The 281468-nt window shown below is 42.5% G+C and overlaps 22 protein-coding genes and 2 long non-coding RNA genes across 44 annotated transcripts in view; 19 read left to right on the top strand and 5 right to left on the bottom strand.

The window, feature by feature from the left end:
* nob1 (NIN1 (RPN12) binding protein 1 homolog) overlaps positions 1-3862 on the top strand; it is a 3948-nt gene extending 86 nt beyond the window's left edge. Inside the window, exons 1-9 of the mRNA XM_076992604.1 lie at positions 1-16; positions 377-509; positions 711-844; positions 935-1006; positions 1512-1655; positions 1786-2058; positions 2447-2544; positions 2727-2871; positions 3376-3862. The exon at positions 1-16 is cut by the window's left edge and continues 86 nt beyond it. Coding sequence (XP_076848719.1) covers positions 1-16; positions 377-509; positions 711-844; positions 935-1006; positions 1512-1655; positions 1786-2058; positions 2447-2544; positions 2727-2871; positions 3376-3645 — 1285 coding nt within the window. The 3' untranslated portion in view covers positions 3646-3862. The remainder of the gene's footprint in view (positions 17-376; positions 510-710; positions 845-934; positions 1007-1511; positions 1656-1785; positions 2059-2446; positions 2545-2726; positions 2872-3375) is intronic.
* Positions 3863-3864: 2 nt separating this feature from the next.
* On the bottom strand, positions 3865-6953 carry cog8 (component of oligomeric golgi complex 8). The gene is made up of 5 exons (XM_076992603.1): positions 6609-6953; positions 6308-6515; positions 5359-6177; positions 4859-5027; positions 3865-4770 (listed from the first exon to the last, which is right to left on the bottom strand). The coding sequence occupies exons 1-5, from the start codon at positions 6935-6937 to the stop codon at positions 4406-4408; spliced, it is 1890 nt and encodes a 629-aa protein (XP_076848718.1). The 5' UTR covers positions 6938-6953; the 3' UTR covers positions 3865-4405.
* A 28-nt stretch (positions 6954-6981) lies between these two features.
* Positions 6982-8579, top strand: nip7 (NIP7 nucleolar pre-rRNA processing protein). Of its 2 annotated transcripts, none has more exons than XM_076992624.1 (5): positions 6982-7043; positions 7396-7482; positions 7611-7749; positions 7911-8051; positions 8142-8579. In XM_076992624.1, exons 1-5 carry the CDS (start codon positions 6997-6999, stop codon positions 8259-8261), a joined length of 534 nt encoding a protein of 177 aa, XP_076848739.1. In that variant the 5' UTR covers positions 6982-6996; the 3' UTR covers positions 8262-8579. The 2 variants fall into 2 exon arrangements, with proteins under 2 accessions (XP_076848739.1, XP_076848730.1); XM_076992615.1 differs by having other exon boundaries at positions 6998-7152.
* Positions 8580-11487: 2908 nt separating this feature from the next.
* On the bottom strand, positions 11488-18240 carry zdhhc7 (zDHHC palmitoyltransferase 7). 3 transcript variants are annotated; one of them, XR_013125599.1, is made up of 8 exons: positions 18052-18218; positions 16278-16577; positions 15453-15577; positions 15248-15344; positions 14139-14220; positions 13733-13863; positions 13328-13607; positions 11488-11912 (listed from the first exon to the last, which is right to left on the bottom strand). XR_013125599.1 is itself a non-coding variant. In XM_076992579.1 (8 exons), exons 3-8 carry the CDS (start codon positions 16569-16571, stop codon positions 13428-13430), a joined length of 909 nt encoding a protein of 302 aa, XP_076848694.1. In that variant the 5' UTR covers positions 16572-16577; positions 18052-18101; positions 18194-18240; the 3' UTR covers positions 11488-13427. The 3 variants fall into 3 exon arrangements, 2 of the variants coding, with proteins under 2 accessions (XP_076848694.1, XP_076848693.1); XM_076992579.1 differs by having other exon boundaries at positions 11488-13607; positions 18052-18101; positions 18194-18240; XM_076992578.1 differs by having other exon boundaries at positions 11488-13607.
* Positions 18198-19634, top strand: LOC143496168 (uncharacterized). Its single transcript, XR_013125600.1, has 3 exons — positions 18198-18472; positions 18660-18814; positions 19457-19634. It is a non-coding gene; the product is annotated as an uncharacterized LOC143496168 (long non-coding RNA).
* Positions 19635-25976: 6342 nt separating this feature from the next.
* On the top strand, positions 25977-29429 carry LOC143508826 (regulator of G-protein signaling 9-binding protein). Its single transcript, XM_076997434.1, has one exon. The coding sequence runs from the start codon at positions 26595-26597 to the stop codon at positions 27321-27323; it is 729 nt and encodes a 242-aa protein (XP_076853549.1). The 5' UTR covers positions 25977-26594; the 3' UTR covers positions 27324-29429.
* A 1105-nt stretch (positions 29430-30534) lies between these two features.
* pdpr (pyruvate dehydrogenase phosphatase regulatory subunit) lies at positions 30535-45920 on the top strand. Its single transcript, XM_076992577.1, has 18 exons — positions 30535-30766; positions 31800-32079; positions 32337-32470; positions 32585-32666; positions 34402-34565; positions 34673-34794; positions 35106-35223; positions 35459-35608; positions 36032-36224; positions 36329-36453; positions 36776-36931; positions 37203-37336; positions 39991-40139; positions 40902-41014; positions 41177-41271; positions 41415-41504; positions 41591-41773; positions 42380-45920. Exons 2-18 carry the CDS (start codon positions 31811-31813, stop codon positions 42782-42784), a joined length of 2682 nt encoding a protein of 893 aa, XP_076848692.1. The 5' UTR covers positions 30535-30766; positions 31800-31810; the 3' UTR covers positions 42785-45920.
* Positions 45921-49055: 3135 nt separating this feature from the next.
* LOC143496105 (fibulin-7) lies at positions 49056-56606 on the bottom strand. The gene is made up of 8 exons (XM_076992576.1): positions 56212-56606; positions 53983-54139; positions 53711-53881; positions 52095-52220; positions 50898-51080; positions 50619-50756; positions 50379-50514; positions 49056-50183 (listed from the first exon to the last, which is right to left on the bottom strand). Exons 1-8 carry the CDS (start codon positions 56275-56277, stop codon positions 49823-49825), a joined length of 1338 nt encoding a protein of 445 aa, XP_076848691.1. The 5' UTR covers positions 56278-56606; the 3' UTR covers positions 49056-49822.
* Positions 56607-58665: 2059 nt separating this feature from the next.
* LOC143496069 (C-type lectin domain family 18 member A-like) lies at positions 58666-72161 on the top strand. Of its 4 annotated transcripts, none has more exons than XR_013125598.1 (12): positions 58666-58836; positions 59708-59799; positions 65691-65921; positions 66056-66153; positions 66412-66533; positions 67023-67130; positions 67263-67367; positions 67922-68028; positions 68216-68345; positions 68823-68977; positions 69066-69157; positions 70648-70691. XR_013125598.1 is itself a non-coding variant. In XM_076992574.1 (12 exons), the coding sequence occupies exons 1-12, from the start codon at positions 58713-58715 to the stop codon at positions 70683-70685; spliced, it is 1332 nt and encodes a 443-aa protein (XP_076848689.1). In that variant the 5' UTR covers positions 58666-58712; the 3' UTR covers positions 70686-72161. The 4 variants fall into 4 exon arrangements, 2 of the variants coding, with proteins under 2 accessions (XP_076848689.1, XP_076848688.1); XM_076992574.1 differs by having other exon boundaries at positions 67263-67355; positions 68823-68919; positions 70648-72161; XM_076992573.1 differs by having other exon boundaries at positions 68823-68919; positions 70648-72161.
* A 27947-nt stretch (positions 72162-100108) lies between these two features.
* On the top strand, positions 100109-143166 carry LOC143496053 (heterogeneous nuclear ribonucleoprotein C-like). The gene is made up of 8 exons (XM_076992572.1): positions 100109-100370; positions 107335-107413; positions 129392-129442; positions 136778-136935; positions 137916-138029; positions 138966-139120; positions 141296-141349; positions 141797-143166. Exons 1-7 carry the CDS (start codon positions 100334-100336, stop codon positions 141332-141334), a joined length of 633 nt encoding a protein of 210 aa, XP_076848687.1. The 5' UTR covers positions 100109-100333; the 3' UTR covers positions 141335-141349; positions 141797-143166.
* Positions 143167-144667: 1501 nt separating this feature from the next.
* uraha (urate (5-hydroxyiso-) hydrolase a) lies at positions 144668-147528 on the top strand. 2 transcript variants are annotated; one of them, XM_076992569.1, is made up of 5 exons: positions 144668-144778; positions 146116-146184; positions 146366-146508; positions 146611-146746; positions 146838-147528. In XM_076992569.1, the coding sequence occupies exons 2-5, from the start codon at positions 146134-146136 to the stop codon at positions 146925-146927; spliced, it is 420 nt and encodes a 139-aa protein (XP_076848684.1). In that variant the 5' UTR covers positions 144668-144778; positions 146116-146133; the 3' UTR covers positions 146928-147528. The 2 variants fall into 2 exon arrangements, with proteins under 2 accessions (XP_076848684.1, XP_076848685.1); XM_076992570.1 differs by having other exon boundaries at positions 144750-144778; positions 146110-146184.
* Positions 147529-147644: 116 nt separating this feature from the next.
* pdcd5 (programmed cell death 5) lies at positions 147645-151149 on the top strand. The gene is made up of 6 exons (XM_076992571.1): positions 147645-147838; positions 149829-149872; positions 150090-150151; positions 150264-150355; positions 150464-150535; positions 150688-151149. The coding sequence occupies exons 1-6, from the start codon at positions 147773-147775 to the stop codon at positions 150733-150735; spliced, it is 384 nt and encodes a 127-aa protein (XP_076848686.1). The 5' UTR covers positions 147645-147772; the 3' UTR covers positions 150736-151149.
* Positions 151150-151642: 493 nt separating this feature from the next.
* Positions 151643-155423, top strand: mvda (mevalonate (diphospho) decarboxylase a). The gene is made up of 10 exons (XM_076992567.1): positions 151643-152048; positions 152235-152305; positions 152419-152533; positions 152644-152787; positions 152961-153160; positions 153363-153437; positions 153542-153760; positions 154327-154442; positions 154709-154817; positions 155000-155423. The coding sequence occupies exons 1-10, from the start codon at positions 151973-151975 to the stop codon at positions 155078-155080; spliced, it is 1206 nt and encodes a 401-aa protein (XP_076848682.1). The 5' UTR covers positions 151643-151972; the 3' UTR covers positions 155081-155423.
* A 161-nt stretch (positions 155424-155584) lies between these two features.
* Positions 155585-158498, top strand: cyba (cytochrome b-245, alpha polypeptide). The gene is made up of 6 exons (XM_076992568.1): positions 155585-155777; positions 156114-156183; positions 156415-156489; positions 156673-156756; positions 156972-157053; positions 157652-158498. The coding sequence occupies exons 1-6, from the start codon at positions 155720-155722 to the stop codon at positions 157844-157846; spliced, it is 564 nt and encodes a 187-aa protein (XP_076848683.1). The 5' UTR covers positions 155585-155719; the 3' UTR covers positions 157847-158498.
* Positions 158499-159529: 1031 nt separating this feature from the next.
* On the top strand, positions 159530-175060 carry tcf25 (TCF25 ribosome quality control complex subunit). Of its 2 annotated transcripts, XM_076992565.1 has the most exons (18): positions 159531-159864; positions 159988-160086; positions 160334-160402; positions 160501-160628; positions 160735-160800; positions 161114-161196; positions 161972-162102; positions 162452-162551; positions 163179-163272; positions 163776-163868; positions 164083-164188; positions 164670-164829; positions 165079-165166; positions 165357-165515; positions 169281-169371; positions 169526-169605; positions 170107-170182; positions 171771-175060. In XM_076992565.1, the coding sequence occupies exons 1-18, from the start codon at positions 159646-159648 to the stop codon at positions 171936-171938; spliced, it is 2010 nt and encodes a 669-aa protein (XP_076848680.1). In that variant the 5' UTR covers positions 159531-159645; the 3' UTR covers positions 171939-175060. The 2 variants fall into 2 exon arrangements, with proteins under 2 accessions (XP_076848681.1, XP_076848680.1); XM_076992566.1 differs by lacking the exon at positions 170107-170182 and having other exon boundaries at positions 159530-159864.
* A 2086-nt stretch (positions 175061-177146) lies between these two features.
* On the top strand, positions 177147-179721 carry mc1r (melanocortin 1 receptor). The gene is made up of 2 exons (XM_076997433.1): positions 177147-177546; positions 178382-179721. Exon 2 carries the CDS (start codon positions 178402-178404, stop codon positions 179413-179415), a length of 1014 nt encoding a protein of 337 aa, XP_076853548.1. The 5' UTR covers positions 177147-177546; positions 178382-178401; the 3' UTR covers positions 179416-179721.
* A 6967-nt stretch (positions 179722-186688) lies between these two features.
* Positions 186689-192471, top strand: LOC143495936 (tubulin beta-3 chain). The gene is made up of 4 exons (XM_076992564.1): positions 186689-186875; positions 190262-190370; positions 190654-190764; positions 191142-192471. Exons 1-4 carry the CDS (start codon positions 186819-186821, stop codon positions 192215-192217), a joined length of 1353 nt encoding a protein of 450 aa, XP_076848679.1. The 5' UTR covers positions 186689-186818; the 3' UTR covers positions 192218-192471.
* Positions 192472-193754: 1283 nt separating this feature from the next.
* Positions 193755-204541, top strand: def8 (differentially expressed in FDCP 8 homolog). Of its 4 annotated transcripts, none has more exons than XM_076992558.1 (13): positions 193755-193928; positions 195428-195547; positions 195914-195992; positions 198689-198786; positions 199229-199378; positions 199739-199880; positions 200590-200754; positions 201002-201129; positions 201419-201532; positions 201684-201764; positions 202373-202513; positions 202910-203019; positions 203381-204541. In XM_076992558.1, exons 2-13 carry the CDS (start codon positions 195452-195454, stop codon positions 203460-203462), a joined length of 1386 nt encoding a protein of 461 aa, XP_076848673.1. In that variant the 5' UTR covers positions 193755-193928; positions 195428-195451; the 3' UTR covers positions 203463-204541. The 4 variants fall into 4 exon arrangements, with proteins under 4 accessions (XP_076848673.1, XP_076848672.1, XP_076848674.1 ...); XM_076992557.1 differs by having other exon boundaries at positions 195911-195992; XM_076992559.1 differs by lacking the exon at positions 195914-195992.
* A 267-nt stretch (positions 204542-204808) lies between these two features.
* Positions 204809-214503, top strand: LOC143495810 (mitochondrial inner membrane m-AAA protease component AFG3L1-like). 2 transcript variants are annotated; one of them, XM_076992554.1, is made up of 16 exons: positions 204809-205190; positions 205590-205680; positions 206942-207010; positions 207088-207194; positions 208091-208240; positions 208491-208565; positions 208759-208883; positions 209200-209470; positions 209680-209817; positions 209996-210149; positions 210329-210436; positions 210894-211019; positions 211474-211700; positions 212145-212345; positions 212475-212669; positions 212861-214503. In XM_076992554.1, exons 1-16 carry the CDS (start codon positions 205068-205070, stop codon positions 213089-213091), a joined length of 2391 nt encoding a protein of 796 aa, XP_076848669.1. In that variant the 5' UTR covers positions 204809-205067; the 3' UTR covers positions 213092-214503. The 2 variants fall into 2 exon arrangements, with proteins under 2 accessions (XP_076848669.1, XP_076848670.1); XM_076992555.1 differs by lacking the exon at positions 206942-207010.
* A 54-nt stretch (positions 214504-214557) lies between these two features.
* LOC143495899 (dysbindin domain-containing protein 1-like) lies at positions 214558-232351 on the bottom strand. Of its 2 annotated transcripts, none has more exons than XM_076992562.1 (4): positions 231876-232351; positions 229065-229208; positions 223609-223746; positions 214558-216289 (listed from the first exon to the last, which is right to left on the bottom strand). In XM_076992562.1, the coding sequence occupies exons 1-4, from the start codon at positions 232348-232350 to the stop codon at positions 216141-216143; spliced, it is 906 nt and encodes a 301-aa protein (XP_076848677.1). In that variant the 5' UTR covers position 232351; the 3' UTR covers positions 214558-216140. The 2 variants fall into 2 exon arrangements, with proteins under 2 accessions (XP_076848677.1, XP_076848676.1); XM_076992561.1 differs by having other exon boundaries at positions 229065-229211; positions 231876-232337.
* A 1004-nt stretch (positions 232352-233355) lies between these two features.
* On the top strand, positions 233356-234935 carry LOC143495925 (uncharacterized). The gene is made up of 3 exons (XR_013125596.1): positions 233356-233817; positions 234401-234585; positions 234804-234935. It is a non-coding gene; the product is annotated as an uncharacterized LOC143495925 (long non-coding RNA).
* Positions 234936-235959: 1024 nt separating this feature from the next.
* Positions 235960-239707, top strand: drc4 (dynein regulatory complex subunit 4). The gene is made up of 11 exons (XM_076992556.1): positions 235960-236098; positions 236251-236340; positions 236471-236668; positions 236771-236977; positions 237102-237156; positions 237361-237566; positions 237717-237884; positions 238136-238222; positions 238403-238612; positions 238920-238985; positions 239419-239707. The coding sequence occupies exons 1-11, from the start codon at positions 236096-236098 to the stop codon at positions 239566-239568; spliced, it is 1440 nt and encodes a 479-aa protein (XP_076848671.1). The 5' UTR covers positions 235960-236095; the 3' UTR covers positions 239569-239707.
* A 799-nt stretch (positions 239708-240506) lies between these two features.
* On the top strand, positions 240507-260053 carry mthfsd (methenyltetrahydrofolate synthetase domain containing). Of its 8 annotated transcripts, none has more exons than XR_013125595.1 (10): positions 240509-240671; positions 240764-240867; positions 241135-241248; positions 241440-241553; positions 241692-241782; positions 241871-241983; positions 242379-242504; positions 243744-250971; positions 259551-259634; positions 259773-260053. XR_013125595.1 is itself a non-coding variant. In XM_076992552.1 (10 exons), exons 1-10 carry the CDS (start codon positions 240644-240646, stop codon positions 259799-259801), a joined length of 1014 nt encoding a protein of 337 aa, XP_076848667.1. In that variant the 5' UTR covers positions 240509-240643; the 3' UTR covers positions 259802-260053. The 8 variants fall into 8 exon arrangements, 6 of the variants coding, with proteins under 6 accessions (XP_076848663.1, XP_076848667.1, XP_076848662.1 ...); XM_076992552.1 differs by having other exon boundaries at positions 243744-243954; XM_076992547.1 differs by having other exon boundaries at positions 243744-244261.
* Positions 247765-249848, bottom strand: foxf1 (forkhead box F1). Its single transcript, XM_076992553.1, has 2 exons — positions 248867-249848; positions 247765-247928 (listed from the first exon to the last, which is right to left on the bottom strand). Exons 1-2 carry the CDS (start codon positions 249846-249848, stop codon positions 247765-247767), a joined length of 1146 nt encoding a protein of 381 aa, XP_076848668.1.
* Positions 260054-281468: the final 21415 nt, after the last annotated feature.

The following is a 281468-nucleotide window of genomic DNA, read 5'->3' as shown; positions in this document are numbered from 1 at the left end:
AAAAGCTCCTTTACATGTAAGTTTCAAAGGTGATACCGATAATAGTAGGTTGGATTAAACTGTGACATGCTAAACTAACTGCTCACGGTCAAATGGCGATTCCATTTTAGCGTGAAAGGTACTTTTTGGTATCAGCGATGACGTTATGCTGTGATGTACTACCGCTAGTTAATGCTAGCTCTACTAGCTTTTCATTATGATGTAAAAATCAGCCAGCGAGTATTTTGACATTATTATCCCAAAATATAATTTGGGATTTATGTCACTTTGTTTTAAATTAGCATATGCAATGAACGTTAACGTCCCTCTTAACAAAAACATGTTGAAGAATATACGTACGTGCTTGTACTCTTGACTTATTATTGTGTCTGTTTAGGAAATTGGGGAAAATATCTATTCTCTCAACGATGTCGTGAATGAAATTCGGGATAAACAAACAAAAAAGAACCTGGCCTTCTTACCGTACAAACTCAATTTCAAAGAACCCTTTCCAGAACACGTACGATTCGGTGAGTGCCCATCTCAACGCAAACAAACTGGCCTACTGTGGCATTTTCCACTTTCCAGGTTTGCGTGTGCGTTATTCCTCTCCTTTGTACTGTAAATTAACTGGTTACTGTAAATGCCTGTGCAGGATCGTACGTATATATGATCTATCTGATCATACTTATGTATACACTATAACACTGTCTTTGTTTACTAATTTGCAGTTACCGAGTTTTCGAAAAAGACAGGAGACTACCCCAGTCTTTCAGCAACAGACATTAAGGTCTTGGCTTTAACCTACCAACTGGAATTGGAGAATGTTGGAGCTGCTCACCTGAAAAAAGAGCCTGCTGTACAGGTGTTGTTGCATTAGGTTTAGTTTAAAGTAATACTTGCATAAAAAATGTGTTGTTTGACTTATTGGAGAATGTCTTAACATAAACTTTAGGTTGAAGTACGCAGCACACAGAGACATCCAGAATCTCCACTTGACATTGCTGGTTTCCACCTTCCCTCTAAAGTGAGTAATCAACTCACCAGCTGCCTGTTCTGTCATCAGTTTTTGTATTTTCATACTTCAATGGCCATATGTACACATACTGTCTCAGACATAGGTCATATGCATTTTGTATGAAACATTTGTTGATTTGGAACAGATTTTGCTGAGTCGTTTTTCTTGAAAGCAAAACAAAGGGTAAATAATTGGGCGCACTTACTGAATATGCTGGCTCATGACGGGACCAGCATGCCCACATGATAATACAGAATATGTTTGCATTTCTTCAGAAGGGTGCATCTGCATCTCAAACACTTATTCAGCTTAACAGGGCCCAGTCTTTCAAAAGCTTTTAGTGTTAAGATCATCTTAAAGTGAGGGAGAATGAATTCAGAATGTAACACTCTACCATTCAGTGATGATTCTCTGTGTTTCATTGCTTTTTGGGAAATACAGTATGCATGTGGTTACATATGGAGAGCATATTTACTGAGTAACACATTAATTCCTTTCTTTAACCCAACACCAGAAATCCTCAAAATGTCCAGATGCTGATGTTCAGAATCCTAGAGTGTCACCTGAACCTCAGACTGCTGAGAGCTCAGAGTTCAACAGCTTCCAGTTCTGGAGGACGCCTCTGCCCAGCGTTGAGGCTGATCTACTGGAACTGCTGGTGAGGACATCTTGTGGATCCTGACTGCTGTCAATGTCACTTTGCTCTCACTTTATTAACAACTTTGTAAACCTTTTGGTCATGGTGAAAATGAACAGTTTTAAACACTGAATCTATTTATCTACTATAGGGTGCAGACACAGTTGTGGTTACCGATAAACTGCAGTCTGTTGACCTGTCAGGTGATAGTCAGAAAACAGTATCTCAAACTGTATTAGAAGAGGGGGGAGAAAATTATGGTGTGGAGAAGGAGGTGGAAGACGAAGAGGAGAATGACGAAGAGGATGATGGTGGAGGTTGGATCACTCCTGGTAATATCAAACAAGTCCAGATGGAAGTTGGAAATTGCCAGCAGTCAGCAGATGTCAAAGTGGGCTGTGTTACCACAGACTTTGCCATGCAGGTATGTCATGTAAACAATCCCTTTAGAATTATCTTTAATTTTTTTTTCTCGGTACAATCGCTAATAGCACGCAGATGTTAGTACTAGATAGTACTAATCACAGGAATAATTTTCCAACCAGACGTAAACGGGGCTTCACACAACTTGAAATAATCATTTATACATCCTATGTATGAATCATCCAAGTCTACTTCGGAGAGTGTGTGAAGTGCAGATGACCTAGAGTTATGGGGAAACTGTAATGACTGGATCCCGAGAGCACTATTGTTCTATTGGCATAATATATAGACAAATAATTATAAATAGAACTGGTTAACCATGAAAAGAATGATTACCTTTGCGTTTTTGCTTCCTCTTCTGAGCAAACATTTGCTGTTGTTCCCAACAGAACGTTCTTATTCAGATTGGTCTTAATGTCCTCTCAGTGAATGGAATGTTAATCAAACAGACAAGAAACTATATCCTACGCTGTCATGCCTGTTTCAAGTGAGTGGTATAAAAATGATTACCAAATATATGCAACATTCATAAGGCATATGTCATTTCCAGTGAAAGCTGTGGATCTGATAAGATGGTGACAGTATGTTTATAGCTTTCTTGTACCATTATTTGCATGAATTAGTACATTCATTTATTAAATTATAAACTATTCTATTTCCCCCTCTCAGGACCACAACAAATATGAATAAAACCTTTTGTCCAAACTGTGGCAACAGTACACTAAGGAAGATTGCTGTGAGTCTCAGGGAAGATGGCAGTATGCAAATGCACTTTTCCAGGAACCCCAAAGTGCTCAATCCTAAAGGCAAAAGGGTATGTAGTGTTCTTTAGCCTTTTCTTTTATACCGGAGAGACGGGTCCATCAGTCACCAAAGCGAATCCCACAGTAGTTGGTGAAACCTTAGGGCTTTTACTTTGCCAGTATGTGACACTATTCATTATGGTGCCCATATTTTACCTGATCTGATTTTATTCAATTACAGTTCCTTGTTTAAAAAAAGGTGCATCATCTCAGATTTCACTTTTATTTATTTTCATATGAATTGTTTGAATAGCTAACATTAACAAGAATCACATACTTCTCACCTCCAGTTGGCTCTTATGTTGCTGTCAACAAGCAGATGTCCTTTAAGTTGTTGAATATAGGGGATTTTTAGTTTTAAAATTGTAAGCTGAACTATTTATTACAATAAATTTTAGAAGTATTATGGAAATACTTTTGATTATAATAAATTGATAATCCCAAATTCATTGATTTTTGTACCTCTACTGTTCAAGTGGAGATACTGAAGGGTTTCTTCACCATTTCCTCTGCAGTACTCCTTACCTTTACCACAAGGGGGCAAACATGCTAACAATCCCCAGCTGGTCGAGGATCAGCCTTTCCCACAGCAGAGACTGTCTAGGAAGGCACGTCAGAAGACTGATGTATTTGACCCAGACTACCTAGCAGGCACCTCGCCGTTCATGGAGCACGACGTCTACAGCAGATCAGCCAACCTGCACCTGCGTGATGGCCAGAGCGGAGGAGGGAGACGCCGCACCAATCCCAACGCTTCACACAAGAAGTTTGTGAAGAAAAAGTGAATGTTTCCTGACTATATTCTGGTCATGGAAAGATGCTGCGTTTGGAAAATAAAGTTTTTTTTTTCTTACATAAATATTTCAGCATGTTTTTCAAATGATTATATTATTAAGACCCAAAAAAGAAAGGCCTTTTAGGGGAAGGATGTAGGTTAACTTTTAAATGTATGTTTACATTATAACATGTGTTGCCCTTTCTAAATAAAAGGCAAATGTGCAATATTGTGTCAATGTTTTTATGGTAAGTAATCATTGAAGAACCAGTAGTATTTAGCATACTAGAATAAATAAATGGATCATTTGACAGGTAAATGCAGGAATACAGAATGTTTGATTTGAAATTTTTAAATTATGAATATCACATCTTGTTACCAGTATGTGCATATATTTTCCCAAGTAAAAAATCTAATCTCTGCCCATCATAAAATACAAGCAAAAAATATTTCTGTGTACAGTTATCCCTATTAAACAATATATTAATCAAAAATATACAACATATTCCAAAGAAAGCATAACTGGCGTTGACTTTTAGCAAAGAATGGAAGGACAAAGCAGGAGAAGGGCTTATTCAATTTCTGTGAATGTAGGTCTGGTTTCCCAGAAGTGGATTAAGCCTAGTCTTGGACAAAACTGCAGTGCTAATGATAAACCACCACTGGAATTTGTTTAAGTACAGAGGCCTAATCTAGGTCTGAGAAACTTGACCAATAGTGTTCCATCTAAGTTAATTTTGGAGAAGCCACACCAATGATTCACTTTCATGTTATTCCAACAGTTTGTCAACATTGGTGCTCATCAAAGACGCCTCTTCCTCAAAGTCTTCCTCTCCATCAGACATTTGTTCTGCTGGGGTTAAGGTAGGTGTCGTGAACTCTGACCCTGCTGCATCCTGCACATGGGGAGCTGGTGCAGGTTCTACAGCTCCATCTTCTTTCTCAGAGGATGGAGGATCGGTCGGAGGTAGAGATGCTTCTTCAGTTGTAGACAACATAGTCATGGCAACAGATAGGTCCACCACCGGGGGGTCGTTCTCCCGCTTGGGCAAAACAAACTCCAACGGCTCCAGTACGTTGTCCACGTTGATGCATCCAATGTTTTCATATTTATGAACTTGGGGTGCTGGCATACCTAAAAATATCACAAATCCCCAGTTACATTCTTCAATCAAAAGTACCATTTTAGAGTAAATATACTTTGCAGCTTTACAGATATTTACCCAGAATCTGTGCAAGCTGAGCTGGTGGGAAGAGAACCTGTAGGCATCGGTTCAGGAACGGCACCATGTCCTCGGCAAACGCACAGCAGAACTGAATGAATAACTCTTGCTCACGACTACTGAAGGCGGATTCTTCAGCTCTGTGGAACACTAGGATCAGTTTGGTCACCTGTTGAATGCAAAAATAAAACCACTTCACAAATATCCATAGACACCAACAACTCCTGCAAACCAAAATGGGTACGCATACATGTTACTAATCTGAAGAAATGTCATTAAAGAGCATGGTCATCAGACCAGACATCTGAGGTTAAGGCCCAAAGAAAGTTAGAGGTAAAGCAATGGTAATGGAAGTCAATGGAAAATAAAGCACATGACCTGATATGAGCGTAAGGATATTGTCTACCAAGCTCATATACGTTGTTATTAAATGCCAACAAGCATAAGATGCGTACCAAAAATAAGACTAATAAATGCAAATGTAACACTAAGTTCTGTACCTTCAGGAGGGCATCTTCAAGACATTTGGTAACTTCCTCAGCTAAGCCGATGGGGCAACATAGTCGCAGGTCATTGAAGGCTGTTAAAACATTGTTCAGAAAGCAGGCCAGGGGTGGGAAGTCCAGCAGAGCCATCGGGGGCTGCAGAGTCCCAGGTTGAGTACTTGGAGCCAAAGGTGGTATCGTGCTGCCAAGCATTGATGGGAGAGAAATGAGAGTGTATAAATTCATATCCTCTTGAAACTTATCCACGGCCTCTTTAACAGCTTTGCGGAACGTGTCCATGGCAACCCTCTGAAACATCGGTGCAAGCTGCCCACGGAAGTCTGCCCCTACACGGCTGAAGGATAAACCAAAATACATGCACTGACCCAACAGGGAGTCTAAACGGCTTCCCACCCCACGCTGAAGATCCTTATCCAAGGTCTCCAGGAACTCTGCGACCTGTTGTACCACCCAGCCGTGAAAGATAGCGCTCTCATTCACAGTCTGCCCCCCTGGTGGCAACAGGGGGTCGTCGTCGGAGAAAATAGCGCGGTACTGAGTAATGATGTCGAACAGATGGACTCGGCAGGCTTCAATGGTTTTGGTAATGTGGAAATATGGATCCTCCTCAGGGACAGCTACTAGGATGGAGCGCATCCAACTCCCCCGAGCTTGCAAGAACTTCACACGCAACTCTGCCTCTGTAAAAACATCCATTCTGCGCAGGTATCCGATCACGCGCAGACACACGGGGAGCTGAGAGTTACTGCGCAGCTGCTGCAGGAGCTGGTTCAGCATGAGCTGTGCCGACTGCCGAACTTCATGCACGATTCCCTTTGAAGACATGAAATGGTACAAAAACAGATTTACAATCGCCAGACAAAACTTGAAGCTGAAAGCGATCTTTAGGTAAATGATTGAGGTGGTGAATTGTTTGAGAATGTAACTTATCCGACAGCAGTACCTGGATGACAGGAAGCGCAGAGTGTTTCTTCTCCATCCTCCTGACGTACGCCGCCAGCTCCAGCGCCTCCTCGTAGTAGCCGTTACGGACGCAGGTGTCCATGAGCTGCGGGATCTCAAGGATCTCCAAGATCTCGGTGTGTCGATTTAATGTCAGACTGTTCATTCGCCGGCTGACTCCAATCTCTTCCGCTTCCTTTATGAAACATCTTTTAAGAGAAATACGTGTAGGTTAACTAACTCGTGATGAATAATTAGATAAATAAAAGGCGAAGTAAAAATCGAACTTCCTTTAGACAAACCTGCATTTTTCACCAAAGCTCGGCAGCTTGTCGAGGAGTTTAGATAAACTGCTTTCTACACGTCCAAAGTCTTGATAAATCTCCTTCGTGCAGTCAGCTGTGCGGATGAAGGTCTTGTAGTTGGAGAAGGCCAGCTCTCGGGTCTGCTGCAGGATCTGCGCCCTGTCCTCGGACAGGCGTTCTGGCTCTCGGTTCAATTTTTCGACTCCGTATGAACTTAATTCTGACAAATACGTCGCAAAGTCTGGATTGTCTCTCCAGTTCTCAGGGAAGCTATCCTTAAAGATAGATACTAAAATGCTCTCATCCTCCACGTCTACGGCCGCCATCTTTCCTCTGCGTCGGGGGGGGGGGGGGGGGGGGACTGAACACGTCATGATCCTGCAACATGCGTCATAATCCCGCGACAGGCGTGTCGCGTTACTGCGTTCCCACGTGGGTTCACCAGTTTTCTGTTTTTGGCTTGTAGCTAGTGATTATTATTTATAATGCGTCCGTTAACAGACGAGGAGACAAAAACGATGTTTGAGAAGCTTTCCAAGTAGTGGGTATCCTCATGTCAGCACCATAGATCCATGAAGTCTATATTTATCCATATAGGTAGCTAGATCAGTTCGCTAGCTACGTGGCTCTAGGCGTTAGAGCTAGTAAGCAAATTGCTAACAAAGCGTAAATTCTACATAGCAGTTTCATAGGTTTAAAAGCGGCTGTCATGCTTTTACTTAGATCTTTTTACGTGATTCGCCTTGCTGTTGTGTGAGTTTCAGTGTGCCTTTCATTCTTTTAGCATCGGCGAGAACATCAAACTCCTCGTTGACAGACCCGATGGGACGTACTGTTTCAGACTTCATCATGATCGTGTGTACTATATTAGGTAAACGTGTATCTTTCTGACCATATAGACGTCCGTATTTCTCGAGTTTGTTATAGCTTTTAGGAAAGACATTTAAGGATTTCGGTGTTGGTGCTGACTATGCATTCTTCTCATGTTTGTCAAACTAGTGAGAAGATGCTGAAATTGGCTACAAATATATCTCGAGACAAGTTGGTATCGATTGGTACGTGTTTCGGGAAGTTCACGAAGACCCAGAAGTTCCGTCTACATATCACAGCCTTAGACTTCCTCGCTCCATACGCAAAGGTATTTCATTGTATTATTGCACTTTCATTGTATTATTGCAAAAATCGTCTAATAATTCTAGCAATTACACGAACATTGATTTGTCTAATGTAAAGATGTACGGAGTACAATGAAACACTGTTGGATCATAGCTTCCAGGTGTGACGTGTGTTTTCCAACAGTACAAAGTCTGGGTGAAGCCCGGTGCAGAACAGTCTTTCCTATATGGCAACCACGTCATGAAGTCAGGCCTTGGTAGAATAACAGAAAACACAGCACAGTACCAAGGAGTTGTGATTTATTCAATGGCAGATGTGCCACTGGTAAGAGGCATAATTCATATATTACCGATTATACAGTATAGCAGTGTTTGTTTTGGTATGCATGAAACATTTTAATCTGATCTGTTTCAGGGCTTTGGAGTCGCAGCAAAAACCACACAGGAATGCCGTAAAGTTGATCCAATGTCTATAGTGGTGTTTCACCAAGCTGACATTGGAGAATATATCAGGAGTGAGGATACACTGACCTAAGTAAATGCATCTTCGGGTGGACTGATGGTCACTGTACTGCAGCTGGACTACAAATCTTTTTCTGTCAAGTGAATGAGACCAAAAACAAACAGCATGGACATTTCTCCAGTTCTCCTGGATTTATGTGTTTTTTGGGGTGGACAGATTCATCCTAATTTAGTCGTCACTGATAGCCAGTGTTGTATACACACCTTAGCCATAATAAACTAAAACTTAAAAATAGTATTCTGTAACGTAAATACAACAATGACATCATTTGAGTTTGTGTGGTTGATCAGATATATATTTTAATAAATGTCCAGTTTATTAATTATGCTACAGCATGGCATTTTATTTGAAATCTTATAAACTGCATTTCATAATGCAAGAATCCCAGAAATTATAAATGAGTAAAAAGTGGACTTGCAGAGTTGAGATTCTGTGGCTGAGGTTTAACATATTTTCTGTAACAGATATTCCTGAGTTCTTCTAGTTTACAAAATATGGTTATTTATTGTATCAGTGAATAAGGAGTGAGACCAGCCTTTGCTTCAGTCTTTCTTCAACCCCTGGCAAAAAGTATGGAATCACCAGTCTGGGATGAGCACTCAGACATTTTATTCTGTAGAACAAACTTGGATCAAAAACATGATGCAATAATAAGGTCATTACAAAGTGAAATTTGTTGGCTTTCAGAAACTAAAAGAAATAAAAAAAAACATTGTGGAAACAAAGTGAATGTTACTTTTATTGAGTAAGCACAGGGAAAAAAAATATGGAATCACTGAAATTGGAGGTAAAAAATAAGGACACACCCAGCAAATTTCCTTTCCCTATATGGACACCTGCCTCAGATTAGATCTGCTCGTTAGTCTACAGTTAAAAACACCTTCAATCATGACACCTTGGAGGGCTGCTGGACGAAGTGGTGTGGCAAGAACCATGACTCCAACAAGAGAAATGTCTCTTGAAACAAAAGAGAGGGTTGTGAAACTTCTTGAAGAAGGTAACACTTCATGTATAGTTGCTAAAGATGTGGACTGTTCACAGTCAGCTGTATCCAAGATATGGACTAAATACAAACAGCATGGAATGGTTGTTAAAGCCAAATGTACTGGTAGACCAAGAAAGACCTCAAAACATCGACAAAGAACTTAAGGTCATTTGTCTTGGAAAACCAAAAAAGTACAACTAAACAGATGAAGCATAAATGGGAGGAAGCTGGAGCCAATGTATGTGACCGAACCGTAAGAAATCGCCTGAAGGAAATGAGATTTCAATACAGGAAAGCTAATTGAAAACAATCATTGGCACCTAAACAGAAAAGAACAACACTGCAGTGGGCTAAGGAGAGGCAACTATGGACTGTGGATGACTGGATGAAAGTTATCTTCAGTGATGAGTCAAGAATCTGCATTGGACAATGTGATGATGCTGGAACTTTTGTTGGTGCCATTCCAATGACCTTTATAAAGAGGACTGCCTGAAGAAAACAACCAAATTTCCACAGTCCTTGATATGGGGCTGCATGTCAGGCAAAGGCACTGGGGAGATGATTGTGGTAAATTCTTCTATCAATACACAAGTTTACATTGACATTTGACAGTTTTCTCATCTCTTCAATTGAACAGATGTTTTGAGATGATGAAATAATTTTCCAAAATGACTGCATTGTGCCATAGGGCAAAACAGTGAAGGCATTCCTTGGAGAAGGACACATTCAGTCGACGTCATGGCCTGCAAATAGTCCAGATCTCAACCCAATTGGAAACCTGTGGTGGAAATTGAGAAAAATGGTCCACAAGAAGGCTCTGACCTGCAAAGGTGATCTGGCAACTGCTACCAAAGAGAGTTGGCACCAAACTGATGAAGAATACGGTTTGTCAAAGTCCATACTGCAGACTGTAATCCGTTATAAGTCAAAGGTGGTGCAACTAAATAATAGTTTGGTTTTTTTTTTTCTTCTTCTTAAGTGTTTTTGAAAGCCAACAAGTTGCACTTTGTAATGACCTTATTATTGCATCATGTTTTTGATCTGAGTTTGTTCTACAGAATAAAATGTCTGAGTGCTTATCCCAGATCGGTGATTCCATACTTTTTGCCAGGGGTTGTAGGTGTGCTGAATTATGGGTATGTAAAAACTGGGCCATAGAAGCAAAAAAAAAAGTATATTTGCTCTTTCTCTATTTCCTCAAATGATATATAGTGCTAGAAGCTGCAGAGCCATAATCAATTCATTGAATAAATTCATAATCAAAAATAACAGGACATGTGACCATGCTAAAAGAAAACACCACATACCTGTGAAAGGTCTGTGTACATGACTTAAAGGCCAACCATCATCACACCAATTGATGGAGAAAAGGCTATGCTGTACATTTACCTATTTTATTACTATACTTGGTTGTGAAGGAAAGTACTGAAAGTAAATGAACTAAAACCTAGAAGCAACTAGGTTCCCCAAGGGCTAGCCATTAGGCCAAAAAACATGCAGAACCCCCAGCCCCCACTCAAAAACAGACCCAAAAGTTCTTGGTTTTTTATAGTTCTGAACCTAACTTTATTATGCAAAAGAGCTTTACATATGAAAGAACAATTATTTTGACACAATTGAAAATATCTTAATATTCACAATGTATTTGACATAACCTGCTTTTGATTTCCAGTTGTAAAGAACGCTTTGAAAATTCTTTGCATCATAATTCTAGACAATCTTCAGTTATTACACTTGTCATTGGGATTTTAATTAGATTTTTGACTAATCCTATACATCTATAAAGCTGTTATTCTACTATTTGCATCTACAATCAATATCTTTATGCAGGACATTCATGTGCAAAAATCATTTCCCTTGCTTCTCATCTGTACTCTACAAGTTAATAAGCACTCCTGCAGAAAATGGTACAGGTCTGTCAGACACTAGGCAATGATGGTCAAGCCATATTTTGAAAGAATTGATGCATTTAGGCAGTACTTTTTGTAGTGAGGAAAGTATCAAATATGTGGTCTCATTTATCAATTGAGAATTGTAGATGGAAACAGCTGTTTTTCCCCCAGACAACATTGTACATTTGTGTTAAAGGAAAGAGTGGCAGAAACATTCTCTTATAAACAAAAAAATTGCTGTGCCATGTTTCACAAAGACTATTTAATAAACAACGGAAAGCACCTGGGTTGGCTAGATTTTACCATATTTTCCCTTTCCACACAGACATGTAAACAATACCAAAATAATACATCAGTTACATAAGGTTAAGAATTTTAATTGGGATATATATTTGAAACAACTACAATCTTAGTCTCTAGCTCATCATTTCCCAGTCCCTCTCAGTGGTGTCCGTAGCTTATTTTGCATGCTATGACGGGTTCTCAACTTCAGCTCTTGTGCACAGTTTTGGCACAAGTTGAAAAGCTCTAATCTAACTGTGCATCCTGAGGCAGGTCACAAGGGCCTTGTGGGGTACAGCAGGCGAGTGTATCCAGGTGCCTCAGATCAGGTGCATCACCAGTTCCCGCAGACTGACCATCTTGTCTTTACGTAGGAGTTATGCCGGTGGCCTGTCAGCTGAACCAGTGTCCAGTGATCATAAGATGGACCAGGCTTGGATTCAAAGGCCAGCAGTGAGCAATACAGAGTGTTGGGGTGTAGGCAAGAACAGCCCTGGGAAATCGCTGGAAATAGGAACAGAATGAACCAATACAAATCAATACTGTCGACAATCATGAACTGAACAATAGCTTAGTTAGATGGAGCACCATCAGCAGGTGACAGGATGACTGTTGGTTCACAGATGCCTTCCAGACTGTAGACTGCAAATACTTAGACATTCTATATACTTTGGGGACATTTACTGATCTGTCGTTAAGATTCTACTACCAGTTCACCAGTTCCTGAAACATTTGTTAGGAAACGGTGAAAATACCCAGATTGTCAGTTAAGTCAAATTCAACACCGTCTGAAATATTCCGCACTTACTGCATAAACTATTACAAGATACAGTTCATATATTTGTTATTTAAAAATCCATCAGCTGTTGAGGTAAAATCTCTCTTATAGAGAAGTGAAAATATGAAGTGAACGGAGTGAAAGCTTGTCACAGAACTGCAATCAGAAAGGGATTCCTGAAGTAAGGACTCGCATGCAGTATGTGTTCTGACTAAACCAGTACTCAGAAATGATTCCGTTCAAGAACTCATGATGCTTGGCGATTTTCAAAACACGTTAAAAATAAAATCTGGATGTGCTCAGACAAAAGCCACCCCGTGGGAAAGGGGGGCAACAGAGCTCTCAGACAGGTCTGTCTGGACTCAAGTGGCCAAAAAGAAACAGGTCATGCTTTATTTATATATACACCCCAATGTGGTATGTCTAGGCCCATGCCAAACAACTGCAGGGTTGGTCTCAGATGTAGCTTTCACTTAGATAAACAGTTTAAATATAGGAGTTTAAATATTCAGTGCCATTTATAATTTAAAAAATTTGTAATTGAGGCTTGAGATGTCATGTCTTTACAACATAAGGATCTAAAATATAGCCATTTACGTCTCATGAATTAAATTCTGTTGTAAAACAACAGAATAACCAGATGTTTATTACACACTAGAGCAAAGGACTTAACGTACGAAAGATGCGAGAACTTTCTTGGCAAATAAGGTATTCAAATTTCAATTTGGCCAGTGAATTTTTCTGAGTTGACCAAGATCTGATGCTTGGAAAGGGCATGACCTTTTGAACACTAAACACTAGTGCTCTGAATCAGTGACCTTTTGAACACTAACACTAGTGCTCTGAATCAATACCCTTAGATCACAGCCATTATAGATGACCTCTGTACCTTTTATGTGTCAATTTAGTTTTGCTTTTTATATTAAACATAGCAAACATAAAAGTGTCCCTTTAAAAAAAAAAAAAAAAAAAAAAAACCCATAGAATTCATGAAGACAGATATAGTCAACACAGGTGAAAGTAAAAGTGATCCTTCTGGCGAGGTGCAGTGGTCTACCAGACAGACTGTCCTGGTGTGTCTCCTTGCTCCACAGGGCCACCCTCAGTTCTGTTGTAGGCCGTCTTCACCGTGTCCTCCTACCTGTGCCACTATTATGAGTGTTGTGCCTGGTCCTCTTCTCTTGTCGCAGTGCTGGCATGGCGGCACGCGGACATGCTGAAACAGACACGTCTCCACACGCTCACACAGAGAATTCGGAGCCTTCCTTCCGGCTGTGCACCATGAGGAGGCGGCGAAGGCGGAGTCCAGCGAAAGGGTTGAACCACAGGAGAGAGGGCGGGCCCCCGAACACGGCCTTCATGCCATCCCAGCGCACCCTCCGCTCCCACGTGGGCTTCTCGTTCTTCAGCCTCTCGATTTCCTGCAAGCAGGGTGGGGCCAGAAGGGGGCGGGGCATGGAATAGATGGGCATTAGCAGTGAATGCAGCCCTTGGGCTTAGTCTGCGACCAGCAAGTGTCCCCTGTGGGCTGTTTCGTTTGACTTACAGTTTCATCGTTGCAGATGGAGTGAATCTGTGTGCCAAACATGACTGCAGTGAAGGTGAGGAAGAGGAGGGCCTCCAGACAGAGGAAGATTAGGAGCATGACAGCCACAGGAGGGGAGAAGTCGCTGCATTCTGTAAAAGACAGAATCAAGAAGTATGATAGACTGGACATGACACAGTATAAATGCTCTATGCGCCTCCATACACGCATGGACTTCAGCTTCAGAGTTAAAAATGTTTAAATGGAAGGAGACAGCAAATATGCATATGGATTACAGAAGAACGATCATAAAGTGTCACAGTGTCTCCTCGCAAGACACTGTATCTGCCAGTATAGCTTTCTGGGTCTTGTGGCCCCGAAATAGAAACGTTGAGCATTTTAAACCCACCATGTGCCTATGACTCACCACTCCACTGGACTTTGACACAGGTGAAGAAGTGGAATCCACTGAGGCAGAGGGCATGCAAAGAAATGGAAGCTATATACATCTGCAGAGAAAAGAGGAGGACAGAGATGCAGTACTCAACACAGCAGTAACCAGCACTACACACTGCTGCTGCATGTAATGCATGAATCTGCTTCTGCAAACGTGCACGTGTCCCTTTGTTTTCACCATTCATCATTTGTCTTTACTTAATGTCTAAAGCAGGGGTCTCCAACACGTCGCTCGCGAGCTACCAGTAGCTCGCCACCCCTTTCCGAGTAGCTCGCCAAAGGGCCAATGAATTACATATAAATTTGTAAACCTAATTGGTCCCATCGAGAAATCTACTTAAATTTATGTCCAATCAAAATTCACAGTTGTCCCTCCCCTTCTAACACTAAATGATTATTCGCCAATTATACAACAGTTAGTTCACAATCCGACTGGTTGAGAAGTGTTCTAACCCTGCAGATATGTGTGATAACAGCACGGTATTCTCATTCTCTGTATCACTCCGCGGACGCGTTGTCAAGTAACGGCATGTACATATATTCATGATAACACACTCCCTCTCGTGTTCTATTGCTCAATTAGCTGTCAATCAAAAAGTTAGGCTGCCGTCAATATTGAATAAATCAGGGGTCACCCACGTCATGAGTCGCCCGCGGGCTTGTTTTAAAAATAGCTCACTATAGCGCCATGCACCAAAGCGCTGCATCGTTTATGTTTTTGCTACTATTATAGATTGTCCGTGGTTGCTAGCGGTCTTCCCGCTTAGCAATTGACACTCGCACACGCAACTTTTGTTCGTTCACACCCCCCCCCCCCCCCCCCCCCCCGGTAGCCCTCCGCAATAACTGGTATCCAAGAAGTAGCTCCCAATTCCAAAAAGGTTGGAGACCCCTGGTCTAAAGGCATTTGGGGGATCATAAAGTTTAACGCATCACATTCTCACAGCACTAACTCATGTATTCAAATGTCAGCTAATGTTTAAGCAAGACTACCAGAGTCTGCACTGCAGGAAGACTTCACAACACAGCCTGGTGTCATAACACAAGCCAGTTTAAGCCCCCCGCCCACCCCTTGCTTACAGTGAACAGGACAAAGAATCTCTGGTTGTTTTCTCCCACACAGTTGTTCACCCAGGGACAGTGATGATCCATTTTCCGTATGCATCTCTTGCAGATACTGAAACAAAAGAACAAAGTGATTTGTTTACTCCAGTCATGCATGAAAACCACAACCAAATGTTTGTGCGCCCCAGCCAGCCTGGACCGTGCGGACTCTGGGTCTGACCTGCAGTGGTGTGCTCTCTCTGGCTTGATGCTGCAGCATTTAGGGCACTTGTAGATGACTTCTCCAGGTTTTAGCTGGAGACTGTCCATGTAGTCCTTAGTGGCATTACCCTTAGGAACGGCACCCTGACAAACACAAACACTTCCCTGATCAGCAAGAGGCAAAGTGCACGTTCAAACCACGGTGCAGAGGTAGAGGCATCGTCTCCCCACCTCAAACCGAAAATGACTAAATACGGTATGATCTCTACAGAAGTGCTGAGATGCCCTGATGTTCTGACAACAGAGAGGAAGGATAAAGATCCACTCTATGTAATGGAGTGTTTGGAATAAGGTCATCAACCGTGTTCACTTTAGAATAGCAGAGAATTATCCAAATTCTTTTAGACCACAGGATTAATGTACATGTGAGTGTGAGACGAGGTGAAATACCCAATGTAATGTGTTCTGCATTCTCTTAAAAGATGCTCAGAACAGATTGAGTTTAACTACAGAATGGCCCTTAATCACTGGCTGTAGCTTTTTTACTGAGAGCATCTGATAAAGAATGTGGTTCCAGCATGACCACTGTGTCACCTGAACGTGTGTGGAAAAAGGTTTCATAACATCACATTGCATTGTGTCCAGTGCCTGATAAAGACGGATTAGAGAGCTGCAGAGGTCGGATTGAGATCACGCTTAAGCTCCTGCAGCACTTTTGAATTGCAAATGTGGTCGAGGAGTCGTGGCTGGGCTGAGCCCCACACACGGTGCGTGTCAACAGATGACCTTCCCAGCGAGCACGCCACATACGCGCACCCCCCCCACCAACTCCCCCACATCTCACCGGGTCGGTCAGCATGGTGCGCAGGTGTGCTGCCAGGGCCAAGACCGCCAAGAAGTTGAACACCACGCCGTTGAGGAGCATGTACCAGAAGCTTTTGGAGGGCAGCAGCATGACGAAGTTCACCACAAACTCAGCATACATCACCAAGAACCAGGTCATGGAGGCGCAAACCATGCCGCAGCCATCTTGGATGAACCAGACACGGGCGACGCCCACCTGCTCCTCCCCCTCCGCGCCGGGCAGCAAGGGGTGGTGCTGCTCCACATCCCGTAGCCGGTGCCCAGAAGACTGCATATCTACCTGCAGATGAGGAGAAACACGTCAGCCAACAGGGCCACAAAACTCCAGATGAGATTCAGGAGAAAGCATTTTTAAACACTTCGTTCAGTCAAAGAAACATGATCACCTGTTACGAACTAATCACTCAGAGATCATCCAGTACAAGTTGGCCATTCTGAGAGTGCAAACCACAACATGGTGGCAGATTCACATTTCAGTACGAGCAGGTGTAAAATATTTCAGTATATGATTTCAAAACAGTACTCAGTCCTTTCCTGCTTTGTCCTACTGTCTATTGCCTCCATTAGTGGCAAATTTTAAATACTGTACAATGTTCAGTTATGTTTAAAGCATAGTAAACATTTGATAATAGTTTAGTAGTCAGTTTTAGTATAGCCTGCTGCCAAGTTGCTGGTTACTAGGTGGAAATGATATTTCATTATAAAACCAAATGTTTAAAGCAAATCCTAGCCCAACATCAGCTCTGCATTATACATTAAACAAATGATCACATCTGAAAATGCAAATAAACAAATGCTATTTATTTAGTACTGCAACATTCACCGACATCACTGGAACTCTGGTGCCAATCAAAGACACTTTAGCAGCTCCTGCTTCTTAAAGTTTCTAGTTTTTACAGCGATTTATGCATTTAACCTGATTCCCACGCACCACAAGTAGGTCAGTGCCTAACGTTTCCAGTTGACCTAAGGCAGTGTTCACACGAGTCTTAGCACAGTTCATGCATATCTCTGAGCACTGAGGCTTAGCTTTGCTGACCTCCCAGACTGGACCTCACGCTGACATGACATCTAACAGTATCCCGCTCACCGGACAGCAGTGCCACAGACAACGTTCAATCCAGCGCACGCGCGCGCGCACACACACACTAACTACAGAAATTAATTATACATACGTAAGATTGTCTAAGAAGTCTAAACTTCTTAAACTAGATGGATACACGCTTTATAATGACAGAACAGTGGAGCTCTATAGGGTCTAATTCTCATTCAGGCTTCCCTTCTGCGGTTGCTTAACACAATTAACTCGTTCCCTAACCCTAGTGCCTTGATTAGGACCCCAGGGTGAAATGCACTGGTTGGCTAGCTATTTGCAATCAAATCCTGCTAGAATAGGTTAGCCACTACAAGATAAATGTATTTTGGCAGTAACAGCAGAGAAGAGGAGGTAACTGTGCAACATGAGGCCAGTAAGTCCAACTAGATCTCGGTAGACCCGGGAATAAATCACGGCCACACCAGTCCTCACCCCCAACTAAGAGCTCGGCGGCTAGATAACGCACCACTGCATGGTCGGAGACACCGCTCTTACTCAGCGGGGTGACACGAGGTGGATGTGGGACCGGTACCGGGTGGGTTCTGTGGTGGGGTGGCGGGTTGTTACTGCACCAGCTCGCCAGCCACGTTAGCATATCCCGACAATACACAGGACACATGATTCTCGCCACAATATCTGAATAGCAACGTGTTCTTACCAAAGCCAAACGTCTCGCAGCGGATCCCCCCACGTCCTAAGTTACTGACACTGAAATGAACAGATGTGATTTCATTATTCGCGGTTGGGGAAGCGCCAACTTCAGTAGGTTTTGGAAAAGGAACAGAATGGGTCGCACATACTTCCGGGATCCTCTTCGCCCGGTCCTCTTCTTCTGTGGTTAAAGAGTTCACTCCCACAGCCTACTTCTGCCCTCCACTGGTCATTTAAATACGAGCCCCACTTTAGGAATATGCAGCGCTTTTAGATCGAGGCCTCTTACTACTTTCCTTCGATGTAATCTGTAACAACAACAAAATCTAAATTATTTTTCATTTAAATCTGTAATGCTCTACTTTGGAAAAGAGATGCCCTTCAAGTCATGCATTCCTATCTATCTATATGGTTTCATTACAGTTCAGGTTAGTGACGTGCATGACTGCTACACAGTAGGTTTTACAGTAGGGCAGAATTTACTGTTGTGAAAGGATTTTTTCTTGTTAGAGTGTGTTTGCTAAAGAGTATGTTAAATATCCAACCACAGTAAAGATAAAATTTGGATTTATTATAAAGCTCTGCAGATCAAACCATAAACATTTTATCTTGCAGCAAACCTTTCCATGATGGTCAGGATATATGTACTGGAATTCCTAAACATGCAGTGAAGATAGAAAACATCAGGTTTGCACATGAGTGCTGGGCCACTTGCACTCACTGTTTGTTTTCAACGGTTGTGCAAAGGGTTGGGATCAGAGACCGTGTATGTAAGTCACTGGTTGGGATGGGTTTGGACATTTTAAAGGCAAATGTTTCGTTTTGCAAAACAAAATATTGCATGTGTAAGCCTGGGAACGAGGTAAACTCTTCCTGTGGAGAACTCAGGTTGGGCAGTTAGCAAAAACTGCAAATATAGGTGAAAAATAGTAGGTGTAAAATAGCAGGATATTCTTTTTAATGGGGTTACCATGACAAATACAATTATCTCCTATTGTAATGCCATGAGTGATACATGGAAATTGATTACCCCCCCCCCCCCAGAACTACTCTAAAATAGTTTTTAGGGTGGATTTTGGGCAAATGTAGCAGAATGGAATTGTGGGGTATTAGGATTATACAGTCTCAGCACTCAGTCTTTTTAATTACTAAGGAAGCTCATGACAGGAATAAATATGTAACAAAGGTGCATAAAACATTATTTTACTAACTTAATTAGCTGTTAAGTATCTTTACATTTTACAATTGCTGAAATGGTCGAAAGATCAAGTTAGTAAAAATGCATTTTCCTATTCTCAGTTTAATTACTGTAGAACATTTTAGTTTTTTTCTATTTATTTTCAAATAAATGAATCATGGCAAGGGTTAGAAAAAGCTGCTAAAAATATATTTACCCGTTTTATGTCATTCAGGAACAGGGGTATGAATGCTATGCAGTGATGAGCTTCGAAGACTGTTGTGATGAGCTTTGAGGATTTACCCAGGATACACTATGGCTTGACAGTTGCTCACTATTTTCTCCAGATGAGTCTCTGACCAGGTTCATCTGTGTGCCTGTATTCCATGTGTTAGCAATCCCTTAAAGCAGATTAAAAGCTGAAGCATCTGAGCCAGTGTTCTGTCTGTTTCCTAGACTACTCACTCTCAGTTCATGTGGAATGGGTAATCCATGCTAGCACTACTGCATGCTCAAAAACATTCCGTTAGGAAACATATTAAAGGTCATGGAGTCATTCTCCACAATGTATATTTAATTCAATAGGGTTCCTGTTCTATCTACTTTACCCACTCAAGTGTACCACTGATGTAAAGATCTAAGCTGGTGGTAAATCAATTAAGAGTATTATCTAAAAGATTTTCAGAACATACTCTTGAACACATTTTTGAAATGTCTTCATGACATAAAGGTTTATTACATGAAGTGTGTCTGGAGCTGGTAACTAATGACCTTTACTTTTGGTGGACAGGTAGTTTTATTTAATTTTACCCTCTTATCATGTAATAAATGAGTGTGTGTCTTTTGCTTATGAATAATTTGTGTGCCACCACATGGGTAAAGAGATGCTCCACCTCATGGTGCTTTCTGGATCAATTTCTCTTGGTTGCAACTGTATACTTGCTGCTGTAAAAACAATATTCACATTTTTAAATTGTACTAGCAAGATGAATAATTTAAATGTGCTTTCTTGAAATTCCATAAGATATTTGCAAGATTATTATGGTATCATGGGGTATGTGAAGCAATGATGCATAATTAAAAGAAAGACAAGAAAGCTACTGTCAAGTGTCACTCAGCTTGTAAACGAAATCCTACTGTGTGGATTAATCAAAAATCCAGCCATCTTTGCTCAGCTCCTTTTCAAACCTCCAGCAAATCAAAAGATAACCTGGGATCTGCCAAGAAAGCCTTGCTGATAGGTGTCTTGGCATTGTGTGGAAGCACTGAGACTCACTACTTCAAATTTAGTGTCCACATACTTCCACAATTTCTTTGCACAACTGATTTATGTGCAGATAGAGTTGTTTACCTAGTCCACATTAGGACAAAACTAGAGGAGAAAGGTTTTTTTTATTGCTCTCTTGTTGCTGTTGTGCAAAGCGTAGTTGTAGTTGCACTTCTAGTATGTGAATTAGTATGTGAATTAAAATCACAGTCTAAAACCACATTTTGGAAAAGGAGAGTTGGATGGTGTGAGCTGCTGTGGGGGAAGATGTGAGGGGATTAGGGCTAAAAGCAGGACCGGCAGCTGCCGTCACCCACTCAGGATGATCTGTGTTTAGCAGGGAAGCTCCTAATCCAGAAGAGGAAGCTTATTTAAAGAAAAAGGGACATGGATAGCTATGACATCAGCAGTGGAAAGTGGGGGTGTTCGCACAAGTCTTTGTAGATTAAGACATTTATAGAGCAGAAATACAGAGATTACTGGGAAACCTCCTGCAGAGGAAATAGGGACACTTGCATCAGCAGTTGTAAGCAGGGCTGTCTTTTGCAGGGACTTTTCATGTAGGGCCTGCCTCAATCAAGGAACCAGTGTGAAGCCATGACGTAGTGCTCAGTTCAGCTCTGCTCCTGTGTGTAGACCTGACAGGAGCTGCTGTGGATCTCCTGAGTGGTGGGAGTGCATAAATAATTCAGAAGAGAAGATCTTCTTGAGCTTTACCATCAAGTGGTACAGATAGCATCATCTTTTCTCCATATCTCTAAGTAACCAGTTCACACATTATTTTATACGTTATTTTATTTGTTAATTCACTGTGAAATTAACAAATTGTTTCAAATGTGTTTCATTCAAAGCTTACCACCAATGAAATCACAAAAAAACATTACTATAATATAATATAAATATAATATTTTTTTATTATAAAAATATAATAAAAAAGCAACACTGAATAAAATTATATATATTTTGTCTGAATGTATATATATTTCTGGCGATGTATCTGGATGAAATCTCTTGTCTACAGAAACATAAAGTGACCATGCTTGTATGAACAGAATGGACTCATGAAATTTTAATGTGTGACTGTATCTCAACTCTTGTGTTCAAAGAGAATGAAATTACAAATTTTGTAGGTGGGTACAGCTAAATCATTCATCCCATTTTAAATTGGAAGATGGAGGCTGTGTTGCTACCTTTAAAAGGGCCTTTGGGGCACTGTAATACTAATCACAAATCCCTGAGTAATTTGGTAATCTGGATTATGGTCAATTCATCCTGTGGAACTGAACGAATGTCCCTTTATACTTCATTAGCTTTGACACTACATGCACTTCTGCCATCTTACTGTTGACTTTCTCTTCCCAACCCAGTGACCCAGCCCTTCAGTGTAGGAGCCAGAGCAAACACTCTGAACAGCAGGCCTTCTCCTGAGCTGCACTCATTAATATGTCAGCATGTGCAAATGTTTAGGTGTCCCAAGGAGCCAATCAACAAACTCCGCCCCATTTCCTCCCAGTTCCTGGGCATGAAAAGGGAGTCAGATCAGTGGCTGGAATTTCAAATGTAGTAGACAGCCCATACATTCTGTATGGAAATTATATTTGTCTTGCATAATATTGGTCTCTCCTGAAATACAGCAGAAAACCTAAAAAAGCATGGGATGAATGAACCCAGAAACAGGCATGAACTGCAATAGCAGTTCAGAATGGAAGTCTTTTGTGCTACACTGAAGGATTTGAAAGATAAACGTTGTAAAGCAGAGACATTAAATATAAGATAATGCTGAGATTGATTCATGTGCTTTAGCTAATACATTTGCAATTACACAGGAGACTAAATTGACATGGTGATTTGTAATGTAAGGTCTCACTTTAAGGGTAGCTGTTTTAGACATGCATGTGAATGTACTGTGTGTAATGTGATTTTGCAATTTTATGTAATGATAATTTTGTAAACAAAAGCCCTACATTGACTTTTCAGTGAAAATGAAACTTCTGCACATATCATATCACAGAACTACAAATTGACTACACACTACACTACATTTTGTCTTAGTCAGACAGAGATTGAGTGCAGACCTGTAAGATACTCTAGTTAAATCTTTTAGGTGTATGGACGGCTTAGGTGGGGGGCACAACAGGGCAATGACGATGGCTCAGGCAGACACCTGCAGACGCCTGCTGTTTCCCTCCCCATGTGGCAATAGTTCGGCCTGCACACAGTAGGTTAATGTGGGCCAGTTTCCCCTGTGCACAGAAAACCTTCAGGGCTTCCCGGGAGCGTCTGGCTCTGAGTCAGCATGACTTTAATTGTATACCAGAGTTCCATGTACCATTTGGCTCATTAAGGTTAGAAGTGTAGCACTGTTTTTTTCCCATAACCCAACATAATTAAAAATACACATCCATGAAAACGCAGAGATGATTTTGTGTTTAAACTGAGCAGGAAACGGAGGGTTGTGAGCTGGCGTTGTCCTGTCTAGTTTCTGTCATACTCACACTATTGTTTTCCCTTTTCTCTTTAAATTCATTTTATTATTTCATTATTTAAGATGCATTTTTAAATAGTTCTACTTAATAGTATGGTGTTTCAAAGTTTGCATATATTTTCTGTTTGAATCTACATAATTTTTTTCATGTAACTTTATTTCTATCAGGTGAGAGATTATTATTGAATACTTTAATACTAATACAGCACTTTGCATTGCTGTTGTGTATTAAAAGTGCTGTAAAACTAGCCTTGCTTTGTCTTTCCTGTCAAGCCTTCAGTAGCTAGTGTGACAGTGTTTCTGACCTGGTGTTGTTTACCATGTTTCTGACCTGGTGTGATTTACCATGTTTCTGACCTGGTGTGATTTACCATGTTTCTGACCTGGTGTGATTTACCATGTTTCTGACCTGGTGTGATTTACCATGTTTCTGACCTGGTGTGATTGACCATGTTTCTGACCTGGCCTCAGCTGAATTACAATGGGGTTAAAGGGCAAAATGGGGAGTTTGATTTTGGGGGTAATTCCATCTGTCAAACATTACTATAATGAGAAGAATATAGCAACGCATTCTTAGCATGTTTACAATTAGGTGACAACTACTGTCAAAAACAGAAAGGCTATACAGCTGTTACAGCTATTTGAATTTGATAAGTAGATGTGAAAGTGAGTTTTAAATTGTGTGTGATGAGAGAGAGAGAGAGAGAGAGAGAGAGAGGGAGAGAGAGAGGGAGAGAGAGAGAGAGAGAGAGAGAGAGAGAGAGAGAGAGGGAGAGAGAGAGAGAGAGAGAGAGAAAGAGAGAGAGATGCTCATGTGTCCAACTCCCACCATGTTATTTGTGAAATACATAATGGGCATGTGGTTGCCAGTGGGCTCATGGGCTCATGTGTCAGAGGTGGGACCAAGTCAGTGTTTTGCAAGTCTCAAGTAAGTCCAAGTCTTTATCCTCAAGTCCCGAGTCAAGTCTCAAGCAAAGACAGTCAACTCAAGTCAAGTCTCGAGTCAAGACAGGCAACCGTCAAGTCAAGTCCCAAGTCTGAAACTTGGAATTTCAAGTCCTTTCGAGTCTTTTTTTTTTTACAGGCACCAGCGCTTTACGAATGCTACGCTGATGCGTTTCTTTACTCGTTTTGTTGGTGTCCGCCAGCCAAAAGATGACAGATCATTTATATTTTATCTTCTCTTAATTACATAAATGTACTTAAACAAGAATGTTTCGTTACATCATTTTACACGAAAATAGCAAGCTTCATCGTAAGCAAGATGCTGTCATTACGAATGGTTATTCTAAACATTTGGATAAAATGTTTAAATATAGACTAATAAAAGGTTAGGGTTATTTTTTCATTGTTTTCTGTTATTGTGGAGTCACGGTGTAGGCTACTATTGTTACCTGGAGATTCAGTGGGGTCACATATTCTGATGGCTGCCGTCAGAATTGGTGAGCCCAGTTAAAAAGGCTCACCTGTACATCCCATTCATGATTTCTTTGTTGGCTGCAATGGTGAGGGGATGGTAAATCTTGTTTAAGTACATTTATGTAATTAAGAGACGATAACATGTAAATATAAACATCTGTCATATTTTGGCTCGTGGACACCAACAAAACGAGTAAAGAAAGTGCATCAGCGTAGTTTACGTAGCATTCTTAAAGCGTTTGTGACTCTGAACAGAAACTGTGAAATAGCGCCCCCTGTGGTCACAAAACTCGACGGTCACAGAATCTGGTGTAACACCGGTCTGCGTCAGAAGGACGGAAATGAAGTTAATGGGGCGGACTTTATAAATATTAATATGCATTTTTAAATTTAGATTTGGGGTAAAAAAAATCAAGTCTTTGCAAGTAAACAGGTTCAAGTCCAATTCAAGTCCCAAGTTATTGGTGTAAAAGTCCAAGTCAAGTCTAAGTCTCTGAATATTTTTTCAAGTCAAGTCAAAAGTCTTAATATTAATGACTCGAGTCTGACTCGAGTCCAAGTCATGTGACTCGAGTCCCCACCTCTGTCATGTGTTTTTATGATGTCACTTCTGATGGCAGCATTAAGCTTGTCGATGTGCAGAAACTTCTTCACTGCTCTGATCCAAACATGTGGCTCAGAACTCAGAAGGTAGTGCTTCTCTTCGCAACAGGGCAATGTCCTGAATTATAATAGTATAAGTAGTCTGGTGTCTTCATGAACAAATGCATGAAACATGAACTGAAAATGGCTGCATTACAGTCCTGTAATTGCAACTGAGCAACTGCACTGTACTATAGTTTCCTTCATCAGCTGTGTGAGCAAAATGCTTCTGAATTTGAAGTACTTTGCTTCCATAGCTGATGCTACATATGGCCCCCCCCATCTCTCTCTATCTCTCTCTCTCTCTCTCTCTCTCTCTCTCTCTCTCTCTCTCTATTTTTCTTGCACACCTGATATGAAGGACCTCTATCTGGAATGTTCTGTCCTGGAAACTTTTTGTACTTCACTACAATTTTTAATCTCTCTCTCCCTATCTATATATATATATGTGTGTGTGTGTGTGTGTGTGTGTGTGTGTGTGTGTGTGTGTGCTTGTGCACAACTGATGAGGGACCTCTATCCGAAATATCCAATATATGCAACTGTATATCCAGAGTCATGGAACCGGTGAACCATTCAGACAACACCCGCCTTTTGAACCAAACGGCATCATTCAAGAGTGAGAGAAATAAATTGACAATGCAGACGAATGTAGGATCGCAGTCAACGGTCGATCAATCATGGTGCCATGGATTTACAATCGACTGCAACATTTTACAATATACTAACACGAAGTTCTGAAGTGTTGCTTAAACCGTGTTATTTTCAGAAATATGAACACGCACTTAAATAATTGATTTTATCTTGAATGATGGATGCATGGAACCAACTGCTCCATATATTCAAATACAATTGTGCCAACCAACCAATCGTGTTAACGTATTTTGCGGGGCTTTTTGGTAGCCCTGTTCATTCCAGCGAGTGGTGGATGCTGACTGGTTCTCTAAGCGATGCGTGTCCATGTGACCGCACTAAGCTACTAGTGGTATTTAAAAGACAACGAATCTGATGTGGACGGCTCCCAACGTAGCGGTTTTAGTACATACATGAGATGACGGCGTAAAACATATGCTACTTCTGGATACTTCAATTTAATTCTAAAGAAAGGATTTTTTGTACAACACCTTTCAATCAGTAACGAGCGAGTTTTACTGCTGGACAAATTGCGTCTCGTGTGAAAGGATTATCGATGTGTATCTACCTATTTGTGAGTTTGGAGAAACATTTGACTCCTGTCATGTACCTTCGTTCCACGCATTAATATTATATATGAAACGAAAACATGTTTTTAAAAGATGGTTGATCCGCCTACTGTTCCGATTGCCTCTGACTAATCTCTGAGGGCAAAAGTAAAGCTGTTTACAGTGCCATTTATTGTGATGCCCGACAGCTGTGCCAGCACAGGGAACATGGCTGGATAGGAATGTGTTATGGCGAGAGTGCAGAGTGGATCTGTGGACACTAGAAGACGACAGGGCATTCATACCTGGAGCACAGCACACCATTTTACCACTTAGGTATAACTACTTTTTTCATTGCAAGATATATTCTTGGACAAACATGGGAAAAGACGAATGCAAAACAATGCTGGACGCCCTAAATAAAGTGACTGCTTGCTACAGACACCTGGTATCCACTCTTGGCAGCACATCGGATTCCCAGAATCTACGCGAGGAGCTTAAGAAGACTCGCAAAAAAGCCCAAGAGCTGGCCGCCGCTAATAGGACTAAACTAACAGCATTACTGAAAGACAAGACCATTAGCAGTGACGACCGTGCGGAGTACGAGCGATTATGGGTGCTTTTTACCAGTAGTATGGAAATCTTAGAGGTTGATATGAGAAGGTCCCTGGAGATCGGTCAGGACTTCCCACTGAAAGTGCCCACGCGGCACTTCATCCAGACGGGCATGACAGGCAGCACGACGACGGTAGCATCCCGAGCTATGAGTGTGCAGAATATGAAATATGAAGCAGACGCCAGTATCGATTTATCAGATCTGAAAGATCTGGAGGCTGAGATTGCTCAGGTTGACCAGATGATGGAAGAGATGGAGATGAAGGTTCAAGTCGCACCTTGGGCAGTAGAAGCTAAGCAGGAAGCGGGTGCTGAGCTAAAATCAACCACTAGCGTTGGGAACTCGTCTGTGGGTGTCATCTCACTGTGTGAGGAGGAAGCTAAGGAAGGAGGTGACAGCGAAGCCGGATTGATGAGGGTTTTCGCGGGAGTTATTTTCACCGTAGTTTTACTCATTGCTGGGATTCTAGGATACTTAGTTATTAATCTTTGAATTAGTGTCATGCTAAATGGAAGACCTGTTTCAGCAGGTCTACATGTATCTTAGCCTGCCAGGGTGTATTGAGGCTGGCACTAAAACGCATCCAGGGTTAGATTGCTCCAGTGTGGGCTGCGCTGTAACATTGTGCGGGGAAGGACGGCTCGGTTCGCGCTGAACCCAGTTCCTTTGTGGGTGTGACGAGCGCGCGTCCTCACACTGGCAATATTATAACGCAGTATTAATAAGGGAACGGTAACATTTGTGTGAGGAAAGGGCGCATCGGCCGAGCGCTATGCCACGCTGACAGCGTCGTGTAGTGGTTGAAATAATATCAAAACGGGTTAAGCAGAACAAATCGTCTCCGTCAAACATCGTGTCCGTCTCACTGAGAAATAATACGGGCCTCATCAGGGCTCTGCGAAATTATCGCATTGGGTTCCTGTACTGTGATAATCAGGACATTGAGAAAACACTGTAAAAAAAACACTGTAAACTGTAGACTGTCAACACCTAACGAAATTCCCTCAGTGGCCTTCGGCCTCATGGGCATCACAGGATCAGGTTAGCATAGTAATTTAATAGAATTATACCTGTAACTCATCTCACTAGATGGAGCTAGATTTTATTTATTGAAGAGTGGAGAATAAACCATTAAATTAAGTACATCCAAAATCAACGTTTTAACTAAACTCAGTAAACTTGCTGTAACACACTTTTAACACGAAAGCAGTTTAACCTTTATCACTGGAGACAGTATTTCATTTGAAGCTGTATCTTAGACCAGCTTTTTAAAATGCCATTTAGACGTGCGGGCCCATAGTTTCTGCAGATACACTGCAAGGGTTATATAGCGAATAGGCCTACAACAAATTCATTATCAAAGTGTACATACAGTTTAAGATCTTTATTACAATAAATAATGTGAACAATAGTTATATCTGGTTTGAGATGTGGTATTTACAAGAAGAAATGTGGTATTTACCTGAAGAAATGTGGTATTTACCTGTTCTGCACACATTTAATCACTGTTATGCTGGAAACTGTCCTCTTATTCCCTTATGAGATTTTTGAGAAAGTTATGTAGCTGTATGTAACTGCCTATACAAACAAAACACTTTTATTAATTTGATCAGTTGACAAAATGGTTACATAAGCTTGTTTATTTGAAAACTGCACTTACCTGATAAGGTAGGTAAGTTATTGAATGGACCCAGACTTCCAACACTGCATAATGACAATATTCAAGCCAAATGGTATAATACAATGTTATATCTAACTACAACCAATATTTTGCAGGAAATAAAAGATACTCTAGCAACAATGTATGTGTGGAACACTAGAGAAAAGAGCCTATAGGAGATTTTGACAATAGCAATTCTTCTCCTTAATGGTTGGAGATTGGGATGGACAACCTACATTTTCAAAAACTAGACTACTGTGTGGGTGCACAATGGAAAATAATTATTGACCTGATGTCTAGATCTGATTACAGATATGCAGTGATTAGAATGAACACAAAACTATAGGATATACTCAAGAAAAAAGTTGATAAAACATCATCTACTTAACCTTTAGCAAAGTGAGATCCGAATAGTGTTTTATCTGTGTTTGCTCATTTTTACAAGAAACACAAGATCTTGCTTATTTGTTTATGCCTGTCATTCATACGTCTCACAGTCTTCTCACACTACGCTTTGCTTTGTTGAGAGCACTTTAGTAGCTGACAAGAGTGAGTTTGCCAAGTGCACCTAGAGTAACTGATTGATCACCATGGTTACAGTGTCAAGCATGTATCTTTCCCCCAGCTTCAAAGACTAATTAGAATTCTCACCAAGTAAAACTTGGAGGGCCCCGGAGTACTTCCTCATTACTGGGACTGAATACAACAACAACACAGGAAAACAAACAAACCAACAGAACCACGTCATCAATGATTCTGCAGATGCATGGTCTGAATGTCTGTGGTGAATAATGCTGCTGTTAAATCCTTCAAATACTTTGCATTCATCCTCATTAAAAAGGTGTTTTCACTGGCAATTCTATATGCTGGCCCTTTGACATATTCTAATTCCTGCTAGATTTGAGTTTAACATGTGCTCACAATTTGGGGTAATATGATTTGAGCTGTTATGAACAAAGTTTATAATACTTAAGATGCCCTATTGACTTTTTTACCACAGAAGGCAGATTCTTCAAATCACACCTTCCTCCCCAAATCAGGACCAGGCAGAACTTATTTGTATCCCAACAGACATATAATACAAGCACCCCATCCAGCACCCCACCTCCAGATACTATCTCAGAATATCAGTGCACAGTAAATGCTGTGGTTTAAAAGATTGGTGCATTTTTATTTGAAGCATTTGTTACTGAAGTTGTAAGAAAATTGTAATAGCAGTTGCAGTGATTTTGGATTGGAGCTTAAAGTTGATTTAATTGGTCTTCCTGCTGTGACCTGTGACTCATGAGTTGATCATTACTGCAGTGAGTGTTTGTTAAGTGGCACCCTAGAACAGGGGATGGGGTAAGAAAATCAATGACATTTAAAGGCCAAGGTACACACCCACTAAGTAAGTAGTATTTACTATGATACAGTATGAACTGTGAATGTGTTTTAATGACACCCGTTTTGGGTGTTGAATATGTTGAAATACATTTCCAATCACAACCCATCAAACAAATCAAATCAAAAACGATTTAGAAAAGATTACAAAATAATAAAAAAAAAAACTTTGATATTAAAATGAGAAAACGAATAATTCTGAAATCTCCCGCTTTTCGTTTTCGTTTTATTTTTTCACATGCAATCCCACGGACATTTAGCGCTCCTTACTGGTCGGAAGTAGATTCAACAGTTTACATTTTAAAAGGTAACACGTCAATACTAATACTAAATCCTGCTTGTGACTTCCTCCTAACTTAACCTATAGCATGAAGTGATCTACATTATATTAGAATAACACGGATGAATCTGTACTATGTGTTGTTAAAGACAACGGTTCCGTCCCCCCCTGCACATTTTGTTGCTGATTAATAAATAACTTCCTCACCCATTTTTCCCCAAATAATCCATAATAACAATAACAACAACAATAATAATAGTGGTTATTATTGATGTTGAAACATTTTGTCAAACAAAAAGAGTCGTACTGACACAAAATCATCGCCGCTGTCTATCCAGCGAGTAACGTCAGAGCAACGTTACCCTGACGACGCCAAGATAGTCACGCCAGGACCGAGGGGGTTCACTCCAGCTAACAGGCTAAGCTAGCTTGCTAACACTATGTAGCCAGCCTCCGCTCGCCGAGCTAAGCTAGGACAACATCGTCTAAAGAGTTTGGCTCCACCTCGTAGTGGGGGGACGCGGGTCTGTCGTCTGGCTAGCTGGGTAGTTTTAGGTTTGGCAGTCGAAGCTGCCTGGCTGACCCCAGGAGTACGTTGGCCTAACCGACCAGGTGAGTTCAGCGGCCGTTGGCCCGAGTTGAAGTTAGAAACACCACCGATATCCCAACGGTGTAAAGTAACGTCACGCTCGCGAGCTGGCTAACCGGGCTTAGTAACCTTGAGGGAAACGACGCTAACGCACCGCAGCTAGCCATGTTACCAAACACAAACACACGTAGTTGGGCGAGTTACGCGGGTAACCTTCAATCTGATAGTTTTATGAAACGGAACTGAAGCTAACCAGGTCTCCAAAAGGCAGCTGGGTTAGCTAACGAACCGAGCTAGCGCTGAAACGATGGTTTAAACGCACGCAGTCCGTTTTAAGTCAGTGCTTGTGTAACGCTATCTCACTCCTGTCTCGGAGTGAGAACTCGGGAGTTATTAAGACTGAGAGTGAAACCCGGACCCTGCTGTGCCATGCGCCTCTCCCCCCTCTCAACCGCACAGCACCCGTCTGGTTAGGGTATCGTCCGGCCTACTGTCATAGGCGCGTCCTGGGAGTCTCAGCCGTGCAACATTTAAGTTGGAAAAACTCAACTTTTCACAGTAGACACCTCCTTCCTGCTTTAATCACTTGTCTCATTAGGAGTTTCGTGGGACCTGAAAATGAGAGGGCAGGTTGTTAAAAGAAAACTGGTGTTGTCCTGTTTTTATAGGACAGATCCAATCTATGGTCTATGAACGGGACTAAACCTTGGGGTCAGGGCTAATTGTGCATTTGAAGTATTAGAGCCCAGTCGTTTTTTTTGTTTTCAGGGACAAATGTAGTTGCAAATTTAGTGGTTTGTTGTAAAGATGAATGTTAAAAATGATAACATTCATTTATCATCTTTATAAAGGTCAATTTCTACCGTAAATCTTAGTCTGGTTTGACAGTGTATCTGTCTTTTAATCAAATGGTTGAATGACTGATTTTTCTTTTTCCTCTCTTCATTGTTTTTTTCACAAAATGTTTGTCAGCCTTTAAAAATATCTGACACAAACATTTTTACTGTCTGCTTTTTATGTTTATTTTGATACAACTTCACATGGGTCTATTTAAAGGTGCAAGAGCCATGCGTGGCTGTGTGTGGAGCTCCAGATGCCTGTCCCCTGGTCTGCTCCTTCGGCTTCTCACAGATGCTAGAAGCTGTGGACCCAGGCCGGGCCGTCAGGGCCACTGGGGTTCGGCCCGGTTGTTAACCACGGCTCAGGAGGTGCAGCCTGTACCCCTCCCTAGCCAAGCCCGAGTAGTGATCTGTGGTGGAGGCATTGTTGGAACATCAGTGGCCTATCATCTTGCAAAGTTGGGGTGGACAGAGATAGTACTGCTGGAGCAGGGCAGGTGAGTATTCATGTGCTATGTACTGCTCAATGGCATGCAAAATGTTTACTCAGAATATTCCTACTACTAGCTATCTGGTCTAATGTTTCCTAATGTTGGAATGGTTCGAGTTTTTCAAGTATACATACTGAGTTATACTAAGTTAGTATACTTGTTAAATCTGAAATCTTATCGTGACCTTGCTATCTTGAACCTTTACCATGACCCACAGGCTAGCAGTTGTATTTTTATATGTGGCATGGCTCTGTCTTTTACAGGCTTGGAGCTGGCACAACACGCCTGTGTGCTGGAATAGTGAGTGTTGCCAAACCTATTTCTATTGAGAGCCAAATGGCTGACTACTCTAATGCACTCTATGAGCGTTTGGAAGAGGAGACTGGAGTCAAAACAGGTGTGACAACTGCATGCTTACAAGTTATGAATAATTACAAAGAAAAAAATTCTTAGCTGCTGGAGAATGCAGCTCACAACAGTGACTTTGGGTCTGGGTATCTGGGTTCTCTAGGTTTTATTAGGACTGGTTCACTGTGTTTGGCTCAGAATCAGGACAGATTCCTTTCTCTGAAGCGCTTGGCATCCAGGCTTAGGTAAGATGGCTTGATTTTCTTAAGAATCTTGGTCTGGCCATATACTGCTGCATGGCTGCTTTAACACTCTAGCTCCAGTGTATTGCTTTGTGACATCAGTTGCACTTTTACATGTGTATGCATTCAGTTTACTGCCCTGTTGCTTTAGATAAGAACAACACTCTAAAACTGTGCATGCTATGTTAATCATGTATCAGTGCCATATAAATATATTAAATTGAATCTTCAACACTGCCTTTATCGAGAGAGAGAGAGAGAGAGAGAGAGAGAGAGAGAGGTATTAAAGATTGCAGTGAAGTTCAGTTTCCAGAGAAACAAAATGTTTCAGACAGAGGTCCTTCATCAGCTGTGCAAGCACTTTGAATCACTTCACTTTGTGAAGCACTCTGATTGCACAGCTGATGAAGGACCTCTGTCTGAAACACACTGTTGCTGCTATTTTAGTAAGTGGTTGAGATGTTAGTACTGTGTGGACCATGGATACACCACTGAGTTTAACTTAATAATAATATTTGTCACCCACAATGCGATTACACATTTTCCCCCAAATCATTTGGCCTGACAGGGTGTCTGTGTAAAGTGTTGGCCCTATTGATGTGGTGATCAGAAATGTCAGCCACAACATTGAAACCAAAGATACTGGCACCTCTCAAGGTGTCTGATGTATTAGGCAGCAAGCAATCAGCTCTTGTGGGAGTTAATGTGGAAAACATGGGCAGATCTGAACACTGTTATGAAATGCCCAGTTGTGATGTCTCTAACATGGCAGGTTTTTGTCGTGTGTGCACTGGTTATTATGCATTGGTTAATGCCTACCACAAGAGCTCCAAAGAAGAACAAATAGAGTACCAAAGATAGGATCATGAGCACATGACACTCCCTGATGTGCACCGGTAATGACACCCATCAAGTCCCTTCCCATAGAAGAGCTGCTGTAACATAAATTGCCGAAAAAAGTTATTGCTGGCTGTTATGGGAAGATGTTGGAAGAAATGCTGTGGATTGTGAAACCACTGACTGGCCCATTCTGACCCTTGTCCAATGATGAAGATACCTACAATGGCCACATGAGCATCTGGACCACAGAGCAGTGGAAGAAGTTTGCGTGCTCTGATGACTCATATTTTCGTTCATTATACGGATGTCTGGCTGTGTTTGCATTGCTTTTCTGGGGAATAAAAGACACCAGGTTGCATTTTGGGGAGAAAGCAAGATGTCAAGTGTCACGCTGTGGGCATGTGTTCTGTTGGGATACCTTGGGTCCTGGCATTCATATGGACGTTACTCCGACATGCACTCTACCTAAAAATCATTGCAGACCAAGTACATCCTTTCATGGAAATGGTAGTTCCTCATGGTTGTTGCCTTTTCCGTCACTGACAATGGCTCCTTTCATTGCCAAACACCACAAGTCATTGAGGAACATGGAAAAAGACTTCAAGGGGTTAGCTTTGTTTCCAAATTGCCCAGATCTCAATTTCATTGATATCCTGGAAAACCAAATTTAATTAATTGCACAGGAGTTAAAGCATAAGCCACAAATGTGTAGGGGTCACAGTACACCTTCAGAGGTCTTGTGGAATCCATGCTTCAACAGGTTTTAGCTGTTCTGGTGGCGAAGGGTGACGTACTTCATATTAGGCAGTCGGTTTTAATGTTATGGCTGATCAGTTGACCACTTTTTGAGAAATGCTCCATCGCAATATTTCCCTCCAACTTCTTCATTGTGTTACAGGGTCTTAGGAATCACCTGTAATGTAATTAAACCCAAAGAGGTTGTAAAACTTCATCCCTTGGTGAACATTCATGACTTGGTGGGTGGTCTCCACCTGCCAGGAGATGCTGTGGCTTCACCTCCAGACATCAATCATGCTCTTGCGGTGGCAGCTGCGAGGCATGGTGAGATTACCAAGCTTTGGCCTTGGCATCATCGCTACATCTAAATCCGTCACTCTAGAGTGTCGTTTTTCATGACGTCTTCCCTTGTACATCTTGATTCTTCACAGGAGTCCAGATTCATGAAAGGACCAGCGTGAACCATGTACTCATGGAGAAGGGACACGTGACTGGTGTGGAGACCGACCGAGGTCTCATTGAGTGCGAGTACTTTGTCAACTGCGCTGGACAGGTTGGTTGGAGAGAACCTGGAGCACATGGTGCCATTCCACAGTGCTGAGTTAAAAGTTTTTTTAAGCAAGGAGAACCACATGAAGAAAATTCATTAATTTACAAAACAATGTAAATGGTTTCGTGTAAATATAGCCTTTTATGATTTTTGTTTCAATTAAAACAAGTTTAAAACAATGGATATACAAAAAAAAAAGATTTAGACTTTCTAAATGAATTTTAAACATCACATAAGAAATACATGCCTAAGGAAGCCTCTGGGGGGATACTCCCTCAGCCAGTGGTGGTGAGTCTGGTTTGTGTGTCTGGCAGTGGGCGTATGAACTTGGCCAGAGCAGTGAAGTGAAAGTATCTGTGCCTCTGCATGGCTGTGAGCACTTCTACCTCCTCACCAAAGCTCTGCAGGAACCTCTTCAACCTAGCACACCAGGTGACGGCCTAAACACCCTACTGTCCCCAAAAAGCATGGCAGAAGTACCAAAAACAAAAATAAAAATGTGATTATTCATCATATAATCTTTGCAGGTATTGTGTTCAGGTAGGCTTAAAAGTTCAAGCGTAGTTGTTGTTGTCAGTTCCAGTGTCAGTTGTACTATGAGGTTGCTTTAGTCTGACACTGGACAATCAGGAGGCTGGACTGAATGCAGAACTGTGACTGTACTCAGTGGTGATGGATATGGATGGGAGGATCTATGTACGGGCTTGGCAGGGCGGCATACTGTCAGGAGGTTTTGAAAAGAACCCGAAGCCCATCTTCACCGAGGGCCGTAACCAGCTGGAGATCCAGAACATGCAGGAGGACTGGGACCATTTTGGTGAGTGCAGCTACACTAAGTTTTTTTTAAATACCGGTATATTAAGCATTTCAGGGTCTTTTTCTAAATTCTCTTTTGGGCTAAAGAGAGTATACATTACTAAACATGGGATCAGATCTGAGTCATCTGGGATCGTTTGGGACAGCCTGGCACGCATCCTTACATTGCAGTTTTGGAGGCTGTTTGCTCTCACCTTTGTACTGTAGCAGTACTTAGTGATGATATGTGCACGTATAAGGATTAAAATTTGTGAGATATTGTTAGCTCTCACAGCATTAGTTATATACTGTATATTGTAATTCAAAAGATTCTTGAGGCTACTTGGGAAATATTGTATTATTAGCAAGAAATTGTTCTTCTCCATAACCTTTTGCTATTTAATACTACACTTCACCCCCTGTCTCGCCTGGCTGTGTGCTTCAGAGCCCATGTTGAGCGCTCTGCTCAGAAGGATGCCGACCCTGGAATCCTGTGAGATCCAGCAGCTGGTGAACTGTCCTGAGTCCTTCACGCCGGACATGCGCTGTCTCATGGGCGAGACCCCAGGTGTGCACGGCTACTTTGTCCTGGCGGGCATGAACTCCTCTGGCCTGTCCTTTGCTGGGGGAGCAGGCAGGTAAGGAAGAGGCAGAGTTGCTTTGAGGGTTCGGTGTATTTTTCTGGTGTCTCTTCTGGTTTTTTGATTTGCTACTTTCCCTTTCCCACCCCGGTTGTGTGCAGGTACTTGGCTGAATGGATGACATACGGATATCCCACCGCTAACGTTTGGCCTCTGGACATCAAACGCTTTGGCAATCTGCAGAGCAGCCGCACCTTTTTACGCCATCGGGTCATGGAGGTCATGCGTAAGTGCTGAACAAGCTAGAATGTGTTTGTATAGGATTTCATAGAGAAAAAGAAAAGCTATTGATGGCAGAAGCTGATTCCTTTAGTCGCTCATGCAAAACGTCCTAAAGTCGCTCAAATTTGTTCTCATGTTTTTATGCAGCCTTTTGTATTTATTATGCATGAACTGTGTGTGTGTGTGTGTGTGTGTGTGTGTGTGTGTGTGTGTGTGTGTGTGTTTCATGGCAGCATCAATTCACACTTTATCTAATCCCACTCTTGTGTGTACTAAGCATTTTCTTTCTTACCCTGTTTCCCCTGCCCGTTTGGTGCTGGGAGTAGCTCTCCTGTATGAGCTAAAAGTTCCCAGATGGGACTTCCAGACAGGCAGGCAGCTGCGCACCAGTCCCCTCTACGACCGGCTGGACACTCAAGGGGCTCGCTGGATGGAGAAGCACGGCTTTGAGCGCGCTAAATATTTTGTCCCAGCTGGAAAGGGTGAGAGGTTGTTCTAACCTGATTCTAACAGGTCATGCTTTGATTTGTTGAGTTTTTACTTGTCATCTTATTGAGTTGTTAGTTTAAGAGAAAAGTGTAATTTTTCACATCGATTCAGTGTCTGTGTTGGTTTTGTCCAAATATAATCATCCTAACTGGTGGATTTGAATGATAATTGTTGTATTCTTCATCGATTTGAGTTCTCTTTTGGAGATGATGCTTCTACTCAACATAAAATACTCAAAACCTTCAAAACATTCCTGTGATACAGACTTGCTGGCCTTGGACCAGAGTAAAACCTTCTACAAGCCAGACTGGTTTGACATTGTTGGGGCGGAAGTGAAGTGCTGTAAGGAGGCGGTGTGTGTGATCGACATGTCCTCCTTCACCAAGTTTGAGCTCACAGTGAGTGTTCCTCTAGGACTGCTTCCCTCCTCCATTTAAAAAATGTATATATATTTTTTTTAATTGATTATTTTGAATTTGTCATCCATCTTCATTTTGAGCTTGCCATTCATCTCATCAACTTCACTGGAAAATGCACTACCTAACATTACTTGTTACGTGTTACACAATTGGAATAGTGTTCATAAAATTTAATGAACTTAAATTTATGTATTACAGATTTCCTTGTGGGGTACATTTTGTCAGGAATATTAAATCCATTTACAAAAATCTGCAAACAAATTATTAAGCATTAGAATCTTTGAATGATCTTGTAAATACAACTAGTAAGGATGAAGTGAGACGTTTACAGAGATTCGCCTCCTGCTCCTCCTACTTCTCCCGCTCCTCCTACTTCTCCTCCTGCTCCTCCTACTCCTCTCGCTCCTCCTACTCCTCCTGCTCCTCCCGCTCCTCCCGCTCCTCCCGCTCCTCCTGCTCCTCCCGCTCCTCCCCTTGCTGCTTTTTCCAGTCAGGTGTTTCTCCTTTTCTTTCCTTTTGTTTTTGAAAGTCTTCTCAGGTTTAAATCAAGTTGATTAGAGGGTTTTGGAAGAAGGCAATAAGAATAAAACAGGTTATAGTTTACACCAGTTACAGCAGCAGTTTGTGATGAATAGTCCAGTCTTAATTCTTAATATGATTCATGATTAAATTGGTCCAATTACATTTTTTTTTTTATATTACAACCGATTGACAAATAAAGAGCTTGACCCACAAGTATGCGCAATCATGATTATAATACAGAATCACTCAAGTTGTAATTTGAATTTACTTGGAATACTTTAATACATTTTAGCAGCTTTAAAATTTAATTGTAGGATATCCATCAAACCTACAATATGCTATAGAAATTAAAGTTTGTTGAAGAAAGGCAATGAAAATGTTGCACAAATTATTACATTAGTTTCTCCACTGTCCAGTATCCGTTTAATCATGTTCTTTATAAAAATGTCAGAATCGAGTATCTGAATGATGACGCCATTTGTATCTTGGCATGAATACTGCAATTGTTAATGATAGTCAGGTGGCTTTGTATGTGTATGTCACATAAAGTGTGAGTGCACTTCCTTCACACAAACGGTTACCCATGGATCACAGATTGATATTCATGTGAGTTAGGATGATGATGGGGACGATGGCACCAGTAATGGTTCTGTCATTAAAAGCCTGAGATGGGGCCTTTGATCTGGTTTGGCAACTCTAGAATCTAGATGAGATTGAAGATTGTAAGTAGAAATGTAAACAGGCATGATGTAGCACTGCCCATGACTAGGGTTGCCACCTACGTCTGACAAAAAACAAGGACACTGTCATACGTGAACGTAAATTGTTGGGGGGGGGGGTGTGTAAAATGAACACAGCGAGGAAAAAAAAGACCCAAAGATTTTAAGTGTGCAGAGGCTGCCTAAATAGTCGTTTGAACTAACCTAGTGAAAACCGGGACATTAACTATTAACCGAATATTAAAAAGAAAGAAAACCGGGACAGCCCGGGAAAACCGGGACAGGTGGCAATCCTACCCATGACTGAGCACTGTTAATACAGTGCATGTAGACGGATTCCTCAATGTCTTGCCTCTCTCTTGGACTGGCACTATGGCCTGAATGCAGGCAATAGCAAATTAAAACCCAAAACATCACCAGTCCTCATTTAAACAGTGTGTGTAAGATCTAAATCTTTACTGGGATTGTAGCCCAATGTCCTGAGCAAATGGTAAAATCCATCAGTTCTACAGAACGTAGTAGGATTAATAATCATGGCTGAGCATTTAAAAAACTTATTGGTATTGCCATTTCATATTTACTACATCTACTTATAGATTTTGATACTAAATAATTTTATTTTTTTTAACAATTAGTTTACTAAGAAAAGTTGTTTTTCAACATGCTCCTTTATACTGCGTGTGTCATATCAAGGATTACCAGAGAGCAGAATTTTTTTTGCTCTACATACTGATTAAATATAAAAAGAAATCCTTATGAAAGTTGTTGGAGCAGTTGATAAATATTTATGCAAAACATATATTTGCTGAATGCTTTAAGGTGTTTATGAATTAAGATTTGTATAATTAACTTTTCCAGAAGGAGGATTTAGCGCTAATGCCTTACTGCTAGTCTCTGTAAACATTAGCTCTGCCTGAATGCAAATGGAACCTACAAAACTGGAGAAAGTGGAAAATAATGCAGGGCTTTTATTGTGGAGCTGCAGTGCTGGGATGTTTCCAGACCGCATGAGAAGCTTTGATGAGGCAAATACCACCCATACCTGCCACAGTTTATTCTTAGTGTTGAAGTTGTTACATCACCAGTCCTTCAAACTTTTAAACATGTATTAAGGGTTTTTAAGCTTCTATTATAGGTTTTATCATGTGGTGATCAACTGTGTGGTGCAAATTGGCAGGCATAGATTACATTTGAAAATATTTCCTTTAAAGATGAAAGTTGTGTGCAAGTGTGTGAAGTTTTGGGTCCCTGTTAACTTGTTAGTTACATTAGCCATGTAGCTTCATTAAATGTCAACATTTGAGTAAAATAGTGAGAATTTCTTTTCTTTTTTTTGTCAAAGAAATTGAAGGTGTGTTGTACTCCTGTCCTTTTGCTGCCCGTGTCTGTAAGTCAACTGGGGACCAGGCCCTAGAGCTGCTCCAAAGGCTGTGTGCCAACGACCTGGATGTTCCTGTAGGGCACATCGTCCACACGGGCATGTTGAATGAGCGCGGTGGCTACGAGAACGACTGCAGTGTGGTGCGGCTCAGCAAAAACAGGTTAGTCCACAAGTGGACGTCCTCCACCGCACCTCCACCTCCACCACACCTCCACCACGCCTCCATCACACCTCCACCTCCACACGGGAACATGCTGCTTCTGTCATAGTGGAAGCCAGCATGCTGCCCGTGCAGATGGGACCCAAGCAGTTCTGTACAGCAGGAGGTCATCCAGCTCTGAATGTGTTTGGCAGTTACACTGGATCAGTGAAAGCTTAAGCTGTTTCTCCTGTTTCCGATAGTCTAAATCAGGGCTAATCAACTATATTTATTTTTCTGCGGGCCAAATTCGGCAGATAGCTCTGACCTGTGGTCCGGGGGAGACATTTGGGTCCGTATCCGGACCGAGGTCCGTTGGTTGCGGACCACGGAAATAGAAATTTGCAGAGTTAATCAGGAATGAGACTGGACAGGACTGCGTTCGGGTCCGGATCCGGACCGCGGTCCGCCTGTTAGTGACCTCTGATCTAAATTAATCTAAAATGTGTTTGATTTCGTCTCACTGTGTTTAGTTTTGTGGAGTTACTGTTTCAGTCATAGTAATCTGTGCTTCATTTAATCACGTCAAAATGAGATCTCTTTCCATTACATAATTTCCTAATTAGAAGCATGTACAGTCTCTCTCTTAAATCATCATTAATGACATTGTTTGAGTCACTGAGTATGTGACCAATATGCTGCATTTGATGCATACATGTTTATAATGTATTTATGTGGTGAATGATGTGTGTGTGTGTGGATTTTTGTTGGGTGAACTTCTAGTTTCTTTATCATCTCACCTACGGATCAGCAAGTGCACTGCTGGGCTTGGTTAAGGAGGTACATGCCCAATGACCCACAGCTCCATCTAGAGGATGTCAGCTGGAAGTACACTGGTGAGAGGCTCCCACACATGAAAGAAATTTGTTTAGTGGCATAAAAAATGTCTAGACGTTCAGGAAATGTGAAGCTTTGATGTTTTAAGTTTTAATTCATTTCTTTGTACTTATGCAAGAATGTATTTAGACATTTTCCCCTTGATACCTCGCACTTTGCAGCTCTTAATCTGATTGGTCCTCGGGCAACGGATGTGCTGTCGGAGCTCTCCTATGTGTCCATGACTCCTGAACACTTCCCCTCTCTGTTCTGTAAGGTCAGCGGCACATACTGTGTTTGTACATTTGTCTACTGCTGATATAAGATCAAATATGCACATTTCCAGGGTCGTGACGGGGACGCTGTGTGGGAGGCAATGCTGGCATTGTATCTTTGTGAAAGGTTTTGTGGTCACTACAGGAAATGAGCGTGGGTTACGCCAACGGGATCAGGGTGATGAGTATGACCCACACGGGGGAGCCGGGCTTCATGCTCTACATCCCCATAGAGGTGAGCTGCCCTTCCTGGTGCTACATTAACATGTCCTGTTGATTCTGCCCAGTCTAATATTTTGTCATCAACTCTGCTTTTCCCAGTATGCACTGCACGTATACAACGAGGTGATGTCTGTGGGCCAGAAGTATGGCGTCCGTAATGCAGGCTACTACGCCCTGCGCAGTCTCCGCATTGAGAAGTTCTTCGCCTTCTGGGGCCAGGACCTGGACTCCTTCACCACGCCGCTTGAATGTGGCCGCGAGTTCCGTGTTAAATTTGACAAGGTGATTATCAAAAAATCAGCTCTGAAATAGACACACTTAGTATGTTTCAGAATTACATGAGTGAACAAAAATGTTTTCTTAAACCACACTGATAAATGAATGATGATTCGTTTAACCTCTGCCCTGCCCATGGTCATACCCCCCCCCCTCTCTCCCTCTCTCTCTCTCTCTCTCTCTCTCTCCCTCTCTCCCGCTCTCTCTCTCTCTCCCTCTCTCTCTCTCTCCCTCTCTCTCTCCCTCTCTCTCTCCCTCTCTCTCTCTCTCCCTCTCTCTCTCCCTCTCTCTCTCTCTCCCTCTCTCTCTCTCTCTCTCTCTCTCTCTCTCTCTCTCTCTCTCTCTCTCCCCCTCTCTCTCCCGCTCTCTCTCTCTCTCCCTCTCTCTCCCTCTCTCCCTCTCTCTCTCCCTCTCTCCCTCTCTCTCTCCCTCTCTCCCGCTCTCTCCCTCTCTCTCTCTCTCTCTCTCTCTCTCCCCCTCTCTCTCCCCCTCTCTCTCCCCCTCTCTCTCTCTCTCCCTCTCTCTCCCTCTCTCCCTCTCTCCCTCTCTCTCTCTCTCTCTCTCCCCCTCTCTCTCCCTCTCTCTCTCTCTCTCTCTCTCTCTCTCTCTCAGGACACAGATTTCCTGGGCAGAGAAGCCCTGCTGCGCCAGCGTCAGGAGGGTGTCACACGCCGCTTCGTCATGCTGGTCCTGGAGGATCACGATGCTGAGCTGGACCTGTGGCCCTGGTGGGGGGAGCCCATCTATCGCAACGGCCAGCTCGTGGGCGTCACCACCAGCAGCGCCTACAGTTACACCCTGGAGCGCCACGTGTGCCTGGGCTTCGTCAGCCCGCCCGCCACGGGACCCGGTCCCACCGTGGTCACGCCCGATTTCATCAACCGCGGAGACTATGAGGTCGACATCGCCGGCCAGAGATACCCGGCCAAAGCCAAGCTGTACCCGTTCAGTTCACTCTTTGCCCAGCAGAGACGCCGTAAGGACGACATGGAGCTTAGCAACTTCCAGGGCAAGTAAGATGGGAAGACTGCCCCTAAGGGGGAGGGGCCAGGACCAGTGGGAGGGTCTAGATTGTGGATGGGGATCAGTAGCGTTGCTCTTTACACTTGCACCTCCTGTCACTCCACCTGTTTCTCACCCACAGTGTCGGCCTGTCCGCCTGTTCTTTAGCTCCTGTGTGCAGTATCCGTTTCACACCACAAGGTCTGAAAGCCCTGCTGTCCTCTCCTACTCCTGCTCATACTCTAGGGATGTTTTTCTCATTCGACAATGTTGTTTGTTTTCTGTTTGGAGATTCTTAGCTGTATATGAAGGGAAAACTACTCTGGTTTTGAACTGTTAGACTCCAGTCCTTGCTGAGAGTCTGTCTGGTGTGGTCCTCTTACCTTAATGCACAAATGGAACAGAAGCAGGATATTTTTTATTATTAATATTTTTAAATCTTGTGGATTTAAAGATTGAATGATTGATCCTCTTCAGACAGTGGGTCCTGTCTCTCTTCTGAACCAGTATACAGGCTGCAGTCCAATTAACTGGTCATGCTGTGGAGAGAGGATGACAACTATTACAAGTGTACAATCAAATCTTTTTGAATCAAGCGGCCCCTGAAAATCAGATTGTGTTGACTTATCAGGGCCCGAAGGCGTGAGTGGTATCTGGGCGTCTTCTGCAGCTTCCCACAGAGAGATGGAGTAAGAGCAGAGAATGACAATGAAATAACGTCATAGACTGGTCAAAGTCCTCATCAATGCAGATAGTTGGGAGTGAGGAATTATGGGTATTATGTGTAAGATTTGGTCTTGGTTTGTGTTTTCATTCTAGATCTCAAACCACAAACCAAGCCATTTTGGATATATTTCAGAAGAAGGGGTGTATTTTTATATGGACATGCACAACTTATAGTTTTTTTCATATATCAGATCTGCACAAACAGGAATGTGTGTAATGTCTCTACAAAGCCAGCTTTTTATCATTTCAGTTGTAATACATGCAGGAAAATGCATTTTCCTGCAATTTAAATGATGCATTTTAACTCTCACTTTAACCTGACTGAAACACCATTTGAAGTTGTCATGCTTTATTGCAGTAAGTTATATGCTGAAGTGGACTGAGTATTGCACAACAGAACACAAATCATTATACTTAAGATATGTAAATTTTTTTACAAACATTGAAATAAATTTATTTTTGTTTCTTGGGTTTTTGTTTTTTGACTGTGCAATGCTAGGTAACTGAATCTTACATTGCACAGCACCACTCCTGCCTGAAGTGGATCTTCACTGCTGTGGCTAAAGTGGCCCTAACTTTGCTAATTATTTGGCAAGGTACTGCATAGAACTTTGGATGTAGATTTTGATCAGATGACACACATTTTTAACAGTGGAGGTCTTTGGTGTGTGTGTGTGTGTGTGTGTGTGTGTGTGTGTGGGGGTGTGGGTGTGTGTGTGTGGGTGGGTGGTGGTGGTGATTTCATCATCAGTGAGAGCCGCTAACACAGTTCCTACTTTTGTTGACTTTTCCATTTGGTTCCTGAGAAGGTGGTGTCATCTTAAAATCATCTTAAACACAGTGGTTGTTTGTTAATGGTGGATCAGAATTATATTTAGCATGATGATCTTCTGTAAATATGTTTTAAAATAACACTTTATGTCTCCACATGGGTGCACAGAAACTTCAGACTCTGTGTAACGTCTAAACTACATAGTGACTCCTCTCCGGAGGTGCCTCTCCATAGGTTGTTCAGCCTGGCCTGTATACAGAGCTCTTGTTATAAACCAACCACATCCCTCCTCCTGCAGGTCTGACACAATGCCTTCTTTTACATCAACCTTTTCAGCCATTTTATACACTTCTCTAAGATTCTTGCACCTTTTTTGCTTTATTAACATGAAGTGGATTTTGCACTTTTGTATTGTGTTTTATCAGTGGAAGATTGTGCACCTTAAAGCCTTAGTTTGACAAACAATAAACATTTTCAGTGTTTTCTTCTTAGTCAACAAATGATTGATTAGCCTTACCATTGTTTTCTTGTTTGGTTTTCCTTTGAAGCTTTGGGCTTATATAGGTTAATATAGCTAATGAGCCACAGCAGCATGCCTACCCATTAGATTCATGCATACTGTACACACGGGCCTCAAACCGCACTGATAAATGACCTTAAACGGACTTTCCTAAGGGGGCATGTACGACATATAGTTCTCTATTTAAATTGATTTTATCACAGATTCTGCATATGTTCCTTTTATTATGGAAAACTGAACTTCATACCAAATCATTTGGTACCATTTTAGGATTGGGTTAATTACTGTTAAGCCCAAAGTGTGACCACCCGGCGCTTGACGATAAATGATCACATACGGATAAAGCTGGATGTCATACCAGAACAGAAAACCACCCGCCAAGCACCTGACTTGCAGATGAGGAAGATGTGTTTGCTCCTTCTGAATGGGTTTGATATCCCAGCTTGCTCTCTGGAGAAGCCCAGACACACAAACATTGACTGTTTGGTCAGTGCCTGCCTGAAACCATGGAGAGGAATGAAAATGAAAATTCATAATGTTTTGGCCACCAGGCTAAACAAAAAAAAAAAATATATATATATGTATATATATATATATATATATATATATATATATATATATATAAAACCAGTTCTGTAGTAGCATGTGCTTTCATTTCAGTATGATTCATAAATCTGAAACTCCTTTCTGGTTCTCGTGAATTTTGCCAAATGGTGAACCAGACCTGGATGAGCGGTTGTGCTCTGCCCGTGTGCACTAGAGGAATAGAGGAATATTGGGGCATGTACAGTATGAAGACAGAAAGTACATTACTGATCTAGCTGATTTGCTTGTAGAAGGTTTTGGAGTAAACTCATTTGAAGATTACTAGTTGGACAAACGCATTGAACCTGATGTGTTGGTGCGGTTAGAGGATGTGTTGGTGCGGTTATGCTGTGGTGCAGCTTTGCTGTGGTGTGGCGTTTACTCTCTCGTTTCTGGCTGCTGTAACTTGCATTTCAATGTGAAATGTTTTCCTTGTTGCTGTTACCTGAAAGAGGCTTTTATTTAGACTGCCTTTTACCCCACAGAAATATATGGGTGTCTGATTGTATCTGTTCTATTATTAAAACTAAATAAAGTAAATCACTTTATATTCACTGTTTATTTCTTAATGCACTTTTAACACTGAATGTAATGTACTAATCTATTACTTGTATTCTCCACAAGGGGGCAGTATTAGACCTCAGGGATTAGTTGAACTTCTAAAGCCTCCTGCTTTGTGTATACTAACATGCGTGAAACACACTATATATATCTTGTATATTTTAAGGAGAAATTTTCATGTCAGTAGTTTGTCCTGGTTGTATATCTGCGTTGTCCTGGTTATCATTCATCATTGGTTCATAAGATATTCTAGGACTTGAAATAACTATTACTATATTATTAATTACTATGACTATATTAAATATCCCTTGTGTGGTTATCTTCATCATTCTTAATTCAGGCACTCAAGGTTTGCATTAAAATTATGCTCTATTTTTAGATGATGGACCCATAGATGAGTAGTTACAGGACCTTTTGAAGCATTATAAATTCGATTCTATAAATAAAGTTAGTATTCATATGTACTGTTAAAGCTCTCTGCGTGGACACTGCCAGAAATACATAAGCTGGCTACACTCTAGGTTGTGACAGCCAGGCATCTTGGGATTTAATTAATGAATGTGTGGTTGACAAAGACATAGACAGTCTCAGCATGTAGAGACTGACCAAGCTTAGCCCTCTTGAAAGTCTTTATTCTGGTCTTATTTTTAGTTACATTTGCAGGAATTGTAGGAGTCTCAACATTTGAGGCTGTTACTGATTAGCAATTCTGAGTCCAGTTTAGCAATGTAGGACACAGTTTAATATGTCATCACACTGAGACTATGCTGTGCGTATTTTAAGCATCTGCCAAAACGTCTCTGGCATCCACCCAGTGGCTGTTAAGAGAGGTAGATGGACACGGGACCTAATCACAGCTCAGTCGGACTTCCATTACCACCCCCCTCCCCTGCCATGGTGACATAATGGCCTGCCCCATGCTCGCTGCTGGAAACGTGGCAATGCCGCCCCCCCCCCCCCCCATGCACAGGCGAAGGACGTGACCGTGACAGCCCAGCTAGAGTGAAGCACATGGTTTCTGTGCCTCGTGGACCACATGCAAGTTCAGTTTCTGCCTTGGACCCGAAATGCCAATGAATAATTCACATTTGTTAAGAAGAAGCTTGAAGATGCTGTGTGTGCCGCTACCAGCAGACCTGCCCTTTGTGTTCGTAACCCTACAGCTGGGAGGGAAAAAAAAGATCTGGATGTGTCATCAAGGCCGAGCTCAAAAGTGTCATTTTTCATCATACTTTGAAACCACCGGATACTGTGCTTACAACACAAGCTTCTTCAGTTCTTCTGCCATATTGAATTTGCCATGCCACTGCAGGAATGTTAAAAATGGTGGTGGATTGGTAGTTCGTTCATGCAGTGCTGCGTTTGGAAGCCCTTACCCGCCACCCCCTCGGTGCTGATTTACAGCCAGGCAGAGACAGGCCCTCCACACCGGCAGAGTGGCTCATCCACCCTTTAAATCGGATACAAGAGTATCTGATTGGATCAGATCGTGGGTTTTGAGGTTGGCGCTGTGTGGCGGGGGAAGTGCGGCCGTGCCAGGTTTCCCTTCACGCTGTGGGAAGGCCAGTGTTGGATTACTATCGCATCCAGGTTAGTGGGACAGGGCAGGTGCTCTGGGACTCTTTCCTTTACTCTGGGGTCGCTGTTGTGTTGGGCTGGCCAGCCCAGAGAGAGAGGCCTATGGAAGAGGAACATGCAGTGGAAGCTCTCTGTTCTGATTAAACCAAGGCAGACGGATCTACTTTACCCTCCATGGTTGTTTTGACCACTGTGATATATATATATATATATATATAATCACGTATCAGCCTGTAGTACTGACACACGGTTCTCCACACACACATTGTCACTACTTGTTTCTTTCCTTTTTTGATTGACATCTTAGGGAAGGGCGTGGGGACCAGCCGCCAGTGAGAGTGTGTTGCGTTCTCGCCACAGACGCTGGTCCCTCGTCCTCTCCTGCACATCAGGACAGGAGTGAATGCAGGGGGTGGGACCCTTTCAGAGCTGAAAGGCAACTCTGATGGCAGAAAAATAGGAGGCCCTCTGCAGAAACAACAAAAAAAGAGAGATGGTGTCTCTCTCTCTCTATTCTGTCTCGAGCTTGAGCCATCAGTTCACATGCTGTCCCTCTGTCCTTTTCAGTGATCTTTCTCCTGCTATGATTTAGTGCCATCCAGTCACACACACATAAACACACACACCCACACACTCCATCATGCAACACTCCATAAAGATCTCTGTCACACAGCTACATGCACACGGGCCACGCTGCCTGCTGCAATCTGCTCCCGCCAGGTTTCTAGGGTGAGCAGTTTGTGCTTCATCTTCATGTGCTTTCTATCGTCCATTTGGTTAATTTCATTTCATCTTATGTTCTGTCTTTCCATCTCAGCTTGTCTGCTATGGGTCAGAGGTCAGAGGTCAGATGCTTTGGTAGATGGTTATATTATGCGATGCTATGTGACATTGGGGTGAAACATTTTTACCTTCACCCGCAGACATCTTGCTATTTTGGGTGGAGACGTCTCCCTGGTGTACATGCACATGCAGCTTTACTGCGAGAGGGCAGTGGAAGAGCAGCTCCACACACCGCTGCCATTTATCACATCTCACTTGATATCTAAATATACCAGAGAGCGCCGCTGTCCCAGCCCGGCCCCTGTATAAATACACAGTAAGTGGCAGGACACACAGTGCCTCTTTGACGGAGGCTCCGCATGCTGCCTCTCGGCTGCAAGAGCAACACTGTGTGCGCTGCCTGATGTCTCAACCCCCCCCCCCCCCACCCCCCCAGCTAAGAGGAACGCAAGCAGCGTGAATGTCTGTTTAAAAAAAAAAAAAGACACTGATGTAGATTTTAAGTAGGTTTTTACACAAGTCGTGCTGAAACACTTTAAGGTCACTGAAAATGTCATTATGTCATCTTTATTAGGGTGATTATTATTGTAAATCTGAAGAATCATACACAGAAGATAATTATGCTTTAAAATAAATAGCAGCATTGAAAAGCCTAATGCAACGGAGTAATACAATAGTGACTGACATAGAACAACCAAGTGCTCAGTTAGTTCTGATGACGAGTGTAATTACCTCTGAGACTGACCTTTTGTTTAAAAACGTGCCTGTAATGTAAGAAAGCACAACTCTCCCCAAAAGTGGCCAAATGTTTTTTTTTTTTTTTTACTTTTTTACTTTTAAGTTAAATACAATTTTATGTATGTTTGCACAGAGTTCTTGTTTTTCATTACAGTTCTGGCAGCAGTGAATACCTCCATGAATCTAATGCAGCTACAGCCAATCAGAAGGTCCAGCCCAGCCACACCAGTGCTCTTCCAAGCTCTGTGCTTTCAGGGTCAGGCTTCCTCTCACATTATATTATTTCTGCAGAGAGCTGCACATACTGCTCCTACTGCCCACATCCCACGTGTACCACATCCCACGTGTTGCCATCTGTTCCTGTGATGGACCGGGCTGCTTGGATCTGCGGTTGAGGCCGAGGGTCAAGGGTCGAGGGTCATCCATAGCTGGGTGGCATTGGATAAACACCCACTGGACTCGCTCTCCTTACAAAGCAATGTCATTTCCGTTGGATGCATTCACAGCATATGAAAGGCAAACTTGGACCAGAGACCTACCACACTGGCAAAAGTCTCATTTGGAGAACGACATTGATAAATAAATGTTGAGAAAATTTGGTATAGCATTTGTAAATATGCATGCTTGACATATATGACAGAAATACAACTGCATTTGGCACAAAATGGTTTCCATTTTACATGCAAGAACAGAAGAATCATCTCGTCTTCTGAAAACTCCTCTTCTCATTGGTACAGGAAGCATTAACGCTCCTTCCTCACCCCTCCTGTCTGGGCAATCGTGGCTGTGGCTAGAACTCGTACTGCGAGACGAAGAACGTGATCTTAGTGATGTAGCGTGCCAGCAGCTCCCTCCTCTCCAGCTCGCTCATCTCCACCTCCACGTCCAGAACGGCGGGACCCTGCACGGGGTTCACCAGCAGGAGTTCGCCCGTCTGCCTGTCCGAACGCTGCACCGTGAAGTGGCGGCGGGCACGGCCGCCCAGCAGTGCGAAACGCAGAGCGTCTCCCGTCACCCGCACGGCCGACACCCGGAACATGACCCGCGGTGCCGCCAGGCCGGACACCACCGACATGTGATGGTGCGAGACGGAGTTGGGGGCCTGAGTGCACGCCTTGTTGTCCACGGGGCACGGGTTCCGCTCACAGCGCCTGGCTCCACGCAGACAGGCAGCACAGAAAGCCGTTACCCGTGAACGCACGGATCTGTCCAAACCTTCATTATCACCACATTTTATGCTAATCAGCTACGCAGTGTTTGACATGCCAACACATTTAAAGTCTTTTTAAACAGGGTCCCAGCAACCAGAGAGTCCTTCTCTGACATATGTGACAACGTGTACTTACGTGGGGGAGGTCTTGACGTAAGTTGCGTCTCGGAAGCGTGGGCACTCAACTTTAACGCACTGAAAGCCTCCGTAAGTGTTAACACACAGCTGATCACGAGTGCAGTTGTTCTGCCTCGTGCCGCATTCATCAATGTCTATGAGTAAGAACAGGGCGGGCAGAGGCAGGATGGAGGATTTATCCCACTCCACAGAACCTGGCACAGAAATGCTAACAGCAGCACGCTAGTCCGAGACTCACCTTTACATCCCCGGCCATCACGGGTCAGGTTGTAGCCGGCGGGGCACGCACAGCGATAGCCACCAGGGGTGTTAACACAAGTGTGCAAACACAAGCGGCCCGCCTGTCCATTATGGAACACTTCACACTCATCAATGTCTGAGGAGCACAAGAGCAACACACACACTGCGTTAAGAGAATCTTGGAGGCTCTGCTGCTGAGCTAATACAACACCATCTACCCAAACCCATGACAGCCTGTGTTTTGTTATGATTTGCGACAGTTACTGTAAGCCCTCACCCACACAGATGCTGGTGTCGCGGCCTGAGATGGTGTATCCTGCCTCGCAGGTGCAGTGGGTGGTGCTCTGTACCAGGCTACACCTGGATGGCCGCACGGCCAGAGACGGGCTTGCAGCAGGAAACGAGGTGGCGGCCGCGTCTCCGGCCGTGGCAGTGGAGGTGTTGGTCATGGTGATAAAGACTGGAGGAGGAGAGTGAGGCGTTCGGGAGGGGAGCTCACACACACACACACACACACACACACACACACACACATACACACACAAACACACACACACGCTATGCGCACATTTGTATTCCGTGGGCTTGCAGTGACACACACGGCATCCGTATATGAACATATGGTGCATGTGAAGATTGGATATAACTGAAAGAGGAACAGCTTAGCTGGGTGTAAGGCCAGAGGTGGAGATAATCCACAGAGGTGTGAACTGCAGACTACAGATCATCAGTTGATTTAAATTCAGGTCTCATCAAAACTTTTTGACCCAGTACAGTAGGTTAGTATGTGCAGACCTGTGTATATCCCAGTGGCATCATGATTTTGAGGTCTATCTGTGTGTTAGTCACGTTATTTGTGAAGAAGAGACAAATGAGATCTGAAGACGTTTTAGAAGAGAAAGGTCAAAATGTAGACTCTCTCTCTCTTTCTTTGTGCACGTGTGTGTGTTTGTCACTTGTGACTTACTTGCACTGCAGTTTACTTCAAAACAAAAAACTGATTTATTTACTGCTGTTGTCTCTGCGCTTCTGAATATACGTACAGAACCTCAAGCTTGGCTCGACTCGAAACTCCATGCTTAAAGTCTCATGGAAGACAAAGCTCCAGACTATTCTCCGTCCTGGCTCCAAGATGGTGGAGCCATTAGCTGCTAGGACTGCAGAGTCTATTGCTATCTTCAAGCGTAGACTGAAGACCCACCTGTTTGTTAAGTTCTTACCAGAGCACTAGCTCGGCTGATACCACTTGCTGTTATTCTTAAATTGTCTGTCTATGGTTATTTGTGCTTCTTGGCAAACGTCTAACTTGCAAAATACTAGGTAATGACATTGACTCCTGTAGTTTAGTAGTAGTCTGATTCAATGGTATCTTGAATTCTGGCCTATCCGTACTATTACCTATCAGATGCAAAGCACTTTGTAAGTCGCTCTGGATAAGTCTTCTGCTAAATGTCGTAAATGTAAATGTACGTACACGTAGGTGTTGGAGACTGACAGGTAGGCCCCGCCCAGCCTTTGGCACACAAACATGTGAATCCGTTTGCCTCATCTGTACACGTACCCGCATTAGCGCAGGGGGAAGAAGCACACTGATTTACTTCTGGAAAAAAGAGAGGGATTCAGACATTAATCCAAGACCAACGAGATGCTTAAATGCATACTGAGTTCTGAAAAAACAGCATTTGTGAATTCCAGAGCGAAAAGGTCTGTGTAACACTATACTTCTGATGCAAAGATTAAGTATGCTCAATGCTCTGTGATTTCAGAGAAAGCTTTCTCTGCTGCTGATGGAGCGTTTGTCAAGCCTAATCAAAATGTTGGCTCGCTGTCTGGAATTAAATGGTCTGTAAAACAATGTAAGGGGCCAAAGTGAAACATTCTATTGAGACAGGCCCTGAAATACAAAAGCCAAGCACAACTCAGTCGTGCTGAAATGCATGTGAAATTGAAAACTCATTTTCCTGAAGGAGAAATGGGGGTGTAAAAGAGTAGATGGGAGATGTGGGAAAGTAGGAAAACAATGACCATGCAGAGTGGGAAGGATAAGGGGTAAAGCAGATTGAAAATAACAGTCAGAGAGGAGGGTGACAGGGTGAGAGAGGAGGGAAGGAAGGTGATCGAGTGAGAGAGGAGGGGGAGGAGGGTGATAGAGTGAGAGAGGAGGGGGAGGAGGGTGATAGAGTGAGAGAGGAGGGGAGGAGGGTGATAGAGTGAGAGAGGAGGGGGAGGAGGGTGATAGTGAGACAGGAGGGGAGGAGGGTGATAGAGTGAGAGAGGAGGGGGAGGAGGGTGATAGAGTGAGAGAGGAGGGGGAGGAGGGTGATAGTGAGACAGGAGGGGAGGAGGGTAATAGAGTGAGAGAGGAGGAAAGGAAGGTGATCGAGTGAGAGAGGAGGGGAGGAGGGTGATAGTGAGACAGGAGGGGAGGAGGGTGATAAAGTGAGAGAGGAGGGGAGGAGGGTGATAGAGTGAGAGAGGAGGGGAGGAAGGTGATAGATTGAGACAGGAGGGGAGGAGGGTGATAGAGTGAGACAGGAGGGGAGGAGGGTGATAAAGTGAGAGGAGGGGGAGGAAGGTGATAGAGTGAGAGAGGAGGGGAAGAGGGTGATGGAGTGAAAGAGGAGGAGGAGGGTGACGGTGAGAGAGGAGGGGAGGAGGGTGATAGCGTGAGAGAGGAGGGGAAGAGGGTTATAAAGTGAGAGGAGGGGTAGGAGGGTGATAGAGTGAGAGAGGAGGGGAGGAGGGTGACAGAGTGAGAGAGGAAGGGGAGGAGGGTGATAGAGTGAGAGAGGAGGGGGAGGAGGGTGATAGAGTGAGAGGAGGGGGAGGAGGGTGATAGAGTGAGAGAGGAGGGGGAGGAGGGTGATAGAGTGAGAGAGGAGGGGAGGAGGGTAATAGAGAGAAAGGAGGGGAGGAGGGTGAAGGGGGGTGAGGTGAGTATACTCAGACAGCTTGAGTGCGTATAGTGCCTTGCATTTTAGATTATATAATAACATCTGGATATATGAATGTAAAGGGAGGTTTAGGTTGCATTACTCTGCCTACATGTGACATGTAATGTATGCTGTATTATTGTGTATTACCACACACCCTTGCAGACTGGCTGCTGGCCGCTCCAACTCAGAGAGTCCTTACACTGTCGAGTCTCCGAGCCCACAAGCTCATAGCCCACATCACACAGGAAGTGAACCTCGTGACCAGGAAGCAGAACCTTCCCTAGCTTTCTACCGTTGAGGGGAGCCTCCAGTTTTGGACAGGTAGCTGTTCGAAAGCAAAGACTGTTTGCGCAGAGCAAGTGTACACGCAGTGTATGACGATGCTCGCTCTGTGTCGGCCCCGCAGACCTTGCGGGGGGCCCCTACCGTTGCTGGGTCTGGCCGGGCCGTGGGCGACGCTGCTGATTGAGTTCAGCTTCTTCCTCAGAGAGCGCAGACCCTGCAGGTACGAAGCCTCGTGCGCTGACAGCAGCTTGTGAGCTTGACGGAGGGAACTCTGAAGGTCCTGCATACCAGGACATTCCTGTAAAAACAGACACTTTAGAATAACGCAGAGAATGGACCACAGGGCACCATGCTTCCAAAGTCCCAAAACCATTTCCTCATTTACATTCTAATGTTATTTTATATCATGGCTTTGTCAAGTTGGATAAGATCAAAACAACTTCTTCATACCATTCACAATTCCACCCATAATTCCAGAGCAGCATGTCCGATGTCACCTAGATTTTTTTTTACTTGCACTTGATGTGTACAAAACGTGTGTGTTTCGTTCTATGGAAATTGCCCAGTTGTGAAAGACACAGTGTTTTGCCTGGCTGACATGCATGACGTCACCTGTAAGAGGTGCTGCTCTGTAAATGGAGGTAGAAACTCAAAGCTGTGAAAGGTTGAATTGTACTCTAGGGTGAATGAACAGAGAGCATGCGGGCTTTAACATGCTTGGAGAAAACTAGGAAATCTCAAAGCTTAAGGAGATGTGGGTAGTCCTGATTCTGGAAAGTAGTCTTTTTCCTAATTATGCTTTAAATCCTCCCTGGATTAGGTTTGTAACTATGAAGTCTGGTCATCTGAATGTGACATTCTATAAATGTTTTGTTGGGAAGCTGGAACCAGTCAGGACCATGTTAAACTGCAAGTATTTAGAAAACTACAGAGTAAGGTAAGGAGGATTGGTAGCAGTCTGGACCGGCAGTGATTTAGCTGAGCGCAATTAAAGTCCAGAATACTTTCAAGATTGTCTTTAATATTTCCACATTAAATAACATAATGTAAGAAGCAGAAAGTGAGGTGTTGAGGAGGTGTGTAGAAACAATAGAGATGATGTCGCCTTCAACTTTTCTCTGGAACTACACTCTTGGAATTATAATTAAAACAGTTGCAGCAATAACTTACCAGCTGCTTATTTCCCTGATAATTGTAATTTAAGGTAGATCAGGCCATCTTGACCTCTTCATGAAACATTCAAACCAAGCAAACATAAAAGGTTCATTGCCTCTCATTGGCTGACACCAAGTGGAAGAACCCCCACCTTTTTTTTCTTTCATGTTAAAAAAAAGCCCAAACCCAATTAGTGTTTTCATCTTACAGGCCTTATGTAAGCAAGATAAATATTTGATCATCTTGTGAAAACAGCTAGTTAGTTGATTGCGATGCCGTGAGAACACTCCTGCCAGTAGCCAGGAGCAGTGTGAGAGAGTTCTTGTTTCACCATGCTCCCATCTTCAGAGCTTCAGAGTAACACCGTGTTTACACTTTCTTGGTCCTGATGCATTTGTAACACAGCAGAAAAGATTACCATAACAACTGTAGTAGGGATTTGTGTAAAAGCATAACTACCTTTATACATTTGTTAACTGGTTGGAATATCATGTGCCTAGTTGGAAAGCAAAAAACTACAAGATTTCACAACCCCTTGTGAATGTAAGGGCACATTCTTTACATCGGTGTTGCTGAAGCTCATCTTTTACAGAAAACAGTTCAGAAAAATATGAAGCCACATAAAACTTTCTAAACTTAGTACATGATTGTAATCTGAGGCCAGTGGACATCATAATGCATTCAGCATGTGCCGCATTTCTGTATAAAATAACAGGTATTAGCTGACTGCATATTTCTTTTCACTTGCCTTCTCTCTCTCTCTCTCTTTCACACACACACACACACACACACACACACACACACACACACACACACACACACACACACACACACACACACACACACACACACACACACACACACACACACACAAACAAACTCACATACATTAGGTACATGGCTTTGACCCCTAACCACCTAATCTGTGCAAACATTTTATCTGCCCAAACATCAATGAATCTTTATGAAATACATTTCTGTGCAATTGCATCTTTGATCAGTCTTCACAAGTAACTTCATAGTTTTATGCCTTTTTCAAAGTCTTCTGGAACAATCTTTTTCACAACAAAGATAAATAAAAGTACTTTTATACCATATAAACTTTTATATATTTGCTGTAAACTTCGGCCTTCTTTCAGTCTCGACATACACATGAAATCTAAAATGCGAATCTTTCCTTTTTTCAGGTTATTAAACCTCACCAGGTCTACTCACCTGACCATGGTTATTGCGAGCTTGACAGATGCATATTATCAGCACCGCAATGTAAGGCCGACTCATTTTCCTAATACAAAATGTCACGAATCTGAGAACTATCCACCAAAATCATAACCTGGTAGACCATAGAATGTGGAATCCCGTTACACGTCGACGGCTTTTCAGAACTATTTAAAAACTCCAGAAAGCGTGAAACTCCACAAATATAGCGCGATACAGTGACCTCGGCCTGCTTTAAGAGCGATCAGAATGAGTTGGTCTTCTGGAGGGTACATTTTTATAACCCAGCAACGCTGCCTCATGTTTTTTTTCTTTTCCTTTTTTTTGGAAAGCACACGCCAGATTCTCTCCCCATAAAAGCCACTCAGTTCTGGAGCCTATTTGTTAACTTGGAGAAATATAAAATTCGTTTGTCAACATCTCAGCATGTATCAGTATAATGGATCTCTTTCAATGGGTAAAAAAACATGTCACCTCTTTGCAGAACCCGTTCGGTAAGCAGACGGTTCACAATATGAGACGTTTCCTTGAGACGTGAGATCATCCTCGCTTCTTTCTGTAGGCCTGGTACAACCTGCTACTATTATGTAAGAACACAACGGTGCGATCCTTCAAAGTAATATACTGCACAGAAAACACAATTAGATTCTGGCATACAACTCTCATTGTTATTTGTGAAACTATAATTTTATATATAAAAATTATATCGATGTATAACAATGTACAGTAGGGTTCCTGGCATAGTTTTGTGTGTTTTACATTTTGGCCTTCAGAAACAAGCCAGTCAGATCAACAGAGCTGTTTAAGCCCTCTCTGCAAACAGTGTGCTCCAACTGACTTCACTGATTTGATATTGGAAAAAAGGTTGGGGCTTAACAGTGCTTCGCTCAACGAACATAAAATACCTCATAATCATGGGACGTGATGTTACTGTGCCAGACATCAGGCAAAAAGGTGAAAATTATGTAGTTATCAGTGCTTCTCCATTCATTAGTATGGAGATACAAGATTGCATCATGGGTGATCCATTCCATGTATCAAGCTGCATTTAGCATAACTGACAACAGTAATACATTTGTTTAGAAACGCACCATAAAAACAGTAATACAATTTGATGTTTGGTTCCTGCTGTAATAATATCCAGAGCAGAGCTGTTAGCAGAAGATTCTCCTGAATCCTTTCCTGCTCAGGAGCTGAAACTTGTTCTGAAAGCCTTGAGAACTCAAAGATGCTTTTGTCCCTTCATACAAACCGTGGATCCGTGAAGAGGAGTGTGTCCAAACTGATTATTGGGAAGAGCTATGTAAGTTCATCTTAAAAGCATGATTTAAGCTACGAATCTAAAAGAAGAACTTCCTTTGACGTCAGTGAGAGCTTCTTTGTATTTGGTTTCAGAGTACGAGCGTTGGCTCTCACTACACTGTACCAATCTGGCCCGCTCTAAAATGTTCTGTGGAGATGCTCAGACAGCCATAGCTGCTTGCTGTTTCTGAGAGCATTTTATAGGTTTGATGTGCATGTCTCCGAAACTCCTTTTGTCATCTGTCCAGACGAATTGCTATCATTCAGCGTCATGGAACTTTTTGCTGAACAACTTATTGGAGTGGTGCATGTTTTGAGGATGTTCAATTAATATTTTCTTAAATGAACACTGGGACACTGGGCGCTGAGATACTGGTTATGTAAATGAACAATAAAAACAAAGAACGAGTAGGTCAGATATTTCCAATATCCATCAAACATTTAACCCTCATTGTAAATGGACCTGAACATTCTTGGGAACTAAGACATCTCCAGCTCAACAAATATAATAATCATCCATCACTGTGACTGGACTGAGCTCTAGTTTCCCAATATCACTTTTTCCTCCAGACACATAATTTTCACTCATAGCAGGCAAATAGTTTCTGTGTAAGCTTCCTCTATGGGATTAATATTATCGAAGTGTTCTCACTGTCGTTTTGACACACATTTATGAAAATAATATATTTTTGAGGAGCATTATATTAATAGTTGTCAGATATGCCTAATGAAGCTGTCAGTCTTGGCAAGAAAGATTCATTCTTTTTCTGCTGCACTTCACGATCTCAACTCGAGCGATTTAATGGTCTTCTACCGTACTAAATCTCTTGTTTGAATCTTATTACATATTTCTTCGTAAGTGAGAAAAATCTTCCTTTGTCTTTATAGCAAATTAAGTCGAAGGTCACCACTGAGCTTTAGTTAAAAGACTAGCTTCACACCCTTCACAGATGAGGAGACACTGTTTCTAATTTGTTTAGATGTTACTCGTCTTACTATCGCGCCATCGCATTGAAGAAGTCTACAGCTGGGAAATGTGCGCTCTGTGAAAATGAGCTGTTAAAAGCGAGGGGGCAGAGGAAGGAGGGAGGGAGAGAGGGAGAGGGGGAGGGAGAGAGTGAGGGAGAGAGGGAGATAACTGTGGTCACACTTTGTGTTGTTGTGCTGCTTCTTTGCAACGGTTAAGTTCTATAGCCATGAGCTCTTCCAAAGTTGTTCGGTGTTTAACCTCGACACTGATCGTTATTCTCTCAGTTCCGAACGCCAGTACAGGGCGGACGCTGGACGCGCAGCGGCCGAACATGGACCCACCTGCAAGGGGTAAGCGCCTATTAATCAGAGCAGAGAGGAATGAGCGTGTCTTCAGTGAACCTGCGGTACAGATGGTTGTGTCATGACTGATAGCTTAGTTCCCTGAACTAAGTTATCATCTTAATCACTCAGAATCAAAAATTGTTTAAGAAATGAAACCTAGTTAAAAAACCTAGGTCGAGATTAGCCTGGTTATAAATACAGCCGTTCTTTTTCAGATGGCTGAACGTTGTCAATTACTGACGCAATTAAATATGATTACTTTCATGTAGAGAGAAAACCTTAATCAGTGAAAATAAATATGGCCTCTGTTTCCATCCGACAGAAGCTCAAGTTCACCAGGCCAGCCATAGATTGGGTGTAATATTTTGCCAGTATGTTTTACATGCCAATGGATTTCCTCTTGATAAAGTCTACAAAGCCATTCGTAAACCGATCAGTTTTATTAAAATATGTAGGCTACTACTGCATTTTCTATTCCCTAATTAATTGAAGTCAGTTCTGGTCGATTATTTATTTATTTAAATTATTTATTAAGAGAACTTAGGTCGACAGGTCTTTTCTTGTTCCATCTATATATTTCATTTTTTCTCACATCACTCAACTTTTTAGCTTTGTATGGGCTTATATTTTATACTTGAGTGCATATTACAAATGAAAATTATTCATATCTAACTATTTAAGTATAATTAATGTAGCAGTGAAATGAATCAATAGGTTCGCCAGTTTCACTTAAGCAGTTTTGCATTGATTACAGGCTGCAGTGCATTATCAAAACGGTCATCACAAACTATTTGACCCCGATCCTGCACACCTCCGATGTGTATTTGGTCACCATGGAGATCTTTCCTAGAGTAACTGGCTTTCTTTTATTCTGCAGGGTTTGGCCCTAAGGAGCATTTTCAGATTGTTACACAACACAATAGACTCCGCAGTGGGGTCAGCCCTGTGGCTGCAAACATGCAGAAAATGGTAAGTTTGCTTTTGTTGGGGTTTTGTTCATGTACTGTTACATTATCACACTTTGCCAAGCTAGTATGAAGGATTCAAGGATGCACCACTGAATGAGAAGTGTATCCATTTCCCTCCATAATTGTTTTGAATCTACACTAGGGCACAAATAAACCTCCCAGGATCTGATCTACTGAAATGTTGCTTTAACACAATAGATTTCAGGATTTTTTCAGTCTAATAATTTTAATGGGGATGTATAATATTTATTTTTTGCTGGTTAACTTTTGTTATTTTTGGCTGTTTTGCCTCCGATGTTTTCCCTAATGATAGCAGAAAAAGATGTAAACACATTTTTGTAATGTGTACATGGTAGACAAAAGGTAAATACGAGCTTGAAAACTCATGGTCACAAGGTGAAAATTAGCTTTAAAACTCATGATCAAAAGGTAAGACTAGCTCTAAGACTCATGGTCAGAAGATGAAGACTAGCTTTTAATGTCATGGTCAGAAGGTAAAGACTAGCTTTTAATCTCATGGTCAGAAGGTGAAGACTAGCTTTTAATCTCATTGTCAGAAGGTGAAGACTAGCTTTTAATCTCATGGTCAGAAGGTGAAGACTAGCTTTCAAACACACTGAAGCTCCTTTTTGGTGTACTGCCTATCAAAGGTAGATTTATCATTGCGGCACTATACGGAACTGTTCAACATAGAGCCCACCGGAACCAGAGCTGAACCAGAACTGATCCAGAGCTGATCCAGAGCTCACACAGACATACTGCTCCTACCTCTTTCCCAGGATCTCATTTTCTCTGCCTCCGTTTTTGGGCTCCTGCCAAACCTTGTCATTAGGGCAGTGGGTTAATGAATCCTGCCAAAGACCCTTAAAGTGGTTACTGCCTACCCATCCTAGCCCTCCACCAACCTACCAGAGCAGGATGCACTTTGTAAAATAATAATCTGTTTAAACAACACAATTAGTTAAAAAAGAACGACCTTGAATGCTTATTCTTGCTACAGGTTTCTCACAGTTAGTCCTGAGAGAAGCAGATAGTTTTAGAAACATCTTGTCGCATTTGTAATGTGACACCAAAGGCAGCTGGGGCCTTTTAGAGGGTATTATTATTATTCCAAAATGCATTTGATCCAAACAGCAGTTCTCCTTTTCTGATGGATATGTCATGTTATAACAATGATATCCTAAGCAGCTGAATGTCACACAGTGGGTGGCTCTGAGCACCATCACAGAGGAATCACAGGCACATGTGTTGTAGCAGGTGGACCAAGGAGGTAATCCTGCAGACCCTGTTTGGAGTTGATCTGCTTTTATAGACATTTGCAGGATTAAAGGGCTTGCAGGAGATAATGCAAACGACCAGCCCCATGACTGCATGATTGTGGCCAGCTCATATGAATGGACTGAGCACAGTGTTTGAGCCAAACACGCTCCCCCATTCAATAGGAAGCACTGTTGCACTTTCATCCACGTGTCTGACTGCCAGGCTCTGTGGTGGACTCAGTGGACCATTCATTCCTAATGTGTTGTGGTGCCAAAATGATAATAGCTGTACCTTTTTTGCACAGTCACATTGGTGATGTCTTAAATCAGCTTGATTTAATTACATTAGGTACAGTTAACAAAATGTCACCTTTCAAGAACACACTCACAGTTATTGGTCAATAGATCACTGTCAAATATAGATGGATAATGTTTCTCTTGCAGTTGTCTTCTTTAATAAAGACAATGTCATATACAGGAGGAACCTTCCATAAAGTCAAATGTATAGATGCACCATACATTAGCTAGAATGATATCATCACATGCACATTGTTTCACTTGGTGTTTCATGTTTGAGTCTTTGCACGGATCATAACGCATAATGAGATGGTGAGTGTGTCGTCATCAGTCTCCATTTTGTATTCAAGCCTGCAGCATTTCAGGTAATTTCTTCGAAAGCCTCACATACGAGTTTCCGTGGAGTTGAAGAGGGATATTAAAGTGGTTTAGTGATAAATTTGAAAAGGCTTTGGGCTGAGCTGGCTTTGTGATTATCGTTCGGGAATATTTGTGCAGGAATCCATAAGCGCAGTCTGATTGTCTGTGGCTGTAAAGAGATTAGAGCCTCACGCTGGAGCTCTAAGCCTTCCTTTCAGAGGGAGATAAGATTCCCTAATTTCATAAAGTTTCTCAAATGATGGTCCTTTTTTTCCAGTGACCCCTCTTATGGTGCTTGAAGTGAATGGAGACTGAGAGCATTTGGAATGATGGAGTGTGTAACAGGAAAAGAAGAGTTGGATGAAGTGTGTGTGTGTGTGTGTGGGAGAGGGAGGGAGAGAGAATGAGGATGTTTGTTGGGAGGAAGATTGCTCTTTCAAACTTCAGCAGAGAAATAATGAAAACGAGGCCATTTCTTCACATGGAAGTGGGAACTGGAGTGGGAACTATTGAATACTGAGAGAGAGAGAAGGGACTTCTGTCTCCCTTGTGTGTCCCTGTCTGTGCTCCTCTCCTCTCTTTTAGCAGAAATGCTGTTTTTAGGAATGTTTGCAAATGTATTAAAAAACCCCTGAAATATCTCATTTACATATCTAATTTACATTTGGACCATTTAGTATGACCTACCAATCTAAGCTCATTTGCATCCTGTTTCCTTTAATCATCCTTGAGATGTCCCCGGATCTTGACTGCAATCCATCTGTGGCAAATTCGATTAATTAGACCTGATTTAGAAAGGCAGAGACCTGCCTAAATAAGGTCTCACCATTCACGGTATATCTCAGACCAAAAACCAAGCCATGAAATGCAAACAATTTACTGATGACTCCTGATGAAGAGTTGTGTAAAGGTACATAGATCAAGAGAAAATTCTTAATTATTTTTTTTTGAAGCATTGAAAGTTATCAGAACCTCCTTAAAAAGACACGGAGTAGTCCATCGATCATATGGTAGCTGGTAATCATTCATGAGGCACATGGCAAATCGTGGTGGTGGTCACATCACACTGTGGTTCTCAGTGGTAGGGACTGGAAGGTCAAATACACAGAGGTCCTTTGAACAATATTCCAGAGTGCAGACGACCTCAGAATGGCGGTTTGCATATCTTCCTGACACTGTCCTGAAGCACGTAGCCAAGCAATTTCTGCACAACTCAAGTCCTTAGAGGTCAGGTCCTTGAGTGGCTCAGGGAAAGGGACTCTAATCCCTTTGAAAATCTTTAAATCTGAAGGTTTTGACAGGACCTTGACAGCATCTGTGATGAAGAATGGGAGAGAATAGCCAAATCCACTTAAGTAGTAAAGGGAAACCCAATAAGCATCAAAGCTGTAATCATTGTAAAAGCACTACTACAAAGCAAAAGGTTATAGTAAGTAAAAGACTCGAATACTTGTAAACAAAACTTTTATTACATTTGCAAAAATCCTATTACAAAAAGAGTCTACAGTAGTCTGTATTCAGCTCAACTTAATTTGGCTTTATAACCTTTTAACTTTAGGTTCTGGTAGATTTTGAGATTTTGATGTGAAGTAGTATTGTAGCTAATATTTTCCAAAGGGGATATCAGACTAAGCTCAGGGGGACCAATCACTGGGCACACATGACAGAAATGTGTTACCTTCTACCAAGCAATGTATTTCTACGCTATAATAACGAAGGAATGGTTTATCTGGCAATATGCTGAATTTGCAAATGAGATGTATCTTAGACAGCCAGTGGCTGTGTAGGAAGGAGAGACGGGGGCAGGACTGGGCCTGCAATTAGCATTTCTTACAGAACCACAAACACAAAACAAAACAGACAAAAAGATATAAACTGCGACACTGTCGTATATAACTACTCAGAGTGTGCCTCGTTTGTCAGCGATAGTAAGCTCACTTATTGCCCAGGGAGCTCTGGAATCAGGTAGTCTACCAAAAGAGAAAACAGCATTTAGGCAGGCTGCACATCATTAGACACAGGTGCACCCAATGACAATTAGCCACCAAATTGCTCCGACTGTCACTCTGTCCTGCAGACGACACTCTCTCTGCCACAGACAGGCTCTCCTGTTTATTCTGTAGGACTCCTCAAATGGGCTTTTATGGAAACACAACAAAGAATATGTTTAGAATTTAGAACAATTTTGAGTTATCTACTAGTCCATTTAGGGAAAAAACCATCCACGTGCCTATTCATCCATTATCACCTACAGTAGAAATTGGATGTGTTTGGCTGGTTTCAGTTGCTTTGAGTAGGAAACACATGGGCAGGTGTTTTCTGCTACTGTGAGCAGAGCTAAATGCACACAATCAGTCTGTAAGGAGCTCTGTCTCTGCACAGGATGCCCGTGGGGTGACCGAGAGCTGGCAGTGTCTCGGCGCCCTCCAGAGACGGAGTGTGGAGAGACGGGGCAGGATGGGGCAGGATGGGGCAGGCTGCCACTAAAGGAGGCCTGCTGGTGGCCTGTTTAAGTTTCATCTCTCTCTATAGCTCTCTCTGTAGTGTGAGTGGGATGAGGATGGCTCAGGTGACTTGGCTGCTGACTACAGTGGCTGCCGACTGTATCTCCCATCCCCCTCCCTTCCCTTCTGCAGTCTGTATCTTGGCTTGGCTTTCTTGGTGGTGGGGGGTGGGGGGGTGTTGCTGTGAACCCACATCTGCGGAAGCAGCCCGCCTTGATGTCACGCTAGGTTTTGGAGTGGTGACGGCCATTACCATGAGAACGGAGTGCTGCCCAACCGTAGCTGCCACTTCTCAACCTTGTAACACTCGTGGCCACATAGACACTCTGCTGTCACACAGGGGTCAGAGGGTGATTACTTAAGAAGGCTTTACTGGAATAAGGTAAGGAAGTAAAGAAGAAAGAAAACGGGTTAGAATTCATATACCAATGAGCATAAATAACGTGACCCTTTGAGAATAAGAGGCCTGTGAAAGCAAACGCTTCCTGACCTTCAAGGTACTGACTACTGATCTGACTGCAGTTCGTGGGACTGGCCCACTGCTGTCCCAGCCAAGTTCAGTGTTCATCACCTGTTCTTCCTGAGCTGTTCGATCTTGGGTTTCTTGTTGGAATACAGTTCCCAGTAAGCTCATCTTGGCCCCCGTCATTCTTGACAGGTCTTTACCACAAGCATCTCCAGTTTCACCACTTCCCTTCTTGTGATCTGCTCAGTTCAGGAAGAAGAATCCCTCACTTCTCAGCCTCTAACTGTCCTCCTCAGTTTACAGTTCAGTGCTGTTCATCCTGGAGCACAGATCACTATCTGAGAGTTCATTTAAGAAGCGTCGAATGTTTGATTTGTCTAAGGGAATCTACAGTACTGAACCGATCTCAAGGAGGCTAGACACATACAATATCATTTTTTTGACAATAAAATGTACTTTTAAAGCACAGCTGTTATGCCTTATCTTCGCTTGGCTGCCGATCTCTGGTGTGGTTAATCTAGGCATTGCAGAGTTGATGAAAACTTGTCTTATTAGTCAGCAGCTGTCACCTTGCAGCCTTGTATGTGTTTTGACAAAGCCCGGTGTTAGATTTGTTTAAGCTTTCCAGAAGTCTCTGGAGAGCAATCTGCACATGTCGCTGCATACTGTAGCAGATGAAATGAGTTCTTTCCTTCCTCATAAGGGGAAGTTAGATGAGATGTGGCCGTTTCAGATTCTTGTCTACACACCAGTTATTTAGACTGTCCCAAAGGCCACTACCCTCTGGGAAAATGTTTGAACCGCCTAATAACCTCCTAAATAACATTTAGAGATCCCCTTTCATCAAAGCTAAGCTTTTTGGGGATTCATTAATTAATTGCAGACATCCTGCAAATACTGAGTAACATAAAGTCTCCATGCTTGCCTTTCTTTATAAAGATGATTCACGTTGGTCTGTTGGGTATGTCCGTTGTTTTTATTTCTTGTTTCTCTTTCATTATTTCAGGAGTGGAGTGAGACTTTAGCTGTGATGGCTCAGCAAAGAGCAGAGTTCTGCTTTAAGGACAGTGTTGGATCAGTAGAAGGGATGGAGCATGTTGGATGGAACATCCATCAGTGTCCACATGGTACAACCTCCTACACTGACCTCATCAACTCTTGGTTCCTAGAGGGTCAGGACTATAGCTACCGGAGTGGTCAGTGCAGGAGCAATCGCACCTGCGATCATTACACGCAGGTAATGTTGTCTGTTTTGGACACTGGAAGAAACCACACAGCAGCTGTTCTTAACACATGGAACTGATTGTCTAAGAGAGTCTGGCTGAGTGATGATAGCATAATCCTAAGTGCTTATGTCTTGCTGTGCATCAGCTGGTGTGGGCCACCTCCAGTCACGTGGGCTGTGCCCTGCACGTGTGCAGCAGGGGAGCAGGACTCTGGGACGTGTTTGTCTGTGCGTATTCCCCAGGGTAAGGTGGTGTGCTCCGTGTCACGTGTGCTTCTGTCTGCACGTACTGCTTCTCCTTTCATCTGTCACCGTGTTTTCACAGTTAAATCATCTGTATCTTGAACCTTTGCGTTTCATCACGATCTTGGCATCTGACCTTTCGTTTTCTCAAATGATGGCATCTGTCTGGAAGCAGCTCAGGATGCACTCTGGGACTCGGGCTGCTGGCTGGTCTTTGGAAACATGTTGCTGGCTCAGACCTCTTGCTCTCCGTCTGCAGGGGGAACTGGGAGGTGAACGGCAGGCATGTGAAGCCCTACAGAGCGGGAGCTTCCTGTTCCCTCTGCACTTCCTCCATGTCTGGCTGCGTACGCCTGTGGGATCACGTCAGCGGCCTGTGTGGTGAGAGCATTGTGGATCCCTCTGCAGGCGCCCGAGCAGCGTGTGGTCGGCTCTACCTGAAAACGCTTAGTCAGAAATTCAGTTTGTTCCAAATATTCAGTGCTACACTCAGCAAAATGGAAGAAAAATGTACATCGGAGACATTTTATCCTGAATTATCCTCCTTGAGCTATTATTCATAAGCACTATTATACAGGTATAAGCTGATGTTTTTAGTCAATATGATCTTGTTCTTTATTGAACCTTTATTCATTTTGAGATAAGTTGTCTTGGGTCCATGGACTATTTGTGGTATTTGTAGTTCATGTTCATGCTTCATTTTAAACAAGAATAATTATTCAGTTATATCGTCATAACTTGTATTTCAGATAACTTTTTTAGAATGTATTTTTTGTTTAGTAAACAAGCCTGTTGGCATCTAAGTACCTCATTTTTGTGTGTTCTTGTGTTTCCCCTGTCGTCCCTGTTGTGTGTGTGGTGGTGTTTTAGAGACGCCCCGTAACCCGTGTCGCGTGAGCTGTGGTGAACACGGGTGGCTGAACGTGTCCTCGTGTCAGTGTCACTGTGCGCCCGATTTCACCGGCCGCTTCTGCCAAGGTGAATACCACCACCCTCGTATGCTCGTCTCTGCCAGTGTGCCGCCCCCCCCACACACACGCACACACACACACACACACACACACTCCCTCCCCCATCAGGTGATGCGTCTGGCCTGTGTTTATGTTGCAGTGCGCTGTGGCGTGCAGTGCGTGCACGGGCGGTACCGGCGTGAGGAGTGTTCCTGCCTGTGCCTGCAGGGCTACGGAGGGGCTCAGTGTGCAGGTGAGTGTGCAGGTGAGTGTGCAGGTGAGTGTGCAGGTGAGTGTGCAGGTGAGTGTGCAGGTGAGCATGCAGGTGAGTGCGCAGGTGAGCGCACAGGTGAGCGCACAGGTGAGTGTGCAGGTGAGTGTGCAGGTGAGTGTGCAGGTGAGTGTGCAGGTGAGCGCGCAGGTGAGTGTGCAGGTGAGTGTGCAGGTGAGCGCGCAGGTGAGTGAGCAGGTGAGCGCGCAGGTGAGCGCACAGGTGAGTATGCAGGTGAGCGTGCAGGTGAGCGCGCAGGTGAGTGTGCAAGTCAGTATGCAGGTGAGCTCGCAGGTGAGCGCGCAGGTGAGCGTGCAGGTGAGTGTGCAGGTGAGCGTGCAGGTGAGCGCTCCAACAGCGACGCAGTCTTTCCGTAACTTCTCCCGCTTTGCTGTTGACCATCATCTCGGCTGAAACTGTATTGTAATGGGCCCTGTTCACTGATCCCTGCTGTGCGACCAGAAGCATCTCCAGTTTAACTCTGAGCCAGACTGAATCCTTGTCTGCGACGAGCGTTTGCTTACCCCTCATCCTCCGCTGTTGTGCAGAGAAGCTAAGCTTCCCCTACCATAGCTGTGACATGCAGATAGACGGCCAGTGCTTCATGGTGTCCTCTCAAGCTGAGACGTACTATACAGCCAAGCTGCGCTGTCAGGTGAGAAATATTACACACAGATAGATCTTATCGTCCATATTGCCTGTACACTTACATGCCGTGTGTGTGTGTGTGTGTGTGTGTGTGTGTGTGTGTCAGTACACTTAGTTTATGTCAGCCCTCTCAAATAGGTATTAGATGCTCTCTCCTAAACATATGAAGTCTAGAAGTATGTTTTTGTGTGCAGGATAAAGGAGGCGTTCTTGCTCAGGTGTCCAATCAGAAGGTCCAGGACATCATGGCCTTTTACCTCAGTCAGCTGGAGAACTCTAACGAGATCACTGACCCTGACTTTGACACTCGCAATTTTTGGATAGGTGAGGATACTTCAACCAAACTTAGAGCTGCAAAGTGTTTAAGGTTTTGTGTGACGCTACCCAAAAAAATTTTATTTCTCCACTGGACTAAAGTGCTAATCATCTGGGTGTTGAGCTGCTTAAGGTTATGTGAGAAAAATACATGAATCCCTTGGCTGTAGCGCTCCTATTCTGGCATGTCTCGCATTCCTTTGCAAAAAACATTTATGTTTCTTTGCAGAAGTGAGGCGTTCTCAGGTGAATAGTTTGAATTGAATTGCAAGGAAACATAATTTTCTTTCAGGTCTTTTTAATAAAGCCACCAGCAAGGGAGTTTCAGAGCAATGTGTGAGAATGTAAAATCACAATTCAATACAACAGCATTCTATACTTTATTTGGTCACTTTTCCCAGGCTCCGGAAAATACGTTTGTCCTTCCCAAACATTTTTACTCATGAACCCCAGATAACCACACTTTCTTGTTTTTTCATTAAACAGGTCTGACTTATAAGTTAGTGAAAGACTCGTTCCGCTGGGACACAGGAGAGACTCTTTCATTCACAAGCTTTGCTTTTGGACAGCCGGACAATCATGGGTGAGAGGCTGCATTACGATGACATTTGGAGATATGTCCTAATTGACTAAGGTGAAAGGTAAGACACTGGGTGATAATAGTGACAATGCCAAGGAGCTGCAGTGTTTGTGTGTGACCATTGGGTGTCCCTCTTCTCTCTCTCTGAGCTTTGGGAATTGTGTAGAGCTGCAAGCGTCCAGCGCTTTCAACTGGAATGACCAACGCTGCAAGACTCGCAACAGATACATCTGTCAATTTGGTGAGTCCTGAATTGTCCACAGTGTGTTTCCCATGTATGTCTTTGAAGGTAAGGGGTAAGGAGTTTGCCATGTTTAAACCACTGTTGTATTATTTGACAATACATTTAACACTTGTTGACAGACCACCATAAAAACTTTAAATGTTCAAAGCAGCAAGAGTCCTGAAGCATCACAGGCATCGAATCAGCACAGGGGTCAGTCATAGCAGCATGGGCGCTGAAGAGATGTGGGCGTCAAAGTGCCGTAGGGGTCCCAGCAGGTGCTACGGCAACTCTTCAGTGACTGGTTCACGGGTGCTAAAGTGGTGTGTTTAAGCCCAAAGACAGCACATAAACCCAAGCATCATTTTAGCTGTCTCCTGCCCTCACCCTTTATGGGTCCGCAAGTTTACGAGGGCAGGCATTTCAGCTGTGGCAGTACCATCACACTCAGCAGGAATCTCTGGCATTCATCATAAAGCGCTTTTTCAAGATCGATGCACACCACTCCTACAGAGGCCACACAGGAGCCCACACTTTCTGTGCACTGTGATTAGAACTTCTGTGTTTTATCTTGTTTACTTTTGATCTATTTTGCTTTGCTTTGTTTTATGCAGTGGTTATTGATTATGGGATATGGGTGTGACTTAATGCAGCCATTGTTGCCACAGTGACACTTTAACAACATACTGGTTGAAAGCTCTTAATCTTAAGAGAGCTGATTGGTGGGAAATGATTTTCTGGAATGAGCAGTCTTGGAGACGCATGCTTTGCTGGTAAATACACACACACACACACACACACACACACACATGTGCGCGCACACACACACACACACACACACACACACACATACACAGATGAAGCAGAATCAGACATTACGAGGGAATTCAGTGGAGCAACAAATTGTGTTAAGAAAAAAGTCTGACTGGGATTAATTGCTTTTGGTCTGTCTGTATCCAGCCCCTGCTAAGCAAACAGGGGCCCTGCATTCACACTCACTGTTAATTGCCGTTGAAGCGATAAGTGGAAAACAAGCAGCATGAGGAGGTCATCTGGAGGTCACAGAGAGTAGCAGAGTATCGGGGGGACTGCATCAGAACCCACATCTCTCCACATCGTTGTGTTTTATTAGGGCCGCACGTGGCCCAGTGTGTTGTGTTGAGTTGAGGTGATGCCCATTACAGAGCCAAGTGTTACTAAGAACAACTGGTCATGGTTTTATGTTGGAGATCTCTCGCTGTGTGAAATATTTAGAGGATTTATGAAGAAGGAATTGCTTATCTTATTCTTACAATTTCCAAAAAAAAAAATTTCCTGTAAATCACACACAAATAGAACCCAGTGGATTAAAGAGATTGGTTACAGAAGCCTCATTGTGCTCAAGTAAATCTAAACTTGGTTCCTTTTCGCCAATATGCTTTCTGTTACTGATTGCCTCTGTCATTTTAAGATCACACTTGTCTCTATTCATTGTGTGTGTGTGTGTGTGTGTGTGTGTTCACATGCAGGGCCAGAGCATGTTGCAGTCTGGGACGTTGGCAGATGAGAGCTGTGAGTGGTTCCTGACAGCAGCAGAAAGCCACTGCTCCAGGGCTGCTGTTTCACATAGACTGCATTAGGTGTTTGGAGCACAGGTGGAGAACTTCTCATCTCTACAGCCACAACTCTGTCGGCTTTTCCTGTCACCTGCCCCTGTCTCCTGGTGGAAGCGTGTGCTCCGCGGACCCTGGACTGCGAATGAGGAGCTTTTGTTAGGAGGCATCGCACTGTCACCGGCATTGATTCTGTCAGTAAGACCTTAGTAAAGTCTAATCTTGTAGTTCAGAGTGCCTGTGCATTCCACAACATGTGCAATAGATCAGTGTGCGCTCTTCTCCACAACATGTGCACTAGATCAGTGTGTGCTCTTCTCCACAACATGTGCACTAGATCAGTGTGTGCTCTTCTCCACAACATGTGCACTAGATCAGTGTGTGCTCTTCTCCACAACATGTGCACTAGATCAGTGTGTGCTCTTCTCCACAACATGTGCACTAGATCAGTGTGCGCTCTTCTCCACAACATGTGCACTAGATCAGTGTGCGCTCTTCTCCACAACATGTGCACTAGATAAGTGTGCGCTCTTCTCCACAACATGTGCACTAGATCAGTGTGTGCTCTTCTCCACAACATGTGCACTAGATCAGTGTGCGCTCTTCTCCACAACATGTGCACTAGATCAGTGTGCGCTCTTCTCCACAACATGTGCACTAGATCAGTGTGCGCTCTTCCTCACACATCTTCATGGGCTGCTAGCACACGGATGAATGCAGAACATCTATCAGCCATGTTCCAACTCTACATATTAATGTACTGAAAAACACATGATCAGCCAAATACTCTTTCTCTCTCTTTTTGACTCTCTCTCTCTTTGACACTCTCTCTCTCTCTTTGACTCTCTCTCTTCCTCTGCCTTTCTCCACTGTCTTCCCACCCTGTATCTACCTCATGCCCTGTCTCCTCCACATCATCATATCCCACACTATTATATATACATGTCTAGCTCAGCCAAACTGGCTCGCTCACTGTTGCTGATGCTACTAGTTGTAGAAAACGAACCGCCTGCAGTTGTTTGTGATTGTGCATTTACATCCCATAATTCCCGCTAGACCGTGTACTTTCTTTTTTTCTTTTTAATAAAAAAATCCCATGATCGATCAATTCTCTCCATGTGCTGCTGCCTGGGGCACGTGATCGAGCGCAGGCCGTCTTTATGTGCTGTAGCCGGCTACACACACACACACACACACACACCACAGTTTTGTGTGTCCCCAAACATGTATGTTGCAGATTAGAGATGTTGAAGAGCTTTAGTATGTTGTTATTTGTATGAACGATATCTTTTCACTGTTTATGATAGTGTTTATTTGCTTTGAGCATTGCAGTTCACTCTAAAACTGCAAAATGACTACTGCTTTTTATACTTCTGGACTGCTGAACTACAAATGATGCTGGTCTATTAAAAGGAAACATTTCCATTTTATTTTTGTCTCTGTGTTTGGTACGTGTGCATTATATTTTATGACTGGAAATCTATCTAACATTTATCTGGGTCTGAAAATGTTGTGTTTAGTGTAAAATTTTGTGTCTGTGTGCACTTATTTTAATATAGCCTTTGAGAGGCCAGTACAAGGTTCTCTTCTATATTAGTTATATAAATATAAATATAATATAAATAATATGTCTATTAAGATATAGCCATACACTCAGGTGATCTGACACAGAACTGTGGGAGGATTAAACCCACCTACTGCTGAAACGGCATGTGGTGGAACACAGGACAACCTCCACAGCATCATTGAGCTAATGTCCATTTGTGTTTGATAAAGGTTAGATTAAATTATGCATGTTTGGTATATGTTATTGTTGTGTATGCATGGTATATGGTATATGCATATGATTTGTTGCAGTCTTGGTGTGTGTGTGTGTGTGTGTGTGTGCGTGTGTGTGTGTGTGTGTGTGTGTGTGTGTGCTCATGTCCCACCTGAGCACATGCTGAAGATCTTAATCAGCTGGGTGGGAGTGTGAACGAGGGTTCATAAATCACCACTCTCATTACTTCGGGCATTCCATATGGGCTTAAACCTTCACTGTAATCTTGCTGCCAATCACACCAAAGCTCTGGGTGTGCATCTGAAGACATGAGATCACTAAATTTAAACTTATAAAGAGCTGATCAGTGTGTCTGTATGCATTGCAGTTTATTTTGTGTGTCTCAGTATATTACATAGAGCAGTTAAGGAGACTGGTCTGCCCCTGAAAATCACCATCATAATTTATGCAGTTATATTCCAACAAGTTTTTCCCCCTCTATGTTGATTCTGTGCAGCACAGATAATAAAAACAAATTCACTTGACATGATTCTACTCCTCTCTGTCTCTCTCCAACTCCAGTCCAAAATCAATTACACTCCACAGGCCAATAATCTAGTGCACCCCCCCCCCCCCCCCAGTGCACCCTTATCTTCCCCTCAATGCCAGATAGAAAATAACAAATTACTGCAGATCATTCGGCTGCTAGTACTGCTACGCTAACGGAGCGGCGGCTTTGGGGCGTGTGGCTCAGTTTGGCGGGATTCATCTCTCCAGCTTTCCTCGCTCACCCGCACAAGGCGCTACTCCTCTTCCTCTCTCTCTCTCTCCCTCTCTCCTTCTGTCTCTCTCACCCAATTTCTCTTTCCTTCTATTCTCTGTCTCTCATCTACACTCTCTCCCTCTCCTCTCTGTCGCTCTCATCCCCTCTCTCTCTCCCTCTGTCCTTTCTCTCCTTTTACTTCACTCTTCTTCTCTGTAGTGTTTTCTGTCCATTATAGCCACCACACGGTTCTTTTCACTTTTTTGAGTGCCTTGTCTATTGTGGCGATCTGCAGTAGATTAGGATGGCTTGGAAAAACTTGACTAGCAAGTCGTGCTGTGCCTTCATGTTTATAGTACTGTAATGGCATAGCGCATGTGCTTCTGTATTTCATAACCGAGGTCTCCCATTCAGTGGTTTATTTGTCAAATAACAGTATTAGACACGCTATGAACCTATGTGGGCTTCAGGTGCCAATTTTGTTTTATCTTAGAGACATGGAAAGAATGGAATAAGGATTATTCACACTGCCGAGCGCAGAATGCCACAGTGATATGGTTCACTGCTCTGCTGGGAAGACTTGCTCCTGTATGCATGTATTAATTGACCTGAATCTGCTTGTATACTGACTTTGGACATTTCAGGTTCTAGATATATTGAGGAAATCTGATTCATGGGGTGATGCATATTAAGCTAGTGTACTTTTTCCTTAAGCATATGTATGTGTGTGTGTGTGTGTGTGTGTGTGTGTGTGTGTGTGTGTGTGTGTGTGTGTGTGTGTGTGTGTGTGTGTGTTTGTTTACTGCGCATGTGGATCCGTATGTGTGCACTGCAATCGGTGCTGCATGTGCAGACACACACCCTGTGCATCAGCGGAGCAGGCGAGGGTGGAAGCAGGAGGCCCGTGTGACAGTGGCCCGGTGCCGGGGCTGTGCTGGCCTCCTGATAAGGTGCAGAAAAGATGGTTTCAGAATGAAAGGCACTGGAGGCAGGGACATTGGAATTAGCTCCTATTGTCATGGTAATGACTGTGATATTTTTCACCTCCAGCAGACATGGACCCCGCATTGTGTGGCAAACAGGAATGCAATTTCTCAGCCAGCAGCGATCAGAAAAGGGAATGACAATTACAATCCTCTTTGAGAAAGAAGGTCTCTAAATGACTTTTCATTCAGGCGAGGCGAGGGGGCTGTGAACCAATTAAAGCATGTGTGGAGCCCCAGGGAAAGTGCCACAGTTTCTGTGACCTCATGCTGTTATTTAACCCACATAAGGAATATTCTCTCATTCACACTCATGAACACACACACATGCACTCACACACATGCATGTCTGGACACCGAGACTGCTCTTACACTCTCACAGTTACATTTTTATGGATATTTAAGAATTACATGAATGGACACATGTGAAAATATGTCATTCAGTTCCACATTCTTTTTAGCCATATTTTGCTGAATTACTGTTGATATGCCCAATTACTTCCCATAATCAGCCCACGTAATGAGTAATTTCAACTGGCTTCAGTCCATCATGGTTATGGAGTCGCCAGTAGGCTAATGAAGTGTGTATCCATGGAGAGCCCCCTGGCTCAGAGTTTGGAAACTTGATAAAGAAACAGAATTATTTCTGCTCAGTGTGATCCATCATGATTAAAGGTTGCAGACAGGTTTATGCTCAAAGACAAGATTTAGATAACGTTCCGGTCTTTTTCCTTAAACAATTTATCTATTTGGTGGAAGTTTAAATTTAAATAGAAAGGAAAAATGCACAACTGCAGTACAATTTCTCAAAGGTGGAGGGGGTGGTGGGTGGGGTCCATGCAGAATTAAATATTTGGAGATGGAGAGCAGAGAGGGATTCAGATTGGGTTGGTAAAACCAGCAGCAGATAACGACTGACAACAATAGAGGCAATTACTCAAGGAATGGGAGATAAGTGCGGCCTCGTTGAGATGAAGGTTTCCCCCGTAATGGTTCATTTATTCAGGAGCTTCTCGTCCTCTGCGCTGCAGCGTCTTGAGGAAGAGTGCACGAAAGGCTGCAATCAGCACTCAATTAGAGTGTTTTACATTTCAATGGTAATGAGGATGCAGGAGTGAAAAAAGAGAGAGGAGGCAGAAAATAGGGAAGATAGAGAAGAAAACATGCAAAGAGAGAAAGAGAGAGAGAGAGAGAGATGAGGAGATTATAGAGGTGATTATAATGGTCAGAAAGACAGGAAATTGGCTAGAGTGATATTTATGTTTTCTTAAAGAGGAATAGAGGAATGAAAAACATTGAAGTTATTACGATTTAAATATTTTGTCCAAAATTAAATGGACATGGTTGGACTTTGTGATCAGAAAGAAATAAGAGATTAATTAAAATCTATTCAGGGTGCTTTCCAGTTCCCTATAACTTTAATGAATAACATTAAGTTGCTTCAAGAGCATGGATTTTGCATACAAAATTGAATTTAAAGCAAATGCAGGGGCTTAAACACTGATTTGACAAGGGTTGGATTCTAAACAACAATCATTTTATAGGAATTTAATTTATTCCCGTGCACCAATACCCAGAGTGACCAGGCACAGACGTTCAAACTTCATGGTTATAGTGGGAGCTGTGAAATATATCAAGCCCACATCTTCAACATTAAATGAAATGAATAATTGCCAAAACCAATAATTGGATGTATTCAGTGGGAGACGTGAACAGACAGGACACAGTGGTATCTTTAAACCAATCTTTCTGCACCCTTGCTGCATTATGGTCTCTGTACACTCTATCTCCCTCTCTCTCTCTCTCTCCCATCCGCCCCACTCCGCACTGCTCAACATATTTGGATGCAAGATGAACTTTGATAAGAGTTAATGAGAAAACGCTATTGTGTCGAGGAGGGAGAATGGAGAGTGGAAGAGAATGCCTGTCTCGCCAGCCAAACACTAGAGCTTCCTCTTCAGGAAATATGAAAGAGGGAAGAGATCCAGAGAAAGTGAGTCAAGAGAGCCAGTGAGGACGAGAAAGACAAAAGGAAGGAGACATTTCAGAGCGGCTATGGATGAGGAAAGCAGAGGAGAGAACGTGGAAAATGAACAGGCTTATCTTCCCTGATGAATATTCACCTCCCACTCCGTCTGAGGGGTGTACTTGAGTATGAAAGTTTGATCGCCCCTGTGAACAAGACACTAATTACACCTATACCAGATTCCAAGTGCACCTTAATGAGTGCTGTGGATTTAACGTGCATTTATGTTCAATGAGGTCTCTTCAGATGTCAGCTGGAGCTTTTCTAGATTACAGGTAGGGCATTCCTTTGGCTTTGATTGGAATTGCTTTGGAATGAGCACAGGTGATACAAGGAGAGACTGAAATACATGAAAAGGCAAATCATTCTTGATGCGTCACATATTTGGCCGGATCTAGGGCATTTAATGGATCATATTTTGGTTATAAAACTGGTTATAAAACTGGGCTGAGACAGAGTTAGGACCGATTCTGGACAGAGGGTGGATGCAGCAGTGGACTAACGAGAAGGCAGAGGAGAACACAGGACTTCTCAAGGACATGGTATCTTAATTGAAAACGACAGCTTCAATTAAAAATGTAATCATTTCACCAGTTTTCTAATTAAAATGGAGACAGCTGATAGTTTTGTCTCATTAACTTCAAAGAGCACCACTGCACAATGGCTGGATGGGCTTCTTACTTGTGTTTCTTTTTATTTTATTTTATTTTTTATTCTTGTTCCATGGTGTGGTTCACTTAGCTGAATGGGGAGGAAGAAAAGAGAATCACACCCCAAAAGAACTAGGCAACATCTCACTGATGTGCTCTCTCAAAGCTGCACCAAAAATGTGTTTGTGTGTGTGTGTGTGTGTGTGTGTGTGTGTGTGTGTGTGTGTGTGTGTGTGTGTGTGTGTGTGTGTGTGTGTGTGTGAGTGTGTGTTAGTTACCAAAAGCCTCAGGGAGATGATGAAGGGAAGGGAAAGGGACAAATAGAACACCTTTGTTCATACAGTGATCAAACTCTCCTGTGCAGCGCGGGAGGGAGGTGTAATTGGTGCACGAGACTGGAGTGCTTTGATTCTGCAGGCCCATGTGCTGGAAGCAGAGATATGTACTCTTAGATTAATCGCCACTGAGAAAAACATAAAGGGTTTGTCCAAGCACATGTATTTTTTTTTGCCATTACAGCATCATTCAGTTGAATGCCTTTGAAAAGCATTTGAATTCATAACAAGGAGCTTGAGTCAAGCTGTCATTTTCTCACATTTTCAGTTTTTCTGATTCACTTACAGTAATGGGGGGAAGGGGGCTTATTTCATAAAGCACACTGAAGAGGGTTTATAGTTGAAACAAGTCCTGTACTGCTAGTCCACTGCTAGTCCAGTCCTAGCATTTAGTTTTCAAATTCTTGTCTTCCTATAGTCATTCTCCTAATCATGCAACCAAAAAAGGAGCTTTGTGCTATCTAGTATAGCTTATTATTGCTTTTCCATTGATTTCCAGTTCTAAGATTTCTAAGACTTTTTCATGTATTTCTTCCAACTGTTCTTTAAAATAAAAACGCTCATAGAATGTTAATGTTAGAACCATTAAGCTTACAGTTATGCTAATTTAAGGAATAAAAGGCTTTGAAACAAAACAAAGACACACTTTTGTTTATGATAATACAGTAAATAGAAACATCACAGGATGACTGAAAATTAAAATGTATCCAGCACTTGGGATTTGCCATCTTTGCAATCAATAAAACAAGAACTATGGTATAAATGGTCCAGTCAGTATGCTTTCACTTTCCATCAGTGCCAGTAGGCTATAGTAGTGTGTTAAGGACATGTCTTTGTCTTTGGAATTTGTAATATTAGTTAGCTTGCTAGCTTGTGCCATTGGCTCATTTTCATTTTCAAAGTTGATTAATTTGAGTTAAATAAAAAATGCTGATGCCATTTTATGTGGTTATTATCAAATATTTGTTTTAATGTTAACCTATGACTAGTAACATTTATTATACCGTGCCTTGCTAAATGACATTAGATCTAAATGGCTAACTAGAATAGCTAACTAGTTATGTAGCTATTAGCTATAGCTAGATAACTAGTCTTTTTGTTTATTGGTAGCTGAGTGAAAGAAGATTCTAGCTAGCGTATTTATGTCTATTGCACTCCATAAACTAAAGCACGAGTGCTTAGGTAGCTAATGCCTCGCTCATTAACACTGTGTGAATGATATATGGACTTGCTAACAGTTTCCAAAACTTTCTATGTAAAATCTATTAATTTACAAGTTATAAGAATGAATCACTGAATCAGAGACATAATGCCTATTTACTGATCCAGGAACATAATTCTTATTACTGATACAAGAACCCTATTACTGATCAAGAAACATTATGCATGTATCCAGGATCATTCCTATTTAAAACTCAAGAGGAGACATGTGTGAGATCACCAAGGTAATAATCATAATAATAATAATAATAATATTAATAATAATAATTTCCACTTATCTAGCACCTTTCAAAGTAACCAAGGACGCTTTACAGAGAAAAACAAAAAAGAACAAAGACAAGGTCTTTATCTCAGGAGACACATTTTAGACTTATGCTCATTTTTGTCTCACCATTAGATCTCATTGTTGTCTAGGAGAAACTACAAAGACATTAAGGAGATCTCCTGTTTGATTTTTCTTTCCTCTGGTAATTGTTGTTTTGCCTGAAGATTCAGCTGCTCCAAGTTTTGTTTTCACCGTTGTCTGATTCTCATTTTCAGTATTAGACAAACGCAGGTATTCCAGTCAAACATGAATGAATCCAGGCTGTTCCTCTGTTCTTGATTCAATAATAATCATGATATTCCTGGATCAGTAATAAGAATTATGTTCTTGGTTTCACATAGCCAAACATGCTAGCTAGCTAAAAGATTCAACATATTGTTAGCGTGTTCCTATAATGTTCATATTTGTAAAACATGGCACTCAGGTTTTTGCACTACCCAAGCATTCAGACTTTATGGGTTCATGAGATCACATAAATATACCACCTAGCTTAAGTATATCTTGTTTAAATAAAAAACATTTTCTTTTAATTCTCTTTAACTTTCTTACTATTAGTTACACAGCAACAAACTAGCTAACTACAGACACATTAGCTAACTGTGGTTTGGATATTCACACTTCTTGCTCACTGTTGCCCTCATGATGGTTTTGCAATGAGATGTTAAATTTGATTGGATAATATTATTGTCAGTCCTGAATCAACATGAAGTTGTTCCAGGAAGAAAAGCAACCCATGGAAATCAGACCATGTGTGCACATTCCCTTCTCCAAGGTTAGCTGATTATATTCAAAAGCAATGTTCTAGGCTCTCTCCCAAGAAATATAAGCAGTGCAGATATCAGCAGATGCTTCTGCAGAGGGAATTTGTTTTGTGTATATTGTGTATGTCGTGTGCAACTGGTACAAGTGGTGTTGTTCCCATCACACATTGCAGCATGCACAGACATTTTGGGAGGGAGGGATGTGGTGGGGATGGGCTGTTAGAACATGTACCACACCAACACACATACTGAAAATCACATAAAATTGCAAATGGTTTTCTTGTGAGTACAGAATGTTCTCATGCGGAGAGCAAAAATCAATGGACTACAAACAGGATTACTGGAGTGGGGCTTGGGTGTGATTAGAAGAGTTTAAGGATGACATCTCCGCTGTCTCTGTGTGACACACGAATACACACATGTGCACAAGCACACGCGCACAGTCCACAAAGCAAAGACACCTCAGACAACACAGGGGCGTGAGACAGGACATGCACTTAACTCTCAGATCATTCAAGAGCTCTATCTTCAGTACCTCAATAATCTAACCATTCTCTCCCCTCCTCTGCTCAGATGTCTGTACCACTTGGATGTTCTAATTTCTCTAACCCCCCCATTCTCATTCAATTTCTCCCCCCCCCTCTCTTCTCTCTCTCTCTCTTCTCCCTCTCTCTCTCTCTCTCTATCTCTCTGTCAGATGCAGGTTCTGCCAGTCGTAGCGAAGACACGCAGCGACCGCCCTTGACTTTGCCCGGTTTGGGAGGGCAGTGTGAGCGGATCGTTAGCCTGTGACAAGTGTTGCATTAAAAACGGGGAGGCTGTATAAAAAATGAACCTTTTCTATAAAACTGGGCAAGTGGAAAGGCTTGGTTCCCCTGTATTAGGCTGACCTTCAGGGAGCAATTCGCAAAGAGAACCCTGGCTCTCCTCTGCTTGAAAAAGGTTATATATCTCAGTTACATTTTCATTCAATTGTTCAGAAACAATATCCACTTGTTAGGTAAAGGATATGTTAATAGGTTGGAAGTGATTTGAAATTAAATCAAATTGCACATTATTGAATGAGTTCCAGTAACCATGATTCTCTTTTTTGTAAAGGTCCCATATTGTAGAAAAAAGAAAAAAAATATTTGCCCTAACGAAATGTAAACAATGAGGAAAAACCAAAATGTACACTTCAGACTGTCATGCCTGGCCCCACCCCCACCTGTCAGTCATGTCTTTGTCTTCATGCTCCATGTACTTGTGTTGTCATTTCAGCTGTTCACACCTGTTCATTTGTAACTCCGCCCCTATCTATTCAAAATACATACATTTACATACAACCATTTGCATATGACTCTCTAAAGCAGGGGTGGCCAACCTGTCAGAGACCAAGAGCCACTTTTTTTTACTGTGTTACAGCAAGGAGCCACATCATACACATGGGCACACTTGAACATCACCCATCCCTTCCTCTCTCTCTCTCTCACACACACACACACGCACACAGAGAGACCTCAGCTCAGATTTATTGTAAATGTCACACACAAATAGTGTGGGATCAGTCATGGTCTGGTGTTTAGGGAACCCGTCTTGTGACCAGAGGGTCCTGGGTTCGATTCCCAGGCCTGAGGCCATGACTGAGGTGCCCTTAAGCAAGGCACCCAACCCCAACCACTCACCGGAGCTAGGGCTGCCTACTCTGTTAAAAACATCCTCTGTTCATATTCTTTTTTTCTTTTTTTTTTGCTGTGCATTTTTCCCTGCCATTTTGAGAGCAAACATGACACAAATTGAAATGATCTTGTCCTGACTGGGAAGCGGTGTTTTCATCTCACGCACATAATAATAATAATAATAATAATAATAATCTTTATTTGTATAGCACCTTTCATACATACATGTAAATCAAAGTGCTTTACAGTATAAATAAAAGAAACATTAAAAGGAGATAAGACAAAGACAAAAAGACAAAAAGAAAATGTTAAAAGAAATTAAAGATAAAAATATTAAAATAACATAAAAGTTAAAAGTGAAGTAAGATAATAAAAAGTAAAGTAAATAAGATAAAACTATTAAGATAGTTTCTTAACTAAAAGCGGATCTAAACAGGAATGTTTTGAGACTGCTCTTAAAACTATGCAGGGATGAAATGCCTCTGAGCTCTTCAGGAAGAGAATTCCTGAGCTTTGGGCCATAGTGGCTAAAAGCACCCTCGCCAATCTTTAATCGGCTTTTAGGAATCACCAGTAGATTACTGTTTGAAGACCTGAGAGACCTGACTGGAACATATCTAACAATCATTTCACTTAGGTAAAGAGGGGCAAGACCATGAAGACATTTAAAAACCATGACTAGAACCTTAAAATCTATTCTAAAGCTGACAGGTAACCAGTGCAGTGAGTGGAGTGCAGGTGTAATATGATCTCTCTTTCTCCTGCGGGTCAGAACCCTTGCAGCCGCGTTCTGAACTCGCTGTAGGTGCGAAATAGAGCTCTTTGGAAGAGCAGATAGAACAGCGTTACAATAATCTAGCCTTGATGTGATAAATGCATGGACAAGTTTTTCACTGTCAGCAGGAGAGAGCATATCTCGGACCTTAGCGATGTTTTGAAGATGAAAGTAAGCTGTCTTGCATGTAGTCATGATGTGTGATTTGAAGCTGAGCTCATTATCAAAGGTGACGCCCAGGTTCTTAACACATTGTCTGGCTTTCAGATTCATTTGATTTAAATAAGTCTGGACATCATTCCTTTGTGAATCACTGCCAAGAACAAGAACCTGTCTTCTGTTTATTTAATTGCAGAAAATTGTCAGACATCCATGTCTGTATATCATCTATGCAGTCAAACAGTGAGCAAATTGATTTTAGGGCTTTAGGTTCTAGCGAAATATAAAGTTGAGTGTCATCTGCATATTGATGATAACTAAACACACCATGTTTATTAATGATGTGTGGTAACGGAAGCATATATAGGTTGAATAGTAACGGGCCAAGAATTGATCCTTGGGGGACGCCACAAGTTATTTTTTGACGTGTGGAGGAAGAGGTACCTAATGCTACATAGTAATCACGCCCAGTTAGGTACGATCTAAACCAGTCTAAGACTAAGCCACTAAGGCCTACCCAGCTCTGTAGTCGATCAAGAAGTATTTCATGATCAACGGTGTCAAAAGCGGCGCTTAAATCTAGCAGAAAAAGGACTAAGAGTTTGCCTGCATCCTTATTCAATCTCAAGTCATTTACTACCTTAACTAGGGCTGTTTCAGTGCTGTGGAGAGCTCTGAAACCAGATTGAAAAGTGTCATTTATTTGATTTACTTTGACATAGTCATTCAACTGGATTGACACTACTTTTTCAATGATTTTGCTAAGAAAGGAAAGGTTAGATATAGGTCGATAATTATTAAGAATTGTGGGATCAAGATTTCTGTTCTTTAATAGTGGTTTAACCATTGCAGTTTTAAAAATTTTAGGGAATTCACCCAATTGCAGAGACTGATTAACAATCGTTAGAACTTCATTTGCTAATGAGCTCAGAACCTGCTTGAAAAAGCTTGTTGGTAAAGGGTCCAGTTCACAAGTAGAGGATTTTAGTGATGAAATCACATCAAGTAGTGTTACCATGTCAACTTCTTGGAAATAAGACATATTAAAGTTAGGCTGAGTAACTGATATAAGGGTTGATGGTCTATTAGTGCTTGTTGCTATGTTCTGCCTTATACTAGTAATCTTGTCCCTAAAAATATAGCAAACTCCTCACATTTTTCAACTGAAACAGTCTCAGGGAAGCCACAGGAGGTGGGGTTTACTAGCTGATCTATGCTTCTGAACAAGACAGCTGAGTTATTATTGGATGAATTGATTAAGGTAGAGAAATAGTTTTTCCTTGCTGATTTCACTTCACTGTTGTAATTCTGCAATGTTTTATAAATATCAAAATGTACATGCGCGTTTGACGAAAATACCGGGGTGAACAGCACATTAAAAAAGCATAAACTTCGATATAAACATAAGGCGTGATATGCTTCAGGACTTTGGCACGGTTGGAGGAGGTGGGCCACGGCACGGCGAGGTTGCTCACGTATGCGCGCACGCACACTACGAGCTGTTATGTACGCAACTGTTGTTTTCTAGGTGGATAAAGGCGCTCACCTTTAGGAAGAAGAGAACAGACAGTGGCAGTAGTTTTGAAGCTCTCTCAGTCGTCGGCGGTGCCTTTGCTGCACCTCGTATGTGGTTTATTCCAAAACGTGTGAGAGAAGTCTCACCAACGAGACTCAAAGCAGAGTCACTTCATGCCGCTAGTCTCCCGTTTTTCACTACGCCGGTTTTAAAAGTATTAGCGGCTCGCTAGGCTTGTAAACAAACCGCGCACCATGAAGATGTAGCAGTGTGTCGCCCTCAGAGCTGATGAGGTAACCGGGCCACGGCACAGACCGTTATTGCAGGTGAGAGCGGACCGGCTGGGGAGCCGCATGAAACCAGACAAAGAGCCTCAGGTTGGCCACTCCTGCTCTACAGCAACATGGTCCACCCAGCCAGTGAGTGGCAAAGTAACAAATATAAGAGCCTTGAAGAACATCTAGGGCCATGAAGACAAGTGTAAAAATGTGCTGTTGGAAAAATATTATATATAATATAGATATAGCATATATGCCAAACATGTTTTATTTGCAAAGACCACTCTCTCATACACAGGCAGTAACAAATGACTTTAATGTTAATATTTTACAGCTAATTAAACTTAATGCAAATATAATTTGGCAAATACAAGAATCTACAGTCTGAGTTACTTTTTATAGTAGTGGAACAGTAAACAAGGGCATAACTGGCATACTGGCAAAATTTTGTGGTAAGTTAAAGGGGCATTTGCAAGAAATTCTATTGTGATTTGTGCTAGAAATAAATGATAGCACTGAATTACATGGTGCATTTCATCTTGATCAGGCGTATCTAAGAGCACCAGAATGACACTGGTGTCACAAAGATGAATGCAGCCCAGTTTTTACAATATATCAGCATCTTAACAGCAACTGAATTTCAGGAGGTTTTTCTAAGAGTTAAACAGCCTTATCTAATTTTCTTTTGTAGTTGCTGAACAAACCCACATACATCTAGTTCCAGAAGTCTCCCTAAGGAAATACATTTACATGTTTCTCTTATTGTCAAGAGTTATGATAATTAGTTTGTAATAATGAGAGCAAATTGGACTTACTCTACAAGTCGCCAAAGTTTTAGTCTTAGAAGAAAAAACCCAAACAATTTCTCTGCTTATTATATTACTCTCCTCCGATATCCCTTCTCTCATTATCAAGATTCTGCCCTAGAGTGAGAGAACTATCTACACAGAAAAGAATAAGATAATTATGGTTTCTGCATGGTTTAAAATATTTTTGCTTATCCAAGCCCTACTGCACTGCCCAAGGTGTGTAGGAACTCATGTTCCAGTTTCAGTCCTGCACTTTTGTATTTAATCACCTAGTAATGACAGGCTGGATGGTCTCTCACTCTCCATGATGTCCTTCGTAAGGATCTTCAAGAAGTTGGGTGTGGACTGCCAAACCCAACTGCACCACCACCTGCACCATCTAGCTTATCTTCACGCATACACAACCCTGCCCTGATTCAGGACCTTGGATAAGGACGCCTAGATCACTCGCACTATTCATCTCCACTACCTACGCTGTCCTGTTTCAACACCTTGACCTTCCAAGGTGGTGTAGCATTCTACCGAAGGACAGCAGCACACCAAAACAATCCGACAGGTACACGTAAGGACACCAGTGCCTCCAGTTGAGCCACACTTCCTCAGCTCCTCTTTCTCTAGTCAAGCTCACCTTCTCCAGCCCCAGCTGGATGGAATATGAACATACTGGAGTGAGTTTGAGATCTTCTGGGATTTTCAAACGTTACACTCAAGTTGTCATTTGACTCCTTGCAGGTTTCCAGGATGAAATTGCAACCCTGGTGTTTTTGCCTGAATCGGCCGTGGCATGTGTGGCCAGAATTTACAGTCCTCCGATCTTCATGCTGTTGTGAACCACACTCTGCTCACACCCTCCTCACCTTCCTCTACCTCCCGTGAGCACTTTGACTGTAAATAAACAGTGCTGTGGGACCTCTGTGGACATCATGTCTGGTTGTTTGTGTTCATGGTGCGGTAGCAGCCCAAGCCTGTCAGCTTGTGTTTGGGTAGCCTCTGCTCCTGTGAGATCTGGGTCTCTCGGGGAAATGGATGGGAGGCAATGTTATTATTGTTTTAACCTACAGGAGGAACTAGGTCTTTGGGTGAGGTGGGAGAGAATGAGATGATTAATGACTGTTTTTCAATGGTGTGCGAACGCAGTTCCAAAGTCACTCACTTAGTATTCATGCACGCTCATTATGCGCAGGGGCACCTCTGATCTGAAGAACCTGAGATAAAGCAAGAAAGCAGGGTGTTATCTATTAGACATGCTGAAATATGATGACATCTTGCACCTGACCCATGAAGTTAAGTCTCTGTTGTCTTCTGGGATTTAAACAACGTGAAGCCTTCTGTCTCATGCTGTTCCATGAATTTAGAGTTGAGTGATGAGACTACTTTTAATGTACGTGGTCTTTCATCTACAATAAAAGCTGCACATCACCATACCTTTAAGTGTAAGTGCTTGTGGCTGTTTTGTGGATGTATATTTATGTGCTGGAGCTTGATGTGTTTACGATTCATAGACACATGATTTACAAACAGCTTTTTTAAACTGCTGTTGCCCCTGGCGGCGCTGGGGTCATGTCCTGCAGTGCCACAGTTAGATGATGCTCAGGTAGTGGAAAAACCTCTCCATCTGGACACCAGGCACTCTAACCAAGCGGCATCCCTTTCACCCATGCCAACTCAGACAGATGGCCGCCTGTGGCTCAGCCCCAGCTAGAGATTTGGTGTCCACTCGAATTTGCAGTGCTGCTTGGGACATAATTGGGCTCTTTTGCTCAAGTAAGCCAGCCAAAAGGGAGGGAGGATGTGTGAGAGAGAATCAGGAGCAGAGGAGTGGGCTGAGAGAAAATTAAATTAAAGGGAAGGGTGGCCTGTGATAATATATTTGCTGTGTTTTTGGTCCAAAGCATGCACTATGTTTGGATGCAGTGGTGCATTTAAAGGGGAGATGAATGTGTCAGGATAAGGTAATAGATTTGTGTGGGTGAGTGGTGTGTTTCTCTGGTTGTTGGCTGTGGAGGGTTCGTACATGCGGCTGCATACAGAGCCCTTTGGCTGAAGGCTGACAGCCTCCCAGCATGAAGTTGAAATCCCTGCAGATGAGAATGGATGTTTCCAGACCAAACAGCCCACACGCCTCCTCCTGTTTTTGGGTTGTTGTTTTTTTTTTGCTTTCCACACACCTCTTTCACTTGCTTTTTGCCATCGTTTCACTCTCCTCCCTACTATTTCACTCGTTCCATCTCTCTCCCCCTCAGACTCCCCTCCTCCCATCTCCCCACCCCTCCCTCCTTTTGTTCCTTATCTGTACTGTGTACCGTTCACGTCGTGTCTCCTCCGTCTCGAGTCCCTCTCGGCTGTCTTGGTTATTCTTGGATCTGCCCCTTCTCTTGACCTCACATTCTGCCTCCCTCATGCTCTATGATCTTCATCCGCCTGTAGGTACCATGCCTCCACAGACAAAGGAAGGGGGGTGCTCCCCCTAGGCGCATGGCCCACGTCAGGACGGATGTGGAACTACGTCATCAGACGAATCCCCTTTAAAAGGGGGGATCCCCCTTTGTTCGTTCTCTCTACCTGGCTGCATCAAAGTAGCTACCTAGAGACGAAGAGCGCGCACACCTTCGGGAACAAAGCGATATTGGTTCTGCACTCGGACCCTGTGCAGCACGCGACGCAAGAAGTAACTAGTTCGCTACTTTTATTTCTTTTGCGGAGTTCGCTAAAACCAATCGCTTCAGCTAGCCGACGATTAAGAACGGTTTGAACATTCGCGCGACGGCCGGACCTCCGCGAGTTCATCTTAACGTCGACAGCGACCACTTCCCCGGGACACCACGCAACGGACCATCGAGGGACCGCCGATTGAACGGCCACCACAGCTTCCCCTGGACGGAGCAACGCGATCCAGCGGAACCTTCTTCACGAAAGCGCACGAAGGAGTCCTCCTCAAGAGGCTACCTGGCCTACTGCGCGGGCCGCGGACTGAACAACTCAAAGTAAGACTGTGCATCTGGGCAGACTTAGAACAATATCTTGTTTTACTGCTTTCTGTGTGCTTAGATCGATGCTTTGTGAACGCTTGTTTGCAGTGGTGTTTATAATCACGTTCATGTTAAACCGTACTCTGTTTAAGGCTTAAAGAGATATTCTGTTCAAAGCTTAAATAGGTATTCTGTTTAAACTTGTTCGATTATTCCCACTGATTCTTTTATTTCGTATAACTGTTAAACGTGTGTCCCACTATACGCTCGTTGGGGCTGTATAGTGACCGACGATACCGTGTCTTAGTTGGAGGAAATTTGCGTTGTTTGTGGCTGTAGTGAGAACTCGGTTTAAGTTTCGCGCCATCGAGTTTCCCTTTGTCTCAAAGATCTCCTCCCCCATACGCACGTACACACGCACGCGCATCCGCGCGCACTCGAATACACGCACGCGCATCCGCGCGCACTCGAATACACGCACGCGCCTCCGCGCGCACTCGAATACACATCCACACACACACACCCGCATACCTACACACACACACACACACACACTAGCCAACCCTCCTGTCCCCTTTGTTTGCTATGCTTTTATTATTATGCTTTGTGATCAATAAATGTTTTTATGTTTAAATACTGTCGTTTGAGTCGTTGTTTCTCTGTTACAACCTGAAGCCAGAACTATTATTTGAACTGTAACCTTCAGATTTATAGTTTGTTAATCAAACAATTTGGGCTACGGGAGTTGACCACAATTAGTGGCGACCTTAGTTAAATGAGTTTATATAAAATTTGGGTAAATTTAACACGGTCTGAACTCCCACCATTTCATAGGTAATTTTATGAGACTGATTACTAAATAAATTTGGCCAGCACCTACATAATTGGTGCCCCGTGTGAGGGATAGTTGCTTGGCTTCAGTTGTAACCGCGACAACGACTGCGCAGTAACAACCGCATAGTTAAAGGTATATACACCCATCCCGCCACTAGGTGGCGCCAAAATCTAAAAACAAAGGTTTTGTTTCATATGCACTCATCCATACCGGATAACACTAGATGTAATTTCAACACATAAATACATCACATTTTCCCTAAGAATAACAACTAACCATACTTCTCTAATTTGATCAGTGCTAATTAATGAGCAACCACCTTTTACTGTCGAATCTTATTAATTAGGACTTTTGTTGATCACATCTGGGGTGTTGTTATTCAGTAACCATTGACTGGTAATGAATTAACTAAGTTATATTGATAAGCATTGATGTTTTGATATACTGATGTTGATTGAATTCAGAGTAGCCTTTTCACCTAACTGAAAGTTCGGTTGCTTGCTCCTGTTGAATAGAATTTAATGCTGGTACACATCACTGGAGGTAGCTAGCGCGTGTGCTAACTGTAGTCCACCCTTGCCGCAACTAGAATAGATCCCTTAGCCGCTCCAGTACATTGGGTTTGCAGAAGTTGCTGCTCCTCGCTTGTTGCCCTATTTGATATAGTCAAGGCTTGGTGCTAGCTTCATATTCCCTTTTAATACACTGCTTGTGGTTTCTATTTGAGACATTCAAGGCTTGGTGCTAACGTCCTACACCGTTTGAGTACATTGCTGGTCCCCATCTGATAGATTCAAGGTTTGCTGCTAGCTTCAGATTCCTTTTGAGTACATGCTTGTTGTCGTTTGACCTAGTCAAGGCTTAGTGCTGGTCCTATACACATTGAGTACAGTGCATAGCCTGCTTGCCCCTAGGAGAACTGAGCCCTAGTCATAGGCCTGAGAATGAGCACAGCATCAGCATCCCGACGCAACTCTGGGGAGCAACCCCAGCAACCCCCTCACATCTCCCTTCCCAACCTGATCAGCCAACTCATCCGGCTGCCTGAAGAAGAGGAGAACAGCATCCAGCAATATTCCAGGGAGGACTGTGAGAGAAGGATAGGTGAAATGGTGGCTTTTATCCAGCAAGCTTCTGAGGTCAACATTCAGGAGGCCATTGGTCGAATATTCCTGCTCTTCCACAAGAAAACCAGGATGGAGCTAGATGCCCTGCAGGAGGAGGTGGATGACCTGACCAGTGCGCGACAGAGGCAGGAGGATGCCGGCTCGGGAGGTGAGAGCGACCTGGAAGTGAGGTCCATAGTGGAGGCAGTCAGCAGGATGTCCCTTCGCTCCCAGAACCCCAGAGATGGCCATGTCGTGCCTCCCCTGGAGCCAATACCATCTCGCTGGGACTCACGAGGTACCAGACAACCCAGCCTACGCCTCAGTCCGCCACGGCCAGCAGTATCAAGGACTGCTCCACGCCACCACACTTCAGGTTATGACTCAGAGGAGGAACACCTTGAAGAGCTCCGCCCAATACGGGCTCCCCGAACCCCCTCCAGGGTTCTCGCGTCCCGCCACGCGCCTGAGAGACCCCGAACTACGCATCAGCACTACTCCTCCTCCATGTCCCCCTTTTTCTTCTCACTCCCACGACGAGAGTCAACTCGCTGCTCCTACCGCTCTGACGCTCAGCACCAGGAACAAGTTCGCTTTGCTGACCAACAGCGGAAGGGCCTCCTAGATGCGCGGAGAGCTGCACACTCCAGACCTCCCTACCAGGACTTCAGAGACTACGGTCCTGATGACTACTCCCCGGAAAGAGAAGAGCCCCTGCACCACGGCAGATATGACGGACGCATCCTCCAGTCTCCTCAGCGTGGCAGGTACGAGCCACATCACTATAGCTTCGCCCGAGAACCAAGACCTAGTGATGCCCCACGCCTTAAGCAGCTGGACGCCCTCGCCAAAGACATTGAGCGCTTTGATCCAGAGAAGCGTGACCACAACATTGAAGACTACCTCAGAGAGATAAGGCACTGTCTTTTCGACCTACCTCACTCCACCCACAGAGAGAGAGTCAAGTTAATCTGGAAGACGACTTCCAGATCAGTCCACGCATTCATAGAGGCCCAGCCAGCGGACACCCGTGACGACTTTGACCTGCTCTGTGAAGCCCTAGCAGAGGAATACTCCCCTTTTGCAGATGAAACCTCTGCGACCATTTCAGCCATCCAAATTAAGCATGGCCGCCACGAACATCCCCGCGACTTCTACACTCGCCTGAGACACGCCTACTTCCAAGGAAGAAATGGCCCAGGACTGGAAGAAGACAGAGCCTTCAAGTCACTCTTCCTGCACAACCTGCATCCATGCGTGCGCACCCACGTGACTCTCCTCACCCGGCAAGGTGACCCATCCATGCGTGACATTCGGAAGATGGCACAGATGGCCTGGGAGACAATCGTCCGATCGGTGGATAAGAGAGAAGAGAATCCCCAAGTACTCGCCGTGCAGAACTCCGCGAGCGAACCCATAGAATTGGAGGGCGCGGAAGTACCAAATGGTAACCGTGTCCACCATGGGGCTAGCCTGTCTCACCGCTCCCACTTGGAGAAAAAGCCAAGGGATTGGAGAGACGGACACAAACAGTCCAAGGGGGGTGATCTACACCAGTCAAGGGCACCCCAGAAGAGCCGTGGCAACCACTACTCCTCCCATGAGCCTAAGCGATCACCTAGAGAGAACAGATGGGAAAACCAGGATCGGACCTCTCGACGCCAAGAACACAGAGACCGAGGCAGAGGTCTAGAGACCGAGTCACAAGCCACTGCTGAATTAAGGACAGAGCTTCAGCTTCTCAAGGATACGATCACAAAGATGTCTCAAGAGAAGGACATGAACACCATCCGACCGACCAAGGACCGTGAGAAACGCTCTTGTGAGGATGGAGGCCCCTCGGTCGCATGACTAGGCCGAGAACCCTCCTCACCGCTATCCTGGATCCATCTCATTGGCTGGGGAAAGGGACCATCAAGCGAGAACGCACGGTCACCAACTGCGGAACAACCTTCACCCATTCTTTCTGCTTCTTCCTCCCCACTCCTGCAGTTCCTGGGAGACCTGGTCCAGAAAGGCAGCGCCCAACACATCTATACCAGTGTCCTCCTAGAAGATCACCCAAGTGTCAACACGCTACTGGGTACCGGATCGGAGATCAGCCTCATCTGCACAGTCACATTCTCCACCATGAGACAGGCCTCACTCGCCATGGGGAGATGCCTCAACATTGAGTCCCGTCAGCTTAGCACCACCTGCTATAAGCAAGACCATGCCCCAACCAACCAGAGAGCTTGGTTTGAGTTCACACTCCCAGAGATGAAGCACGTGGACCCAGTCAACACCTCTAAATTTGGCGCGGAACAGCTGCTCAGCGGTCAAGACCTGCTCGATAGGCTGGCTCCTCTGATCAGGTGGTCATGGACCCAAGTCACAGTCTGTAAGCCTGTCAGTGACAGGACTAAGACATACAACTGTGACTGGAGAACAATTCCCCAAGCATGTCAGGTGGTAAACGGGTTGAACTTGACTGTCCCAACTAGGTCGGCTAGCGTTCCGTTTCGACTCATGGTCTTGAGAAGACAGAAGTTTGACTGCCCAGGGGGTTTCTTTCATCCCGCACCGTGGTTCCAACCTGTTGCGAATGAGATGAACACTGACCTTCCCAAAGAACCTTACCCAGGGTTTGAGGAGGAGATCCGGCAGCAACCCTCTGAAGAAGCTGATATCCTGACAACAGACCTTAATCAACAAAAGCTGCGAGGACCGGGAAAAGCACTGCAGGGCATGATCATCTTACTCAACGCTACCGCCCAGACCTTTAATCATCTATACCATGTAGTTGAGTCAGAACTTGTAGAGCTCAGTAGGGTTAAACAGTTCCTACAGGATGCACTGAATGAGGTTAGTTCCTCGATAACTAGCCTGAGCAAGGGTAGGATACCTCCTTACTCTGTCCCCATTGAAATAGTCGGAGGCATAAAGTCAGCAACTGTCACCACAGATGGAAAGTGCAAGGCCCTTATGTCAAGTAAGGGTGATGTCACCGAAACTAGAGTAGAAACGGCAGGTGACGGGTGTCTTGTTAACACACCCCAGCATGAGGGTGTAATGACGTATGAACGCCATGACACGGCTATGAGGATGAGGCTCCCAAACCAGACTGTACTCATTAGGGTCCCACCAGGGGCCACTATACACTTAGATGACGCTGTCCTGTACCACCTCAGTTCTAAAAGATACGAAACAGAAATTGAGTTAGTTGATGTCTTTAGAGGCCATAGTTTGCACCTAGGAGATGCCCTTCAACAGCAGCTTCTGCTGGAAGGGACTAAAACAGTGCAGGTCAGCCTGGACGAATCAGGGATCCAGACAACCTGGCTGAGCCCCATAGCAAGGAGGCCTGTGGGTCAGTGGAACCTGGTTAACACAGCTGTCCTTGGCCTTGTCTTCACCGGTTGGGTCATAACTGCAGGCGTCTGCCTGATGCTCCTGAGGTACACCCAAGCTCTAAACACTCTAATTGACTCACTCACTAACACTCCTCAACACCTTCGCCTTCAACCACTTGAGGCACCTCTTCCTTCCCCTCTAAAGGTAACTACCCTGACAAGGCAGTAAACCCTGACCGTTCCTCTCCACATTTGTATAGATATAAAAACCATACCCTTATCTCAATGATAGGAGGCCACACCGACACTACCTAGTGTAGTTAGTTGCTTATAGTTTGTTGTAGATTTTGATTGCCTTTTACTTTCTTTTTCCCTCTTTATGTGTTTTTCCCCAATATTGCATGTGATCTGCACAGATGTTAGAGTAGATATTCTGCCCAGATGATACAGTCTAAATGTTCTGCCCAGATGTCAGTCATCACTTCCTGCTCAGTGTCATGTTTCATGATCTGTCCAGATGCTGTCAGTTTTGAATTATGTAGGTCAGCCGACCCAGGAGTGAAAAGGACACTGCATGGACATTGACAAGGCGCTGGGGACCAAGGTGGACGCTCACTAATCGGCGCCTGCTGTGGATGACAGGTGAACAGCGTGCTCTGAGGGCTCTACAACTTCACCATCAGACCAAGGGGGGAATGTAGGTACCATGCCTCCACAGACAAAGGAAGGGGGGTGCTCCCCCTAGGCGCATGGCCCACGTCAGGACGGATGTGGAACTACGTCATCAGACGAATCCCCTTTAAAAGGGGGGATCCCCCTTTGTTCGTTCTCTCTACCTGGCTGCATCAAAGTAGCTACCTAGAGACGAAGAGCGCGCACACCTTCGGGAACAAAGCGATATTGGTTCTGCACTCGGACCCTGTGCAGCACGCGACGCAAGAAGTAACTAGTTCGCTACTTTTATTTCTTTTGCGGAGTTCGCTAAAACCAATCGCTTCAGCTAGCCGACGATTAAGAACGGTTTGAACATTCGCGCGACGGCCGGACCTCCGCGAGTTCATCTTAACGTCGACAGCGACCACTTCCCCGGGACACCACGCAACGGACCATCGAGGGACCGCCGATTGAACGGCCACCACAGCTTCCCCTGGACGGAGCAACGCGATCCAGCGGAACCTTCTTCACGAAAGCGCACGAAGGAGTCCTCCTCAAGAGGCTACCTGGCCTACTGCGCGGGCCGCGGACTGAACAACTCAAAGTAAGACTGTGCATCTGGGCAGACTTAGAACAATATCTTGTTTTACTGCTTTCTGTGTGCTTAGATCGATGCTTTGTGAACGCTTGTTTGCAGTGGTGTTTATAATCACGTTCATGTTAAACCGTACTCTGTTTAAGGCTTAAAGAGATATTCTGTTCAAAGCTTAAATAGGTATTCTGTTTAAACTTGTTCGATTATTCCCACTGATTCTTTTATTTCGTATAACTGTTAAACGTGTGTCCCACTATACGCTCGTTGGGGCTGTATAGTGACCGACGATACCGTGTCTTAGTTGGAGGAAATTTGCGTTGTTTGTGGCTGTAGTGAGAACTCGGTTTAAGTTTCGCGCCATCGAGTTTCCCTTTGTCTCAAAGATCTCCTCCCCCATACGCACGTACACACGCACGCGCATCCGCGCGCACTCGAATACACGCACGCGCATCCGCGCGCACTCGAATACACGCACGCGCCTCCGCGCGCACTCGAATACACATCCACACACACACACCCGCATACCTACACACACACACACACACACACTAGCCAACCCTCCTGTCCCCTTTGTTTGCTATGCTTTTATTATTATGCTTTGTGATCAATAAATGTTTTTATGTTTAAATACTGTCGTTTGAGTCGTTGTTTCTCTGTTACAACCTGAAGCCAGAACTATTATTTGAACTGTAACCTTCAGATTTATAGTTTGTTAATCAAACAATTTGGGCTACGGGAGTTGACCACAATTAGTGGCGACCTTAGTTAAATGAGTTTATATAAAATTTGGGTAAATTTAACACGGTCTGAACTCCCACCATTTCATAGGTAATTTTATGAGACTGATTACTAAATAAATTTGGCCAGCACCTACATGCCGTTCTGTCCGATCACCTCACAGGCAGCCCTTACTTTCCCCCTGCCTGCCTCCATCTGCAGCCTCCAACCAAATTACCCCCCCACCTCACCCCCCAGCTCCATACTCCTCTCTCCCCCCTTAATAACAGGGGGGGGGGGTCAGAGCAGGCAGATTTATTAGGAAAAGTTCCAGCCGAGTGCCCTTGCTCCCCTCCCATTTAATTCTGCTGTCAGGTGCATTAGGATCATTGTCAGAAGTTGGGAAATGCGCGTAACGATGTTCCAAGTGGATGTCATGGACCGGGAGGTACTCATTCCAAGGTCTTAGAGCAGTAATTACCATTTCTGTTGCCGGGCATGCTACGAAGACAGCTTGGCTTTGGTACTGCACTGAATTTGCAGTTTGTCTAACATGGCCAAGAGAACCAACCGGTGGTGGTGGTGGTGGTGGGGGGTGAATCAGAGAACTTGTTTATCGATTACGCTCGGATGGAAGAATATTTATAGCTCAGTGTCGGGTGTCCGGCCGGCTGATTGCCTGATAAAGGATGTGATTGGTGGGTTGGTGAGAGATCCTCCTCCCACATTGGTAAAGCTCTAATGAGTTTTGGGCTGTTTGTCTCTCTTGCTCGTGAGAATAGTTTGTATGTTACACAATTTGTTTTCTGCTTAATTAAGATGCCAAACAGATGTGTAAAACGCACACACACCTTTGCTTGTTTGTATGGCTTCTCAGTATGTTTTCACAGGTGTACGGGCTGATTACATTTCCACATTATTTTTTACTTATCACTCATTCAGGCTGTTTTCTGTGTAATAAAGGCTGCCTGTTTTTATCATGTTTGAAAATGGATGAGGACCAGTGCTTTGGTGAGGGGATCACTTGCCTGTTGATTACTGCCTGTTGATTTGTTGAGGCTCTCTGTTTGAAAGGGGCCACTCTAGTTCATGCTGGGTAATTACATACATCAAGATGGCTCTTTCAGAGTCAGAGGTGGGATTTTATTTACACTTACATTCACATAATTGATTTCATATCCATACGGTCCATCATAAGCAGAAGAGCAATGACCTTGTTTCCACTGTCCGAACTGAACTGAACTTAATGGCATATTGCCCAGAACAAGATTTGTGTGGGCGGGGTGATGTGTGCCTCCCTCCATCCTAACTGCCTTAATGGGGAATCTGAGCATCGGAGACCTTTTAAATGCATTGGAAATTGACTAGAACTAAACTGGTAAGGTCGAGTAGTGAAAAATGAAATATCATTCAAGGGCTGTGGAAAAAATGTAACTTGTATTGGAACTTGATAAGTGTTCAAAATAATGTGCTCCCCACAAAATATGAGTGTGACTTTTAAAGGACATCTGTGTTCAAACTAGAATTTCTAATGCTTGCATCACTTTTAAACCTTGGGCTCATTTCACCCAAAAGCGTCTTTGTTTTGGTTCCACCCCTAGTTTGCTTTTCCCAAACTTCCCTAAGGTTCACCTGTTCCTTGTTTTCCTTCATTTAATTGTATATTTAAGCCCTGCCTTTGCCTTTGCCCAGTATCATGACTAGTCATTGGTTGCCTCAGCCTTGGTCGATTATCTAGTCCACGCTGTGTTTGTATCCAGCCTGCATTCGCTTGTTCGTACCTTCTGTCATCTTGGTTATTTCATGTGTATTACTTGTTTGTTTATTTCTTGGTTTGCGTGTTTGCTTTCTGTTCATTATTACACTTCCAGGATTTGTATTTGTTCCCTGATTGTCTTAATGACCCTGATTCTGTTTTTACCCTCAAAAAATCTCGCTCTTCTACCTCGCCAATGTTCCATGTTACACTCACCTACAACCTACACTGTCTTCATCACTGTTCATATCAGTCGGCACATTGTACTCTGGAAAGTGGGATTGCAACATTTTAAATTGAGCGGATCTTGAAGTTAAAGGTGCAGTCAGTTTTACCACCAAAAAGTAGTAAACAATATTTATGAAAGTGGTTATTTTTGACTTTTTTTTTTCTATAAAATGCAGTGAAGATTTAAATTGCTTTGTAGTCCTCAAATGAACCAGTTTATGCTCCATAGAGAAGGGTTCCTGCAACACGGAGGCTACTGTCTTTAAAATAGATTTAGTATGAAGTCTCTGAAACATCCAGGCCCTAAGTGTCAGTATAATGGCTGTTTCATAATGTGAGGAAGAATCATTGGAGGATTGACTTACTGCTCCTTCAACTCCCTAATCAAAATATCTGGTCTTCTCTGTACTTGAAGACTCATAGACTTAAACTGCATATTTCCAAATAAAGTTCATATGGCTTTAAGGTTGCTTAATTCTGCTACCTATATAGTCCATAAGGGAGAATTCCAGAGTCCACTTGGGATACAGATTTCAGCAGACTGTGGATTTACCCAAATATTGATTGGTTATCGTAAATGTAAGAGGAATTTTGATCCAACTTTTTTCGTTTAAATTTAATTTGCATGTTACATATGGTGTGTTGAATTGTAACATTTTAAATTAAATAATTTATGATTAAAGTTAACAGTTGGTCCACTGACTATGACACAGCAATTTATTCTTGAATCTTTATTAAAATAAATTAACCGGTCCAGAAGAGTAAGAGCCAAAGCTATAGGATCCAGTAATAAAATCCTCTCAGAGTTATCAAATGACCATTTACCCAAAGGCAGAATTCAGACCAGTATATATTGCTGGGATCTTTCCTCACATGAACTGTCCAGTATTTAGTCGATGTTTTATCACTGCCTACAAATTAATCATATATAAACATTTCTGTTCACATACACAAATTATTCACACTTACTGTTCCGTCTATGGATCTTTCCACAAGGACAGTGTTCGGATTTGTCAAAGGTTCTTGGTGACGTTGAAGTGTACATATAGCCAACTCATTTTTTCTCCCTAAAGAACTGAGGAATTGAGCTGCCTTGACTGAAACAGACTTCCTTTACAGAGTATGCTTCAAAATCTATGATCTAATCTTGTTTACATCAAAAACTCTGCTCAACGGTCCAATTTGGCTAATCTCAGTAATCCACATACTAAGAAGAGGGCCATGGTTACATTACTCTATGTTCTTGCTCATGTTTTCTATGTCTGCTCATGTGTCAGTCTCTCAGATATCTTCCCGTGATGTCGTTTAGATTAACCCTAATAACACTCATTAGCATATTCCTTCCAATGCCTCAGATTCCCTTCTGTTACACTTTGCAGTTTTAATTTCAGTACACTCTAACACCTTTGCTAAAAGTGAAACACAGACTTAATGAGATTATATTGTGTTTCAATGAAAGCTAATTTAAGGGAAAACAGTTATTGAGTGTATCTGAAAGTTTTATTGTAAGCCACATTTAGGTAATCTTAGACGTTTCTTTGTTGATTATATGCTGCAGCCTGATGCAGGCCCAGCACTTCCCTGTCCCAGAGCGGCACTGACTACACTGTGTGCATGGCAATATACAATGCAATCGAAAAGATTAATGACTGTCCACAGGGACCCTGATAACAAACCCACAACAGGGTTTAGAGTCTGTTTGTTATTGACGGTGTTGATCAGATGGTAATGAGTATAAATTTGTAATCACAATGATTTAGATTTTTCCTGATGAGCTGATCTATAAGCATTCTGAAGTGATTATTAAGTGTCGATGTTGCTTACAGATTAGTAGTTCTTTGGTTTAAACTGCACGAGGCCTGCTCTAGAAAGATGTTCTCTTAATTCACATCTACAAAGCCGCATGAACTGTACAACATCAATACCTTTTTCTCAAACCTATGACAACTGCTGTCCTCTGAGAATACTATGCCTTGCATTCTCCTTGTTTCTTAAAAAAAGAATATTTTCTTTGGTAAACAGGATATTTTACAATCAACATGTTTCTGACCACTTACTCCTTGAACATTCTGGTTCACGTGTGAGTTTCATTCAGACATACTTCAGCAGAGGTGTCAATTCCAGATTCAGAAAGTAAAAGTCCTCACCAGGATTTTGCTCAAGCTTGCTAGATTTTCTAATTAGTGCAATCCAGGTAAAATTAGTGGAATCAACACAATCCAGGAAGCCTGAGCAAAATACTGGTGAGGACTTTTACTTTCTGAACCTGGAATTGACACCTCTGTACTTCAGAGAGGATGTGTTATTTTACCAAAGAGTAATTATAGTGGCTGCTGTAATGGTCCGTGTGATGTTGGCATCGTGCCATATGATCAAAGTAACATCAAAGTCGTGGGTTTGATTCCCAAAGAAGACATGTGCTGTCATACGGATACATATGTAAGCAGCTCATGATAATAATGTCCCCAGGGTGTGTATTTTTTCCACCATTGGTTTTGCAAATACAGTGTTGTTTTGTTTTTTTACAGCACCCATAGTTGCATAGATTTGAAAACTGCATCAGTAAATGATAATGTCCTTCCTTCTCTCGTCTTTTTCTCTCTTTATTTATCTCTCATTTATTATATCTCATCTCATTTCTTCTCCTTCTCATTTTGTCTTCTTTGTCCTGGCACTGTTGCTATGCAGACCTGCTGTGGTCTCTGGCTATGGCTCTACTCTTAGATTTTTGCCTCATAGGTTCCATCATCTTAATACCCCCGCACACACACATACCACACATGTATATACACTCTCTCTCTCTCTCTCTCTCTCTCTCTCTCTCTCTCTCTCTCTCTCTCTCTCTCTCTCTCTCTCTCTCTCTCTCTCTCTCTCTCTCTCGCCCTCTCTCTCCCCCCTCTTTCTCTCTCTGTTCAGGGATAGAGTTTCACTGCTAGGCAATCTTGTGCATCTCTGGGCAAAATTCCTAAGACATGAGACTCAAATGTCCACCAGCTTTCAGAAAGCTGTACATGCTCTTTTTCTCTCCCTCTGTCTGTCTATCTAGCTCTCTTTCTTTCTCTGTTTTCTTCCTTTCTTGCACCCCTGATGCCTTGAAGTCCATGGTATGGCCCACCTCTGATGGTGTCCCTCCCCACTGCAGTGGGTGAGTTGGTACATCCCACCGGTAAAGCTGAGGCAGTGTTGTCATTGATTCAAGTAGTAACAGACCAGACTGCTGAGCGGAAAGGCTGCCAAACAGACGCGGAGAGAAAACAGTGTCTGCATGAACTAAAGCAGGACTCAGAGTAGATCGAGCTAAAGATTAAAACGGGGGTGAAAAACAGATCATCATCTCCCTATTAGCAGTCTGCTGGCAAAAAGTGAGGCGTCTTTGTTCAGCCATCCCTGATATGACCCTGTTCAAGAGTGAACATCGCAGCCCTCAATGTGAGTATAGCGCTGGAGTGTCTGCGTTCCACATCTCTGTCGTGCCTCTCTCCTTTCCAGTGCACTTCCTGCCTCCCGCTGTGAGGGCTGGTGTTGTGAAGGAGCGCTGTGGCAGGAGCAGACCTGGATCCCACGTTAGTTTGGTGTATTGTGCTGTAAGGGGCACGAGTGGCTGTGACAGGAATGGTGAAGCTGTCATGTATTGCACTGGGGGTGTTTCTAGAGTCACACAGCGACTGAGTCGACTTTAGGGAGAGATTTTCAAAGGGTGGCATGATCTCCTGTTGTTGTGTACAACATGCAGCCAGGTCCTCATGGGACACATATACCCAAGAGAGAAAGACTGTGTGTTTCTCTGTGTGTTTGTATGAATACTGTATATATGTGCGTGCACATGTGCTTGAACTAGTTTGCATGTATATGTGTTGACTCATTGGTCTCTTTAGCCTCTCTTATTTTTAGTATGAGCAATAGGGATGGACAGGAGATAGAGAGAAACAGCATGTGGAATTAGAGTCACACAGTCATGTCTGTTCAGGGAAGACACTGTCTTCCCTCTCCAGGAGACAGCAGCCTGAGCTCCCCTCTGCGTCTCCCTGAGCCTCTCTCATATGTCAGCTTAAGATGACAGTGCCCAGCAGTTTACACGCTGCCGATGAGGGTAGTTCTCAAGACCAGCGCGCTGAAAATAGTCTAATAGGTTAAACCTAACCTTCCACAAACGTCTGATGACCACAAACGTCTGAGCACCTCTCATCACATTGCTCCTTTGGTGCTACTTATCCTCACTGGGAGTAAGTTGGTGCCTGGAGTGGAGGCACAGATGTGTGCTACCTGAGTCCCTGCAGAGTGGGACACGGCCGCGTTGCTGTGGAAGCAAGTGCCACGGAGAGCTTGAGGTGCAGTGGCATGTGCAGGGAGAGCTGTGAGGTAAAGAAGTGGAACGGGGCCCGCAGGCGGCTCAGAGACAGACCAAGTGGGATGTTTGCATTTGAGATCACCTGCGATTCAGTACAAGCTGGGGGAGGTCGGGGGACAGTGAGACAAGAAACGCAAGAGAGGGAGACAGGGAGAGGGAGAGAGAGAGGGAGGGAGGGAGGGAGAGAGAGAGAGAGAGAGAGAGAGAGAGAGAGAGGAGAGAGAGGAGAGAGAGAGAGAGAGAGAGAGAGAGAGAGAGAGAGAGAGAGAGAGAAAGAGAGAGAGAGAGAGAGAGAGAGAGAGAGAGAGAGAGAGAAAGAGAGAGAGAAAGAGAGAGAGAGAGAGAGAGAGAGAGAGAGAGAGAGAGAGAGAGAGAGAGAAAGAGAGAGAGAGAGAGAGAGAGAGAGAGAGAGAGAGTGAGAGAGAGAGAGAGAGAGAGATGAGCGATGGATCAGGGAACCATGTTCCTGATGATCTTAGGCCTTAGCCACATCTGCTGTTAAAAAGGCTCCGGATGACAGGCCCCAGGGAATTCTGGGTGACTGACCCAATCCCTGGCATCAACTGATTACTTTCCAATCTGCTTCATTATTCATGCCTGTCATTGATCATTTATTCATGGACTCTGTGTGTTGTCACTTCAGCTGCACCCAGCTGAGTGACATGGAGACGCCACCCCTGAGAGTAAACAATAGTGATGTCAAACACTCAAAGGAAACTGGTCAGATCGGTTTCCCTTTTTACTTCACACGCCAGAACTAATTCAGCGAAGCAAATGTTCAGGTTCATGTACCAAGTGTTAAATCAGAGAGAAGGCATCATTAATTACATTGGATTAAATTTCTTTTCTTTCACACTAATGCTAAAGATTGTATTATTTTTGTATTATTTTCACTTTGTTCTGCAAATTACATTTACATTCCACATTGTATAAACTTTAATAGACCTCAAATTTCTATCTTCTGCCTATTTGTTGGCTTTGATTTAGAAAATGGTTTAAAATAAATCATGCAAATATTTAGAAGTTTAAGGATATGAAATTAGAAGTTTAGCTCATATTAAGAATGTTGAAATTATTGAAATGTAAACTGTAGCAATTATTTCTGCAGTTGAAATAATACATCCACATAATGACAGGCAGTGTCTGTCCCATACTGAACACATAGATCAAAGGAAGAACCGTCTACACCAGGGGTACTCAACTGGCGGACCCGCGGTCCGGATCCGGACCCGAACGCAGTCCTGTCCGGACCCAATCTCATTCCTGATTAACTGGATACGGACCAAAACAAAAACGTAGCATATATTTCAGGGCTATTGAAAAAACACTCCGTCACAAGTGTTACGTTTGCCACCCCCCGCTCAACAACTTACGTTCGCCGCCACCCTCCCCCCCCCCCCCCCCCGGGCTACAAGCCTGGTTGACGCTTCGCGAGCGGTGCGAGGGTCCGCGCGGCGAAAATTACGTAATCGCAGAAGCTCCGCGTGCGCCGCGCTTCAGCGCAATGAACAAAGTCACGTTTTCAGGGTTCATACACCTTTATAAGGTGGAGTTCAAGCACTTGTACGTCACTTTCAAGGTCCATTTCAATATTTCCCAGCATGTTAAACATAATTAAGTTAAATATTTATACATATACTCGAAATAATTCGCTTTTTATCACATTATTTAATGGTTGTTTATTTTCAAAACGCCCAATCTTCACGTCTTCACGTTCTCATGTTTCGTCCTGGAATTACAAGAGTCTCATATTTGTTAACCTAATACAAGAGAACTATTCAGTCAGACAGATATTTGTTGTGAAACCAAGTAGTTACAATTTAGTACTTTAACCTAAATTCCATCACTTTTCAAACCTGAAACATATAGCAACATTAAAATTGGTCAGGTAAATGTTCATTCCCCTGTTTTGAGGGGTGTTTCTACCACATATTGTTTCGGACAAAACACCACAACCCCCCCCCCCCCCCCCCCCCCCCCCCCCCCCCGGACCTCAGGTCACAGGTATCTGCCAAAATTGGACCGCGGACAAATTTAGTTGAGTACGCCTGGTCTACACAATTACATCTCTTTCCAGGGAGAGCAGCACTGGAGCATAGTTTAGGAGCATACAGTATACATGAAAGCTGAGCATTGAAATCAAACTTGTTTCATTCTATTTCAATCTATGATTGGTACCGCCTATGATTTATATGCCTGGTTCCACCAAAGAAAGAATAATCCAAAGTAATCCTGGATTATTATAAACGGACCATGGAATCAGAATTAAAGTTTAACACTATGCTTTTATCACACACAAAGGTACATGCAGAGGTTTGCAAGGTGAAGTGATTGCCAGTTATGGCTGATAGCATTTTGATTAAAATCCCTCAATTATTGCTTCTCTGACCTCAGATGAACTCCTCTGCTGTTAATGATCTGTGTTCTCTCTCCTCTTCTGTCACATGTCAAGGTCTGGCAGGGAAACTCACAATATTTGAGTACATTCTTTAGAATGAGTCCTCTTGTTAACCTTTGGATAACTTGCTTTCATGCTCATTAAGTCCACAATTTGAATAATTAACAGATCTTCTCTACTGAAGAGAGGCTAGAAGAGGTTATACAACAGGGCAGGGTAATACATTCTCATTTCCTTAACATGAAATTAAGGGTATAGGCTCTGTTCTTTGAATGTTCTTTTCAAAGAGCAATTTTCAGTATATATGAAAACAATGATTGAGCTCGAGGAGGTGCTATGGAAGGAGAGAAGTGGCAGTATGGAGAGCATCTGTGTGGAAGCTGCATGTTTTAATATCATATCTGTTTGGATGACAGACGTCATAGGCGTCATAGTTCACTTCCACTTCCTGTGATGAGCTGAGGAAGCCACTCATAGCACTGGGGTGTTTACTCTGACCTCTGAGGAGGAAAGACGTTTGGAATGGTCCTTGGCTTCAGGTGTAAGAGAATCACTTGAGAATCTCTCTCTCTCTCTCTCTCTCTCTCTCTCTCTCTCTCTCTCTCACACACACACACGCACACACACACACACGGTATAGTCTTAAGCCATACAAATTAAAATAATTTAATGGATTTGTTTTCTTTAAAACAAGCCCCAACCAAAACCAAACTTTATAAATACAAACAAATAAATACGCATAATACATCCAATTCCATGACAGTGAATAAAACACCAGACATTTCATAGTTTGCATTATACCGTAATGGAATTTTCATAAGTTCAATTTTGAAAATTCTGACTTTAAGGTGAAAGCAAATCGTGTAGAAAAGCTTGTGTACATGTTGCCAATATTGGCCATAGTGCAAAATCTGATGATGCATTAGGCCTACCTTGAATGAATGAAAACATGTAAGCCCTAGTCTTCTCTGCATTCCTGGGCCAGAGACGCTACCCAGCCTGTGAACGGAGTCCTGGCTACAGAGCAGAGATGCATCAATCCCTGGTTGTTTAATTGGTGGAATAAATTCAGTTTCATCTTCACAGCTGTCCACTTCATAATGCTGCTTTTTACTGATGCCAAATGCTGGATGTATTTAATCATAACTGTCATCCTCTGCCGGTTCCTCAGCACATTCAAGCCTTTCAAAATGTTTACTGTTGCTGTCAGACCCATTATGGAGAGATTTCAATAGAGGCGGCTTGCAGAAAACACAGAAAATAATGTCACTAATGTAATTAAGTCTTTGAAAAGGACAGGGAGAAAAGACAATTCCTCCCACCCCTAACCACCCAAAATGGAAAATATATTAATTTATCTCTATAATTCTGTCCCCTAGTGTATATTAAAAGCTCTTTGGCTGTTTATTTCCACCCTACCCTAGCTTTGAGGCACTCTGCTGTGCCTTGTATTTGTGGCGATCACAGCGGGAAAGCTAATTGCATTGTGTTGCGTCGTGTTCGCTAAACGTGAGCAAATTGCTTGCTTGTGGCGGTGCAGTGTTTTCAGCACTTCCAGGGGTCCTGAAGCCTTTTTCGCGGCGCAATGACTTTATCGCGCTGTGGATTAGCCCTGCTAAGTCTGCGTAACCGCCACACCGTGTCCCCGCTCAGCTGCTCCACGCCATTGTTAGCGCCGCTGACCTGCGGGGCTTTAATATGTGCTACGTGGTGCTGCTTGGCTGCTCCTTTCAAGCAGCAGTGGGAGAAAAGCAGATTTGGACCCGAATGAATGAGAGTCAGAACACGGCTTTAACCAGCTTGATTTGAGTTAGGATTGTTATTATAACTCCAGCCCTAGACTCGCTCTGCTCTTACAACTCCCTCTGGAATTTTCAAAGGTGAAAAACTGAAAAGGCCCAAAGGTCCCTGAGCGCGCGCGCACGTTTGCTTTTGGAGTGCATGTGTTTGTGCCTGTGGATTGGAGGAAGGTACACGGGGCGTAAGAGGAACATTAATGGTTAGTGTGCCTCTACATTTGGACTGGTTTTAAGTGTTGAGCTAGAGAGTGATCTCCGTCTCCTGCCTGCCTCTTGGGCTCTGAATCACACTCGGAACCATAAGGACAATGTTTGGTGTGGGGTTGTATTGTCCAGATGGTTGTTTTTTGTCATTAAGGTGAGGGAGAGAATGGAAGTGTGTGTGTGTGTGTGTGTGTGTGTGTGTGTGTGTGAGAGAGAGAGAGAGAGAGAGAGAGAGAGAGAGAGAGAGAGAGAGAGAGAGAGAGAGAGAGAGAGAGAGAAAGAAAGAAAGAAAGAAAGAAAGAAAGAAAGAAAGAAACACTTCACTATACTTCATGAGACATTAATTTGCTTGCCCCCATCTGACCATTGCTGTTAATTCAAGAAGCATTTTGAAGTTTAAGAAGTTTCTTTTTCTTGCTTTTCCTGCACTGAGGAGCAGGATTCTCTTTTACACCACAAGTCTTCCTGTGTATTCTCAAGCTTTGATCCACTGGCGTCTGGGCAGCAGTAGGACATGTCTCACAGCCTTGTCTCACAGCCTTGTCTCACAGCCTTGTCTGCTGGGTGCGTTTCAGCCTGGCGAGCTAGCGTTTGTTTGGTCGCGTGTCAGTGCCTCCAGGCTGCTGTGTGTTTCAGGTGAGTGGAGAGGAGAGCGTGGATGTTCCGCACTGGCGGCCTGCACACGGCTGCAGCTCATGCACCTCTGGCAGATGGAGGGTAATTAGGCTGCAAAGCACTTGATATTTGTGTCAGTGTGAGTTCTGGGTGGAGATTCAGGGCAGACGGGAGCTGGGCTTGGCGATGCCGACAGGCTCCGTTTCGCCTCCTCTCTGTACCGGATCTAGCAGCCCTGTGGAGCGGCTGGCCGTGGGACAAAGGGCACAGATGACAGAACCAACTGTAGAGTTATTTTATAACTTCCATGCCCTACTGTCAGTTTCAACTCGAATAAAACCCAAAGATACCTGGAATAAGTCAATAAATTGCTTACCTTTTGCCAGGTTAAATATAGGACTAATCTTCATAAGAACTAAAAATTAAGTGAGACTCTCACCCAGGCACACAAAATGGCGGCTGGCGTCCATGTCGCAGTGTGCTCCTATGTTCATGTTCGTGTGTGTGTGTGTGTGTGTGTGTGTGTGTGTGTGTGTGTGTGTGTAGTGGTGCTGTTTTCAGAGCACATACTTTGACTCTTTCTCCACACAAGGCGAGACTACTGTGTTGATGGCATGCCATGCTAACCAGCCTCTCAGTAATTCTCTATAATGCAGCCCAAAAGAATCAATCTCCCAGCGTCATGGAACACAGCCCTGAAATTAGATGTCTCTTGTTTCATGTTTCCTTAGATGAATTTTGACAGGCTGGCTGTGTAGTGGGTACGCTCTGTGGGGAGGCCATGTTGTTCTGCGTGTGAGGGAGAGAATGTGGAAGAGGAGAGAGAGAGAATGAAAGGCAGAGAGAGAGAATGATTGTACAACCCTTAAAAGAACCTGCCTGCTGGCTGATGGCACGGGTCTCCTGGCCACACTCCTGGAGTGGGCCTCCTTCTCTGGGTGGTCCCCCTGTTGTCCGTGTGCGCGTGGCGGATCAGGACCGCCAAGGCAACCGGCTGGGTCTGACTGCTGTTTGTTGATTTTCCTGCAGACATGAGCATGACCGGAGAGCTGACATCGAGCCGCGCGAAGACAGCGGGAAGCAAGAGGCCGAGCGGCATGCTGTACGGGTGAGTGTGGGTCGGCCGCCGGCCCCGCCTCTACACTGCAGCCCCGCCCCCTGCCCCCCCCATCTGCCAGGGCTCACCGTGAACTTTTGACTCCCACAAACACACTTGAAAACTTGAGCCTCAATTTAAACTCAAGAAGCACAATTAACACTGGCCTCAAAAGTCACCCCAGTACCCTGAATGATATTCAGAATTCACCCCGGCACCTCAGAGAAATTCAGAATTCACCTCCAGAGGTTGGTTTCTGCTCTTTCTGGTCATCTCAGTGAACAGCTTGCATGCTGTGAGGGGCTGGTTTCTCCAAGCATAGCCTGCAGTTCGCTTCTGTTGCTATGCTGATGGTCTCAGTTGGTGCAGTGTGGCTTGTAGAGACTGGGAGGAACAGCAGCAGAAGAAGATTGGATTCATCTCCTCTGGGACCCTGAACAGAGATTCAGGGGGAGCAGCAGGCACATCGCAGTCTGTTTCTGTGCTAAGTGACATGCATGCACTTCCTCTCCCTCTCTACCTCTTTACATCTCTACCTCTCTCCCCCTACCTCTTTCCCTCTCTACCTCTCTCCATCTCTACCTTTCATGGCCTATAGCCTACTGTACTGCTCTCAACAGTGGCATCTAAAATGGACACATCGTTTAGTCTGCCTTTGCTTAAACTATCCTCACCGTTGTAATGGATCATCCATGCCCTCACACCAAGTGGTGAGAAAATGTGGGTGTGCTTGTATTTGTATGCATGTGATGGTCTCCTGTCTCAGTCTGCGCTCCTGTGTGTGTGTGTGTGTGTGTGTGTGTGTGTGCGAAGCATGCACCCAGGTGTGGGGCATCATGTTGGACTGCCATGTCTGTAGCTGATGTGCCCCGTGGTTCAGCTGCGGTGAGGCCAGAGTGAGAACGTTGGTGCAGACACGACTTGGACACCTCCTGAGGCTGGAGGTCCCTCAGGGATCAACCTGCTCCAGTGCACACCGCAGGGTCCTCCTGAGACCGCTGATGTTTTTGCACAGACCAGGGGGCTTTTGAGGCTGCACTTTAGAACATGTGCTCTGCTTCATCTGCCTTCATTCTCATGCATGGCCTGTTTCACCAACAGGGAAGATGGGATGGATAATCGTAGGGACAGGAGCTGTTGTGGGTGGAGGAGAGGCTCTCATGCCCTGCTGCTCCTGTGGAGGTTATTCCTGGGTGGTGCGGTTGGGATCTGTGGGTATGTGGGTGTTGGGAGGTGTGGATGGGGTTGTGGACGTGGTTGTTGGTGTCACATATGACTCCACCCTCCACCCGTCTTGTTGTCATGTGTTTAGTTCTGCCTTTTTGGTTTTCTTGGCTTCCCTTCGGTCTGCCACGCCCCTGTACCTTGTGTCCCTGCCTTGATTATCATTTTCAGCTCTGTCGCTTGTTTTATTTCTCTTTTGGTTTGTGTATTTAAACCCTGTGTGTTCCAGCCAAGTTTGTTGGTTATTGTGAATATTGTGAATTCTGTGCTATCCTGAACATCTAGTGAGTCTTGTGGACACTGTATGTGTGATGTAAGTTCTGTCTTTTGCTGTTCTTTGTTGTTCCTCCATAATCAGTGCTCTAGTTCCTAGCTCTGTGTTCATGGTTATTCCGTCGTGTAGTTCTCATGTTTAGCTGTGTGTTTGTTGGTTCTCTCCAAGTTTCATTTTTCTGATTGTTTCCCACTCAGTGTCTCCATATTGTCTGGTGTTTTGTGTCTGTTTTATCTTTAGTTTGGTTTTACTTTCATTTGATTAGTGTTATCATTTCCTTTTTGCTAATTCTCTTCATTAATCATCATATCATCTCCTGCAATTGCATCCAGCCTACCTTACAGTTGGGTGGTGTGGATGGGGCTGTGCATACATGGCTGTTGGGTGGTGGGGGTGGTGTGGGTGGAGTTGTAGGTGTGTGGGTGGTGTGGATGGGGATGTAGGTGTGTGGGTGGTGTGGGTGGAGTTGTAGGTGTGTGGTTGGGGATGTAGGTGTGTGGGTGGTGTGGTTGGGGATGTAGGTGTGTGGGTGGTGTGGATGGGGTTGTAGGTGTGTGGGTGGGGTTGTAGGTGTGTGGGTGGTGTGGTTGGGGATGTAGGTGTGTGGGTGAGGTGGATGGGGTTGTAGGTGTGTGGGTGGTGTGGTTGGGGATGTAGGTGTGTGGGTGGTGTGGATGGGGATGTAGGTGTGTGGGTGGTGTGGGTGGTGTCTGCTGGTGCACTGAGTTCCAGTTGCAGCAGTGCAGATGCTGCAGTTTTAATTCCGCTCCAGAGCTCCGTCACAAAGGTCAAGCAGGATGTAAATGCAGGTGCATCTACGCCCCAATGCCAACGCACAAGCTCAGAGGCTTTTACTGCATTCCCAAATGCTCCAAACACACACCTATGCACTCGCATGCATGCACACACATACATACACACATGCACACACACACACACAAACCATTTGAAATGCGCTTACCAAGCTATATTAGATGTCTTTATTCAGCAGATATGAGCAATGCAGTGGAGAGTGGCAGCATCTTTTTTTTAAACATTGACACCTGGTGTACCTTGCATTGCCTAATCCTGAGATCAACTTTCAGACACATGGAGGTATTTGTGTTGATTGAACGACATGATGGACAAGAATGTGAGGGGCATCGCGAGAGATGAGAATGTCTGTGTGTAGATCCACATAAGCAGAAGATCTCCACTGTGAACGCAGCCAGGACATGTGGGTGTGTGTATCTTATAAATATCTGTGCCTGTCTGGGGGGCGGCGGGCGGGCAGGCTAGTCCTGGGGATTTGAGATGGCATGAAGTGGAATTCCACAGAGGTCTTGGAGTTATGCTTAAAATTTGTGCTGTGAGGCGCCCTTTGTCCAAACTGTCAAAACAGTGAGACCAGGAGCTGTTATGGCTTGACTGTCATAGTGACCGTCTTACCAGTGCAAGGCTACACTATCCATCAACGGGTATTACTCCACGGACAGTCCAAACGTATGCTTTGAAGCTGCTCCTATAGAGGGTGTATTAGTAGCGTTCTCTGCGCACTGGGTTATGGTATGTCCTGATTACTGTTCGACAATCTCGTGCTGCGTGTGTGGTGCAGGATGGCTTCGGTCCCCGTGCCCCATTCTTCCAGCATGCCGTCATCTGTTTTCATTACCTCCAGTGGAGACGACAGTCTGGTCAGGCAAGACCGGCTGCAAGGCCAGAATAATGGTCCCACTCCATCTGTCGCAAGCACCAAGGGCCTGAGGAGGGAGAGAGACAGAGAGAGACACATCAAGCAAGAAAGAGATAGAGGGAGAGAAAGATCTCAGCATTGGGTCAAGCTGTTGTTGAGAGCCATGCTGGGCATTGCGGTACTGGGGTCGGATGCCTGAAAAAACCTTTTATTCTTAATGAGGTGGCCCAGCGGGAGGGGTCCTCTTACTGCGCTGGGCTCTTCTGCTGAGGCCACTGGCTGGTTAATAGCCAGGGGAGCACTGCCGTACTGTGCTCATACAGGCGGGTCTTTGGTCCTCCATGGTCCTGGCTCTTCTCATGACAGCCCAACAGAGCCATGCGACCCAGCCTGGCGCTCCCTGAGGCTAGTACGGATATAGTGCAGAAGGGGGGGAAACTGGTGACCCACCTTAAATCAACAGCGTCCGTGGGGAGACGGCTCACGTTTGGGGATCTGTTATTTACTGGCCTGTCTCTGCTTGGGTGTTATGGCAGCTTATGTGTTTACTGACTTTGTGCCGCCCCTCAGACTGGAGACTGAAGTTACACCGTTAGATGATGTTCCAAAGCCAGCTACGTCAGTTACGCAGAAGAACAAGCTTTTTCTTTTACTTTGCACTTCTCATGTTTTGTTTGTACAAGTAGACACGGTTGTGTTTGGAGCCTTTCTGATCATTGTCCCCAGTTGCAGGTATGAAGAGAAATGCCATGCTGTCAGCGCTTGCTGGCCCATGTGACTTGTCAGGCGTGTAGATAAAGGTTCTGACCCAGAGCGTAGCGGCGTGGCCGCATCCGTCAGAAGCCGCCACGTCCACAGACGGCAGAGTCCATCTGTCCAGAATCACTTGCTCTTCCCTTCACAGTGTATATTTCCAATCAGATCATTCATCTATGCCTTCAGGTTATCACAGTGCTAGGGCAAGGGTCTAGGCTAATGGAGTCATTCCTACCAATGCCGACAGAGAGACACAGGGAGGGGGGGCTGGGTACAGAACAGGGGGAGTTGAACTGCATGCCGTTAGCCCCCCGGTGTGAACAATCCATCTCAAATTGATCTCACAACTGGCTGCAGCGGGGCACTCCGAATCAATCTCAAATTGATCTCGGTGCCAGAGGTGGAGAAAACTAGCAGCGAACCTTATCAAAAATATTGTGGTGTTGGGCAAATCTGACAGGCAAACTTATCACAGTGGGGCAAAGGAAATGGGCTTGGAGACCCTCGGGCACTGATACAGGACAGGCCCCTGCAGTGCTACACACACACACACACACACACACACACACACACACACACACACACACACACACACACACACACACGCACGCACACACGTGATGCACCCTGGCTTACGGCTGTTAGTCGAGACAAACACAACACGCGTTTGGAGACACACTCCGTCCTACATGTGCGCACACAGCACACACCTGTACTCTCTCACCTTTTCCCTTCTTCTATTGGCCCCACAGCTACAAACACAGGCTTTGACCAGACAGGCTGTTGACAGGGAGATAATAAGTCATTTAATCTGTTTAAAGCATCGGAGTGTTGGAGCCCTGGGGATCATCTGATCGATGCAGCCATACATTACAGTCTATTCTACTGAATTTCTCCCAGGGGAAAACAAGGTAGTGAACAAATAAACAAATAAAAGTATTTCACCTCCGTTCAGAAAACCAAAGGCTCACATACTGGATCATTACTGCAATTGGACTAGTAGAATGGTTAAGTGTTAGTAGAAATCAAGTGTTTAGCTTTTGACTCAGAAATAAGTTCACGTTTCATTAAAACAACTTTTGGCAGATTCAGCTGGGCTGTGAATAGTGTTCATTGAAGGACCCATTGCGATGTAGGCCACTATACGCCACTGTGCTGAATTGGATCCTCATTTTCCAGCAGAGCAGAGAGGGAAACTGCAGAGTTTGGCCATGTGCCTCTCGGTGACTAATCTCCAGTGTGAGGGACTGCTGGATGGCCTCATGAAAGTCCCCAGTGAGCAGAGCTGCAGGAGCAGAGGTCAGCGCGGGGTTAACGGCTCTACTACTGGACACGCCCCCCGGTGTGGGCCTCCCAGCCAGGCAGGGATCAGCGTCCACATCGGGTGCTGCAGGCACAATTCTTCAGTGCAGAGCCGCGTGGATAAATCACTCTCCATCCTGCGTGTGTGTATACGCGTGTATGTTCGTGTGTGTGTGTGTGTGTGTGTGTGTGTGTGTGTGTGTGTGTGTGTGTGTGTGTGTGTGCGCATGTGCTCATTTGTAATATTGCATTTGTTTGTAATATAAAAGCAATATAAATGTATGAAGCAGCTCTTTAAGACCTGTCTCTCTAAGTGACTAATTCTACCCACTACCGCTGGTCATAGCACAGAAATATTAGAATTATAAGCCTCACAATTTTTGGCTTCATTTCTTCCCCAGTGCAACTAATTTGTTTGGACATAGTATGGATGCAAAACTATTACTGAGTGTCAATAGTTGCTATAATTGCTGTGGTTATTACATTCCACATAGTTATGTGCCTGGTGTCTCTCAGTCAATCACTGCTACTTAAAACCATTCATAATATGCATGGAGTATTTGGAGAGGATGCTGACCATCTCAGACAAAGCCATTAAACCCACTGCATTTTCTAATTATCAGCTAGAGGCAACGGATCAAATTAACAAATGAAGGTGTGGTATCCATTTGATCATCATCATCATCATCATCATCATCCTCCAACCCTACCCACATCACGTGGACACGCACGTTTCCCCCCATGTGTGATATTCCAGTGTCATTTTTCTCCAACCTTATCTCACCTCCTGCACTTGGCCAGTCAAAACTGCTGACAGGGGAAATACATCATACAGTCTGAATCTATTATACTAAAATTATTATGTGAATCATTTTGCCAGCATTGTGCAGTCAAAAGCAGTTACACAAACGCTCGTACCCTATTCCCAAAGTGACCACGTCCGGCTTGATAAGGATGAATCATGGCACGGCCTTACTCTCCTGCACGGGGAGGCTGACTGGGACTGGGGAGGTGTGTGGGGGGAGGTCCAGTGGGGCAGTGGGGCAGCTCAGGGGAGGTTGGAGCTCTACAACCTGTATGATTAGCATGCTGCTACACCGGGAGACTGACCCAGAGTACGCAGACTGCAGTAATGGAGGCCTCACCTGCTGGGTTGATCCACTGATGTCCTGGATAACGTTGTATTGCTCTGATGGGTTTTGGAAAAGAGAACATCAATGCAGGGAGGAAGAAAGTGGGCTATGAAGATGCCTTTTCATTTGAACCAAGAGTGTGTGTGTGTGTGAGTGAGTGAGTGAGTGAGTGAGTGAGTGAGTGAGTGAGTGAGTGAGTGAGGTGTGTGTGTGTGGTGTGTGTGTGTGTGTGTGTTGTTTTAATATGCAGTACTCAAGTAATGGTGAGAAGTGACCTTCTCTTTTCATTTGGCTGTATTTCCTCCCTGACAGCAAGGTTATGTTAATTAATGCAAAGTGTGGGCCAATCAAGCATGACTCTATTTGACCCATGACCCTACAACCTCCCCCCCACCCCCCACTCAACTACTGCACACTGTCACTTGTGCCCTCTGGACAGGACTTCTGCTGCTATTCTGCCACTTATTCCACTACTGTAGAACACACATGTGCAGCCTGAGGATACGGTCATTAGTATCAGTACACATCAGTCTGATTCGTTGAGAAACCTGGACCCTTATTACGACATTTTTTGGTATAGCTACATGCACATTAGAAGAGCTCCAACTGTTCATTTCTTCGTTCTCCAAGTTCCACCAGCTCTTGAATACACATGGAATATAGCACATCCTGGCATGAGAGGAACCATTTGGGATGTTTCACTGAAGTTTGCAAATTCTTGTTTAAATACCACCATCTACTACCAACCTATGAACTCTCATTCCAATCTGAAATACAATTCTTCACATTCCACAGCTTACACAAAAACTCAATCCCGTACTCACAGCTACTCAGACTTAAGCGCATTTGCAGTGAGAATCAAGTATGGAAAGGCATGAAAATGTTCAAACCCGGATTTCCTTAGGAAGTCCTAGATTATGCTTTTGCTCATGTTTTACCTGTTCAGAGAGTGGATACACTGACCTATAAACAACCTGCTGTTAAGAGAACAAGAATTTCTTTGGTGCTGACTTTAAGTTGGTAATATACTTAAGCGCATTAGAATGCTCCAGGATGAGACAGAGACAGGACCCTTTTTTAAGGGTCCTCCACTAATCTCCTACAGAGGAGACATAAACATCAAAGACGTTCATGTTGAGAGTGTGATAAATGACCGTTTGTATAATAACTGTGGTACTGTAAACCAGGTGATCTAGATGTGCTACTTGTAAATGTATTAACACAGGCACTAAAATAACTGGCACGAAAGGATCAATTGTCATCACCCACTCATCATGCACCACAGCAGGAGTTGTCTGCTGAATTACTCACAAGAGATGTAATCAGATTTATACTGGAGAAACCAAGAGAAGGCTTGCTGGTTTGGTGGAGACCTTTGGACCATCAGAATTAAGGATTTGTCATTTCCAGTAGCAAGGTATTTTAATACTGATGAACACTGCATTAATGACATATCTGTAGACACACACACACACACACACATGCACACTCGTATAGTCATATGTTGTATACCGAGAGCAAGACATTTGTCTGTTTTGCTACTGGCCAAAGTTTCTCTCCAATCACTTCTTACTGTTCAGACAGAATTTCCATATAATAGAGACAGAGGCAGACAGACAGGTCAGTAGTGTGTCCCCCCCCCCCCCCCCCCTTCCCATATTGCATTGCTTTCGGGAGCAGCATGAAGTTCATTTCATTTATCTGAGTTTAATAGCTGTTGGTTGGCGCTATGCTTCAGTTCACATTGGACTTTTGTGAACCCCTTGTGTTTGCTGCATGGCCTTGACCGAGCCCTCATCAGCTCTATCTGGACCAATCAGAGTGCTGCCATCTTGCGCTCCAGACCCCTGAATGCAGCATGCATGGCTAATTGCTGATTGTGGTGCTGTGTTTTGTGTGTTAGTCTGGGGTTCGAAGGAGGACAGAAAGTGAGCTTGCACGACAGACTGTGAACACATAGCAAAGAATGCGCGTGTGTGTTTGTGTCGTGGTGTGTGTGTGTGTGTGTGTGTGTGTGTGTGTGTGTGTGTGTGTGTGTGTGTGTGTGTGTTTGTGTCATGGTGTGTGTGTGTGTGTGTGTGTTTGAGGGGCTCTAGATACGTTTTGGGAGCTCTTCTGTGCACAGGTCCACTTTGCCTCCCACCAAGACTCCAGAGCCCACTCAGAGGGTGAGTGGGCAAATGTCAGAACTGTCTGTCAACAGCTAAACCCCAGCCAGCTCTCCTGAGACTCTCGTGAGTGGCAGGTCATTATTCCACCAGAACCGTTTATCCCTCTCTTTACTGCTCTGCACTTCTGTCTCAAATTCATAAATGGTGATCTCATACAGATCTCCCTCTCCCCACACACATGCACACTCGTTCGGTAAATGTATAATGTTTAGCTTTACCTTCGTATCTGATCCGTGCCAACGCTGCTGGGCCATGGGTTCATCTTTAACCTAGCATCCCTCGGTGGGGGTCGTGGGCATAATCCATGCAAATGACTTCACTTTAATTTAGCCTGGGCTCATCACATTAACTGCACACCACAATAGAGTTAATGGCACTCTTTGATCTTTCTGAAGTTTCCAATTAGGTCTTCACCCAGTCTGTCTCACCCACTCCAACACTGTCGCCCATTTTTAAAATGGTGCCTGTCTGAGTTCATGTGAAGTGCTTCCTGTCTGGTGAGGATGTGCTTGGGTTGACGTGTTCCTATTTTAGTGATACTTTGCGTTCTTAAATCTTATTGTCTGAACTGACACAGAATAGTTTTATCAAGCAGCCAGCCACTGGCATAATCATAATTCCACACAGGTTCTACTGAGGGCGAGCAAAGGGAGCACTTTAATCCTTGTGATTTGGGACAGAGCTCCTGTGAGTCATAGTTGAGTGTGGAGGGTGTGTTGTGGATTAAAAGGTGTCTGGTTTAAAAGAGTTGCTCTCTGAGGGTGAGACGGAGTGGTACTTCTGGAGCTATGAGACTTACCTTTATCACAGAGCAGGTGACGGGCAGCAAAAAGCAGGCCACAGAGGGCTGTGTTGAGGAATAAGACATTGTAGCTTATGTGGCTGTGTGTATATGTGCGTTTGTGTGAGTGCACATGCATATGTAATGTACTGTACAATATATATTGGTGTAGACATGTTTACAGCCACTACTAAAACATTCACCATTAGAGCCAACCTAATAACGCATAATTATGGCACGATCCCTTTGTGTGCATGGCGATGATTTACAGTGAGATGTCACGGTTGCAATGTGTTCATATCCATCACCTCTGCCCCGAAGCCCAATCACGCACGAGTGTTGAATGGAGCTGAAATACACCCACATACAGACCCCCCCCCACCAGCACCCTACCGAGAGAGAACGCTCTCACAGCAGATGCTGGAGCCTTTCTTATCATGTGGCTCTGTGAGTGATTGCCTTTGCATAAATAATTTGAGTTTCAATATGAAGCGTTCAGCAAGCCAAGTCAAACCCTAGCATTTCCATTTTTGATAGGACTGATAAACCAAGTGGAATTTGTGTTTCTCTGCGATGTGTAATTTCCTCAGACATTATCGTTTGTTTTGCAACTCTCTCCTGTCTCTGCATTACAGCTGTTGGTTTCCTCCCTCTATTGTGTCCTCTTCTCATTCTGTGTGCACGGCACCTCGATCATATAGTCATTCTGCAGTAATAGAAAATATTCCAGCTTTAACGTACGCGTAATGTTGGACTGATAGGTGACAGGATGCAGATAGCAGTGTTATGGCTTTTCCAGGAGACATTGTCAGTGAGGACAGAGCTGGTCAAAACAAAGGCTGACAGGTACTTGTAGGCAAGTCCATAATGGTAACCTGAGCACAGGCTAGAAAACAAACATCAACAGAACAACAGAAGAAGCTAAGCAGAAAACAAGAGGCTAATAAAATGAAGATAGGAAATGTATGTAAACACGAGAAAGACAGCATCACAAAGGGAATGTGAACGCTACACAGACAATGATTGCCTAACTAATGAGACAGGTGCAAGTGATGATTGACAGCCGGTACTTGGGCGGAGACATAAAGAGTACAAGCCAATTGGGAACAAAGGAACAGGTGTGGGGATCCTGACTCTCCCCTTTAAGCAGTAGGTCTGAGGCAGGAGAACCACGGTATGTTGGAAAGAAAGGAAGACCTGAGGGAAGAACTCAACGGGTAGCAGTGAGGACGCTGCTAGGAGACCGAGTTGGTCGCCATTTTGCCTTCAGAACTGCCTTAATTCTTCATGGCAAAGATTGAGCACGGTGCTAGAAACGTTCCTCAGAGATGCTGGTCCACCACACTGAAATGTTCACATAGTTGCTGCAGATTTGTCGGCTGTGAACAAAGTGAATCTCCTGTTCCATCTGATTCATGGGTGTGGCTCTGGAGGACATTTGAGTGCAGTGAACTTACTCTCATGCTCAAACCAGATTTGAGCTTTGTGACATGGTATGTTTTTCTGCTTGAAGTAACCATCAAAATGTTTACACTGTAGCCATAAAAGGTTGGACATGGTCAGCAACAATTCTCAGGTAGCCTTGACATTTACATGATGCTCGGTTGGTATTAAGGCAGAGAAAATATTCCACACACCAGCACACAACAAGCAGCAGGCTGAACTGCTGATATGAGGCAGGACAGACCCCATGCTTTCACGTTGTTGACACCAAATTCTGACCCTACCGTATGAATGTTGCAGCAGAAAGTCTCATCAGACCAGGTAATGTTTTTCCAGTCTTCTGTTGTCCAATTATGGCCAACTGACAATTGTAGCCTCTGTTGCCTGTTCTTAAAGGACAGAAGTGGCACCTCGTATGGTCTGCTGCTATAGCCCATCTTCAAGGTTCAACGTGTTGTACATTTCAAGATGTTCCTCTGTATCCCTAAGTTGTAACGAATGGTTATTATTATGCAGTCTGGCCTGTCTCCTCTGAACTCTAGCATCACTATGGTATTTTCAGAGATTTGCCACTAACTGGATCTTTTCATCTTTGGACCTGTAAAAAAGTGTCTGTAAACCCGAGAGATGGTTGTATGTGAAAATACCAGCAGATCAGCAGTTTCTGTACCATTTAAAGTGCCAGTAGGAGCTGATAAGTATTGTATATGTACTGATTCATATGGGGAAGTTACATCGTAGGTTCTAACATGGGCTGTATTATGAAGTATTACCCAAATGTTTGACTGATTTCTCATATATCCTGGGACTTCTCTAAGCCTTCCAATTATACCAAAAACAATATTGTTATTTGCAAGTTAAGTAAATTTAAAAACCTCTTTTCAAAGTGGACTAAAGGATATATCCGACAGCTTCCTGTGAACGTGTGCTATAGATGGTCTCTGGAGTTGCATTTTACACAAGCTCATCCCACTTCAGACTCAAGCCTTCATAGCAACATTCATCTAAGTGTTTCTATGCAAGAACCTTCCCAAACTAGAACTGAGAGCAACGGACACACCATGACTGTATTATGTCTTTAAGAATGTTGCTTGTGTTGCATTTTGGTGAGAATAGAGGAGTGGAGAACATTTTTGTTTGTTTTGACCTTAAATTGTCCTTGCATATTTAACTGCGAGATTTACTCATCTGTCACATAATCAGATTAGCTGGCAGGCATTTTTTCCTGAATGTACAAGCACGCTTCACATCTGGCCATCATGAACCTGTTTTAATTACAGTAATATTCCTTTAGTGCTTTAATCTCCGTGCACACCTCTAGCCTGGTCTTGATTTAAAAGCCAGATTATGTCTTTAGTTCCTACACAGCAAGGTTAGTCATGACAGTTCTGTCCTCTTTGAGATAGGGCTGAGTTTGTGTATAAAGTAGTTTTCAAAAAATGGTTTCTCAAATTTACGGTGCACTATGTATAGGATATAAAATATCTGTGGAGCTTCGGAAATGCATCCTTAATGCTTGAAGGCTGAGATGGTTACAGTTCAACATCTTCCCAATATCCACACGAGTACTGCAAAATCATTCTCAAGGTCAAAGCAAACTGGTATATGGACTTATACTGGTTGTCCTGTAGATTTAGTATGCAGTGTGGCTGCTTGGCTGTTATCATCCCGGAGATCTCCCCATACGGCTCCATTAATCTCTCCGTAGGGAGGCTCTCGCATGCTTTTATGGAGCTCTTCGTCAGTCTGTCCACTTTAACCACCACAAAGGTCATCTGACTTTAGTACAACTGAACACTGTGAGTTCATGAGCAAATCCCATGTACATGTGAAATGTACAAGCTAAATGAAGGTCTCATGTCTTCCATGTTGTAGCTGTGATGTTTGGCCTGTTTGTCTTGTTTTGTAATAATTATTTTTGTCATTGTCGTGTACTTGTCAATGTAAATGGTTGAGTTAAGCATGCCGTTAGGGGTCAGTGAGGCGGCTGTTGCCGTGGCGAGGCCTATGGTCCATGCCATGAGATGCCACAGGGGGGCCACACCCTGTAACAGCTGCAGGACAGTCTGAGTCATCTCTCATTCCCCCCTCAGCCTTTGGATCGCTCCTCCAAAGGGCACACAATTTAACATGGTGACTTCACTCATGCAAAAGGTTTTCTCTTATAGTGTGTGTGTGTGTGTGTGTGTGTGTGTGTGTGTGTGTGTGTGTGTGTGTGTGTGTGTGTGTGTGTGTGTGTGTGTGTGTGCGTGCGTGCGTGTGTGAGCGCGTGCTTGCATGGGTGTAGTATTATCATGAACTAACCACCCAATCATTCTTGACTACATCACAGCCAATCAGTTATAGTGTGTTGTGTTACTTTTTCCCTACCTTTTCACCTCTGATGTGCTATTTTTCCCAGCATGCATTTGGAGCTGACGGTGCAGTAGTGTTGTGATGATACAGAAGCTCTCAGCAGCTCACCTCTTATCACTGTGGAACACTTTAACTCCTTTTCATTAGAGCCATTTTCAGGAGAGGTAGAAAAGACCGATTTGCAGAGACATTCAGAGCCTAAAAGATGTTCCCCTAGTTTATATAAACCAGGTCTTATGAGGTTCCCTTTAGTACTTTAAAACAGTTGCTAATGTTGTAATTTCTTACAAGACCTTTTTTCTCATTTGTCGAGCACCCTCAACTTCATATTTCTAGATTAGCGTTATAGCCACAGGACTAATGTGCCTTCTGTCTCCTTGTGCAGTGTTTGTCCATTTTGTGATTATTAATTGGACACACATAATAAAGCTAAAAGTATGTCTGAAGAATAAAAATTAAAATGCTGAAGAAATAGACTAGTGAATTAGAGCAACTTCTGCCCTTCAGTGGAGAATTTTACTGAAGCAACGGATGATGAATGATGTACATGGAGTCTGCACATCCTCACACAGTCAAACTGCTTTTCATCTGGTCAGTTGACTGAACACAGTCAGTTAGATGAGCATGTCACCGTTTGAGTTATTGCCATGTTCAGTATGAAATGTAGCATAGGTTATGTTTTACAAACACGAATGCACTACATCACTTTATTGATCTGCTTAACTGAAAAAAAAACCTGCTATTGATTGTCATTACACGATGCCCATTTATTTGAATGGCTTCTTCTGTGACTGTGGCAATATAAGTTCAGTCCCCAGAGCCCCTTGGGTGATCTTCAGGTTGACTCTCCCTGCAACTGCAGACCCGCCCTAACCCAAAGTGCCATATCACGGTCAATATAGTGCAATAAACTGATACTAATCTAACTCAATAGTGTTCCAGCCACACAAACCATATCCATTCATCCTCTAAATTGCCTCATGGAGGGTGTGTATAAGGGTGCTGATCATTTTCAGCTGTATCTCCTCTGTGATGGAAACCTGTCAAATGTAAATAAATTGTTATGATCACAGCCGCTACTACTTCTTCAGTCGCTGGTTTAGAGAAAAACACTTTTTTATCCTGGATGATGATTGAGGCAGAGGGTAAACCAGGCTGAGAGAGAACTGATAGAGAGATTGCAACTTGTGCTCTTCTCCTGAGGGATGCTGGAGTTTGTTCACTGCAGATCAGTGGGTGTTTAGATCGATACGGCTGCCTCTTGTCACCTTCAGTAAATCATGAGCCAGCGTGTAAGAGTCATCAAACGTGGACTGGCGTGACATCGTGGTGTGCATACAGTATAAACCCCTTACAAATCCCCTGTCAATCAGAAGCTTTAGCCATCTGTTTGTGTGTTTGCGGTGGAACATGTGTTTTCAGAACAGTCATTTTCAATGTCCTTTCATGCATCAGAGCCCAACTGCTGGGAACCTGTGTTTCTTTGTGTGTGTGTATAGGTGCGTGCAAAGCCACTGGACGATAATTAGCTGAGGTGTGTACGTGGGTACTTAGAGTGGTTGAGCGTGTAATAGCTTCAGCGTGGTTGAGGACATTAATCAATGAGGCACCCCCCTTTGTGTAATGACACAGATCAATAGGACACAAGAAAACGGCCAGCGCTGACCACAGAGCCTGTGCTAGCCGCTGCATGTTGATGGACTCTTTTGTCTCCATAAAAGTCTCTTCGCACCTTTACAGCTGTGGTGCTCCTCTCTTCTACAGCTCCTGCTCTGTCTACTGACCTGTAGTAATGAAGTAATGAAATGGTTTAGATTCATCATGACATTATTAGTAACAACAACATTCCTTCGCACAGACTCACATTCAGCGTACAAACAAGGATGCTCTTATACATTTTTCTGTGCTACATGGCGTTCCGCTCAGCCTGGACCTTTCAGCTTCCCAGAATGCAGTGTTTCTGTCCAGGCTGTTGTATGGCTGCAGAGCCAGAGCTTTGGAAGGGTAATCTGAGGGCATACTGTCTTCTCTTGTGTGGATCTACACTTTCTGTGTTTCTGGTTTTGATGAGACACCACCCCCTTGTTTCTGTGCTCCAGTGTTTTGCCAGAAGGTGTTTGGTCACTAGCTTCATTACCATGGTACTTCTGCTGTTTGATGTATTGCAGTAGGGAGATAAAGGCAAATGGGGAAATTGATCTGAGAGGGTGATATCAGAGGAATTAGAACTGCAGTGTTATCTAAATCAGAAACACTGTGATAAACAGCTCCCATGCAGATACATATGCACATATCGATTCCAGGCTTGGAAAGAATAAAATAAAATAAAGGGGGGGGGGGGTGGCTTCTGAGTGAGGGTGGCATGTGTGCACCTGTGCTGCAAGAGACACTGGAGCGTGTGTGTTTATGCCCAGTATGTCTGCTGTCCTGTGCAGTGTTACAGGCCCCAGTGCTGAGCGAGAGGGGACTTATCAGCTCACAGCACCCAACAGCAGGGTCATGCAGCCCGCCTGCCTGCCTCCACCCCCACACCACCCCCCAGGTCCCAGTTAGTAAGTGCTGATGATGTACAATAGCTGCAAGGTCCTCCCATGATATTTATTGCCATTTGGGTTCCTTCTCTGCATGACTGTTAGTGTCAGCTAGAATCAATGTGCTGTGAAATGTACAATATAGGAAACTTGAGGTTTTGACGTGCAAACGTTCAATGTGAACGTTTGACTTGAAGGCGTTTCATCTGTGTTGATGCGTATGCCCACACCCTTGTGCTATCTCCCTGGATTTCTCCACATCTCTGTGACTCAGCTGCCTGCAGCATGGGCCCCCTGGAGGGACAGCTGCCTTAGCTCCCGCTGCAAGTGTAATTAGATTAGTCAGTGAGTTTAGAAGAGATTAGTCAGTGAGAAATAGTTTCATCCACCCTGATAATCCAGCCGGGGTCTATTAATGCCTGTGTCTAGAGAGAGCAAACCCAGAGTGGATCTACATTGCTCAAGGCTCCTCCAAACACATCAGTCCACTCTTCTCATCACTTCCACCCTCATCCACACCCGTCCTCACACTCAGGATGTCCCCACTAATGCTGGAATAGAAACATAATGCCGCAATTTGTGGAGCAGAGATATAGTAGAAATGTTTAGTGGTTTGGGTTTTGATGATGGAGTACTGAGAAAAATGTCCATTTTAGAACTGATTCTGGACCTGAAGCTATGAGAAGGTGTTGTAGTTCTAGTGAGCCAAGTCAATAACTGAGTCTCCCAGCCATGTTATACAGAGTGGAGCTCCATAAGACTACAATGGCTTCATATTCTATGGAGAAAGTGCATTTTCTCATACCCAGGGTTATAGCTATTGTGTGGTAACAAATAACCCCACAAATGATGATGGACTGACCAAAATTAAGACAAAACTTTGAGGTAAAAGATACTCTTTAAAGATTTAAAGACACTCTTCCAGTTAATAGCCAGTAGTAAAAAGAAAAACTCTTAAAAAAAAAAAAGTACAAATTGTAGAAAAAAAAACTACCACAATTGCAGCACAGAGTAGCCCAGACACCTTTACGAACTGTCGTGCTAGCGTAAACATTAAGTATGTGCTAAATTCTCACTGGGGGTTATAGCATGATTATACCTCAGGCCCTGAGAGCAGCTTTCCTAGGGCAGCCATTTAGCAGTTGAGAAGCTCTCAGCACTTTTCACTAATAGCATAGTAATATGAAAGGTGCTAGGGCTAGGCAGCGTTTAACCTCCTGCGTCCTGCCAGGCGTGTGGAGCTGAGGCGGGCCCTGTTCCGGCCCACACCGCAGGCCATCGCTGGGACAGCTGGATTGATGCTGGAAGTCGGTGTGGCCACGTTAGCAAATAAGCAAAAAAAAGGCCCCACTGCGCATTTCCTGCACGCTTAACGGGAAACACTCAGTTTAACTTGGAGGGAAAAGTGTGGCATGAGCAATCGTGTGAAGTCCCCCCCCCCCACACACACACACACACACCTCACTGCTTCTTGTGCACACACTTGGACATGTACTCTCACGCAGTGGCGCAAAAAGGGGGTATGCAGCGTATGCGACGCATAGGGACGCTGCACTAGAGGGGGCACCAAATCGATGAGATATAATACTTAATTTGTGTCCATCTTGCGTTCACCACACCCCAGTCAACAATTTACGTTACTTTCGCAACCGGGGGCGCCGATAGTATGTTTGCATACACTAGTTTTTGTAATTCGTCTCCTACCTACCTGTGTGTGTGTGTGTGTGTGTGTGTGTGTGTGTGTGTGTGTGTGTGTGTGTGTGTGTGTGTGTGTGTGTGTGTGTGTGTGTGTGCATTTGAGTCACCATGCCTCGTAATTCAGCACTAATCTGACTGGGTTGGTTTGGAGAATAGCTGAAGTGGCAGGAAATCAAGTTTCCAGGCCATTAGGTATGGTGTAGTCCCAACTGATTTATTATCATGAGGGCATTTCTGACTGTACGTTATCTCAGAATAAATCAGTCTCCCCCAGAAACATGCCTAGAAAGAGCTTCTCAGAACACCAAGGGCTTGAGTGGTCAAAGAGGTGTGTGTGTGTGTGTGTGTGTGTGTGTGTGTGTGTGTGTGTGTGTGTGTGTGTGTGTGTGTGTGTGTGTGTGCGTGTGTGCGCATTTCAGACTACCTAGGTTGAACAAATGCATATACGCAGTGTTGTTCCTGTGTGAGAAACAATGTGCTTGTATGAATGGGAAAATGCATGTAATCTCAAGGCAATCAGACACTCATTATCTCCTCAGGACTCCCCTCCCCCACCTCCATGTAGGTGTGTGTGTGATGCCGGAGGGTTTAGTGTAATGGCTCTACTAACAACTACTCTGACCGCCTCCTGCTTCTCTGCTCTGCTACAGTGAGAAATGGACCCTCAGAGCAAAAATGAAAGGGAAGGTGATCTGTGGCGCAGCAGAGCATGTGAGGGGGCCGGGCTGAATGACGGGGACGGGAAGACGACAGAGAGAGAGCAGGAAGGCAGGAGAGCTGACAGAAGAGGAATAGTCTTCTTCCGCTTTGATTTGGAGAGTTGAAAGTGCTCTCAGACAACGGCTGCAAAGAATAGCTGTGTCTGCTAGTGTCTCCACACACACACACACACACACACACACACACACACACACACCTTGTTTAATGTCTGCCATCCCCTCACAAGAAGAGCTGCAGCAGATGGGTGTGTGTGTATGTATGTGTGTGTGTATAATCATAGCACGTTTGGAGTACCTACGTACAGGAAATGAAAATGCACTTATGAAGAGTGTGTGCTGTTAAGGATGGTGTGACCATACAGGAGGAGTCCTTATCCGTGACTGCTGGGAACTGAAGACACACAGCAAAAACGGTTCCAAGCAGCTCTTGGGTTCTCGGTTCACACCAGCAGTGCACAGGTGGTGTTCTGTCTGAATGACGGAATGACAGTAAGACACGTATAGGGCCAAAAGCACAAATGTACTCACATCCTCGCTTATCCCTTCAAAGTGGCTTTCTGCTACCCAAAAGCACACACACAGACCGCCACACGCCAGCACTACGGAACAAGAATGATTTATAACCAGCCATATCTAATGGATTGCCCTGCTGCATAAGAAATTATGAAAAGAAATTAATTAGCCTTTAGCGACCCCACTGTCTGTTTGTGTCTCACTCTTGGCCCCCACCCAGCCTGCTCCTGGGGGAGGTGGGTGGATGGGAGGTGGAGGTGGTGGACTGGGAGGAAGGAGGAGTGTGGCACTGTCCGCCTCTGACACGGGGCCGTCTGCACTGGAGGTAATTAGAATTTAAATAGGCTGCCTCTGTCATGCCGGTCTGACCGGCCCATTCCCCAGGCTCTCTCACACGCACCTGCAGTCTTACCCAAGACACACATCACATATACTCATGCAATTGTATTCTTTTGCACTTCTGCCTCGTCTAGTTTCCCTGGGCAGTGAGTGCTTTCTTTTAGGTGGGCTCCTTTTTTCTGCTGCAATTTTAGTCAATGCAGAAGAATTGCAGCACCCTCTCCGTGCAACTGAGTGTGAGTGCTCGTGGCAGGTCTTTCCTGAGTGGAACTATACCAATTTTCAGCAACTGAAAACCCTATCATTTCTAATAGCATTTATGGGTCAAAAACAGGAGAAAATCACCACTGTCCTCAGCTGAAATCACCCTGGAGTGGTGAGATGGCCCCACTTTCAGATGCTCCTTAGCTTGCATGCCAGGACTACCACATTGCCAGCACACATATCCTCACTGAAAATCAAGTTAAGTGCTCATTGTATTGAATCTTGGATTATTTCACAATGAACAGAACATTTCTATTAAAATTCAAGGGTCTATTCAGTCATAATTCATACAGAGGAAATGAGAAAATGGAGAAATAAGGATTCCCCCATTCCAATTAAATGGGGAAATATTATCAGAGGGTATTCAGCTGCAATTTCTGTTACTCTTCTCTTATCCCCCCAGGTGACTGAATGGTTTAAATAAACTAGAATGATGATGTAGTGTAGTGTACATAGAGAGAGAGAGAGAGGGAGAGAGGGAGATTTTTTGTCATCTCATACAAAGAAGAATTGTCTGCTCTGGTGGAGCTTGGCGTCGGTGGGGTTCTGTGCATTTGAACTTTACCATCCTATCAGGCCCCTGCTGCTCACCACTATCAAACATAGTCATCAGTCAACAGCATTACTGGAATCGTCTATGAATCACTGCTCTTGCGTTGTCATTATTGTGTTTTCGCACACTAGCGTCCTTGAGTAGTTGTGCATTGTCTCCAGTGGTGTGTCTGCGTCTGCGCAGTCAGACAGTGAATCCTGACGGGTTTTAGTGGAGAATCAGCGAGGTTCAGTCTTCAATGGACAATGAAACCTCAGCAGAAATGGGAGCAGTGACGTGGAGCAGTAGGAGCTGCTCTCTCCTGCCCCAAACTGGAGGGAAATATGTACCAACTCTGGTTAAAGATCTGTGCAGGGCTCTCTCATTCAGCACCTGGAGCTGAGGCACCACCGTCGTAAACTGCGGTTGGCACGCCTGCATGGGGCATAAACAGTGGCCATTATTCGTTATTATTAGTAGGCTTCTGCCTGCAGGTATCTGGAGAGTGGATGTCTACAAGAGAGTGCAGGAAAGTATTGAGATGAATGTGAATTTGTTTTTATTTCTGTGTAATAGCAGTAGGTTACAGTGTTTGACATGTTAACAGATACATCACTTCGCTAACATCAACTGCAAGATTAAACTTGGAGAATCTCCAAGAGCTTGTGTGTGTGTGAGAGAGAGTGAGTACATATTCTCTTTGGAGATGTTCCTGTAATATTCTTATTAGCATTTCTCACTGACTAATCTCTTCTTTACTTACCTTCTTGATTCAATAACCACCCGCATCTTTGCATATATGCAAAGGCACAATGTATTTAATAATTTACTCCACGACACCCGGTGCATTTCGCTGATAAAATGAGTTAGACGAAGTGTGTATGTGTGTGTGCTTACGTGTATACCGCTGTGAAGCACAGCGAGGGCCATCTCTTTCTAGGTGCATGTGTTTGTGGGTGCAGCATGTCATGCACATGTACCATTGATGGGTGGTTGTGGTCGCTGACATTTTTCATGGGATAAACTAACTTGCCTACAGAGTAAATTGCACTGCAAGAATACTTCAGAGTTTCAGCTATCAGAGCAACAACAACGACAACATCTGATGTTTTTCTCCATATAGTCTGGGCCTGTAAATAGACACTTTATGTCTATGGCGACACACACATACACACTGTGTTCTTTAACTCTATGCGTAATGTAATGTTGAAGTCTGATGAACACACAGGTAGTCAGAATTACACATTACACTAATTAAAGCTTTTAAGCCATTTTGGTAATGTATGTCATCTTGTAGTTTTAGGAATGCATTGCCTCTCTAGTACTGATTGGCAGGAGGTTATAATATATTCCATTCCTTCTGTCTTCTCAATATTGGCATTTACAACTTCAGGCCACAAAGATCGTATTAATTTAGAGGACTGTCCTTTTTGCATGAGTAAGCCAAAATATTTTGAGACTTGCAGTAAATCAGTCTTCTGCTGAAAATTGTAATTCTGATTTTAACCTTGTTAAATGTACTACATTAACCTTGTTTGATGTGGCCATAATGCCCATGTAGACGAAATGCATATTATTGTGCTATTACTTTGCATTCAAGTTCACTTGGTGGAAGTGATACCATGAAAAGTCAGCGAGGACAAACATGGCACACTCTATAAACAGTGGTCTTAAGAAATGTATTATATGACCACCTATTTTATTTTCTATTCTAGAATTATTTTAGAATACTTTGTAATGGAAATACTCTTCTGATCATTCTACTCAGTAAAGTTAAATGTTTGAATGATGTGTAAAGTTTGAATGATGTGTAAAGTGTTTTGCGTATGTTCACTGATGGAACTTGGCCTTTCTCTTGAGTGTGGCCTTCCTGTTTATCATGAGGTGCTGTTTTACGCCAGCATGGTGGGATTATGTTTGTACCATTTCATGTTTCTTTGAGGAAGTCACCTTCTCCTGATTTCTCACATGGCCCACATTCAGACCTGCAATCCTTTATAAACCACTCTAAAGAACTTGTAAAAAAAAAAAAAAAAAAAAAAGCTGTAAACTCATCTTTAAATTTCAAGGGTTATTACCTGGTGACCTGTGTGTGTGTGAGAGAGAGGGATGGGACAGGAGTAAAAGAGACATGGAGACTGTAGTGGGACACATCCTTGTCTGGTGTAAAGATGGATAGTGAGGATGGATAGTGTTGTAAGCGTGTATGTGTGTTGGATAAAAGGACAGATTCTTTATCCTTTTCCCTCACTCTTCTGTCCCCCTCTCCCCCTCTCTTTGCAGATCCGAGTATGAAGTGGACTACGACTGCTATCAGGACGATCTGTATGACAGGTAACGTCAGTGCTGTCCTATATGTTTGGCTTTTGCCTTCTGTCTGAGTGGCATGTGCCAGACATGATGAGCAGCTGTGAATCAGCCAGCCATTTTGGCTCAGTTCTCCTGTCTTGTCGGAGCATTCTCAGTCCCGTTCAACTCCCAGACCCACTCCGCTCCCAGACCCGCTCCGCTTCCAGACCCGCTCCGCTCCCAGACCCGCTCCGCTCCCAGACCCGCTCCGCTCCCAGACCCGCTCCATTCCCAGACCCACGAGTGTCCTGCGTGTCACAGGGTGCGCAGGACTGTTGTCCCGTACATACTGTATTCTCTAACTTTAAAAGAGCTGCGTGTAAGAGGGTCACATTAAAGATTCATTCAATGATGAAATAAAGTGAAATGTTGAAATAAAATGGGTCAGTGGGCAAGAGATTCACATTAGGAATCGGAGCCTTCCAGACTAGGACATGATGCCTCTAGCCATCCCCTAACTGCAGGCAATGAGCCCTTCAGAGGAACATCTAGACCTGCACGGTTCCATGTGTGGAGGCTTCCTCGACCCACACCTCCGAGTCTTTTGGGCCCCCCATCAATACCTAAAAGAGGTTGTATTCAATAATTACATTATCTGTATAATTCTATCTCAAATCACCACCACTAGTTGTTTCTTTAATGGCTGATTACGAGTCAACAAAAACTACACAGATGATGCAATATAAGAACATCCAGCTTATGCAGCATCAACATTAATTGATGCTTATTAAGGATTCAGTAGTACATGTTCCCCATTGACACTAATTTTATTTTACTAGAAAATAAAATCTTGTACTAGTCTGACTCAATAATGTAGATGTTTTCTATCACCTTTTACATCCTCCAATCTTATATAGGATTGTCTTGTTTAAAAGTCCTGTATTTCTTTTTCAAGCTAGAAAGTCAAATAAATGTTTCAGTTAATTACTGACATCAAACCTGGAGACAAGACGTACAACTTTATTGTCATGGTGGGTTTTTGTTTTCTGTCATTTCTGGATCAGAAGTTTTGTTCCTCTTCATCTGCTCATTGACGTTGTAAACATTGACACCTGCTTTAACGGGAGGGGGGAGGCAGCCCCCATGTAACTTGCAGAGTGGTTGTATAGGGCTGACTGACTTTAGTGTGTGTGTGTGTGTGTGTGTGTGTGTGTGTGTGTGTGTGTGTGTGTGTGTGTTTTGTTCATTGGTACTTATAATTGCTCTGGGAGTTAACTGCCTCCCATGTGCAGCGTGAAGGAGACACGGGTCATTCATAAACCATAAAGTCAGCACATTTACATTTGACATGCAGGAAAACGCAGACACTGACACAAACATGATTACCTGGAGAGCAGCCGCCTTGCCAACACTTGAAGAATCATGAAACCACAAACTGAGTGTCACTCAGTGCATTTACAGTAATAGCATGAGGATCTTCATTAGAAAACTGAGCAGAACTGCATTTCCACATTAAGTGTTCTAACTTACATTAACAAATGTAAAAAAAAAGAAAAAGACTTAAGTTACTTTAAGGTTGTGCCCTACTGAAAACATCAGTGCATGATTTGAGATGTTTTTTGTAAATATTATTTTGTGCACTCCTTATGGATTTAAATTTAAAATTTAAATGTATCTTTTGGTATCCACGACATTAGTACTAGCAAGGACCTTCTGTGGTTGGATTTAGTTTTGCCAAAGTTACTTTAGTAGAGATGGGAACTGAAGCTTGTTCTGGTCCTGGTGTTCCAGAAGAGGGAAGACGCGTGGACCAGGCTTGTTCCAGTCCCAAATTAACAAGCGGAATAGGTTTGTCTCAGCTGTTCTTTGCTGGAACCAATGGCAGGACTGTCCTGTGTCAGGATGTCCTGATTGAACATGAACAGTAGTCTGCCTATGCGTGCCTTTCTGTGACATACATACTGTAAATACTGCGGCACACACACTTACACACACACACCCCTATACACACACACACACACACACACACACACACACGCACACACATGCTGTGTTGGACAGTGACTTGTTGGTTCAGCTGAGGAAGTGATTTGAGCATGACTGGAATTTCAGTAGGTTTGTTGTGTTGTAATATGATATTAAGATTTTAAAGTATAATGTTGGCTACTATAGTCATTTTACTGTTTACAATTAAACTACTACAATTCCTATATACAGTGTATTCATGTGTAAGACAGAGATTCAGTAGTCATTAGGTAATGAGCCACAGAAGCCGTGTGTGTGTTTCAGAGCTCAAATGTGTTTGTTTTCTTTGACTGTTGAAGCATTAAGCATATTCTATCTCTCCTAAACTGGCTATGGCCACCACTGCCACCACATGGCTTGTGTTTCCAATATCAATATACTGATGACTGTACTCCTGTTAAACACAATCACACGCTTCCATACTCAAAACGTTTGCAGGTCGTCCTGGTTTTTCTAGAAATGACCTAAGAGATGGAAATGAAGGAAAAAAGGAAGGAAGAAAAAAAGGAAAGAGAACAGAAACAAGATAAAAAAGTAGCAGAATGAAATGTGTGAAGAGGGGAAGTGAGAAACAGAGGGAGGCCGAGAGTGGGAGGAGGCTGACAGCATGAAAAACGACTCCGTCACTCTGGAGGCCAGCTCAGCATGAGGAGCTAATTCAGCTGCTGCTAGCTGATGGGTGATAAGCGCCTCACTGCCCTCCTCTTTGCTACTCTCTCTCCCTCTCTCTCTCTCCCACACACACACACACACACACACACAAAGCCCTGCTTTACTACCACCAGTCTCCTCCTCCTTCATCTTGTTTTCCTCTTCACTCTCTCACTTCTCTCTCATCACTCAGGGAGTTATGCCCACTGCTCTCGCAGGAGTTAAAAAAAAACCCTTTCTGATTGTTTTCCATTTGCGCTGCCTTTGATAGGCCATCTGATTTATCCACATGCATAGCGATGGCTTTGATGGCAGCTGTGTGCATGAGAGAGTGTGCGAGTGTCTGCGAGAGTGTGTGTGCGTATGAGAGAGGGGAGTAAAACGGTCCTGGCGTTTTGGTAGCAATGCAGATCTTCCTATGGTGCTATTGTACATATGCAAATATGCGCAAGCCCGCACACGCACACACAGAGAACGAGTGAGAGGAGAACGCTGCCATTGTCTCCGCCAGGATCCCTTTCTTTTCAACTGCACGTTAAAGTGCTCGGGCCTACTGTTCTTTACATAATACAACTCCACTAAAGGACTTCCGCACATAAAGAGGGTGTAAGAATCTAAAGCCTCTCTGTGTACAGAACGCAGCCAGAGAGGTATTACCACACTGCTGTGAGGGTGGCCCGCACATTTCTTTCACAATGTATTCATGTCCCTGTACAGGGTTAGATTTTCCTCTCACTCTCCAGCATACGCTGCTCGTTTGGCGAGCCTTCTCTCTGTGTGTGTGTGTGTATGTGTGTGTGTGTGTGAGAGAGAGAGAGAGCACAGATTTAGATCTTATTTTTGAGAAAGAAGCCTTTGCCTCAACTTATCAAAACCCAGCAAGGTTTGAGTGGCATTGGCTGCAATTACTGCGCCTACGCCAAAATCACAAAACAACATGGCTGCTGTCTCCCCACACCAATTAACTGCTGTCATTTCAAAGCTTGTTTAACCTCCTAGGACCTTCCATCCACATGCGTGGACGTAACATTTTGGGTTGTCTAGACCACAGCGCTAAATTTTGCTCCACAATGTTCTGGTGTCCGCTTACGAGGACGTTATACTGCCCCTTAGTGGTGGCAGAAGTGTATAACACATTACAGTTTTTTTTCACAATGGCGGACAACACACCCAAAAGTTCGGATGGGAACTCCCGATACAAACATCGACCAGGTAAACAAATTGATCAGATTTTGTGGCTGATTCTTTTTCAGATATGTATAAAAGCGTTCAATGTTTGTTATGAACGTCAAATTTTACAAAAGTTAGCAACTTTTAACTATTTACCATGACGCTAAACATGACTTACACATATGTGGACTTGCGGACTTAGTTCAGTTGATAGGATGTCATATATGCTAACAACATAATGTGAGTGACAGAATTTTGGGATGTTTTAGGTTAAAAAATATAGTTTACTACAGTACAAGCAGATATAGCATGTTTTATAAATAAATCTACATATTTTTTAATTAGATTTTTTTCTCATTATGTTTTTTTGTTTTTTTTTCCAGAGTGTTATTCTCTATCACAAGCACTGGAGTTATTTAGTGGAGACAACTCAGAGGTGGAAGATTTGTCAGACACTGATGATTTTGTGGGGGATACTGAATATCAGCCCCACAACAAGAGCCAAGCAGCAGTGAGGGGGACAGTAGTGGGTGTAATGATCCCATTCCACAGCCCTCTCAGCTTACCAGGGGACGTACACGTCACCGTGATGAATATGAAGAATATCATTCAGATCGTGACATTGCCAGATCACGCACTCCTAGACGTCACTCTCGAACACGGCAAGAGCAGGCTGATATCTCAAACCCTGAAGAGACAACACCAGGACCAAGCCATAGGGCAGTCATGGCCTGGTGGTTAGAGAACTGGTCTTGTGACCGGAGGGTCGTGGGTTCGATTCCCAGACCTGATGCCATGACTGAGATGCTCCTGAGCACCCTTAACCCTCAATTGCTCACTTGTATAAAAATGAGATAAAATTGTAAGTTGCTCTGGATAAGGGCGTCTGCCAAATGCCATAAATGTAAATGTAAGCCATCAAGAATAGTCTAAAGAAGGGCGTGGGATGTGATGTGATGTTCTCCACTAACATCAAATCAAGCCCAGTTTGAGCGTGAGGAGGACCCATTTGAGCATGAGTGGGCAGAAGGCAACTGCCAGAGATGGGACAAAAAGCTGAAACAATGTGACCATCTCGTGACCAAATATCATCCATCAATACAACTCTAAGATGGGTGGAGTTGACCTTGCAGATAGAATTATGAGTGGCTGTACAAAGAAATGGATGCTGCAGATGATAATGCACTTCACAGATTTGGCTTTAGCCAACAGCTGGCTACTGTACCACAAAGACCTGACTATATGTGGCACGCCAAAGAAGAACATCCTGCAGCCCCCTGATTTTCAAATCTAAGCGGCCATGAAGTTCTTGGCTCAGCATGCCAATGACATCTCTGACGCTTCAGAACAGGATGACCAAGATGTGTTAGTCCAAGGGAAAAGCGTCCAGTGAAGGCAGTGTCTCATTCCGCAGGAGGGCCAGTGCACAAATGCCAGAGCAAAAGGCTGTTCAGGAAAAACTCAAGTGTAGAGTGTTATATGCAAGGTGTTCCTGTGCTTACATGGAGATCGCAACTGTTACACAGCATTTCACTCATGTGTGTAAACACATTCCCACAGGGGAAAAAAAAAAAAAAACTTTTGAAGTAGCAGTTTTGGAATGTAAATAAAATGCAATTGTTCATGCAGAAAAGTAAAAGAACAGTAAATACAAAACTATGTTTTTTACTTTGTCTTCTTGTTCAAGCAGCACTACATATGAGCTTTATAGCTCAAAGGGACACAAATGTTGTTTCTACTTCTGTTTTGCTCATAGGCAAAAAAATGCTGCTGTGTTCAGGCATATAATAAATGTTTTTTACATCATTACTAATTGCAACTTCATTGTGTTCTATCGAAATATAAAACGAAAGTCCTCATATGTGCACATCATTTTTCTCAGAAACTACATTATGTAAAAAGATAATTCTTAATTTTTACACTAATCAGGTGCCAATTAACCCAAATATCAAAGAGAAATAAAAAATGCATGCCATGCAAGAGTTCGGGTCTTAGGAGGTTAATAAAAGCCAAAGCCTGCAGCAATCTGCTCCAACCAAGCACAGGGGGTAATATTTTAAAGCCAATGGTGTAAAGGCTTCAGAGGTTGACACCGGACAACTAAATAAACGCCAACCAATTTGCGAATGAACTCTCAGCTTTCTAAGTGAAGGCTGCCAAGGAAGTATCTATGTAATTGTTTATTCGAGTCTTATCTGCTTAGTTGTGGATTAGGAGCTTAAAGGCTTTCCCTTGTCTTAATCCTGTCTCCTCTATGCACTCGTAATCAGGACACTACTTCAGCTGTCAGTCAAAAATAAGATACAGCTTGGTCACCCTGTCTGTACCACACAGTCCTTAAGAGAACTATAACTTTGTTGATCATTTCCATTTTCTAACTGTGTGCAAATGTTGCCATTGCCTTTCACAAGCCACAGAACAAATTATTATAAACATACAGTAGAGAAACCCACAACTGTAAAACTGCATTATGAATATCATATATTGTGATATACATGCTGTCTTAAATTACTGTAGTAAGTCAGCTTACCTTTTGTAACTCAAGTGCATGGACTTTTTTGATCAAACATCTTGTCTGGAGCACCTGACTATACAGAAATCACTATTGTTAGTGTTTTCAAGCATTCTCATTACAGATCTTGTACAAACCCAAATGTTAGACTAGATTTTCTGTATCTGTATCTGATGTTGTTTTGTAATGAATTTTTCTGATTGGAACAAAATTAGAAGACATATTTACTACCAATCTGATGATTTTTAATATTGCACACTTTTTCACAAGCTACTTTATGTTTAAATCCATGCTTTAGGTTTCATAATTATGAGATACTAATAATTTAAACCAAAATGAAAAGATGAAAATTAGAGAATAACAGTCCTGGTATGAGGAGGTGAGTGTGTCCTGAGCAGACACGTGTCTGCCATCCTACCGTTTCCCTCCTATCAGGACGGCTATCGGTATCCCGGGTGACACGTGATACTGAACTCTGCAGTGCATCGCCGAGGAGCTTTTGACTTGCTCTGACAGTACCAATTTGATGTCGTGAGAGATAAGAGCGGCTTACCACTCTAAGGAGGAACGAGTGCCTCGAGAGACGCGAGTGAGAAAGAGGAGAACAAGCAGGGAGGAGACTGGCGGGGAGGAGAGGCCGCTGTACAGGAGAACTACAGGACTACAGCGTGTGTGTGACCTTCATTAGGGGCTGGGTGTTCATTTGAGGTGTGGGGAACATTGGTGTTCTCCTCTGATGCCTTGCGCAGGTCCCGCCCCTGTGGGCCGCCCCTCCTCCTCCAGAGCATCCCTGCCTCTCTGCTGAAATGAGAAACGCTCAGAACCCCATGTTGAAATGCACTAATAGCGTTTGCACATGTTACACTGTCCAGACACACGAAGAATGAAGTCCGAAGGTGGTTGCTTGCTTGACAAATGGCCAACGAGAGTCACTAGAGTCACAACTCTGTCTGTTGTGTTGCGTCCCACAGCACGCTGGTGTTTTGGTGTGAAGTGACGCTGGTGGGTTCTCTGTTCCTCAGGGTGTATGACTACCAGCGGGTCCCCTCGGCAGTCTCCCCACTGGCACGCAGCTCCGGCCTGGCCAAGAGAGGCCGCACGTCCTCCTCCAGGCAGAGACGCAGCCGAGAGCGATCCTCCACCAGGAGCTCCAGACCCCACTCGTCCAGAAGAGCCAAATGTATGGGAGCACACACATACACATATCACACACACACACACACACACACACACACACACACACACACACACACTAGATCTAACCCAACATTGGTGGAGCACAATGTGAGTGCCATGTCTGTGTAAGTATGCACTATATCTGTGTGTATGTGCTTATTGTTAAGTATGTTTGATTTCGGTTGAGTAATCTTCTAAGCTCAGGAGGGCAGAGACTCCAGATGGCTCTTCATTAAAAGCCTCTTCTGTGTAGCCTCTCCTTCTGTAATAGAAACTACCATATCAGACCATGCTATTACACCAAATTAACAGAGCAGAACGAATACGAAAGTGTTTAGAACATGTTAATAGTACCTCAGAGCCTCAGAACTCCATGGTCAGAATATTGGCTTTTTCAATCCATTACCCCATGACTCCATTCTCCCTCACACACTCCATCTCCTCACTTATCTTTTCACCTTTCTTGCTCTGTCTCCAGTTTGCACTGCATATGGACAGATCTCTACTTTATTTCTATTCATTCTCCCTGGTCTATCACATTGAATCTGTCACCTTGTCCCTTTTGTTCTTATCACTGCTCCGAGCCCTGCAGAAGCAACTGCAACAAAAGGGACAGTGTGACGGCCAGGCCGGGCACCCGGGAGGCCGTCTGGACACGAGTCTCTGCTCACTACACCGTGTTAAAGGTCACTGTGTGGATAGGCTAGGGGATGGTACAGTGCCTCCGGTATAATTCTGAATGTGTGGGAACAGGAAAGGAAAGCAAAGAGACTTTTCATAGCTATGGAATGGTTTGAATGTGCAGTTAGTCTAAATGTATAGGTGAAGAGACATTGACTGTTTTATCTCCACTCAGTCAATATTTCTTAAGAGGAGCCATTTTCAGAGTTGTTTTTATGGTCTCTGTTTACTTGTATTTTATCCTAATGTATTATGGATCACTTTGCACTCTCTCTCTCTCTCTCTCTCTCTCTCTCTCTCCAGTGAAAATGGAAGAGCTGCAGACTATAAAGAGAGAGTTGACACTGATAAAGGTTCAGATTGATGGGCTCTTGGACAGTCTGGAGAGGATGGATACACAACGGCAGGACCACACAGGTCAGGCACCTCAGGGTGCAAGAGGGACTTCTTGTACCCCCGTATCTGTCTGATCTTTTTGTTGTTGCTGCACATTTTAAATGTGAACAATTAGATATGGACTAAGATAGCTTTGCTTCGTTTGTGGTAAGAACCGCATCTGTTGAGCTTATGTTGCCCTCTAGTGGTAATTGATTCTTTTTGTCTTCGCTGTGCCTATTACAACGTCGTAAACAATTTTTTAAGATTATGGACAATCCTGGTAAATCTTTATTAAAACTCATTTGTTTTTAAAATCCATTTATGCAAACTGCTTGAGATCTGGTGACTGAATCACTGATCTAAGACCAGCATGGGTGATGGAATGACGGAGACAAGTGATTGCAAATAAATTTGCTATATCGACTGGACTGTGTATTATGATGTGTTCATGTTCATTTAAATATAAATAAAGAGCGCTATTTTATTGATCCATCAGGGGAAATGTATAACCATAACGTTTTCTCACAATCAGTTTGTTCAAGGCACTCTCATTTTCCATCCCGTTTTTCAATTCCATTTCACTGCTTCTTTAATTACAGCTCTGCCGATAGCGTGATCAATGTGTCTGGGTCAGTAATATGAACGAGTTGACAGAGCTTCAGAGCAAATAGCTTTCTCTGTCAATTTACGCTAAATTAGACAAAACACACTCCAAATCTCTATGGATTAAATATCATCCACAAGTTTTGATGACTCTAATAGTGGTAAAAGATAGTGTTTAGCTATGACAAGTTATTTTCATGAAACCTTTCAGAAGACAGAAAACTTACTTGTTTACTTCAGTGACTGCTGTCTAGCTTCTATGATCACATGAACAAATTGAGTCTTATGTGTTTGGCTAAAATTATGCAGATATGGCATACCTACGTCCATCCATAATATTAAAACATAACCTTAAATGTACATGCATCGCAGGTTCACCCTTTTCTGAGGGTGGGAGTTTGGGGGGCTCGCCATACCAGCCATCCGCCAGCAGTCGAGAGGGCTCCCCCAGAAGCCCGAGTCCCCACCGCCGGGCCCGAAGAGACAGTCCCGAGCTGGGCGAGGCCAGTGATGATGATCCTCACATGGTAAACAACACACTCCACGTGTTTCTAAGCTCATCAATCTAATGATAAACCTAAGCTACCTGCCAGTCTAGCGTGTCCTCCAGGACACCGTAGCATGTCCGGTGTGCTGTCTCTCTGTAGATAACCAAACAGTAATCAGTGCAGCCTTCATCCTTTTATAAAGTCCAGGGACTTATAAAGGAGACTGGGTGTGTGCGCGCGCGCTCGTGCGCGTGTGTGTGCATGTTGTTTGTATGGGGTTGTACGTCTTTTCAAACTGTGTCATTGTGCAGAGTGTGTGAATGTGGGAGAAAAGAGATAAGCACAATACCGAATGCTACTGCATGGCAAATCAGGCTGACAGCTGATAAGTGCCTCTCCAATGCTTTAAATGTAAAACTATGCCTGGCTCCTAGAGACAAGCACACAACTGCTCCGGCACACTTTGCCCAATTCTCCACATAAAACAACCAAAGCACAGAGCTGCAAGCAGAAACTCAAACGCACACACAAACATACACAAACACACACACACACATTTGCGGCAACCTTTGTACACTCAACCGTACCGCCATCGCACACATGGCTTCTGAAAGAGCACGAAGCACATAGAGCAAACACATCTAATCATGCTGCCATTACTGTGGCACATCACAGCTTTATTATGAGACAGATTTGTTCACTGCAGCATAAAATTACACTGTGCTGGGCCATGTTTTCCACTTTCATTCTCAGACTGGATCCACCTCACAATCCTTAAGCAAGCAACTTCTTGCAAATGCAAAGTCCTGGCACTTACTGGCAGTGAAACCTTCTGCTTCTACATCTTTCACTACGGTGTGTGTGTGTGTCTATATATATATATATATATATATATATATATATATATATATATATATATATATATATATATATATACGCGCACACACACACACACACACACACACACGCATGCACACACACACATATGACAACTATTATCCCCCAGAAACCACAATTATATGTAATTACTTTGCAGACTGTCCCCTACCTGGTGACAGTGACACATTAAGTACTTAAGTACTTTCAGCCCCTTCCCTATCTCCCACACACAATAGCTAGGCCTCAACTGCACTGCTGCCGTGTGTCAGTGGTGGGGCCACAGGCTCCCCCCTCGCACTGCCAGGCTGCATTGTGGGTAGAGAACCCTGCAGAGCTGAAGCAACAGCTGACAGGCACTCGCATCACGGGCTCCCACCTCTACAAGAGCCTCGGCGCGTCCCTGAGCCTGGGATACGGCTGCGGGCGGATCTGAAAGGCTCGTCGGGACCGCAACATTTTCCAGACGTATTATAAATGGTGGAAGGGCTGCAGACAAAACAGACTGTCGCTAGAAACTGATAAAGAATTCCCAGCGCTTTCTCCTTAAATGCGTGAGATTGTGGAGAGAAAAGCAGAAAATGCTGCCAAACAAACAATGCACACCATGATGAGAGAATGTAAGAAACCCACTTATGCACATCCTGGCAGTGCGGTTACAGCCATAGCAGCTATCTGCACATCCAGGCCCTAAGAACGTGAGGGAGAAACACCGTGACCAGTGTGAGCCTCACTCATACTTTCTCTCACATTTCGAGCCTGACTGGTATTCTGACATATAAATAATGGAGAACAATCTATTTAGTTTGTCCAGTAGGTCTGGTTCCACTGCATTGTTTTTGAGCTTGTTGTGCGCTTTGAGTTAAAGAAATGGGGTATTTTACTGCCTCTACAAAAGAATGGTGGCTTGGTTCAGTGGTTTGATTGAATTGCTTGCTATTAGACCCTATTTCTCACTTTCTCTACCTAACAGTGCTTTCCACAAGCTGTTTTCCTGCGAGGTTGCATTGTTCCATAACTGATGAGAGTTCCCTCTCTCTTAGTGAGAGCCCATATGTTAAAGAAGGGCATCTCGGCGAGAGCTGACTAGGTCCTCTCTGTCATCTCAGTGTGACTCCATTCCCACCCATTAGGTCGTGCTGCTGGGAGATCAGCTGTTCCCTCGCCAGCCCAACCGCTGAAATGAGCGTGAAAACACTGACTCACATCCCATTCATTTGAAACCAGAAGCTCTGGTTTGTCTGCAGCGTCTCCATAATTCCAATGAACATTTTCTAGCTGCATGTTGGATCACTGTTGGCCACTGTAATAAAGGGGAGCAATTTCTCTCTACTGCAGATGCATCATCACAGCTCTGAATTGGAGGATGAAATATAAAGAGACACTGCGCAGGTACTGAACACTAATCGAACACACACACACACACACACACACACACACACACACACACACACACACACACACACACACACACACACACACACACACACACACACACACAGCCATCTTGAATTTAGGACTCTCATCTGACCTGTAAGCGAATGTGATTGCTGGTCACCTACATTAGAGGCCTTGTACTGGGAAATGGATCTGACCTCCAACAACAGATACGTCAACAGATACACCCACAGCAGCACATACTTGAAGTGTTTTTCACTTATCTCAGAGATACGAAGTAAAACAACACCTTCATGAAGCAGATCGCTCTGATAATGCCCTCAACATGCTGCCGCTGCAGTTATGTTGCCAGATGGGCTGTCTGTTCATCTTTATGTATTTGTGCTCAGGAACTGTTTGTGCTTGGTGTGTGTTGTAATGGTTCTTCTGTGCGGTCTCCAGACTGGACTCTGCTCAGTGATGTAGCAAAGAGAAAGGGTGCCCAGAAGAAGAAGAGCACATCTTAGAACACATCGATCGCCATGCTAACAGTTCCCGGGACAACACCTGCAACCTAAATAAAAAAAAATAGCCTGCACCTCCTCACAGCGCAGTTGGTCCAAGAGTATGAGGCTCATGTTACTGCCCCTCATAGTAACTACTGTGTGTATGCATTCACCCTGTTTGCCCTGTATGCATTCACCCTGTTTGCTGCCACCATTACAGTGGACACCTAAAAGCAGCTATGCCCACTTATGACTGACTGAATTTGAATGCTTTCATTCTCGTCAGAGGAAAATGGCTCCATGTATCAAAAATGTACCGAAACACCACCAGTAATCACCGCATTTTAACAAATCAGCTTCATGTAAGCATAATACTTTAAACCTTTCATGTAAATCTCATATTAATAATTTTATATGTGCCAGATTTAAGCAGCCTCACAGAATTATAGAGTATGTGTATATATTTTAATGGTGCACATGTAAGTCTACCATAAAGATAAACCATTTTTGGGATACAACCAGAACACTGACAGATAAAAAAAATAAAAAAAACAATTGTACTAGTGACATAACCACGGCTACGTTGATAGTAAAATATTTCTTTCCTCTATAATCCTTCAAGATGCCCTTTCTTTGAAGATAAATAAGTCACTTTTAATAAGGTCATTTTTGAAGGATGAGTTGAGCCAGTCAGGCCTGTTGCTGCTCAGTCATCCCAGAGTCTATAATCTCTCACACGTACAGGCCAAGTCCCCTTAAGTCCCCCTTAAACCTCAGATAATGTCACTATTCATGATCCCAAGACTCTGCCCTACTTGTCTGTCAGTTTGATTAACTGCAGATATCATTTACTACCAGTGTGCATCAGCATATTTTTATCTTTGCAGCTATAATTGATCTGAAAATCCTCTCTTGCCACATCTAAGATCATGTAGGTATCTTAGCCATAAACAACCTCAAATCAACAACAATAACACTGCCCAATGCCAAAATACCCATCATGCTTCACTGTGAATGCTTTAGATTTTCTGTGTATTTTTATCTTCATGCTTCTCACTGTAGAAGCATCATTTGCCCTGCAGTTTATCACTTTTACCACAGAAATATCTCTCGGAATAAGACCTACTAATGAATCATCTTCTTCTGTGTACACGGTGCTTCAGACTGAAAGAAAAGTTCTGGGTCAATGTGTAATATTGTGTAATATTGTAAACTTTGTTTTATGTGTTTCTCGCTGTCTGATTTGACCTTGCATTTTTGTTTATTTAGTTTTTATTTTTGAAAAAGAGAAGAATAAAAGAAATATCTATGACTGTTTCACTAGGATTTAGAATCTAATGGTTTCTTCTTTTACATTCTCATGATGCTGAGTGAAGACCATACATTGTCACAGTAGTAAAGGTATTTTCATATTGATTAAAATGCCCCTGGGTGTTCTGTCTTTGTGTTTTCCTTTTGTTCAAAATGGCAGTTTTCATCATGGCTGTTTAGAGGGCCATAGAATAAAGGAGCAATTGAGATGGTTTAGCATTTGTCTGTGACTAAGCTGAACTGGATGTACCTCTGTGCCTAACACAAGGCAAAGCTCATTACAGCTACAGGCACACAGAGCGCTGCATGATGAGAAGTCAATAGCATGCAGTTTTAGCTCAGGGTCCAGGCATTGGAAAGGGCTCAACCAAAGGCACCAAAGCCATTCAGGCACCGGGAACAATCCACAGTCGTCACATTTGTGCTTAGGACACAAAAAAACCCCAAAACAAAGCATGGCAACAAATAAAACTCCAAGGTGTATTGAGCCACAGCCTCAGTTGTTGACTGAACAAAGCTCAGGCACACGAGTCAGTTTCTTTTTTGAGCAAAATGGCCTGCAGGGTGTGGAGATGAATGGACAGGCCATGGCGTCCTGCGTCCAGCGTCCCGCTTCGCTCATGGCTGCCAAAGCGTTTAGCCTCTCGGTACTTGGCAAACCAGCTATTATCAAAAACCTGGAAGCAGCTCACAATCTGCAAGTTGCATCTACAGTTAATTAATGGGATTTGTGTGTAAAATTAGATCCAGAGGCATTTTGGAGGAAACTCATACCAGAGCTTAAGTGAACAGAGCCTAAAAGTGAACATCCTAAATCTATCCTTTCCACATGCTCTTGCAATGAGGCATTCTGTAATGATGCAATGCAATGCAAGTCTAGCATTTAATTTCACCATATACTTTTACAGTGATTTTAAAGTACAGTATTTAGATACTGTACTTTACACATTCCAATTTGAGTATATCTCAAACCACTCTAAGGTCAGTGATGAACTAGACCAATTATTTAAAAATGTAAAACATTGTGAGTTTATAATGCACGTCCTTTGCAGCATGACATTACATAACAAAGATTGATTGGAACTGCTGTGAAACCAAAAGGTTTGTCCTATCTCCATCTGTACTGTACTCCATGTCATTACATTCTGCTCCTGGACTGAATGCAGTCTTATCAAATTTGTAACATATTTCCAGCCTACATGACACACTGATGTTCACATGTTGTGGATAACGTTAGGATATTATTTTCCTGATTTTTTTGCTAGCTAAAAATAGACCTGTTACACAAAAATACACTGACGCTAACACTGTCGCTTTCCTACACAATGGAGTAATGTGCCACTTCTAGCCAATCAGAGCCAGTGGAATGTTACCTAACCTTCTCCAAACCACTGATAAGAAATAACCTTGAATGGGTTTTGAATGGAATGTTCCATAAACATACATGACATGGTAAAAAATCATACTGACTCCTTACTTTAAAAACAAATCCTTTAAATTAGCGCTGTTAATTTCAGAGCACCCGTATGAAATATGAACTTTGCACTGCCTTATCAATACTGGGTGAAGTACCCAGAGGTCAGTGGTGTGCACCACCTCTTGGATATAGACATTCTAGTACTACACTGTAAGTACCAAATGTTTCAAAAGTATTATGATTGAACAGTTGTTATAACTATTAAACAACATTTACGCTAGCAATTTGCTTAAATAATTACCTTGACCTTCTATTTTCTGCCTATTAATGATCTGGTATTTTGTCCAGTTCCAAAACTTGATCATGACTGGGGTCTTGCATATAGTCAAAGTTATGTCTTCTGGCAGTGTTATTAGTTATTTGTTAGTTATTAATTAATTAGTTAAACTAATTCACAAAATAAGGAGTTTTTAATGAAAATAATCAAGGTTATCAAGAAGTACTTGATCACCTGATCAATCCAATCAGTCATTACCAGTGATGCCCGTAACGCGTTACTGTAGTCGGACTACTTTTTTCAGTAACGAGTAGTCTAACGCAACTACTATTTAAAAACTAGTAGTCAGATTAAAGTTACTTATCTAAAACATCGTGCGTTACTATTTCTGCATTTCGGGGGAACGTAGGTTATATTTATTCATTCTTATTTTTTGGCTACACGTTTCTTACGCGGTTGTCATCTCTGCTCTGCGGCGCCAAAGTCAGATGGAAGGAGAGGTTCGCCTTTAGCAGCTGGAAATACAGGCATTATTTTGTTTCGGCTAAGGAAGACAACATTAAGGTCCGTTGTACACTCTGTCCTGGCGACAGAGTGCTGTCTACTTTCAAAAACACAACGTCAAACCTGAAAAAAAAACCGGGGCTTGGCGGCGAACGTAAATTGTTACCGGGGCGGTGTAAAATGGACTAAATTCAGTATTATATCGCGATCGATAGATCGCCGGTGGTTGGCGCCAGATCGAACTAGTAACTCATTGAATCATAGATGTGGATCAGAGGTAAATAAACTAGATTTTTTTTCGGCGTGAGATATCGGAAGTGTGGCGTGTAAGCGTGTGAAGACAGTCAAATGCGTGTGTCTCAATGCGTGAGAGTTGGCAACCCTGTAAGTGGGCGGAGTTGAACAGAAAGACTGTCTTATTTATTTATTTAAAAAACATGTAAGTCTATTTCAAGAAAAAGTTTACAAATACCAGTGTCATTTTTGATGTTCCAGTTAAAATACATGTCAATAAAGTGAGTATTGGCAGAACTGGTAGTCATTTTCATGTTATAGGGGCGGGGGATCAGCCTCTGCTGAAAGTAACTAAAAGTAATCTAACTTAGTTACTTTTAAAAGCAAGTAGTCAGTAACTTAACTGAGTTACTTTTTAAAGAAGTAGTCAGTAGTCGGATTACTGTTTCAAAGTAACTATGGCAACACTGGTCATTACTAACTGACATCAGTAGTCATTAACATGCACGTTTTGAAACCTGATGAGATCTAGCAAGGACAAGCACTACGGATGAGTTCCAGGATACAACATATCAAAGACCATATTTGGGCAGCAAACAAGGTAAGACTAACAAAATGCTTCATAAAGCTACTTATCTCATTACTTTTGTTGAATCTGACTTTTATTTTGATATTCATGTTTTAGATTGATTAAAGTTATGTTTTAGCAACATCCAAAATATATTAAGTTATATATTTCATATAGATTATAAATTATAATCAACACAATATCCGTGCCACAGTGTGCAGGAATGTCTATACCACTATCAAGCCCCCTCACCACTCATGTACTAAACACTGGCCGGGGTATACCAGCAGCCCGTATGGGGATTAGTCTACACTTCCTGGATCCTTCCTCACTGATGTGGAAACTCCTAACAACAGGGTAAAACAAGAGAGCTTTCCTATACACCAGGAAGGATCACTTACAGAACTAAATTCAACATGCATGACAAGATGACAACCTTTACAAAGCTGTTCATTCTAGAACTACCAACGATGACGGACGTTGCCCAAGCCTCATCACTAGAGACGCCTTCCTTCCTGGTTCTTATAAGATGCGCTTTGAGACTGGGCACTACTGGGAGGCATTAGGGGAGACTTGCTTCTATCCGTATGTTGAGGTGGGCTAACTGGAAAAAAATGTCTGTGCTAGTATTATAATTATAAATATGCAGCCTTTAAGTATTTCTGACATTTGCTTGCTGCTCACAGATTGTCTTCACCATCACTGATGCATCCCAGAAGTTTCATGTCCCCCTTCTCCTGAGTCGATTCTCTTATAGCACCTACAGAGGAAGTTAAATATTGTGTGGTGTGTTCATTCATTCTGATTATCTAAAAAGGTGAGCACTATTCCTAAAGTGACTGGACGAAGGTGCATGTGTCCTGGTGCACATCTACAACTGAGATATCTGGTGCATTTACATCTCAGTACACACATTTACATTTAGTACACACTGTTATCCAGACCTATTGATCAGAATTATACTGAGTGTGTTTGCTATCACCAAACCCATAAGAGCTTCCTAGTGCCACAGATGCTTTCTAGATTTACATAACTGTATTTTTAATATGACCAAGAGTGAATATTATTCTCACCAGTCTTAGCAGAATATGGTTTACATTCAAAAACAATAGTGTAAGTAAAACAAGCAAATTATTTAATTTACTTGTTATTTTATTAATCTTTATTTTGGATGTATTTGCAAGTATAAATATTTACAGAGACACTGTGTTAAGTGCTAAATCATACGTGCACATTTCAAATAAAACAAATACATACGTTTTAAATTAAACAAATAACCGTCTACAGCATGTGCTTGGACAACACATCTCAAAGTAAGGCATATCTGCTTGAAAAATGAACAACACTTCAAATACACAAATTTGTGCCGGCTTGGATTTCTGACCAACTGCAAGTACTGTTCATCCTACACCTTTTCGAATGGGTAAATAATAAAAAACAAAGGTAGGCAGAAATTGTCGATGCCTGTAAGAGGCCGGGTGTGTAGAACGATCGATTACTCTGGTGGTGATTAATACAGCCTGGCTAGCTGTATTGCCCAGACAGTAAAAACATTTCAGCGGAGCCTGGGCTGAGTTTTTTATACGTATATATATATATTCATCATAACAACTATTAGAAAATGGCTGATGATGAATTGGAAGCTATTAGACGGCAACGTATGGCAGAACTGCAGGCAAAGCATGGGGTAAGCAGGGTAACTTATAGCAGTTCAAACACACGGTCATATATGGAGACGCACGTTTTAGGCCGAAGGCGCAGAGTTACAGGACAGTTAGCGTTAGCACACACCGCCCTCACACATATTCGCTCTTAGGTAGCTTATTTTTATATAAACTCGCATGTTGCAGGTTTAGTCTTTACGTTTCCACACACAGGCAACGTAATTAGCCAGCTTACCTACCCAAGCTCGTTAGCTAGCCCAGCTAGCATCGCAGTGCGTTGCCACCGGTTGTCCACTGTTAACATGGTCTGGAAATCAAGCGAAGTGCTTTGGATTATCTAGGAGCAGGAACTGGTGTGTAGTAGAAAAAACAGACGCGTAAATCCTAACATTTATTCAATACGCATCTAAAGCTCCGGTAATACTGAGTTTGAACTGAGTTTTTGAGACTTCATTGCTGTCCTAGCAGCAACTGGCAATGCAAATAGATATGCTATTAATGCAACGTTCATCAGTATTAAAATGGACAAATCCTCGATTCTTATGGTCTGAAAGTGTTCCATAAAACAAACGGCGATTCTTATTTTGGTTGGCCCAATGTAAAGCTTATTACATCTCTTGCAAGTTAAGCAGTAGGTTCTTCTCATGTATCAAGAAACTGTTTTAAAGCTCTCCGTTATAAACCCATGGACTCTTCCAGCTCTTCACATTCCAAGGCCTGCAAAGACTTCATCCTTTACTCACAGCTACTAAGACATAATTGCATTTGAAATTAAGATGTATGTATGGAAGTATGGAAACGTGAAAAGACATAACTGTGGGTTTCCTAAGAAGGTCATACATGACGCCTTTACTCATGTTTTACTTGTTCAGAGAATGAACACACTGAACTTACAATAATCTGCTGTTAAGACAAGAATTCATTTGGTGGTCATTTGTCCTACAAATAAATCAGTGACTAATATTCCTCTCAACCTTTCTCTAGTGTTTTGGCCCTGACTGACACCTTTGTAGGTTTTAAATGCATAAAAGTACTACATATATTTGTGTATTGCATCAAGACTTTTTGACTTTGTCAAAACTTCTATTTAAACAAAATAATTTTTTACTTAATTATAAAATATTCTTGTTAATTATGACATTCCTGTTGTTAGGATCAGTTTCGACCCAGGTATAGAAAACTAATAATTTTCAAAACTGAAACCATAAACACACTATACAAACTGCCTGCACCATTATGACACAAAACTCAGAACTAAATAAGGTAACATGGGTCCCAATATAAGATTAAAGAAAAACATAGCAACAGCATGGAAAGACATGTGTAAATCTAACTGGATCTTGACATGCCTGGTCCACATAGTGTGATGAAATGACATTTTGACTGCTACTGCCAGTATGAACCAGCAGTCTGTCCTCTTAAACATTTTTCTCCCTTGATCTGTCCTGCAGCGCCTGGAGATGGCGGGCAGACTGCTGCCAATTCAGAAGCTTTTGCAGGACATGCAACATGTTGTGGACTTGTTATAGTGTGAAGAGATGCTGAGTTCTGCTGTGTAGTGTGTGGGTGAATGTTGCACAGGCAACATCGATTCCTTAGCATATTACCTTGAGAGATACTGGGCTCATTTACCTACAAGCATAATGGCTGAGTTGAAGTTGATCATAATGAACGATTGATTATTAGTCAGGAACCATAAAGAGAATGCATTATAATGTGTACAGTTCCTACTGGTGTTAGGGTAGGCTGAATGTTCTTTGAAACTAATTTTTTCAGTAGAGCAAACTATTAGTGAGGTTGCATTGCCTCAGTCAGTGGTGTAAGGCAGTTTTATAAGTGTAATAACTATCAGGGCTTCTAATGGATGTATCTTGCATTTGACTCTTAAAGCTGTTGGAGTGATAATGCAGCTTTACAAATTGTGCACATTTAAATATGTGAAATGCTTTATACTTTTCTGAATAGCTGGAATAAGAAAAATTAAACAATTGTTTATAACAATTCTTTTTGTAGAACTCCTCCAGTGACCAGCAAGATCAGCAGGAAGCCAAACAAAGGTATGGCCCAATTACATCACTCAACAGATGATCTTCTATAGGTAGAGAAGGATTTTTTATTAGTGTTGATTGTGTTTTGTGTACTAACTGAAATGGCAACTTTTAATTACACATGGGAGTTTTGTGTAATTTCAAGCATTTGAAAGATAATTTAGCTTTGGAATGTCTTTTACATTCATGCTTAACATCTCCTGTTATTTTATTTTGTTACTCACAGGGAAACAGAAATGAGAAACTCCTTATTGGCCCAAGTCTTGGATCAGTCAGCCCGCGCCAGATGCAAGTTCATTCATATGCTCCAATTTCCCACTATTTTCAGTACAGCTATTTTTCAATGGGTGGCAGTGTTCCCTTTAATCTTATCTTTTTAAAATTGTTGCTTTGATTTCAGTGAGTAATCTGGCACTCGTAAAACCAGACAAAGCAAAAGCTGTTGAAAATTACCTCATACAGATGGCACGCTTTGGCCAGCTGGGTGGAAAGGTGAGAGATGAACATGCCCATCAACAGGCTGTTTCCCGTGTCTCTTCTCTGTGTGTATGTTCTGTATGCGTGTGCAGTATTTAAGATTCATCCTCTCTCACTTCTTAGATCTCAGAGACGGGATTGATCGAGATCCTTGAAAAAGTCAGTCAACAAACAGAGAAAAAGACAACAGTCAAGGTAACTTGTTTAATTATGAAATCAAATGTTTGTCATGTTAGGGAAATTATCTTCAATCCCAAATATAGTAAGTAATCAGCCAAGACTTTAAACTATGTGAGCTGAGAATTTGAAAAAAAGTATGTTTTACCAGTTGCCTTACCCTCGTACAGTTTAACAGACGGCGTGTGATGGATTCGGATGAAGAGGACGATGACTGAGGACTGACACCGATCAGCTTGCTGCCAAGATATGGGAAATGTATTCTGGCTTTAGAAACGCACCAGAGTATGTAGCCAGAGGTTGTGCCTAAAGAGAGTAACCTGAGATAGAGACTCTAGACCTATGGTGACACAGGAACGCATCATCCACGCTGTATCTGTTGTATCACATGTTTCAGTACGGTTCACCGGATTTCTTTGTCTTTTTTGTTCTGTTTTGTTTTTTTGGAGGGGAAGCATTTTACTGCTTCAAAATGCAGTAACAGTATTGCTACGCAATAGACTGGCTTAGAAATACTGTAGTCAGTCTTAATTGGCATCAGAATGGATCATGCATCATTCAGCTGTCAACCCCATTCTTCTTTTAACATGTATGTGCATTTGTTTACATAATAAAAAGAGCCTTAAACACAACTTTCACATGATATTCTTAAAGTACCTGGGGTTAAAGATAGATGAATATATTTATTTGCTTTTTGTCTTGTGCAAATTAACATTTTCCAGGAACGTGAACACAGGTAACCAGAGAAATATTGTGTTCATATATTCTCCCAATACAAAACTACTAAAGAAGAAATGAAGATAATGTAAACCTCAATGTTTTAAAATCTGCAGATAAAGATATTGTTTGTAATGTTAATTGTCATAAAATAGCAGTTGGATTTTTTTTTGGGCCAGGAAATAATGCAAAGTGTATATCTACACTTTTTAACTATACTGAAAACTTTTATGAATAACATCTGTGGTAGTCAACTAGTAATACAGCCACATATTTATTCTTTTTGGTAGTTTATATTAAGCAAACTATACAATTTAGTTTTATTTTCTCAGATTAGTTGGGCCTAGGTCCCCCTCCCATGGCGTATATTTCTGCATGTAGATGTGAGGGAAAAGTCACAAGTTTGACCTCACAGTTTAATCAAAAACTCCTTTAACTTTCAACACCGTCCTACTGTCAGGCGGGAGGGGCGGAGTCAAGCGACACACCGTTCATGCTTTACTTTACGACATGGTCCGACCTCACCGATTGGTCACACAGAATGGCGTCTGCACAAAGCCCTACTGGATTGGCGGATAACTGCGCCTCGTGTCTAACACTAACCAATCAGAGACGCTGCTATCGGACCACGACTTCCTCAATGTCGGCGTGCAGCTGTTTGGTTTTGTGTGCAGACGGTTTTGCTCGTTCGTTTGTAAACTAGCTACAGGACACTATTAATTTCATGAAGAAGCCATAATGCCGAAGATAAACAGCCAAAATATCTCAATGATAACGTGCACTGCGCCTGTAAATATTGCGGTTATTAAATATTGTAAGTGTGCGTATGTCTTACGAGTGTCTTCTAATTAACCACTCAAACCTCCCGCTTGTGTACAGGCAGCTATCGCCGTAGTCTGGAGTGATGAGTTTTTGCCTGGGATCAGTACTTATCTTGTCATTTTTTTAATCTTGTGGACCTTATCCTACTGCTTGCATGTAACGAGTTTATTTTTCACAGGGGGTAAACGGGACGAGGGGCTGATTCTACCCGTTAACTCCTCACTCAGTGTCACTCTCCATCAAGACCAGGTGAGCTGAGAGGGTCTGATGTGTCCTGTGATGTGCTTATTTGACTTCATTATTTTTAAGTTTCTGTCTTGTTTGGTGATCGTGATCTTAGCCTCACACTTTTTCCTAATCAGCTTAAAACAACCACAACTGTTGCATGCAGCAGAGATTTCCAAGAGGACCGTATCTGGTTGAATGGCAAAGAGGAAGATATTAACCAACCAAGACTGCAGTCTTGCCTTAGAGAGAGTAGGACCCAGTATAGTTTTTTGTAGCCATAAACTGATATGAATGAATACACCTAACAAGCTCTTTGTAATCTATTGTTCTCCTGTCTTTTTTTTGTTTGTTTGTTTTAGTCCGACGGTTAGCACGGAAAAGGCGAAGTGATGGAGATCCTAGCACTGAAAACAGCTTATCTCACCGTGTCCATGTCTGTTCTGTCAACAACTTCCCCACTGCAGCTGGTTTGGCGTCTTCTGCAGCTGGCTATGCCTGCCTGGGTAAGTGTTTGCGCGTGGCTGTGCCTGCCTGGGTAAGTGTTTGCGCGTGGCTGTGCCTGCCTGGGTAAGTGTTTGCGCGTGGCTGTGCCTGCCTGGGTAAGTGTTTGCGCGTGGCTTGTTGCTTCCTCACCGTGTTTATTTACATGCTGTTTACCTGCTTGTTTCTGCCTCAGTGTACTCCCTGTCTCGCTTGTTTGGAGTGGAGGGAGATCTGTCCCTGGTGGCCCGGCAAGGCTCAGGCAGTGCCTGCAGGAGCATCTATGGGGGCTTTGTCCAGTGGAAGATGGGCGAGAGGCAGGATGGGAAAGACAGCCTGGCCGAGCAGGTGGAAACTGAGTCTCACTGGCCGGAGCTCAGAGTTCTGGTCCTGGTGGTGAGTGTCAACTGATTGTGACTTTTTCTTGAACTTTGTTTAGTGCTATCTCTCACCCTTTAACACAAAAGACAAATACTTTGATTCATGAGTCCATCATACCATTTATTTGTTTAATGGATAGCTGGTAAATTAATTTGTAATCTTGTTTATGAAAGTCTTGATTCATATATACTGAAATGAGTATTTGTTGTGTGTTCAGGTCAGTGCAGAGCGGAAGCCTGTCGCGAGCACTTCTGGCATGCAGACCAGTGTAGAAACAAGCAGACTGTTGAAGGTACAGAGACACAGACTTTATATACTGTTTGCTTGACTTCAAGTCAGAATTTTGATGTGTTGTATTCAGTGGTTTGTGTGGTGTTTTGTATCCCTTCCAAACAGCTCCGAGCAGACAGCGTAGTTCCTGGTCGGATGGAGGAAATGATCAGTGCTATCCAGAGACGAAACTTTGCAGACTTTGGTGAGCTCACCATGAAGGACAGTAATCAGTTTCATGCCATCTGTCTGGACACCTACCCTCCCATATTCTATCTCAATGACATATCCCGAAAGGTCATCAGCCTGGTGCATCGCTACAATCAGCATTACCAAGAGACCAGAGTGAGTACAGCTTCCTGGTTCATTATTTTACAGGGAATTATGTTTCTGATTCCTTTTTGTTTCTCTGATTATTTGCTTCAGAGAAACAAAAAGGTGGTGTATTGTAGATCTGTTTGATCACGTTGTGTACTTGTGGCCTTTATCTATTAAAAAAATGTAAATGTGCCATATTTGTCAATAGTATTTTTGACCCCAATTTAAATTTTTCCTCCACGTTTACCCATCTGTGCTGTGAGAACACACCTGCACACTAGTGATCACTAGTGGAGTGCATCAAAAATTCATTTACCTTTACTATAGCTCCCTTTCTGTATCCCCATGACCAGTTAGAAAGCTCATCTGCTCGTCATGTGGACAGCATGTATGACTTGAGGTGAATTGCATTAGGCAACACACAGTCTGTGGTGTTAGTGGACAGGAAGGCATGTCATTGTACTTACATTCTGTAATGTCCAGCTTACATACTTTCTGTAAAGTATTTTAATGGTCCAGCAAAGTATTTAATGCCACCTGTAAAAATGTCCTCTAAAGGTAGATTTGTATTGTACCACTCTTGCATCTTCCAGGTGGCGTATACTTTTGATGCTGGTCCTAACGCCGTAATCTACACCTTGCAAGACTATGTTCATGAATTTGTTGAGGTTGTTCAACACTTTTTTCCTCCGGAATGCAATGGTGGCGAGTAAGTTTTTATCAAGCTTTTTCATAACAATTTTAAATTATTTCAGTTTCTGCAATGAATAGGTAACATTTATTCATTTATTTTATTTATGAAGTCCTAGTTATCCTATATGTTGTCCAAATTATGTACAATGAGAGGTTATTGAGTTGTATCTTGTTTGTTGGAATATATCTAAATTGCATGCAGTTTTGTATTTTTTTCCCCTTCTTCTTGTTACCATGATATGATCTGCAGCTTTGTGTTGAATGTGCTTGTTGCCACTTCAGGTTTGTGAAAGGTCTTCCTATTGGCCGTGTCTCCCTCTCTGAAGATCTGATTAGAGCCATTGGGGTGGAGACTGCACCAGAGGGCATTAGCTACATCATCAGCACTAAGGTATGCAGCTCGCACTTCCTTTACCTTTAAGGAAATGTTCTCAGAGAAAAACCATTGAAACTAAACAAGGAAAGTAAATTAAAAAAACAAACTTTGAATGAAATAATTAATATTTTCCCTCACAGAGTAACACAGTAGTTTTCTGTAACCATGGTAAATCCAGAAAATAATGTTTTTTCCAGGTTGGTCCTGGTCCATGTATGGTGGAGGACCCAAACCTTCATCTGTTGGGCCCAGATGGACTTCCAAAGAAGAGTACCTGAGCATGAATGGATTGAATGCAGCACCCAAATCTGACTTGGACTATAAAGTATAAATAAAGTATTTAAACTAAAGATTCAGTATAGGAGCAGGATATGCTTTTTATAAAGAACTGCATTGCGTTTGGATATCTGGACACTTTTTTCAGATTTTGCACCACACCAAAAGAACTATAATATCTATTTACACATGTGCGTGTATAAACTAAAACTTGTGCAGATCTTTTGAAGCATTTTGGGTTTGTGAAGCTTCTTTTAATGTTATTCAAATATATATTTGTTGTTGGTAACATGTCTTTCTTAGTTTCCTTTTTACCATACCGTTTCCATTAGCACGTGTATGCATGTGGCACAGTTATGTTTAAACCTACGATAGGACCTGACAATTATAGACTACTTTGCGTGATCTGGTCTATCATTTCCCTGTACTGGACGCAAAACCTTCATCAAAAGAATCGGACCAGCGCTTGTAAAATAGGAAGTGACGAAACCATCGGGTTGGGTTGGAGCACTCGGGAAACCCCCACCGTGTGTTCTTCAGATAAAGCTGAGTGTATATGTAAGTTTGGGCAGAGGTAACAGCTTGTCAAGAGAAAGGAGTTTACCTTCGCGAGTGTGCCAGTAGTCAAACTACCTCTGAAGATGGGGAAGATCGAGTGGGCTATGTGGGCAAACGAACAAGCCCTCGCCGCTGGACTTAGTAAGTAGAAATATTTGTACAACTTTAAAACAACTTATTTCACAGCTACATTAACATTTATGTTAACTAATAGCGTGATTAATTACAAATGCCAAATAGATTAAATATTCCTATTGATACTATTGCGAACAGTATATAGAGTGAACTAAGCCCAGTTAGATGTAGTGACACTACGCGAGATGTTTCATCGTGTCAGCTGTTAGAGATGTCCCATATACGCACGGTCCGGGGGACACGGCAGTAATGTTTTAAATCAAAATCGGTTAGTGCGTCTGTTAACTTATGAGGAAATACATGTGTGATTATGATTTATTTTTGCTTACTTCCCTGTTTCAGTTTATCTAACTGGCGGCATTGTAGGGGTGGCGGGCCAGTTGAGCGGCTGGAAGTTCGCTGCCTTTGGAATGTATCCTCACTAAGATCGGACACCTACAGTTCATGTCTTTATGTGACGTGAGGCCTGTTAAACAAGATTACAATTATTTATTTTATATTTATAGTTATTCTGTCCTTTTTTTTCAAAAAAAATTTAGCTGATAAACTTTTAGAAAGTGCCTTTTATCTAAACCGAAGTTCTGTTTTTCATGTGTTTTAATACGCGCCAGTGAAAAAGTGATGTTACCCTTGACTAGCCTAGAGCTGCAGGTGTGTTTGTGTGTTTGCTTGAGTACCCACGGAGCAAGAGGGCCAAAGGCACAAATTTTGAGAGAACGTAAGTTCTTTTTTCTATTTTAATGATGTGTTTCTTATGTATTTCTTGTACTTTTGATTTTGATTCTTAAATTTTGTACCTTCTTTTGTAATGTCGTTTACGGTCATTTTTAGAGAGCATGTCTTGCACCACACTAAGTTCGAGTGGTTGACGATTCAGATGTCTTTTGTAATTTCTCTCTAGGGGTCAGTATTGTTTCACAGTATGTGTAAAGGCATTTGGGCCACTGACAAGAAACTACTACGTAAGAGCATTCCTGCATGCAGCGTAAGTACACTCGCACTTTTGTGTGTTTTAAGCTACATTTTTGTCGTTTTGGGCCAACAATAAAACCTCAGTAGACAGTAGACAGACAGGTATGGGGATATCTTTTTTCCTAAATACCATTCACTCACTGGAACCTGTTGTCTGTCTATCATGCTGTCATTGACCCTCAAAAATGTTTTTCAAGATGTTGTGCTACCCTCTCCTCCCCTCCCAAGGCTCTGTATCCCAGGAGGCTTTATGCTGGCCACAGTTCTAGGTTGTGTCTGCCTTGGAATGGCCAGTCTCATCTACTTTTCAGTAAGTAACAGATACACAGATTTCTGATCTCTTGGAAACTGAAATGAAGAAGTTAACTCCTCTTCCCCCTTAGGAATTTCCTAACATCTGTTATGTAAATGCTTTTGTTCACTCCTCACACTAGTGCATAACCTAAAGATTTAAAGTACAGTTGCTTTCACATATTTCACAAATTTCTTCAGTGTCCTAAAATTTACACCAGTACAATTTGTGGGAAACGGATACTATGTAATTATCTCTTTGCAAAAATGTGAAGGGTTCAAGTTCAGATTGTATAAACTGCTTATTATAGAACATTTTTTCTAGAATAAGGCACTTTGTAGCACAAATCTTTACCTGTTTCTTCTGTCTGTTCTGAAAGTTTGTGAAATCCTACAATCACAGGCCTGCTTGTCAGTTGTTTCAATTTTGGGTGGCAGAAATGTATTTCCATCTGCTTGATACTCATTCTACAGTATTATGACTGTGGCTAAACAAGCGTTGTGTTGTGGTTGCAACACTTGTGGCTACACTGTGTGTCACTTCGTAACGACATCTGTGGGGGAACGAAGATGTCTCTGACACTTCTCTAAATCTTTCTTCACTTCTGCCTGCGTAGGCAGCCATTCATGGGGAGCACTGGGAGCCCATCCTACCTGAGGCGGAGCCCACAAAACGTGTGGCTCAGAGCATCAAGGAGCCTCCCCAGAACCCCCCTCCTCGCCCACCTCCAGACATGCGCAGGAAGAGGCTGGACGAACTTGAGGCCGCTGCGTACGTCAACCCCCTACCTGTCGATGCAAATGAATACTGATCAGACATGTTCTTCAGCATGTGGACTTTGACGCAACATGCGGAGGACTGTTTACTAAGTCTGCAAAGGTGGAAAAATATACCATACACAAAGTTGCAGAATTATTCTGTTTTGATTCATATGAAACATTTGTTAAAACATGTTAATAGTATTGTATTTTTTATGTTGTGTTATTTGGGATTTTTTCGGCAAGAAAATTTATTCTCGGCATTCCACTTGTAACTTTGCACTCTTTAAACCTTTTCTATCTTGTTTACTCAAGTATGTCCATCAGTGAATATATCACTTGTGAATTTTCTTAGACATGTAAAATGAAGTCAAAACTACTGTCATTACCTGTCAGTAGCTTGATTGTGTAATTAGTCTAAGTATTTGCAATTTCACCTTTATTACTCATATCATTTTACTTGCACTTTCTGACTGAAACTGGTTACAGTATGTGCTCTGTTACAGAGAACAGACGTGTGTCCTGTATAAGTTGAACAAAGGCCACCTTTATGAATGTTCTAACAAACATGTCAGGATGGATGAATGGTCACTGTGTTCAGATTTTTTTAACTACATTGTCGGCAGTGTCAGTGAATATTTACCTCACAATGTCATTTGTGATGTTTTATGACAAAAAATAAACTCAGGACATAGTGACAGTTTACTTTGAAAGTACAATATAATCAAGCTACATTTTACACAATTTTGGCTAAAGTGAAGCTTAAAGCACACTGAGTTAGTAGTGTGACAGTTTTAAGTACTTCTGCGATTTGCTTTAATTAATCCTCTCAGTTGCAAAATATGGAATTACTTTGCTTCTATTATTACAGCAGTATTGTAAATGACACACGAAGCGTAGCAGACTGCAGTGGTGAAATACATGTTTCACACCTATTGTCACATTTAAACAAAAAGAAGTTGTGCCAGTTTCTGATTGCAAATGTTTGCCACGTTTATTCTTCAAGGGACTGATACCTGACAATACCTTCAATACCTGACAGTGTGACTTCTTTTGCTTGCAACATCTTCATGTCAGGAATGTACTATTTATATGGGAGAAATTCAGAGATGATTTGTCTATGTGGTGAAGCATAGCCACACCTTTTATTTTCATACCAAATGGAAAAAGACAGATCTTTTAACAGGTACACTTCTCACAGTCTTGAGAACTCATAGATAAAAAGAAAAGGCGATTATTTAATTAGGTTGCTTTTTCTTGAAGGTTTTCATTTTCAATTTTTTTTAGCTTTGGGTTATTTTCAAGAAAGATATGTCAAAATATGAATATACTATTATATATGATTTATATATTTTGAAATATCTATGAATATGTCCATATAGAAAATAAGTTAACATTGTCCTAGGTTTTTCCTACTTTTGCTTAATTATATGAGTAAAAGTCTGCTAAGTCTTTACTAGGAGACTGTCGAAACTGCCTCACGTACTAATTCTCACTCATGTCAGAAATGTTTGTTTGATGCGCAAAATTCACAAAAAAAAAAGGACTAAAAAAATCTTCGCCATTTGGCATGTAGGCGTGACAGGTTTTGCCTGCATGGTTTTTGAAGTAGCCCAACAGCGCCTTCTAGTGCCCCAAATTCCGAAGTTTTTCGCAAACCTCCAGAAACCTATGAGTGTCCCAAACAGGTATCCGTTTACCGACGTCACTTCCTGTTAAAAGTGAAAGTAGTTCCTCCGGATGGTCCAATCAGAGCCTCTGTTGCTGGACTCCGTAATTCCTGCCTTGTTATGGTCGTCTATCGCTCCGGCCCAGACGCACCACCAACCAGCCGCTCGACCTTTTCTACAAGATGTCGAGCCGTGCGCTGCGGAGACTGAAAGGGAAGCAGAGGGGTCAGGAGGCTATAAACGTCGGAGATCTGAAACTTAACTGTGAGCACGGAAAGGATGTGGACTTTGAAGAGGAAGAGGAGGAAGAGCACGGCGAGGTTTTACAGCCGGCCAGGCAGAGCAGTCGTAAAACTAATAAGAGCAAGTCACAGAAGAACATAAGCAATATTTATGAGCTGGTTAGTTCAAAACTTGAGTTGATATTGAGCCTAACTCTTTACTTGCTGGCCCTGTATCTAACCACTGTTGTAGCGTCTCACCGAGGCGACATGACACCTCTTTAAACCCGTTTTACACTACAGATAGGAGAAGCTGAGAACGATGCAGACAAACCTCCGACCGACGAGGAGGCTGTTCTGTCACCAAGGAACCCGGAGGAGAAGGAAACGGAGACCCAAAAGGTTTAACTTGATTTACAAATTAAACAAAGATTTCGCATGTGGATTTTGTTTTCCAAAATTAAATATGTATGGGAATCGGCTGCGCAACTTTACTTTAACAAGTTAAGAAGTTCTTCTGAAGGACAGATTTGGTTTAGCTACGATTGGAGCTCATGGTTTTGAACGTGAGCTGTACTAGCTGACTTCCATCACATTCGTGATTCATTCGTGATTAAACCTTTTTTTTTCTTAAACTTGTTCTGCCTAGTCTGAGTGTAGTGGGAAATCAAAGAAGAAGAAAAAGAAGAGAAAAAAGGCATCTGCTGGCAATGCACAGGTGTGATATTAATCAAATACAGTATCTGCTTTATTTATATATCTCTGTTATTCACATTTCAGCATGGATATTAATACTTTCATTCAATGTGATCAAAGGAGGAACCAGGTGCAGAAGATGACATAGATTCATTATTGGAGACCATAGAAAAGACCAATGGCCTCTCACACCAAAGTGAGGAGAGTGGGCTTCCAGGCCACAGGCCTGTCCTGTATGTAGAACACAGGTAACAGCTTCTTTACACCTACCTACAACACTTATTCTTTCAGGATTTGGCTGTTTAGAGGAAGGGGTCCTTCGTGTTTGATGGTTTCCCCCATTCGGTCATTTAGGAATCTGAATCCTGAGACCGAACTGAAGAGATATTTTGGAGCTCGGGCTGTATTGGGTGACCAAAGGTTTGGTTAATTTCTCAATTTTCTGTGACAAATTAATATGCTAATAGATAGGGCCCTCTCTATTGCGATATGTCTGTGTATATGTGTGTATAGGAAGAATAATTGTTTAAGAATTATTTATTAGTCAATCTACATAAATTTAATCTGCAAAATGCTCATCAGCTTTTAATTTTTAAATGTTTTCCATTTCTGAAGTTAAGAACCAACATTTTGTCAATTGCTTTTATTTACCAAGTCCTGGTGATGTTATGTTAGATGAATGACCTGTTCTGTACACTGGAATAAGTGTTTGTGTTTTCTTTGTGCGCTCCAGGCCCAGGCAGAGACAGAGACAGTTTCACCGCAGCTCCTGGATGAGCTCCCCCAAAGACACCTGGCCCCGCTTCAGCCGACCAGGTAACGTGTCGTATGCTTTCTGACACGGTGCCCAATGAACTTTATTAAGTGTTTGCAGGGGTCAAGTAGGTTTCTGTGCAGCAGCATTTATCACTATGAATGTGACCTAAAATGACGTTTAAACACTAAAGCAACTTCCATTAGTGCCTTTAGAATTGTTGTCTTATCTATGATCTGTTTAAATTTTTTTTGCCATTTCCTGGTTTCGTGTTAAAAACCATGCCCCAAAGCACCGTTTATTTCACTGATGCTTTTAAAACTGGGGCAGTGTTCACAAATATTTCTCTTTTTAGCCTCTGGTAACAAGATCACTCACAGAGGCCTGTACTGTATAAGACTTCACCCCCTCTAGAGAGCTTGGTTCAATGCTGGCCTTGAGATGGGCCTAATGTGTTGTTAAAAGCACAATATCACATTATCAAGACATTTAGAAGTGTCCCACAGGCTTGTGTCTTTAACCTCATTGAGTTCAACCCTGTGGTGGAGACCACATTTCCTAGAAAGAAAGAACTTAATATTCACATCATCTTGTAATGACAATATCTAATATTGACATCAGTCAGTTTACTGCTTGTAATCTGCCAGACCTACTATTTTTGTTGTTGTTTGACTTTCAAATGCTGTCGTCATCAAATTATTAGATGTCATTTGAGAAAATAGTTTTCTTTTCACATGATAAAATGTCTGTTTTGAAAATATTTGAACATTTATAAATCATATAATATGACTTGCATATCTTTTCTTTTGCTGCTGATGTTGGTGTTTCCTCTTTTAGGTATCTCCATGAATCTGCTGGAGTCAGAAAATGGTCTCCACTTCTTCACATTTGAGCACAGTCGTGATTACCAGCAAGTCCAGTTCAAGTTCTTTGATGCTGTGGAGTCCATGGACCCTAATAACATTGTGGTAAATAAATTGCAGTTTACCAAATGACACACTGTTAAAAATGATATCTTAGCAAGTGAATACTTCTTAAATCTAGTGTAAATATCTAAGACTTCTCATTTAGAGATTATTGTAAGATTATTAGATTTAATGTATTTCAAGATATGTCACCATACTGGTATATAATAATTCTTATTTTAAGCATTTTCCATGAAACAGGAAAAATGATCTGCCAATACACATTTTGCTTAAGTGAAACAAAACAACTTAAATAACCTCTAGGAAGGTATAATCTTTTGTCAGTGCTCACTGTGTTCGTGTGACTTGGTTTTTACTGAGGACTAAGTGTGAATTATGAATCTCTGAACAGGCCTTGCTGCAGCTTAACCCCTACCACATCGACTCTCTCCTACAACTCTCTGATGTGTGTCGCATCCAGGAGGACCAGGAGACGGCCAGGGACCTCATCGGTAGGGGAGAGAGGGCAGTTTTAGTGATTGCTCTCTTGTTTAGAGGTTGTCGTATATTCTGTGTTGTATTGGAAAAGATGCGGTGATTGGCTGCATGTGCTTTAGAGGAACGTGTCCACCCTCCTTAGGTGGCAGCTGTCATGTGACATGAGGATTAGCCGACAGGTGGGAATTGGTTATACCTAAAATAAAGACAAATATTTTTGGGAATATTTTTTGTGACCATTAACTTCCATTAACTCTTTTTATTTAGTCAGTAAGGGATCTTCTTTTACATCCTTTGTAAGAGGTGTGGAAAGATCTGCCTGGTAAAGGCTCTGGGCATGAATCTCATAAATCCTAATAACAAGTAACATTAGTGTACTTTTAACCAATTATTTCTTATTTCCAGATCATCTACAGCAACATTGGATCTTAATTAAAACTCTATTAGGACTGTTCTGAAACATTTACATCAGTTAACAATTTTGGGCAGATTAGTTGCTTGGTTCTGGAGGCTTTCCGTAGTTTAACAGTTTGACAGTTATTATTGTTTTTAATGATGTTTTGCCAATTATTTTTCCATTAATTACTTTTTAATTTAGTCTTTTCCTGCTTTCTCTTCCCATGCGTGTGTGGGTGTTTCAGAGAGGGCTTTGTACAGCTTTGAGTGTGCGTTCCACCCCGTGTTCAGCATGACATCAGGCACGAGCCGACTGGACTACCGCAGGCCAGAGAACAGGTCAGTGCTGGGCTGCTTCAGGCATGGAGGCAGGAACATTCTTCATAAGCTTTCATTTAACTGGAGATGTGTAGTTGTTTTAATATGTGACTCGTGTATCAAAATTCCTAAAAAAAAAAAAGTATATAAGTGTGTAGGTGTTGAAACTTTCATGCACAACCACATTAGATTTCCCTTTGGCATATTCTGGGTTTTTGTAGATATGCTGTTATTACACGTTTTACTTAATGCTGTTGTTAGAAGTTTAAATACTGAACAGAAACTCTTTTATCATGAAAACGTATATAAAGAAAATCAGAGTTGATATGCAGCCCCAGCCCTCGTCTTGATGTGTGAACTTGTTGGGTGAACTTTGCCCTTCCTTTGCCCTACTCCTTCCTCTCTTTTCAAAATGGATTCAGCTAGAACCATCACAGAACAGTTATTACTCCGCAATGTTCTTGTGTCATTGGAGCTGCTGATCCAGATGTGATGTCTCCCCGATGTCTCTCTGTCCTGTGCAGGGCATTTTATCTGGCAGTGTACAAGCACATGATGTTCCTGGAGAAAAGAGGCTGTCCTCGCACCGCCCTGGAGTATTGCAAGCTCATTCTCAGGTACATCACTTTACACGCTTTCTGTGCTTGGTGTAATTGGAGGAGTTCAACTGAACAAAAATGTTTTATCTGCAATTTAAAATACTGTGTGTGTGTGTGTGTGTGTGTGTGTGTGTGTGTGTGTGTGTGTGTGTGTGTGTGTGTGTGTGTGTGTGTGTGTGTGTGTGTGTGTGTGTGTGTGTGTGTGTGTGTGCGCGCGCGTGCGCGCGCATAGTTTGGACCCAGATAACGATCCTCTATGTATGCTTCTGCTGATTGACTTCCTGTGCCTGCGTTGTCGGGAGTACCAGTTCCTCGTCCGACTCTATGAGGAGTGGGAGGTAACCATTCTTCTCCAAACTCTGTCTATATACTGATAATGCTACTTATCTTTTTGTCTGTGTCTGTTATGCGTGTATTGAAAAGCAGTAGTTTGAAAAGTGTAAAACAATTGTGAAAACATGTGATTGCTAAAATTACTTAGAATATTTGAATATCATATTCTGAGCAAATGTGAGAATAAACAAATGTTTATTTAAAGTGAGTTAAGTCACATAGCAAGTAGCTACAGTATATTTTAGCCAAACTTATTTTCCAAAATTGTTCATAGCCACTTTCTGTATGAGGTTGCAGGCCATGCAAGCCATGTTCTTCAAATTAAGGGGGGGGGGGGGGGGCTAGTCATTGTTTAGTGTCTTAGTGACATTAAATAGAGTATAATAGCTCTGACGTATGAATGCTCAAAAGAGAATGGCAGATCGCCATCCCAGAATCCCACAGTGGATAAATCTGAATGCTGATGGCTGTGCTCCGCTGGATTAGGGCCATCGGAACCTGGCACAACTGCCCAACTTTGCCTTCTCAGTGGCTCTGGCCTGCTACCAGCTGAGCCAGCAGGAGGAGACATCACTGGAGGAGAGTCAGCGCGTGAAGCTCCGAGCAGACCGATTGCTCCAGGATGCTCTTATTATGTTTCCTGGAGGTGAGAAGCACACACACACACACACACACTGCCATACACTGCTGACTTGTGGCTTTGCATTGAGACACATTAGATTGTGTGTCCTAGAGTTTTTACATGTATGTAGCCAGTGGACTGGCTCTGTTGTCTCTCTTGTTAGGATTGCAATGCCTTTCTTTCATGCGCACGTGTGCATACATGAGGTGGGGTTTATTTTATATGTGTGTGTGTGTGTGTGTGTGTGTGTGTGTGTGTGTGTGTGTGTTTCAGTGTTAATGCCTTTGTTGGACCTCTGCACAGTGCAGCCTGATCCCTCCGTGTCATCACATGCATTCTTTGGACACAGATGCCGCTTGGGGTATTTTTATTATTGCTCACTATTGTCCATCCCCTCTTCACGCTTGCCTTTGTTTCTGAGACACATGTTAAGATAAGATTGATTTAAATTTAACTGGGAGATATTGGCATACAGCTGTGATTGTATAGTGTGCAGGTGACTGCAGTGTTACAGTTTAGAGCGCTAAACATGCCCCCCCCTCTCACCCCAGGCAGCCTCCCGCTCTCTCCGAGCTGGAGGGACTGTACGTGGGCCGCTGTCACAGCCTGTGGAAGGAAGCAGGCGTGATGCTCTGGATGGAGGGCAACGTACAGGAAGTGCTCAGGAGGGTGGATGCAAAGGACCCTGTAGTGGAGGACTGCCAGACCAAGTAAGAATCACACGCTAGCTCAAAGTTCATAACCAAATGCTTTTGTCAGATTACAGCAGAATTGATGGAACAATTGCTCAATCACAGTTGTACTGAATTAAGATGCTGCATTGAATGTACAAATGTTTTTGATCATTGTTTGGTTTCAGTCTGTTGGGAAGATTTTTGATGGCACATTTGTGAGGACTGGGTAAACAATGTTAGGTGGACAAATACTCAAATATTATTATTATTTTTTCTTAAAGCTCAGCAGGATAGTGTCTGAGCACCAGTTCCTTTACTTTGAGTATTCTAAAGCCATAGAGTCCTGAATGTGAGTGTAGAGGAGAGTGCGTGCTCTGTCCTCTCTAGTTCTGTTTCAGTCAGGCTTCTGCTAATCATTATCCTTTCTATCACCCTAAACATCCTGTTCTTCACAGCCAATCTGGAAACAACAATGTTTATTTGTTTTGTAAACACACTGTTTTGTCTCATTTAAATGCTCTCACTTGAAGGCAGTTCACCTGTTCCTCCACAGTGACTTATCAAAACTATATGATAGCAGTGTAAGTCACGTTAATGTTTAATAGTTAATATGAAGTATTCTCCTACTCTGCAGCTGCATTTACACTGTGCTGAATAATCCTGTGGTGCACAGCTGTAGCCCACTGTGCACAAACCCAAACCCAAAGAAACCCAAAGATTTTATTTAATACCATAAACAATATTGTAGCTCCTCCTCCTGTAGCGCTGCCATGTCTTTCAGTCAATGACTGTAATAGGTTTCATGTGTTTTTTGTGGAGAAGGTCATGGACATTAGGTCCAGCATTAAGCCAGTGGCAGGTGTTTCCTCTTCTAGCCGCCCACCTTCTCTTACTGTTTTGGATTCCTTTCAGCCTATCAGCTTAGATGATCTGCTGGATGTAATTGTGAGGCTAAAGCCATCAAGTAGCTCCGTGGATGTGATACCCTCTTCATTATTGTTGAAGGTCTTACCTACCGTTGGCCCTGCTATATTGGCCATTGTAAATTCCTCACTGTTAACAGGTTGCTTTCCATCTTATTTTAAACACGCCACTGTTCAGCCTCTTTTAAAGAAATCAAATTTAGACCCGGCTGTGCTTAAGATCTAGAGGCCTATATCTAAGCTTCCTTTCTTATCCAAGATTTTAGAGAAGGTGGTGGCAAACCAACTGATTACAGTTTTAGAAAATCACAATTGCTACGACTCTTTACAATCTGGGTTTCGGAAGAGGCATTCTACAGAGACTGCTCTCCTGAGGGTCTCAAATGATCTTTTAATGTCTGCTGATGTTGGTGACTGCTCTGTGTTGGTGCTGCTGGATCTCAGTTCTGCGTTTGATACCATTGATCATGAAATACTGATAAATAGGTTACGTGACTGGGTGGGCATATCTGGAACAGCACTTGATTGGTTTATTTCTTATCTCACTGGGAGAAGTTTCTCAGTTACGATGGGAAATTGCACGTCTGAGGCTACCCCATTAACCTGTGGGGTTCCACAGGGTTCAGTTTTAGGGCCTTTGTTGTTTTCTTTGTATATGTTACCTTTGGGGCAGATTTTAAATAGTTTTAATATTTCCTATCATTTATTTGCTGATGATATTCAGCTTTATTTCTCTTTTAAACCAAGTGAGGTTCATAGTTTGTCTAGGCTATTAGATTGTCTTCAATCAATCAGAGAATGGACCTCAAATAACTTCCTACAGCTAAATGATAACAAGACTGAGGTATTGATCATTGCTCCTGATAGGCTTAGTCAAACGATTAAGCAAAATCTTGGACTTCTTTCCTCTGCTGTCCACACTAGCCTCCGAAATCTGGGAGTTATCTTCGATCAGTCTTTAGCATTTGATTCTCATGTTAAACAGCTGTCAAGATCCTGTTTCTTCCACTTGAGAAATATCAGTAAACTGAGATCTATGGTTTCAACAGCAGATCTAGAGATGCTGATCCATGCGTTTATTTCATCTCGCATAGACTACTGTAATGCCTTGTTTTCATCTCTCAGTGTATCAGCTCGTGGTCGTTTACAGATAATTCAAAACGCTGCAGCGAGGTTACTGACCAAGTCAAGCAGACGGTCTCACATAACACCCATTTTAAAATCCTTACACTGGCTTCCTGTAGAATTCAGGATCCAGTTCAAGATTTTAACTTTAACATACAGAGCACTACACAACACAGCTCCTGTGTATGTCGCTGACCTGCTCCACCCCTACACTTCATCACGATTACTCAGGTCAAACAACCTGAGTTTACTGTCTGTGCCACGCTCATGTCTAAAGACTCGTGGAGACCGAGCATTTAAGGTGGTTGCTCCAAAACTGTGGAACACACTTTCTCCACATTTAAGATCAGCTGACACTGTAGATACTTTTAAAAAACAGCTAAAGACTTTCCTTTTTACGCAGGCGTTTAGTTAGTGGTGGAGGTTGCAGCCGTTGACCTTGTACACTGTATTTTATTTCTGTTTTATAGTGTGTGTTTTTGTGTCTTTGATTTATTTTATTTTATTTTCCGTTGTAAAGCACTTTGTGGCTTGTGCCTGTGAAAAGTGCTATATAAATGTATTTTACTTACTTACTTACTTACAACCTACTGAGCCCATTCTGATGTGTGACATCTCGAATCATTATCACAGTTACATGTTTATATAAAGTTCCTCCCTGTACAGATCATTAAAGGTCTGTGAAGCTGGCCAGAACTAAGCCTGTAAGATTCTTGCTGATAAGAGTGGCCATGTTTTTTTTTTTTTCTTCATGATCTGTTGAAGTTCTTCAGCCAGCTTACCAACAGAGGCAGCAAACTAACAGCAGTTTTGTAGTTGCAAGACATAATGTAAGGTGAGGAGCTCAAAGGCAGATTGTTAACAGGTTGTAAAGATTGAAAAATATTAGACTATGAATGCATGTATGTTAGTTACATATGGCATACTGACAGTGGCTTCTCTCTTATTGATCTGTCTTTGTATGTCTCTTTCAAACTATTAAAGGGAAAATGGTTTGTATAGGCGAGTTTCTGGAGCTGTCTGCTGCCTGTAAAACTTATTTTTCTGTGTGTACACTCCTCTTTTATAACAAATTACAAAACCGCATATAAGAGTGACAGGGCATTAAAATGAAGGCAATACAGGATCATAACAATAAATTTAAGGACAAACACAACTCTCTGCCAATTCAGCTGCAACTACAAAGTGTGTTGCAAATGCCAAATCAAACTGAACCCCAAAACACACAATGGTCCAATGACTCAAAGCCCAAAACGAGGAGATAAAACAACAACAATAATTACCATGTGTCCATGTGGTGCATGGGGTTGTTTAAGTGCTCGGAATGCAAGATGTCAGACTGGAACATGTCTGTCAGGCAGGCGCTGGTCAGGGTGTCTCCAGCTTCCATCAGAGAGAACGAGAGTCATCTGACAGTGGACAGGGCAGCGCTGCAGTTGTCTTCTCTGCCTGTGGGGCTGAAGCCGCCTCTGCTATTTCTGCCAGACTTCTGCGATGTTTTAAAGACATTTTCTGCATTTCTCACTTGCCAGGCTAATCCATTAGACAAGCATAGACATTAACCAAATGTATTACCGACCGATGTCCCGTGTTGGAAAGCATCAAACATAAAGGACACGATTCTTGAAGAGCAAACAGACCACAAGACACCCCCCTCCCCCCTAAACCCCAACCAGGCCGTTCCCACCAATCATACGTCAGCGTGCGTGTGAAATGAGGATGTTCGCTGATGTGCGTGTGATCTCTCTGTCAGGAGGAAGCAGCGGTACCAGAGTGCTCCCAGGAACATCCACAGACACGTGCTCCTGTCTGAGATCAAAGAGGCAACGTCCACTCTGCCCCTGGTGAGACCCTGCGTGTCCCGCACCCGCTAGCAAACCCCCATCCCTCCAACGCCCCCTTAGCACCAAGCAGAAGCTCACTGTTATCTGTGCTATATTGTACTATATTATACCAGTGCTCTCAGAAGTACCACGTGATTTGCTTCATTTCCCACAGGAAGTGACCACCCAGCCGGTGATGAGTTACGATCCTCTTCCTCCTCTGGACTCCATCTTGTCCTACAGTAGGCCAGAAAGGTCACCTGCTCTCACAGCATCTTTCTGCATTACCATTTTGTGGTCACTTTTCTGGGCCTTGTAATTTGCACATTTTCCTATGGAATTAAAAATACAATAATGTGTACTATGCTAAATACAGTTGAGGAAGACCAAACTCTGGAAGATATGTGGAAAAGCACCGTGTCTCAAAGACCAGTGTTCACAGATATACACACGCTCACACACACAGAAGAATAATTTGTTTGTGTTAAACAGTAGCCATGATTATTAGGTTGGTGTGTGTGACCGAGAGACAGAGGAAGTCTTGTAATGGTTGTTAAGAAGCCCAATCAGGCCTCTGAAGGATAGATTGGTATTCCTTAAGTAGATAAAAGGGGTAGCACATAAGCCTCATTTCATTGAAAAGGACTGCAGCCCATTTGCTCTACATGTTTATTTGTTTCAATTCCATTTTCCATATCCAATTGTGTCTTTATTTTATTGTGGAACCACCATCTTATGTTTGTAAATGTTGTTTAGGCAGAATACGAGAGCCTCAAACGAGAGCACCCTGTCCCTGTTGTTCCGCTCCCTGCTGCCCAACTTCAACCTGCAGGTCAGTACTGCCACTCCGTACCCTGCAGGTCAGTACTGCCACTCTGTACCCTGCAGGTCAGTACTGCCACTCTGTACCCTGCAGGTCAGTACTGCTACTCCGTACCCTGCAGGTCAGTACTGCCACTCTGTACCCTGCAGGTCAGTACTGCCACTCTATACCCTGCAGGTCAGTACTGCCACTCCGTACCCTGCAGGTCAGTACTGCCACTCCGTACCCTGCAGGTCAGTACTGCCACTCCGTACCCTGCAGGTCAGTACTGCTACTCCGTACCCTGCAGGTCAGTACTGCCACTCTATACCCTGCAGGTCAGTACTGCCACTCTATACCCTGCAGGTCAGTACTGCCACTCCGTACCCTGCAGGTCAGTACTGCCACTCCGTACCCTGCAGGTCAGTACTGCCACTCCGTACCCTGCAGGTCAGTACCGCCACTCTATACCCTGCAGGTCAGTACCGCCACTCTATACCCTGCAGGTCAGTACTGCCACTCCGTACCCTGCAGGTCAGTACTGCCACTCCGTACCCTGCAGGTCAGTACTGCCACTCCGTACCCTGCAGGTCAGTACTGCCACTCCGTACCCTGCAGGTCATACTCTGCGTTCTTCACACAAGCTTCATCAACAGACAACCTAAGGTGATGGGGTGTCTGTGGTTGCTGTTTTTTATTTGCTTAAGGATTAAATACTGTTGTGAGAATTCTTTGGCCCTCTCACAGAAGTGCACCATTCTAATTTGTATTTATGACCTGGGCGCTGTAATGAAACAAAATTAGGATTAGGATATACTGTGAGTTTTTAGGATTATAAGAAACACTTCTGCATGTGTTTGCTGTCACCGATTCACATATACTTGTGAAACGTAGTCAGGAGTATGATGGTAAGGATGTTCATCACGGCTCTTTAATTATTCTTAATTAGTTATAATATATTTTATAAGTTCAATGTCAAGTGGTAAACAGATTTTCAGGCTGCATCTTGAACCAAAACATGTTTCAGCCAACCAGGAAAACATGTCTAAGTGTCCTACTAGGAATTTAATTAGAAGAGGTTATACAAACACAAAAAAAGCCAGAAGTATTTTCCAAATCGAGCAATTAGCCAGTGTTAGCCTCGGTCCTACAAATAAACAACTCATGAGTCATATGACCTGTCATTTTGTATTCTATAATACATAGAATCTGTAGTTTGAGATGTCCTGTGCAAGTTCAATAGTTTTATGAAAGCAGTATTTTTTTTTTAGTTAGTGTTAGTTAGTGAAGAGGCCCAGGTTGAGATGAACAAACATTTCAAACACTGCCTTGAGCTTCTTGTTTCTCCTACAGGTTAGGATCACAGCATTTACCAGACGGTGTTTTGTATGCATAAGTTTTAACATTATAAGTTACATTTTTGTCCCTTCATTTACATAAAGTGGATGTTCCATTTAAAAATTTTAATGGGGATTTCCCACAGATTCATTATTAAAGAAAGAATGTACTATTAATTAAAGAATGTACTGTGTTTTCTTAGAAAATTCAATTATGACTGTATTGCCAATATTGACTCAATTGTAATAAACAAACAATCTTTTTTTTCCCCTCTTCTCAGGGTGGACAAAGACCTGAGGATGACCTGGAAGTGGCACGTGCTGGGCGGGACCTGAACCAGGAAGTGAATCGTCTGATGGTGGCTATGAGGGACATGCTGGCTAATATACAGTTCCAAGAGCCTCAGAGGGAGGACAACCCAGACCGAGATGAGGAGGAGTGGAACTGAGAGCAGGAGAGGAGAAGACAGACGGGTAGACATTAGTGTGATGGAGAGATCATTAACTAGATGTGGATGGAAATAAAGAATGATATAATGGAGGAACAGTACTCTTGCACACTGTATATTTACACTGTTTGTCCTCTGCCCAGATTAAACCTTACGTTCTCTAACAACTACAATTGTCCATGCCCTGAATCCTCCAGGTCTCCAGAGAATTCAGAAAATGTTTCTGTGATGTTCAAAGCTGAAATACTTATATTTCATTCTTTTTTCATAGGTAATGTAAGTAGATGTATTGTTGATTTAGGGAATTTTAACTGCCTTTCTATTGCGTTTTTAATTTGAGTTGTATGAATTACGGAGAATGAATCAAGATTAGTGTTCAAATGGAGCGGTTTCCAGAGTTCCTTCATTTCTCATTGATCATATCTAGAAAAGATCTGCAACACAATAGTATAGTATACAGTGTTTCACTAGTCACATAGATCAAAGCTTTGTGTTTGTGTTTCCTCTTTTAGTTCAGTATCAAACAGGATTGAGGTTCAGAGTGAAAACAGTCTGCTTTTGCTGTTGTAGTAAAAGCATACATGCAGAGATCTAGATCTTAATACGGAGAACCTCTGATGCCCTGTTCATATTAGCCAACTTCCCTTCACATTGCTTTTACAATTCTAGACACATTCATGCACTACTTGCACATGCACTACCAGCCAGCCAGTTGTTTGCATTTGTATTCCACATTGTACATGTAGTTATTGTACAATAATACAATAACTAATTATAGAGTATTTGTAAATAAATCTCAACAATTTTTAGGACATGCGTCACAAATTAAAACATGTATAATTTCAGTTTTGATTGTATCCTTTATAAAAACTTTTGATTCTTGATATGTTCACGATAATCTAGATAACAGTACTAACACTGGTGATCTTACAGTGTTAAAATAACGTGGTGAAGTGTGTTGACCATGAGGACTGTAGCCTCATGCACGTCTTCTGGTCAGAGAAGTTGGATTGGAGTGGCGGGAAGCTGCCAGAGGCAGTTACTCCTGCACACGTAGACCTAGGGTGCCTGTTGTTACTGGAGAAAGGATTCAACATTCAGTCATGTTAATTTAATTGCTTCATTTGAATGTCTGCAGCCTTGAATACATTGTGCATTGATGCACTCAGTAGATAATGTGTTATATTTTTCGTGTCTTCATTTCGAAGGGAAATTATGGGTGTTTAATTCATTTTTATTCTTTGTTAAATGTTTTCTTTGATCCTTAATGAAAGGTATAAGACCAAATAACTAAATCGGTTTTCCTCTGTCACCCTCGTCTTGATTTTATTGCCCATGCTCTCTTATACTTTGTGGTGTGTGGTTTGTTTAAAAATCACATACTTGCACCAAAAGGCATGTGCATGTTCAGTGCATGTTGCCCAAAGTCCACTACAGTTTCTCCGTCCTGTTCAAGAAAGCACATGATTATTTGTTAGTGTTGGTGGGAGACGTAGCTGGCTGTGAAGAGCAGACTTTGTGTGCAAGGTCACCTGAGGCTGAAGTTCTGAGTCATGAGGATTGTTCATGTGAGGTGTTAGCACACTGAGGTCAGAACAAGTGCACCTCCAGGCTGCTTGGCATGCTCTTACAGCCTCGCCTGGATTCGTGCTGCTTAAAGACGTGCCGTGTTTAAAGAGACACTCCAATACTTGGTGTTTGTCATGCTGTGGTCCAGTGTGGAGCGGGTGGATCTGATTCAATCCAATTTCGAGTGGATCAATGCAGACATGAATGAACATTTCTGCAGAATCTTGATGTGTTTTTGTCCCTGTAGTTAAGGCAGACAAGACCGCCAACAGCCCGGCTCATATCAGGTGGTTGAATGTGCTCTGACCAACAGGCCAAGGAATCAGCTTTCTGTTATGGTAGCTGAAACATCCATTTAGCTTCCTGAGTGAGTGTCACTAGCACACCGCCCTCCCCATCAGCAGTTGGGGATTTTTTTTGCCTTTTCTTTAAAGTCATTAAGTCCTGTAAGGAACGCTTCCCAAACAGAACCTTGTTATTCATTCATCTCTTCTTCTTTTTTCCCCTGGGAGTGAAACTGTATTAAATATGCTCACATTTCTGGCTTAATACAATAGGATAGAAATTCCTTTTCTGAAAGGAATGTGTGGTTCTTTCATTACTTACACATATATACATGTCTAAAAATAACCTATGACTTTTAACTACTGTCATTTTTTGAGGCTGTTCAGCTCTGGCAGCCTGACAGTGGTAGTTTAGATGAGGGATTTTCCGAGTGGCATCATGGATTCTCTGGTACAACAGCACAACCATCACATGGGGAATGAGAGCACTACATTCCCCCTTTTGTCACTGGATACTGATATTGCTAACTTCATAAGATCAGATTTTGTGCCAAAAAAACAGTGCATTTCTTTCAGCTATCTGTTCAAAGTAGTCTCACCAGGTCAGTGTTGCATAAAAGACAGATGCGCTTACACCTGAGAAAGCAAACATCTAAGAATTAGATATTTATTTTAACATTGTCATTGTAACAAAGTAATTGTTAATTGAGTTAAATATTTTAGAGATGGCTAATCTTTCCACAGTTTAATTTCTCAAATGTATCCACATTAATTAGGCCTCTTGCTACCATCACTTAAACATTTCAAATTTCATATTGAATGCTAAGAGTGCATGTTTTGTCTTTAATGTTTTTAATTTATTAGCATATGGCTCATGACTTCTTTCTTTGTTTTCCACATCTTCTTTCACATATAAGTAAGATTAAGTCTTTGAAGAGTCCTGAGGTCTGATGGAGCTAGACTGCACTGACCTTATGGCTTGGGACAGTTCTCTATAACCCAAGTATTAAGTAATACTGACAAAAATTGTTTCCCTTTTTGATGGTTCACTTTTTGACTCATTGCGGTGACATGGATTAATCTTTATTTATGTGCCAGAATGTTTGTCCTCTGATGTTTTTTGATTAACTTGTTTTGATCTTTTTTTTCTCCACTCTTCACTTGATTGTTTTGACACCAGATAAATCTTTTGTCTGATTTACTTAGATCTGTAATCCAGAACTCTGCAGCCATTGTAATGTACAGCAATAAAAGCTGTTTCTCTATCCATTTACTGTGATTGCTCTTTCATAATCTCCCTGTGGTATTTACATTGTCAGATGTGACCAGAAGAGTATTAGAGGCTCTTCACGAATGCTGACCAGAAGAGTTTTAGAGGCTCTTCTTCATGAACTCTAACATGTCCATCTGGATGTTGCTCAGGGCTTTGCAAATTGAGTCTTGGCAATTCAAAAATGAATTGTTGAAATATATGTATATTACAGATCATTAGAAGAAAAGTGACTGCAAGCATATTTCTGTAGACAAATCCATCCATTCATCGCATGATCTGAAACTCAGAAAGGTTAGATCAAGTGACATAATAATGCAAACAATGGGAGTAAGTCACAGATAGGCTCAAACAGAAAACACTGTATTTTTCAATGACCAAGTTAGCATGCTGGAGAGGAATATGTCTTACCTCTCATCTGCTGTGCAGGACTGAGCAGGAACTACTAAAAGCATGTGAATAAAGTGATTGGAAATAACAGGTAAACATTGTAATTAAATATGTTTCTTGTAGGTGCTCATCCAGATGATAAGGAAACAAGTCTATCAATATTGTCTAGAACATAGTGGAAGGAATGGGCTTCAGTAGGCATGTTGTCAGATTGCCTGTTAGGAGTGGAAGGATTTCATCTGAGAAGAAAGGAGAAAGGGAACCCAGAGTTGGACGTGGGGGTAAAAACACTAGCGCTGCCCCAACCTTCTCAAAGAAGGTGATGAAGTCCTCAGGAGTGAGAAAGGAAAGAGGAGAAAAAAATACACATGTGTTTGCATTGCAAGTATTAGTAAAGTATTAAAAGTAAAGTATTAAAGTATTAGTGACTGTATCCAGAGAGAGAGTGTGAGGGTGAGAGGGTATCGTTTAGTACAAGCAGAGAGGATGGAGTGATGTAGCACAAACTGCAGTGTAAGGATGAAAATGTAGGGGAGGAGTGTAGAAATAGAAGAGGGTGAGAGAAGAATAGAAAGTGATGGTCTGAGTGGTGGTGAGTGACATCGATGTCAAGTGTTGTGGTGGCATGCGTGAAGGTCCAGAATATTGTCAGAGTCAGAGGAGACGGGTTGAGGGTGAGGTCAATCATGGCAACAGCAGGAGGAACTTGTCTGATGGAAGCTTGAAGTCACCAAGGAGATTGAGTGAGTGAGTTTCTATTGATCGGGAATTGACTCAGGATGGTGTCAAGCTCATGAGTGCAGTTATATAGAGAACCTGGAATGCACTGGATGATGATGATTTGAAGTTTTAGTGAGGAGAGATATGGTAAAAGCAAAAGAAGGGAAAAGGCACAGGATGGGTGGAGCTGGCACAGGACGGGTGGAGCTGGCACAGGATGGGTGGAGCTGGCACAGGATGGGTGGAGCTGGCACAGGACGGGTGGAGCTGGCACAGGTGGAGATGGAGTCGCTGAGTTCTCCTGGGTGATCCAGGTCTCAGATAGAGACAGGAAGTGTAGTGAGTGGAGGGATGCTAGCACTGACATGTCAAACTTCTGGACAGCAGATCATCATTTCCAGAGCCCTTCTACCACTGTCAGGTCTGATCTCTGTGTAGGTGAGGAAATAGAAGATACGCAGAATGAAAACCTTCTACTGATGTTTGTAGACATACTAATTTATCAGTTCAGTAAGTGCTGTGTCCACCCCCAATTCATACCTAGGGACGAAGGTGAAACCACACCTGCAGTGAGTAGCCTACAGCTAATGACAGCCAACAAACAACTAGGTCTAGACAAAAGGTCTGGAATCCATTAGAATCTAAGGCAAAATTAATTAAACTCATAGCCTACCGCCAACAAGAGTATAGTCCAAGAGAAAAACTAAAGTACACGGCACGGATACTTTGGGAGGTACGCTCCCTTCAAATGAACAATTTTAAAATAGAATGTTTCTGTATCTTTGTAAAATGTTAAAATGGTTTAATGTAAAAAACTATCAACTAATTTAAATCTGAAAACATATCATTTAACTCTTAATAAAATGTAGTTTCTAAATAGCGCTACGAGCAAATTGCCCTACGTCCACCAATAACTTTGTCAATATACATAACCCAATTTCAGTACTGCTGCTGCGCACAATGTTACGCATAAAGAGCCATTTTGATGTTGAAGACGAAAGCTTCTCTCTCTCAGTCATGGGGTTCGTTTTTAATGCGAGAAAGGAGGCGTTTGGTTATCTTCGTCTTAAGAGGAACAGTCAGACTATCCGGCGTCTTTACTTACACAACAACCTACAAATGGCATTTGGTTTCAGCGACGACGCAAGCTTTTAAACGTACGGACGATTCAAAGTACCTTTGGGAACATAGTTCTCAAAGTGATATACACATATACTATAAAAATGATTGATCATTTGCAAACGGTATTTTAGGGCACTAAAGTGCAACCGTGCAAAACGTTTTTACTGTGAGTGCTAGGTTTAATTTAACAGTTTGGGGAATCTGTTAGAATTTTGCAACACTCGACCTGTTTGTGGATTTAGCATCAAAACAGGTAAGACATACATCTCTTAAAAAACTATCTGATTTTTTCTTCTTACATCAGCATGTCTACATGGCAGCCATTCCATTCCAAGTTCTGTTAAATTAAACACAGTTTGCTTAATTAGTTAGCCTACTGATTAGGTGATCACTTAAACCAAATCTTATTTAACGAGCAGTGTGAAAGACTGGAACAGAGAATGGTGTAGGTCGGATATACCACCAGATACTGATTTCTGAACTCTTTCTAAGTTAAAATATTATAATTAACATTGTGTTGTTTGCTAGTAATCGATTTATTGTTGTCAGTAGTTTATAGAATAAGATATATTCATTTGAGTCAAACACACTGATAAATAGTAAAACTGGAGTGATCTGTTATAGGCCTATATGAGATAGTACGTGGAATTGAAACCAATCTATATAAATTGTTTGAATAAAAATGCACATTATAATCCTATAAGTAAATAATAATAATAATAAATATTATTTTTTCTTCAGTTCTCCAGTGTAAAAGCGTATATTTACCACAGTAACTAAAATAACTGTCTATTGTATTTTCTGCAAAACATGTAATTTGCTTTACAATGGAAAGGAAAACAGAAGTCTTGCTGATCAATTCTAACTTATTTAGAATTATAAATAAGTTGTTTTCACTGGAAAGACATTTTAATGCTAATGGTATTTATATTAATGACATGGGCCTATCTGTTTGCATGACTGCGTCTGTCTGTCTGTGTGCATGTGCTCGCACACATGTGTGCTAAGTAGGCTACGTTATTGTAATGCTGAACCCCGTCCACCCCTTCAGTCTATTCATTCTCACTCCTTATGTTACTGTTTTAAAGGAAACACTACTAACTCCAAGATGAAGGGGACGGTAAAAGTAGCTCTGAAAGGCACTTTCCGGACGATGAATGACACTCTCCACCAACCCTTTCCCATTGACCAGGAAATGAACCCACTGAATATGTACTTCTACAATGCCACCCTCAATATGACGCCTAACGAAATGAACATGACAGGAATTGTCCAGATTATTATTCCACAGGAGCTATTTTTGATGCTGGGCTTGATCAGCCTCGTGGAAAACATCTTGGTAGTAGCTGCCATCGCCAAGAACAGGAATTTGCATTGTCCTATGTATTATTTTATCTGTTGCCTGGCGGTGTCCGACATGCTGGTGAGTGTTAGCAACGTGGTGGAGACTACGTTCATGTTGCTGATGGAACACGGGTTGCTAATAGTGACGGCCAAAATGTTGCAACACCTGGACAACGTCATTGACATAATGACCTGCACCTCTGTGGTGTCGTCATTGTCCTTCCTGTGTACCATCGCCGCTGACCGCTACATCACCATATTTTACGCACTACGCTACCACACCATAATGACGACGCGACGCGCCGTTGCGGTCATCGTGGCTGTTTGGCTGGCGAGCGTCACCTCTAGCTGTCTGTTCATCGTTTACCACACCTACAACGCCGTCATAGTTTGCCTTGTGACGGTTTTTGGCGTTAACCTCGTGTTCACGGCCGCACTGTACCTGCACATGTTCGTTTTAGCGCGCGTGCACTCAAGGCGCATTAGGACTCTCCGCAAAGGTCGCCGCCAGGTCACTAGCATGAAAGGCGCAATCACACTAACAATTCTGCTTGGGGTTTTCATTATTTGTTGGGGGCCATTCTTTCTCCATCTCATCCTTATCTTAACATGTCCTACGAGCTCTTACTGCAAGTACTACTTCAGCCATTTTAACCTTTTTTTGATTCTCATTATTTGTAATTCACTTATAGATCCTCTGATTTATGCATACCGAAGTCAAGAACTACGCAAAACACTCAAGGAACTAATGATTTGCTCATGTTGTTTTGTCATATAAAAATGACTTGAATAAGAAGCAAGTAGCATCGGACTTCGCACGCCCAGTTGACGCAGAGACAGATCTGTAACTGATGCTGTAGACATTTGAAATCTAAATGTACTTACCGACCTCGGAATTTAATAGTCACTGACCACCAGGCATCAGGATTTACAAAGGATGCTGGATAGTACTGATGGTGCTTTTTCTATACATTTCTTATGCTGTCAATAATACATTTGGACAATTTTACATGACGGGTTTAATTATAAAATAAATTTAAAAAAATCATGTTTGTGATTGTCTGATCAAAGGGTGTATTTATAGATGTATTACTTTATAATCAACAATATAATCATTTTAAAACCTCAACGATATCTGACCCTTTTTGCAGAGAATAAAATAACTATACCTAAAATAAGGATATATATGGTGTAATATCCTGCTAATCAGTCACATGATTTGTGTTCAGTGTGACCCCATTCAAGCTGTTCAAGTCTGTCACTGGTGATTTGTCCTCAAATCATCGCAGAGTTAAAGAGGATTTTTGTTTTCAGATGTTTTGTTTTAGGATGGCATGGGGAAACCTAGTTCAGGACATGTGTTTATGAAAAGTTTACCAGTATTTACGTTTATGAATATGTTATTCACCACTGGATTGTGTACTAATTTATGCGTGCAATATTTAGTCAGATCACATTATTTAAAAAGATAAGATCTCCTCGAGCAAATACCAGGCTTTCAGCCTCAGAACTCGTGAATGCCAATTGTATCACAGCAAAGCTCGGTTTAAAGATGCAGCAATGACTACAAAAACTGTATATAATTTCTGTAGGAGCCATGGTTTAGACTGTTGAAGTATGCAGTCATGTGGCCAGATAGATTTTGCAATGGAAACTTGAAACATATTTGTATTAAATTTGTTGGGTTTTTTAGATTTGGACATTAGTTATTATGACATGTGCTAGTTCTTCTAATGCTTTTATAAATATGAAGTATTTACTCTTTTACATCTGATTTCTCACCAAAGCAGGATGATACAGTATGTATTAATATGTAAATTACCCTATTAATGTATGAAGTAAGGATGTGTGTGAAGAAAGGATGTGTGTGAAGTAAGCATCAGCCTTGTGAATACATCTTGCTGAATTCAAATGAGAGAAACAGAGGAACACATCCATTTTAAATCAGTATAAAATTAAGAACGCACTGCCAATGTGTTCCAAATATTTTAACTGATCACTCTGATAATTTTGCTAATGCTATGACAACAGAACTTTCAGCCTGTAGTTTATGATGACTTTCATAAACTACAGACACACACAGTCTAAGTTGTGTTTCTTCACATATTTTGACAGCAGAGACAAAAACCTAGGCATTCACTTTATTCTAAATATCCGTGTACACTCAATTGATGCTATATTAGGTTCACATATTTTAATTGCATATTAAGTTTATAATTAACAATTGTGGGAACTATTCCACCATGCTTCTTCTGGTGATTATCAGTTTCTGGCAACAGGTCACTACTTAGGATTCACATGAACACCCTTGAATTAAGTAGTGTTTTATATTTGTTCATATGAACAAAATTCAAGGAAACAGGTTTTACCACAATATTTGAAATGCTAGCTGACTAGTTTAGGTTTATCTTACTTTGAAGGCAAACATGCTAACCAGCCAGCTGTGAAATCCAATAGAATATTTAAGCTATTTTGCTGTTATATCAATCCCTATGCCTTTGCCTATGTCCATCACTAAAGTGTTATGCCTGTCTGCCACAACTGTTAACCAGTTTAATTTTGACTAAATGTTGAATGCCTAAAACAATAATACCCCTTCAAAGACATGCAAGAATGAAACATTTTGTCAAACAAAGGAAGGCCTGTTCTCGAAATCAACAATTTTTGTGAATCAAGGTCTAACAGTGTATTACAGTGTTATGCTTGAAGTTCAGTTCATTACCTTACACTCTCTCAATTGTAAAGTAGCGATCATTTTATTTTAGCTGCTCTTGGTGTTCAGCCAAGTTCAGTGTTTTGGACTGGCACATGTCCCCAAACATGCCCCCACACATGTTCCCACACATGTCTCCACACATGTCCCCACACATGTCCCCACACGTCTCCACACATGTCACCAAACATGCCCCCACACGTCTTCACACATGTCTCCAAACATGCCCCCACACATGTTCCCACACATGTCTCCACACATGTCCCCACACATGTTCCCACACATGTCCCCACACGTCTCCACACATGTCCCCAAACATGTCTTCACACATGTCCCCACATATTTTCCCACATGTCTCCACACATGTTCCCACACGTCTCCACACATGTCCCCACACATGTCCCCAAACATGCCCCCACACGTCTCCACACATGTCCCCACACATGTTCCCACACGTCCCCACACATGTCCCCACACATCTCCACTCATGTTCCCACCATGTCCCCACACATGTTCCCACACGTCTCCACACATGTCCCCAAACATGCCGCCACACATGTCTCCACACATGTTCCCACACATGTCCCCACATGTCTCCACACACATCACCAAACATGCCCCAACACATGTTCCCACACATGTCTCCACATATGTCCCCACACGTCTCCACACATGTCACTGAACATGCCCCCACATGTCTTCACACATGTCCCCAAACATGCCCCCACACATGTTCCCACACATGTCTCCACACATGTCCCCACACATGTCTCCACACATGTCCCCACACATGTCCCCACACGTCTCCACACATGTCCCCACACACGTCCCCAAACATGCCCCCACACATGTCTTCACACATGTCCCCAAACATGCCCCCACACATGTCTCCACACATGTCCCCACACATCTCCACTCATGTTCCCACACATGTCCCCACACATGTCCCCAAACATGCCCCCACACATGCCCCCACACATGTCTCTGCACATAAACATCGTTCACTGATTTCAATAGAAAACATAAAATATCCCTTTAACCCTTCATCATACACTCTGGCTGTGGATTGTGATGGAGTCCATTGGCTCAGTGGGTTATTTTGGGAAGACTTGCTTACTTGAATGTAATCCAAGAAATAATTGCATCAGTTTTAACAAGTAGTATTTGTTTCAGTTTTCCATAGGCATGTGTCTATAGAGCTTTACTGGGCAGTCATATGACCCCATCGTGTGTAAATGCAGAGATGAATGTAACTTTAATCATGTCCATTACGTTCAATAACTGTCTGCACTATTTTCTGTGGGTGGTGAGGTCCATGTTGTAGAAATATGTAATATTACACTGTTGTCCTTTCTTTTGGCCTAGTCTAAGGGATTGATGTCAGAACTTGTTTGCATGAAGGGTGAATCCATGTCTCAGAAAGAAGTAATTTCTTCCAGGAAAGAAGCAGGACATCACGATCCACATCATGATCTTACCCTTTACTTCCTATGCCTACATCTCACTCTGTTGACTCTGTGGAAATGCCATTGGATGGTGTTCACCTCTCTACTATGGTGAGACAGAGAAGGCTGTGACAGGATCTTCTTCTGTGTTGTGGTGAACCTGGTCCGTGTTGAGTATAAATTGTTAGCCGGAGGGGGTGTTGAGCATAAATTGTTAGCCGGGGGGTAAAATGGACACAAATTAAGTGTTATATTGCGACCGATCGATCGCCAGTTATTGGCAAAGTAGTACCTCATTGAATCATAAATGTAGATCAGAGATAAATAAACTAGATTTTTTTCAGCGTGAGAAATCGAATGTATGGCGTGTGAATGTGTGAAGACAGTCAAATGCGTGAGTCTCAGGCTCAATGCATGAGAGTTGTCACCCTGCTCTAGGGTATAATGCTGCTGGTATAATGCTAACCCTAACCCCTAATCCCTAACCTCTAACCCATAATCCCTCAGTCCCTGGAAAGGCTCAGGGGAACTTCACTAAACTTGACCCCTCAGAAGCACCATCAGGGAAGTGGAAAATGGCCTTCACTACTGCACATTGTGAAGTAGTCAGGACAGAGAGTACTCTCAGGACAGAGAGTACCAGGTAATGCTATATGGATTAGCTAATGCTTCATCAGGGTTCCAGTCATCAATCAGTAAAGGTCGTGTTAATGTACATGATGACATTTTGATATACATTTTGATGTGCATATACCACTATGTTTCCTGAGCATATAGCCCAAGTTGCAGACTGAAGGGGCCGTTTGAGAACCTTTTTGTGAAAGCAGAGGTGAGTCTTCTACATACTCTCCACCACATTCTTCAGTTATTTCATCAGTCCTAAAGATGTAAACGTGGAGAACAAGAAGGTGACAAGAAGAACCTTAGAACTGGCCTGACCTTGCTAACCTTACTAACCTCTCACTTCCTCACTCAAGGGGAAACCTAGCAAGAAATACCCAGGTCAAGAGGGCCTTAGACTCCCTTAAGGCCACCTTCACTATAGCTCTCATGTTGAAATACTCAGACGCTGAGGAGCTCACTGCCTCTGAGCTAGAGGTGGAGGCTACCCTGTCTCAGCACCCAAGCAGCACATCCAAATTTCACCTGGTGGTCTTTTTACTTGGTGAGGCCAATGTCCCATATCAACCAGTGCTATGGATGACTGTATGATGGCCTACAAGAGGGCCAAGAGACAGGACAGAACTCCAGACTCATTACCTGCACCTGGAGGTGTGTGACAACCTAAAGCCCTGTTACCTGGCTCCCTTCCCCATAGAGAGGAGAATCAACAAGGTGATAAACAATATTTGAATGCCAGCCACTCACTACATATCAACATCTTTCTATGTCTCTCATCTCAAACCTTATGTTGTGAGTGATCTCAACTCCAATAACACTCCTACTCCTTCTCTGGAGATCATTAGATCCCCTGACAATACAGTACAACAGTTTGATTCCAGGAGACATGATGGCACCATCCAGTTCCTGGTGAATTAGGAGGGCCACAGTCCTGATGAGTGCCCTTACCAGCTGTTCTGTGACTGCCCCCACAGACTACATTTCCCATGATCCTCCTTTGTTCTGATTCCCCTGTTCATTAGCTCCACCTACTAATGAACTGTATATGGTTTACCCTTATTTGTCTGATTGTTTTGTGATTTTTTTTAATCACTGTCTGTTTCTGCCTATGTTTTTGTATTGCTTTTGATTACATATTAAAACCTTGGTTTTACTGAATCTGCTCTGTCCTTATGGCTTGACAATAATTGATTACAATTTTTTGTTTTGGTTTTAAATGTTTATCTTTCAATAACACAAATAAACTTCAGTGGATATTACTAGACATCTAGACAACATAAGCCCCACGGTTAATGGTTTCCAGCAATATTGTCTTAGTCCTTCTTTCTGTGAGGTTTTGTTACAGTAAAATTGATCATATTCAGAATTTACATTCACAATAATCATAGAAAAGTTCAGTGATGTTATTTTAATGCCTGTGGCATGTTTTCTTGAACCCTTGATGACCAATTTCTTGCAATTACTTTGACTTTTACCACATCTTGGTCAGGAAATGAAGTGCTTCAGCAGGCCTTGACCACTAGAGTGTACTACAGTTTACATGAAAAAACCCAGAAGCTGCTGTATATGAACATCACTTCATTAGGGAGCGCTGTGGTCCATATCAGCAGGGGGTTTCCACATGTCCTTTGTTAACTAGCATGATGACTTTGCATTTGTAATTTTCTTTCTTTTGTAATCATGTTACATTTATTTGTTAAACCCACAGCAGTGTTTACCATGGATTCACAATTAATAGCATACGTATCTAAAGGAACCCTATAATGTAATAACAGCTTTTTTTGAATGTTTTTCATAGCAAACACTTTCAGTCCAAATTCTTAAATACAGGACTTGAATTTAGTGTCTGTGAGGTTGAAGTGCAACTCATTAGAGGCATTCTTACATTCTCTGCAACTTACAGACTGCAAAAAAACACATGGGGAAAAGTCTTACTCAGCATATGCAAGGCTTGAAATGCTTCAGAGTTTAAATGTTTAAAAATGCATGTAAAACAACATTTGCAGTCTGCTGTCGGTGATGAGATGAGTTTGCATTTGGCTCTAACCGTGCTGCAGAGAATAGGCCAGTCTTCAGCTCAGGGGCTCAGCTGAGCATTCATTTTGAGACCTGCCTTGGGCACCTCTCTACAGTCTCCTGAGTTGACATTTATACTCTGCCTTTTGTCAGAGAAGGTATATGAAGAAAGGAAGCACATTATGGATATGCGTAACTAGAGAACCCACTTTCCTTTGAAAATGTTTTTGTAACTGCCCTCCTTCTGTCTGGGCAGTTCCTCACTCCTCACAATTGCTGGCACCATCTGTCTGTGCAATGGCTGTTCAATGAAGCCCTCAATCTGTCCCCCTGCCAGGCATGTCAGAAATCAATACATCATGCTGTGAGCATAGGTCAGCACATGAGTGTGCAAAACCACTGACTTTGTGATTACTTTTGCAAAAAAATGCAACCTTTCTTTCATTCTTTTTGATTGTTTCTTTCCTTGTTTTTCCTTTGCTTCTTTTATCATTTCTTTCTTTCTTTCTTTCTTTCTTTCTTTCTTTCTTTCTTTCTAGAATTTCAAGAATTTGATATCAGATCCTGCCCAAAGCCCGATATGTACTTCACTGTGGGTGGGGTCAGAATGAGTCAGGGATTTTTCACTTTTGTTGTAACTCCACCTCCAGGCTGCCATTGCAGTACTTCAGAACTACTGTCCTGAGTCACAGTTGCCTCCTTCCAAAGTCCATGTGGGACCAAACAGGAGGAGTGAGAAGTCCTGAAATAAGGTCTTTCTGCACGGGAGTGGAGAACAGGGTTACTGGAGGACACGTAGGCAGTCCTGATTCGAACAATTACCAACTGTTAAAACGGAAGACTCCAGCATTAAAAATCTTCATGAAAGAGAAATTCATTCATTGCACATATTTGTTAGACATCCCCTTGTGTGGCAGATTGGTCAGATATCTGAAAGAACAATTTGTAAAGCAATTTACTATGTGTGTGTGTGTGATATTAATGTGATATTAAATATATTATCCAAGTTTCCATAGTTAGACGTCGCAGAACAAGATATGTTTTCTCTTAAACTTCAACTTGTATTTTTTGAAATTATAAGCCTTTAAATAATTCATGCTGATAAAGATTTTTCACATACATCATTAAATCGTTTTTTTGGTGCTGATGCTGCCTGCTCGCCTATCTAGTTCTGCCTTTTCCTCGTGTGTTTCTGATTGGCTATGATCGCACGGCTGTCCAGAACCTGACGTCACTGGTCATTAGCATCCCTCTCTCTGTGCAGTAAAGCGGCGTCTGTGGTATAAAAAGCACAGTCATCCCTGGCTGGGTCTTCTGCCGGCGATTTTGAGGAGACACTCGATCTTCACGAAAGCTCTAGGACTTGCACGCCCACCAAAAGACAGGATGCGAGAGATTGTTCATATTCAAGCTGGCCAATGTGGCAATCAAATTGGAGCCAAGGTAATGTTGCTCAGAAAATAATAGTATGTATTATCTTGAATTCCTGGTTATTCAAACTAAATTAATCTGTGCAAAAGTTTGGAGAACCCTACAGTCACTTTAAATATATAGATTTTTGGATGTCACGATATGCTATTAGGATTCAGAGGACTTCATAAATAGAAATTTATGAAAAGCATTAATATCGTTATCGGAAACACAATATACAAGGGTTTTCTGACTTGTTCTTTTGTCAGTGTGTGGTAGAATTACGTGGAACACGTCTGTTTTTAATAAGTACCAGTCCAATAAAGTGGCAGAACAAAACATGAAAGATGTGACAACGCCCATTAGCTATCGCCCATAATGAGTGTTTAGATCAGCATTTTCATCTTTCCTATTCTGCTTAAATCAGCAGTTTGTCAAAGCGCAACAGCTGGCATACGCGCCATTAGAAATTAATTACTGCCAAGGAAGCAAAGTGAATACGACTTGAGACACCTGAAGTGAAAAAAATGTAGCAACTATAATGTCATATGTCGTATGTCGAGGCGTATTCTCCAGCAGCAGAGAGTTGTTCAGTTGTGCCCGCGAGACTGCGGAGGCTCGAACAAAGACCCGGTTTCATTGCATTTCTGCGCGAGCAGCCCGATTCCACGTCTCTGCGCACAGCACGCGCGAGAGAGCGATTCAGCAGCCAAGTGGGAATTTTAAAAGAATCACACCATGACATGCACAGGAAAATGTGTGTCATGTTCGGAACGTCTGAGTAGGCTAATAAGTCGCTTGCCCATGTGAAATTAGGCAGTTTTTAACGTAGAGCCTCTTTTTCAATCACAGTTACTGTAGCATGGCGTAGCAAGTTTTTAAGCAGAATCTGTTTGTGGATCAGTTTTTGTTACACTGCCAACAGACAACGTGCATCTTATTCTCACGGTTCTAGGTAATCAATACACCTACAAGCTTGTTTCAGATCCGAGATGAATAATCAGGCGAGATGGGCCCATTCCAGCTGCTTTGTCATGCCTGTGTAGTACTGCTGCTGTGATCACATGGCCTTTCAATGGCTGATTAATGGTGAAGTCTGTACAAAGGAACAAAATATGCAGATCTAACCAGTATTTTACGTTACCATTCCTGCCTGAATTCTCATTGCCTCTGTTATTTTGTGCATTTTTAAAGGTTTCAACTGAAAAGTCTTCTATTTGGAGATACCATGCGATGTAAACTCAATTATTATTATGTTTTTTGCTGTCCCGGTTTAAAGAGAAACATGTTTAGTTAATAGGTTATTTTTACAGTGCGCATTATAAAAATGGAGCTATATTCCATAATCCCATTCTGAGCCCAGGGTATAATGATGCAGTAGATTGTTGTAGATTGTCAAAACTCTGCACGCTATATCTACACAGCCCTTCCATTACATCACCACAGAGCTCTGTCTTGTAATTCAGAACAGAGATGGGGGGGGTAGTATCCTGTGTCAGAGGCACATGTCAGCACCTTCTGTCTGAGAGACTGGGGGTGGCTGGGGGGTGGAGGTGTGGGTGGGGTGAGTGTCTGACATCATGCAGCGAGCTCATGCAGTCTGTACGAGGGTAGGACAGCTGAAGATAGCTCACCACTGTACAACATCTGGTGCGTCATTAATCTGTCTCTGTGAGAGATGTGTTTCCCACAGAGACAAACATCTTCATATTGGGATTTATTAAAGGGATTATTATCATAAGATAGTTCTATCACTTTTTCACATTTAATTTCTCTTTTTTTCAGGGGATATAGTCAGGGCCCTGCCTGGTTTTATTGTAAAGACAACTGAAAATAATGTTCCTATTGTCCAACTTTGGACCACATGCTCAGATATTTAACTAGAGCCATTTCTCTCTCTCTCTCTCTCTCTCTCTCTCTCTCTCTCTCTCTCTCTCTCTCTCTCTCTCTCATTATTTGTCTAACAAATGAATACATGTCACACTCTAGAAACTAAGGCCTGTGATTTGGAGGTCCCTAATTACCTACTCAGATGGCAGGTGGCATCAACGCTGGATATAACAGGACATTAGAATGAAAGTGGGTGGAAGCAGACAGAGGGAGGAGCTAAGGAGAGGTCACAGGCCTGACAGAGGGATTTCCTCTCTGTTGAAGGAAGTTTCTTTTTCCTTTGCAACTTAACAATTTTTTTTATCAGATTGGATTTCTTGCAATCTCACTCTCTCTCTCACACACACACACACACACACACACACACACACACACACACACACACACACACACACACACACACACACACACACACACACATACACACACACACACACACACACATACACACACACTCACACACACACACACACAGAGGACAACATTACCTTGTCCTCATTGTCCTTGACATGCTTTAGCAGGCAAATCATTTTATAAATAAAATGGGTGTAAATTTTTTCTATATTTTGAGGGAAAGCATCTCATGTAAGGTGTGTTTTAAAGGTCAAATTCAAAGGTCAAAGGCAATTTGGTTTGAGACAAATGATTAATCTTCAGATAGAATAATCCACTACCCAAGTCAGACTCCACATCCAAGACACAGTATGCAGAATGTGTTATTTACGGCTTCACTTTCTTTGCCCATGGGCCCCAAACAAATCCTGCTTCTTTATGTGCGGTCTTAACTCTTGATGCTTATTACATGATTCCACACACTCACAAAAAGCCAATAAAGAAGTGTGTGTTCTCTTTGTTCAGTTAATGGTCTATTCTCACAATTTACTCACCTTTGTGGAGTTTAGACACACACTATAATTTCACTTGATATGTGACACTTGTACAAAGCTTGGGCCACGTTGCTGGTGATGCACGGTCAGAACACATTCAGAGGAGAAGACATCAAATCTGTTATAGCTAGATAAACCTCATGTCTTCTCTCATTAAGCTCTCTCTCTCTCTCTCTCTCTCTCTCTCTCTCTCTCTCTTTTCTCTCTCTCTCTCTATCCTCTTCCTCATCCCCTGAGGACCTGCTGTGAATCTCTCTGCTGTAGAATGCAGGCCTGGAAGATCAATCTGCTTTTAGCTCGACCTGCTACTGCAGAATATTTAATGAGTCCACACCAACTGCACTTATTTTGTCACTAATAGACTTAATTATCACAAATATGCCTGTGGTTGGAGCTCCATTTAGGATATAATTTTATAATTTAAGAGATGCATTTTTTATACTAAAGACAATCGCAATGTTCTAGATTTTTAAAGAAAGGCATTTTTGGTGGATTCATTTCTGAAGTGGCAAATGTAATAAATTGTTGCATTTGTAATGTGTTGCTTCAGTACCAGCAGCCATTATTGCATTAATAAAAAGCCAAAAGAGAAAACAAAAGTGAAAAAGTGACCAAGTGACTGTGTTTGTTTATGCACCACAGTTCTGGGAGGTGATAAGTGATGAACACGGTATTGACCCCACTGGAAACTACGTGGGTGACTCAGACCTCCAGCTGGAGAGAATCAGCGTCTACTACAACGAGGCTTCCTGTGAGTCAGAATGAGCTCGCCCATTAGACAGAGTTCAGAAAGACTAGTGTTGTTATGCAGGGAATCTGTATTTCATTACTACACAATTTAATTACTACTTTAATGACTATGAATAATATGCAAAAGGATTAAACAAAGAGAAAAGAGACCACTAAACAGAACTGCAGAAAAGCACATCTGTCAGTGTGATTGTATCTTTGAACAGACAATGCTTTACTGCTTACTAAGTTGAAGACTGTCTGTATTCTGCTGAATGATTACAGTTTATTTGCTCTCTTCCCAGCCTCTAAATATGTTCCCAGAGCCATTCTAGTGGACCTGGAGCCTGGCACGATGGACAGTGTTCGATCTGGAGCCTTCGGTCATCTTTTCAGACCTGATAACTTCATTTTTGGTCAGTAGAGAGTGTAAACATTGACTTGATATAGTTCTTATGCTCTCAAATGATTACAAGTGGACATACACTGCATAATGTAGTCTATTACAGAAAAATAATGGATCTTTCACTCTAGTCCTGGGACCGCTTTCCCTGCCATGCACTTTTCCTGAGATAGAACTAATGAATTGTTTAATAATGAACCAATGAGCTGACTCAGGTGTACAAGCACAAAATCGAAAGTATGCATGGCAACAGGGCCCCGGAGCTGGACTTAAAAACATCCACAAATAAGCGTTAAAAGCTTTGCATTTTGATAATGACTGGGTGAGGAACATGTACTGCAGAAAGGGGGCATCATTTTATAGATAGTAAGTGGGCTGGTTTGCTTCTAGGTCAGAGTGGAGCAGGGAACAACTGGGCTAAAGGCCACTACACAGAGGGAGCAGAGCTGGTGGACTCAGTGCTGGATGTGGTGAGGAAGGAGTGTGAGAACTGCGACTGCCTGCAGGGATTCCAGCTCACACACTCGCTGGGTGGAGGCACGGGTTCAGGCATGGGCACCCTGCTCATCAGCAAAGTGAGGGAGGAGTATCCCGACCGCATCATGAACACCTTCAGCGTGGTGCCTTCCCCTAAAGTGTCTGACACTGTGGTGGAGCCCTACAACGCCACACTGTCCATCCACCAGCTGGTGGAGAACACCGACGAGACCTACTGCATCGACAACGAAGCGCTCTACGACATCTGCTTCCGCACCCTCAAGCTGGCCACGCCCACTTACGGTGACCTCAACCACCTGGTGTCGGCTACCATGAGCGGGGTCACGACCTCGCTGCGCTTCCCGGGCCAGCTCAACGCCGACCTGCGCAAGCTGGCCGTGAACATGGTGCCCTTCCCCCGCCTGCACTTCTTCATGCCGGGCTTCGCCCCGCTGACGGCGCGCGGCAGTCAGCAGTACCGAGCCCTCTCCGTGCCCGAGCTCACGCAGCAGATGTTTGATGCCAAGAACATGATGGCTGCCTGCGACCCGCGTCACGGCCGCTACCTCACCGTGGCGACGGTGTTCCGCGGCCGCATGTCCATGAAGGAGGTGGACGAGCAGATGCTGGCCATCCAGAGCAAGAACAGCAGCTACTTCGTGGAGTGGATCCCCAACAACGTGAAGGTGGCTGTCTGCGACATCCCGCCCCGCGGCCTCAAGATGTCCTCCACCTTCATCGGCAACAGCACGGCCATCCAGGAGCTGTTCAAGCGCATCTCCGAGCAGTTCACCGCCATGTTCCGACGCAAGGCCTTCCTGCACTGGTACACAGGCGAGGGCATGGACGAGATGGAGTTCACCGAGGCCGAGAGTAACATGAACGACCTGGTGTCCGAGTACCAGCAGTACCAGGACGCCACGGCCGAGGAGGAGGGGGAGATGTATGAGGATGATGATGAAGAGTCAGAGACTCAGGTCCAGAAGTGAACACTCCAGAAGTTGTGAAATCCACCTACATATACACCCAACCGCTCTACACCAGATCAAACCTCTGAGTGTGCTGCTTAATCTTAATCTTAATCTAAACTCTCACTTCTCCCTCTGGTAGTTTAACCTTCATGTTAGCTATTTGTGCCAGTTAAAACAGTAGCTCCCTTTACTGTGCCATAACGCCTTCTTTATAATACTGTATTTGTTGCTGTTCACTGACTAATCTTAAATAAACAAATGTTTCAAGTGTATTTGATAAGTGCAATTTTTTTTCTGAGAAGTCTCACTATAGAGAAGTATCACAATTTTTTTTATTATGCTCCCAAAGCAATCTGATATTAGATGCACATAGACAGTCCATGAAACCTAATGCAATATTTTTGCTCTAAATTACCTGCTCTGGATTCTTATAGAGCCATAAGACTTTCCAAAAGTGTCTTTCTTATTGAAATTAACAATGATAATGTGGAATGTCACTGGTTGAAGGCTCCACTGCATAAAAGCGCCATGTAACGATGACCCAGATGGTGTTTAAATTTAACAAGCTGTCCCTTGAGGTGGAGGTGCACTCTAGGCTCAGAGTAGATGAAGAACACAGCAAGAAGAGTGAGATCTTTCTCCAGAGAGCCTCTCCTGTGCTTTTCCTCAGCACTGACAAAATGGACCAGTTAGAAAGCTCACATGTTGATGTTACAGCAGAAAGAGCAGCCCATAGAGTGAACACACACAGTGCATGCTTTGAAAAGCACACTGACCCTTCTGAAATATGTTTTCAGATACAGTCCCTTGTACTAAATTGCTTTAATGCCTACAATGTAATTCTACGTATCCTGTTCTAGTTCATCAGCCAAAAAAATCAGTTTACAAAAATGTTTTTTCTTACATGGTCAACTGTGGCCTTTACAAACAAATTACTAGTACTTGCAGCACTAGTCACATCCCTGAGTGTAATGAGCCATGTCCTAGCAATACAATCTACAAAAAAAAAACTACAGCTGGCGAGCTCTCCACAAAATTCATCCTGTTATCCTGAGCGCTGTTTCCCTACTTTAGTGCCTGTCATGCATCATTTAGGATTCAGTGTATCCCCGAAACTGATTGCTGCACTCAGGATACTAAAAGGTTAATTAGGAGAACAGCCTCTGAGTTGCATTACTGGACTCATTTCCTGTAATAAAGAACAACGGCTGCTAAATCATTCAGGTCTGCATAATGTAGGGCCGTTAAGAATATTGAAAGAAATAAATGCTTCACAGACAGCCAAGCTCCTGAGGTACACAGCCAAGCTCCTGAGGTGATTAAGTGAAAAGTACTATGTTACCACCCTTAGAATGTGTTGTTGTAATGAAGGTAATGGCAATCTCTTATGTTTAATATGTTTACTTGAGAATATTTTATTAACCAACATAAATGACAACATATTTAAATAAATATTTTAAATTATTGAATAAACACTGAAATTATTTGTATTTTCTTTTTACTCCGAGTACTTACTCTGCACACTAGAGGTCGCTGTATACAAACCCGTAAGGCATACATTGGCTCCAGTTAAGCGACGGGGAATGTCAGTCTTAAGAAAACATGTACTGACGGACGTGCCAGCTCCATGTTGCTTCTTTAATGTACACATGAAACTCGAACACTAATTAATGTCCGGTGCTGCCTGAACGATGTCCTTAAATTACTGTCGGTGTTAGATCAACATGAGGTAAGCGTTAGTCTAGACGACCTGTCTCTAAACCGTGCAGCTAACGTAAGGGATGCTCGAGAAGGCTAACCGTTGTTAGCTAGCTATGCTAGAATATTGTAGTGACAGTGCAGTCAGTTAAACGCTCCATTCCTACAGTTAGTTGTGAAGTTCACCGCCCGTCGGTCCGTTATGTGGAGCTCGTTTTGTAAGCAACAATAATAGCTAATAGCTAGCTGTATGCATTCCATGTTGACGTTAGCAGGCTAGCGTTAGCGTTAGCTGTAGTCATAGCCTGGGTGTGCCGTCAGGTTGCAGGCAGTTTGATTCTGTGACTGTTTTATGTTAAGCAGACTAAAACAACGTTGTTTCGTATGGACGTACACATATTTTAGTATTCTTTACTTTTGTTTCTTCGATAATATTAGCTGGATTGTGTACCTAGCTGGGTGTCTTGCTAGTTGGACAGTTGACAGATGCTTTGCGTTCAGTGCAGGTTATCATACATGAACAGATGATGTCAGGTTATCATACATGTACAGATGATGTCAGGTTATCATATGTGTACAGATGATGGCAGGTTATCTATCATATGTGTACAGATGATGTCAGGTTATCTATCACATGTGTACAGATGATGTCAGGTTATCATACATGTACAGATGATGTTATGTTATCATGTACCGATGATGTCAGGTTATCTATCATATGTGTACAGATGATGTCAGGTTATCTATCATATGTGTACAGATGATGTCAGGTTATCATACATGTACAGATGATGTCATGTTATCTATCATACGTATACAGATGATGTCAGGTTATCATACATGTACAGATGATGTTATGTTATCATACATGTACAGATGATGTCAGGTTATCTATCATACGTGTACAGATGCGTGTACAGATGATGTCAAGTTATCTATCATACGTGTACAGATTATGTCAGGTTATCTATCATACGTGTACAGATGATGTCAGGTTATCTATCATATGTATACAGATGATGTCATGTTATCATAAGTGTACAGATGCTGTCAGATTATCATACATGTACGGATGATGTCAGGGTTCCTAAGTCGCTTTACCGCCCAACTATAATCTATACTGTAATTCTTAAATATGCCTGTTTGAGTAATACGTTTGTGAGTTTAATGAATTTTGCTAAACATCGTCATCTCCAACAAGATGATGTTTTGGCTTTGTATTTCAGTATTAGCATTAATTGTGATTGAACTTGTGATTTAAAGTATGCCATGTATGTGCTTCGCCTTGAAGGTCAGAATCATGATCAGAAATACGGCATATGATTACCAAAGCAACACTAACGTTACATGAATCCAAAAGACTGATGCTTTTGGTTCCCTCCATTTAAATCTGACATTTTTCATTTGCATGTATCGAGTCATTCTTTCACTTGTGTGCTGGTTTCAAAGCCACAATGACACAGCTAAACTGTTCTACTATTTCAAAGACTGTGGCATATTTATTAATAAATGGATGTCTGTCCCTTAAAGGTGTGACGGGTGATATGGAATACGATGAAAGGCTTGCTCGCTTTCGCCAGGGTCACGTCAACCCATTTGACAGGGGAGAAAATGATGGGACCCCAGACAGAAAAGATACACCAAAGCTTGGTGAGTGGACCTGTGGGGAGGCAAAGGGTGGAGGAGTAAATCTATTAGTGCAGAGTGGTATAGGACATTCTGTGAAGCTGAGATTGGGGATCATGGGAAAGCTACTTTGAAACAGTATCTTTTAAAGCTCTACGTTACTCACAATTTAAAGTAGCTTAGTTCCAGCTACGCTGCTCTTTTAAAAAAGTAATTGCAGGCTATTGAGGAAACTAGCTAACTACGACGAAGCTTAAATGTGTTTTGTCCTCCTAATGCAAATGAATAACACTTTGCTTAAAGTAATAAGAAATTATGTAGTAAATCCTCTAAAAGTGTGATGTAGAAAAGGGCCTGTTTTTATAAGTACACACTTTTTTTTTTCAGCAGGCCCTCACATGCAGTATTGGTGTTTACACACCTGTTACTGAAAGTGACAGATGTGTGTTTTGTCAGGTCATAAACATCAGTAAGTGAGTGATCCACAGTCATGGATGCCTCTTCCACACGGGGCTCCAATTAATCTATTTCCTTCAACTCTGTCATCATCATTTCTGTTGGCTGTACAACAGCATTGCCATTTAAATTCACACATTTGCTGCTTTGAGAATTATGTGCTTACCTGTGAGGAATGTCAGAGCCTACAATAAAAAATACCATTATTTTTTATTTTATTTTCCAGATTTCAATACCAAGGGCTAAACAGTGTAGCATTCTGCTACGCTCTAGATGTGAAGGGAAATATATTTGAAAATCTTCGCTAATTTGTTTTTTTTTTTTTTTTTTGGTGGGGGGGAGTTAATTGTGAAATTCTGCTGCTCCCCAAAACTGAGATACAATGTTCAGTGTCGTGAATGCATATTCATATACTCATCTGCATATTCATATACTCTGTGTAGTTAAGCAGCAGAATGAAGATAACCCTTTCATGACATTTCATGAAAAATACAGAGTGGATTTTTCTGTCTGATATCTTTCAGACTTTTTCAGCAGAAACATAATTTTCACTGTGTGGGTTAAATTCTTACCATTTTGCAGTTATTTTCCTCATTAGAGAGAAACCATAGAATGTCTTGTCAATCAAAATTTTACACCTGCATTGTGTCTAAGGGCGTACTCACACTAGGCTCTGTGTGATCCCGGATCAGTTAACCGTGCTCGGGCCCGCTTGAAGAGGTGGGCCAGGGCACGATTCATGTGGACTCGGGCACGGTTCGCTTCTAGTGTGAGCGTTATCCGTGCCCAGGCCCGCTTGGTGCCTCGTGTGATTGGTTCATTTCGCTGGAACTCAAACATGACGTCAGTGATGCGACGCTCACGTTAAACAGTCATAGCGGCAAAGCGATTAGCAGACAATCGTTGTGTTAAATTATCGATAAATCTGTGCTTGCACCGTGTTTCTGCACTCCCAAAACGACTCCAAAAATACAATAAAAAGAGAATCGTGAACTCCATAGTGTTGTGCGAGCGCGCTTTTTTTCCAAATAAAGTCACGTTGTGATGACGTAAGCGTGCTCGGGCCGGGTTGATAAAGCCAGTGTGAGTGCAGGCCAGAGGGGGAGTGGGGAGGGGGGATAACCGGGCCCCAGCACGGAACCAGCAAACCGTGCCTAGTGTGAGTACGCCCAAAGAACCAACCTAGGCTCCATTTCACATTTCACATTCTGATACTCACTTTACCATTTAATGATGATGTTTGTGTAATGATGCATTTGAGAAACTTAACAATTAGTGTTTGTTGTCTGAAACGTCATGCATCACATTTTGTGTGTCTTTATATATTTCAGGGTGTGTAGCTTTGAGTTGTGCCACCAAACTCGAGACCTCTGCCCAAGTTTACATTTACATTTACGGCATGTAGCAGACGCTCTTATCCAGAGCGACTTACAAAGTTCCTTCAGATTATGTTTGTAGTTGAGGTTCTTCTGCACCAGTGCATACACAGACAGACAAGCAGACAAAGAAATTAAGACATTTCCTGATTTTAGGAGGACATTGCAAAGTGGAATTCTTGAACAAATATCTTTGACAAGCAAGTTAGTCTTTTAATCCTTGTGACTACAGAAGTGTGAATGAGGTGGCCATCAACCTGACACACTTTGACAAATTCTGTAGCATGTGCACCAGGCCTATACAAGGTTGCACAACTGAACAGCTGGCGTGGTGGCAGCATTGTGGCCTGTTGTCTTATGGTTGGTCAAAGTTGTCCATTAAGGGTAGCGGGATGTGAGTAAAAGAGCATAGCAGAGTGAAATGAAATTGGAACGTGATTGAAACAGGAACGCTAGTACTTCCTCTTTGCTTTTCATTGTGGCTAGTTTGATGCCTTTAAACAGGCATAAAAACTGAGTGCAAACCACACTTTGCTTAATGAACTGACATCGGTACTTGGTTGCATCTCCAGTGCAGTGAGATTCTGGGAATTCAAAACCATGTTGTGCTGTGACATCTACGCAGGTATGAAGTCACCTTAGACCCACTGGTTGTTAACTCTTATGCTGTTTTAGGTAGCATTTGTGATCGTTGCAATGGCTAGTTCTGTCAAAATAACTCCTCCTCCTTCAGTTACTTTGTGACTTTGTGAAATGGTGTCATTTCCACCCATGTTCATTTTAGTGTCTTCTGCACCTGTTCACAGTGAGGCCAATACTCAAAGTGCTTGTTTGTCTCATTTATAAGGTTAACCAGTGAAGTGATTTAGACCTTCACAGATCTAATAGAAAGGTTGTATTGTGTGACCAGGCTGGACCCTGTTCCAGGATGTTATGCTTTGCGCTGACGTTTTGGAGCTTTTTGCAGTGTTCCTCTGGATGTAAACGTTCCATCACTTCCTGCTGTGTCTGCTTTTATGGCCTGGTTATGTTTATCATGCACTTAACTCTTAGAGATATCGCTATCGTTCCTTTTGGCTTTTACCCTCACCAGAGCTATTAACTCTGAGAAACACCCACACAACAAGCTGTTCTATTCTTGTTGAGGTTAATCATTATGTAAAGTCATGTTTCTGAACATTGTGCTACACTTTAGTTTTCGGTGGTGGTCACTGCAAGTAGCTCATTGTGCTTATGCAGCTGGCATGAATTACTTCAGCAAAAGCAGTTTAGGAGAGGATTATCCAGTATGTGTGATTTAGAGGTGGTCTGAATTACCATACCGTCTCCACAGAGGTAAGGCCCGAGCTCTTCTCTGGTGAACCCAAAAGCCAGAGTTCTGACCGGGCCATGGACCTGGGGCTGGCTGAGGACCACTTCTCTCGACCCATGGTAAGTACTACAACAGGTCCATGCAGACGGGCTCAGTGGAGTACTGACAGTACGTTCCACATGATGCCTGTGTGTGTTTCTGCTTTTGTAAGATGGGGAAACCATGTTTGACGTTATTAAATGTTTTGCACAGTCAGCACTTAAATTATATGCCGAGAGCAATAATCACCAAACATATATAGTTTGTGTGTGTTTGGTTTTTGTTTTGTGTGTTTTAATCAGTTTGAGTAAATGTTTATAGGTGTGGTCTGTTGCAGTTCTGTTATATGTGCAAAATAGCCTCTTTTGTTGTCAGCCTTTGGCAACATTTGTCTCCTCTATCAGAAGTTGAAAGCTTAAGTGTGATGTATATAATAATAATTGTGTGTGTGTGTGTGTGTGTGTGTGTGTGTGTGTGTGTGTGTGTGTGTGTGTGTGTGTGCGTGCGTGTGTGTGCATTCAGGGTTCTTTTGTGGCATCAGACATAGAGCAGTTGAAACAGGCGATAGAGGAATGTAAGAGGCTGATCCTGGAGCTGCCAGAGCACTCAGAGAGACAGAAGGATACTGTGGTCAAACTGATCCACCTGCGACTCAAACTACAGGAGCTGAAGGTAAGACCAGAGGGTCCCGGACGATGTGTTCACCTGCTGGAAGTGTGCAAGTCATTATACTTGTCTTTTAGAGCATGTATTTATGATATTCACAGCACATATTCACGCAAGCGTGAATGATGATGCTGATGATCCTGTGTGTACACCAGCCTGTGTCTAGAACATTTTTGTTTTGCTTTGCTGTTGATTGTACCTTGTTAGCAGCTCAACAGAAGCAAATGAGTATGTGAACCTCAGCTAACGAATAAGCAATGTCACGAGTGTGAATCGCGTATCACGGATTGCTCTCGGTCGCCTTGAGACCGCGAACACTGGAAAGGCCTTAGTGTCTTAACACCTCTGGTGTCCGTTATCCTGTAGGACCCAGAAGAGGACGAGCCCAACCTGCGTGTACTTCTGGAGCACCGCTTCTCTAAGGAGAAGAGCAAGAGTGTCAAACAGACTTGTGACAAGTGCAGCACCATCATCTGGGGTCTCATCCAGACCTGGTACACCTGCACAGGTCAGCGTACTGCCGGAACATGGAGGGCCTTTTGGGGAGGGTTTAATGTTCACTTTAGTAACTTCAGTTGCTTTTTAATTCTGATATGTTGTATTAAATACTGTTATAATCAGAAGAGGATTTGGCAAATGATCAGAAAAGGTTTTCTTTGGGATTTATAATTTTCATCAATAAGTCGCTTGTAATTCAAGACATTCTCCTCATCCACATCGTTTAGCCGCCTAAATCAGGAAGGACATTTGGCTCAGAAAGGCCTTTTTTCCCAGCAGTGTTCATATCTGTGGTTTCAAAGGTACACGTGCTGCTAGTGCCTTTTACCTTTAAATGTTCCACAGGGGAACTATAGAAGAGTCATGATTTTTTACTGCTTGCAAATCTATAGAACTATATAAGAGCCATAAAGCCATTATTTATACTGCTTGCAGAACTCTGTAACTCTAGAACCATGGACGTGTGGTAAGGTAATACTAGAACATCCCTGTTCCCTTTTCTCCCTAGGCAGTGGTCGCTAGGTAGCGCTTCTCCATTTGCGTTCCATTTTCCATTTTGTGACTCAAATTTGACCCCTTGGTTAGGATTTTTATTTTTGGATAAAAAAGACTTTGTTGCTCGGTATTAAGTCCTAAAACTGAGGCTAATATTTCTTTCACCAAACTCCAGCTGTATTTCACTTTGGTTAATTTATACGTTTCTCCTTGTTCTCACTCAGGTTGCTACTACCGCTGCCACAGTAAGTGTATGAACCTCATCGTTAAACCTTGTGTGAGGTCCAAGGTGAGTCACCAGGCGGAGTATGAACTGAACATCTGCCCAGAGGTGGGCCTGGACAAGCAGGACTACAGATGCGCCGAATGCAGATCGCCAGTCTCGCTCAGTGAGTGTCCTCCATGTACATGGGTGAAAGGGTAGGGATGATATTTACTCATGTGATGGCTTTCAAAGTGACCTGGTAGGCTAGTTGGTAAGATTGCATGGAACCACCTCTGGTTACATTGAGAGAAACCATTTAACAGGATTGTTTGTTCATTTTTTATTTTTTGCCAAGTTCCTTGAAATTTCTGTGTTGTCAGATTTAAACTCTTGCTGGTCCGAGTGGAGTGATGATGCACTTTGTCCTGCAGGGGGCGTCCCTAGTGAGGCAAGGCAATGTGACTACACTGGGCAATACTACTGCAGCAGCTGCCACTGGAATGACACTGCCATAGTCCCTGCTCGTGTCATCCACAACTGGGAGTTTGAGCCCAAGAAGGTGTGGCACACACTAAAAAGCCTCATGTTGTAAAGCGTTTCTTTCATTGCATGGGTTCTGTGGCCCTATAGTCTGACTAATGATTGTCTACATGTCTGCCACGTCTAACACAATTTCCACACATAGTACTAAAGAAACGGATTGGTAAATTTGGAGTATATTAGCAATAATACTAATATGGAACATCAACAGATATAAGAATATATTGCTACATTAAAAGAAGCTAACACTTAACCTTAACTGAAGGTCAACACCTCATCCATTTTTCTGTGTTTGTTGCTCTTCCTAGGTGTGTCGCTCATCCATGCGATACCTGGCTCTGATGATCTCCCGGCCTGTGCTTAAACTGAAGGAGATAAACCCCCTGCTCTTTAACTTTGTGGAGGAACTGGTGGAAATCAGGGTACGATTTCTGCTCAAGTGAATGAAATACATAGGAGTCATGAGGATCTGTGTCCGTGATCCATGGAAACAGTTTCCTGAGACTAGTGTGAGAAGCAAAAACAACTTTTAGGTTTTCTGTGATGTTTCTATGTCTCCCTTCCAATTTGTAGAAGCTGCGTCAAGACATTTTGCTGATGAAGCCGTATTTTATCACCTGTAAGGAGGCCATGGAAGCCAGACTACTGCTGCAGGTGGGGACTGTCAGGGCCTTTGGCAGAAAAATGTCACTGTAGTGACACTAAACTGGTCAGAATATGTATAAGGAGAAAAGGAATGTGTGACAATAAGACTGGTACAAACGACACTGCTACTGCTTCTGACCTGTTGTGTGAGCATGCAGCAGTAGCGCCATCCTGTGGTTCCAAGAAGAAGCACTTCACATATGGATCATGTGACCTTTGGGTTGTGTACATAGATCAACACTGTTACCGTTTTTGTTTCCAGTGGAGTCATTCAGAAGTTTGTTTGACTCTGAGGTACTACCACACACACACTTGAGTAGTAAATAAGAAATTGCTTTCACAATATCCTGAGAATTGGTCTTCAAAGAGAACCACACGTTGGACAGATGTTGGTGATGATTGCCACTGCTCTGCTCAGTGTCCGCTTTACATGTCCTTATTTATTATTCTTTGTGTGCTAATAACAGGAAGCAAAATAACTGACCAAAATTGACCCTTTTTTGTGGAAGTGGAATATAGACTGTGTATTCACATCCCAGCAGTGTGTGTTGCTTTCATGCTTTGATGAGCTTTTCCTGAGTGTTGTCCTGGTATTCTGAGTACATGCACCTGTGTAGCTTCAGGATCGGCAGCACTTTGTGGAGAACGACGACATGTACAGCGTCCAGGACCTGATTGACACCTCCAGCGGACGCCTCAGCAGCTCCCTCACTGAGATTCACACCACGTTCGCCAAACACATCAAACTGGACTGTGAGGTGAGCAGCAAACTGGTGAAGTTGGAGGACTTACCAATGGAGCCATGTCTGGTTTACAATTATTAAAGTTTGCATCAATAATGTAGTGTCTGGTAGGGAGGGCAGCTGTTTCTTTGTGGGTTTTTTTTTTATTGAAAACATGTTTGATGGATTTAGGGAATTTGACTTTCATATATATTTTTTTAAATAATAAGTGTACCATTGTGTGTGATTTCAGTATTTTGTGGAATTCATTACTTCTTAAAATTTCCAAGGTTGTATAGTTGTTTACCTTGTGAAACCGCACAGGGCCTAAATGGATTAAAATGCCCATTAAATAAACACACTGTAAACAAGCCAATGTTTTCTCACCATGACCGTGTTACTTGGCTAAGCTGTTTGTCGTCCCCTCCCCAGAAATGCCAGGCCAAGGGCTTTGTATGTGAGCTGTGCAAAGAGGGTGATGTTCTCTTCCCGTTTGACAGCCACACCTCCGTATGCCACGACTGCTCGGCTGTTTTCCACAGGTCAGGATGATCAAGATTTTAGTTTAGCCTGGAATCCTTTAAATGAACTGCAACAGCTATTTTGATTTTGATTTCTGTTGCACTGTACCACGGTTGCCACCAGTGTTAAATGTGTGTTTACCATCTTTGTATATTGAACGTATGTGATGTTTTTGTAATATTTCCGACCAGGAAAAGTACAAGATTCGAATACAGTCATTACTAATGTTTCATTTCATATAATTAATATACATATTACTTTAAATTAATCTTAGATTTGTTTGCTGATGCCTACTGGCATTACAGATATCTGATGAACTATGAATGTCATTTGTAATACTGCCTAGGTAACCTACACGTTTGTTAACATTGTTTTACTCAGGGACTGCTACTATGACAATTCCACGACGTGTCCGCGGTGTGCACGGATGACGGAGCGTAAGCAGGAGGAGGTGGAGTTGTAGGACAGCGGGCTGCTAGCGAAGCGTACGTCACTGTGACTGCGCTACACCTAGCTGACGTCGTAAGCATGCTTACAGCACATGACTAAGGACACGCCTGGCCTTCCTGTATACGCGATGTCTGGCTCTATTGTCTGTTACTCTCTTGTCGCTTTTATGCCATGTTTGCATCTTCTGATGATTTGCTCTGCTATGGTATGGTTGTCATCTTAAGTGGGAGGAGGTCCCATAGACTTTCAGCAGTTTAACACGCACAAGGATCTCTAGGCCACAGTTGCACAAATTCAAATGCATCCTTTATATATATATATATATATATATATATATATATATATATATATATATATATATATATATATATATATATATATATATATAATGAGGCATACACTATGAGTGTTCAAAGGTTTTAAAGCAAAAAACCTGCCAAAAACACTGTCACACAACATAGCCTTACTGGTTACTGGTAAGTTTAATTCATAGTTAATGGCAGTATATAGTGGTGTATTTTACACTGTACACTATTTTGTGGGGATATTTGAAACCTGTTGAATGGTCAAGGCTTAAAGGTTTACTTTTTCTCATTGTCAGATATTATAAATATAATTTGACATAATGTATAATGACATAATTCAGATGACTGAAAAATAATGCCAGGTTTTTATTTAAATATGTGTTGCCATATTTGGCAACTGTTTGGAGACTAAATATTATGCAAGGTTATCTGGAATAAAGCACTAAGGTTATAAAGATTATAAAGGAATGTTTTCAAAAGCAGTAATAGGGCTTATAGACAAAGGATTTTGTCTCTGTGGTTCTGACATTTCCATATTGCGATTTAATTTTGAGGCTAGAGACCCTCAGAATGGACATTGTGTATGCTGTCTAATTATTTGTTCTAAAATAATATGTAATATGCTGTGTTATGTTTCAGCATGTTTTATTGTTGTTGCTTGAATAACTATACAAGAGACTGTGCAATTGTCAAGTGTTGTGAAGTTACATTTACATCTGTAAAATGTAATGTTGATTATATCATGATGACCAGCAAATGTAAGTAAATAAAAAAATGACTAAGTATTGCCCGTTTTTGCTAATATGCTGTTACATGTAGAAAGAGAACAAAAACATTGTTAAAACCTCTCAAAATACATTCATTGCCTTTGAGGACATATTTAAATGTAAAATTTAATCACTTTAACTGCATATTAATAAACCTCAACGTGTTTGCTTTGGTTCGTACACGCGTTAGAGATGTCAGCCAATCACAACCGACGTATTAACAAACCTCGACGTGTTTGCTTTGGTTCGTACACACGTTAGAGATGTCAGCCAATCACAACCGACGTCCCTTCAGACGTCATATCGTTGTTTTGCTTTCTGCTTGTAAACACGTACTGGAGAACACGTAACTAAAATTACCGCTTACATCCAGTTCCTTTGTAGAGAATTGTAGTTTTATGCAATAAGTAATAATGTGTACTAAGTAATCGCTTGAGCATGTAGCCATGTAGTACACGTATTAACGTCGGGACGCCATAGGCCAAGTTGTTTACTAAAACCCGGCCTGTTTCCTAGTAGTTGCAAGGAAACTTTTGCACCTGCAAAATGCGTCGGATTTTGCGTCTGTTCCACACGTATATGGGATGTTCTGAAATACAGGCGCAAAACTGGGGGGCACAGCGCTGTGTGTGCGGCAGTGTGGCGCTGAAATACAAGTGCGCAACCACGGTAAGCAGTTTCTTCATTTCTGTTTTGACCATGGACCACCGGAATACTTCAGCCTGGCGACGTGGGGGTCGTGATAAACCGAAAAATCAACATTTAAACAGTCTTCATGGTGATATGTTGCACCTAGGTTGCAGTAACATCTGCAGTAAACGCTCCGAATTTACTAATCCAGTTATTTCCCCCAGTGTAAACACGTGTGTGTTGGTGTCTTGTTTGTTTTTACGTTCGTTTAGTACTATGTGTGGAAGTTGTGTTGGCCGTGTAATCAATACATTGATTCGTTGTTTGTTTACCTCATTTTATCAGCATGCAACGACTTTATCGATGGAAAGAGTACACACACACACACACGCGAAATTACTACATTTCGTATTAAACTTTTAAAACTTGTCTTCGCAGGGCTTTTCTTTGCATCGAGTAAAATTAAAATTGGAGTCAAGTGGAAACTTGCTGCCACATTTACGTGTCTTTTCAGGGAAACCACCAAAAGGTAAATCTTATGTTGCCTATCGCACAATACACGCCCCTCCGGAAACGTGATACCAGCACATTTGGGTCAGTCAGCACATTTGGGTCAGTCCGGGTCCGGCGACGTTTTGGCCACTCGAGTTTCGCTTCGAAATAAGATGGTAAACCGCCACCTCAATGGAGCTCCATATCAGCTCCATCCATGAGCTTCACAGTATTAATGGCCACTGTGTGGAGGTGCTTCGGTTCTCCGTGATTTTTATTCCTTTAATAAACTGAACTTTTTTCATGAACGCTCTCCAGCTGTGGTGAAGCTGTGCAGGACGCTGGGGACAGTGTTTCCTACAGGCTGTCCAACAGTAAAACACAGTAAAGGAGACTATAAAAGCGCCTGAAATATTCGGCGTATTACATAGATCGATACATCGCGGTCTCGTTCCCCTTGCGAAACAACTACACATTGCAAAAATACGTCGTTTCCAAATAGATTTATTTCTTCACTTCCGGGGCGCTTTCTGTCAAATAAAGGCATATGAGAGACAACGGATTTTAAATCAAGTATTTTTGGTTCGTTATTCAGTATCGTGTGTAAAGTCAGTAATCAGACAAGTATTCCCTTAAAGGGGAGTATTCCCGTTTAACATGTTCCTATTTGCATAAATCGTCATTAGAGGGTTTTCCATCCACCGAGTTTTTGCGCATTTTGAAAATGCGCATGAAAAAAACTGGATGGAAAAAGACCAAAATTCGAAAAAAGCCCCAAATATCGCAAAAAAGATTTTTACGCTAGGAGGAGGTGGAAAAGTTAGACTATCGCATCGCCAAAATTCGTCATGTGGTTCTGTACACGATCGCGATGTAAAAATGGCAAATGCATACAAAAACAGTTCTGGAGAGAGCAAAAATTGAATTCAACTTCTCCATGTATAGAAAAGAAAAATAAAAAAATGTTTCAAAACCTCAACGTGCAAAAATGCGTAACTGCCAGATGGACGTAAAACCACTATTGTTTGGCGTCCTCTCACGTGATCTAAAGTTTATTCGCATAACTGTAATGAATGGAAACAAGGCTTAATTAGCATTTTTTTCTGCCGAAACTTGGAAATTGCGCATTATTTTTTCGAAAGGTTTGGATGGAAACCCGTCTCACCCGTCTTCTGATTTTGATGCGAAAATTGAACGGCGAGAACGTACGCGGACAAATCCGCTTCATGATCTGAATTTTATTGCAGGCAATTCTATATTTTAAACCCATGTCTACAAAAGATATTGTACTCTTTCAGGATTTGAAAAGTTCTTTCCTAAGAGTGAGGGCGTCTCTGGCGTTAAGAGCTCAGCTGCTGAACCCAGGGGTACGTTTTCTGCTGCCTCAACTTTTAACAGGGCCATCACATCTGCATTCTTATGTGTATTGATACCCCTCCAACAGTGAAACTACAACCCCAAAGAAATCGAGGTGGAGCAAGTGGGAGAGGCAGAGGTGGAGATGGGGGTGGTAAAAAGGAAGATAACAGATGGTGGTCCCGCATACTCAAAGTAATTATTTTTTAATATAAACACATTAGTTCACTTAATTTAACAAATAGAATTAAAATAAAATTATGTAATCACTGTATTCACAAAATGATCCATGTGGTTGGAAAAATGTTTTGGTTTTTGGATGATGGAGATTTTATTTTTGATCACAGGACCACTGCTGAGCATTTATTCAGGCAGCAAACTATTCTAAATAGGACATTTGTAGACATGGTAGTGGCACTGGTATGTGTGTATGAGACATAGCATTAATCAATCATTAATCAATGATTTTATAATGTTTTTTTTAATATATAATTTTGGTGTTGAATGGTTGAAACAGTTGTAGGGAGGTGTACAAAAATATATTTAGATAATTTGAATTATGTTGAGTCTATACCACCAGGAAATTGCATGAACACGCGTTCAAAAGACTCACAGGAAAGAAAAAAATAATCTCCCCTGGCCTCGTCCTCCCTCAAAAAAGAAAAGTAAATAAAAAATTAAAGAAATGTTATGGAGGATGGAAACAACACTGCAGGCCTTGATGCTTTCTGTGTGTGTGTAGCTTACAGTAGCCAGTCTAGTGGCTATGATGTGTGATGCACTAGACACAGCAAAATAAATTGTTAAAAAAATACCATCACCCATTTTGCATTCAGCTAGCAGCTATAATGGAGCTTCAGAGAGCAAAATGCAGAGAAGCATTTACACATGTGGTATTTGTGAAACCAAATCTTTCATAAATTAAATTATACATATTTCTGATCAATTTCATTTCTACCTTTTCTCACTAAAAGTGAGTGAAACAGATGTCATTGTGGGGCTTCCAGAGGTTCCACTGCTTAAACTGAACAAGGAAATAAAATTCGTTTATTATTTTTTTATTTTTATTTTTTTCTTTGATTGTGCATTAGGGGGACTTTTTATGGGATGAGAAAGACTTCAAGAACCTCATCATTGCAGGAGCTGGAATTCTGGCAGCTTTCTGCTATTTACACTTGAGGGAGACAGGAAAAGAGATTTCTTGGAGGGACTTTGTTAATTACTACCTTGCTAGAGGACTGGTAAGAGGGATTTGAACTTCGTGTTTAAACCTTAATTTAAAATAATGTTTAAACCTTAATTTCATGTAATGTAGAACTGCACCCTTAGTGCCGCAGTACCCACATGATTTCACTCCGCAGCTAGTGGAGATCAATATGATAAAAATGAAGTTTACAGTTGATCAAGAAGTGCTGTTTTGCCACAAACAAGACCATGTTGTTTGTGGAAATTTATTATGGATTATTATATATATATGCTCTCGACCTGCAGGTTGAACGCCTTGAAGTTGTCAACAAACAGTATGTACGAGTGCTAACTGCCCAGGGGTCAAGAACGTCAGACGTGGTGAGTGAGTGATGAGAGGGTGTAGAGACTGTACGAAAACTGTATGTAGCATCACCACCACCTTCTTCTCCATTTCTAGTGCAAATACTTGCATGTGATGTTTCCGAGCAGTTTCAAAATCAGGAAAGTCAGGCTTTAATGTAATCTATTAGGTGAATTACGATCTCACGAGCCTATATGATGTTCTATGCAGGATTATGTGTGGTTTAGCATTGGTACTGTTGACACATTTGAGAGGAATTTGGAGCTGGCACGCCAGGAGCTCGGTTTGAACGAGTTTCACAAGTTGCCAGTGGTGTACAGCACAAAGATGGATTGGTGAGTATCTCAGAGTTAAGGTTTGCACTGCGTATAACATGGTCCATGAGACTGTGCTGTATTGTAGAGCTTATTCTCAAAACAGTGTACAAAACAGTGCACTGTTTAGTTATTTTGACTAGGTATTAACCAAAACATTCAGTTTTAAGAGTGGGCACAACTTGGTTTTTGTTTTTTGTCAACTTTTAAGATTGCCAGCTAACTCTGATTTGTTTAGTTAGTTCATTTGATAGACCTAACTTCTTGCTTGATGCCTTGCTATTTTGAAGTAAATAATTGTAACAAGTTTGCTAATGATTTTCTCCTCCTTCCCCAGGTCATTCTTGCTGCCCATGCTCTCAGCTGCTCTACTGATTGGCTTCCTCCTCTTCAGCCTGAGTAAGGGACCAATGGCAGGAGGTCAGGGGGGCAGGAGGAGAAACCCATTTAGCATGTGTGAATCCACAGCCAAGCTCTTCAAAGGCAATACCAATGTGAAGTTCAGGGATGTAGCTGGGTGCGAGGAAGCCAAGGTAGAGGTCATGGAGTTTGTGAACTTCCTGAAGAACCCCAAACGATACCAGGAACTTGGCGCCAAAATTCCAAAGGTAATGTGGTGCATTGGCTCTTCTGCACGTTTGTCCAAAAAGCACAATTGTGAGATGAAAGAAATGAAACTGCTAATTATTTGAACCTAATGTAATTAAAGTGCGTAAGAGACGTGTAAGGACGTACCCAGCCTAGTTGGGTCAATGTCCCTAGGATTTGTTTGTCAAGTTTGCTCCTTTTCTCTGGTTGATTTTGATGGTTACTGTAGGGGGCGCTGTTGACGGGCCCGTCAGGCACCGGGAAGACCCTGCTGGCAAAAGCCACTGCTGGGGAGGCTGAAGTTCCCTTCATTACAGTCAATGGCTCTGAGTTTCTGGAGATGTTTGTTGGTGTGGGAGCAGCCCGGGTGAGAACCTTTGAGTGATTACGTTGGGGCACCAGAGACTTTCTAGTTCAGCTGTCCTCTCCTGTACATTTGTCTTCTCACCAGTGTATCAGTTTTGTCATGATTTGTCACAAACATCTAAGACATTCGTTTGACTTCACTGGCATCCCAATTTTGAGCTGTCTGGTCAACTTTACAGGTGAGGGACATGTTTACCATGGCCAGGAAATATGCCCCCTGCATTCTCTTCATTGATGAAATTGATGCCGTGGGCAGAAAGAGAGGCACAGGGCATTTTGGTGGGCAGAGTGAGCAAGAGAATACACTCAACCAGCTTCTAGTGGAGATGGATGGTGAGTTTGAACATCTGAGAAGAGACTCTTGAGCCCTGCAGTGGCAGTTGAATTCTGATGTTGTAGATGTGTGGGACTTTACATGTGTTTGTCTGTGTGTGATCATAGTCACTTTCTGCTAAAAGTAACTTTCAGTGCATATCTGTTACCTAAAGTGCATTTATGTTCTCCACCGCAAGGCTTCAACAGCAGTACCAACGTGGTGGTGCTGGCTGCCACCAACCGTCTGGATGTTTTAGATCCAGCGCTCCTGAGACCCGGCAGATTTGACAGGCAGATCCATATTGGTACGACTCTCCTCCGAGCTTGGACACCTCTTCTGCTGCAGATGATTGACTCTTAAGGAAAAATCAACTTTTAACCCCACAGAATAAATCTCGCACCCCTTTACACGGACAGCTGAAATAAAGAGCACACTACAGCACTGTGCAGCTGTGTGGTGTCAGCCGCTGTCAGTGTTTTATGGGAATGCTGTAGTGGTGTTGTAAGTGATTGATCTGTTATTGCGTAGCGTTTTGCCTCCCCCTGCCCCTCCATTTAGTGTAGCTGGCACAATGCAGCATTGCTGTCTGGGATGTGGAAAATGGTGTGAGGGATTATGGGAAGGGCTTTGGTGGTGGTGAGAGTGCAGCTGTTATTCCCTGAGGAGTTATGTAAACGGAGCAGCTCTTGTGAGATTTGGTGCAAATGCATGTTCTCATCGTCTGGGTGGTGCAAGCTTGCTTCTTCTTTTTTTGAATACAGGATGTCCTGATATTAAAGGGAGAGCATCCATCTTTAAGGTGCACTTGCGTCCGCTGAAGCTGGATCCAAGTTTGACTAAAGATTCATTAGCCAGACGGCTGGCGGCTCTCACACCTGGCTTCACTGGTGAGGCACACCACGCAGCTACACATTTAACTTTCATTAAACCGCCCATATATTTGTATCACTTTCATTACCTGCACTTTATCAGCATCTGGCTGGTTATAAGGTCAAAATAGTATTTATATCTACATCTGCGATGGTCATTTGTACAATTTCCATCATCAAGTGGTTGTCAAATGATGGAAAATGTGTTTTTGCATGCTGAAAGTAATAGACACATTCTCCATCTCTTCAGTGAATTTAAGCTCGGATTCATCCATCTAGTTACTTTTGCATGTTGAAATTCATTTGTTGTCAGTTCATTTCTGAAAGCAACTTGGTGCCGTTTGGATTCTGCAGTCAGATGTTTTGGAGCTTTGCGTTTATTGAGCTCTAGTCACTTGCATATCTTTGACAACCATTTGACTGATTCGCTGAACTTGAGCGTGACTGTTTTCGCGTGAACGCCTCTCCACAGGTGCCGACATTGCCAACGTGTGCAACGAAGCAGCGCTCATAGCCGCACGCCACCTTAGCCGGGCTGTGAGCTCCACGCATTTTGAGCAGGCCATCGAGAGAGTGATCGGTGGGCTTGAAAAGAAAACCCAGGTGCTGCAGCCTACGGAGAAAACCACCGTAGCGTACCATGAGGCCGGTCATGCTGTAGTTGGCTGGTTTCTGGAGCATGCAGACCCTCTGCTGAAGGTGATGCAGACCATAGCCTGTCAGTGCAGGCACTCTATTTTAATTCACCCGCAGCTTTCTTTTCATTGATAACATGGAGGTTATGAGCCTGAAGATGTAGTAAGATAAGATTAAGATACCAGTTTAGCCAATTTGTGATTTTACATGGATCGGATTTTGTCCTCCGCTTTTTACCCATCCGTACAGTGAAAACACACACACTCGCTCTCTCTCTCAAACACACACCACACACACTAGTGAACACTAGGTGGCTGTGAGCACACACATGGTCCCTAACCCACTAGACCAGGGCTGCCCCATAGTTCAGATCATGTCTGAATACCAGAAGAGATGACGGTTCTTTATTTCATGAGAGGATATTTGTTGTGATCATACGAATTCAGATCTAGAAAGGGCTGGTTCATGATTAATTTGGTGTTGAGTTTTTACCATTGGCTGTTGCAGGTGTCGATCATTCCTCGAGTGAAGGGCCTGGGCTACGCCCACTACATGCCCAGGGAGCAGCACCTGTTCACGCAGGAGCAGCTGTTTGACAGGATGTGTGTGATGCTGGGTGGGCGCGTGGCGGAGCAGGTGTTCTTGGGTAAGATCACCACGGGCGCTCAGGACGACCTGAGGAAAGTCACGCAGTCTGCGTACGCTCAGGTACCTGCTTCTTTTAGTTCACCTGCCTCTTCATTCCCCTTTGACCTTTTATCATTTTCTAGCTTTATTTGGCACGACGAGGCCATCCATTTGCCCTCCATTTATCCCCATTCGTTTCGCTTAATGTAGGTAGTGCAGTTCGGAATGAGTGACTCCGTAGGCCAAATGGCATTTGATGCCCCGCTGCAAGGTGAGCTGGTGATGGAGAAGCCCTACAGTGAGGCCACTGCCCAGATCATAGACCAGGAGGTGCGTGCTCTCATCAGCCAGGCTGTGGCACGCACCCACCAGCTCATCACTGAGAAGAGAGAGCTGGTCGATCAGGTAAGGATGCCACAGCAGAAGGGGGATGTGCAAGTGACGGCGTAAACGCAAACGAGAGTTTTGATATTCGCCTACGTGGGCTGTTCTTATCTCGATCCAATTCAATGTATGTATAATGGAAGACAAAATGCATCTAAAGAAAACCGGTTGATTGGTGCGACGATCCTAAATCCACCTCACCCGACTTTTAGGTGGGGAAGCGCCTTTTGGAGAAGGAGGTTCTGGGAAAAGCAGACTTGCTGGACCTTCTCGGCCCAAGGCCCTTTGAAGAGAAGTCTACCTACGAGGAGTTTGTGGAAGGAACCGGGAGCCTTCAGGAAGACACCAGCCTGCCCGAAGGCCTGAAGGGCTGGAACCGGGGCGGGGAGGGTCTGCCACAGAAAGACCGACCTCCGCAAGGGGCTGGACCCTTGTACCTGTAGACCTGCTTGAGTCCTGTGAAGCCCCACAGTCCTGCTGTACCGTCACTGACTGGAGGGGAGCCAGAGGGCTGTGTCGAGAAAAGGCGTGGAACAGAGCTTTGTTTGTGTGTTGGTATGCAAGTGGTAGTATGGTGCTGTTCACCTGCAGGTTGCCAACCTTTTTACATGACTACCTTAAACAGGAGCCTGGAAAGAAGATTGCTGCCCATGTGAGGGTGTCAGCCTGATTTTTGGATCCATGATTTTATGCTTCATAGACTTGTGTTGCTGTGGTGTTTGATCTGGGCAGTACATGTTTGTTTTCTGCTTAAACACTCACTCATTATAAGGATTAACTAAACCATACTGTTCAAGCTTGTAACATACAGGTGGCATTTTTTCATTAACCAAAAAAGTTTAAAGCACTGTGATGAAATCACTGCTCTAAACAGCTGGAACATAATTACGGTAACTGAGAATGCAATGTAACAGAGGTGGTGATGTAATGGTTTTATCAGTGAATATCTCTATATTATAGGGGACATTTGTTTTGCTTTATTATGTGACTGTTTTAATGAGGATTGATTTTAGGTAGTAGAAACAATTGTTTACAGCTCGTTATTTGTGAATGTTGGTCCGATGCTTCCTCAGCATGCAGCAAACGCGTGATCTGCTGCTGCCTTAAGGGTAGGAAGTGTTTGTGGCACGTGGTGGTACTGATAAAAGCTCAGCCTTTATCTGGTGTCTCTTACGAGGCCTTTATTTCACCAATACGGCATGCTCTCCTCCTTTATACAGCTAAATCGGTCTATATATTGCCTTGTTCTTTGTACATTCCCCATTCAGTGTTTGATGTGTGCAGTACTCCTACGGAGTCGGTGTTGGAATGTGCACTCTGCTCCTGTTTCTGCAGGAAGACATGTTCAATACTTATTCAGTCTCCCCAGTGGAGAATGATGATACCTGTGGCAGCGTCCGCACGTGGTCCTGCATTACGTGAAGACAGAAAGTCAACACTTTTAGCTTGTTCCCTGTGTGTTTCTCTTTCTCTCAGGAATCCTGGATAAAGGATGTCTCTACCTCACTGAGGCACACGGGCTCTTTGACGGTGTCTTTGGTCTTATAGAACCAGTTTCTACTGATTGTGTATAATGCTGTTTCCTGCAGGCCTCAGGTTCAACTCAAGTAGATCATTACATCGTCTTGGGACATTCCAGTCTTGGAACACTTTTACTCTAAGGACTGAATGTAGGACTTTTTTAATCAAGGCAGTCAGACTTTGGAGACTGTATTGGCTTTGTGGAACAGTATTTTTGTGTGGTTTTTTTTACCCTTTTCAGATGCAGAAAATGGGGAAAATGCAAATGCCGTGTATTTAGTTATTGGCAATGTCATTGAGTATTAAAACAAAATAAACATCATTAATGCACAAAGTTCTGTTATTTTCCTTTGGCCTTCACAGTTGTGAAATAAACCGCTTACACTGGTCAATGATGATTTTGCTTCCTGCAAAAAATAAGTTTATTATGTGTTTTTGAAAACTTAATCTAAATGTACTTTCAGCACTTCTCTGCCCCCATAGCCCTCTGCTCCAGTATACTCATGTCATGTACAGTTCGGAAAAGTCATGATGGGGAAAGTGGATCTCTGGTTCCATAGACCAAACTGTGGCACAACATAGCCTCTATGTTTTACACGTGCACCTGTAAGTATGAGAAGAGCAATAACAATCAATTTTTTGAATGAATAAGTAAAATAGAATTAATGTAAAATATAATTGCCATGTCACTTTAAAAACTGTGATCTAAAAAAAAACATTTGAATTCAGCATAAAATGCATTATAAGGAGCATCTATTTTAGTTTGGGAAGCAAAATGAAGTTATGATTTTGTTGTCCAGTGTTATAATAAAAAGACAACCTGTGTCATAATAGTCTACTGTACACTGTAGTGTAAAGTTGCGAGACATATTCTGACCTGTTTTGCATTTGTCAGATATGAGATACATATACAAATCTCTCTGTGCTTTATATACATCTGTAAACTTTATAATAGTTTGCCTCTTATGGTTTTGTACACAAATTTTATATAAGGACATTTCCCATGGCAGCCCAATCTTCAGATGTCATGGCAGTGGTGGGCATGTCCAGTGTCTGTTGGTGTTCTCCCCTAAAGACAGTAATTGTGGGACCGTTTTTCCGCTGTGGTGTCTCATAGAATATGAAAAGGCCTTTAGATTGAAGGATACCAGAGGCTCCACAATCAAAGAATAGACATTCAGTGTACTGGTGACTGGCAATAATAAAATGCTAATATCTGATATTGGTAAGACCGTAGGTAAAGAATAGCACCACTTGAGAGATTCACGTTGTATAGGGCTGAAATCTGACAGGGTTTTTAATTTAAAAGCTAATTAAATAAATCCTTACATCACGGAACATTTTCAGTTCAGCACTTGACTGGAAACTAGTATTTTTGCAACCACTGGACGTTATATTTCACATTTATTTATGGAGTACACGGTGTACGTTGGAAAAAATGTTTGCTGAAAATCTTGAGTTGGGTCTGTCTTATGGTCACTGAAGGATCTTTCTGATAGGTCCTCCTTTGCCTTGCTAATGGTGTGTTCTTGCATTTCTTTTTCACAATTGCTCATCAATGGCAGTTCACCTTGTTACCTCTACAGGCAACAAAGTACACGGCAGTGAGTTTTTGGCCTGCTCCTCCAACACAGAAGACCCCCCCCCCCCCCCCCTTTATTTATTTTCTATAAATCAGAGAAGACTTCCAAACCCGTCTCCATAAAGTCCAGATGACCAGCAGCCCTTAACAGGAAGTAAAATGTCTGACAACGTAGATTTGGAGAGACGTGTATCAGTCTATTGCTCCACTAGCGCCTACATGACAGTTCATCTGCACACAGCAGGTAGAGAGTAGGAGCATGTTGGCACCGTGGCTGTGTATCATTCAAGTTTGTGTGTGTGTGTGTGTGTGTGTGTGTGCGTGTCCCAGTAATGTCAGGTGTGTTTCTCCCAGGACATTCTGATCCGGCCTGGTTGGGAGTGGCGCTCTCAGGGCTGCTTGGGCTTGCGGTAGCTTGTACTCTCCGAGTCGCTGTGGTGCTTCCTGTCTCGCGGCTGCTCAGCCTTGCCACACCGCGTCCAGGAGGGGGAGCGCATGTAGCCGCCCCGGTGCAGCGTGGGGGGGTGGCTGTGCTGGCCTGCTCACACACACACACACACACACACACACGAGGTCAGAAGTCGGGTCAGCTCCATTCTCACCCGTCGGAGAGGACATAGAGGACATGGGAGGGCACTGTCAGATTGGACATCTCTTTCTAATACTGTACACACTGTCCATCATAGCCTGGTTATTAGAGGACCGCATATGGGGATGAAGCACCTGTTGGCTCATCCCTCAGGCAAAGGTCTACAGTTCATGCACCTCAGGAGAATTTCTTACTCTCTCTCTCTCTCTCTCTCTCTCTCTCACACACACACACACACACACACACACTCCTCTACTGTTTTTCTGTCTTTGTGCTTCTCCCTTTCAGTTTCTTGAATCTGGAGCATCCATGTGTATCAGAGGGTTCAGCAAAAACAGAACAATGTACTTTCTCTTCATTGCATTCCCCCACTTATTTGAACATCTTGCAGTGTTGCATTCCAGTAGTATGAAGTTTGAGATTTATAAAAATGATTATAATATCTGACTATTGCCATCCTGCTTTTTGACTGGAGAAATGGTGATGTGGCAGCACATGTGAGCTGTTGGACATTTGACTGTGTGTGTGTGTGTGTGCTGCCTTCTCTGTCTGAGGGTCCTGAAGCCACTGTATGCCAAACCCCCCTTACTGTAAACTTACTGTATACTGTATTCTTCTTCTTTCGGCAATTCCCGTTTAGGGGTCGCCACAGCGGATCAAACTCCTCCATCTGGCCCTGTCCTGAGTGTCCTCCACTGACACACAAGCCACTCTCATATCCTCTACCACTGCATCCATAAACCTCCTCTTAGGTCTACCTCTCCTCCTCTTGCCTGGAAGTTCCATCCTCAAGACCCTCCTACCAATATACCTCTCCTCCCCCCTCTGTACATGTTCAAACCATCTCAATCTTGCTTCTCAAATTTATCTTCAAAACATGCTACATGTGCTGATCCTCTAATAAACTCATTTCTGATCTTATCCTTCCTCGTCACTCCAAATGAGAATCTCAACATCTTCATCTCAGACACCTCCATCTCCCTCACCTGTCTCTTTGTCAGTGCCACTGTCTCCAGTCCATACAACATAGCAGGTCTCACTACTGTCCTATAGATCCTTCCTTTCATTCTAGCCGACACCCTTCTATCACACTTACTGTATACTGTATATGTTTACAAATTTGTTGTCTCAAAGTAAACAATGTTATAAGGGCACTAACATAAATATTTTGGATGTGTATTTGGACTACAAAGGTTGTTGCAAGTTCTTAGTTGATTGCACTTTGTTGATTTTTTCTTACCTAATCACTTTTAAGTACAATTAATTTGTAATAAATTTACCATTATTCAGTCAGCTGAGTTACTGCTCCAATTAGAAATGGAAAAGCTTTGGCATTTTTTCGCCATAAGATGGCGCTGTACACTGGGGAATTTTCAGTCCCAGGCTTGAAAATGTTTTCAGCAAGATGCCTATGAATATTTTTTTAGCCAGTTCTATTGCTAGTTTTCATTCATGGTGAATCAGAAGAAACTGACACCATACAATTACCTCTTGACTAATGTACAAAGCATGCAAACTGGATTCAGCTGCATTTTTATACTAAAATTAAATAAGGTAAAAAAAAAACAAACTCAAAAGTGAATGTAAATCACTACATAATTAGGTAATGTTGTATTTCTCTTTGTCATAGGCCTTACCCTACAACCACTCATCGATTTTGCTAAAGATTTATGAGAGAAAACCTGGGTGTTAAAACCTGGTTCTTTATTGCTCTCTGAACAGACACTAACATAATACACAGACCTGATCAGTCAGGCAGGTTTGTGTATAGTGTTTAACGTGTGTTTATCTTGGGAAAAGATTTCCAAGTGATAAATATTCTTTCATCTTGGGCTTTAATATCATTGTATTCTTTGCATGTGTGTGTGCTTAGACAGGTGACGGTTGATCATGCAAGGCTTTGAATTCAGATCAGCCCTGCTTCAAGTACACTCTGCTCTTGTGATATTTGACAGCTAATAAATATGGATGTTGGAGCGGCCATGTCTCATATGGACAGGCCACCTCTCACTTTTCCCTGTTCTGTGCCTCCTGCCATCCTCTGTGTGTATATCGGTATCCACTCTGCGTCCTTCAGCTGTCATTCAGTTATGCAGGACGTGTCGACATTTGCACACCTGAAGGTCACATATGCTTCAGCTGTCATTCAGTTTTGCAGTTATGTTGATATTTGCACACCTGAAGGTCACTTATGCTCTTGTTGCATGGCAAGTGTTAATATTTCTCGAAATCTTTAAACCAAAGGTTACTCTAATAGAGCATTGGATCTGAACTGGAATGATGTTACTGTTACAACCTCAATGTCAGAATGCCATTCAGAAACCAACAGAATGGTGCTACTTTGGCTTGGTTTGTATTTGGTCATGTGCATAGATGTCCATGTTTCTCTAGTTGGAGAGCACTCTTGTGCGGAGATTCTGGCTGTAAATAATGTGGAGTGTTGCGTTTACACTACACAGCCTTGCTCCTGGAGAGAGCCTGTTGAGCTCTTCTGTCCCGATTCACACCAGGGGCAGAATGGAATATGAATTAATCTCCTCTGCCCTGCCTGTTTTTGCCAAACAGCCTTTCAGCTCCACTACTGAAATTCAGCAGATGCTGATGATAAGCTGGTTTGACACTACTGAAATTCAGCAGATGCTGGTTTGACACTACTGAAATTCAGCAGATGCTGATGATAAGCTGGTTTGACACTACTGAAATTCAGCAGATGCTGATGATAAGCTGGTTTGACACTACTGAAATTCAGCAGATGCTGATGATAAGCTGGTTTAACACTACAGAATTTCAGCAGATGCGTGACAACAGCTGAACTCACTTGGCTGAGATCTCACACTTAAGCTGATCATTAGGAAGATGTCTGGCACAAGGAGAACATTCATTCAAACTAGCCTAGATTCCAGCTAGATTCCAGAGTTCCTCAGTGGTGTCGCGACCCAGTGCAGATTTGACGTGAAGTACAGTAGATTTGACGTGAAGTAGATTTGGTAAGCTGAGAGCATGTACTCTCCAATGTCTGACCACCATACATTTGAATCAACAGTTGATCAGTTTGTTTCAGTTCACATGGTCTGGGTGACGTGGTAGAAGTAAAGACGCAGTGACTTTTAATCTCCTTCAGGAAATAAGTCATAAGCACGGAAGCTTAGTGGAGCAGTCGGAGGCATCTGAGATGAGAGAGACGGTGTAAAACAGCACAGGATCCATGGAAGAGCTTGACAGCTGTTGAACAGCTTGAGTCCGGCTGTGCCCGGCTGGAGGGCCGGCGTGGTTGCACGCGGCCCTGTGTGGGGTACGTCCCAGACAAGGTCACTCTCGCACCCATCCACGGTGCCGTGGTCCCGCAGCTGGACCAACGTGTCTTACAAGTCCTGCTGAGACAGGAGGAGCTGCAGGACGATTGCAGTTCCCTTCTCGTGCCTCTCCACTAAAAACATTAGTCATAGTCACCCCAAAATAAAACGTGCAAAAAATAAAACTGCCGTTTACCAAACAACAGGTTTGACAATGACCCGCCTGCCTAGTGCTGTTCTGAAATGTCATGTGAAGCGCTCGGCTCCCGGTGAGTGGGCGGATTTGGCTTTCTGAGCCTGCCTCCACCTCCTGTTCCTCCACCCGTGCTCCTGCTGGTGCACCTGTGCAGGCAGGAGCAGGCAAATTATAACGGCTTCGTTCGAAACACATCTGGTCTCTCGTGGAGTAAGAAGACATGGCGCATTAGTGCAGAGTCCTTTGTTTAGTCTGGAGGGAAAAGGCTCAGAGATGTATGGAGATGCAGTCACAGATGGCTAATGGTGACCATAACTCACAGGACCAGGAGAAATAATGCATCAAGTGCAGCAAGCAAACTTGGGGGTTTATGAAGGGTGCTAAAGACTACAGATTCCAGACTTCACAGCAGACTACAGATCCCAGACTTCACAGCAGACTACAGATCCCAGACTTCACACAACTCTACAGAGCCCAGACTTCACACAACTCTACAGATCCCAGACTTCACACAACTCTACAGATCCCAGACTTTATACCACACTACAGATCCTAGACTTTACAGCAGACTATAGATCCCCAAAACACTGCAGCTCCATTATTAGTACCAAGAGTTTACATTAGGCTACTATGATGATTGTTACACTAAAACCCTCAGTTTGTTTTACCAGTTGTTTTTTTTAGAAAGATGTGCAAAAATAGACAGTATACCTCTGCATCCCATTATAGTGCCAGTATATGCTAATCCTAAGCTAATGTTGGAGGGTTGCCAGAGGCAGAGAGGATGATGCATGGCTAATGGGGGTTGAGTGTAGTGTAATTGAGATTAATACTCCTTCTCAAAGAGCCTCAGTACTGTAAATGTGTCAGTCTGCTTCTCCCATTTTTGGACCGTGCGTCACCATCCCAGCACACTCATGCCACCGCCATTTCACACCAGTACAGAGGAATGGTGTGGATATCCCAACAGGCTCCATGGTCAAATAAATTCCCCATCAGCAGCAACTGCCTGTAGCAGCCAGAAATAGTGAGTCTGTCTGGATGTGTAGGACAGAAACTTTTATGACGGTTTTGGGTACTATGGTACCACGTGTAGTCATGGCAGCTGTGGTCCATAATTCACCTCTGCAGTGGTGTATCCTCATCACATTGCTCAGGGTAATAATTCAGTTTGTACAGTTTAGTGTGGCACTACACAGGCTTACAAACGACATCTCCCCCCTCTATTAGTAAGTCTATTAGAGGAAAAGCGTTTAGGAGGTTGGAGGGCAATTAAAGGGGTGGCAATCTGACAGCGAATCGGAAGCCGGGGGGAGCCGGGGTAAAAAACCCAGTGACAGCAGCATGTGTCAAGACACGTACGGTGACACTGGAGTGACCCACATTTGCCTACATATTCTCACATACAATCACATACTGTACTGGACAAAGCGCTATTATCTGTGCTGTTTATATGCTGCCTGTGAGGAGGGAAGCGTGTGTGGCTACATTCTCTCATCATCACACCGAGTGACTTTGCCCAATGACATGGGAAGTATTTCTTTTTATAGCTCCTAGACATTCCCCAGGGTCCTGGCACCATGCCCTGTCTTACAAGGGGCTTGAGTAGTAAGCTCGATCTGGTTGTTTAAAAAATAGACAAATAATGTCTTTAGTACTGGGCTAGTTCTTTTATAGGTGTAACATCTATTTAAAAGAAAACAGACATGAATTTGATATTGAGTGGTAAATTATCAGTTATCAAAAGCTGTTTCTTTCAATTCAATTTTCTGTTACTGTTCCATCAGTGAAATGCTGACAAAATATAACTGCAACAGTTAAAGAGAAGTGGTTAATAGTTAAAAGAATATATATATATATATATATATATATATATATATATATATATTATATATATACACACACACACACACACCGTATTTTTTGGACTATAAGCCGCTACTTTTTTCCCCACGCTTTGAACCATGTGGCTTATACTAAGGTGTGGCTTTTCTGTAGACTTTTCTTCACCCGTCAGGAGGCGGAGCAGAAAGTGAATCAGGTGGGAGGTCAAAGTTGTAAATCAAAGAAGAAAGTACTCATTTTCATTTAGCACATGCAAGCAGCAGGCACGACGGAGAAATTTATTCAAACCAACATGTGTTGTGCCAAATTCTGACTCCCCTCATTCGCACACGCATAAAGACACTACAAATGATATTCGGGAGTTACAGTGATTATAACTTAGTCCATTGAGCACTCTAGTTTTGTCCTAACTAGATATTTAGACATAATACTGCGAAGTCATGTGGTCAGAGGTGAACTTCGGTATAGCCAGTGTTTTTTATTTAAAATATTTAACACTCTTGTGTCTTTGGACATAGATAATGCCGTGCCGTTTGCTGTGATGAATAATTAAAGTCTAGCTCTTGTTTTATGCATAGAAACGTAATTCGACAATATAATCTTTAGCGTATTTATGCGTGGATAAACGAGGGGAGTCGGACTTCGGCACAACACCGTCTGAAAGCCAAAACTGTCGCACATGAAATGCTACAGGCACTGTTCAGAAACTGATCAGTCCGGTTAAATGTATTCAGTTCAGTAGATGTATGCGGCTTTTAGCCCGGTGTGGCTTATACAACATTTTACATTAAAAAAACTTTGTAGGTGCGGCTTATATTGAGGCAGAACACCATTAGGTTCCCTCTCATGGCAGTGAGTGGACCATGAGGGTCGACCTGGGGAGACAACTTCAGTTCCCCAGGGAGATTGTGTAGACGTCAGTCCGCCCAGACTTGATCGTGTGGTCGGCGCCACACAAGACCATTCTATTGGTGGAGCTCACTGTGCCGTGGGAGCAGGGCACTGAAGCTGCCAATGAGCGCAAGCGTGCCAAATAATCAGACCTTGCGGCCGAATGCAGAGAGGCTGGCTGGGAACCCATCACATACCCCATTGAGATAGGGTGTAGGGGTTTTGTTGGGTCCTCAGCAGCTCGCCTGCTCCACAACCTTAGATGCAGTGGGGCTGGACGTCGGAAAGCCATGAGGGAACTGGCAGAGGAGGCCGAGAAGGGCAGTTTCTGGCTGTGGCTGAGGAGGAGAGATGGGGGGTGAGGCACTAACAACTAGGGCATCAGCAGGGGGTGGCAAGGAGGGATCCCTGCCATCGCTCCACCACCATGAGATGTACTGGGGTTAAAGAAGCGAAACATCTGTGACTGGTGGTCCCCAGCTAATGACCTGCTCATGCCCAGGGGTGCATCGAAAGCACACTAGATCAAGGCATTGGTGGAGGTGTGTCAGGCAGCAATTCCTAGCAGACAGGCCATCGACCTGTATCTTTTAAAAAAAGTGCGCTCTATAGTCCAGAAAATATGGTGTACATATATAGAGAGAGAGCTTACAGAGGAAAATGAGTACTATGGAAATCTAATGAAATCTACTGCTGTCTAATCTACTGGTGATTATTGATGTAGATGTTGAAACCGTCTGTGAGATGGTTAGAATTGTGTTTTGTTTCTAAATCAGTACTCCTCTGGTGTCTGAGGTGGAGATCCCTGTACAGCTACTTTAGTGTAAGTGTCCATCAGATGTTCTGCACTTATAAGGTTCTTGTCCTTGCATTTTTCCATCTAAAAGCAGATCTCACTTTGATGTCTTTGGTATCTCTTAATCAAATGAGTGATGTTACACTCTGGTGGTGACATGGAATGCCTCCCAAATGTCTCTTCCTGTCACTCACTGATGAAGTTTCCTGTTTGGTAGAGCTGCATTCAGAGACATGCACACACTCACTTCCAAGTGATTCATTGCGGTTCTCGTCATCTGAATCAGCGAAGACCTCAGCCAGCTCCTGGTCGGACATGTCCGTGAGCTCTGTCAGATCCAGCAGGTCAAAGTGTACCTCCAGGGATGAGACACTGCTCAAGGGCTCTGCAAAAGGACATAGCCACTGTGGATTAGACACTGGTGTACTCTTGGTGAACTTTGTTTTTCTAAAATGGAGGTGAAATAAGCAAACAGCGTTTTAAATAGCTTCTTTTTGTATTTAGTCTGGAACAGCATCTCCCAAATCATTAAAGTAGGGCCCTGGGCAGTGAGGAGCGCTGCGCCCCAGCTGGGTGTCTGGTGATGGGTAACAGAGAGAGGAGCTCCACTCTGCTCCTGGCTACATGATCCAGCACACACTTCATTAAGCGGGAAGGTTTTTAAAGTGTTTGCTGTTACTTTTTTCGGAGGGTTATTTACATCGATTCCTGCCTCTTCCCACCTTTCTCCCTCCTACAGCTCCTCCTACTGCTCCTCCAACTCCTCCTCCTACAGCTCCTCCAACTCCTCCTCCTGCTGCTCCTCCTACAGCTCCACCTACTGTTCCTCCTACAGCTCCACCTACTGTTCCTCCAACTCCTCCTCCTACTCCTCCTACTGCTCCTCCTCCTACTCCTCCTACAGCTCCTTCTACTGACTCATATCCAGGTTCACTCGTCTCTGTTGTCCTGGCTGGTCTCCTTCTGTCCTGCCACACCTACTCAACAGGCTCAGCTGAACTGTAATACCCTCAGAGATCCCTCATGCTTTCAGCCCATCTTGGTTGGGTCATGTACTGTATACATGAAAAAATTTATATTACTGAAGTTTTATATTGTATTAAACATTTAGAAAACTTTTAAATAATTGATTTGGTTTAATGTTTTAGTACATGTAGAATGAACTAAAATGATTATCAGGTTTTCAGTTTGACAATGCAGCTGTGTGTCCTTAAAAGAACCGTCCCAAAGACAAATTATGTTTGGCTTTCATTCGCTAGCTCGCTAGGTTGCGCAGACTCAAAGACGGTGAGAAAGCAAGAATGTGGATTGTGTGGGAGGGGCTTCAGTTTTCTGACTGCTTAGAATAAAAGCTTACATAAGCTTTTCACAAAGTGAGGATGACCCATTTTACATAACAAAGGGGGGAAAGTCTGGCAAAATGAAGTCGTAAACAGGACTTTGAAACTGTATTCATAGGATACACTTTAAACATGGACATTGTATGCACAAAGAGCAAGTCTAATGCAATTAGAAAGAAAACACAGATGTGGGTTCCCCAAGTCTTTATATCCCAGTGCTGTTCCATTGTGGATCAGCTTTAGAATGCAAAGCAGGTGTTGTGCCCTATAGAGGACATATTTCAGCATTAATACGGCTTTTCTTTCCTGTTGTAGTCAGAGGTTGAACGAGAGCCTTTATTTCTGGACTCATCTGTTACTATGCTGAAGGCTAATCCCTCTCAGCATGGCTATGTTAAATATAGTGGTGGCATTGATAAAAAATCAATGACACTTTAACCAAGACAAAATGAATCTATAAGAGAGAGAATTAATAGAACAGAAGAGGTTGCTCAGTATCCAGGATCGTTACTATTGCCAACACAACATAAACCCAAACCACATGAAATGTAAACCTGCTAGTTTTATTCAATTAAAATCCTATGTACAATGATTCTGCTGTGAGTTATTGAAATTAAAAGACCACTTGATCACCCATAAAGCAGCAGGTCGGTCATCATTAAATAACATTTACAGAGCAGGCAGACTTCACTGACATATAACAGACCTTTCAACAGTCACTGACACTTCTAGTGGTTGCAGCTGAATCATCAAAGCATCATATGGCGGCTCTAATGTTTTCATTGTCATCTTTACCAGTGATAACAGTGACACAGGAGGACCTTGAGACAGGAAGACAGTCACACAGGAGGACAGTGAGACAGAAAGACAATGACACAGGAGGACAGTGAAACAAAAAGACAGTAACAGGAGGACAGGTAGACAGAAAGACAGTGAGACAAGAGGACAGTGTCTGAAGGAACCTAACAGATGTTCATCCCCTGCAGTGTGGATCAGAGACAGAACAGGAGTCACAGGTTTCATGTACATTACTTTGCTGAGGGTACCAGTATGATCCAGTAGCATACGCATATATCTATTTATAAGCTAGCAAAAAACATTTTGCATTGAAGGTGGCCCAGTGAAGGTCTTGCTATGACTGGGTGACACTAAAGAGTAGCCACCTGCCATTGAGACCTCGAGGGCAGCAATTATGATAATGAATATGAAAATGGTAAGGAATCACTGGGCTGTATTCGGTCATCTGCCTGTGACATGGTCCCGCTGCATCATTAGTAGTCATGTAGTCCTGCATTTAGCAAATTCCTCATTGTGGTTATGATCTTGTATGAACTAGTCGCCATGTCAGCTGAGGATCAAGGTATTGTTTTCAACCACACTGAGGTGATCAGGCTAGACTGAGCAGTGGAGGTAATGTAGCACTCATGGTTGAACATGGAACATGTTACCAGTAGAAGGGAGATAAACACTCCTGTGTTTATCACACGTAAATAGAAAAAGACATTTCAGCAACATCCATGTTAGCCTAAATATTAATGAGAGTCAGCTGTCCAACACTCTACTGACTTTATTGTCAGATTCAACTAACATAGCAAAGTGTCCATGAACCATGTGATAAACAACCTGCAACACAGCAGGTTAACAACATAACATCTGATGTCTGAAAGCCTGCATGAGACACAAATAATCTCAGTTTGTACCAGTTATTATACAAAGTAACAACACAGTAATAATTTCACAACGTTTACACTTTAGGAACGGGGACTTCTTAGTATGTGGAGGGAGAGGCTCTTTATAATGGGTTACACCTTAGTGTGCATAGGGGGGTGCCAGTATGTGTGGGTGTGCATGTCTGTAAAGAGAGAGAAAGAAAGAGAGGGAGATACACCCCTAGATGAGCTCTCCCAGGAGACTCGCCCACGGCTGTCTCTCACTAAGCGGGAGGGGGTAGGAGAGAGAGTGGCGAAAAATCAAGATGAGTGAAGAGTGAAAAAGCAGCGAGTGAATTCGATTTAAGATCCAGATTCAATGAGAGCATTATTTATCTTCTTACACATTTGCAAACAGGTATTGCTCCTATTTGCCACCAAATTGTTTATTTTATTTGTCATTGAGCAACCCCCCCCCCCCCCCCCCCCCCCCCCGCCTCTCCCTGAATAATTGATCAGTAACACATTTTACCTCCCAGCAAGGTCTGTGGGAGGTGGAAAATGGAGTCCGCTCCCATAACAGCAAATTGTGAGTGAAAACAGAACAAAAGAGTATGTTCTGCGTGAGCTCACACTGCTCACACACCTTTACTTCTGTGCCCCTTACTGACATCTGTTTAGTGTTTTATTGGGCTCTGCTTTGCTACTTGTAAATTCTATTTAATCTGTAAGTTTCTTTTTTTTTTTGCAGACTGTAATTTGAATCTCTTCTGCTCTGTTTGTGTGTTTCATCTTCTGTTACAACAAAAAAAAAACAGCTATATGCTTCAGTGATCTGCTATTGCACATCCTCTTACACAGCTTCACAGTGCCACGGTAACATGGTAGCCATGGTACCAGGCTCTGGTCCAGCCTGCTTCAGACTGTTTGAGGCATGCAGCTTCTGAGCATGCTCTGCTGATGAAATAGAGAAGACGTAGAAGACGATGTGGGAAATCAGACTTCTTCAGGGAGAACACTGTGTCCGGTTGGCTAGACTTTGGTTGCCTCAATGGGAGTTCTGGCCGTAACTTTACACTGCAGTACCCTGCAATGGAGCTCCACCAGCCAGTAGTGAGGAACAGAGACGCAGGACAAGCTAGTGAGTTAGTGAAGAGCCACACAGCAGATCATTTACAGATAAAGACAGTTCCAATAAAGGGGACACATCAGTTTCCCCAGCAGCACTGACTCTGATTGGTATTCATTGAAAACCAGTGAAAGCCACATGTTCAGGAAAAGGTCAGCAAAATGTATTTGTATCAGCAAATGTATAAATAATTGAAAATGATTTCACCCTTGTTGTTTAAGTTATGAATACACTCAATGCATCACTGCTGATTTTATTTGTAGTTCATACTAGTACAACATATTTTATAAATCTCAGTAAATCTTGTAGTAGGGCTACATGATGTAGATCCAAATATTACATAGACACTACATCGATACTGTGAATGCATGGAATGGTTTAAGACTGGACTGTGTTAATAACTGCAATATATTAACCAAAATTATTTGTTCTTTTTGATTAATGTAAATGCTTATTAATCTAGAATATTTGTTATGCTCATTTGCATATTGCAACCTTCTGAATTGTGGGTATTGCAGTATTAGCTGCAAATCTAAACTCTCTCTCTCTCTCTCTCTCTCTCTCTCTCTCACTCTGCATGGCAGGTGCTGGTCCCGATCCATCCAGAGTGAGATCAGACAGTGGGGGCTTTGCACTCCTTCTAGCCTGGATGTGTGTTATGAGACTCGATGGATAAAGGCTGCCTTGTACCAACGGTTCCTTTGGTCCCAGTACCACAGAGACAGAGTGTGCTTCTTCTATCCACACACAATGGATCCTTTTTAGTCCTGGGCATGGGGAACAAGTCATAGTGGACAGTGAGTACAAATTTGGCTGGAGCCTGCAATGCCTTAAGGCAAGTCTCCCAGGATCAGTGGGGGAGGGAGGAGATCTGTCCACAGGCTCCAGCCCAGATTAATCCCACCCAGCTGGGTCTGGCCTTACAGAATCCTCCTGCCACCAGCCCTTCTCTTCTGCCTTTCTAATATAAGACTCAGGGGATTTTGCAAGGCACCGGTGTGACTGATACAGCCATGCGCCTGGACTCAAGGACTCCAGTGTGCCGTACCACGTTTGCTTTTGTCCAATTGCGCTCTTAAAATTGTTTACTTGTCTTGTTAAGCCATGACAAACGAATGCGCTTCCAGCTGGTTAATGGCCTGAGAGACTCCTTGCACAGCATCTGTCTTATTGTAGACGTTTGCTTTCTGCCAAGTAGGAAAACAACTAAATAAATATTAAACTATAAGTGGTCTATATTTAGTGACACCCTTCTAAAAAAAAACTTTCCTTTTCTCATTATTCCATTATATAGCCTTCAGATTGTTCAGACAATCTGAAAAAAGAAATTTAAAAAGTATTCCACTGACAGTACAATATAGTCCAAGACTCTTACATTGTGATGTAAATTTGTTTTTAAAAATGGCCAACATCTGTTCTGAATCAGTCCTACAGTAGTGAAGCAGATGGTCTGTGCTGGTGAGCAGCCCTGCTGTATTCGCTGTTCTTTGGCTTGTTTGGCTTGTGTTTTCCACCAGGGTGAAGATGTGCATTACGTCAACATGGCAGAACCCCCTTGTATCCTTTTTTCTATCTTTGCACTTACGTCTTTTCTCCACGACATGCAGCAGGCCTGAGATGTGTCCAAAAGTGCAGCTCTCGTCTTCACCCATGGCATGATGGGACGGCTCTTTGGACAGTTCTCCTGAGCTGGAGGGCTTCAGCAGTTTCTGAACATCTGTGTTGGGATCTGCTACGGAATCACACAAATGATCAGGGAATTCTTTACACCTCTGCAACTGGTGTACTGCAACTCGGAAGCATCACTATGATTACATGCAGTATGATTACATGTAGTATGAAAAGAAAATACTTGTATGTAAGAAGGACTGTGGTAATATCATGGCTAGTGCCTTTGAAACATAAAACCTAACATTTAATCCTCGCTTTAGTAGAAATAGAAACAAAGCTCATGTTTGAGATCAATTTCCTGCACCTAAAATTCTTTGCTGGAGGGTGTTGTGGGAATTTTATCTTCCATCTATTCTCTTTCTGGGCTATCCTCTTTTCATGTATTATCCTTGAAAATCCAAAACAGAATGTTTTATTAATAATCCCTGAATCATTGCATCACATCCTCTAGATCCCTTGAATAGAAAATTACTCCACCATTGAGTTTGGCATCAAAATTATGTTTTTTTTTTTAACCTTTTTACACAACTGCCTTTTTAATTGGGCATGAAATACAACTATGCAGCATTTGCAGAAATGATGGTGAGTTTCATGTTTAATCAACAACAAAATGCAAAATATGATATGAAATATGATGGAATATGATATATGATATACAACATAATGTATGTTTCAAATTCACTGGGTCTCTGATCTCCCCTGTTTTTCCTCTTTCTACTCTCCTCTCTCTCTCTCTCTCTCTCTCATGGCTGGACTGCCACCACCTCAGTGGTTCTGCTGCCCTGTAGAGAGGAGGTGTAGGACAGCAGGAGTGAAGTGTCCTGTCTGGCATCACTCACTCCTCCCAGGGGGACCTGTGTCCATTAACATGCATTTAACGTCTTTATGGTGCAGCAGTCTCATCTCCAATCTTTTGGTAGATCTGTAAGTGAAACATACCTGCAAAAATGCCTTGGAACCCTGAAATATGGTCACTCAATGTATAAACTTTTTTATGTAGCCAAATCTGTCTAAAATTGAGAGGAGGAGACTTTGAACTCATAATAGTAGTGAAGTATCGCCTCACTATGAATCTTCTGTTCACAGAAACTTCTGTTCACAGCATTGCTGATCTGAGGACAGAGCCTGAGTGGATAAAACAAGATGGATTCTGATTTCAGCCTGGAACTGAGACCTGCAGCAGGCCATCAATCAATCAGTTTTGCGGTGTAATCAAAACATGCTGAGGCACTTGGGCTCCACTGTAGTCTCCTGATGGCAAAGCCAGAAGTCTTCACCAACTGACCCCGCAAGCATGGCAGTGGCTTCCAAAAGCAGTCGAACAATTATACGCTTCTTTTACCACTGTTATTATTAAAATTATTTTTAGACATAATTCAGAATATTATTAGCTTGTACTAAGGATTTAACATTGTGTGGAAGGTGATGTTCTTGCGTTTAAATACTAAAAATGAAATGAAATTTTACATTTCATATGTAAATCACATATTGCTGCCATGGTGGTTGTCACATTTTTTTTTATGTTGTGGATTTCTGATTTAAAAAGTCTTCTTACACCTCCTCTGTTCTAACTGTGTCCACTGACACTTTAATTTCATGGGTCTTAGATAGTTTTGCTCTGTCTTTACCACAGCCAAACACATTTCCATGTACCAATAGAAGTGTGTACAGATCCCAGTCACTACAGGCAATAAGTGTAATGACGTTGTTGACCACTGGTGATGCAATTCAAAATTTAGATTTAAAAATAATTATTATTTGAAAACATTTCAGCAGCTATTACACATATAATGTCACGTCTACAACAGCAGTCTCTCTGAAGCAACTCCACTTGGTTTGTTACCTTTCTGTTACCTGACTACTCATTCAAGTTATTTGAGTATTTATAAACAGCACATTATTCTTAAACTGCAGGGTTAAAAAAGGCAGCACGATAAGATTAAATCTAGGAGTTCACCTGCTTACAGAGCCTCCCTCTCTCTCAGAAGAGATCACAGGCAGATTGGATTAGTACCTCAGGCAATCTCTGCCCTCCACAATAACCATAATCTGTGTTATCCTCACTGTGGTTCACTGTGGGCTACAGTAGAATGGGCTGAGACAGGCTTCTCTTTGAAACAGCAGCGAGCGGCTGCATGACCCACAGCGGCTCATGCACGACTGACCCTGACACGACCCTCCTACCGGCCAGTCAGCTTGGTAATTGCTTCCAAAACAACACTTTACACAATGTTAACATCAATGCTCCATAAAATGTAACGATTTTCAGAGTTTTCAAGTTGTTCATTTTCAAATGGGTATTTTTTCAACTGTGACAAGAAATGGCCGATGACATTAAAACAAGCCAGAACGAGTTTTTATTATGTAGGAGGCACTAGACTTCTGAGCCTAAGAGCCCTACATAAGGTGATTCAGAATGACACTGCTGGGTAAAGAAATGCACCTGCTGATAATGCTACTAGTTGTTCGATTCAGTGAAATTATAAATGTTCCTAAAAGATGCCCAGTAGTGACACAAGCTGGCAACAATGTCTGCCTTTTTTCTGATACAGTTTTCCCTCTACTCATTCTGAAAATAGATCCCACAAATGTAGGAAATAGATGGGCCATCTGGCCCAGGGTACACAAAATTCTAAATGACATTTATACCACTGACCCTTCAGAGACAGTGAGTTCAGCAAAGATGCAGCAGACATTATGAGTCAGGAGGAGAGAGGGTCCTTACCTGGGCTACCTGCCCCTCCCTGAGCCTCCATCCAGCAAACCAGGATCAGCAGCTGCTGTCTACAGCAGCGACATGGGCGTGGAGCACTCAGAGTACAGACAGACAGAAGGAAACAAAGAAACAAAGAGAGAGAGCATGAGCAGCAGATTGCACTGAAGCACGAGCGAGCGGCGCTCTCGTCTGCTCTGTTTCTCTCTCCCTCCTGTATCCCTACTGATCCTCCTTTCCACCACACTCCCAGCCATTCAGCGATCGGAGCCCCCACACTGCCAAAGAAAGGGAGAGCGGGAGAGAGGGAGAGAGGGAGAGAGGGAGAGTGGGAGAGTGGAACAGTGGGAGAGAGGGAGAGTGGGAGAGAGGGAGAGAGGGAGAGTGGGAGAAAGGGAGAGTGGGGGAGAGAGGGAGAGTGTAACAGCAAGAAGAGGGAGGGAGCTGGGGAGTGAGAGAGGAAGAGGGGGATAACTCTGCAAATCATGCAGTCACTTTGCTCCGTAGGTAGTGGATAGTAACTGGTGCATTATGCAGAATACAAACATATCTGGAGATAAAGAGGCTAAAAGACAAACATGCACATGGGGGTATACCTCAGGACATGCGGGGTATACTTCAGGACATGCAGGGTATACTTCAGGACATGCGAGGTATACTTCAGGACATGCGAGGTATGCTGGCCGATTGCCCAGACTGAGCAGAGCATGAAGGGCACAACAGGACAAAGATGTTGGCGTGATGTGTTGGTGTGATGTTGTGTACTAAAATAATGGGATGGTACTAATGGGATGAAACTGTGTGTGGGTGTCTAAGGGAGACATTGGACTTCAGCAACATTCAACACACTGAGAAACAAATAATCATAACAACTTATAGCATGACATTTCAATCTCTTTTCAAAATGACAAGCAGCCTGAAATCTTTTTGGATATTAAAATTACAGATATACATGTTGCAAATATGGCATGCTGTGTATACACATATCAAACTCACACTGTTCAGTGTCTTATGTAGAGGGAAGCTCATATCAAGAATATTGATGATGTCAGCCAAACCGCTTACATTCTCTGTTCATGACTATGTTCAATTGGCTATTAATGATAATAATAATATTAATAATAATAACAATAATAAGAAGAGGAAGAAGAAGAACAACAACAACGGAAGAAGGATGATGTTGACAGCAGAAAACTCTCGATCCAGAAAAAAAAGTAAACTATCAATACAACAAGCCATTACATCACAGAATGAAAATACTGAGAATTTGAGAATTGAGAAAATATTGAGATAAAAGTGTTAACTCAAAGGAATCAGTGATCTCCCAAATTGTTTATTTTTTTCAATTGTTTCTTTTTTATGTGCGTTTGATTTAAATATTCAAATTAATTAAAATATTAATAGTTGATCTCAGCGTTAATGTCCTGTGACCTGTCAGTCAAATTTATATCACTAATTCTGAATAGATTTGTATCAATTTCAGTGATCCAGGCTCCATTTCTGAAAAGCATTGTAATGGCTCATTAAATGAGAGATTTTTACTCTTAGAATGACCTTATCATTGATCAGATAGAGAGTCTGTGGTTGCAATGCAAAAGACAAACTCTTAACACTGCCTACTATATTCTGCAGAGAAAGCACTGTAATGATTGACTGAACAATGCCAGGGCAATTATTCTATTGTTCAACTTGTTGTAGGCTGACGAGCATAAGTAACAGACTCCAGCTGCCCTCTAGGGGACAGTTTGACCTACATGTAGCCCATACATGAGAGATGGGCTACAGCGCCTTCGGTTTGCAGAGAGAGTCGCGTCAACTCCGTTCACTCCAATGGACCAGTTTTTTACAGCAATGGCGGATCGTGGAGCCTGTCAATAGTTCCCGGAAGTTAGCAGCAAATACGAGCAGCGCAGTCAAACTGGAGCAGTGGACCATCTGTGATACACTTTTACAGGTTAGTACGCTTAAAAAAATCAGATTGTGTATTATAAGGACATCAGAATCAAATTAGCATGTGCATTAAAATGTGAATTAAAGCATTTTAGTGAATTATCCACCTCTTAATAAGCAGATTTAGGGAACTAAATCTATGCTAAGACAACGCGAATACGGTTAGCGAGATTTCACATTAACGACCGACAGCCTATTAATTGTAAATTCCTCTCTTAATGCCATTTCACCTAAACGCGATGTTTTTGCGGGGTAGCTATAAGTATTGTTTAAATATAACATTTGAGTGTGATTGTAGAGTGTGTTGGGTCGAGGAGGTGAAATTAGGATATCCATTTTGGAGTACCAACTAACGTTTTATTTCCTTTTATTTTATTTATTTATCCCTTTATTTATTTTATTTTCCTTTTTATTTCGTTTTATTTATTTATTTTTTATTTTATTAACGTATTTCCTCAGTTTTTGAAACTGCTGGATATAAAAGACGTATACTATTTAGTGTGATTAAGTTTTAAATATTCTATCACTTAAAGAAATAATATAATTATTAGGAGTTCATACTTATTATACCTGTGTCAACACTATAGCTGTGATCAGCAGCTATGGGCCCTGTCTTTACAGGTCCAGTGGTGCATCGTAGTGCAGGGGGGTTCCTCTTTCTGAGTGCGGGGCGATGCACAAAAATGGTGGGAACAGCATCTGCTCTCAGCCTAGTCTTGCCCTGTTTGGTTTTGATGAACTGGTCTGCCTCAAAATGTGCCTGCAGAGTGATGTGAGTTTACTCCTCACACATGACAACTCAGTTTTGTCTACCCATATACATATTCCATAGTGGGTGAATACACAGTATTAGAGAACACTTACTGGATACGTATACACTCATTACACATATAAAAAACAACCAAGGATGTGCAACAAGTTCAAATTCATATCACATCAATACTCATAATAATCATTTTCTCCTGTCTTTTTCTCCTCTCTCTCTTTAAGTCAAAGAACCATAGGGGATTCAATGGAGCCTGCAACTAGATAGCACCCTCACCCTGCACCCGAGTCTGTCTGGAGTCTTAGATTTTTTTTTGTTCACTATTCTGTATTTTAATAAATCAGGCATTAAGCTTTCCAATAGTGTGTTTATTGTGAAAAGTGCAAATGCAGTGTTTGATGATTACCTCACATATATATTTGCTGTTGTAATCTTTAGTGAGGGTAAGATTGCTCCTGCTTAGTTGAGACAACCATTTTTTTCTCCTCTCAGTATCAGTGGGGAAACCATACATTTTTGCTCGATTGGAGCATCCCCATGCAACACAGCAAACCATGGTGGACACTACACAAACAACATGGAGGAAAGGACCCAGAAAAACTGCTTGACATGATATTCATATTTGAGATTATTAGAGATTTATTTAATGAATTAATTGCTGTAAATAAGTGTGTATTAAAAAGACAAGATATATATATATATATAATTTATGTATTTTAATATGTCATATACTGTCTGGATGTAAATGTAATGTGTTTTAATGTACCCTTTTAAAGCATATTTCTGCACAATGAAGTCAAAGAAAATTTTCCTTCTGTCAGAAAATGTACATTAGTCATTTAGATTACTTAGGTCACCAATACCATGGGATTACAGAAATTACCATGAATGTTAGAAAATTAATCTCATCTGAATTTCTCACCCCTTCCTGTCCCTCTAAATATATAAATGAACGTAATATATAACAATTATAAAACAATCAAAGCATTAAACAGCAATGTGCTCTAAAATTAGCCTAAAGTTGGTCGTTATATGTTCACAATAATCCTCAAATCGCAGTTCTGTCTCTGTGTTTATGCGCTCAAATTGAACTTCCTGGAACTATCTGAAGCCTCCGTGAATCACGTGACCATCAAGCGTTTTGAACTTCCGTTGTCGCGACTTGCCTTTACATGTTACATTCAGCATTAACTCAATTGATTACATTTAGTTCATGCAAAGACTTGACAATTAAATGGCACTGACTATGTGCAGTTCTATAGTTATACACACAAACTAATACACCATATAATACAATACATAATCAAACTTTTTTTCAATAAGTTAATATTGTGAATCTGCGATGCTCAAACGCTGCCGATGTTTTAAATTCTCGTATCGCGACATTTGAGCATTCGTTGCCATGACGCTGTTGTGTACAAACCACTTGGTGATTCCGTGCGAGCTGACTAACCTACCTACTATTTAGCTACTTAGCTTTAAAGCGTATTGCTTGTGTACTTCTTCTTATCAAAACATGGTAAGTATGAATATAACGGCTAGCTAGCTAAAAGCTTCCACTTTAGCATTTCTGCTAACCAGGGTTAGTTATAGACTAGCATAATGCTAGCTGGTTAGCCAGACTGATTAAATGATATGTGCAAATGAAGCGCTTAACCTGCAATATTTCAGCCTCCGAAAAAGAAGGGCGCCAAAGCCGCGAAGGGCAGGACCCCTACGGTGGTCGACGGCCTTTCTACGGAAGAGATGACAAAGGAGCAGGTGAGTATGTAACGATAGTGTCCAAACGTCTGAACCGGCAGCGATGCGGTTCCTCTAAACATCGCGGTTATCACTACACGTCCACCGAGTTGAGGAGTCCGTCATGGAAACTGTTCTCCCCCTTAATTAGCTGGAGGAACATATTCTCCGGCTGCGTGAGGAGCTGGACAGGGAGAGAGAAGAGCGTAACTATTTCCAGCTGGAAAGGGATAAGATCCACACCTTCTGGGAGATCACCAAAAGGCAACTGGACGAAAAGAAAGCTGATCTACGGAACAGGGACAGAGAAATGGAAGAAGCTGAAGAGCGCCATCAAGTTGAGATCAAGGTATGGGGACGCACGAGGAGGAGCGTCCATCTGTGGCTCCACATTCACATGCATGGTCATTCCTGACTGGACGTATTTGTCGTTTGGTCTGTTGTTTTCCAGGTGTACAAGCAGAAGGTGAAACACTTGCTGTACGAGCACCAAAACAACATTGTAGAGTTGAAGACCGAAGGAGTGGTTGCCACAAAACTCATGCAGAAAGAGCACGCTGACCTGGAGACGGAGCTGCGCAAAGGCATACGCTCTCTGAAAGTGGACAACAAAGAGAAGGAGCTCTCCGATGAGCATCTGCTCAAGACTCTTAAGCTGGTGTGTGCAGGATGGCGTTTGCTACCTAGCACCACATGACTGTTCACATTCTCCAGCAGTGTGCTAATTGGAACTGTGTCTCCTAATGAGGATTTAGTTATGTTTATGTACTTTCTTTTAACAGAAACACGACGAGCAAATTACCAAGTTAAGGAATGACTTTGAGAGACAAGTACGAGGTATATTTAATCGTACCTGTGTCTTTCACTGTATTTTGTGAAATCTGATGTTCAGCTTTATTTCTGCACGACGTGGTATTTGTCATATTTAATATTTTCCTGTTTGTGTGGTTTTGGTTAAAAATATGTATTTCTGCACTCTGGGAATTTGCTATGTTGCTCTTATGCAGGGAATATGCTGATATTATATATCTTGTCCTGCAGAAATAGAAGCTAAATATGAGAAGAAAATGCAGGCGCTGCGTCAGGAGCAGGACTTGAGACGCAAGACTGAAATCCATGAGATAGAGGAAAGGAAGAACACTCATATAAACACACTGATGAAGAACCACGAAAAAGCTTTCAGCGAAATTAAGAACTACTACAACGACATTACTCTTAACAACTTTTCCCTCATCAACTCCCTTAAGGTATGGCAGAGAGAACTAGCTCTGATGGCCAGTTAAGGTTAAATCAAACCTTAACTGTTCAGACCTCTGGCTCTCTCGCGTCTCATTCGTGGCTCTCTCCTCGACTCGTGATTGTTCTCTCCTCTCCCCGTTCCTCTGGCTCTGCTTCAGGAGAAATTGGAGGAGATGAAGAAAAAGGAGGAGAGGCTGGAGAAGGAGATGGCCGAGGTGCAGCGGCAGAGCAGGCGTCTGACGGAGCCCCTGCAGAAGGCCACTCAGGACGTAACGGAGCTCCAGAAGCAGCTCGTCAACTACAAGAAGGACAAGGCCTCGCTGGCCGTGGGTGCAAGAACCTTTACAGGCTCTTTTAGGTTTACTCTGTACTACATGCCGTCCTAGAGCTGTTATTGCTTCGTTTGTTATTATTCTGTTGTTCTGTATTTAAATGGTGATTTTGCCTTTAAGGTGTTGTGCAATCTTTTTATTCTCATGTCACATGTCTACTGGGTATGGCACCAAGTCTGGACTTGAGTGCAAAACAGTCATAATTTTTAACAATTTCGACGTGGGCCTATTTCACTCTCTGTCAGGGAGCCAAAGCACGCCTCAAGGTGGCAGACAAAGAGATGAAGGACCTGAAATGGGAGCATGAAGTACTTGAGCAGAGATTTAGTAAGGTGAGTGGGAGCACTGACTGGATATAGATGCTGTGATTTTGCTGTGCTTTTAGTTGGCACCTTAACATAGGGAACATGTCATGGTGCTTTTGTGCCATTAGATTAATGTGTCACCTGCACTGAAACTTGCTTGACATGGTAGTTTGCTCGGATTGGCTACTGCCATTTCCTGTTCCTTAGGTGCAGCTGGAGCGTGACGAACTGTACCAGAAGTTCACCAAGGCCATCCAGGAGGTGCAGCAGAAGAGTGGCTTTAAGAACCTGCTTCTTGAGAGGAAGCTGGATGTGCTTACAAACACACTGGAAAAGAAAGAAGCCCAGCTCAACGAGGTTCTCTCTGCCTCTAATCTAGACCACTCTGCCCTCAACGCCATCACTCACAAACTCGAGGTACGACTGCGTATTCAAACCTGAGTGAGGCTGAGACTGAAATCACGTGTGTGGACTTTGTGGAGCCATGATTATAAATTCATAAAGGAGTCGAATACATGAAACCTGCATGAAAGCTACAAATGAGTTTAGCTATAGTAATGGATTTAGCAGATTTATCTGATTTGTACAAAATCCAATGAAAATATTCATACATAATCATAATTCCTAAAACATTTTTGTGTGATTCCATTTGATTATAGGACTGGAATATAGTTCTGGTTTGGGTTCCGATTAATTGTTTTGTTTAATTTATTTTTGCTTATAGGAAGTGTTGGACTCTAAAAACAGTGCTATCAAAGATCTGCAGTATGAACTAGCGCGTGTCTGTAAGGTATGTTGTCACTCACACCCTTGACATGATACACAGTCGTGGAAAAAAATGTTAGCATCTGAACTTTCAATATAATTAAAATGAGCATAGCCATATAATGTGTCCCGATTTCAACATTTAAAAGATAAAGGTGATATAACAAATGTCATGCTTCATTTAGATTTTTGTAGTCTGTTGTCAAAAGGAAACATTTGCTTTTAAATGATCAGTAATCAGTAGTGTGTGTGTGTGTGTGTGTGTGTGTGTGTGTATGTGTGTGTGTGTGTGTGTGTGTGTGTGTGTGTGTACCACAGTCCCCCAGTTATCACTTGTGTGTGTGTGTGTGTGTGTGTGTGTGTGTAGGTGTAAATTATTGTTATATAAAAACAAAACCAAGATTGGCTGAAAGTTCATAAATACAGATGAAGTTCTAATAACCTGTTTTCTCCCAAAGGCTCACAATGATTTGCTAAGGACATACGAGGCCAAACTAAAGGCCTTTGGCATCCCTGTGGAGGAACTGGGCTTCACGCCCCTGGAGAGCAGTGTAGCTGGGCAGATTCTGGGGCAGGGTCCTGCAGGGCTGGTGTCTGCCCCTCTCTAACTGGACTGCATTTACCTCTTCACTCTTATTAAGAGACACTTTCACATCAAATCACAGTGTTTTTAAACATCTTTGTCATTGTGTCTTTTATTTATTATAAAATAAGATTTTGCTTTCATAATAATTATTTCTTTTTATTTAGTTTTTTTTTTTCTGGAGGACCAGATTAATCTAAATAAAGATCTAAAAAAATATTTTGTGGTGAAACAAATATGTATAAAATTATGTACTTATAAAAAATGATGTAGATAATCTTACAGACGCATAGAGAACGTTTGAGATTTCTATTTAGAGGTTTTGCCAAAGAAACAACAAGGGGGTGGGGTTACACCGTGCTCCAAAGGCTGTATGTGAAACCATAAAGATCAGGGAAGATGTTAAGTGGCAGTACAGATTCCTCTAATGGAGTCCAGATCTCATACACAGAGCATAACATTAGTAATACTCAGTAACGGAGAAAACACAGCTGCCAGTGTGTCTGCATCTCATGTTATTGGACAAGACTGTTTTGATAACATATTTTGTTATATATGACTGATAAATAGATTTTTAATTTGTCTGACGCCCGAAACCAGTGAATGTGAAATTAGCTTTTTGTTTGGCGCCACCTCCTGGAAAGAAGTTGATAATGCCGAGAATTCAGGTTTACGTTACACATACGTAAACACAGACAAAAATCGTAATATCTGTTTGTTTTGTTATGAAGAAATAGTATTCCAATAATTATAAAATCATCATTTCATTAATGCTCAAACAATAGATTGGAACATTGTAACCTTTTAAATATTTAAAGATGTTCCCGTTATGTCAGATTATTTCTGATTTTGTTAGATATCGTTATCTTTCAACTAAACATTCAGCATACAAAAAGCAAAACATAAACACGCTTCAACCAAAGGTATAAAATATCACAAAGAGATTTGAACTTTTTAGGCCACCGTAGAAGGAACCGGCCTTTATTTTGACAAGCTAGCAACTAGTTACCGTGAGTTTATTCGAGCATGACGGTCGTCGTTTCACCGTCGTTGAATCCCTCTAAATTCCCTGGTTGTTGTTAAACTACGTGCATTAAAATATGGAACATACCATAGTTATTCATGCAGGTAACCGAGTCCTGATCAACGTGTACGGTGTTTCTGCGTATGTCGTTCTCAAGCCACAGTGCAACCCCGTTTTATTTTTTTGTGTATTTAAGGGGCGACGAAATGGGACATTCGGCAAAGGGTGTGGGATTACATCGAGGAGAAAAATCTGGCGAATTTTCCACGGCCAGTTCACCACAGGATTCCAAATTTTAAGGTAGACATTGAACTTGCTTTGCAAGGGTACTGTGCAGATATGCTGGCTGAAAGTCACCGTGCTGTCAGATATGGACGTGTGTGTGTGTTGTGGCAGACAGACAGGTGCGCACAGCTGCAACAGGCTGCTGGAGCTGCCCGAGTTCAGGTCCAGCAGGGTGGTGAAGGTGAACCCAGACAGACCACAGGAGCAGGCGCGCTTTAACACTATGAAAGTAAGGGACCTGTTTCTGAACTCCCTTTCGTTTGTTTATTCATGTATCTTCAGGGAGCAGAGGGGGCCTGCAATAAGATAGTAAGGTTAGATGTCTTCAGCAAGACCAGTGAAGTCAAGGTGGACCCAGATAAACCGCTGGAGGGTGCTCGCTTAGCTTCCCTGCAGGTACTTTGGTCACCTTTGCCTAGCTGTTCTCATAACAAATTTTGGAGGATATATATTTTTTTATTTTAGATTGTTCCTAGTGTTGCATGCCCTGGAGAAATGTGTCTTTCTTGCTGATTTATGATACGTCACAGTAAAGCCAAACACAGTCAGGGTTTGGCTAAAGCGTTATTGCTGGATTTTGATTTCAGGCTAGAAAGGTGCTGCTCGTTCCAACACCTCGTCTACGTACTGGACTCTTTAACAAAATTGTACCTCCTCAAAATTCAACCAACGAGGAACTGCGAGTGTGCTCCACCTCTCGGGTAATTTATAAACGTTCACCGTACACTTGCCTACCTTTTAACACTTTTTGATGGTGTGATATCCGTTTTAATATGCGTGAAATATACATAAACCTGGTGAGGAATTGTCATATTAGTGTTTTGGTTTGTTTTGCCCAGGGGGTTAAAGACTTCAGCATCCCACTTGGTTTAGACGCAAACATTCAAGTGGATTTAGTGGTGGTTGGATCTGTAGCTGTCTCTCAGGAGGGTAAACATTCCCCTGATTCATGAAGAGATGTTGCTGTCATGATGTGATTTCTGTTCTGTTATCAGTGAGGAATTGTCTGTCCTGCTAGGCTACCGAATTGGCAAAGGAGAGGGATTTGCGGATCTGGAATATGGCATGATGGCGGCCATGGGAGCTGTAAACGAATCCACTGTGGTTGTTACTATTGTCCATGACTGCCAGGTCAGAACCCTAGCTCATATGTCTTATAGTACTGCTACTGTAAAGGATTGTGTTAGGGAATTGAACTAGCCTTTTATGTTTAGTGTGTATATATATAGCTTTCAACATTACCTGTCAGTTTGTGCATACATAAGTAAATTTTTTTTTTTTGCGCTATTATTAGAACATTACTGCAGATGGTTACTTACCAAACAAGTGCTATAAACTCTAGTTTCTATTTAGTTTGGTCAGCAAAATTACTCATTTGAATGCTACTGATGAGTGTTGTATGAAAAGTGTTCTATAATAGATATTCCCTGTGTATCAGTGTCAGTCCCTGCATGTGCACCTTAAGCTCATGTGCTGAAGAACTCTTACTGAAGACAGTTCTTCCTTACCTGATTGCCCTTAAACAGGTTGTGAACATTCCCGAAGGGCTGATCGAAAGTCATGACCTCACGGTGGACTACATCCTCACTCCCACCAGGATTATTAAGACCGAGTGTAGGCACCCGAAGCCACAGGGCATCATGTGGGCCAAGGTAACTTTAAAGCATGGTCGGTTGTTGCTATGGCAGCAATAAAATAAAATGAGGAAATACAAAGAAAAAAAAAAACGGATCTACACTCTTGGAAGTTTTGAACCCCATGGAATGAATGTTATGATATAAACACCTACTTTTTTCATATACTAACTGGTTCCTCCTCCTATTAATTTAGAAGCACTTTGCTTGCACAAATGAAGAATCTCTCTCTCTCTCTCTCTCTCTCTCTCTCTCTATATATATATATATATATATATATATATATATATATATATATATATATATATATGTATGTATGTATGTATGTATATATGTATTGTGTGTGTGTGTGTCACATAAATATAAAGCTGCTATTAACTAGTGAAATATAGAACAGAAATAACAAGTGAAATTATCATAATATTATACGCTCAGTATAATTTTGTCTTGGTACTTCCAAGAAGTAATGTGGCAGTCTGAATAATGCCATAACTTGCATTGTGCTCCCTACAGCCATGTGGTCGAACCCCTCCTTTCCTTTTATCGCTTTGTTTTTGTCTGTTCAAGTTAAATGTATTTTTTCAACGTCCCTATATGGCAACAGGTTGGTTATGGTGGTTGTTGGCTGAGTGAATTAGTGGCTGTGTGTGTTTTCCATAGTGGCTTTGATCCTCCTTAGTCAGCCGGAGTCCGAGCCCTGGGGGATAAGGGCGGCCATGTTTCTGCTCCGCTGCTGTTTGTGGCCGTTTGTGCCGCATGTACGAAAGGAGGTCTGGAGGTCACTATAGAAACAATAGAGCATGTATATCCTGTGCCAATCTGGCTCTGGCCATAGCAGATTTCCCCTGGAGATCTGAATAGGTCTGGATGTCTTAATATAACTGCAGGGGGAAGTAAAAATGTCCCTGCTGATAATGGTGAGTTACTGTGTGATTATTAGAGTTTATAACAGACACTGCTTCACTTCCTAAAATATGCCAGTGCTGTTATCTACTGCAGTTTATGATGGTAATACCATCTATTTTGTTTTAATAATACATATGGATTTAATATGAAATTGAAGCAAGCTGGAGTGAAAATGTGACATTTGAGTAAGTTAACTACATGCATTTTTGCATGAGGACTGGATAATATGCTAAAACACAGTAAGTCATTTGACCTTATGATTTTTCCTGGTGCCATGATCTCCATCTTTTTCATTGCCTTTGCTAAATGCAGCATTAATTGGCCCATTAAGATCATAATAACTGTGTGTAGTTGGATGCAGAGACGCTGGAGAAGATTCCCATCCTGAGAAAGTTGCGGGTCCTGGAGCAGGAGGCTGGCAGGGCTGTCACGCTGAAGTCGTCCCCCGTGGAGGCTCTTCCGGCAGGGCAGGCCACTGACCCCAGGCGCCCACACCCTGGCCTCAGGCCTGATGCCAACCAGAAGCCCAAACACGTGTGCTTCGCGTCAGCAGGCGACGGAGGTGAGAGGGATGAGGGAGGAGGCGTGGAGCATGAGTTTCCAAAGAGCCCAGCAGGCACGCTCTACCTGGGGGGCATCCCGGCTGGACTGCGCGTTGGAGAGCTGAAGCGTCTGCTGAGGGAGCGGCACGCCACGCCCCACAAACTCACCTGGCAGGGGCCAAGGGGCAGCGCCTTCCTGCACTACAGCGACGGGCCGGCAGCCGGCCGTGCCCTGGCCGCCCTGCAGGGCCTTTCCGTTGACGGCCACACCCTGCGGGCCGAGCGCGCCAGGGGCCGCAGGGGCGGCCACAGAGCTGACCAAACGACGTAGGTTCCCAGAGACAAGCACGCCAAGGGTACAACTCCCACCATGGCAGCCACTGCACTGTCAACATTACTGTCCAGCGTGTGGGGGTGGGGGTATGTGTGGGTGTGGTTAAAAAAAAGATCCAGAAAAAGATTTCTTTTGGAGAAAAAAAAAATTGTAAGGTAATTATTCAGAAATATTAATCAACTCTCTGGGAATTTACCATTTCAGGAAGCAATGAATTGTTATAGGTTTTTTTTTCAGAAGAAAAGAAACTTAAAGAAATAAGTTTAACATTACATTTATGATCCTTGTGAATTTCCCCATTGCGGGACTAATAAAGGTTTATCTTATCTTATCTTGTATTGCGAGGGATAGGGTTAGGGTGAGATGCAAGTTAAGAGAGTCTACAGTGTCAATAAAAATACACGATTTGTTTGTTTTGATGACAAGTTAATTTTAGGTGACTTGTATTGAAGTTCATTTTATGGATTGTTTTATTGAAGGGTGCCCAAACCCTGGTAGCTACTGTGTCTACAAGGATAGTGCTTTTAGGGTTTTTCAGGAAAAATAGGTCTCCAGTATGTAACACAAAAAGTGCCTCTTGGGTTAAATTCTTTTGGTTAAATAACCTGCGTTTAACTTAGCAAATTACTCCTTTGAGCGCGTTAGTAAAGCACGTGCTCAAACATACTGAGGCCTTTTGATATGTTCAGCATCAGTTTCGGATCCATCACATGTCTAGGAGATGCTTTCAAAACGAATGAGATATCCCTGCTCAATTACAATCTGTGTCGATTGTATTAGTTTATATTGGTGGTTTTATATAAGGCTACTCATTTGAGGCTTATTTCAGGGTGCGGCCTATACGATCTTCCAGGACACGGCTTTAAGACTTGCTGTGTTACTGCGGCACGCGATTTTTATAGTAAAATATGTTTTTGTGTGTTTTTTATGGTATCAAGACCATGACTAACTGTTGCGAATCATAGAATAATTGTATTCGCTTCACCTAAAACGCGCAGCCCTGTTAAACTTCATCAGGGAATTAATGTGTGGTCCAGACCCACTCGCTGGCCTGCTTAACGTAACTTGTACGAAAATGTCACGTGCTCGAATCCAGTAAACGTTAATGGCTAGAATAACGTGGTGAAATGACAGCGCGACCACACTGCGAGCAGTTAGGTCTCTTGGTGAATGGGGGTTCAGTATGCCTCCTGAGCCCATGTGGCTTTTATTCTTTTGTGATCAGACATCTGTGTTGTAGCCCTACGGCTGCTGTGGGTCGAGACCTGAGAAATGCGCTTTTTCACAGAGTGGCATACAAGCCAATCAATTGGCCAGCATTCATACTTTCGGTTAATGACACTAATAAGTAATTCTTTCTTCTTCTTCTTCTTCTTAATAATAACAATAAATAATAATAATAATAATAATAATAATAATAATAATAATAATAATAATAATAATAATACAATTAGCCTAATTAACTGTATAATAATTAACTATAATATTACTACTAACCTAATATCATATTTAGGCTACTACTACGACTACAACGTTGTTTATTCAACACCTCTAACATGTAGCCATTAGGTGGTGCACAATACTCATTCATGCACAAATGACACGTTGGCGTCCCGTGCTGACGTTTTGACATTTTCTGTGCCGGCTTATTTCCAAACATCAAACTCATAAGGTGGCCATTTACCTGAGAACATTAATAATACGCAATCGTTTGGCTGCATTTTACCTGTTTAGTCCAAGCTCATTAATACAGGTGAAACTACATCGCAAACATAATAAAGTATCGGAAGAGTTCGTGATAAAGAATGTGAGCCTATAATTTGCATGCTGACGCACTGTGTTGTGTACGCCTCGTAAGGCAGTGCATGTGTGCAATCGTTGGTTAAATAAACGAGGGCATAAAGGCTGAAAGGGAGCGCCTGTGTCCCGTAATAAGACTGCGGTCATTGGGTCAGTTAAATGGATCCAATTCAAGTTTAACGTTGTAGGCAACAAAAACAATACAATAAAATATTACTGCTATAAACCCCGCTTTGCATGTGAAACGTATGATTTCGGACCACACTTTTTCTTAATGGTTTTGTGAGAAATCCGACGCACTTAACTCGTACTTCGAGATGTCTAATTATAATAGCTAATTATACGTACTTTGATGACATCTTTACACACCAAAAACATGCAGAAGATCACGGAGAAAACATGCAACTTCACTACCTAATAATAATAATATTAATAATAATAATAATAATAAGAAGAAGAAGAAGAATGCAATGACTAATACTACTAATAACAAAGTAATAATATTAAAAGCTTTAGCATTAATAATTATATTCCTAATTATAAAGTAATTACAAATGATGAATTTCTGATTTATAAACACAAAAAGTTTGACTTGGTGTACACTAGCAGTAAAAGTTCTCACCTAACCCATCGGTTTTACCCGCGCATTAAAATCTGCTATATTGAATCGCGTTAAAGAATGAGTTACTTTGGTTAATATGATGTGTATGAACGTTTTGAACAGTTTAATTCAAACTGCATGCCATTACTGGTTTTATACAATTTTATACAAATCGTGCGTATATAATCTAATGTCTAAAGACATCGAAACAGGAAGAGAAGCCTACTAAAAGATATTAACTACACCATATTTTACAGTGCTGGAAAATGACTCGTGTCAATACGGATATACAGACATTAACACCAAACATACAAAATAACAGTGCTTGCGTTTAACCTTCATGTTCTGTTTACACTGAATAAAACAGCGTCTGGGCAAATATTGCCAATAAAGCGATCAATACTATGGCTATAATTGTACAATCAAAATATAAACAGAATAAATAAGTTGCGCTTTAACGTTTAAAAGTGCCTTCATTTTCCTTACTCGTGATAGTCTAATGGATTTTAAGAATTACGCTAATTAGCCAGAATTTAAATTGACTGTGCTCAGACAACCAACAACTCGTCCTGAATGAAAATAATATTAAAAATACATAATACATTTTCACTGAAAAGCAATTCTAGTTCCGTTAGTGACAACGTGTAAGTACTATGGCTGTATCTTTGAGGACAGTCAAATACTCTCAAGTGGTAGTCATCCGCCAGCAGAGTTAGTACCAAGCGGCTGTTGGGAGTTGAGATGCACAATACCTAAGTCTAATTTGTGTGTAATTTACTCTATAGCTGTATATGTTTTTGCACTCAGTCATATTGGAATAGCGCTGATCAATTTTAGACCCATCACCGTGTTTGTGTTGGGAAAGTATCAGTCAAAATGAGCGGTACCCGACTCTCTCTGGTAATGTCTTTGTACCGAGTTTGTCTTCATCTTTCGGCTACTGAATTCAGGATTTTGAGCTCCGTGTCTTTTTCTAGCGAACCCGCTTCAGTCCCACTGTGCCCTTTCAGGCCTGAGTTCTTTCCCTCAGCCGCCGAAGGCTTCAGTGGCTTATAAAATCAGTGTTAAATTGTCATTTCTTTATTACCAGTGCTGTCACATCACGCACGGTTTGATGTCCTGATAAGCAACTTGTTGATGATGATAATAAGAACCGCTTCCAGGAGAATGCATAGTTGACGACGTCATGGCGTTGAAAGAGAAGACAAATTCCTTCCTGTCACACATGCTTGGGGACTGGGAGTGGTACCGTGGAATACCTTTAGGGAGAACACATAAACCATCTTTATTACTAACAGTCATTATAATAGTTCAGCCACTTTCTTAACCATGCTTGGGGGATTAAAGGCCTCACAATCGCATTCGAATTTTAGGATTTATAGGAAATAATTATATTTAGACAAAATTTGAATTGCGATGATGACAACAACAACGAGAATAAATAAAAATAAAAATTGTTGTTGTTGTATCATCAACCGGTTATAATTAAATGTTTCAATGATTGGGGACAAATGTTAACGCCATAATTTATTTTACAAACCTGTAACTTATTTCCAGCGAGTTAGATTTATTTTGCACCTAACGTTAGACCATGGCGTAATAGCAACATACCAAATTGTTTTACTTATATTCTGTGTTCAGTGTTATGGTGAAAAGCATGAGGTTCAAATACTATTAAATGACCAGCATCTATTTTTGTTCAGTTGATTTTTTCGCATGTTTCCACTTCTAGGGGGTAAAGCTCTGGCGAGTTGACTCCAGGGTGAGATAACTCTTAATTGACAGTGGACTGCTCGCACGCGAATCCCATAGGACATAATGCCGCGGGGCTCGCTGACTGGCTCCGCGCGCGCTTGTTGTTATAGCCTTTAGATTGGCACCATTTTAAACACGAGTCCCAGAAGAGACATCCTCTGCCTGCCGTCACAAACCGTCTCACGGAATTTATAAAGAAAACAATCAAAGTTAAAGCCCTGATTACTGTTTGCTGTTGTCCAGTTTAACGAGAACAGGAGGTCAAGTAGCCTACTTTACTGATCTTATAGGCGTAATATTTTTCTTACTCATAGAACAACTTTAAAATGAATTTGGGTTTTACGCCAACTGGGCACTAGAAAATGCTGGTTGTCACAGAATGAGCGCTAATTTAGATAGCAGGTTTAGTGAATAACTTAATAAGTTATTTAAAAACAGGTACCTTGTAGGTCGGTAGTGCTGTGTCCATTCTGATGTAGATATGACTGGTCCAGCGAGTGTGTTGGTAAGCTGGGTTGCAAAGGATTTGCTCCAGGGTTGCATGGAGATAAAGGTTGCTGTTTGATGTAAGATGCTCCGTTATTAAGAGAGGCTGAAGGCGCAGGAGCCCATGCCGATGCTGTGCTTGAGTAAACGGGATGTGGTTCCATTACTCCGCCGCTGGTCAGGAGCGGTGACGCGGAGTTATCATGGTGGGGGTACTCGCTACCCGAGGAGCCTGTACAGTTCCCCATGTAGGAATGTCCACTGTTTCCTGACAGATGCGACATGGAATGTCCTGCCAATCCCATTCCGTCCATGTTGCTGGCTAAATGTCCATTCATCATTCCAATACCGCTCTCTAAAGATAAACTGTTTGGAGGACAGGATAGTCCTCCGCCGCTCCCCTGGAAGTTATAGGACTCGGGCAGATGATTGAATCCAAGTCCGTTCATCATACTGTACATTGAAGGCTTTAGTGCCTGACATTTACGCCTGAATCCTCGCGGTCTCCTGCGAAAAGAACCCTCCTCGAACATGAACTCACTGGCGGGGTCGATGGTCCAGTAATGCCCCTTTCCGGGTCTCCCCAGACCCTTGGGCAGCTTAATGAAACACTCGTTCAAAGACAAGTTGTGACGCACGGAGTTTTTCCAGCCTTGGTAGGAGCCCCTGAAAAACGGAAAACGGCTCTGGAGAAATTGATAGATCTCACTGAGAGTCAGTCGTTTTGTAGGCGAACTTTGTATGGCCATTACTATGAGGGCAATATATGAATACGGCGGTTTTTCGGGACGACGAATTCCAGCATTTGTCTTCTTGGTCTTAGTAGTAGAGGAAGCAGTCTCCATCACCGACGACTGACCGTGTGTTTTTTCAGGCGCAGACATTGGACTGCTTTGGGCAGGGGTCTGCACTGATGGTTGCTGTCCCTCGGCCGTCATTGGGTCTTTGCGCGGTACCGAACGCTTCTAAAAATCCCCACTGTAAAGCTGGTCTTAGAGAGAGTGGAAATGTCGTAGTTCTATGATCAGCCCGCTTGTATCATGACCCAGTACACAAAAAAATGTACACGCCAAGTAAAAAGATCACAGTGGAAACACTCTCGTGCGTGCGTAACTCCTGATGGTCCACAATTAAAAAGAGCACGAGACCAAAGGGAGCTTCTTTGGGATTCGGTCCTTCTCTTCTCGTTCGTCCTTAGGAGATCGCCCTTTACTTATCTGTTGCCATCAGCGCCTCTCAAGCTCTTGACTGTCAGGACGTCAGAAGCGCATACCGACCCGCCCAATCCCCTCCCACTCAGCTCTGCTAGGGTGGGCTGCGACCAACGTTTGGCAGCTGCTCTCTCTACGTAAAAAAATTACTGTTAGAAGCTAAAATATATCTAATTGCCTGAAGTCATAGCTTATAGCATGTCACAGAGTTCACAAGAAGTTTACAGCGATTAGCCGTCCAGTTTATTGTTTGTGATTTTATTAGGCTTAAAAAATAACACAGAGAGTAACAATACTTTAGAATTATTATTATTATGTTTTTACTTAATTTGATTGGTTGCTTTAAATTAGTATTATGTTCCGTAATGCTATAATCCACAGGTTTGGTGCGCAGGCAGTATAGAACCTCACGTGGAAAATGCTACACGGTACGCACGTTAGGAGATAAACAACAAAAAATATCCATCAAATGCAATCTTAGAAATGCACTTTTAAAAAGAAAAAATACTTAGCCGAACCCATTGTAGAGTAGGATCCCGATTTCTTTTTAAGACAGACAGGAACATGGGCAGGATGTTTATACTGCAAAATGTAAACATTTTCCCTGGCCTTCTTTAAATAAAAAATCAACCAAAAGCCTCACTAGAGCTGCTAATACCCATTCTGATACAATGTGTCGGTTTTATGCAGAGCAAATTATTTTTGAAACGTTAGCCTAAATGTATAGAGCTTTTCGTGTAGTTTTCAGTCATGAAGACGTCTTCTTGAACCGAGACTCGGCATAACCTCCGTATCGGACCTTGGTTATATAAACTCGCACGAAGGCTGTATTTTCGTTCATCGGTCATCGGTGAGTGAAGGCATGTCAGTTTTACTTGTCACCTGAATTCGGACAGCGGTTCACAATCGAGTGTATTCGATTACTGTCATGCAGAGTCTGAGTTACTTTCATGCTTGGAGTTCTCTAGCCCTAAAAGGTAATTCGATTGCATTTCGAGCTCTGCAAATATGCTGATGCACTATAAACCATTACAGATTGTAGTTAAAATAACCAACCGGCAAAATGATCGGAGCTTATAATAATGTCATCGATATGTATGTTTAACAGGTATATTACATATACTCAGATCAGCGAGTACACGTGTATCAGGTAAAGAAAAAGGTAGTATTTTGCAGTAACTGATAATGTTAATCTTTGCAGGCAGATAGAAGACCAGTTCCGAACAACATATGTGAGAATATTTGGGGCTGTAATAACTGCGGTTTTAAAACAGTCCATTGCCCAACAGAGAGTGCGCGAGACCGTCTGGTGTCTGCCAGACAGTTCGGCTGTCGGAGAGCAGTAGCTTGGTGGCTTGTTTCTCTTTTTCTTCAGGGTTCACCGTTTGAAAGCGGCATAAATTTCGTCAGAATGCTTTTTCTTGCTTTCAGATTCTGTCTGGAATTATGTCAGATGTCTATTCACTCCTAACAATAAGATAATGGTAAAATATTAATATTATAGCATATATGGCAATATAGCAGTGTACAGAGTTGTATTTAATATGTTACAGTGCGCAACACTACTAATTATGTTTGATTTCGAGTAATACATGTTTGAGAAGGTTTTTTCGCAATTTGCGTGACACGGGAAGGTTAAACGCAAATATACAACTCTCAGTTGTAAGCGAGATGCTGGCTTAGGTAAGCGTAAAGTATCTGTGGTTGTGACTGAGTCTGAAATTCAAGTAACTACGTGTATAGTTGCACATGGGAAAGTATTGTTTTAGCCGGACTTACATCTACATAGGGCATTCGCTCGGAAGAGGCCCATACATTTATCAGCATAACGGACCACCCAACATGCCAAAAGGAGAGGCGCGCGCCACTCGTTTCTTTCCCCATGCATTTAATTAACGTTGATGACTTCATTCCAATAGTAGCCTTCATTTCAGCACTCTCGAGCTCATTCCCATACCGGTGTTCCGCTCTTTTAACCTTTGAAATGCTTTCTCAAATCTTATGTCCAAGGATAACGGATCCTCAAATGTTTGCAACTAAAATTGTTCCGTGATTGCAGAGAGAAAGAATATCGATGACTATTTTGATCAAGTTTTAAGTTTTAATATTCACAGATTTATTCAGTGTCTCTTTTAGCCGTACCTAAATGCAACGTTTGGTTTATTGTTTGACGTTTAGGATGTGAATTTATGCATTGTGCTAAAAAGCACAAGTAGTGTTCTGAGTCTGGAACTTGGGTCTACTTTACTCCCGTGGGTGAACCCTTTCCATGACGTTCACCAGTTACATATCTGACAGAATGATCACCCCTTGGTTATGTTTACACCGTTATGTTGCATACTTGTTGAACAACGTATTAGCTGCACGTAAGGCGCGAAATATCAGCGACAATGTCCTTATCATTTTACAAAAGGGGTTAATCACAACAATGTGATTGTGCAACAATCTTTGCAACAATGTGATTCTCCAGCATGACAAAGAGCATAAACAATATTGATTACTCTTTTTGTACATTAAGATTGAACTAATATTGAAAGAAAAATAATTTAAATATGCTACGTTTTATGAAATTATCGTACGCACCTTTAAACGCACCTTTTGCTTGGAAAAAGGATCAGTAATATAGAATTTTAAGCAATATATTAAAGGAAAGATTACAGAATTGTCATATTGCATGACCTCACAATTATTAACAGGTCTTGTCTTTTAACAGTGTTTTTTAATCTGTTCACTTGGACATAACAAATGTAAAATTTTTTACGTCTGATACACTCCAACTGCATCAAAATTGTGTGTGTGTGTGTGTGTGTGTGTGTGTGTGTGTGTGTGTGTGTGTGTGTGTGTGTGTGTGTGAGGCCAATATCTTGTTTAAATGTTGTTCATATTACCCGTGAGCTAAGGCAGGTTGAATTAAAAGGAGATGATGTCGTATATCCGGTGGAGGCAGGCCAGATACAGCACCAAAAGAAATCAAAGCACCAGGCGTGTAAGAGCACTGCAACATGAAGGGGAATACATGCATCTCATAACTTAAGTACTGAGGCATCGTTCAGAATCAGCGTTCATTAGCTATAGGTCGATATAGGTCGAATTGAGCCTTATTGTCTACCCTGAAGGTAGTATTAGAATACACAGTCAGAATTATATGGGGTGTAACACGTGCAGGTTTACTATTACGTCACATTACCAAACGAACTACATAAACTTTTTACACTGAAGAAACTGTTATTGAAACCCACTTTTGTCATTATGACCTTAATGAGGTATAGGTTACATTAAATTAAATACAATACATATTGAAACTGCATCTTCACTAAGCGGAGAGGTCACTCGTGCACTAGAATCGGAGTACGAGAGGGTCACCAAAAGGGTGCAAAAGAAATGTTTGAAAAGTCCCTTGACAGACTTATCAATCAAGCATGTAGTCTGTATGTAGGCTACATGCAAGTCCACAAGATCATTTTTGTTTAACGTGGTGGTGAAGCTTTTAAAAACTGCTGAAACAATCGTAACTTAAGATATTTTAATTTAGAATATTTTATTCACATTTTTGTCTTGTCTTAGACTAATCTGTTCAATTTACACAAGATACTCTACACTCTACACAAGATACGCACCCAGCGCAACCGAGTTTAAGTTTGGAGTATTTACAGTATGATCTGCCAAAAAAACAAAAACATTTTTCCTGCTATGAAATCAACTTGCTGTTGATAAACAAGCTGTTGATGCCTCTGTATAGAAGATCCCATGGGGTTCATTTGAGTTCATTTAGGTTCTCACTTTTAAAGGCAATGACTAGACATAGCCTACATGCAATTACGTCGATAAATCAAAGTATATCTATCTAGGTCATTTAAATAATGAATTATTGGATGACGTCTTCGTGCAATATTAGTCTGACTGAAAAACAATGTACACTGAGCTATCTTGAGTCGAGTTGTTTTAGCCTCCACATTACTCACGGTACCGAAAAATGCGTTATTTTCTCAGACGTTTTTCTTAATAACCTACATTACCGAAGTACTTTTCACTCAGGGTTTTGAATCTGCATTGCCATTTAATTGAAATCAGTATGAGGCTGGAGTGACTACATCCTCATCACTTTCACTCGCATAGTAGGTGGCCGTGTATATTTTCGTTCAAGGGGTGTTTATGTGAATGAAAAAGGATGGGGTTACGTGCAGAACGCTGATTGCGCTCATTGGGCGGCTGGATTGATTTGAACTGTGGGCCCCACCCATTTGTGCAATCAACAGCTCGCGAATCACCCTGGATGACTTTTTAATTTACTTGGCGAGAACTTGCTATTGGACTTTCAAAGCAGTTTGGCACAGAAACAATGAAGAACGGAGCGGCAAATTCTGCACTGTATCTCATTTAGAATGCGTCTTCATTTTTTATAGCCTCGTGCTCTCGTGGGTCTTTTCATGACGTCAACACATTTATATTCATATTGAATACTTTAGTATAGTGCGAGTATAATAACAACCTAGTATGTATTGTATCTTTTAAAACTGCGTAAATTATATAGGTATATAAAGTATTGAATTGGTATTAACTTATGAGCCAAAAGATTGAAGATTGAAAGATCGTTTTTGTGGAATGGTCTTTCATTTTTTACACTAGAATTGATCATTTCAGGCAATTCTTTTTGCTAATGACCTTTTTTTTCGCTCTCACGGACATATTTGTGTTCGGATGTGTTTTAGAACGTACGATATAAAAATAGTCAGAGAAGCTGAGAACTCTTCGGGGTGGTCTTAAGTGAGTGACAGGGTCATTGATCATTTCGATGTTACGCTAAAACATAAACGCAGACTCAAGAGCAAAGATGACCTCGTGTCCCTCTGATACGCACGCCGGGATTTGTCCTTGTGGGACAGACTCCCAAACCCACTTTACTGCCAGTCCCCGGTTTACGGTGCTTCCCAAGTATTTAGTTTAATAACGTTTAACATAGTACAAGCCTACCTGTCCCATGCTATGTGTTTTAATGTTTCATGTTTTGTCACTAGACTACGTATGCACATCTTGCTGTATGCGTTTCGTATAACAATCCATAGAGTATTCCTATACATTTATGTTAAAACATCTAAGTTTGGTTAGTGGTTATTTTACAATTGTCTAAATTGTTTTAACTACTTAGTTTAATAAATACAAATAAACGAGAAAACGTTGCATTGATAATAAACAAACTCTAGTCCATGTATTTTACTTTGATAGGATTATTCACAGAAAATGTCTAAAATCATGACTGGCACGTCTTTTACCTTTTAATTTGTCTCATGGTTTTTCCATTTTCGACCAAGTTAGGGATCGGTTAACCAAATCTCTCTCCATTCTGAGGTTAATACTTTGATCTTTTTTTCCACTTGATCCTGTTCTTGCAGTGTTGGCCATTGCTGAAGGTGTGTCGCCATCACTTTGACAGAAACGTTTCAAAGATCTTAAACTCATCATGGATTGTTTTCAGTTAGACAATAGTAAAACATTAAACGTGTGGAAAATATTTATAAATTGTATATACAGTGGTGGTGTATCTATTTGTTGTCTACGTGGTTTTGGAAAAGTAGTTTTTTGTTTTAAAACTCAATGACGTTGAATATATGTATGAAATTAAATGAAGGTAATCTATATAGTCTTGATATATTTATAAATATGTTTTTGACATTTTTCACGTGTCTAAAGTAAATTTAAAGACCCATCTAAAATAAATTCTGTATGGGAGTTTAATAACGAAGCATTTTACAGATCTGCACGTACTCTGAAGGACAGGAGTGGTGAGGATTTAGCAACTCCCAGAATATTAGTAGTAAACAACTGCGTTTTGAGAGAGAATAATCTTTGTTTAAAGATTTGTTGAAACAGAATAATATCATTTAAAATATAAACGTAAAGCTTGTCAAATAAATTTGTACAAATCCACAGCATACGTGCTAAAGCTGTTAAACTTGAAATATAAAGCCAAGACAACGTTAAATGCATTAACAAATATTAAACGTACGTGGTTTTGTTACTATATCGCTTGTGAAATTATGCTTAATTAAATCTTACCAGGCCGCATGTGTGACACAAAGTGGCAAGAGCACAGCGTGTATGTAAAAATAAATAAATAAATTAATTAATTAAATGTGTGTAGACCTAGAGATATAATCTATCTAAAGAAATAAGCCATCTTGTGCCACACAAATTATGATGTTATTCCATAAAAAAAAGTTTTACCACAAAACTGATACTCATTTATTTCTGTTTCAATAAAATTGCTTTTAAAAGTATCCTCCTCCCATTGTATATATTTCTTTTATACAAATGGGACCTTTAAAAAACACCTAAAGTAACATTCGTTTATTAGTTAGATTAATTTAAAACGTGTTCTGCAGTAGTTAATAGATCAATTAAGAGAAAACCACTGCAACATTCTAAGGCTCTCTTTAAAATCTGCAAACATAGTGACTTTATGAACATATTTGAAAACACCAATCCATTACTTTTACCACATTTTGAAAAGTTTACCTACTGGCTGACTGTCAAGTTCATGCATGCGTCGTCTTTGAGAAACCTGAATCTTTTTATAAAGTATTTAAAATAATGTTTTGGTGAAATATTAAATATTTTTAGTTTATGTTTTCTTTGGGCATTGAACAAAAGAAAAAAAAAACAGTAGTGATGTTCCCATCATGCAATACTTCCATCACAAATTTCAGTGCCTGGCTCTTGTCAGAGTTGTGCACTAATGATAACTGAGAGGTATGAACAGACAAGATTAAGTATCACGGAAATCTATGCCTCAGCGAGGATACCAGAGAAACCACCATCAATTTGATGTTTCTGTCTCTCGAGCGCTGCAGAGGACCGGCGTGTGTGCACGGTCAGGCTGAGCTGGACTGCTGTTTCCCAACGCCGGCTCAGCATTGAGTGGCGGACAGGACACTAGCTGGAAGTGCCGTCGTGTAACGATGTCATTAATGCCGTTCTCTCGGGCCTCTGCGAGATTATAAATGGCAGCTCATTACTAGACATAAGGCTACAGCAGGTAATAGGCTGCTCACAATATTTAATGTGACCTATATTCTTTAGTCTGAACAGATCACACTCCTAAACAGATAAGCAAAAGAACAATGTTTCACTGACACACTCACCCTAAATCTCTTAGAAGTGACTTCTAATTCTGTTAGGAGGTTTGTTAACCCACTAGCCTCTCACTTTTATCCTCTCTCAGAGTTATCTTTCATTTTTTTTATCATACATAATGAATGTCAAGTTGGATTGACATAAGAGTCCTATGAATTCCGATCTGAGTGTTTAGACTGCATTAGCACGTATCAGGTATGCATCGGATTTCATTGCCACGTATAAAAGTGTCCCACATCGGAACCAAATAGGTCAGATTATGTTTTTGTTGTTGTTCACACTGCCACACAGACAACACAGCTGTGTCACATAAGAAGAAAAACCGGCTGTGATGAAAGTAGCCATAGAAACACTAGAGGACCAACAAGATTGGAAAGGGTCAAGAGAGTGAAGGGAGAGACAGACCTGCGCACACGTTTACAGTAATTCGGGTCAATGTGATTTGAGGAGAGCCGGGGTTCACTGCACATGCGTTCTGTATTCACACCATCCCGTGTCCCTTCTCCTCTGCCAAAGGGGGGCTTTCCTGTGAAGGGGTGACTTGGAAAAAGCAATTAAGAATTCCCAAGCAGTTAAAAACAATAGAAGATACTGTTGAGCAATGATTGTTTTCAGTCCCTAAAACGGTTTTCCCCTTCAGCTTGGCTGAGCTATTTTTAAACCAGCTAGAGGAGACAACTATAGAAAAATGCAGGTTGAACTTGAAGGGGATTAGGGAAGTTCAGGAGTTACAGCTTATGTGGTGTGTAGAAAACTCCTTCCACAAAGTCTGGTGTGATTTTCTTATTCTGGTATGCATCCCATCTCCTACAATAAGCCTTAGCAAGCCATGACATGATAGCAACGCAGGTTCCACAGCACTGAAACGCAAAGCATATCCATGTTGTCAGTGGAAACCTATATCCATGTGGTGGTTGGAAATCATAAATTGAGGAACTGCTCGGAATGGTAATGGAAGTTGGCCTCTTCTGCCTGCTCTCCACAGAGGAAGGCCAGGGTGGGAAAAGAGTCTGTGAGCATTTCCTGCTTAGAGGGGGTCCCAGTGATGCATCAGAGCAAACTGGCATCATATGACGCAGTGCACGCCAAGGTGTGGAGCTCTGCTCCCAGAGAGAAGAGGCCCAGCCTCAAGGAACAAGTCATACGCCTCTCTGCAGAAAAAAGCAGCTAAGACCATTCAAAGATTTTCAGAACACACCCTAGCTAAATGTAATAAATATCACTCCAAATCAAGAAAAAGCTCTTCACTTTTAAATCTTTGAATTAGTATGTCGCTTAGCCACTATCATCCAAACTGTTCAACTTTTTGTTCACAAGAAAGTGCTTTTGGAATTGTTCTTTGAACAACATGCACTGGGCTTTATTTTGAGGGCTATGTCACATTATCCATTTCATTGTATTTCCATAGCAGGGCTCATTAACTGGGACACTGACCAACTCACAATTGAAATGACACACAACCTTGTGCACAACCTTGACGATTGTGAAAATGTCTGTATATTGTCCAGTTGTCTGTTTCATAGCAACAGCAAGAGCAGATTATGTCCGCTAAGTCCTACATGTGCAATGAAAGAAACAGAACCATGTAGTTTTGGATCTAATACGAGGAATGAATAACAATTTCAGAGGACGGGATGAGTGTTAGTCTATGTGTGTGTGTGTGTGTGTGTGTGTGTGTGTGTGTGTGTGTGTGTGTGTGTGTGTGTGTGTGTGTGTGTGTGTGTGTGTGTGTGCAAGCACACACACATGTGTCTCCAGACGTGTCGACAGCCTGCGCCTGGTCCCTGGAGTTTGTGTAAATGTCACAAGGAACACACGAGGAATCTTAGCCTGAACCCGTCAAAGGGGGTTTTATTTCCACCTGCTCCAGGCCTCTTTCCGTTGGCCTGCTCTATAACAATGGTGCTGGAAAAGCTGGGAGAGTGCTGTGTGACAGGGCCAGGATTGATGCTGGATTATGTTTGGCCCTCTTCAGATCAGCTCCCCTCGGGAAGCACCTCCCTCCCCTTCCCTCCACCGCTACCACCAGCTCTGGTAAAACGCCGTTTAGTCTTGGCCAACGTGCTGATCACTACTTTCTGCAAATTTTCTTCAGCACCATAAAAAAATGGCAACAGGCAGAAGTGACAACTTGGCACAGCCGTGTAAATAGGGTTTCATTGGTTATGCTCAATTGGTAAGGATAAATGTATCTAATGCGGTGCTGTCTGTCTTGAGCTGCACAGAGAGGCTGGTGATGGACATTGTTCACTTGAAATTAACCTTACACTTTTTTTTGTCATTTTGTTGTTTTATTAGGTTGGATAATGAGAATATTGGTGTTGGAAGAGCCAGATATACTTTATGAAGCTGATGTTGGATGTCAAAATGAAGAAAGCACAGGTATGTAGGTACCACATGAGGTTACAGTATCAGGACATGCATCAGGGCATTGACCCTTGACCCCAACATGTGTTTATATCTTGTGATTGACTGGATAAATAGTGATGAGTCATACCCCCAAGTGTGTTTACATTACAGAGTCACGCAAGGAAGGAAAAGAGTTATGACCTGCTAAAGTGAGAGAGAGAGAGAGAGAGAGAGAGGGAGAGAGAGAGAGGATGTAAAATTTTTATGTTCCATTTACATAATATGAAAAAGTTGTACTATAAATAAAAATGTGCTATGCTTTGAATTGTATTCTAATAAATACTTTGGCTATGTACTGCAATATTATGTAATCATGTTTTCTGTGGCAATGTAATCTGTTCAGATTTTGATTTCTCCAAATAAAGTTATAGATCTTCCCCTTGTTAATGTGACTGAATTTTCAGCTGCTGTCATTCTTACTTTACACTAATCACAGAACAGCTTTACATATCGTGCACTCTTCCATTGTCAACGCCACATGGTCGTACACTCCTGCTCCCTCTCAAATCCATGTTCTCAGCCCCTTCAATTTTAGCTCTTGGGTAATACGCGGTACTTCAGTGACTAAAACAAGTAAGCCGCAGTGGCCCATGTCTGTGATTAAAATGCAATGTCCTTCCTGCCTTAGACAACTGTTATTGTATAAGTGTTGAATGAGAGCCTTAGTTCACTTTTCTAAATAAATATGCACAGGCATTTCACAGTTGGTCTTGTTTGTTCCTTCCTTGTTTGAAGACCCAGTGGAGGAGCTCATCAGTGGGTAAAGAACACGGCCCAACACCACTCTCTTTAACTAACGCTCTCACACGGCCCAACACCACTCTCTTTAACTAACGCTCTCACACAACCAACACCACTCTCTTTACCTAACACACTCACACAATCAAAGAGGCAGCAGCTCTCATTTTGGGCTGTTTCTCCTGAGTTGTAAAGTCTGCCTTAGAGCTTGATTGATGGCTTTGCTTATCACCATATTATTAAGCAATCAGAGTGTGCCGCAGTAGCTTCTCAAACTCCTTAATTCAGGCAAACAGCCTGAGATTAAACTCAAATTAGAGGCCACTGGACATTGTTTACTTTCTGGGAGTCATTCTTTTTTTTGTATGTGGTAAAAAGGTTTATATTTGTATTCCAAGTGACCCACAGATACGATCTGTGAAAATGTATTTTGTGTGTTGCTGTGGAGGATTATGGCTGCTGCAACTGTGACCAGGATCTCCAAGGTATGACAGCAAATCAGGAAAAATAAACACACAAACCGACATTACAGCCATACCTCTGGTGGGGGGTGGGGGTAGGGGCAGATGAAGAGATGTTTTTAGTCATGAAAGTTAAAAATAGTGGCTTTACTGATGACATCTGGCTTTATTGATGGTTTTAAATAACAACAATTACTAAATCTTCTAATTTGAATCTTCAGAACCAAATTGTTTCTGGATTTAATTGAATATTTAGTAAATAAAATAACAATACTACAGGAAAAGCCATCATTAAATAGAGTTAAGAAATAGCATTTCATAAAAAATACAAACATGTTTTCCTCACAAAGTGACCACGTCGAGCCAGAGAAAAATGCTTACAGCAAAGATCTTTTAAGTGAGATACCACACAAATCTCTCCCAGCTTGGATCCATTGTAGCCCAGCATGTTTTAGTCTGAGACTATTCCGCTGTTTCATAGAGCTGAGGTAAAAACAGCACCCTGGTATGGATCGTGTGCACGGACGTAATTTGGGGGGGGGGGGGGGGGGGGGGGACATGTCCCCCCCACTTTTTCAAAAGCCGGTTTTGGTCCTCCCCAGTTTTTACGGTTAAAACCAAATATTTAAATAGCGACGAATCCATGTCCCCCCCACTTTTGAAATCAAAATTACGTCCATGATCGTGGGTGGTGCAGACTGGCTGACGGAGCTGTGCCACTGCTGATGGAGCCCTACTGCATGTCTGGAGGCTGAATCAGGTGATGGATGGACATGTGTTAATGCACCATGTATTAGGGCTGCAATGATGGTTTTAAAAGCTCATGCTCATTTCTTTGTTATGGTCAATTTGATATGGAAATGAATCAGCCAACAGATGATTTATATGTAAGTATGGGGAAGAAACACTTCATAGTCTATTAATTACAGTAATATACCAAGTCAACGTTTGCAAGGTGGTTACTGGTTATCAGTGCTAGCTAAATCAGAATTACATTTAATGTTTTTAAACGATAATCTCTGAGGTTTAAAACTTTCAAAAATAGACCACACTTTATAAATGTGAAAAGGCAACAGCAAACAAAAAGAAGAGATTGAGAAGCTAATAAAGTGATCAGGTGACATAGAAGATCACAAAACCAGTGTTAGACCTAAGTATACAAATCAGAATAAATTAATCCCTGGGCCTGTGTGCTGTGAGCAGTACCTTTACTCCATTCCTTAACTATTTGGAGTCAGTATGTGGAAATAAGATAAATTTAGATGTTGGAGCCAAATTAATAAAAAAATAACGGAACTGATGGAACAGCAATTACAAAATAAATTCTTAGTAAATATTTACAACTTTTAAAAAAGCATGTACCAAGAAATGAATAATCTGGCGGGAATATTCTTTCTCCCACCCAATGAGTAGAGCTAAAATAGATTCACGTGAGGCGCCTCGTCCACTAATGAAAACGTTAATTTGCCAGAGCTAGCACAACTATTCCTAATGTCTGGAAGTCCTTACTGTTGTTCTGCCACAAAAGCCGTAAGTAAAACGACGGACAAACACGTGTAGGCTACAGGCTGACGTGTACTCACAGGCCACAGCGTCGTGTTACACGTAGCCAGGTTTTTGATGCCACATCCCAGACGTTTCTGAATGGGAAGAAGTGAAGGGATTCGCCGATAACAGCAGTGAGAGGAAAGCGCCCCTATTCAGGGTTGACCTTGCGGTTCTCAGTAATCTCATTTATTATGTCTAGAACAGTGTTATTATAAAGTAAAAAAATAAAACAAAACATGAGTGAATAGATAACACTCCAGACGAATCTTATTTTCAAAAGCACCCAGGCTACGTCCCTGGAGTTAAATTGTTCATACCGTACGCATCCTACATATAATGATTTTTAATTAATTTACTTTGTTACATTGGGGAACTTTCAACTCAACAGTTCTGGGGCAAAGTACTGTGTTTCTCGTCTACATATCTTTACTCTCATGAAAAATACAATGTTCGTCCAAAAAAGAAAGTAAGAAATAAGCAAAAAGTAAATAAATAAAAGTGGTTGTGGTCTGTATGCTCTGTAATTTATCCAAGCACTGCCTATGTTGTCCATTGACACAGCCTTTGATTTGAAGCAAATTTGGAGAAAAAAACCCCTTTCACTGGAAATGTAATTGGTCTTGATTGGTATATTGTTCTGCCTCCATCATAGCCCACCTACAACACATGGACGTCAACAAGCCCCTCTGCTCCTGGCATCAGTGTGTAAACACTGACTGGTACGGAGACAGACAGGGCCACGTCTGGCAGAGCCACTAGCACAAGTAATTTCCACACAGCAACACTGCAATGACAAAAACCTCTGAATCTCTGTTCGTGTGTGTGTTACACCAATATTCCTGAATGGCTGTGAGACGCGTCTACGAAGGTGCCAGCATACTTGTCTTTGTGTGACAGTTAGTGCTTATGTGGGGCAGAGACCTAAAAGGGTATGGACACATGTCAAGTCTTACTGGCTATGTAGCTTTAGTTGAGCTGTAATCAGGACCAGCTTCTCAGTGGTGAGAATCTGTGAAAGGTGTGAGCTCTCTGTGTTAATATGAAATGTCAAGTTTTTATCCTATTTATTTTGCAGATATATAAAACTGTTTGACAGTTTCATTGTTGAGACTTTTTTCTTATTGTGCAAATTACAGAGCTGTGTTAGTGTTATTCACTAAATGAAGAACTGCCTTAGCCTCCAACAATTAATCTTTTCCACTGGTTTGCATGACAGTATCATATTACACATTAGAATAGTAATTGAAAGACAATCCTAGTTTGACTCATTCTGCCTGAACTAAACACTTTAAAACAATGTGTTTAGAAACCTTCCATCATTTCATTAACATTCATTCACTTTGTTCTCCTTTTTCTCTGTTCTTCTTTTTCTTTCTGTGCGTTTCTTGCGTCCACTGATGCACCTTGCAACACGGGACATGGAGGCTTTAATGAAAGAACTGAGAGAGGGAAAAAGACGTGCGCTCCACCCAGCCCGGCCAGCCGTGGTTGTGAGGGATGAGTGGTGTTGAAGGGAGGAAGACTTTTTTTTAAATTGAGTTGGCTCCACGTGGGCATATGTGGCTCACGTGGGAACGTGAGTACCATGGCCAGAGCCTAATTGCGAAGCAGTCCTGGTCTAGAGAAGGGCTCTGTTGGGTGAGTGAGGAAGTCTGGTGCTGCTGACCTGTTTGGGTTGGCACCCTACCTGACGTGTGTGTGTGTGTGTGTGTGTGTGTGTGTGAGTGCTGCAGGGGTTTGCCATTCCGGAGGTGATTCACACTCGCTGGCATTTTCTGTCCTCTCAGGCTAATTACGGTGATTAGCCTTGTAGGCTGCCTCGCTGCAGTGCGTGAGTATGTTAGCATGTCCATTTGTGGTCTGCGAGCTGCATGTGCCAGGTGGATTTGACCTTTTTCTTGTCAAATTATTTCCAAATGACCAGTTTAGGATATTACTAATTCTGCCCACCCATATGTCAATTATGCAGTTACTGTTTCTGGATTCAAAAGCAGTTTCTTTCAAAGCTCAGGAGACTTTTACTTATATCTGCACGGAACCGGTACAGTAAACTTCCAAACACGCAGTGATCTACAGCGCAGCCTGGTGTGTCAAACTGAATTAAGAACTGAAATAAAATATGGGCTGTTATGGGATGTAAATCAGTGGAATCTTATTATTCTGTTTAATTACAGCCAAGCACGGGTGCCGCGTCACTCCTCAGCACTCCTGTCCGACTTGGGCACTCTCTGAGAGTGACATGTGGAAAGACTTGTGGCCCACAGTGGCTGCTGGGTGTTCTGAAGTGTGATGTATGAATATGAAAAATTTTTTTATTGGGCTGAGCAGTGTTATTTCTGGCTCGGGATTTCTGAGGCACCTCCACACATTTTTCAGCAGGTTCTTACAGCTGTTTAGCCAGACACTGGTTTTTGTTTCTGTTACCTTCATGTATGCCCTAAGAGGGCTTTAATAACTAGACCACTATCCTTTTGTATTATTAAGTATATTTTGCTGTCATAACTATTTCTGAATGCATTATCACAGGTATTTTGGGCAAATCATGGTGAAATGGTAAAACACAAACAAACAAAAAGATAACTACAATCCCAGTAAATTGTCGTTTGGGAGCCTTCAATTTGAACTCGGAATAAATTTAAATCTTGAATAATAGCACAGTGGTAATTTAATATAATAGTACAATGACAATTTTAGACTGAACTGATGAGTAGCAAATCGATTGGTTTTAAAACATGCACAAGAACATCTTTGTTCAGCTGTTTTGTAGGTTGTGGGCTGCATCAGTCTGAAGTTTGCGCTCTCTCCCAAATCAAAACCGTGCACATCCGCATTTGCCTGCATGCCAAAACACAGGCATTCATTAGACTGACATCAGACCTTCAACCTCCCAGTGTTCTCAGCCTGCATGTACAGTACTTCCTAATGTAACATCTCACTAATAAGATGAGTCTGTCTTTTGTTTGTAAGACGTGTAGGATGGGAAAAGGAAAACATTTCAATATCAAAAGGGCACGTTTTCGTTATGAGGTGTGTATGTGTGTGTGGAACTGCATATGTGGTTATGTATTTGTGTTGGTAGTAACTGGGTATAAGTGCTTTTGTGCACATTGCTGTCATTCAAAAATCCTCTCGGTTAACCTTCTGCTTGTGGCTGCTTTCGCGGAGAAGCAGGCGAGCGGTTCTGAAGGGGAGGAGGCTGAGTGGCGTGTTGGCGAGCTCTGCAGAGTAAACCCTGGACAATATTCCCGCGTCATGCTTGAAGATCAGTAAGCAGAGCAAGCGCTGCACGCGAGACCCCACACATGGCCGGCCAGAGACTCACATGGTCGGCCAGAGACTCGCATGGCTGGCCAGAGACTGCTCATTCTGTTTGTAGTGAACTCCCAACTAGGACGCGGTGTGTGAGAGAGCAGAGGGGGGAGCCTCTTATACACGTGGGTCCCTATGAAGGAAAAAAGGAGACGCATTTTAATTCTTTGCCTGGAACCCACTGCTACCCTCCTTGTGTTTAAGTCAAAGGTGTGCGTGTGCATGTGTGCGTGTGTGTGTGTGTGTTTGTGTGTGCACTGAGCTACATCTAGTGTTGCTTGTAGGGAAATAGCTGTGTAATGACTCATCTTCTCTCTGCCCTTTCCCCTGAGTGTTTAATGCAGTTCTTTTCGGTTTACCCTTCCATGGTTTATTCCATGTCCATTATTCCCCACTCGCCTCCTGTTGTCTAATTTTGCCCACAAACAGGTCAGAGGTCAGAGATCCCAAAATCACAACAAGCCCAGATAAACACCTGAGTCAGTATTCTTTCATACAACGCGTAATTTAAACCATTGGTGGTACTGTGTACAATTGCTCTAAGTGCCTTGTGTACATAAATTCAAAGATTGATGTGGGAACTTGATAAGACCCCTTCATACAGTCTTAATATGGCTTAACCACATAGAAAAGAAAATGGGACTTGGCGTCAAGCCCGAGACGAGAGCTTGGCTAGTTCCAGTCTCGTAGAGGACACCAGGGACTTGGGCTTGGTGCTGGAGGGCCTCTCTCCTTCCATTTACTGCTACTGTTGTCCTCTTGAGGAACAGAGCTCATTGCTCCAGAGTTTGTTCCCATTCCTTCTCTCCATGATATGATAACCATTATGATAACCATTAATAAACTCATAAAACCACAGTGCTCGCTAGCAATATTATTCAAATTATTTTAGCCAAAGATGTTCATGCATGTTGGCTCCATCATCAATAAATTTAGTTGCAGTCATATTAAACTATATGACTATGAAATCAGATTAGCTTATTTGCTGGCTGAAATTTAGCTATCATGAATATCAGATGACATTTCCAAAATATAGTTGTAAGCTAATCAGTTTTGGGAGGCTTAAAGGATATTTGGAAATTAAAGGTAATCACTTTTTTTCCACAGCATACATCTTTCTGATTAGGACACCATGTTTATTGCAAATTTAAAAAAGTAGTAAGTAATTACTACAGAGTAAACAGCAACAGTTTAAAACCTTAAAATGTGTGGTTTGCTATTGGTCATCCTCTAAGTCAGGGATGTCAAAGTCAAATACACCGAGGGCCAAAAAACCAAATTTGCTACAAGCCGAGGGCCGGACTGGTTCAATGTTTATTAAAACATATTGAAATGATTGCACATAGCCTATTGAACCAAGACATAACACAGTGTATATTATTTAATGCTTAAATGAATAAAGCAATATTTTCTTATGGATCTGTCAGTAATTTCAAGTGAAAATATTTTTCAACAAGCAAACAGATAAAAACAAACTTCATTCAAAGAAAACATGTCCTGTACATTAAATGAATAAAGTAATAAAGGTTTGAAAAGTGCTGGAATTTATGGTAAAGTACTTGAAAATGCTTGAAATTGTAACGACTTCGTTTCACAACAAATATCTGTCTGACTGAACAGTTAACAAATACGAGCCTCTTGTAATTCCAGGACGAAACATGAGAGAACATGAAGACGTTAAGATTGGGCATTTTGAAAATAAACAACCATTAAATAATGTGAATAAAAAAGCGAATTATTTCAAATAATTTCGACAATATGTATAAATATTTAACTTAATTAAGTTTAACTGGTGCGCGCAGTTACAAAATTCGAGAGGTGCACGACCTTGCGAATCGACAGCGTGCGATGCCCTCACGCACGGGCGGAGCCACTGCGATTACGTCATTTTCGCTGCGCGGACCCTCGCCGCTTGTGTGCGCTGCAGTGACTTCGCGGGCTACCGTTGCATTGTGGGGAATGTAGTGTTTGTGCGTGCAAAACACCATCGGGAGGCTGTGGCCTGCGGGCCGGTTCTAATAGTAATTAAATATCATCCATGGGGCCATAGATAATCAATTCGCTGGCCGGATCTGGCCCGCGGGCCTTGACTTTGACACATGTGCTCTAAGTGATGGCACTAGAGACTTTATTACCTCTCCATGCAGGCAGATTATTTTTAGACAGGAAACTGGCATGAAAGGATTGTCTCTCTCTGCCACTTTCTGACACCCGTGATTTCACCCGCCCCCAATCTTTCCACACGCTAGTATTTTTCTTCATTGTGCTTTTCAGAAGATGGATTGTGAGGATACTGATTTACAGCCTGTAGAATGTGTAAAATTCTCAGAGGGATCCAGCTGTTCATCAAGTGCTTCATGGATATTTTCTCAGCCTCCTCATAACTTATACAGCAGGATGAAGACTTCAGGGCAGACAGATGAATTCATTAAGCCCAATTCTTGTCCTAAACAGAGCACTGTTGCAGTTGAGGGCCTGAGTAGCAGTCACCACTTTGACACACACACACACACACACACACACACACACACACACACACACACACACACACACACACACACACACACACACACACACACTCACCACGACTATATGCAAACCAAACAGTATGATGAACTACTTACTAAATTCTGTGACATCGAAGCATGTTTGGTCTCTATTGTAATATTTTCTTTGTCAATATGTATAAAGTAGAATATAACATGATGTAACCTCATCTCAAAATCTATATTTTCAGATAAGAAACAATATGGTGCACTCTGCTTTATTTTAAACCCTACCCTCTGATAATCTCACACAGGAAAGATCCAGATACAAATTTAGACTTTTTCAGCTTTCAGAATTGTGACACCTGCAATTATGACAACAATGTTGCCCACATTTTAGCCCTAACTCTAGACACTAAAATAGGCACATGACCCATACACTCAGTGAAACACTCACTGAAGTTTAGAGAGTGTGCTGTCAGCTAAATTATAACAATTTTGGCAAATAGGAAAAGTCTTGTTAGAATTATGAGTAATTGACCTTTGTGGCCAGCTCTTTAAGGCCTGTGTTGGGAAAACCACTTGGTAAAAAATTTGACATGTTTATTAAATTAATTTCCATCTGGCTCAGAGGTGACTGCTTGCACGCTGCCTCACCTTCATCACTCAAAGTGTTGTGGTTTTTTTCAGGGTTTTGCTGGGTGATGTGATTTTTGATTGGCAGATCTACTAGGACCTTAACCTGCTGGTCATGCTTTGAGAAGAACAGGGGGTAGAGAGAGCCTGGACATCGGGGCATGCACAGAGCCTTGAACTGATTCTCATGGATGTGTGCGTGAGTCACACAGTACCTTAGAAAATGACTTTGGGATGTGTGTGAGAAAGGGAGGAGGAGAGATGTAGTGGGGTGGGGTGTTGTGTGGGGTGGTGGGGTGTTGTGTGGGGTGGTGGGGTGGTGGGGTGTGGGGTGGTGGGGTGGTGGGGTGTGGGGTGGTGGGGTGGGGTGTGAGGTGGTGGGGTGGAGTGTGAGGTGGTGGGGTGGAGTGCTGATTAAATAGGGTGATGTAAGTATGTTACCAGACGCCTTTGATCAAAGGAGTAAATGTGAACACACTGTGTGTGCAGGGAGACACGTTAGCGGGCTTGGCATTCAGGCTACAATATCAAGAGGTTTCTCTTTCTCTCTCCTTCAAGGTTAAATGTAATGCATTTTGGATTCTGACTAAGCTCAGGATTTCTCTATTAATCAGTGCCAAGATGGCTGATTTTTTGGCTTGCCGTTTAGCCTCATGTCTTGATGGTATCATTTCCCTCTGACTCTCCTGTTACTCCTGTTCCTCATTAGCATGCTCTCCCACTCTCCGTGGACCCAGCTGAGAGTTTCTCACACGCTCTCTCTGTTTCTCTCTCACTCTTTTTCTGGTGTTGTACTTTTTCATTTTTCCTCATTGTACGTGTATCGGAGAGCGCTGAGGAGAGAAGATAAGAAAGGTCAGACTAAAGAATGAAAGTCACCAACAGGGCTGCGCTCTTGCAAGTACACAGAACTGGGGTATTAAAGGGTCTCCTGGGGCAGACAATTCACACAGGTAAAAAGCTGGAGTATGCAGTATTCCACAGAAATGCACTCGATTGTTTCTTTCATCCGGCAGGGTGAGGCGGCTGTCCAGATGTCCCAAGCCATAGTTTGCTGAAGGTGCTTGGCTAGACAGACCAGGTCTGCCCATTGAAACAATCTTTCTTGCAGGTCTATTTTTGTTTCACTTGCTTATATTACATGGGTATGGGAGATAGGGACTTGGAACAGTAGAGCATTCTCCTGTTGATGTAATCTGCCAAGTAGGATTTGTAAAGCAGTTCAGTCAAAAAAGAGCAAGCACACCTCCTCTTTGAGGGAGTGGTTGGGCAGAGTGTAGACGCGAGGCTCGTTTTCACTGTTTAAAGTTTATCGAGGTCATCGCTGTAGGACCCTGTGGATTTGGTATGGTATAGTGGTAGGGGGAAACACACCGAGTCATCTTTCATGATCATGATGCTGACTGAGGTGGCAGACATTACAAGGCAATGCACCACAAAGAGGAAGTCAGCAGTTATGAACCTGAGGTTTTAGAGTATTTACCTTTTACCCTTCTGTTTCAAGTCTGTTTGAAGGTATACATTTATGCATCTCTGCAAAGTGAGTCACTAATTGAATTTGTAACCATAACTCCTGTCCTTTGGGAGTCTCATGATGTTTGATGTTTATGGGGGCTGTATATTTTTCCAAATGCCATATAAGTACCAAATAGAGTATTAAGGATAAAAAAACAAAGGATAAGTTTAGCTTGTGTTGTTCACAACATTTATTGTTTTGGTATGGTTTAGGTATTTAATCTTTTACCCCTTTTTGAGGCTAGGTGGAGGGTCTTTCCTCTAATAGATGCTGATATGTAGAACGAAAACTGCACTGAACAGCCCAGTGCATTAACGGCACTAATACTTTCTGAGGACTGTAGTTTTTTATTACTGTATTTTTTAAGACCTATGTATCTGCTGGACAGGGTTTATATACTATATAGAATGTTTTTGGAAGCGTGTTCAAATGTAGATTAAGATATAAAGATCTATTTATGAACATTACCTATTGATTAGATTACTTTTTGGAAATGTTTTTGTAAACAGTATTGTTAGATATTGGTAGATTAATGGTACAATAAAAGTAAAGATGAAAGTAATTTATATACCCCTTACAAATAAATTATTTACTCTTTTGTCGGAGTATGCGTCCGGAGTGGTGTCTCATACAATGTGAACTTTTTAGTTGGCTAAATTCTTTATTTTTTTATTTTTTAGGTACTCCAACTGAGTACCTAAATGCTGTGCTGTCTAGGGTAGCTATCTATCTTGAAAATCAATGTTTACATAACCTTTGACCTTCCATTTTCCTTAAAAAACACTTTTTTTCAAAGCAGGGGGTGGGGGGGTTGCAGCTTATTCCATGACTAAGCCAGACGGACCCCCTTGATTCTTGTTGTAACTGTAAAGTTTTAATGCTTGGTGCCTTTAACAAGCTCCTGTTCCAGCAGGGACTCGTGGTCACTACTGCTTCCCCTGTGTGCGAGTGGACACTAGTGGCACTGTGAAATGGCAGCGTGGGGCCGGCTGTGTGGGGATCGAGCCGCACGCTGTGGACGTTTAACTGCACCTCTGGTTGTGGCAGTGTTGGGCAAGCAAGCGCTGCCCTGGCAGAAGCACGTTTCCAATGTTACACCATTAAGTCCGCTCTGGTCTCGGCCGGGCCGCTTTAATGCCCCTGGATTCTCCATGGGATCGGAAGGCCCGGTTCTGTGGAGGTTTGTTTTGGCACCGCTCTCGCCCTTTCACTGTGGGCCACAGATGTTCTCAGCCCGCGTGTGTTTCCCAATTAAAGCATTAATCCAAATCAGGAGAGATGATGGCACGCAGAGGAAGGACGCCCACGATGCGCTCCGTCTTCCTCACTTTCCCTCTGTAATCGCTCGTCTAGCATTCCTCCCGCCAGAGCCAAAGAGGGGGTCGGCAAATGTGGAAAATCTGAATGCGAACAGTGAAGAAGAAAAAAAAAAACCTGGTGAAATTAGTCTGGGCTTCAGCTTACGTCTCCCACGTCTGTTCCCACACAGCTCGCTGTCTCAGCAGTGACGGCTGTTCTCTCGTTTGCCACTTATGTCTACGTGAGATGTTTCGGCCAGTGCGCCATAATCAATATTTAAATCTTACCCAGCCCGTCTTTGTGCTTGCTTATCCCAGAGCAGAGGTTCCCAAACTGGGGAGCTGTTCAGCTGGTCAGAAACAACCATCCCTTGTTCTCCGCACACTGGTGCACGTGGTTGCAGTGTTCATTTTTCTGATCTGGCTTAAAGCATCACACAGATTCACTTTCATCTTAATTCCACCATACGTTAATGTTCATTCCTCCATACGTTACGGTAATTGTGCCATTATTAATTCTGGCTCATCTGCTCTATCTCTTTTTTATTATTTGTTCAGAGTTGCAGATTTTGATGGGGGCTTTTTTGCATCTGGCCCCATGTATGGAAATGTGAATGTGTCATAGGTGATGGCGTGCACTGCCTCCGTCACTGAGTGGGAAGGGTTCATGACCTTATGGTTTTAGGAACCACTGTCTTACTGCAGCAGAATGGAGTTATATCTGTTTACATGTTTTCCTCTCATGGACTGCCCAAGTTTCTGAGTGAGTGAGAGAGGTGGAGAGGTAGACGGGGGCCATCCTCCCTCCCTCATTACTCCAGCTCAACATAAACATGTAGAGAGAGCAACCTAGGCTCTACCTCTGGCACGTTCACACTAAACATCCTTCCCCTGCTAACTCCTCCTGTGTACAAACAGATGCCTGCAGCTCTGCACGCCACAGGGAGCAGCCAGGAACACCTGTTCGGCCCCGGGGCCGTTGAGGTCCCCACAAAAACAGATGGAGGGCTCCGTCCGACGATGGAACGCCCCAGTGGGCCTGACCTCACAGCAGCACCCTAAGGCCCATGGCCTCCCAAATCTGCCCACACTCAGCAAGCTATTTATAGAGCCTGAAAAAAACCCCTCTGCAGTTGCATCTCAACAATTGCCTCATGCCGCCAATGGCAGGGGGGAATAGTGGATAAAGTCCATATGTGCTGTCTCAGACCACAGATAGGGGGATGAAGACATCATCTCTGGGTGTTCTGCTAGCGCTATGCCCCTCCCAGTTTAAAGCGTTCATCGGTAATCCTTTCATAACACAAAACTGGGTGGAATTCCATGGCCTTGTCTCCAGACAAGCTCAGAATGTGTGTGTGTGTGTGTGTGTGTGTGTGTGTGTGTGTGTGTGTGTGTGTGTGTGTGTACCCATATGCGCAAGTGTGTAAGACAGATAAGTAGAGTGAAATGTGGCTTGTGGAACAGCACCGTATATCTTAGCAGTTCTTTTTCCCTCAGCGTGTTAGTCTTGGGAGGTCGGCGTTGGTTAGCCGTGGCAGCCTGTGCTACGTGTGGGCGGAACGGGACGGACAAATGCACCGTGCAGCACTCTCCCCCTTCCACAACGATAAGGGAGACGGAGACGGGAGAGAGGATGGGGGTGTGCTACCTCACGCAATGTGAAGCTGTGATAAGGAGGAATTGGAAGGGCTTTGGACCATAGGGAAAAAAAAGTCCAGTAACTCTACTGAAGAGGAGAAGTGAGTTCCTGAGTCCGGCCAGGCAGGAAGGGCATTGTGAGGTGAAGGCCCACAGCAGCATTAATTACACCACCCAGGTCATAAAGCACCTGTCTAGGGCTCCCACAGTGCACAAGGATCCTTATCAAGGATTTTAATGCAACTCGGCCCAGTGTTGTTCAAATGGCACGTCACATTAATGAAACTGTAGTGCTCTCCTTTATTGTAATTTAATGTTAGTTAAAAGGTTAAAAGAAAACTGATCAGTATATTGCAATACAACAGATTTATGAATTCTGGTTTATGTTAAATTGACATTATTTCACCAAGAGAATTTGGTGGTATGTTATTATATTTTTTGACCTGTTTGTGTTAGAATTAACTCATATACTAGGTTGAGTTATTTCGTTCTTTTTATTTCTATATTAATGTTTTACTAATTCATTCTGTTTATCTCTGGGTAAATGTTTTTGCCTACCCCATACATTTTGTTATTTTCTCCTTATTAACAAAACAAAATGGGCAGAGGACAAAAACCTAAGATAGCATAGTGAAAGTGGTTCAGTTCTCATCTGCCTTTTCCACAAAAATGTGAAGTAAAAAAATGGATTGAAATGGTTCAAGTCAAATATTTGTAATAGGGCGCTCTGGAACATGTCTGAAGTAGTTATAGTGTTTGGAGGTATTCACCTCTTTATGGATACTGGAGAAATAACTGATCATTTCTGATAATTTCCTGTCATTCTAAAACTTCCATGTTTCCTAGAAGAAGAAGAAAAACCCATTTTTTCCCAGTTGTATGCAAAACATTTTCCTAAATTGATTCGCTCCCTCCAGACACATGGACACAGCTGAATTCCTCTCTGTCTCCTTTGCGGTCCTTCCTATTATTCAAAGATGTAGAAAAGACATCGTAGTATACTGTATATATACTTTATGTATACTGTATGCCTGTTGTAAGTACATTTTGGATGTGAATCTGAAAGCGTTCTGTTCACTTAAATGGAATTCAGTGCAAAAAATGTAAATAAAGGATTTATTAGGGGGCATGTTAAAAACATGCAGAAATGAGTGACAACTTTGCTATAAGTTATTAAGGGACCTTGTAATCCACACAAGCTACAAATACTGCGATTTTTACCATTTTTTGAATTGCTTTTTTGTTAGTGTCTTTTTTGCATTACTATTAATCTCTAATTATTATTCTATTATTTTTGTAAGTATTGTAATTTTTGTTTTTGTCCTAAAATAGAGTATAAGGAATCATTTGCCAGAAACACATTCCTGCAACTTTGCATTGCTATAGAATGTACACCCACAGGCAGGGCCGGAGTGGGACACTTTTTCAGCCACTTTTTCAGGGAGTTTCATGCCCAAATCTGGCCCAAAATTATTTTTCCCTCCCAATCGGCCCAAACTAGAGACTGACATGAGCCGGCCCATCGGGAATCCTCCCGAATCTCCCGATTAGCCACTCCGGCTCTGCCCACAGGTCCTGGGGAGAGAATGACTGTCATGGTGGACTGGGTCAGTCAGTAAAATTCATTTAGCTTTATTTAACTTTGTGTGAGACTAATCAGGATGTTAAGCAAATAAATGAAATGTTGGCAGTTTTGACTAAATAGCCAAAATAACATTTAGTTTAGATTGCAATATGAACATTGCGTTAGTGTTTCTTTCTGTATGCATGTAATCCTAAATATTTAGAATAGATTATACACTGACTTTTGAAAAGTATATACCTTTAAATGGTTAGAATTGAGAGGACAATGTAATGACTATATTTGTTTTAAAGTTTAGAAAACTATGTTTCATTTCTGTCTCCATTGTTGCAATATGTATGAAATAAAGTTTCCCATTTTTAAAGTGGTGTAGTTCTAACAGTCATCAAACAAAGTGCACTTAGTTTGCATGTAGTTTTGTTTGATCATGTGCTGTACTTCCTTCAATGTAGTTTGACTGCCCAAAGAATGTATAAAATATATGTAATTTACCAACTAATAATATATTATGTACTTTATTGATGCCGTGCAAACATGCAGATCAGCATAATTGACAAGGAAGAATCCTTAATTTATTCTAAAAGTGAAGCTTAGGTCCGTATAAAATTGTTGTAATAAGTAATTTATGTAGGCTGGTAAAACAGCCTATATTTTCTGCCGGTATTGTGCAGATGTCTCTGAATTACTGTGCTCAGAGTCCACAAATACGTGTGTGATGTTCAGGTTGAATCCTGCAGGTTGAAGTTTTTCTTCAGAATTGCATCAGTTTGGCTTATTTTGTATCCATACTATTGTTATAGTATGCATGCTTATAGTATCCATACCTGTGTTGTGTATAATACCATAACTCGTCCAGTGAATGAGCGAGTTAAATATATATTTTTATATATATATATTTTTGTCTTATGAATTAATGAATTCTGTACATTAATATAACCTAGTTAAAGGCAATCTGAGGTATGATTGAGTCCTCTGCGGCCATCTGAATGTTGTTCTGTACTGATCTCTGGTGGGTCAGTATGTTCTGAATGAGACTGTTCATTTGTGCTGGGAATGAAGATACATATTACAGAGTCCTCTCATTACTCACTGCACTTTCAATTCCATATTTGTTTCTAGTCTAGTGTTGTACAGTACCATTCAAGTGCTGTGAGCCACCTGCTTGGGGTTTGATGTGCTTGTTATTGTCCCGCAGTACTCTGGCCTGGGCTGGAAGTTAATCACACCTCAGCTAATGGGGCCCACTGGACTGTCCCAGCACACTTGGAAAAAGAAAGCAAACCAAAAGTATTGTTTCAGTGACTGAGATGTTTGAAACGACTGCTGAAAGAATGAGTGACCCAGGGAAAAAAAGAAGAAGAAGAAGAGAGAAAAAAAAGAAAATGCACAGAAAGCCCGCTTGCAGGGAGACCGCAGTTTATGGATCCCAGCAGTTGACTTGGGCCCAGGTCAGGAGCAGAGCTTGGCAGCAGTGGCGACGGACATTTTTCTCTGTCAGGCTAGCAGGAGTCAGTACAAAGAAGCCAGCTGTCGGGCCTCATGGAACCTGGCCTCTAATTAAAACAGTGGAAAATTAGATAACTCCACAAATTCATCACTGCCGCCGCTTGCCGTCAGGGCCTCGCTCTGGGGGTTGCCACCCACATTTTTGTTTACACCAGGGGGGGATTCAGCCTCTCAGCGCAGTGTGTTTTTTAGCTTTTGGGGCTGATTTTTCTAATGGGCTGCAAGGGGCTTCACTAGCGTGTCTGCTCCTTCAGTGCCCCTCCTGAGCTCCTGATGGAGTTGATGGAGGTGAGGATCACCGACACCCCCCACACCCCCCTCACCCCCCCCACACCCCATTCTCTTCGCCCAGGCCCACCTCGTTAGACCCTCATTTATTAGACACTAATGGAGCTTGTGAGTGTTCTGATGTCATGTGCTGGCATGCAAACAGAACAAACCCTCTCTTTTTCTCTCTCTCTCTCTCTCTCTCTCTCTCTCTCACCCTCTCTGCTATCATTCTCCATCCCCACACCCCACCCACAGTGTCACTTTTTTGAGTGGCTCTGTCTGGTCCCATCTGCTCCTTATGGGTCTTGAGGCCTCAAGCTGCACAAGGCCAAACATGATGGCTGTGGAGATCTGTGCAAGCAGCCCTTTCACTGAGCTACCTTCTGGTTTTCTCTGTTTAAGCTAGATATGCCATTCATTGCTGTCTTGCAAGGTCAGGTGCAATGAAAAATGATCTGAGTGCGCTGTGGTCAACCTCAGGTTTATGGCCTGAGTCCTGGATTGTGCCGACTCCAGGCGGAATAACACAGCCTATTTTGACAGCTGCCATTAACATGTATTATAAAAAAGTGCGAATGAAATGGAATTATAACCTTGGAATTATAATTGCTTTAATGGGGTTATGGATTATCTGCTATGCCACGAAAACAAATAAATGGAATCATTTCTTTTGTTTCCAGTGTACAAAGTTTTTACAGTTTATGTAAGTCCTGCATTAAATATATGAAGTATACAGTGTACATCAAGTTTATTTGTAGCTCAGGATTTAGTATGACCCCTTTAAGTGGATGTAAAATATATATATATATTTTTACTCTGACACCCATGACAGTGAGGTTGAAGAGCAGAGTTGCAGACTCTTACAGTGGTTAAATGGGCAGATAACATAATCCTAAATAAAACTGTCATGATTGGTTTTGTATTGCATACCTTTTGCAGTCAGTGACTGCCTGAAGTTGCCCTCAACCATTACCAGACATTGTGTTCCCTCTCTACTAGTGCTGTGTGTGTGTGTGTGTGTGTGTGTGTGTGTGTGTGTGTGTGTGTGTGTGTGTGTGTGTGTGTGCGCGCGTGCGTGTGTGTGTGTGTGTGTGTGTTGTGAAGAACATTCCATTTGTTGGCCCCAAAAATCCCAGAGTTGCACCACAGCATTTTTCTTCTTTATATTGTGTTTATTGGTATTTAGGTCAACAAACAAATAACAGGAACATTATACAAATCATACAAAATATAATACAAAAACAATACAGAAGCTGTGCACTTAGACAAGCACAGCAATAAAACCCATACACCACAAATACAGGGTAAATATTAACCAAGGTACAAAGCAGGTTTAGGTCATGGTGTCTATCATACAGTAGGCATAGCTGGTTTTTAGAAGCTTAGAATTAAGAGGATATTTATTGCCTAGTCTTTACAGTGAAAGGTTGCCAAATCTCCTGCAATAACCGAGTTTTTCCAATATATGGTACATCGTAAAATCTTTGATCCGGATGAGGGATCAACAGAAAACAAAGATTCTCACTCTGTGCCATCAGGTTCTCCAGCACTGCAACACACAACCAGGTCATTCGTTGCTGTAAGCTGACCTGCCATTGATGGACCTTTTGAGGCTTTTGGTTGGATCTGAGCAAAATGTTGCTTCACAGTTGAGAATTCATTACGCGGCTGCTGTCAGCAGTCATGTCAGTAAAGACACGTGAGCCAGTTCCTTTCAACCATGTGGCCCAGATGTGGTAGTGTGCTTGCTGGCTTTCTGGACAGAATGCGAGCAGAGACGGCCTTTGGGCGGTGGACTGCTGTCAGCACAGCGCTGATATTGACACGATTATGGCAGAGTTCCTGGCCTTAACTATAAAAGGCACAGCAGTTTTGCTAAAGTTTGTTACCTGAGTCAATTACCTGCTGGGCTCAGATCTGCAGCTGCCCCCCAGCAGTCTTAAGGTCCTATTTCCACCCTGGTTAGTACATCACTGATAGGACTTTTCATCCTAAAAGTAAAAGTCCTCACCAGGATTTTGCTCAAGCTTGCTAGATTTTCTAATTAGTGCAATCCAGGTAAAATTAGTGGAATCAACACAATCCAGGAAGCCTAAGTAAAATCCTGGTGAGGACCTTTACTCTTTCTGAACCTGGATTATACACCTCTGCTTTTCATTGGCCAATGCTGATATTTAAAGAGCAGCGTAACCAATGGCTGGTTAGTTTATATTATATATATATATATATATATATATATATATATATATATATATATATATATATATATATAATTTTTTTTTAAGTTAAATGAACATTTTAATACTTATTTGTCTCTTTTGTGCACTTTTTGTAACGATACAAAGTCGGAGAGACGCGTGCAGATCAACAGGTCTTTTAATAGGTACACAGAAACGTAAAGTAGTCCTGATGACACAGAACTCCGGGAACAGGCAGGAGTATCAGGCAACCAAATCCGAGGGAGCAGGCTAGGAACGAGATACCAGGACACAAGCAGAAGTCGGAACCAGAACTGTAGCCGTGGAAACGCTTGGTATGCACACATGAGAACTGAGGCAATACTTCGCAACTAATGAAAAGGGAAAGGGGCTTAAATAACAGAGGGACAGACTTGCAGGTGAAATCAATAATCCGGTGATGATGATCTTATTATGGCACTTTGGGCTGGGGAGAGTGAGGAATTCTGGGTATTTGAGTCCAGTTGGTTGTGTGATGTGACACTTTTTAAATAAAAAACAAGTCCATCTCAGCTGACTTGTGCACAGCACCAGATGACATGCAGTCCTTAACTGTGCAAGGTGTTTCTAATAACTACATGTTTCTAATGAAATGGCTGGTGAGTGTATTTTTAGTGTGTAGAAGAGCCATATGGTGCATTTCTGAGTTTCAGCTGTTTTTCGATATTTGTGCAACATGTTCCTGGCTAGCTGTTCACATGACTAAGCACATGACAGAAACAGGATATTAGGAACAGCCACCTGGAACCAATCATTCTTGATTGCATTTCATTTAACTCCAGTGTGCAATTGCATCAAATCCAGAAATTCGCCATGGAACGTATTACTGGCAGAATCAATACTCTCTATGGTGTAATAACTTACAATATGCAACTACTGTGTATACATGGTAATTTACTTTGCGCACACAATGTAGTCATCAAACATTAGTAATGCATCTAAAACACAGTGTCTTTTCCCCTTTAACATATAATAATGTGCATTGGCCTCAAGGAGATGCTGTTTGTTGCGTGGCCAAGCTGCCCTACACTTTCTGGGCTTTTTCTCTGGGGCCGTCTCCTCCATGGGGGGTCTGACCCGGTGGTCCGCTTCCCTTCCATAGGGAGGCAGCTCCGTGTAAACACAGCCCCAAGCACTGCTCCTCTTCCATCCCATTTTACTCACTCTCTCTCTCTCCATCACACACACACACACAAACGCACACACTGTCGGTGAGCTGACTGGCTGGGGAGCAGAGTTCCAGGGGACTGCTCTTCCACTGGGGCCCTCTGGAGGACTCCCCCCTCCCAGGGGACTGCTCTTCCACTGGGGCCCTCTGGAGGACTCCCCCCTCCCAGGGGACTGCTCTTCCACTGGGGCCCTCTGGAGGACTCCCCCCTCCCAGGGGACTGCTCTTCCACTGGGGCCCTCTGGAGGACTCCCCCCTCCCAGGGGACTGCTCTTCCACTGGGGCCCTCTGGAGGACTCCCCCCTCCCAGGGGACTGCTCTTCCACTGGGGCCCTCTGGAGGACTCCCCCCTCCCAGGGGACTGCTCTTCCACTGGGGCCCTCTGGAGGACTCCCCCCTCCCAGGGGACTGCTCTTCCACTGGGGCCCTCTGGAGGACTCCCCCCTCCCAGGGGACTGCTCTTCCACTGGGGCCCTCTGGAGGACTCCCCCCTCCCAGGGGACTGCTCTTCCACTGGGGCCCTCTGGAGGACTCCCAGGGGACTGCTCTTCCACTGGGGCCCTCTGGAGGACTCCCCCCTCCCAGGGGACTGCTCTTCCACTGGGGCCCTCTGGAGGACTCCCCCCTCCCAGGGGACTGCTCTTCCACTGGGGCCCTCTGGAGGACTCCCCCCTCCCCTGGGAGTAGCACTGTCGCCACTCTGCTCGTCTCTAGCCGTTCGTTATGACGACGTAGTTTACAGCATAATTTCTCTTCACTTAACTCATTTTTATGTTTCTGTGAATCAGTTTCATACTCAAAATTCATAAGCAATCAGAAATAAGTAATGAAACTGTATTGTATAAATAAATCGCTAATAAATCTTTGACGGTTAGGAACGCTCCTGCTCGGTATGTATTTAGTACTGATGACACCGTATTGGAATGACTGCTGTAAACAGCCTGTAGGGCCTTGTGCAAGGTCATGATTTGTGAAGGTGATCAGGTGTCATTGGTGTTACACTGAATGATACCCTTTATGCAGCCAGTCCTCATGGAATGAAGAAATAATGTGTAAGAAAAACACTGAAAGATAAAGATAATCTATTATTATCTGCGGAGGGTATTGTGGATTTACTGTTAAAAATGCATAAGTACAGTAATGAACAGCAGGAGGTACAGGAGGACATGTGGACATGAACTTCAGGACCTGTCTGTTCTGATATGGAAAAAATGCTTCACACTGTGTTTTTCAGTAGATAAATTATTGTGCTTTATCATGATCTTAAGGTCTTTGTCTCCTCCAGTGTAATCCATAATCTGCTTAGTCATGGCAGCAGAATGTTATTAACAGCTCTGCTTTATATCACTGAGAATATTTGCATGCGTGTGTTACTGAACGTTGAATATCTCTTACAGTACACCAAAAATGC

Source organism: Brachyhypopomus gauderio, chromosome 2 (genome assembly GCF_052324685.1).
Source record: "Brachyhypopomus gauderio isolate BG-103 chromosome 2, BGAUD_0.2, whole genome shotgun sequence".
In the NCBI taxonomy this organism is placed as follows: Eukaryota; Metazoa; Chordata; class Actinopteri; order Gymnotiformes; family Hypopomidae; genus Brachyhypopomus; species Brachyhypopomus gauderio.
Note: the sequence above shows the minus strand (reverse complement) of the source record. Positions and strands in the feature narration are given on the sequence as shown.

Excerpts from the sequence above, each read along its gene's own strand:
- cog8 (XM_076992603.1), bottom strand. The coding sequence starts at position 6,937 with ATGGCGGCCGTAGACGTGGAGGATGAGAGCATTTTAGTATCTATCTTT. Across the intron at positions 6,516-6,608 it reads AGCTTTGGTGAAAAATGCAG|ATGTTTCATAAAGGAAGCGG; the intron begins GTTTGTCTAAAG and ends TTCTCTTAAAAG. Across the intron at positions 5,028-5,358 it reads TTGAAGATGCCCTCCTGAAG|GTGACCAAACTGATCCTAGT; the intron begins GTACAGAACTTA and ends TGCATTCAACAG.
- nip7 (XM_076992615.1), top strand. The coding sequence starts at position 7,097 with ATGCGTCCGTTAACAGACGAGGAGACAAAAACGATGTTTGAGAAGCTT. Across the intron at positions 7,483-7,610 it reads GATCGTGTGTACTATATTAG|TGAGAAGATGCTGAAATTGG; the intron begins GTAAACGTGTAT and ends TTGTCAAACTAG. Across the intron at positions 7,750-7,910 it reads TCCTCGCTCCATACGCAAAG|TACAAAGTCTGGGTGAAGCC; the intron begins GTATTTCATTGT and ends GTTTTCCAACAG.
- zdhhc7 (XM_076992579.1), bottom strand. The coding sequence starts at position 16,571 with ATGCAGTCTTCTGGGCACCGGCTACGGGATGTGGAGCAGCACCACCCC. Across the intron at positions 15,345-15,452 it reads GAGAGAGCACACCACTGCAG|TATCTGCAAGAGATGCATAC; the intron begins GTCAGACCCAGA and ends CTTTTGTTTCAG. Across the intron at positions 14,221-15,247 it reads GATTCTTTGTCCTGTTCACT|ATGTATATAGCTTCCATTTC; the intron begins GTAAGCAAGGGG and ends TTTTCTCTGCAG.
- LOC143508826 (XM_076997434.1), top strand. The coding sequence starts at position 26,595 with ATGGGAAAAGACGAATGCAAAACAATGCTGGACGCCCTAAATAAAGTG.
- pdpr (XM_076992577.1), top strand. The coding sequence starts at position 31,811 with ATGCGTGGCTGTGTGTGGAGCTCCAGATGCCTGTCCCCTGGTCTGCTC. Across the intron at positions 36,454-36,775 it reads TCGGGTCATGGAGGTCATGC|CTCTCCTGTATGAGCTAAAA; the intron begins GTAAGTGCTGAA and ends TGCTGGGAGTAG. Across the intron at positions 36,932-37,202 it reads TTTTGTCCCAGCTGGAAAGG|ACTTGCTGGCCTTGGACCAG; the intron begins GTGAGAGGTTGT and ends CCTGTGATACAG.
- LOC143496105 (XM_076992576.1), bottom strand. The coding sequence starts at position 56,277 with ATGAGTCGGCCTTACATTGCGGTGCTGATAATATGCATCTGTCAAGCT. Across the intron at positions 54,140-56,211 it reads CTCGCAATAACCATGGTCAG|GAATGTCCTGGTATGCAGGA; the intron begins GTGAGTAGACCT and ends CTGTTTTTACAG. Across the intron at positions 51,081-52,094 it reads TCAGTCTCCAACACCTACGT|TCTTTATCACCATGACCAAC; the intron begins GTACGTACATTT and ends CTCCTCCTCCAG.
- LOC143496069 (XM_076992573.1), top strand. The coding sequence starts at position 58,713 with ATGAGCTCTTCCAAAGTTGTTCGGTGTTTAACCTCGACACTGATCGTT. Across the intron at positions 68,346-68,822 it reads CACTCGCAATTTTTGGATAG|GTCTGACTTATAAGTTAGTG; the intron begins GTGAGGATACTT and ends TTCATTAAACAG. Across the intron at positions 69,158-70,647 it reads CAGATACATCTGTCAATTTG|GGCCAGAGCATGTTGCAGTC; the intron begins GTGAGTCCTGAA and ends GTTCACATGCAG.
- LOC143496053 (XM_076992572.1), top strand. The coding sequence starts at position 100,334 with ATGACCCTGTTCAAGAGTGAACATCGCAGCCCTCAAT. Across the intron at positions 136,936-137,915 it reads CTCGTCCAGAAGAGCCAAAT|TGAAAATGGAAGAGCTGCAG; the intron begins GTATGGGAGCAC and ends CTCTCTCTCCAG. Across the intron at positions 138,030-138,965 it reads ACAACGGCAGGACCACACAG|GTTCACCCTTTTCTGAGGGT; the intron begins GTCAGGCACCTC and ends CATGCATCGCAG.
- uraha (XM_076992569.1), top strand. The coding sequence starts at position 146,134 with ATGAGTTCCAGGATACAACATATCAAAGACCATATTTGGGCAGCAAAC. Across the intron at positions 146,509-146,610 it reads TGGAAACTCCTAACAACAGG|AACTACCAACGATGACGGAC; the intron begins GTAAAACAAGAG and ends TGTTCATTCTAG. Across the intron at positions 146,747-146,837 it reads GCTTCTATCCGTATGTTGAG|ATTGTCTTCACCATCACTGA; the intron begins GTGGGCTAACTG and ends TGCTGCTCACAG.
- pdcd5 (XM_076992571.1), top strand. The coding sequence starts at position 147,773 with ATGGCTGATGATGAATTGGAAGCTATTAGACGGCAACGTATGGCAGAA. Across the intron at positions 147,839-149,828 it reads AACTGCAGGCAAAGCATGGG|AACTCCTCCAGTGACCAGCA; the intron begins GTAAGCAGGGTA and ends TTCTTTTTGTAG. Across the intron at positions 150,152-150,263 it reads TCAGTCAGCCCGCGCCAGAT|TGAGTAATCTGGCACTCGTA; the intron begins GCAAGTTCATTC and ends CTTTGATTTCAG.
- mvda (XM_076992567.1), top strand. The coding sequence starts at position 151,973 with ATGCCGAAGATAAACAGCCAAAATATCTCAATGATAACGTGCACTGCG. Across the intron at positions 153,161-153,362 it reads TCAGAGTTCTGGTCCTGGTG|GTCAGTGCAGAGCGGAAGCC; the intron begins GTGAGTGTCAAC and ends TTGTGTGTTCAG. Across the intron at positions 154,443-154,708 it reads CCGGAATGCAATGGTGGCGA|GTTTGTGAAAGGTCTTCCTA; the intron begins GTAAGTTTTTAT and ends TTGCCACTTCAG.
- cyba (XM_076992568.1), top strand. The coding sequence starts at position 155,720 with ATGGGGAAGATCGAGTGGGCTATGTGGGCAAACGAACAAGCCCTCGCC. Across the intron at positions 156,490-156,672 it reads GGCACAAATTTTGAGAGAAC|GGGTCAGTATTGTTTCACAG; the intron begins GTAAGTTCTTTT and ends ATTTCTCTCTAG. Across the intron at positions 156,757-156,971 it reads AGAGCATTCCTGCATGCAGC|GCTCTGTATCCCAGGAGGCT; the intron begins GTAAGTACACTC and ends TCCCCTCCCAAG.
- tcf25 (XM_076992565.1), top strand. The coding sequence starts at position 159,646 with ATGTCGAGCCGTGCGCTGCGGAGACTGAAAGGGAAGCAGAGGGGTCAG. Across the intron at positions 160,629-160,734 it reads GTCCTGTATGTAGAACACAG|GAATCTGAATCCTGAGACCG; the intron begins GTAACAGCTTCT and ends TCGGTCATTTAG. Across the intron at positions 162,103-162,451 it reads TGGACCCTAATAACATTGTG|GCCTTGCTGCAGCTTAACCC; the intron begins GTAAATAAATTG and ends ATCTCTGAACAG.
- mc1r (XM_076997433.1), top strand. The coding sequence starts at position 178,402 with ATGAAGGGGACGGTAAAAGTAGCTCTGAAAGGCACTTTCCGGACGATG.
- LOC143495936 (XM_076992564.1), top strand. The coding sequence starts at position 186,819 with ATGCGAGAGATTGTTCATATTCAAGCTGGCCAATGTGGCAATCAAATT. Across the intron at positions 186,876-190,261 it reads GCAATCAAATTGGAGCCAAG|TTCTGGGAGGTGATAAGTGA; the intron begins GTAATGTTGCTC and ends TATGCACCACAG. Across the intron at positions 190,765-191,141 it reads ACCTGATAACTTCATTTTTG|GTCAGAGTGGAGCAGGGAAC; the intron begins GTCAGTAGAGAG and ends GTTTGCTTCTAG.
- def8 (XM_076992557.1), top strand. The coding sequence starts at position 195,452 with ATGAAAGGCTTGCTCGCTTTCGCCAGGGTCACGTCAACCCATTTGACA. Across the intron at positions 199,881-200,589 it reads GACCTGGTACACCTGCACAG|GTTGCTACTACCGCTGCCAC; the intron begins GTCAGCGTACTG and ends GTTCTCACTCAG. Across the intron at positions 202,514-202,909 it reads ACATCAAACTGGACTGTGAG|AAATGCCAGGCCAAGGGCTT; the intron begins GTGAGCAGCAAA and ends TCCCCTCCCCAG.
- LOC143495810 (XM_076992554.1), top strand. The coding sequence starts at position 205,068 with ATGCGTCGGATTTTGCGTCTGTTCCACACGTATATGGGATGTTCTGAA. Across the intron at positions 208,241-208,490 it reads ACTACCTTGCTAGAGGACTG|GTTGAACGCCTTGAAGTTGT; the intron begins GTAAGAGGGATT and ends CTCGACCTGCAG. Across the intron at positions 209,818-209,995 it reads TTGGTGTGGGAGCAGCCCGG|GTGAGGGACATGTTTACCAT; the intron begins GTGAGAACCTTT and ends TCAACTTTACAG.
- LOC143495899 (XM_076992562.1), bottom strand. The coding sequence starts at position 232,350 with ATGATTTGCAGAGTTATCCCCCTCTTCCTCTCTCACTCCCCAGCTCCC. Across the intron at positions 223,747-229,064 it reads GCATGTCGTGGAGAAAAGAC|AGCCCTTGAGCAGTGTCTCA; the intron begins GTAAGTGCAAAG and ends GTCCTTTTGCAG. Across the intron at positions 216,290-223,608 it reads CCGCAATGAATCACTTGGAA|GCCAGCACAGCCACCCCCCC; the intron begins GTGAGTGTGTGC and ends GTGTGTGAGCAG.
- drc4 (XM_076992556.1), top strand. Across the intron at positions 236,669-236,770 it reads GCCATCAAGTTGAGATCAAG|GTGTACAAGCAGAAGGTGAA; the intron begins GTATGGGGACGC and ends GTTGTTTTCCAG. Across the intron at positions 238,223-238,402 it reads TTGAGCAGAGATTTAGTAAG|GTGCAGCTGGAGCGTGACGA; the intron begins GTGAGTGGGAGC and ends CCTGTTCCTTAG.
- mthfsd (XM_076992548.1), top strand. The coding sequence starts at position 240,644 with ATGGAACATACCATAGTTATTCATGCAG. Across the intron at positions 240,672-240,763 it reads TACCATAGTTATTCATGCAG|GGGCGACGAAATGGGACATT; the intron begins GTAACCGAGTCC and ends TGTGTATTTAAG. Across the intron at positions 244,262-259,550 it reads CACAGAGCTGACCAAACGAC|GTTGGATAATGAGAATATTG; the intron begins GTAGGTTCCCAG and ends TTGTTTTATTAG.
- foxf1 (XM_076992553.1), bottom strand. The coding sequence starts at position 249,848 with ATGACGGCCGAGGGACAGCAACCATCAGTGCAGACCCCTGCCCAAAGC. Across the intron at positions 247,929-248,866 it reads CAGCACTACCGACCTACAAG|GTATTCCACGGTACCACTCC; the intron begins GTACCTGTTTTT and ends TTCTCCCTAAAG.